At 39.2% G+C, this 288,358-nt stretch overlaps 6 protein-coding genes and 1 long non-coding RNA gene across 11 annotated transcripts; 6 read left to right on the plus strand and 1 right to left on the minus strand.

The window, feature by feature from the left end:
• The first annotated feature begins 2,758 nt into the window (after positions 1 to 2,758).
• On the plus strand, positions 2,759 to 60,461 carry map2k5 (mitogen-activated protein kinase kinase 5). Its single transcript, XM_028015137.1, has 22 exons — positions 2,759 to 3,161; positions 3,376 to 3,424; positions 4,820 to 4,887; positions 9,183 to 9,252; positions 12,106 to 12,146; positions 13,395 to 13,462; positions 13,565 to 13,613; positions 15,488 to 15,552; positions 20,105 to 20,144; positions 20,268 to 20,336; positions 22,256 to 22,337; positions 23,055 to 23,116; positions 25,298 to 25,346; positions 25,464 to 25,537; positions 28,195 to 28,245; positions 28,368 to 28,439; positions 30,204 to 30,233; positions 36,418 to 36,444; positions 36,779 to 36,811; positions 42,720 to 42,781; positions 43,760 to 43,805; positions 58,762 to 60,461. The coding sequence occupies exons 1-22, from the start codon at positions 3,036 to 3,038 to the stop codon at positions 58,861 to 58,863; spliced, it is 1,335 nt and encodes a 444-aa protein (XP_027870938.1). The 5' UTR covers positions 2,759 to 3,035; the 3' UTR covers positions 58,864 to 60,461.
• A 13,377-nt stretch (positions 60,462 to 73,838) lies between these two features.
• On the plus strand, positions 73,839 to 84,717 carry skor1a (SKI family transcriptional corepressor 1a). 2 transcript variants are annotated; one of them, XM_028013781.1, is made up of 8 exons: positions 73,839 to 74,725; positions 75,677 to 77,423; positions 77,893 to 77,977; positions 78,075 to 78,146; positions 78,307 to 78,369; positions 79,145 to 79,219; positions 79,336 to 79,410; positions 83,639 to 84,717. In XM_028013781.1, exons 2-8 carry the CDS (start codon positions 75,687 to 75,689, stop codon positions 83,734 to 83,736), a joined length of 2,205 nt encoding a protein of 734 aa, XP_027869582.1. In that variant the 5' UTR covers positions 73,839 to 74,725; positions 75,677 to 75,686; the 3' UTR covers positions 83,737 to 84,717. The 2 variants fall into 2 exon arrangements, with proteins under 2 accessions (XP_027869582.1, XP_027869583.1); XM_028013782.1 differs by having other exon boundaries at positions 83,642 to 84,717.
• Positions 84,718 to 92,852: 8,135 nt separating this feature from the next.
• Positions 92,853 to 157,292, plus strand: LOC114143278 (E3 SUMO-protein ligase PIAS1-like). Its single transcript, XM_028015159.1, has 13 exons — positions 92,853 to 92,955; positions 126,701 to 127,196; positions 142,269 to 142,353; positions 142,445 to 142,583; positions 142,671 to 142,805; positions 143,672 to 143,777; positions 145,900 to 145,973; positions 146,227 to 146,387; positions 148,041 to 148,177; positions 148,473 to 148,725; positions 149,355 to 149,494; positions 150,349 to 150,389; positions 151,679 to 157,292. The coding sequence occupies exons 1-13, from the start codon at positions 92,932 to 92,934 to the stop codon at positions 152,033 to 152,035; spliced, it is 2,148 nt and encodes a 715-aa protein (XP_027870960.1). The 5' UTR covers positions 92,853 to 92,931; the 3' UTR covers positions 152,036 to 157,292.
• Positions 157,293 to 157,492: 200 nt separating this feature from the next.
• On the plus strand, positions 157,493 to 160,932 carry LOC114143279 (relaxin-3 receptor 1-like). Its single transcript, XM_028015160.1, has one exon. It carries the CDS (start codon positions 158,325 to 158,327, stop codon positions 159,306 to 159,308), a length of 984 nt encoding a protein of 327 aa, XP_027870961.1. The 5' UTR covers positions 157,493 to 158,324; the 3' UTR covers positions 159,309 to 160,932.
• An 11,685-nt stretch (positions 160,933 to 172,617) lies between these two features.
• Positions 172,618 to 181,385, plus strand: LOC114143581 (mortality factor 4-like protein 1). 2 transcript variants are annotated; one of them, XM_028015741.1, is made up of 12 exons: positions 172,620 to 172,812; positions 173,234 to 173,280; positions 173,397 to 173,464; positions 173,577 to 173,663; positions 174,184 to 174,264; positions 174,828 to 174,853; positions 175,271 to 175,359; positions 176,878 to 176,979; positions 178,389 to 178,477; positions 179,010 to 179,182; positions 179,994 to 180,078; positions 180,571 to 181,385. In XM_028015741.1, exons 1-12 carry the CDS (start codon positions 172,773 to 172,775, stop codon positions 180,653 to 180,655), a joined length of 972 nt encoding a protein of 323 aa, XP_027871542.1. In that variant the 5' UTR covers positions 172,620 to 172,772; the 3' UTR covers positions 180,656 to 181,385. The 2 variants fall into 2 exon arrangements, with proteins under 2 accessions (XP_027871543.1, XP_027871542.1); XM_028015742.1 differs by lacking the exon at positions 180,571 to 181,385 and having other exon boundaries at positions 172,618 to 172,812; positions 179,010 to 179,216.
• A 3,081-nt stretch (positions 181,386 to 184,466) lies between these two features.
• On the plus strand, positions 184,467 to 226,374 carry uacab (uveal autoantigen with coiled-coil domains and ankyrin repeats b). 3 transcript variants are annotated; one of them, XM_028014346.1, is made up of 19 exons: positions 184,467 to 184,697; positions 207,673 to 207,803; positions 210,663 to 210,751; positions 212,619 to 212,683; positions 213,992 to 214,049; positions 214,685 to 214,755; positions 214,999 to 215,105; positions 215,541 to 215,722; positions 215,930 to 215,967; positions 216,274 to 216,330; positions 216,487 to 216,594; positions 216,805 to 216,837; positions 217,498 to 217,590; positions 217,821 to 217,851; positions 217,964 to 218,013; positions 218,974 to 221,586; positions 222,437 to 222,589; positions 223,498 to 223,563; positions 223,717 to 226,374. In XM_028014346.1, exons 1-19 carry the CDS (start codon positions 184,650 to 184,652, stop codon positions 223,786 to 223,788), a joined length of 4,065 nt encoding a protein of 1,354 aa, XP_027870147.1. In that variant the 5' UTR covers positions 184,467 to 184,649; the 3' UTR covers positions 223,789 to 226,374. The 3 variants fall into 3 exon arrangements, with proteins under 3 accessions (XP_027870147.1, XP_027870149.1, XP_027870148.1); XM_028014347.1 differs by lacking the exon at positions 184,467 to 184,697 and adding an exon at positions 206,297 to 207,054; XM_028014348.1 differs by lacking the exon at positions 217,498 to 217,590.
• On the minus strand, positions 215,921 to 216,247 carry LOC114142842 (uncharacterized). The gene is made up of 2 exons (XR_003595118.1): positions 216,118 to 216,247; positions 215,921 to 216,015 (listed from the first exon to the last, which is right to left on the minus strand). It is a non-coding gene; the product is annotated as an uncharacterized LOC114142842 (long non-coding RNA).
• Positions 226,375 to 288,358: the final 61,984 nt, after the last annotated feature.

Below are 288,358 nucleotides of genomic sequence, written 5' to 3' on the forward strand. Positions count from 1 at the left end.
AGTGGAACTTTTTGGAAGTCTTGTGTCCTGTTACATCTGGTGTAAAACTAACAAATCATTTCAAAATAAGATTGTACTGTCAAGTACGATGGCAGTAGTGTCATGGTTTGGGGATGCTCTGCTGCTACCTGACCAGGAAAACTTGCCATAACCCGAAAAACCAAAAGTCCTGAAGAGAGATGTTCAGCCATCAGTCCATGACATTAAATTGATGTATACATGGGTTACTATGTGGCAGGACAGTGATCCAAACTACAAAGGTAAAGTCTCAAAAAACACAATTAAGATTTTGTATTAGCCTAGTCTGAACTTAAATCTAAGTCTCTTGTGTAAAAAAGAGCATAACAGAATTCTTCCATATCAATGTTATCATAATTTATAATATGGAGGTCTTATTTGCTCAAGTTATCTTTGTCAGATAGCTACTGAAATTACTTTGATGATCTGGTTCAGCATTACAAAAAACCAAACAGAAACAATCTGCTGGGGCAAATGATTTTTCTTGGTACTTGAATAATTACAGATGATGTGAAGGGGAATATCATAATTAAATCTATTAGGTTGGACTTAATATGTGATGCGATGATCGATTCTTAATGAGCAGACAAATAGCATTTCAAGATCTTTTATAGTAGCGCTACAGTAAAAGAAGACAGCAGTTCACTCATCAATAAACACAACAAGCCTACCAATACATTTGAGCAGACCAATGAAACAATAATAATCTGCAGGAGAAGGGGGGCAGGAAGTAAGAAGCAGCTAACACACACACTACATGGCCATAAACAAAACATAACATAAAGAGGCAGCCTTGCCAGACAGCTTTATTTCTGTCTTGTTTACTTGCATTTCCCTCTTTGCTGAGAAAGTTAAATAAGTGTGCCTCATATATTTAGAGTCAAACTGAACTCACTTTGTGCTAAGCAGCTTGTCAATAGCAAGGGGCGGAAAAGCATGCAGCAAAAGAGGAGCTCTGATAAAATGGCTCTTAATTACCAGACAGCGAATGCTGGCCTTCCTTTTCCACTTTCCCCTCCGAGCTAAGTCAGGAGTTTGATTTCTGATAATGTGGATTGCTGACTGCGCTTCATACTGGCTGGCCCCTAAAGCAGAAGGACCTAACGTCAAGCCCTGGGAGAGTATGTTTGACAAAGTGCCATATAGATCCTGTGCTTTTCATCAGAGGGCACTGCTGGTGGAGGCATTAATCAGAATGCTTGATGGCCCTGCCTTGTTTCCCCTTTACTCTCCCGTAACAATTAGGCAAAGTAATAATTTCAGGCGTTACATGGAAATCAATGGGTCTTTAGCCCAGCTGTTGGTGCAGGTATAAGTGATGAGATTAGTTCAGAAAGAGTCAATAGACCCGTAACGTTTGTGTGTCTGTTTGAGTCTGTGGTAAGTAGACAGAAACCGTTTACACCATAGTTAATTTGGATGGTTTCCTTTCAGCTTTCTTGAGATGAAAACATTTGGTTGAAAAGTTCATCCCCAGGCCAATCAGGGGTGGGAAAGGTTGCTTTGTAACCTACTTGAAACCCAACCTACCACGGTGCCTGACAGAGCACACAAGCCCCAGGGATACGATTTCAAGTGGCACATTTCTGCCAGATCGGAGGAATAGGGAGAAAGAGCAGGCTTTAACAAGTTCTTATCATTACACATAACCCAGGTCAACAGAGTCAGGTATCAGATCTGGGATCAGTGTGCTGTAAATTAACACAAGATGAGACTTCCCTTTGTCCAAAGATCGATGCCTTGTTGTTAGAAGTGCAATCAAAGCTGCACGGAGCCGCTGCTCCTCAATCATAAGGCCGTAATCAACAACAGTTTTAAGTGCTCCTTTGTTTTACTTTCAATTAAGCTCTAACGACTGATGCCAAGTGGAAACCTTTAAATACAAATGCTGTGTTAATGATGTGAAAAAGGAGCAAAAATTGGTGCAGTTTTCAACTGCAGTTACCATGGCAGTGTGGATCAAATTTTTACAAAAAAATAAATAAATCTTGATTTGCTTGTTGAATTTATTAAAAATATTTGTTCTCCTCTAGGATCAAAAGATAAATCAGCTGCATAAACAGGGATATTTAGGCAACACAAACATCTTTAGAGCTGTCATTTATTTATGATAACAGTTTTTATCTCGTTACTATAGTGACCAAAACGTTTCATCCTTCTTTATCCATTTAGATTGTCCAGTTTATCTAACAAGTATGCTTTTTGGACAGAAGATGGACAACCCCTAGAGAAATTAGAGATACGCCATGCAGTGGATAATGGCACTGAATTAAAATATACTACTGTATAATTAACCGAACCATTGACTCAAGAGACGGGAGTAATGCAAGCTGTCATTAAAAACTAAAGAAGGAAGAAGTAGAAGAAGAGTAACTTTGCGCCAGGTGAGTCACAAGCAAATGCAAAAGGAACACTAGAAAGTCAGAAAATTCAACACGGATTATCATGCAAAGCCGTTTAAAACTGCTGCGCTACAGTGAGTTCCTTACTCAGGTGAAATGTGTAACTTCAGAAATTATTAATTTCAAAACTCCTAAACCGAGATGAAATGTAATATATTTATTCCCAAATAGCTAATTTATTTTTAAGAATAAAAAGGTTAATTATCTAAAATATTTTTTAAATGATCTTAAACCGAACATAACATTTGAGCTATGTTATTCATTTGAAAAATCTTAGAGAACTTCAGAAAGTTTAGATGTTCCAAATGCGTCTCTTATTTTGAAATTCCCTGAGCGGATGTTGATTCGGAAACGCTGTACGTGCTGTTTCCTTAAAATTAGCTGCCTAGCAAAACATATCCTGTGTTCTTACATAAAAGTTTACTTCGGAGCTCAAAAGAAAAACACATTTAGTTTCCAGTCTGAGGGTTTCCAGGTGATATGTCGCGACATTTGTGAATCAGCTCCGTCTTTTACATTTTCACGCCACTTTAATTGGGGAGAAGCATTGCAGGAAATTAGCTCGCTAGCTTCCTGACAACCGAGGAGGATTATGAGGTTCATGCTTCCGTTTTTATGCTCATTTTAAATCATCCTGTGGAAATGGACACCGAGCCGATAGTAATCCGTATAAAGACACCTTTAGGGGACATGGACTCGTCTGTGGACTATCCATCTGTGTTGAACTTCAACGACTTGCTGGTGAGTCAGTCTAGCTAATAGAAAACACAGTTTTTCTACATTTATGTCATTTGAATCCAGACAGAAACACCTATATCTGTTCTATATGAGCGTATCGAGCTCTTATACATGTATTTTTCTCTAAACTTGTAAAATCTCAGGAGGTGTCATTATTATAATAAATCGCTGTTATTCTAGTTAAAATCCTTGTAATTCACTCTGCCAAACATTTTAGGTCGCAATCAGAGACGTGATGCCTGAAGCCACTGTCACGGCGTTTGAATGTAAGTTCCTGTTTCTATTTGTAGTATTAGACCAACACTGTTGGTCTAATACACAGCACTAAAACAACCACAGCACTAAAACATTCCTCCCTGGAAACAGCCTGTGTAGATAACTATTATAAAATTCGAGTTTATTTAGTAGCTCAGATTTCTATATTTCTGCCTTTGCATGATGCTAACTGTCTGTCACTAAATGAGATTCATATCAGACTGTTTGTGAAGAGGTTAGGAGAAACCACATGCCATTGAAGTCTATTGTCTTACTGTATCAAACTGGATGAATATTACTGTCCCATTGCTATTTTGTTTTATAATGGTTTTGCATCGGTATCAATGCTTACATACATTAACAGTGTTGGTATGTTGACAGAGTCTCACTGAGTGACAGAACAACACCAGAATAAATCAACAAAAGAGTCCAGCTAATTTGTACTTTTACTGTGTGCATAATTATTTAGCAAGTTGCACTTTTGAGGGTTGCTTTTATTGTTGAACAATGGCAGTTCTCTGTATCCAAAGCATTAATAAACTTCGAATTTGTATATTTAAATAAGGAACAGTGTGGTGTGTTACTGTAGAAGAACATTTAGTAACACTAGTAGTGTGCAGAATTATAATGTAACTTAATGAAAAGCATAAATTTTGATTTCATCCCGAGGATAAAAACATGAACTCAGTACTCAGAATTTGATCAATACATGCATTGTTACAACATATGCATGTATTAGCTGTAAATATTATGTGTGAGTTTATAAGAGTTTGATTAGTTTGCATGCACATTCAAATCTGTAAATACATTTAAAAAAAGCAGAATGTTGCCCAAAGTCAATATGATGAACACAAACAGGTGTACTGACAGTATGTCAAATGTTGATCTAAAACTTTCCTCAGACATTTATTAACTTGATAGAACAGCAGAAAGACGATGTGTCTAAGTTCAGGAAGTCCATTCAGCAGATCCCATAATGGTGCAGCAGTGCACCTACATCTGTTTCAACCCCGTAGCGTATTTATCTATTTATTTCTCTTCATGGTTCTGTAAAGAAAACACATTCATAATAATTAATTCAGTCTGACACATAAGATAAGATTTACTTTTTGATATTATCCTCTTTTTCCATTGATGTTTTAATCATTTGGACTATTTGACTGTCTTAACAAAACTGATTAAACCAACTTAACTATGACTAACCTTATCCTGATGATTGTTATCTTTTGTATTCATGTTACGTCAGTTCCTCAGGGAACATTATAAGCAGGCGGTAGTCATTGAATATAATCATCAGCTCTCAAAGTGTGTATGTGGAGGCTCAATTTTTATTATGCTTAATTTAACATACTTAGTCTTATAATCTATGACTCACCGTTCTGTTTGCGTTTCCCTTTTTTGTTTAGATGAAGATGAGGTGGGAGACAGAATTACTGTAAGAAGTGACGAAGAACTCAAAGCTATGCTGTCATATGTGAGTATATAAATGAAAATACATGAAAACAACACTTTATTAATTGTTGTTATATCTGTGCACCATGTACGTGAAATGTCAAACTATCCAATTCATGTTTGTCCTTATAGGTAAACGATCAGATTCAACTGACTTTAATAACTGTCCATGTCTAGTGTGCAAAGTGACATGTTTGTTAGAAAGTATTTTAAGGACAGATAAATAATCGATCATATTAATAAATGTAACTTTTTCCATAATATTTGAGTTAACATCTATGAGCTGGAAACTTGAAATAAATATAACACAACTAGAGCTCAAGTAGTTTGGTAAAACCGTCTTTAAAACCGAAGTTGTAGGCAGCAGAAATGCTCTCATACACAATAACACAGCTACCCTCTCAGAGATGCCGTCTAATTCAGTGTATTTTTCTATTCCACCATAGTTACTGATCATGCCACGGACAGTAAGAGTAATGGCATGTAATGAGTTTCTGTATGAGGTACACTGAAAGCTAAATGAACTGTCAATTTTTATTATTTATTATTCAGTAGTTAAAGTTTTGCCTCATTAAAGAGCAGCCCCCCTGGGCTGCAGAATTGTTCAAAATCTACTTTCATCTGTGGATGTCTTTTACCCCCCATCAGCTCACAATGATGCTGCTACTGCCACAGGCACAATTTACACTCCTTGTTTTTTTGGCCATTTTTATCACTTGTGGTTGCTTTTTAATCATTATGCAGCATAGGGTAGCAATGTGATTAGACAAGCAAGGAGGCAGATGCTAGTATGAGATGGAAAAAGTATTGACCTAAGCCACAATCATGTTTTACTTGGTGCTATCAGAGTGGTACTTCTGCCATTTTGTCCTATGTGTGGTGTGTCCTGTTTTATGTATTTTATCCACCATTCAAAACAGAGACTTAACATAATTTAAAAGCTGAGTATTCAAACAATCTGGACAATCAATCAGAAATGGTAGTAAACTGCACATTTTGATATAGAATACATATTGATTCCTGATTGACCAAAATTTCTCAACTAGTCAAATCAAATCAAATTTTATTTGTATAGCACATTTCAGCAGCAAGGCATTTCAAAGTGCTTTACATCATATCAAACACAGAAACACAATGCAACATAGAATCAACAATCAAAACACGACATTAAGTCAAGTTCCATCAATACATTTGTAATTGATCACATTTCAAATACAATTCTAAACAGGTGGGTTTTCAGTCTAGATTTAAAGGAAGTCAGTGTTTCAGCTGTTTTACAGTTTTCTGGAAGTTTGTTCCAAATTTGTGGTGCATAGATGCTGAAAGCTGCTTCTCCTTGTTTGGTTCTGGTTCTGGGGATGCAGAGCAGAACCAGAAGACCTGAGAGGTCTGGAAGGTTGATACAACAACAGGGATCTAACAGCAGATCTTAGTCATCTAATAGTGTACCTGATTTCTTCCAAATGGGCATAAATCACAAAACCCAGTATTATGAAAAATTAACTTTTTACAAACTACTTCTCAGTCTAACACTCGTTAAAAAAGGCTGTAGACAACATACTGGAGAAAAATTGCTGTGATGACGTGCTGAAGGCGGAGTCTTGGAAAGAGCAGGAGCTTCTTAAAGACACAGAATTCAATTTCAAAGTGTCAATTTAGGAAGTCAAGTCTCTCTGAAGTCATTTTTCATGTCTATGTATGCTTTGCTCCATATGTATATATATATATATACAGTACAGACCAAAAGTTTGGACACACTTTCTCATTGAATTCAATGAGAAAGTGTTTGGACACACAGGTGTGTCCAAACGTTTGGTCTGCACTGTATATATATATATATTTTTATTTTTTTTTACCCCTTCAGGGGGTCTTTTTTGTGGGCTCTAGTGTCCCTTATACGACAGTAGGCTGACAGGAAACTGGGAAGGAGAGGGGGGAAGACATGCGGCAAATATCGTCGGGTCTGGGAGTCGAACCCGCGACGGCCGCGTCGAGGACTCAAGGCCTCCAATATGGGTCGCGCTAACCACTACGCCACCACGGCACGCCCACATGTATATATTTTAAACATCATTGCAGTATGTTTCTCCATCCACATCCATAATCCATCCCAATATTGTATTCACAGGTTCCATATTTGAAGTCCTAGCAAAGCATGAGTATTTGCTCTACATTTATAAAATGTAGCCAAAAAGGGACTAAGAACTTTTGAGAGATTTGAGTCAGAAAGAATTTTGGCTTACAATGTAAACATGTAGGAACTCTGCATATATTTTCTTTCTCTTTTTATTTATTGGTGCCAATCATATTCCGAGCATTTTGTCATGCACTTAGTGCTTTATACAGATGTGACGTAGCTGAACATAATATACGACTCTGACCTCCAAGCTTTCTACCAAGCACAAATATTAAGTATTCATGCTGCACTTCTGTGCCCACACATTTAAAAACTCATTTGTTCATGAATTTTTGCCAAATGAGTCCAGGAGTTCTGTAATGGCTTTCCACTCATGGGACTGCCCGATGTACAAAAGCTGCTGATCACCTGGAAAATACCGAACACACTGGAATATAATTTAAACCACTCAAGTACATGTACTTTAAATGCATTTTTTTTTTTTCCGTTTGTGGTTGTTTGCTGTGGTTGCCACTTGGCCCTCCGCAGATATCCCAGTGGATTTTGACTTCAGTGTTATTAATTCCAGGTGAGCAGACAGCCATTATGTGAAATTAATAGGAATTACAGGAAACAGCATGTTGGGTCAGAGGTGGGGTAATTCATTTAGTCTGTCACTTTGTGAATGCAGGCGTGTCTGTCTGGATACTTCTGATTTTGGGGTGGGGAGAATATAATTACTTTTAAACATTTTCAAAATCAATTTTTCTTTCCCAAGATCTCTGCTTGCCAAAAAAAAATGACACTTCTGGTTGCTCAAATTAATGCTCAAATTCACAAGTTAATTAACGGGAGTGTGCAGAGGGCATCTGTTCTAAAAAGTCTTCCACTTCTTTGCAAACATTGATTGCTGCTGCATGCTCCTGTGAGACCGGCTCGACTTCCAGGCATCTCTAATCATTGTTCGACACCTTGAAAGACAGACGCCCCTGTTCAAAGTTAAAGACTGGCCTATGTCAGGTGCTAAAATAAAACATGTGACCTCCCGTTCCCCCCATCCACTCCTCATGCGGCTCCCCCTGGAGTTAGTGACTCTAATTCCATCGTTTTTACTCCCCTTTCCCCTTACTCTGCTAATGATGATGAGACCCACACTTCTCTCGTGTGTCCCTTAAGGCTTAGCGATACCGTTTGAGTTCGGACACTGTTTAGTTATTGGCCAACAATGGAGAGTGTCTTTTAATAACACACCTACTAAAGATTAGGTGGTAATTGCGGCTTTAATCAATAAGCCAGCTGAGCGGAAAATTAAAGGTACATGAAGCCCAATCTGCTCCCACAACCTCAACACACATTGCATTTTTTTTCCCTCTTTCTTCTTCTTCTTTTTTTTTTTGGTATTAGGCCGTATTGTTCAGATGTGGCCTAGTGAAAGTGCTGGAGGGTAAATGCAGAGGGCTAGGAGCGAGGAGGGGATCTGACAGTGATAAATAGGCCTTTTAATAACAGCTGTGCCACTTGGGTAGCCATTCTGATCCATTCCCATCCAAGCCGGTCCCATCGTCCTCCCTCCCTCCTTCACAATGAGAGAGCAGATTTACATATTGCTGTGGCGACTGCCTTATTCACACTGGATAGAAAATTAAACACAATGAACTCATGTAGGTTTCCTCTACATACAAACATTGCAATGTTTTTGGTATTTTTAGGCGTTTGGATAGAAATCCTGGAAAGGAAAACTCAAATGCACACACCCACACACACACACGTTTCCATGCGCAGAGGCTCACACTTTAACAGATGGTTTGTTTAACTGAAACATCAATTATTGCATTGCCTTGGCAAGCAGCTGAAAGGCTCCAGAGTGCGTCTGCTTGTGTTAGTCCTGTAGGATATGAGTGTTTGGTGAGCTGCTGACCTGGAGGAGAAAAGGGTTAATGCTACACTCCCTCAGAACAAGCCCACAGGGCATTGGACCTCATCGGCAACAGATTTCAGCACAGCATGCTCACTTTTATTTTATTTTATTTTTTTGAAGATGCTTTGGACTTATCCTAACCTAGCTAGAAAAACATCTCTTTTCCTCAAATTTTAACCTAACTATTCTAGAAGCATTCAAGGATGCTTAAATTGTCTTTTGTGCATTAATATTCAAGCCAGTATTATTCTTAAATATGTTATTTTTTTCTTCTTGATTTTAGTACTGCAACACAATGAATGAACAGCGCATGAATGGACAGATGCCAGACCCGCTACAGATTTTTCCAAGAGGTACAGAGTCTTAATTTACAATCACACTAGGTTAGAAAAAGGCCTCCAAGATATTTGGAAAACATGCCACAGGGATTTTGCTGTTTAACATCGAGGTGAGGGTAGAAGTTGCCATTGAGCCAAATTTTCCTCTTACTGTTTTGTCATCACAGTCTCTGTCCATGAGTTTTGCATCTGGTTTGCTAAAATCTTTAACAGATGTGGAAACAAAATAGGGCTTCACAATATTAGAAAATCTTGCGACGGGCATGATATTGATAAATATTGCAATTATTTTCCAGTTTTCTTCTTTCTTCTGTTTCTCATCTGTCTTTCCATCACTGTGTGACATTTAGCATTTTTGGGCGACGTTATTAGTGTCGGATGCGAGCATCTGCTCCAAGCTAAGGTGTTCAATATTGCGTTATTTATCCAGTTGCAAGTTCATAACACTTGTAATGTGTTTTTCAAGCCTTTATTTTTGTTAATCATGATGGATTTTCTGCTTGCAGTGAATGAAAACATGACTTTTAAGATTAAACATTTAATAGCTTAAAGAAGAGTGTGTTTTTTTTTATTTTTATACATTTTATTTTAAGTTTTCAAAGTTTAGAACATACAAATAAACAAACAAACAAACAGAGCCCAGATGCACAGGTCAAAGCATAAAACATTACAGTTGACATATGGTGTACACACATAACAAATGTATACATAGTCACATACAAGAGGATACATACACACACTAGGGGGCGACCGAGGGGAGAGTCCATGGAAGAGTTTGTTCAGCTTAATCTGGTCTTTGAAAAGTGTTGCTGGAAGGGATTCCAGTAAAAAGAAGAGTGTGTTTAATACCTCATTAAAGATTCTTATTATTGGAATGTATATTCTAATTTACTGACATGTGCTTGTAAATTGTTGGAATATAAAATGTAAAAGCTGAAGGTATATTTATATAGTTACCCACCAAGCTTTTTATTAAAGCAAACATTGATATTGTCATCGCAGCTGCGATTCAGCTGCATTTTGCAGCTCAAATTAGTAGTGCAGAAAGTTACAACAGATCAAAAATAGAGTAGCACCATTCCAGGGACTCATGACATTGTGAAATATTGAAGTGGTTGTGATTAACATACATTTTACTTTTTTACTTTCTGTTTTCCACCCTCATAATGTCCCCTGCTCTCTCCCTGAAATTTCTGATGTTGGATTTTTATCAGTTGTGGACAAAAAAGGAGGGGAAAGGTCCATCTAAATGGCCCGAATATTGCAGAAAAGATGGTTTTTAATGTCTAGCACGTAAAATTGTACAGCTTACCCAATAATGCATTAAACCGGTGATTGCGATATCGCAGTCAGTGACGATTGTGATTCAGTATATTGTGCAGCTCGAATTGAAAACAACATCATTACTGTGGTATGCAGTGTGGAATATTAATGTTGGAAAGGACTGCGCAAAGTGTAATATTTTTTGGTTAGTACTAATGCTATTGTGAATTCACACTTTATTGAATAATACTATATTGAGTCTTTTGGATGGAGTGTGATTGCATTTGATGTTCACTCCAGATGAAGGATAGCGGCCAAAGTACTAGAGATCATAGAATGAGTTTTTTAAGTTTGCTAAACTGATGTTAGATCAGCTGGTCTTTGGTTCCTCTGCTGCATGCAGCCAAGTCTAGCTCCAATAGACTAGTGCCTTCTCAGTGGGTCAGACTAAAGAACCGCTTTGATCAGGAACTGGAGGCTGATCCATTGTGATCAACAGCCAATCAAAATGGGAGGTCCATATTTAAAACTACAGCTACATGTGTATGCCCAATTTGTGACAGAAGAAACACAGTAAAACCACGTCATGTCAACATCTCTTCAGAGTCCAATTAACACTTAAATACCATGAACTCTCTTATTTTTATATCAACAGTTTAAGTTGATATAAAAACTTAGAGTTGATCAAGTTGCTTTTGAGGTTTTGTGGTGAATCCATGAACTGCATTTCCAGCTTAGTTATTAGCTAACTTACTAATTAGTTCTCAGTTAGTCTTTTTATATTGCCCCACAGAAGAAATAGACCCTACTTGAAAAACTGTGTGTTACACCCGCTTGGAGCTGGATTGATACCGATTGCATCAGATATCAGAAGATCAGGGATCATACAGCTTTTCTGAACACTGGGTGTTGCTGGAAACCGATTTAAAAAGGAAGATGTTGATATGAGGCCATCTGTCTGCAGGGATTCTGAGATGGATTATGAGATATGTGTAGTTAAACTCTCTTGTTCTTCTTTGCGTGTAGAAATTCACAATGCAAAAGCTGAAGGATCAAGCAATTACTGAAAAACAACAACCATAGTGATAGATAAGAAAGATGCTGATTTACTTTCACCAATATATCAACATAATAATCACTTTTTTAGTGAGAAATGATCACATTTTCTCCTCAACACATTATCTAGCTCTGTATTTGCTTTTATCTCCAGCATTGTGTAGCTTCTTCTCTCAGTGGTTTTAACACACTTGCTTGCTTCCCCAGTACTTACTTTTTCAACACCACGTTAGTTCAAAGTCATACAAGATCGCTGGCCTCAAGGGCGGAGTGATAAAACATTCTTTGTGTCTCTTTTACTCTGCGAGAGTTGGTTTCTCCTTTATGTCCCCGCTCCCACTCTATGATTGTTTTTTTTCCTTCTTTTTCTTCTTTACCAGCTCTCTCAAGAGTCCAATATCTCAGTCACTCTCATTCTCAGACCAACCCTCGTGTCATTTCATCACCTTATTCTTTTTTTTAAATTATTTATAAAGAACTGATTCCTTTTCAACACATTTGTAAATGGTCCAGTGATGTGTTCTACAATCTAACCAATTACTGTTTCAGCCGGCAAGACTCCAGGGATCCGGAACATACATGGCCTGAAGGTACCCATCTCAATAATTGTTTCGGCTGCCTTACACGGGGAGCGTGGGGGATGGGGAGGGCGGGAAGTTGAGTCAAATGGATTGGTAATGCTGTGTTCCACTTATTGAAATGTCAATTGAAGTCAAGGCTCTCCTTTTCTTTCAGTCATTCTCCTTTTTCCATGTTTATGTGTGGAGATACGCGGCTCCGTCTGTCAGAGGGCTCGACTTTCTCCTTCTGAGTCGCTCTGGATTCTCGGGAAAGTCGTTTAGCATAACGGCGTTCCTGAGAAATCCTGATTCCCCTCCAGAGTATCGTGATCCGTAAGATAGGAGGAATATCAGCGTTGGTTAGAGCAAAATCAGGCAATAAGAAGATGTCATTGTTCAACCGTGAAATTGTCATTACAAGCCCCCAAATGGCCTTTCCCCAGACCTTCCCCTTTTATGTTCGGCATATGTTGCCATTGAAAGTCGCTGCTAATTATCATGGGTTAAATGACTTGACACCTCCTCCATCTCTCCCGATGATCCATATTACATCCATCTGCATTTCAATGACAAACTCAACCCCCACTAAAACACTGAGTGTTTTTATTTAACCCATCCTCAGAGGAGCTTTTGTAACACCCACTGAACTGTGTCAGTTTTTCCTTTTCCTATTTTTTTTTTTTACTTTAAGGTCAAGGGTCTGTTTTGAGAAGATGTCGTTCTCCAGAAACCTTTAGTCGTTTGGTAATGTTTTCCCTTTTTTTATAGCACAAAAGTATTTGGCTTAGAGGAACCTTGTGTGGCATTTAAATGAGGTTTTCCTGGGCACTAATTAAAGGGAGAATCCCCGAGCTTTTGTAAACCCAACACATTGGTCTTTTGACCTCAATTTAGGAGTTATTTTTAGTATTCCCTTTTCAGGGTCTTATCTCTTGATTTTTCCTTTTTAATATATTTCTGGGCTGATTATGAAGTGCTCTTAAATAAACAGATACAGTTGGATAGACGTAGAAAGGAGGGAATAAAGTCCCCAATGAGGCATAACATTTTAATGCCTTAACTTGCCGATTTATTTTAATCAGTTTTATTTTCTCTAGTGTAAAGCCACATTACTGTACATAGATTTTTCCCTTTCTTCACCTCTTTTCTTGCTTCTCTTCCTTATGAAAACACTGCACATTTATCGTTCATGAACATTTACGCCTGCGTTTCCATCTGTTTGTCTTTCGCTTCATGTATTAGTTTGTTTTTGTCACATTTGTGTTTGCTCACCTTCAGGTTAACACGAGACCCAACCCAGCCAACGACTGCACGCAGGTTGTCCCAGACTCCTTAGCCAACAACAGGTGAGTTTTTCTCACCATGAAGCTGATGTGACAGTGCATGGGTTAAGCTGCAGCTGCTTGGAGGATAGAAAAGTTGAGAAACATTTGGTTTCCTTTGTCCAGTTTGAAGAAGTCATCTGCGGAGTTGAAGACGATCTTGACAAATGGGCAGGTGAGTCGTCAAAAAATATATATACTCTATAATATAGTATTGGCAGCTAATTTTCAGACTATGACAACTGAAAACTTTCTACGCACCTATTTTTCATTCTCACATTTATAGTCAGGTATTAGTCTGCTTGTGAGGAAGAAAATTACGACCTCAGCCTCTCGGGTTTCTTCTGTAAACCAATGAACTAATGGATGTGTTGCCTAACGTGGTAAAAATATCATGGCAATTGTTTTTCATACAGTAAAGAAACAATTGCAGTTTGTTTCACAATCTGCATGAATAAAATAATATCTGGTGAACAAAAAACATAGTGGAGCCAAAGTGAAATAATGTTTAGAAACATAGTTTATTCAGTTTGAACAATTTTGTCAACATGTGTCGAAACACAGTTGGCATTATATAACTCTGCAAGCATGCTAAATCATTAAAGTGCACTGTAGCTGCTAAAATTTAAAAATGTATTTTAGAAAAATAAGCAGCTATGACACTTTTGTATCATGATTATTATTTACAAATTTATTTCAACTATCACAGCTAACTTTATTGTTACTATTAATGTTTGTAGTAGTAGTTGTAGTCTCTTTACTCATTTTCCTAAGTCCGTCGTCAGCACATGGCTTTTCCCTGGTTTTTCTGCCAATTCATCCACAAAACCAGAAACTATTTTATCTCAGCTGCTTAAAAGTTAATGTTTGAAGTTAAAGGAAAATAAGGAAAATGATCGTTTCTGAGTGGGAACATAGAGTAGATCTTTAGTGAATCGAATATCCTTTAAAGATGATCCCATAAGCTATCTGCTTTGACAGATCATCATCACGTTATGATCGCTTACAGTGTATTATCAATAGAGCCTCCCACCTCTACTCAGACAATTACTGCTGTTGAACACCATTCTTATACTCATTATATGCAATGAAGGAAGACAGAAGGTAATATAAAGAAATGCCACAATTAAGATACAAAATGCAAAAGTTTATTTCAAGCACAAAAGCAGCTATTCTTTAATGAAACAATTGAGCACAAGAGTGCATCATCAACATTATGTAAATAGTATCCTGCCTTGATAATGAGACCAACACCTCAGATTTTTATGTCCCAATTACGTTATAAAAAGGGATAAATGTTGTTTTGGCATCATTGAGTAGCAAAAAAAAACTAGTGTGTAACTTTAAAAATGAGTTGCTGAATATTGTTTTTTCCTGTTTCCTTTTTATGCCCTACAAAAGTTAGGGCTCTGGTCAATTTGCAAATATTTTTACGCATGTGTTGAATTACCTTTGGTGTGAATGCCAGAATTAATTTTTTGCAGTAAATTATCATGTTTTGGCTGATGGCTTGTTTATGTCTTAACAGTCTTTTTTTGTTTTGTCTTGTTTTTCGATCAATAAAGTCCAGGTATATTCAGCTTAGTTCTCCAGAAATCAGAATTGAAGCTTTAATGCTTGTTTTAGCACATTAGGGATTTTCTTTTGGATCCAGTTAAAAAATATATATTATTTTTTAAAAGAAAACCAAGAAAGGACAAATAATGTTTTTTTTTTTTTAATTCAGTTCAAATGAACTTAAATGATCAAAAGAGAAAAAGGCAGCTTTAAACTAACCATAAGTCACCGCCTTTCTCACCCAAACCCAATATCCTTTTATAAATTGGACAGCAAGTGTAGTATTGATCTCCTCCTGCTGCTCCTCTGTTTTCTCTCTGCGTGTCTCTGAACTTGGGCTGACCTGATGCCTGGCTTGTTTATGGCTTCCAATAACAGTGTAGCCCCTTCTGCTTCACACGGGCATGCTCTCCCTCTGTCTCTCCTAAACAACGCTGTCCTCCCTACTTCCACAGTACCATAACCTGCATACATGTGTTTGCTGCCCTGTAGATAAATGCCCAGGACCTCCACTATCAGGAGCAACTTGGCCATGGAAACGGAGGCACAGTTTATAAGTGAGTATTGCTCACACATGGGGACCAGCATCACAAGCACAAAGTGACCTGCTGTAGATTGAGATGTATTGAAGTACCTGATCAAGCAGCTAAAATGGTTTTATTTATGCTAAAATGTGAACTTTTCATACTAAAAACATGTTGCTGTGCGAAGAATCGACCATCTTCTGATTCTCTGTTTGGTCATTCATCTCTGTGGTTGGTGTGACATCTATCAGGCTGGTTTGTGTCTCCATCTTCACTTATTTATTCTGGCTCGAAGGTTGCAAACATATATGATATTGATTTGGGGGCTATAAGGTATGACAGCCATTGACTTAATTGGTCTGGAGAGTTGCACTCCGCCCGCCACCGCAAACAGCTCCATCCAGTAGACGAATGTATTACAGACCTGCTGCGTTATGACAAGGTTGGCATTTCTGTTGCTCTTCTATCTTTCTCTCCCCACCTTTTCCTTCCATTTCCCATCAATTCTCCGCAATTGAGCTGTTTTATTGAGATTGAAGTATTGATCACTGCTAAGACTAACCTTGACTTGACAGAGCGCTCCGCTTCAGACCGTCCTCAGCAAAACCTGTAAATCTTCCCGTCGTGGCGCCGGCACAAAACCACCCTTTGTTTTGTTTTCCGTCTTTTGCCCGTTTGAACTTCTTTCACTGCTTTTAAAATTGTTTCGGTAGGCTTCATCCTTTAATAGTTAAAAGGGAATAGGATTGTTCATCAGTTTGGCACCAGAAATGGTTACACTGCACTGAAGAAAGCCAATAATGCAACCCCAACAAATTCTCTGGTCAATTTAGTCCAGTAAAAATCTATATGCATTGGTGCTGAAACTGACATGGTTGAAAGAAGAAGATTAACAAAAAATACAGGGTTAATAAAGCGGCTCTTGATATCGAATGAGTACTTTATTTATAAGTTTGTTGTAAAGTTTAACTTGAGGAAAACAAATTCCATTTAATATAGCTATTACCTACTGATCATTTAATTTGGGTACATTTAATCATCCTTAGCTGTGTTTATGAGCCCAACTCTCCAAGTTTATTTTGCTAAATGTGTTTATATTCTACCTTTACAAACTTTTTGGTGAAACTGAGGGGTTTTTTATGCGCTTTATAATCAAGTAAGTGGAACAAAGTGAATGAAATGATGTTGAGATAAATTTTAGCAGTATATTTGACAAATGAAATAGATTTTCATTTGGTTGACAAACAAAAATCCATCCAGAACAAGATGTTCACATGGTCGCAATGAGCCAGAGGTTATCATAGGCCTCTGTCACACTGCTGTATAGTAATGTTCAATTAGAGAGCCGCTGTGTTTTCATGGAGTATTTATACATATGCGCTCATGGTGTGGGCGGACATTATAAGGTCTTATATCCTTGTCAGTCTCTGCTGTTTGGTGCAGCTTAGATTGGGTTCATCACATGTGAATAGAACTGCAAACGACTCCCCACCTATTAACCTCCTACCCTATTTATGACCCGGAGTCATTTCGACTCGATTGAATGTTACCAACACTTCAGCTCTTCACAGCCACACGTTGACCCTGCTCATCCATCAAAGTCTGCCTCCTCTCCACCCCCCACTTTTTATTACACACTGTTCACCAATCTGACCGGCGTTACAGCTTATAAATACTCTAGCAAGGACACACATGACTCATGGATCCAGCGGGGCAATTAAAACATCACATTTGCTTGGCTGTGTCTGTAGCGACATCTACTTAGACACCCACACCTGGTTCTTTAGCATCGCAGCCCATTTTCTCCATTGATTTTGTTTTCTCACCTCATTGATTAGAGTGTGTATTGAAGGGCTAAACCTATTTGGTTAATGGTTGTGAGATTCTAGGATTGTATCTTGGTCTCTGTTAGTAAAATCTAAATCAGTTCAAGTGAAACACTTTCAGAATAATACAAGCCTCTTATGTATCCAGACGTATTTGCACTTACAGCAAAAGTCAAATAAGAGTGTCTTTAAAGTCTGGAAAAGTGCTGAATTTGATTTTTAAGTTGGATAAAAACTAAAATAGCCTGGAAAAGTGTTTGTATTTACAAACCTAATTCCCTATTTCCTCAATACAATCTATTGAGATTGTATTTTAGGCTTGAATAGCATTAGTGATAGGCTCCTCTTAGCACAACTTGCACACGGTAGCCCTTTCTAGCGTCCAATCAGATCGTTTTTCAAAGCAAGAATGAACCTCCATAGGGCCGATGTTTGCAGATGTTGCTGTTACATCAGGTTTACAGGTGTACAAGAAACATGCAAATTCACAGGTTCTGGCTCTGGATTTTTATATATATATATAAAATGTATATGATTAATTAATCGCAAACGAATGGGATAAAGTCCTGGTCCTAGATTTGAACTTTAACAGCACAAACAGAGATGAAACGATCCAACACCAATGGAAATTTGACTCTGGAGAAGTCGTTCCATTTGTACTAGGACGTCTGAATCACAAGTTCAGAGTTTGACAAATCATCTGTGTGTTGTTGTCTTGACAACAGGTTAAACACTTGTAGTTCCTGTGTAGAGGGAAGAAACATAATAAGTTTATGAATGTTTGTATTTAGGCTTCTTTGAAACCCATTTATGTCGGTTTCAGACAGGATGGCCAGCGAGAAGCACAGGTAGAGTGTCATTTATGTAACCTAGCCGAACACGCATGTCTGTTAGCCCTGATCCAAAAAGGCCCGTGTCTGTAACCCACAGCCCCAAGTTTAGAGGCATCGTGAGAGGCCCTATGAATACTGCATGATGGAGCTTTTATTACAGAGCAAGCTGGAGTGTAAATAAGATCCAGGCAATGGGGCACATTTACTAGGGTCAGATCGGGGGGAAGTGACGGTGGGGGTGCCTATGTAACCTTGTCCCCTAACCTCCCGCTGTCACAAGCTTGTCACTGTAACTCATACGAGGATGCTGGGCCCTGGGGTGGTCAAGGCCAGCCTGAGAATAAAGCTTTGACCAAGCAGTCGTCACGACCTCTTTTACAGCCCTGATGTACTTTTTGTTCTATCTTTGACCTTTTTAACTATTTTACGTGGGATTTATACCTACAGTTTCCATCTCAGTGTATCTGTTTTTGAACCATCTCTTTGTTTATGACTCTAAATAAACTGAAATTGCTGCCTATGTGTTATTTTGCTGTGTCACTCCTCTTCTTAGCATGTGGAGACTTCTCTATCACAATCACGAGTCGTTTGGTGTTGCAGTAATTCTGCTCTGAATCGCTCATACACATGGCTAAGTCGGTACATAACATGTGTACCCCTGCAGTCCTGCATCAATTAACATCCTCCTCTTAATTAAGAGGCAGCTGTCATGCTTAAGTACTATTGATTGTAGCTAACAGGAGGACAGAGAGATCAAAATGAAAACGGGGCCATCAGCTTTCTTCCACGATGAGGCATATGGTCAACATTCCTTTTAGGAAATCAAACATCCCACATAAGTCAGGAAATGTTTAAGTTTATTATTATGCAGCCTTTTCATTTCCATCTTTTTGATTAGGCTGCATGAGAAATGATCATCCATTTTTTGTTTTGTTTTATTAGAAAAGTGTTTTTCTGTCATACTTTAGTTACCATGCACAGGATAGCCACATTGGGTGTTTGCCCTGTTTGTTAATACCTAACTCAGCTCTAATAGTTGCCATTAATTAAAGTTCTGGGCCAGTTTAGGAGCGTGTGCCGAAACAGCAATTTGACACCCCAAAGTTGGACACATTAAGCACACTTTGTACCATACTCACAGAGGGCCCGCTGCATGTTGTTGGGTAAGGATCGCATGTCTTAAACCTGCAAATCAACTGGCCCGCGTGACGTACACCGAACCCACCTCCTCTTCATCACTCGACAGCTGTCGTACAGTATTCGTCCTTGAGGGCTGTATGTTAAGAGCTCTTGAGGTATTGTCGGGGCCACTGTAAACCGACCTTCAAGGCCTGTAACTAAAGCCGACGCATGCTGCTAAGGTGTTCGCTAATTAAATCATTATGGGGCCGGTCGGCGACTGCAGCTTTACCTGCAACTCTAGACTCAAGTCTGGAGCGAATAGAGAAAAGGTTGCCTTGATCTGGTTTTAATCACTTAGCCATTGCTGATTTGAACAACAAAAAAAATCTACTTTTACTGTATTTTGTAAGGAAATCAGTTTTGTGGTTTTCTGGAACGTTATTTCACTTGCTAATTACAGTGAATATGGTATTCTTAGACAAATAAAGTAGTGATTGCTACAGTTCCCTGTCCAGAACGTTAATGAAAGCCTGAAAGTAGGTGGAGATTTGTTTGCGAAGACCTTGGCATATCTTTTGTGCAATAGAAAGGAAAAACTGAACTTAACTGTGTTTAAATCAAGAGTGAACAGAGTCATAGCTGGTTCTAAAAACTGACCATGACCTTTCTAACAATAAAGAAATAATTGTACATACAGTTATTCTTTTAATTTCACACAATTAAAAATGACAGTGAAAGGCAAGGAAGGCAATTTTTACGATTTGAATATATTTGCCCATTTGTTGTTTTTTTTTCTTTCTCTAGAGCATACCATGTTCTCAGCAAGCGTGTTTTAGCTGTGAAGGTGAGAATTCCTCTGACTGTATTGACTCCTTTACTGTGTCTTTTCATTGCACTTAGTTTTATTTTGTGTTTGATTTAATAAACTCTACTGTCTCCTTTCTCTTTTTGTAATGTGCGAGTACAGCTTATTCCTCTGGATATCACAGTGGAGTTACAGAAGCAAATCATGTCGGAACTGGAAATCCTCTACAAGGTTGGTGTCTCCAGCTCTCATCTGTTCCTCTTCAGCAAAACAATTCGTTTTTCCTAATCCTGAATCTTTTTGACCTGCTCTGTTAATTAACTACTGACATTATTTATCAGGGATACTTTTACAAAGTAAAAGTAACATACCAATTTACATGTGTTTTAATTCACGATGAGAAACAAAGATATTAAGTTGAAGTTCCTATAAGAAAGATACGGAGGAGCTATTGTTCTGATAGCAAAAAAAAATCACTACAAGGTTCATGGAAGTAGCCAAAGCTAAGTTGCTGTGCTGCTCTGAAGTGCTTTATTAAGATCAATAGTTATAACATTTGTTGATATAAAATAGATTTTGATCTTGGGGTTAAATAAGTGCAACTAATAGACCTGCTTTAACCAACTCTGCATCATCACTGGGATTAGTTTAGGCATTGAATGATTCACAAAACCAATCATTTAATCCATTTCATGTTAAAGGGCTCCTGCTTTCACTTCATTTGGTTTCTAAGCAGCGCTCCAAAAATAACACGTCATTTATAGTTCCTGCAATATTCGGTTTTTAAAACATCAGTTATTATGAATATCACGGCACAAAGTTACTGTGGCAGTGTGTGGCTACTTTTGATACTAAATCAGGATATGCTGCAGATTCTCCAAAAGGTTTCTGCTTATTTGTCATAAAAAGGAGGCTGCACAGTGGCGCAGTTGGTAGCACTGTTGCCTTGCAGCAAGAAGGTCCTGGGTTCGATTCCCGGCCGGGGTCTTTCTGCATGGAGTTTGCATGTTCTCCCTGTGCATGCGTGGGTTCTCTCCGGGTACTCCGGCTTCCTCCCACAGTCCAAAAACATGACTGTTAGGTTAATTGGTCTATCTAAATTCTCCCTAGGGGTGTGTGTTGTGTGTGAATGGTTGTTTGTCCTGTATGTCTCTGTGTTGCCCTGCGACAGACTGGCGATCTGTCCAGGGTGTACCCCGCCTCCCGCCTGGAACGTAGCTGGAGATAGGCACCAGCAACCCTCCCGACCCCATTAGGGACAAGGGTGAACAGAAAATGGATGGATGGATGGATGTCATAAAAAGGCCTCAAAGTGTTTGCCCATCTCAGAACATAATCTGTTATTCACAATCAATTCCTAGCAAAAAGAAAAAAAGTTTTCTTGGTGGTAAAATGCATGAAGCTCCGTTCCGGAGCTCATCTGAAGGCCTGGTGAAGTTTGGAGGTGACCTCTGCACACTGTCTGATCCTTTCTACTTTGTTTTAATACCACCAGATTTACTTGTGAGAAAATTCCACAACAGGACATTTTGCACGTTGTTATTTACTCAGCTCTGCTCCTGGGAGCAAACCAGTCTTTCAAAAATGTTTGTAAAAGCAGGCTTGGTGCCAAAACGCTGGATTTTATACAACACTGGACATGGAGGATGATTAGCATAGCTGATTTCAATCATTTGGAGGGATGACCTGATATTTTTGGCAAAATGGTGAAGGAAAATCTACATGGTAGAATGGTAGATTTATTAGGTCCTATCAGTGGAGTCATATTTAGCTGCTGATAAATATTGGTAAGAGTCGTTAAATACAGAAGCATATGCAAATGGTTTATCTTTCAGTGATTAAATCAAAAGGAAGTCTGAGAATACTGCTGACTGTTTTATTAAATTGAGAAAGCCTTCTGCATTGTGTATCCATATATTATATCCGTTATTTCTCCCTTAGGATGTACTACAAACACTGTCGCCATTATTAGACACAATGAAAGATAATCCCTTCTAAAAATTTGAAAGGAAAACCACAGTAGAACAGTAGTTTACATTAGCAAAGAAAGAAAGTTTTGCTTGGGCTAGCAAGATGGCAACCACTTTTCCAACTTTATAAATAAATCAAAATGCTTTGAGTTTATCTTAATTGATCTTCTTTATTTGCAGTGCGATTCGCCCTACATCATCACTTTCTTCAGTGCCTTCTTTGTGGAGAACAGAATTTCCATATGTACAGAATTTATGGATGGTGAGTTTTTCTGCTACGTTGCTTTCTCACTTGCTGCCTACGGCTACGCAGAAGAGACTTGAGGGAACAGCCCAGCTCTGTCTCTCTGCTGAGTATCCATTTACACTTCTGCAGATCAAAGGATCGTCTGATCGCTGTGAGCTGCTTAGCATGGCTGTGTGCTAAAAGCTACAAGGGCGTGATAAATCTTGACTGAAGTGCATTTGGAGATGTATGCACTGGTGTGAGATCGGGGACAGTGCGGTTCTTAGGTGTGTGTTTGTCTAAGTGCGTGTTAATGCAATGATTCCCATGTTTCACACATTCAGCAGTACGTCAGTAAAGTCTAACTTCTGACTACTTCATGGAACTTTTCTTAACCTGAGTTACTAGTAAAAGTAAACATTATGCTCGGATCAGTTATTTGCATTATAGAATATGGAGTATAGCAAAAATCATTATGTAGTTTGACGTCACAGTGATGTTTAAATTGGAGTTTTTCTTATGATTCTGGAACTACGTTTTAGGACAAATAAACAGTTTTGAAGTGAAATTCAAACTAAACTGATATTTACTTTTAAACAAAATCTTAAGCCAAGGCATTTTTCTCCCCACTCAAATTTTACATGTTTTCTTTACTATGATTTTCCTTTGTATATTAAAGAGGAAATGGAGCATTCAGTCATGTTACATAGGTTAAACCCAGGCCTACAAAGATCTTTGTTTTTTCCCATGCAGGTGGATCTTTGGACGTCTACAAAAGAATACCGGAGCACGTTTTGGGAAGGATTGCTGTGGCAGTAAGTTTCTGAGCAGAGCGATAGTCATATCAGACATTTATTTTTAGTAGAGTTAGCGAGAGGGTGGTGTGCGTGTCGGATCCTTTTCTCTTATATTTTCTTGTCCCTGTTAAAGCCAGCTTTTTGACGGAGGTGGCCTTGAAGTCGATTAATGCATGGCTCTTTTCCACACTCATTACCCTCCCTCCGGCTCCGGCTCCTCTTTTGTGTTGCTTCCCCTTTAACTTTGTCCGTAATCAAACAGTGACAGCTATTTAATCAGTGCTAATTCTGTTTCACAGCTTTCCCTCCTTTCTACTGTCACAGTTGTTAATTATCACTGAAAGAAAAGCACCCGGGGAGGTTGCCAGTTGTTGCTCTTGTACCACAACCTTTCAAGACAGTTTTGTGTTTCGTTAATTTCATTCATCTCCTTATGTGGCATATCAGCGGCGGATGACAAAAGCCTTGGAAGTGACTTGCATATTGTGTAAATGAAGAAATCACTGCAAAGTGGTGAAAAACATTTGAAAATGAATAATAGTTAAACACCCATTTGGCTTTCTAAAGAGGATCTGTCAGGTGGAAGGAACAGTTTACACGTGCCACACATCTTTAAAAGCCTTTCTTTCTCACTCGACTCACATTCATGTTATCTTTTCCAGGCATATTTCATTAGTTCCTTTATTTGTTATTTAATTGTGTGACTAATTTCCAACCTTAAATAAAATGATGATTGTATTTGAGAGTCTTAGCTTCCAACATAGTTTCCCTTTTGCCACAACAGTGCAAGAGAGATTTAAAATCGATTCTAATTCAAAGGATGTTTATGATGTTTCCATATATATATAGTTTACATGATTAATGATCCATTTGCATTGATGTAAAATGTAAATATCAATCCATATCTTCAACTTTAAGATGTTTATTTTTACATTTTTAAATGTTTATGTCAATGCCTGTGAAAGCTTTGAAAGAAAATCAGTCAGTTATGAGTCGATATACTGTAGATGAAAATGATTGTGTGAGATAAGCATATGATATTGCATCGTATCGATTGCAGATTTGTGAATTTAACTGAATAGAAATCTTATCATGACATGCTTTGTGATACGAGCAAACATCGTACATCATTCAAACAAAATGATATAATATCCATCCAGCCATCCATCCATTTTCTGTTCACCCTTGTCCCTAATGGGGTCGGGAGGGTTGCTGGTGCCTATCTCCAGCTACGTTCCAGGCAGGAGGCGGGGTACACCCTGGACAGGTCGCCAGTCTGTCGCAGGGCTGATATAATATCACATTGTGATAAAGCAAGTGATTTATTCTCATAAACCACACGCAGATGAGGTACAACATGTCAGCTTCTTCCATATTTAATATTTGTTAATAACCCATACCGTAGGTTTTTCTATTTTGAAACAAAAATGGTGTGAAATATTCTAACTTATCATTTATATATTGTTGCTCCAATGAAAGCAGACCTGTCTGCTTTATTTAATTAACATTTCCACAAAGGTTAGTTGATATTATCAATCTATTTGTATGTAAGCACTTTTAACACACGTGAGTGGTTGGGTTTAAATGTTGTGTTCTCTGACAAAAACCTCTACCTGTTTGAAAACTCTGGTGCTCATGTTTTACTGTGAGACCACCAGATTGATTTGGTTCAACCAAAGACATATCAGGTCAGAACCAGGGCTGGTGCTAGACCCGGCTCTTAACTGATTCTGTAAAAGAGCCGGTCTACTTTTCCACCACCTGAGAGCAGGAGCCACGACATTACGCCAGTAAATGTCCTTCAAACTGTTCAACAACCAGCAGGGCTAGTGAATCACAATACCAGCTGTGGAAAACGGGAGTTAATCACAGCTTTCTGAGCAAAATATTTTAGCACCACCTGGAGACATCAAAGGACTCACAGAACTGAGTCAGAGATCAAGTTCATGTATTCGGTGGAAAATAATCAGCCATGAGCGCAGCTGTAAACGGCATGTTGACCTGCTTCGACTCTGACAGCTGATTTCAAAATAAACAGCCATTTTTTTTTGTTACTCTGATAAGAGTCTGGCATTGTGTTACGAGTTCTGCTCGTGTGTTTTTACATTTGACTGATTAAAAACGGAACGAAAACGAGTTTCAGATTTTTATCTGTTTAAAGTCGTAATCTTTCTGTTTTCTCGACGCTCGTGTCCCTAGGTTGTAAAAGGCCTGACATATTTGTGGAGCCTGAAGATACTTCACAGAGGTGAGTACGGTTGCTGCGTTATTAAAAAGAGAGAGAGAGAAAAAAAGGGCAGAGTTGATAAAGACAAGCGGCAGAGTGCTGATGTCGCAGTTCTTATCAAGCAGTTTGTCTCCACAGATGTCAAGCCTTCCAATATGCTGGTGAACACCCGAGGACAAGTCAAGCTGTGTGACTTTGGTGTCAGCACGCAGGTACTCTGATTTGTTTGTGTTGGAGTGAATGAAAGAATGCAGGATGGAAATGCGAGGAAGCTGTAGAGTGGAGCTGTGCTGCCGCAGCCCTGTGCATTCATAGTGTGTGTGTTCACGTGGTCAGCTTGTCAATCACAGCGCTCATTCTACACTCAAGACATCAGAGCCATCCCCAGGGTCATCTTCTCACATTAGCGCCCCCCCTCTTCCATTGTTCTGCATCCTCTGAAAAAAAAAAATCACTTGCTATAATTATGACACACACACACACACACACCCCGCCGAGCCGCATTGATATGTATTCAGTAGATTGGAGGGGAAAGCGTAGGCGGCAGACAATAGCCTTGTCATCACGTGTGTGTGTGCACGCGCCAAAGTGTGTTTTGTAATGTAATCATCAGGGACAGACCTTCACCGTCCCCAAAACACCCAGAGCCGTGGACTCGGTTTTCCCTTTCAGCATCCTGGCACGCAAACAGTTGCCCTTCTTTGGAAAATTGGTCCTTCATTCATAACCTTCACTTTCTTGGCTTCCTAAAGGTGAACACATGTGTCCCACCCCTCTTTTTGTTCTATTTTTTTTGTTTACTTATCTTTTATGCATGTAAACCCTTCGTCTTTGCCTCACATTCAGTAGGTGGTTAAGAAAAAAACAGCCATATGGGAGCAGACAGGCATTATCAGGGTTGTGTCACTGATGACATACACACTCTGATGCAGAGATGGGGACTCGAGTCACATGACTTGAGACTTGACTTAGAAAAAATGCTCAAAGACTCTGACTTGACTTTGACTTTCACACCATTGACTTGGGACTTTACTTGACTTGAAGCTGTTTACTTGAAAAGACTTGATATTTTACTCAAAGTCTTAAAATTTAAAACACATATTTATAAAGTGGCCCCATTAATTCATTTCACTCATTCCGTATTAACAGGCGCAGACCGTCCCTCTATTTTTCCACACTCCGTATGTATGTGTGCGTAAGCTGCAGCACAACCAATCGAATTCACAGGATTTAAAAATAACAACGGGGAAAAAACGAGAGAAGAAAAAACGCTCAAAGCAGATATGCTCCTGTGAGTAATTTCTTTTGGGTACATCAATCATGAAATATCCAACTGAAACCAGAGTGAAACATGCAAAACCTGCAAGAACCGGATCTCAGATGGAGATACAACAATTTCCAACTGTTTGGCATTTGAAATTGCATAAAGAACGGTGAGCGGTTCTTTTCATTTACTATGGGATAACTGACTAGCTAACGTCGTGTTAGCAACTCTGGGTTACGTTGGTGATGCCACTTATCTTTAACTTGTCTACTATGTTTAGTCTTGCTGTATAAATCTGGTGATTCAAGCGTATCCACATTAATGTGCACCGTGTTAGCTCAGGAAGCCGGTGGATAGTGAGCGGGGCTCCGGATCAGAAAGCAGGTTCTGGACCTGAACTCACGGAAGAGAGTTTGTCTCTGTCCCATCATAATGATGAACCGGGTCCAGTTCCATCACAGGATGGATGGTGTATTCATAAGGGAAAGTACGGTTTCTTACACCCTTTTCCCACCCTGCTACCATATTAGTATTTTCCCATAAATATTCAGTCCTCCCCCCACGGCTCTTATGTTAGTTTACTCCCCCCTCCTCTGACAGTAGCACCGAACAGAGGCATTTCCCATATTGTCAAATCCAAAATTTGACATAAATTTATGTATGTCTTAAAATACACAGAAGTATTTGAAGACATCTATGTTGGGAAATTATATTGACAATAAATAGATTGTTCACTGCAGTCAGTGCATGTCAGTCTACTGTTTTTTCAGTTATAACTCTTCTGTTGGCGGCGTGATGGTTGTTGCACAGAACCCATTACCAAGTGGTATAATTTTGCTAGAAAAACAAATCAAAATCCAGTAATTTTGCTATCCTTCAGAAATTGCTGTAACAGTAAAAAATTGTACAATTGTAAGGATCCCGAACGTAACGCTGGGGGGTAGTTCTGAGTGTTTCTGGATGGTAATGCAGCACGTTATTTTGTCTTGGTTAGTGATTCTGGCAAGCTTGATTCACGCAACATGTTTTTATCAATACTGAGATGTGAAATTGGCTGTAGATTTAACCCCACTTGGATTAACAGATATTTATTTTACCATCACATCCAAATTCAAAACCACTGTGCTTTATTTGCAATGAGTGCATTGCGTTTTTGATTTTCAAAAGAACGCATGGTCTATTATTTACATTTAGCATATTTGAAACATTGTTTAAAAAAAAAAAAACGACTTGAAAGAACTTGAAATTCCAAGCTCCTGACTTGAGACGTGACTCGACTTTTGCCTGTCTTGACTTGAGACTTGACTTGAACGTCTTGACTTGAGACTTGACTCGGACTTGAGGACAAAGACTTGAGACTTACTTGAGACTTGCAAAACAGTGACTTGGTCCCACCTCTGCTCTGATGCCTTCATCTCTTGTTTGAGGCCTGAGCGCAGCCCACTACCTTGGCAGTAGATTTAGGGAATGCAAATCAGCCATAGGTGGTGTTTTATTTTTGAAACTGTAAATTGTAAAACCAATTAATGTTATTTGTGTTTAACTATTCATATAATTTTAAGCTTACTTACGTGATGTGAAGCAGTCTTTTATTTCCTTTTGCAGCTTGTAAATTCTATAGCAAAAACCTATGTGGGAACCAACGCATACATGGCAGTAAGTTTTCTACTTTTTGTTGTAATTTAAGGTAAAATTTAGCATTTTGATTTTAGATGCATACATTTTTTTGTTTGTTTTTGGTTTGTTTGAAGAATAAGCTAACTTGTTTATCTCGACAGCCTGAAAGGATATCAGGAGAGCAGTATGGGATTCATGCTGATGTCTGGAGTGTGGGCATCTCTTTCATGGAGGTATACTATTTTTTTATTTTATTCATTTATTTTTTTGACAATAACTTCATGTTTTTCCTTCTATATTTCACACAGAAAGGAATGTGAAAATTTTGCAAGGAGAAAAATATCAAATGTAAAGTAAGGCAGTAAAAGGTGGGAGTTTTCAGAAATCTTCCACAGCCTTGGGATGAGCTGGGGAATTTCAGAAATATTCAAACCTTTTATGAACATTATGGAAATTTATATGAATCAGATGGAAATCAGAAAATTTTATTCTGATTCTGCAATGTCATATTTGCACATTAAACATTCATAAAAAATTGAAAGTTGTTTCACTTCACTAGTCATAGGGACCAAACGTATTGCTTCAATTGTCTTGTTTCTTGGGACTCGGTAGTTTGGAGTTCTAGAAATTTCCTGTGGTGGAGGAGTTTATGCAGGACGCTGGGCTCAGTACCTGTATGTGGAATAGCATAGCTGCACTCAGTTGTATTGGTATTAAATCTGGTTGCTCGGGTCAAAATATTGTTGTAATGTATTTTCAGTAGATATACCAACCTTTTCTTTAGGAATTTCTGGACATAAAAAGGGAATAAGCCCAGATTTTACCCAAGGCTTTATACATCTACAGCTGAAACGTAACGTTAATATCAACTATTATGTGTGTGTCTGTGCATGGTCATCTTTTTTCCATCACTCTACACTTTGTTGATCATGTTTGAGAGACACACTGCTGTCTAACATTTCAGCTTAACAACTAGACTTTCCCGTTCTCTCTTCTTCCCATTTGCACTATTGATTTTCCATTCGTTTCTGTCTGCAGTCGTCTCTCTGCCATGCAACAAATGATTCATGCCCCTCTCTCACCTTTGTTTGTCAATAATGTTTAATTCAATCACTCTGGCCAAAATGGATGAGCTCAGTATGATGCAGTCCTGTTGAGATTATTAACAAATAATCTGTGTGATGAAGATGACCCATCTCTTCGTCGCTTGCTACTGGTGAATGCATTAAGCAAAAAAAGGAAATGGCCTTCAGTTTCACTCAGTTTGGGTCAATTTTTGAGCCACTGCTCCATCTATTTGTGATCAAAAAAATAAAATGTTTGCTTTTGTTGTCATGGGGGCACTTTCAGATGAAAAGTACCTACCTCGTCAAAATGTTCTAAAGGCGGCGACGTGTCAAATAGCGTTTCACTCAAAATAGCACAGGTACGCGTTTTATTATGCAAGGCATTCACTACGTTGTCCTCCTGTTCTTTATCTGTCTATGTTGTTCTTGGGGGGATTGCATGGAGGTTATTAAGTAATAGCTGACATTGTTTGACCAAGAAGTATTACCAGCAGGTGGGCACTAAGCTTACTTTGAAGGCTGAATGTCTCCACTAGTACATTTGCTTCAGCACCCACATTCTCTCACTCTGTCCATTTCTGAATACAAGAAGAGGGAATACAACGCTGTTTGAGCGCATAAAATTTAAATATACATTTCAATATAAAGCTTAATGGTGTTCAATTAAGTTGCATACAAGAGCACATGCTCCCATGTAAAGTTTATAGCCAGTATTTGCCACAACATTCAGCCCAGTTGTTATGAGTGTGTTTCTTTGAGTGTCCTAATAAAGCGCTATATAATTTTGATGTTATTAATTTTTTCCACTGTTGGGATTTTTCACACATGCATTCACATAGGAAAATAGAAATTGTATAAAGTGTTTGTGTAGTTCGTTTTTTGATGTTTTAAGATCTCCTTTATTAGTAATTATTGTTCTACTTCTTACAGTTGGCTCTTGGCATGTTCCCGTACCCTCAAGTAAGTCTCTTTTAATTTTTTGTGTTTGCATTTGTATTGTATTTATAAGTATGAACTGTACGTGACAGATAAATAGCAGTATCTAAAATGTAGCTAGGCATTATGCACGATTGTTAAAAGCGATGGTTTCAAAACTTCTCTATAATACAGTAAAGTCTTAATGAGCGGCTAATGATAGCGCCACAGTAACTGGAGGTTTCTCTGGCTTAATAGGCAAAGAGTCCTACAACACAAACGCTCACCCACCTGTTGCTGTGCACTTTTGTCTTCCTCACAAGGTAGAAAAATTAAGGCATTTGGAAATATGTCTAGTCATGAAAAGCACCATCCATCACTCTTATTTAGTTAACACAACTTTAAAACTACATTTAGCAAGCTAGTGAATTTAAGCTGCAGATAGCCTAATTAATAACCAGCTTGTATTTCTTGAAGTGTTTTATAATAGTAGAAAACATTACTTCATGTTCTATGAAGTAATGTTTATTACTCATAGTGCTATAAAATTTGACATTTTTTTTCTTTCAATTTTCTTCTAGACTTCCTGTTAGTCTGTATTAAAATCAAATTAAGCATTAATGTTTAATATATAACAACAGCACTGATCAAAATTTTATGTAATTCCAACGAGTTCTTGCTTTTCTGTTTTTTTTAAAGGGATGATTTTATCAATTAATATAGTTTGAAATGTGTGTGTAAATAGTGTCAGATCATGATATTTCTAGTCTAGGTTGTTTTACCCCCCAACAAATTCCTTTGGTTATTTTATTGGGGGTGGAGGTTCTGCAGATAGCTCCTGAGTGACACTGATATACTGATAATCCTTGGAATTTTTTGTTCCTATTTATACTGATAAATATTTGTTGTTTAGATACAGCTTTCGGTGTATGAGGCTGTTGTCTGGGCCCGTTCCCTCCTCCTCATTACAGTAAATTAAAATCCTCCTCAAATGTAATTGCTGACTACAGAAGTGACTTCCCAATCCCATCAAGTCTTAATTAGTACTTTAAGTTGGCTTTAACTTGCTAATCTGTCCCTGAGCAATCTGAATCTGGTCACCTCAGGTTATCTGCTGGCTGCTCCCCTGCTAGGAATCTAAAGAAGCGGATTTATGTTCAGGATGTATTGTGTGAAAATCAAGCTCTCTTTAAAATAAAGTAAAGAGCCCTTGACTTTATTGCAAGAATATTAGTAATTTTGTAAAAAAAAAGATTTCGATTATTTTTACGTTTTTCAGTCTTGACAGGATGCCAAGGATGTTGATGGATTTAGTTGGACTATATGGTAAAATTTAACTGTGGGGGAATGAATGAAGGGATCACAAATTCTCTATAAAAGCCATATATTTCTTCATTTTTTTTGGTCACATCTATACCAAGGGTATCTGCATTTACAGAGAGGCGTGCATCTCCTTTTTCTGTTGGCTAGGTAAGCTAAAATACAGCATGTCACAAAAGTGAGTACACGTCACATATTTTTGTAAATATTTTATTGCATCTTTTCAAGGGACAAGACCCACACATACCTATTTGTGTCTAAACTGCTGGCAGCAAAAATGAGTACACCCCTAACTCAGAAAGTCCAAATCATGGTTTGAGTGTCATCATTTTGTGTGGCCACCATTATTTTCAAGCACTGCCTTAACTCTGTTAATCTTGAAGTAGATCTTCACAGGTTGCCACTAGAATCCTCTTTCACTCCTCCATGACATCATCTTCTGCTTGAGGATGCCCCACAGATCCTCAAAAGAGTTCAGATCTGGAGACATGCTTGGCCAGTCCAGCACCTTTGACAAGGCAGTGGTTATCTTGGAAGTGTGTTTGAGGTCATCATCACATTGGAATACTGCAGTGGACTGGAATACTGAAAATAATGCTCTGCTTAAGTATGTCACAGTATATGTTGGCACTCAAGGTTCCGTCAGTGAACTGTAGATCCCCACAGCCTGCAGCAGTTATGCAGGCCTAAACCATAACACTTGAGAAATGGTTTTATTTGAGTCATAAAAGGCTTGTGAACGGTGCAGTTGCTTCTCCAGAACCTGGTAGCTGACTGGAAGAATAAAATAAATGACTTTTCACACAGCCCTTCTCTCTTGTTGGTGTTACTTTGTGCAATGCAACTGCCTCTCCATCACCTAGGATTTACACTTCATGTGTCTCCGCTGTGCTGCGCACTTTACCGGCAGAAATCAGCCATTACTGACCACGCTGATTTAGAGCATGGACATCAGTGCATCAAAAACTGCGCGCAGACTTCCAGGCCAAAGTTGACAGTTTCTGTGAGTTTGATGAAAAGCAGCTGGACACAACATGTCACCAGATCAAGTCCCCCTCCAAGTCTGACCATTTCTAAATAAATGCAACTTATACATGAGTGGGACTTGAAGTCCAAAAAAATGCAGTAATTAAGTATTAATCTATAACCTAGTTGGCGTGTTTACATAATCAGTGAGGCTGATTCCAGTAGATATTGCTGTTTCTAATGTTCATTCTCAAAATGAGTCATTGTGAAAGGGGAGAAAATGTATATTTCTATGCAACAATACACATCTGCAAGTCAATATATGGAGAGTTTGTGTTTGCGAATTTAGTCTTGAGCTGGTCTAGTTTTGGTTAGATGTTCCCTGATTTACAGTAATTCTGTCATTCTTATGTAGTTCCTTCCTCACCTAATTATTTTGAGGGATTGCACAGAATATTTGGAATATCTGTCAGTTGTTTATGCTCTCGCGTGTCCAACAGTTTCCTTATTTCGGTCTTAATTTTCCCCTAACTCCATATGGCACTCTAGACAGTTCACCTGCAGGGTGTGGCAGAGCTATGTGGCAAGAACGCTCGGATCCAGCTCGTCAAGCACAGCCAGCCAAAGTCCTCGGGCCTAAGCTGTCATTTTTTTTTTTCAGATGTTGGCACAGCTGTTTGTGCAGCCCTCGTCCCCGCTAAACTTCAAAGAAAACATTTCAGCACAGAACAACGAAGTTGGTTAAGATCGCGTGTGAATCTGTGACACGAATTTCAGCCTTAAAGTTGCCAAGGATGCTGGAAGAGTTACGTTTGGCTTGGAGGCATTCGTAAATTGCACTTCCAAAGAAAGCCAATATTGTGCTTGGGATGTGTCATTCATACTGTAAAATTCTGAGGATGTCTGCTTGTTTTCTATTTGTTTTTATTTGCAGCTTTTTGTTCAGCCGGCGCTCATTCATCCTTTTGTGTGTGTGCGTGTGTACATGCAGAGTGGAGTCATCACCTCATGTTTGCTATGATTAGAGATGGTCTCTTTAATTCCACTTCACCACATGTTGGGATTCATTTGCGTTCTTTGTCAGGAGTTAATGGAGTTTTGCGCGGCTCGCTCTGAAAGTCTTTGAAGACACCAGACCTGATGATGTGATGTGTATACAGCCGCCAGCACTATTGCTTCTGATTGATTTGTTGTCGTTTTGGTTTGCTCTATTGTTTTGTTTCGCTTCATTTTTGTCATATTTCTCATATTTGAATAGATTCCCGGATGAAATATCGTGCCATTCTGAGTTTTTTTTTTTCCTTTTTTAAGATACTTCATTACACATCACTGCATCTATCAAAGACTACAGACACTTTCCCTCCGTTACTTTTTTCCCCCTCAACATAAATAGAAAGATTATGATTTCTATTTCTTCTTTTTACTCTCTGGGTAGTTGTAAACGAAGTTCTGTGTGTTTGTCAGCACCCCACGTGATTACAGATACTGACAATAATATTACCCTTTTTCAAAGAGTTAATATTGGGGATTAACTTAAACAAGCGAAAGCGCTGACAGTTATGTAAAGAAGTCCAGACTTTTCCATAATATTCATTATTAATTATTAAAATATTTTTTATGATCCGTCATGGTGGAACCACAAACATCTGCATGTTTTAATTGCATTGTAAGAGATGGAACAACAGTATTACGTAACTGTAAAAGTGTAAGGAAAATATATATTTCCAAATTAAAGATTGGACACGTAGCATCTGTAAAAAATAGTTTTGGACTATAACTAGATATTCTAAGTTAGATTTAGATCTGACTTTGTGTGGACCATTCGACCTCGTGAATAAATCTCCTAAATATTCTATTACTTACTTCTGAGTGTAAGTTTGATTGAAGCAGAATCACCATCTCAGGTGTGTTGCAGGACTAATCGGATTAAATGATGGTGACATGGTGCAAATGGTCTGTTCAGGGTGAAATGCAGTGTTTTTTCTACACCAACAAGTCATACAGTCTAATTTTGGTGTCATCCGACCAGACTACCTTCTTCTTGGTTTGTTCCAACGGTACTTCTTCTTATCTGTTACTTCAGCGAGGATAGATTGGAGGAGGGCATTACAGATTCTCCCACATAAACTGTGGATTGCTGCTGTTTCCTTTCTCTTTCAATCATGCACTACTTTTTTGTCTATCATTTTAACCTCCTTAAATGCATGAAAGTATGTGGTTGTAAAATGAATGTGGAAAAGGTTGAGGCATATATGTTTGCTGCTGTCCTAAAGATATGCAAGTATTGGTTTCATGGTAATGGAAGTAGTAGTTCAGGGTTGTTGTCTAATGTTTATGCAACAGCTACCTTGTTATTGTCTCTCGTTATGATCTCATTACAATGTCAAAACATGCACACTTTTAAACATGATAAAAAATTATATATACTGTATATATATATATAAAGTATTTAGAGAAAGGAACTTGCAATCTGATATATTTTATGAAGTTATATTGAGCAGGCGAAAAAAAAAAAAAGTTATGCATTTGAATATTGATTTTGTGACTTCTGGTTTCACGCTGAGCTCTCTGCGATATTTCCAAGAAAGCGAAAAGCTGATGTTTTCCGCAGAGGCATTCATCATGTTGTGTCACAAACACACACATACACAGAAGTAAATACATCCTCATACACAGCGCTGTCTTCTTGGATGTGACATTATAGAGAAGAAAGTCAGAAGATCTCTTTTTTCCCCCAGTTTGATTGTCATATCAGGCATTGTTTACCCTCAGGATGAACATTCACCTAATGACTTATATAAACACACAAACATATGGAATTCTTCTTTTTGAAATGTAGCCATGCTTCTATGTAGAAGTACAATAGGTCCTCAATTGTGTTTTAAATAAGTTAGCCTCCCTCTATCCAATTTCAAGCCCTGGAGCAGCTCGCAATTCTGTTTTAGTAATTATTTCAGAACAAATTAGTTTTCCATAGTTGCTTTTAATGTGTCTGAATCAGGCAAAACTGGATATAGAGGCAGTTTAGGAGTCTCTGGGTATTTACAGAGTGCGAAAACCTGTATTTAATTGAGTGAATCAATAAGTGCTCTAATGCACTGTCAAAAAACGTGGAGAAATGAGCAATCTGTTCAGCTGAGCCCAGGTTTTAAGCCTTGTATCATTTATTCTGAGTGATGAATGTATAAATTTAAGGTTTTTAGAAATGAAAACAAGTTGTTGTAGTGAATTCATCCCTGGAGGGGTTTTGAATGGGAAGACTTAATGCTTTGCTTAGCGCCACTGCCGTTTCATGCATTTTAAGTTAAAATGGCATGTCTACATTTTCCAAATCAAAAGCCCTTTTTCTACTTCATACATTTTTAAGAACATTATGCTTTTTTTTTCCCATCATAGCTGTGAGTGCGTGTTTTTTTTTTTGTTTTTTTTTACCAACGTCTTTCCAGAACTAGCCTAAATCTTTTACAGGATATTCTTTTCCTCACTTTTAAGGATCTTCTCCCGTATCTCCTCACATTTCTTCCCCGTACAAGCAATACCTCCTACCCTTTAGTAGTCACTTAAAACGCACCATTATACCTGTAAAGCAGACATTCAGCGTGGCCCATTGTAAATCTCCTCCAACGCTGTTTTACAGTTATTCTACATCCCAGCACATCTAGATAACCTGGAGGGCAGGAATAAAGAAATGCTCAGAAAATTAGCATTAGTGGATCTTTTACCCCCATTCCCCACAAATGAGAGCCAGACCATTAACATTTGTGTGTTTTCATTATGTAAATGGTGTTAGTACGTACTCACAAATTGCCAACAGGAAAGCAATAATTTTCTCCTAGTGATCATAATGTTTCCAAGTGCATCGTCTTGATTATGACACACTAATTACATATTGCCTCATCTCTTTTTTTTTTTTTTTTTTTCCTTCTTCTGTCTTGCCCTACAGATTCAGAAAAACCAAGGATCTTTAATGGTAAGTTTTATTGCTATGGAATAGGATGCAAGACGCCAGAGGTCTCCTCCTCTGCATATAGTCTGTCACTCTTGGTTGACTCTCTCATTTAAAAAAAAAAAAAAGCTCACTCAGATTGGATTTTTGCAGCAAATTATTAGATTATGCCTAAACTGCTGGTATTACATTAGTTGCTATAATGGAATAATAAAAACCCTGCTTTGCCTGAGCTTGCTGCATGTGATTAATCTTAGTACTTTTTTTTTTTATCACACAACTGATTTCCCTTATTACCAAGAAATTCCATGTAGGCTAACGTTTCTCCCCCCCGACTCCTTCTGCTTCTCCTCGTCAGCCTCTCCAGTTACTGCAATGCATCGTTGATGAGGTGAGTCGCCGTCTTATGTGCTTCTGCATCTAAAGTCGGTCCTAATGGCCCGGAAAGCTTATATTTTGTTTCCTAATGAAGCAAACCACTCAGGCGGCTTTGCTCCCTATTCACTCAACCCTTCACCCTATGCAACAGCCTCCGGCAACAGACGTATGCACATTACTGTAGTAGAGGCTGGACTCGTCACGAGTGACAGCCGCACAAAAACACAGTTCTGAATTCTGTGGATTACGAGAGCCAGAATTATGTCGAAGCGGGATTTTTTTTTCCTACCTGTTATGTAAAACGGTAATGGCTATCTGAGAGGTTGAGGTTGCATCCTTGTTTCTGAGAAAACATGTTGGAAATCAGGAGTACATGGGAATGTAAGACTAAGCAAAATCGTAAATAAAAAATGTTGCCATTTTGAAAGAAGAAATTATGTTTTGCGTAGCCAATTCTAGTCTTCCTTTTAAAAAGACATCACACGACAGGGGTGTGTGACACAAGATCAGGCGTTGAAATGTATCCAGAGCTGGGAAATGTTTTCAGTCCCGTTTGTCCAACTATATTCGTTAGTTTATCCATCCATCGAATTTTCCTTCTTTCCTTTTTTTTTCCCATGTTGATCCAGTAAATGAATTGTGAACTTTTGTGTTTGATTATAAACTCTTCAGTTGAATTTGGATATGGAAACGTGTAGAAATCCTAACAATTGTTGTACCAGCTACTCATCCTCTTCAGAATAGGCTTCTGTTACCAATTAAATCTAAAATGTCACTCCTTTTGTGAAAAACAGTTTATTAGATTCAGTATAAACCAGACTAACATGCAGGGTAAACCCACCTAAGCATGTTTGTTTTTTGATTTATTGCCATGCCGTCGTCCTCATGAATACTGTATGTGAGCGCACACTGCCCCTCATCAGAACCAGCAATCACATTTTCTTCATTTTTTTTGCTTTTTGCTGACATTCACTAATAGCCAAAATGCCTCAACAACAACAGCCACCCACTGCCCCCATCACCAGCCATATTGCACATTAAACATACAGTGTCACTTGTCCTTAACTGCCTATGGATTGCCCGTAATTAATAATTAAATGCTTTTGGTTGTAATGGATTGACCTGGGCTGAACTGTTCATTAGTCAGCTAGACGTAGCGATCACTCAAACTATTTTTCCCGTGCCCTTTGCTGTCTCCCCTTGAAGGGAGAGAAAGCGCTGTGTTGTCCCTGCCGGAGCAGCAGAGCCTTACTGTCCCTGCTAATTTGGTGCCTTCAAGGAGGAGACAATAGGATAAGCTCTGTCTGGAAAGATGGAAGTCACTCTGAGAGAATGTGTATCCTGACTAATTAACTATTTAGCTGAAGTACATGGGTAATCGTTGAGGCACAACTGGTGTGCGGATACTGGGAGAGCCTACTGCGTTTATTTGTGTGTTGAATATTAAGTAAAAAATCTAACAAATTTGGACATTTGACATTTGCTCTCAAAGCAAGCAGATAAGCAGGGAAAAAAAATCTGTTTTAACTCATTTATTGTTGGGTAAATGAAAAGGAAATTTTCTGGTGAAGGAATACCAAGAGCTAAAATTTACAGTATCAGTGTAAAGATATGCTTTTTGCTGAATGAGGTAGTCATTAATTATAATTAAAGCTAAAGTTCAAGCTTTTCAGATATGTTTAATTTCATGTTTTAAAATTCTTTGCAGGCTTAGATATAAAAGATTTGCTGGGAGTTAAAAGAAATCCTGTTTTGATTATGCATTTTACCTTAAAATGTGTCAATCGTAAAACTAAAACTTGCTTTTGTGCTTAGTAAAAGTTCAACAAAGATCAGGGACAAAAGCTTTGAAATTTAAATAGGTTTTTATTTTTGTAATGCCTTAATTTTCTACTGAATTTATAATACTACCTCCGTCAAGCAGTCCGCAGCACGTTTTTCTTTTGTACTTATTGTTTGTTACTTTTAATGGCTGAATTACAGGCAAAGAAAAATCGGAACCAGTGACTCAGACCTCAGAAGCTTTTATTGGCTGGTATGAAATGAACTGGGTGCAACGCTACCTTTGACTGAATTAGTGAAAGATAGAAACTTTTATAAAAACTCTTCATATTATTTCTATTACAAGAAATGCCTCTATATTTTTCAAGAAACACTCAATGATATTAGAATCATCATATTTTTATTATTTCTCTCAATAGAATGAGTCAGAGATGTCAATGTTTTATCTAAAATTTTCTTATAAGAATAATAGTGCGGAAAATGTTTTGTTTCAATTACATCTAAAATTTTATGAAGACGGAAACTTAGGGTGTTTTCACTCCTGATTGTCCAGTAGACTGTTCGATTGGGGACCAAAATTACAACAATTGTTACAGTTTTAGCTGGTCCGTTTTTTTTTCACACTGCATCGTGTTAAACGAACCAAACTCTTAAAAAAAAAAAAAAAAACAGTTCCCCTCCTTGCCGGTAGTGGCGCTGCATCAAGAACCAGTGAAAAAAATAACAAAAAAAAATCTGAAGACGACTGCTTTTGGAGTTCTGTCCAGTCCGCTTAGTGTTCTAACCAGAGTTCATTCAACCAAACCGAGACCCAGGTTTCAGGTGGACCAGAGTGTGATTTTGTTGATCTGAATCAGAGTTTGCACATTTACGCCTCCCGAAATAAATCAGACTTTCTAGACAATAGAACTAGTGTTTAATAAAATAGAAAAAACAGGGCTTTCGTGAATGCACCCTAACATTATCTGCGTGTAACGTTAAGGCCGCTACTCTGAATAGGAGTCGTGTGTGTTGGGGTGTGTGTGTGGGGGGGGGGGGGGGGGGGGGGTTCTTCCAACAGACTTTATTGTAATTTTGCTGCACTTTGTCCAACATTTTCTTGTATTAAACGCCTTGAAAAACACTGATAAAGATGGTAGACAGACCAGAGGAAAGCAAATATACTGTTATTACATAGCAAATAATTGCTGCTTTATTAACCTTTATGACACAGAGAATGGGGCTCGTTTAAGACCACATGTATGTTTAATTGACGTTAATTTAGTTACTCTTCACTTAGATTGTTTTAGTGTGTCCCTGAGAAAAACGCTCGCGCCGTTGAGCCAAGGTCTTAAATTGGAAGTGCTCTGCAGTCGTTCCCTCCATCTGTCCGCTGTCCTCTCTCATTAATTGGCCGGCTCTTCTCTGTTTGTTGAATAGCTAACTAATAAAGAACTCCCACTTTATTCTCACGCCTGTAATTACTGATCTAATTTTGCCTAATAATTGCTTCATGGCAATGACATGTATATTTACTCGTACACTCGTAGCACGCACGCGCGCCGTCTTACGGTGCAGCAAATTGACAAGCAGAGGAATAATTTAAACAGGCCAGTCACTTTCATCAGCCTGCTTGTCTTTTGTGCCATCGCCTGCTGCCACATCAAAGCTGCAGCAGTGTTGCGCTCAGCTGGAAACATGAATATATGCATAACGTGTTTGTGTCTATGAAAAAAAAAAAAAAGGTGCATTAAGGTGCATGCAGATATGTGAGGAGTGTGGACAGAGGTCTAATCTACACAAAGGATGCATTTACTTGCTTGGTCAACTCTTTGAACATACGCCGGGTTTAATTTTGAGTGTGCATGCAGACTGTAATGTCTGTCCGGGGTTTCACCACCTAAGCAGAGAACATACAGTCAGGCTTGTAGTGTGTGGTGCTCAAGGGCATTTCTTTGTGGGTGCAGGTTTGTGTATGTACTATGATATATTGTTCATCCAAGCGGCGACGCGACTGTGAAGTGCAGTGAGATTATGAGGGAGCCATTCCTTTGTTAATTTAAATGGGTTCATGCATCATGCTTTGCGGGAGGCTGCCGATCAGAGCATTAAGGAATGGCGAACACAGCCCAGAGGTGTTTTTACTGGCACAGCAGGGTTGTGCTTGTAAAGAGGTCTAATTTTTGGCATTTGAATAAATGCCTGGCTATGAATTCAAATATTAAGGTTTTGTGTGCAGGCGTGTGTGTGTGGTGGGGTGTGTGTGTGTATATACATATATAAATAATAAGTGTTTTTTGTGCAGATTTCTGGAATTAGGATCTACTAAATAATCCACCTACCAACTAACTTTTTCAGATGGTTCCTCTTAAATCAGATTTTTATCAGTTCCATTAAAGCCCACGTTACCTTCTGTTATGTTGCAGTGGTTCAAAATTGATTAGATCTTAAAAAATGAAGGAATACTAAGAAGACAAAACTTTGCTTCACTTCTTTTTCTCTGTTGGAATTGACTACAGTAGTTGCAAAAACAAGAAAAAGCCCTAGTTGGTTTATTTTACTGTTCTGCTGAGAGCACAAAACAAGAACAGAAGCAGAATAAATGGAACAAAATGAAGTAATGAGGTAAGCGATGGTTGCACAGATGGTTTGCATGACATGGTTCAGAGACCCAACGTTGACAAAGTACATGTCAAAAGATAGGCACAGGGTTCAGGTTGTGGACCTTTTCTCCCAGTTTTTGGTTGGTTTTAATTCAGACATGCAGTATAGAGCATTTTAGAGGTAAATAATATAACCAGAAACCCAATGTTATGTCTGCCAAGCTTTTATGGATTCATATATACTTTTTAAATGTGCTATTACTAGAGCACATTTTTGAAAAGTCAAGTTTATTTTTATATTTTGAGTGCATCCAATGTGTTTCATTTCTGCACAATCTTTTTCCAGTAATTTGACACAGGAATATATCCTACAAAGCTGGTTCCCATTCTGCATTTATCAATTGGGGAACAAAACGCTGCCATGTTTTAAAAGCAACAAAATATATATAGAAAAAAAAATTCATACATGAATACCTTTCCTTCAGAAATGTGGCCTTGATTTGAATGACCTGAAAACGTTCACAGCAGCTTTTGTCGTGTTGGTTTCTTTATCTGGTTTCATCTTTCTGTGCCATTTGGTGGGTTGCTTATATTTGAAACCTCAAAGCCTCTTCAGATTCTGATTCCTTTATTTCCTCTTCACCCAGCGCAGGACTGGGACCAGAAAATGGCCCTGACATTTGTGGCCATGCCGGCCCACCATGATTATCTATACAACATATGGAGGCACATAAAATACCACAGGATAGATGTTCACGTTTTGTGGATTGAAAGATTAAAACAAAGTGCAGCACCCTACGATTACAGGAGTAACCATGTCTAACAATGTCTTCTCCCAGAGACTTTCATATTGGTAGAGACGGCCACACTGTCACAATTACCATCTTTAAATGAAAGCGGATGTCAAAGAATTTTTTTTTTTCGGTTTTTATGAAGTATGCTGTTTATACAAATGCGCAATTCTGCCCACAAGGAAACCATGTTTAATTCAAAGCAATGTTTCCTTAATATTAGATGATGATAATAACTGTAAGCTGTAACACCTGGAGACAGGAACTTAATGGCAAACTAAAATAACATTAAGTTGGACATCAAGTTTACTCACAGTACACACACACAAGTTTGTATTTCTACCCATATTAGGACTTTGTATTGACTTCCATTTATTTTAGTAACTGCATTTATGCCTACCTCAGACATTTTTCCTAGGCCTAACCATTACCAGTACATGCCTAATTCGAAACCTAACCTAAACTAAGTTCACTCCTTAGACTCTCCTTAGGCCCAAAACCCAGGCCCCATATGAAGTTACACACATGGAAATGGTGTGTTTGAGGTGTTGCCTTTAAATACACCCACAGTTGTGCTGCAGCAGCTTACAAAGTCATGACATCATCATCATGTGAGCAAATTGTTTTAAAGGCGTATTGAGCTTGGTGTGTGTAAATTTCTGACCTAGCAAAAAATAAGAGTAAAATATTAAAAAAATACTTCTTTTTTTTCTGTCCTTAATTGAATTGTTGTTTTCTAAACAAATGGGCTTGTTTCCTCCTACAGGACCCTCCAGTTCTTCCCGTTGAACAGTTCAGTGAAAAGTTCGTTCACTTCATCACTCAGTGGTGAGTCAGACACGATGTCACTGGTGCCAATATTGTAAAATGATTTATACTTAAAACGCTTTCAACTGTTAACAATTTTTGGGTGATTTTATATTACATTTGTCTCGTTTTTGTGACCAACAAAAACACGACCAGCTCTGACTTCAGTGTGTCAGACTGAACAGTTCAAAATCTCGCAGGCCATATTTGTCGTGAACAGGCCAAATGATCCTGAATGAATTAAGGGTATTATAGTATTTAATGGCATTAAAGTGCATGTTCCTGTGTGTGTGGTTTCATTGTGTCGTAGTTGGCTTCAACCATAATATTTGGGGCTGCTAGCAATAGATTAAAAGCTGCCCCTTTGACAGTGACTGCTTTTCTAATGCATGAGGACAAAATCCAGTGTTTACCCTGTTTGCCTCTGATTCATTAGCCACTTGTATCCTTTACAGTTAGGCAAACATTTACATGCACTCCCAAACCACATGCATGCTCTGTGTATGAGTGTGTGTGCTCAGTGCTCACCAGCAGACCATGGCAACTGCTGTTTGTCCCCTGTGGCGGCTGTATTTGCTCACACAGGATACCTCTCTGCACAGGTGCTCCGTCCTGCTTTGGTGCAGCGTTTGTACTCTACTGTCTGACTATTCTTAGACGGTCATGGCCCTTTCATTATGATACATAAAGCAGTTTCACGACTAACTGCACACAGTCCCCCGTGTCGGTCGTTCTGACGGATCACAGTAAACACAATATGGAGGACGCGCACACACAAATTCTCTAATTATGTGGAATAAATTACCTGTGTTGTATGGCTATTCACTCTTTCTTTTTTCAGCGTCTGTGGCATGAAGGATTTCGTAGAAAGGCTCCTTTCATATATCAATTTATTAATGAAAATATGCATATATTAATGGAACAAAAACAGCTCTTTTGCACTTTGCAATACAGCGAATGATGACTGGAATCTCTCTGCTTGTGTCTCTCTTTTCTCAGCATGCGAAAGAACCCAAAGGAGAGACCCGCACCTAATAATCTCTTGGTAAGTTAAACCGAGGCTCCTATTAAACAGTCTTCTGAGGATATAAAAACATATTTTTCCTTTTGTTGTTGTTGTAAATGTGTACAGATGGTGTTAACATTCACGTGTTCTGGTGGAGTTTCAAGTAGTTTTATCTGTGTCTTCTGGAAACGCAGTTGTGTTTCTGGCAGTGATTGAGGTGTCTTGGGTCAAGGACCCACCATGTTGGCGGCAGCATGTTGAAACAACAGGAATGAACTTTTCGCTACCAAAGAAGGATTTTATATCGCAGAAAACCTTGAGGCAGGTTTGAGACCTCCTTCAAGAGTATTGCTTTCAATTTCACCACTTTAAAGGCCGTCTTAAGGGAACCACGCTTGGTTTTACGAGATTCACATCATTTCTTTGTTGAAAAACTTGGTTTCACAACCGTGTAAAATTTGATCAGTTGACATAAAGAAATTCAAATAAAAAATTAAAGCACTGTTAATGCATCTGGCAAGCATTGCGCCTAAACAAAAAGAAAGACAAGTCCTTTGTTGCTTTATCATCTTTTTAAAACCTATCAGTCAACTTTTATTCAGTAAAAGTTGACTGATGAAATGTAATGAAAACAAATTCATTCCAAGTTTACATCCAGTAGTTGGGTTTCTTTGCAGTATTTAATTTATAGTTTTTTGTTTCATTTCATTTAGGTAAATTGTTTTTTAGAAAAACCAAGTAAAAGTAAGAAACACATCAGTAAATGTTGTCCTTGAAATATTAGGGGAAAAAACAAATATAAAGAATTTCATTAACTCAAATTTTGGCAAGCAAGATGAGTTTTTTTTTGTTTTGTTTTTTGCTCAGAATAACTAAATAACTCATTTGTTTCTCTTAAAGTTTATACTTACTTTTAGCTTTAGGGTTCATTTAATTGGGAATGATTTAGGCAATAATCAGAACAGCACCAGATTATCTGAAAAAAAATAAATAAATCGACTTTGCCAAGTTGTAGCTATTTCTGTCTTGTCTGACAGCCAAGCCAACGCATCTCTGGCCCGGTGTGACCTTGACAGTTTTCTCACTTCTGGCATTAGCACACGAAACCAGACATTTACTCTAACGGGCTTTTAAGAGTTGCAACACAGTCAGGATTCTGCGTGAGGGAGCAATAACAGCGACTTGCGGGTCCACAGAGAAATGAGTGCTGAAGGTTGGCGTTTCCAGAACAGAGTGCTGCAAGGTGTAAATGCAGAGCCGCTAGCAGGTTGCATGTTCTCAGTCTCGCACCCGAAAGGAGGAGTAAAGTAAAATGTTGGTTGAACAGGGATTACAGATTTATTTGCTGCTTTAAATATCGATTTCCGTTCACGCAGAACTTTCCATAGGAAAATAAGTGTTACTTCTTCTTGGTCTCATAAATTTTAACCTCTTTACCATTTTTAAATTCATAAAGTGCACCAATTAGATATTAGGTTAGATATTGGATATTAGGAAGGTTGTTCCCTTCACACTGAACTCGGGATTGAAGATTTCTCAGCAGAACATTGCCCAAAGCGTCACTTTGACCCCACAGACTTGTCCTCATAGTTCATCCTTGAACTTTTTTGTCCCCTTTGTTTTGCCCTGGATAGTGTCTCTGATGCCCCACTTGTCCCCAAGCACAGGGTGTCCCCACTCTCTCCTTCTTCCATGTGCACAGTCACAGATTACTGGACCTGATAGCTGCTATCTTTGTCTTTCAGTAAGTTTATATATATATATATATTCCTTTTATAGTCACAGATTTTGTCCTTACAGCTTTCACATTCTTTGGGTCGGGTCAGTGCTGTTCTAATGCAGCTGTTTACGTCGTCGTTCCTGTCACTGTTTCTTTTTTTCTTCACATTCTCGTTGTAACACGCTCATCTGTGATCCCTGAGCTGTTTGTTGAATTTCCTCCATTTTTGACTCCATCTTCCCCTCCATCCTGCTCGTCTTCTCTTTACTCATATATTTCTTTCCTTCCTGTGGGCCTTTCATTTCTTTTCCTGCATGATGAACTGAGATACAAGGTCATGGATGCCTGCCTCTGTGTCACCACTGTGCTGATTGTCTTTCTCTCTCCTCGTCTTCATCGGCCCTTTCCTCCACACCTCTCATTCTACATCTCCATTCCTCCAGCCTCCTGAGTACATTAAAACTCTTTTCCTATTCTATCTGTATGTTAATGCACCGAGTCACCGCTCCTCTTCACTCCTGTGTCACACACAAAAAGTGCAACCATTTACTCTCTCATTTTTTGTTTTTTTTGTCTATAGAAAGTAATGTAGAAAATCACACAATAGCGCAGGGACTGAGCAAATAATGTTGGTTTACGACTGTATACACTCACCTTGCTGCTATTTGTTTATCATTAGCTTTCAGCTTGTGTTCTCTCTTATCAGTGGCATAGCTATTCTTTATGCTATTGTTGTTTCTGGGATTACGTCCCATTAGATGCTCTTTGACGAGACAAACCTTTGCATCCTGTTCACTTACTTTATCAATGTCCTAAATTAAGGCAGCTATTGAAAGGAGGTATATTTACTACACAACACAAATGTCTGAAAGAGCATTTACCTCAGCCAAGTCACACCCAGTTCAGGCCAATATTCCTGTGTGAGAACTTTCTAGAAAAATGTTGCCACCAACTATTATTTTCTTATCACAAAACTTGAAACATTTATTGGCAGTTTTATCCCTCATTTAGTTCATTCAGATACTCTTTGCATTTTTCCCGCTTACCATTTTCAAATGTTGCCCGACAAAGATCAGGCTTAGTTAGCCCTGTGCAGGTAAAATGTGTTTGGCAGTTTTCATGTAATGTATATATTGAAACAAAATAGTTTGTCTTCTTCTCATGATATAGAAGAAGTATTATTGTCTTTAAGACGTAGAATATCCTCACTTGAGAGCAACTGGAAAAATCTATTACTTCTTGGTCAACAACGTCCCTCCACAAGCCTGCATTTAGTCTCCATGGTAACCAGCCGCTGTACAATCTTACGGTTAGCAATAGTCATCACTGTTTCCATTGCAGTTTTAGGTTTTATCTTAGTTATACACTGCTGCAAAAGGATGTAGGGTTTGCAGTAGTCATCTGGACAGAAGGATCCCAGTTTCCACCACACTAATATGTCTAGCTGGATTCAAAGACGTTGCTATGGAGATATTCCAAAACATTGTAGCGAAGAGGATATTGCTTGATAAATATCTTGCTGCTAAAACTGAAGGATGCATGGCCTCTCCATGCATCCTGGAGAGCCCATGGAATCAGTTTTAAACATGTGGTAATCACACTAATATAATGACTAACAACACAGGAACAAGTGGGAAGCAACTATTTAAAGCAAGATTGTGAAAGAGTTGGTCTCTATAAAGGTGAACTAAGGGTTTACACACTATTTGGATGTCTAAATACCTGACTGGAGCCTGAGGGAAGGTTTAGACGAATTCACGAAATGGAAATGTGCCCCAGCAAAGGGAAACCTGGAGGTCAGGTACCAGAAAAACAGCCTCATCATATAACCAGACAGGGAGTACCTCTATTTTCGGACATTCATTATTTACTTTCTGGGTACCCGCTTCGGCTTCTGCTCCAGTTTCAGTCCGGTCTCTCAGCTTGGTCTCTCCTGGCTCACACAGCTGCTGTCTGCCCAGGGAGTTCACCCTGAGACTGGAAGGCTGTTGGATATTTTGTTGTTGCTCTCTTGGAAACCAGAACTGCAAACAATCCTCTCCCGGCAGCACGTTCTTTAAGTTCACAGTTAAGTTCTTTAAGTCTACTGTTTACTTGACTCATGACAGTAACATCTAACTCAATATTCAATAAATGCGCCACAAAGAGGGAAAAAAGCAAATGTAAGTTGCACTTGACTATAAGTTCTATGGCTAGCAAAATTATAAAAAAAAGTAGGACTTCTAGCATAGAAAATAGAGTAAGCTGAATAAAACAATGCAATCGAATTTCAACTATGTTGATCCACACTTTGAGTCCAGCTGAGCGGACAGAGATGTCCTTGCACTCTACTGACTTTGTGCTCACGAAAAATGCACAGTGTTTTTGCCACATCTACATTAGGTGGCATTAGGAAAAATAGCACTGTCATATCTGCCATTTTTCTCAGTGCTCTGGCTGTTTGCAGTCAAACACAAAACTTATTCTCTGTTTTGAAACCACACATCCTCTTTCCACTCCTCAAGAGGACCCTCACACACTAACAGTCTGAGCAAAGCTCCAACTTACACCACGTTGTTGATATCTAACAGACACGGATGTATTTTACCTGAAGGCTATTAAGTGTAGAAAAAGGAAATACAAAGTAAAAAGTTAAACTTTACATCACAAAATGCAACATTTCTTGCTTTAAATGATCCAGATAATGCTCCTACATACTGCTCTCAAAGCATGCGGCTTTCCTCACTCAGTCAGCTGGATGTCTGACCTGCAGCTGGTGACGCAGCGCGCCGTAAAAAGCATTTCATTTTCTCTCAGACAGCATCAAAAGTTAACTCTGACTCTATAAAACCAAACAAAATGACCACTTGAAGCCAAAGTTAAACTTTTATTTTTGTTGAGCAGGAGAACATTTAGGGCTGCACAGTGGCGCAGTTGGTAGCACTGTTGCCTTGCAGCAAGAAGGTCCTGGGTTCGATTCCCGGCCGGGGTCTTTCTGCATGGAGTTTGCATGTTCTCCCTGTGCATGCGTGGGTTCTCTCCGGGTACTCCGGCTTCCTCCCACAGTCCAAAAACATGACTGTAAGGTCAATTGGTTTCTCTAAATTCTCCCTAGGTGTGAGTGTGTGTGTGCATGGTTGTTTGTCCTGTATGTCTTTGTGTTGCCCTGCGACAGACTGGCGACCTGTCCAGGGTGTACCCCGCCTCTCGCCCGGAACGTAGCTGGAGATGGGCACCAGCGACCCTCCCGACCCCATTAGGGACAAGGGTGAACAGAAAATGGATGGATGGATGGAGAACATTTACGTGTGATTCAGCAGCTGATGAACTTGACTTTTCAGAGAAGTGAACTAATTGTCTGTGTCTTTAAGCCCATTGGAATATATTATTTTCTTATATGGCTCTTAATTTGTGCATCATATTAAGGAGGAAATTTACTAGGTTAGCTTAAATTTTGGAAAAAAGCTTGGCTCTTTTTTTCCTCCTGTTCGCCCGGGTCCCGAGCGGATGGCGTCACGGCTGGAAAGAAAATGGCGAGGCGCGATGACGTCACAGAGATACAGAGTTTAATCCAATAGAAAACACCGTATAAATTTAACAAGAAAACTTCAGAGTACAAAGAAGTACATTCTTTACCTGAGACAAAAGAATTAAAAGGAAAAGAACAAAGGCGCGCCTTTGGAGAAAGCTGATGCATAAAGCAAAACAGGGCAGCTGTCTGAATTCTTATTATTGAGCATTCCCTTTTCTAGTGAAGGCGTTTCTCTTTGTTAATATATGCAAATAGGGCGTACCCCTGTTTTTGACCAACCAAGAGCTACCTTGGAAAAACTTAAACCTTCCCCTGAGTTTTAATGACAAAAATCAAGAGTCATTTTAGTTGTTAAAGTTATAAGTTATTTTTCCAAAACCTATCTTGCTCCTCTGCAGTCAGCATCTCCAAAGATTTGAATCTTTGCCTTATCACAAACAATAATGAGATAGAAGTCTTTTCAACCTGTAAAACATAACATTCAAATCATTCTCTTTTGATTCCGATATTGTCATAGTTAGTACATTTTCAAATACATTCCATTTACTAGATTAGTCCTTCTAACTTGGGTAATATACTTTAATCTAACACACTATTGCTATCAATATTAAAAAGGTGTATCAGAAATTAAACCTAAGTGTTTCCAAGATTCCAAGGCTGTGATCAACTCCAGATGCAGCTCTGAGCCCCTGGGAAACCCCCGACCTCTGACCTGTGAGCCGGGGAAGATATTATTTATGGCCTACTAATTTAAAGCCTTTCAAGAGAATAGTGTTTTATGGCTGCTCTAAGTTACAGCCTTGCCAGGAGAATGTTTATCTCTGATCTTCTACCTTGCATCTGCTTGCCATTTGTCCAAATAGGAATGTTGATCTACTTAAACGCACATGGCATTAGATTAACTATATTAAACACACAAAAATAGCCATATTTCCTTAACAATCATAATATAAACATTAAACAATTCTGTAGGTCACTAGGTATCTGCTTGTGACCTATTATGTACGAGTGAGATTTTGGTTTCCTGCTATAACAAAAATAAATGGGGATAAAAAGACATTACTATGACGTCTGACCTGGTGGTTTAGATTTTCTTTAATAACTGCAACACAGTTATAAAACAGATAGTAATAGTTACTATTAGTAACTAGTATAGAGTTTCCTGTGGTGGTATAATCGCTAAAGTTGATGCATTTCACAATAAATTGTTCATTCATTTGAAAAGATCAACAGGAATATTAGATACACATGTGCACTTACATGTGAATTAGTCTGAAACTTTGCTGTTTAAACTCAGACCCACAACATCTGTTACTTCAAACTCCACTCAACTCAGTCAGTCAATAATCTTTCCAGGAATCCGGTAGTCTCAGTAGTTTGATTGGAATAAAAGTGTCTCGATCAACAAATTCCTAAAATGACTCCTTTTGTGAGTTTTTTAAGACTCACCAAAAGCACTTTGCTGTGATCCTATTGGAAGATATTTCTCAATGCTTCTTTCCAAGAATTAATATAACGAACCTTTCTACAGCTTGTGATTTTCACAGCATCGTTTCTGCGCCCCGTTTCTCTCTCTTTCCTCTTGGTCCCTTGGTCCTCCGCGACAACCTTCTCCTTTTAGCGCCCTTGTAAACACAGCCCTCCCATCCTGCTTGTCTATTCTCCACCGTCCATGTGTACGCTGGCAGATGCACTCAAATTTCTTAGGCCCAGAGACCAGATGAGCCCCTCGGTTTTTCACAAAAGAACCCCCTCTTTTCTCGTACTCGCCTCCAGCTTGATTTTTACTTGCACAAACACACACATTATTGGGGAAAAATGGAGCCATTGAGCTTTATTTTGTCCATAGCACATTGAGATCTCATGCACATTTTTTTTTTAGATCTTTTCGATCTGATGCATGTTGTAACTTTACTTTATAGTCTTTTAATATTAATGCTGTGACCTGAAACAAAATTTTTTTTTGTCTTCAAAGCAATAACTGAATGATAAATCTGATTTTACAGTTTGTTTCCAAGAATTTATTGTCTTAGGGGGGGGATTTCTATCATGATTTATAGTTTTTAAAAAAGTAGTTTTAAAGTTGTAAGCTTTTCTCTCTCTAAAAAAAACGACGTCTTAATGTTGACATCAATACATGTGCGAAAAGTCTTTTTTTTTTCACATGCATGCTTTTATATCATTGCACCTCCTGTGTCCAACCACTGGTGTCGTCTCCCTTCTAATCTTTTCTGTCAGCGCCTTCCCTGATGCATGTTTTCACATTTCACCCCTGGGTTTTCATTGATGTAAACCCCATTGACACTTTGGGTTTTTCTGTTGTTGTCAGTTTTTGTATAAAAAGCAGATTTAAAACCACCGTAAAACTTATCTTATCATAAAGATCAAACCTAAAAAGCAGTTTGACAATTATTGCTAGTGTATAATAAACAATGTTGCTACATTTGTGTAGTAGTTTGAAGTTGAGATAATATAAAAATGATTGACAATTGCACAGAAAGTAACAGTATTTTAAAATACAACTGACAAAAACAGAAAAGCTTAAAGCACTGAGGCAGTAACCCAGAATGATCCAATCATTTCTGAAAGTGTGTGATGTAATGCAGTCAGTTGCTGCAGTGTCAAAAGGGCAGCACACATTGGTGGGGGTCCATCTCGAAAAATGGCTTCTTATAAATTATAATCTTATAAATTTGAACCATGTAAACCCACATTAGTAGCCTTTTGGTGGTGCATGCCACTTTTGAGTACAAAATTTCTCTTGCACCATCTGATTTTCAAATGACATCTCTTCAAAAAACGAAAAAGCATATAGGACAGTAGACTAGGGATTTGTGCTTCAGCACTTATGACTTCCTTTGAGTGTCCTATTCAAAGGGTGAGACGGATGCACTGTGGAGTTGCTAAGGTACATACATTGATCAAAACAAGAAGTAAAGATCATCAGAGATTCGCCCCTGAGACTCTTTTTCTAGCACTTTGAGTTTGCAAGAGACTACTGTAAAGTTGTTGTTCAATTAATCCCACATTAAATTCAGTGGCATAAAGATATAATCTATCCACTGCACCACAAATCCATTCAGTCAGATTCAAGGATTCATAAAGTGCTTGTTGTCAAATGGTTGACAACCAAGGAATCCAGCAGATACCATCTAACACCCAAGTTCCCCATCTACTGTAATTACAGGGTCCTTAGTTAAACCCACCATTCCTGTACTTTTTATTGGACTCTTCTCTAGTTTGTGAATCATCAAACTTTGTTTGAGCTGTTGTTTAGGCTGGTCTTCCATATCAGCATTTTTATAACAGTCCATGAGTCCACCACTTGAGGAGTGCAAGTGGTGCTAGAAGACCACCAAGTTAGAACGTGGAGGCAGGTTTTTTTTCTATTTATATTGCTAAATGTTACGCCCACCACTAAAATGCGCCTGAAATAAGAACTTCTAAGGTCAAACTTCTAAGGTAACTGTGCGAGTTGTCTACAAGGAATCCAATTCCTCTCTAGATTCTTCTGTGACAAATTGTGTTGCTGCGACATTCACTGTTTCAAATCAGAGCTCCTGAGAGCACTGTGCTCCTTAAGCGAGGGCATAAAAGATTAATTCTTCACGTCCAAATTCTCTCGAGACATCCGGCGCGCAAAGGTAGACCTGCGACGTAACGTTGGACAGAGACGGAGCTGCGTATTGGGGAAAAGGGGTGTGTGGACATTAGATGCACAGATTATCAGACGTTGAGGGTAAATGGCATTTTAAGACACCTCAGAAAAGTTTGGATACATCATAGGTTGGACACGCCTAATGCCGACAAGTTTCCAGTGGGATGTAACGATTCGCATGCAAATCCGTAAAGACCTAGTTATTCTATCTACCTCTTCACCTTTTTCTCCCTCTCACACACACACACTCGCCATGTTGTCTCCAACACCATTCTAATGAGGTGATGACCAGTCCCTTGTTATAATTGCCCCAAACTGCTTTTAATTTCATCTCGGCGTATTAATCATGCGCAGAGTTATTTAAAATCGCATAAATTAATCTTGGATTAAACAGACCCTTCAAAGGCTTCAAACAATTAAAGTGTTGGGTAGAATTTCCCCTGGGTTTGGGTCATTTCCTTCTGAGCAGAGCAGTTGCAGGTGATTATCCCGGTTTGATTTGGCAAGACGGTGATTAATGCAACTTTTAAATGAGTCCTTCTCCCATCTCACCTCTGACCCTGCTTTAATACGGCGGAAAGTCCAACACCTTGAATGACCTGATCCAACGAGTAGTTATTCACTCTGCATTCATAACTCCTCTAATAAAGGTTTCAAACTTAATTTAAGGTGCAGGTAATTTAATTATTACATGATCATGTGTGGAGGCGGGAGAGGAAAGATGAGGAGGCTTTTGTTTTTATAGTCCAAGCCTATTTACCCAATGAGGATTAAAAAATTGTTTTAAAAGCATACCTAAAAATAATAGAAAAAAAACAAGAGATAAAATATTTTTCTTAAAGTTTCTACTTCCTTTTCAGTAAGCGGTAGATTAAGGCTTCTTGGACGATTTACATTTTTAAGCCTCCTTTTTTTTAACATTAACCAAAAACAATTGAGGGCCACAAACTGAATTTGACTAAAAACATGAATAAAAATTGAAATAAACATAATAAAAGAGTAAATGAATAGACTTAATAATTATATAATCGATAACACTTTGATTGAGATTTAAATAACTCTTAAAATCCTAAACTGTTTTAGTAATTGAATATTGCATAGTTCATTTGTGCCAAGAAATACTCTGAATGGTGGCCTCTCTCATCAGCATGTTACTCATTTGAAACATCACAGATAATTTATTTAATATTTTCATTAGATTTTAAGCTCAAATTTTATTTTCAACTTTTATATTGTACGGATTGTCAGATTTTAGATTTTTATCCTTTCTACCCATTTACTGTGAGGATTTAAAACAATACGACGCTCCATCCCAAGACTAAGACGGCCCCTCTTTTGTGACCAAAGCAACTCAACATTAATTCCCTGAATTTGTTCTTGAAATCATTTCAAGATTCTTAGTTGATTTGTCAAGTTCTTATTCTGAAATCAACTCAACTTCCTTAAATTCCTGTGGTTTTGTCTATAGCTCCTATAGAGCTATTTTTAAATGAGACTTGTACTAACTATTTGGGAAATTTTATTTTTTTTAAAGGAAATGTGAATTGAATGTGTTCAGGAATAAATAGTTTGTCTTTCAAAGATGTAGCAAAGTGGATGATTTTTGTTTTTCATACAAACAAGGATATAGTCTTCATATTCCAATCATTAATTTTCATGCAGGGATTAAGGCTGAAAGTTTTTTTTTAATTGCATCTGGATCTACCAGATTATATTTATACAGTATTTTTCCAGTCTGTCTTATTAATCAAAGGGTTTATTAACATATGGACTTAGACATGCATTTATGATGTGCTTCTCATTGTACATACAACACGTTTTGTTTTTTAGATTTGCCGCTGTTCAGAGTTTGACCACATCGAATCCTTTGGTCAAACCAGCGAATTTCCCCACCTCCCAAGCTTCACCCACCTCATTATGGTGTGCATGTTGCATATGCACTGGTGCATTTTGACTGCCACCTTCATCCAGGCCAGACTCCAGCAGATTCCTCCGGCATGTCGGGGTTAATTTCTGGAGCAGAGGTTCCAGAGATTGATTTAAAACAAGAGAAAAGGAAAACGTCACTTAGGCCTTCCTCTTTATTCTTATATCACTTGTTCAGTGCAGAGACAAAAAAGAAAGATTGATGAGATGGATGTCCAGCTCTTAGAGGGGCACCCAGGAGCGTCCGCTGTGTGTGCGGAAGTGTGTGTCTCTCCCTGACACACATGCTCGCACTGATATGACAGTAATTAACCTCAGACTGTGTTAACCCTAGCTGCCCATTAGAAGGGCAAAAGGATTGATGGGGCTTGCGCCAGTCCTTTACAGTCCGTACACTTTGTTCACAGTCGGAGCACTCTGAAGTATGCAACCGTTTCCTCTACTGTGGTGAGTTAAAATGTTAACTGTGAGTAAGAGACCCTGATGAGCAAGCAAGCAGCAACAGTGTTCACCCTGAATTTGATTTTAGAGAATTTTCATGCCCACATATTTTCCTGTGTAGCCAGGAATAGACCAAAAGACCCCTGAGAGGGAGGAAGTGGAGCATCACCACCAGTGTGTCCTACTTCTTTGCTAATTTTACATGGTGTGAACCTGTTTGTTTGTTGTTGAGAGGTGTTTAATGAGTCCTCAGTGTAAATCTGACAGCAAACCTGCAGCGGGATATAGAAAATGGCAAGCGGTTTATCCTTTAACTAAAACAGCTTTAAACAATAAGTTGACAGCAGAATATGTGGTGGAAGTTAGAATTGTGTCATTAGCAGCTTAATCTTCTAAACATTGAGGATCAGAGACATTTTACTTGTGTTCTTGCTTTTCATGTTTTCAATAAGCAACAATAAGTAGGGGATTGGTGATACCCAACCTACCTTTTACCATTTCCACCAACTTTGATTGGACCAAACCTCATTATTTAGGGTAACTTGGACCCTTTCCCATCCGTTTATCCCATGGCATTTAATTCATTCTCTGGGTTCATTTACATGACTCTCCTTCAAGAAACTGATAAATCATCAATTGTGACTTATTCCTCTTTTATATAGTAACTGTATCTGCTGTGTAACGCAGGTTTGTGTTGTGTATATGGGTATTAAACCTGCAGCAGATGTCAGCTCAGGTTATACTCTACGCTTGTTGAGGAAGTACAAAATTACTTCCTTATGTACCCGTAGAAGACTGAATCTACTTTAATGTGTTTGAAATGTATTTAGATTTTTTATGTTCCAGTATACTGGCAACAATTAATAAATGACACATAGCAGTTGTGGAAAATGATCAGTTTTGGCACAATGCTGTCCAAACACAGTTGGGAAACAGCCAAAAGTCGTCTTATTGCAAGTACATGATGTTGAAACTCGATTAGAACGTTGGATAATCTTTTTCTTTTTCTGAATATCAGAAGGAAATTGCTCAGGAATTTGTACTTTTGTTCTTGTGTTAAGATTAAAATGGAGTCATTTTCATGCTATCATTTTCCTTTTTGGCTTGCTGTGAAGAGCTGCAATGATAGTAAAATAAATTCATTAGTATTCAGCAAATTATAATGATAACACTGAATATAAAATGTTTTAAGCTGGTATTTTTTTTTATTTTTTTTTTATAGTGTTTAGGAATATCTAATTGATATTTAGCCTTTGTTTTAGCTTCATTGATCGTAGAAGACACTAGCTTTGGATATTTTCTTCCCACTAAGTACAACTGGGTTCTGTTTGCACTAGACTATTACTTATACATATCCTCATAAATGCTTAAAAAACAATTATCATGTTAACTGGTCTCCTCTCTGTCCCCTAAATATTCAGTGAGATACAGAGGACTGCTGCATATTCGCATATTTTTCTTTGAAACATAACTCCAAATTATTTGCAAAAGACTATTTATGGATTTTTCTGTAGAGCACAGCTAATATATTAAATAAAATGTGGCTTCGGAAGCTGACATACCCATCAATTCTACTTGACACGCTATTGGCTGGGGTTTGTGAAGCTGCCAATCCAGGAGTGTCATTTATTTTCCTTAACACTGATTGGCTGTTAGCTAGAGGGTGGAAATAAGGAAAACTGTAGATATTAGTTTCTGTGACAATCCTTAGGTGGTTCCAACTGTGCTTATCAATACACAATATGATATATTTGGTGTCTGAACTATTAAAACAAGTATTTATTTAAGTGTTTTTAGTGGGACTCTTAAGTATTTATAGATGTTTGTCTGTAGTCATTAACCCCCACTAATACTGGGGATCCACCATATTCTGCCTGATGTAAATGTGTAGATCCTTACTGTGCAAACAAGAAGTGAAGTGAAGAAACAGAGTTCTGATCACAAAGATCAATTGCAATCCTACTTGATTCAAGTCTGTCTCCAAATTCTGCCAAACACTTTAACTCATGACTTTGTTGCACAGCATCACTGAGACGTGTGCTCCGTCTAGACGAGACCAAACAGTAGTCTCTATCTTTTTTTTTTTTCTCTGATCGATCTCCTTGTTAGGATCTACACTGTGCACCACTGACGTGATCTCTTGTTGTTCTGGTCAGATGTTGTTGAAATCAGTGCTGACAAGTTCATTAAAGCTTCCTTGCTTATGTAATTGGACATTGAGACGTCTCAACGAAAATTCCCGGTCAGCCCTGAGTTGATTTGTTTCATTTACAACCTGCTCCCGTTTCATCCCTGACCTCCGGGTGACCTCTGCGACCCCCCGGCTTCTCTCTGGAAAGCCGTCGAGGGGGATTGGGTGACCGGGTTCGCTCCGACTGAGATATCACATGTGACATCTCTTTTTCCAGTCCTGCTGCAAGCGTACGCCGGCGCTGTTTAACAGCCTTTACGAGCTGTCAGTCGCCAGGTGGAACATATGCGTTTTGATTTGTTTGCTCCGCTAATGAAACGCAGTCAGAATTATTCTGAATTTCATTTTTAAAGCGTTTTTGTTTATTTCGTTTTTTATCATTTCTTTTTATTACACATCTCACTTTATATCCTGACACAGCTCAAGTAGGTCGTTAAACCCAGGATGTTCTCTGGGACGTCGTCACTTCAAATCTGTCGGGCATTAATATTTAACAGGTTTTATTGCTGTTCTTGTTTACTTTATTTGGATTTTATCAACATTTCGTGGTCCATATTTGGGGATAAGCACAAATCTCACAAATTCCAACACCCTTCTACATAAAGGCCTAATAACGTTTGCGACTCTGGTCCGTCTGTTCGATAATAAAAAATAATAATGTGGAGTTAAGTGAAAGAAACTTAATGGCTGTTAGACGTGTCTTTGTTTTTGTGAGGAAGCTCATTACCTTTGATTTTACAGCCAATCCTTAAGAGTTACTGTGGAGGTCATGCAATGATATGAGCAGATATTTAATGAAACTCGGGACTGTCATTTCAAAATAAAATTACACAAGTGTAACTTCCAAAGACTTGCACTGCAAAAACACACAATCTTACAAAGTCGTTTTGGTCTATTTTCTAGTGGAAATATCTTATTAGACTTGGAATAAGACAAAACTAACTTTTCAGCTAGATGTAGCAGCTTGTTTTAAGTAAATAATTCCTTAATATTGATGAAAAAGTACTAGTTCCACCGGCCGATTATTTCACTTATTTGAAAAATGTCTAAGTGAATTAATCTGCCAGTGGAACTAGTACTTTTTAATCAATATTAAGGAACTATTTACTTAAAACAACCTTCTATCTTGCTGTAAATTTACTTGTGAGTGAGTTTTGTCTTATTTCAAGAGTACTGAGATGTTTGCACTAGAAAATAAACCAAAATGACTTTTTTTAAGATTTTGAGTTTTGCATTGTTCAAGTAGAAAGTGAAATGTTTTTCTATCAAATGCCAATAGTAGTTTAGTTTATGTAAACAAAATTTGAATAAAAACCTTTATTTGGTGTCTAATAATTTCCTACCATTTAAAAACAATTTTAAAAAGTGTGAGTTTATATGGAAATATGATCAAATATTTAAAGGGTGGGGAAAAACTATTTTTTTTCTCTTATTTGGAAGATTTTAATTCCAAAGTTTTGGTCAACTCATGAAATTCTTGCATCTTTCCCAAAGACGTCTGTCAGTCCTTTCTAACCATTGTTTTCCTGCTTGTTTCTGCTTCTGCAGGACCATTCCTTTATAATCCAGTACAACGACGGGAATGCCGAGGTGGTGTCCATGTGGGTCTGTCGCTGTCTGGAGGAGAGGCGATCTCAGCAGGCTCAGTGACACGGCGGGCGTCCTTCCTGCTGTCCAGACGTTACTCACCGGGACATTTGACACCAAACCATGAGCACTTACAAAAGCCTTCAGGGCCAAGTACGTCCACATGCACTGCATTAATGACTGGGTAATAATTGTTACATACTTTATTTGAGAATCTGTTTATTTAAAAAGACTCGGCTGACGAAACACGGAGGAGCTCGTATCCCGGGACGCGTGTCCAGACTTTGTGCAGTCGGAGCTTCGCTGTCTCAATCTCCATCTTGTCTAGCAGATGCTCTCCCATGTTTGTTTTTTTTTATTACTATTATTATTATTCTTGGAGAATCCAGAAATCCTGAGAATTGACTCAAAGGATCAGAGACAGTAAACAGCTTCGCAAAAAGACCACGAGTGGCCGGCGGGGTCTCGCTTTGCTGAGCACGGCCTTCAAGTGAATGTCAAGGTTTCCTCCTGTGAGTAACTGCCCGTCTTCTGTGCCTGGTTTTCATGCGCTTTCATTTATTACCTCAGCAACTTTAAGTTGTCATTTGATATTTGCTAAAAAAAAATAAAGAAAGAAAGAAGGAGAGCTCCTATTTGTGCTTCTGGTCCAGAACAAATGTTTCTCTTTAAACCCAACGGAGAAAAAAAAAAAGAAAAGAAAAAGATACCAATGGATGTTTTTTTTGCCTCCGTGTGTTTTGTGACATTTTGTCGTCAGAGACCAAATCGCTCTCAGAGGTGTGTGTGCAGCACATTTGTTTGACTTGGTAATCAGCAAGCTCACCAGTTCTCCACGAACCAAGAAGAGGATCACGCGCTGCGTTCTGAGATGGAAGGACGTCTGCACATTTCTCACTCGACACCTTTTTCAATCCGCCTCCGAGGCACTGGCGTTCATCTGCCTCTGACTGTCATGGCCGCTCGTTTCAGAGACACATTTCGTCTCTGAAACCTTTGGAAGCCACAGACCAAGACAGGCATCAGTCTCATGATTTTAGTATTCAGAAGCAACGCTAATGTTCTATAATATAAGCTCAGAAGGGTAAAAAAAAAAAGAAAAGAAAACTCAACTGGACTTTATTTCAGTTAAGGCTAATTTAACCTCTGGTTTCCTCAATTTTTTTAAATCAAAGCACTGAAGTTATTGTTTGGGAGGAAGTAATTTACCAAGCAGGATCCTCTCACATGAGCTCCCAATTGTTTTAAGTCAACAGAATAAAACTCTATATATGTGTAGACTCTATGTTTTAAGGAACATCAGAGTATGATCCTGGTCATTTTCTGGTAACAGTTGGCAAAATTATTATCGCAAATTAAAACAGTCAGAAAATAAACAGTTTTTTGTGACGTGGTAATGAAAGCAACACCTCTTTGTGATTATTTTTAATCTGCCATGAAAGCGGCCTTTGTTTTTCTTACCTGTTCTGTCTGCTGACAATAAGCACCACCTTTCTACTCTTTTTAATGTTTTTTTTTCCCACATCAAAACCACAAAGCCTTAGAAAAGTATTGATTCAGCAGAATTATTAATGCTGTGATGTTACTGACAGCCTTTTTTGTCTAGTTGTTAATGTTGGCACATACTCCAGATATACTAAATAAAATGTATTTAAATTGTTTTGGAGTCTTTTTGTGTTTGATTTAAAACAAATGCACTTGTCCTGGTTTTAAACTTGACTTAAATAAAGTTTAAAATTAAGACAAAGAAATGTATCTTTTTGGGGGAAAATTAGTTCAAAAGCCGTAGTAATGCCGGGTTTCCTTTTTTGTTTAAAAGCTAAGAGCAGTTTTTGACATGAATCTGTACTTGTGGTGTTTTGGGACTAAAATCTATTATTTCTCTCTTTTTTTTTTTTGCAGTAAGCAAAGAAAATATTGTCTTTGAAAATAGGCCCAAGAATGAAGCCCTGAGGAACGCCACGTTGGAGCCTTGTTCACACAGATTCACATTTACCAAAAAACAAAAACGACCTAATATACCTAGTGGTATATTAGGTCGAGTTCATTTACATTGGTTTGATTTTGTTGAAAGGAACTGGCTTTTAAGCATAACCCATTAATAAAGGAGTCAGAGCAAAAGCTACGTGTTAGCCTAGCTTGCATTGGTTTTACTGTAAGTATAGGATCATTGTCCAATGCAACTAGGTGTGGCTAAACACATAGGTTTATCCAAGTTTCAGTGTTCTCCATCTTTTTTATTATGTTCATCTTTAAGTATTGGGTATGACTGGCAGCGAAACAAACCCACAACATGATGCTACCACCATCCTAACAGCTAGTACCGCGTTCATTAATCTGAAAATCTCACTTTGACTCTTCCAAACGTAACTTTTGTCATTATGCTCAGAAACTCAGTTATTGTCTGTCACAAATCTCTCAGTTAAGCCTGATGTGTTGATTTTGAGGCGAGAATTGTAGTCCTAATCTGTTAATCCACATCCTGGGTCATTGCAGTTGTTTGTTGTACAATCGTTTCACCCTAAGAAGTGAATCTTTAAGCCCCAAAGGAATCACGTTCATGCTATGATGAGTGGATGAAAACTTTTGAAGCAAGTGTTGAAAAAATGAAAAACCGACTCTTCTGCAGGACTGTTTTAATTATTCCTTTTTTCTCTGTTTAGCCTTTGTTGTAATTCAGGCAGACGGCAACGAGCCTCAGCTGGTCTTTATTAAAATAAAATAAATAATAGCCAGCAGTCAGAGAATGGCCTTCACACTTAACATGGCCTTAAACGTGGTGGGGAAAAAAACTCCATTGTCTTCAATATTCCGAAATTTTTGCTGTCTTGTACTGCAGTGACCCAAATCTGTAAGCACTTTCCATGAGTTCAGTTGTAATTTGCATTTCATCATTAATCTCAGTCCACCTTTAATTAACACCTGATATATTCTTGATAATTAATATCCGATGTAACCTGTGAGAAGCGGTTCAAGGTGCGCAGATCTCGTCCAGCGGAACGATTGTGTTCACACGAGGCCGCGTTTGTTCGCCTGAAACGACAAGGACGCGCTGCGTTTTCTTTGTCTCCCGACTTGAAAAGCTTGAGTGGAAACAATCTGTTATGCCTCCGCACACGTGTCATAACAAAAACTCTCCTCTTATGCGGCTGAACTTCATTAACTCCTAAAGGGAGAGGCGCCTGCAGTTTCATTAAAGAAGTGAAGGTGACGCGTTAACCCGCAGCACAAGCAAGTTTTCACCTCGAACCCGTCGGCTTGGAGTCGGAGCGACCTCGCTGAATGACTCTAGAGTTTTCCTCACAATTCGTCTGAATGCAGTGAAAAAAGATGTTGGGCCGATGAATTAATGGTGTTCAGAATGCAAAATGAAGACCGAAAGAAAAGAGGAAAACTCTTTTTTTATATGTACATTAGTCGTGTATTAAATTAATACAATGCATTCAAATGTATTCACTCAAATCTTTTTTATGTGGAAAAATGAAGAGCAAATAAGGTCGAGCTTATTTTTGAAAAAAAGTTTTTATTTTTTTATTTTTATTTTTTTCCAAACAAAGGCAGAGAAAGAGAAAGAAGGAAAAACGGAGCGGAACGGGGGAATCAAGTCGGAGCTCCGACAGGTGTAATGTCAATGTCATTTATTTGCAAAAAATCGATTAAGGATTTGATGTGAATGCATGTGAATGCGCCGTCGCCGCAACTAATTTCTACTAATTTCTATCAAAACCTTCATTTTGCCACAATTTTCATCCTCTTTTGTCCAGACTGCAATACACCAAGACGTAATGAAAGGACTGTGGGGAAATTTTAATTATACAATCTAAATCCTTTCACCTGCGAGTTCGCCAAGGTTTATTCAGCAACACAATTGGTTGAATATGTTTTTGATATAAAAATAAGATGCCTGAAACTGAATGGCTTCTGTGCGTGGATGTGAACGTTGGGCGTTAGTTATAGATGAGGCCACTCAACGAGCTGCTGCTGTCATTACTTCTTCTTTACTCTTTTTCTGAACATAGAAAGCAATCCTCTGTGTCCCTTATTTTGTCTGTTTTCTGTCGTTCGTGTACTGGCCAGGTTCTGGTCCTGCTGGAGGTTTCTTAACAGGGAGCTTTTCCTCTAGATTCGCGCTGCAAGCCAGTGGCTCCATAAAATCAGCTAGATTTCATTTGATAGAAAATTATTTTAACCAATTTGAATAGTAAACTGAACTTACAAACTTTTACAAAAACGTGTTTTTCTATATTTATTAAAACTGTCACCATGTCATGACAGTGTGGTATTAAACAGATGATCTGTGAAAAACAATCAAGCTCTTCCAAGTGCTACTATTGAAGTCAAAAACAACCAGTCAGAGCCAGGGGGAGGGTCTTAGCGCTGTTCAGTTTTGTGTATGCGCTGCTCAAAGTGCTAATGGTGGAAAAGTACCTACTGTTACAGAAGAACCGTTGATCCGCCGTCTGTCATCGGTGGCCATAACTAGCTAACTAGCTTTAGCATTGGTGGCAGGCTATGCTGTGGTGAATCAGCAGTAACTTAGCAAAAAGTAAGTGATTGACAGCGCTAAGACCTTCCTCCTGGCTCTCATTGGTTGTTTCTTACTGGGTGGTGTATTTATACAGTTAGTACTGGCAGCACTGGGAAATGGTAGAGGAGCTAGCTAGCTTTTCAGAGACTATCTGTCTTATACTGTAACAACATAATGACAATTTTAACAAATGTGTAAAAATGTACTTTTTTTGATAAACATTGCTGCAGTTTTAACTGCATTGTTTGATACCGAGGTTCACATGGAAAGTGTGCATCGTCAGATTGAATTAACCTTTTTCTTTCTCTTGTTTTGATAAAGAGACATTTATTATAAACTGGCACCATGAATTGAATCCAGCACATGAAGAGAATAGTTTTAGCAATTTGTTCAAACTTTAATTTCACACTTTCTTTTTGTTAATTTCTTTATAGTAAAATTACTTAATATTGCTTTCATTGATCTTTAGTTGCTGGTGGTTTGACTCACATAAACAGACTTCCTGTTGCCAATTTGTAAAAGCCCAGATGATTGTTAGCCTCTGAAAGCTAAGTTCACGACATCTGAGTTGGTTGGAGGTGCACATAAAAATGTATTGAAAGGTCATCCACACATCAAGACAAAAACAAATGATACAAGAGATCATCAATTGAATTCAACCATGATCTTATTTGTCTTGCAATGTGTTATCTGGTATATTTTAAACTAAAGTAGTGGTCACAAATGTAAAATTGATTCCCTGTCACTCGCAGACTCAACAGTTGTCTGTCCGTTGAATTTGGGAGCCGTTTTATGTCTGAATGATCCATAACTAGATAAAGAAACAAAACTTATTCCTGTGAAAATGAGAAAGAGTTAAAAATTTGAGCTCATGCAGAAATATTAATCAAGCACGTTGTAAAAGATTTCACGAAAGTCTCTTTTTGAATCCAAAACTAAAGAAATGAGGAATGGATCAAGATATTTTTCCACGCTCTATTCAGTCGGTCAGCTGTCCTCTTTGCCCTTTCAATTTTTAAACCTTATAAATATTTCAACATAAAGCAAAATTTTTACTTTTGCATTCATATCCACTCCTAATAGTTGATCAACGTTTGAGTCATCAAGTTGAACTTTAAATCACCCGTTGAGATGACACCATATTGTCATTCGAACAAACCCCGGTTCCTTTGTCTTCGCAGCTTATTACTTTAGCTCGCCGTTCAGTACAGGCGCCGACACACACTGGACAATGTGTGTTTTATATGTTTCTAAATTAACTCCAGAAAGCACAAGGATCATTTCAATGACCTATACGTCTATACAGATGTATGGAAGTTTATTTACACTTTATTTTGCTATGTGTGGAAGCAGTCTGCAGCAAAACGAAGACCTAGCAGCATTGTTCTTGGTGAAATACTCCCTAGCTAATTACCAAACCTCAACGAAGTTTAAAAATGATTTTTAATCATATATGCTACAATCTTTACAAGATATACAAAATGGTTCTTATTTCCTAAATTGTATAAGAGTCACTATCTTGCCAGATGCCACTTGCTGACAAAAATGATCTTTCTACTTCAATCAGCAGCAGCTATGGTCTCAATCCTCTACTGCTTTAATTTGTGAATCAGGATCTGGAAGGTCCTGATCTCAGTGGAGAGTTTCAGTACTCTCCACTGAAACTCCATGCAGACTTTTATTACATTTTTTTCTCTTTGGAGATAAAGGCGATCTTGGATGTGTAGAGCGGGATCAGCAGGCTGCTAAAGCTTCCTGTGAGAGGAAAGACCCTAATGAAGACTCACTCAGTGTGTCAAGTTATTTTATTTTATTGTCTTTAAATCCTGCAGTGATATACAACTTTGTAGAAAAAAGTCCAGAGCCATCGATACTTTTAGATTTCTTTATTTTCCTGGAATCTTGAGTCTTGATCAAATAGCTCCCCAGACTTTCTAAAAGTCGTTCAAAGTTCTTGTGTTATGTTTGGACTGTGGCTGACCCTTCACTTGTTGTCAAAAATGATCAGGTATTGACCTGATCATTTTTAGAGAAAATTTATTTATTCTACTCGGTGATTACCACTTAATTCCTTGGGCAGAAAAGTTCTCCTAACCTGCACTAGCTTTGAGTTTACACATAAATGACAACTCCAGTGGCTTAAAAAAGGATTTATAGCCCTGGAACTTTCCATATTTTGTCACATTGCAACCACAAACGTTGGAATTTAATGTGAAAGACCAACACAAAGTTTCATACAACTGTGACGTACAAAAAAATGTATTTATAATACAAAAACATCTTAACAAATAAAAGGAATTAAAAGTGCGGTGTGTAAATAGTACACCACATTTATCCTGACACTCGGAGGATTCAGAAAGCTAATCTTTCCTAGCAGCACTTTCCTCACATGTGCAGGTTAATTTGATGTATATATATATATATACATGTATGTATATATATATATATATATATATATATATATATATATATATATATATATATATATATATATATATATACATACATGTATATATACTGTATATATACAGTACAGACCAAAAGTTTGGACACACCTTTTAATTCAATGAGTTTCCTCTATTTTTATGACTTTTGACATTGTAGCTTCACACTGAAGGCATCAAAACTATGAATAACACATGTGGAAATATGCACTAAACAAAAAAGTGTAAAACAACTGAAAATAGCCCTTATATTCTAGTTTCTTCAAAGTAGCAACCTTTGCTGTGATTACTGCTTTGCACACACTCTGCATTTTCTTGATGAGCTTCAAGAGGTCGTCACCTGAAATGGTTTTCACTTCATAGGTCAACCTGCCCTGTCAGGTTAATAAGTGGGATTTCTTGCCTTATAAATAGTTATGAAAATAAAGAAAACCCATTGAATTAGAAAGGTGTGTCCAAACTTTTGGTCTACTGTATATCACCACTCTGCACAATAATCTATATTCAATTTCTCCACAGACGTTAAAGCTATAAAATTTCAAAACTCAACATTTATGCCACTGTAAAAAAACCTTTAGCATGGCTGAGGTCAAGAGTGGTTCATATCCAGACAGAGCAGGAAGCAGACAGTGATCATCTGGAGATGTGGTTTTTAATTCCGTGTTTAGGTTTCTTAGAAAAACAGGTCTAATAGGGAGATTATAGGGATTGGGCATCTGGTTCATACTCCAGTCCAGAAGGTGGCGGTAATGCACCTGAAAGTTGGTGGCCAACCGCCATAAAACAAAAAGAAGAAGAAGAAGCAGACAGTGGGTGAAGTGGAAGCTAAGGGAGAGGAAACCAAGCGAAGGAGCTCTAACGTGAACGACGATACTGTAAAAGTAGCACAAGACGACTCAAACTGAGCCATCAACTGCATAACAACTTTGACAAAGGTCAAGGTTTCAGTGAACCATCTCTTCAGTCAATTGAAATTGATGAAATGTTTTGTTGATTTTTTTTATTCTCATCTTTCATGTTTATAGACGTGCTGTGTCAGAAACGAAGTCCCTAATGAAGCAATTCTTTCAAATTAAAAAGAACACTTGAGAATTTTTTCCTTTTTTTCTTAGAATAAACTCAAATTAAACACCTGAATGTTGGACATTGCTCTTTTCTCATTGTGAGTGTTTGTGTCACAATTCTTAGGTGTTTGAGCTTTAGCTGGGTCATGTTTTCCTGTTGATTTGCTTGGACCTGGTTTTAATTCTTCGAAGTGTTTTTGCGTGTTGGTTTAGTGCGCTTCCCTTTCCAGCTGTTTCACATCTCCATCTCTCTGATTGCTATCTTCCCCAGCTGCCTCTGATTAGTCCCTCTGGTTTCTATGCCGCTCTCTTCTCTCCCTCGGTGTATTTAAAACCTATCATCTATTTTTTTTTTTCCTCCATTGGTTCGTCAGTCAGTTTTTCAAGGTTTCCCCCCCGTTGCCTTCTGAGATTATCCTCCGTGACGTTGCCAGTTCATCTTACCATAAGATGAACACTTACCATAAGTGTTCATCTTTATTTCCTTAAATATGTGTGCGGTGACCCCGGGTTCCGGTCTGAACTTTTGGCTCACCGCCTTACGTGACGGAAGGACCAAGCAGAAGAGATGGACCCAGCAGCAGGTGGAGGAGGTAGAGGATTACCTTTGCTATGAATCGGACTCAGGATTTTTATTTTTATTTTTCTGACGAGCTCTTTAGTTAGAGGAGGAAGAATTTGTCTTTGACGATCAGCTGGAGGAGACTTTGTCTTTCAAAGAGACTCGATACACTCTAACTTTGCCGGGATGTGGATACCTCACGCCCTCTAGATCAACCAGCATCCGCCTGCTGTCGGTGTTGAGCCGAAAAGCGCATGCCTGCTTAGGTTTGCATTCGCGGGAACGCGCGTCGTTCAAAACTCCCGTAAACGGATTAAAATATGACCGACGAGGCAACCTTTAAATATATTCGTAAACTTAACATATCCACCAAAAGGTGACTTTTTTTTTTTTTTTTTTTTTTTTGTCTGATTAGTCTTTTAAAAATGGCCACTTTTATCTCAACGCATTTGAGTCGCGGTGTCTCAGGAGAACGTTCTCTGCTCTGTGGTTTACAATAATGGGTCACGTTCCCCACTTTTTTTACCACCAACATGATGTGCAACATCCAAACTTTTTAAGCTAGCGGGTAAACTCATGGGTGCAAATGGGACACAGTCTAACTGAGAATATATTTAGGCTACAACAGCTGTTGATGGTGAAGTGCTCAATTTGGTATTCTGTCGGTCTAAAAACGTATTACTAATGCACAAATTAAAGTGTTATGAGAGGGAGAAAAATCATGTTTTTGAGTAAATGTGTTTTCTGGTGTAGAGCCCTGGAAATATGTTAAGAATGTGATAATGTTAAATTAGACTACTTTATTATTTTTTATTTCATAGATTTCTGTTATGATAATACCCCTTTAAGAAAGACACAATGCATGATGGGAGTAAAAAGTTCATGACCTGAAGAGACGAAAAAAGAGAGAAAACTACACACGCTGTATGCTGAACCGTGGATTTTGTTTTAATAAAGTTGCACAAAAGCGAAGACCTTTGAGTTTTTTTAGTTCTTTTTAAGGGTGCAACACTTGCATAACCAAGTTGTGCACTTTGTCATTAACAGCAGATGCAAATGTATTCTCACTTACACTGTGTCCTATTTGTACCCATATCTGTGTCTAACTGGTCATTTAAAAAGCGTGGCTGTTATGCAGCACTTAAACTGTTATGCTGTTGATGGAAATAGAGGGGACTGCGGCACATAATTGCAAACTAAAGAGCAGAAAAACTATTATTGAGACACCAACTCTTAAACATTCGAATCAAACGTGGTGAGACCTTCTGCTCTGCTGCCAGCCAAAAGCCTCCAAGTTCCTGTGCAGGTTGTCTCCAGACGTTCTCTGTCACCATGACCAGCCTCTCAGCCGTCTCCACCGCCATCTACCTCCCAAGATTCTTCTAGGGTTCTCCAGGCCACACAGTCATCCAAATAAACATGATCTCATGGGTTCCTTTGTGCTGCACAAACATCCACCGGAACTCTATTCCTCCTTGGGATGACTTCCCAACTGTTCCCCAGAGTTCTGCTTTGTTTTTTGTTTTATTTTTCTTGCCATCCACCTTATGCGCCCTCCGCCCATCCCTATTTGGTTGTTTTTTATTCCTTCTGCTCAGACTCACTCAGTGTCTGGTAGGTGCCTTTTGGGGGAGCGAGAAGGTGTGGCCTTCAGTTTCATCCATATTGATCTTCTCCTGATTATTTGCTGTACTTTCAGTCACAGCAGTTTATTGCAGAAAAATACCTGTTAGGACTTGTGCTGTCATTGGGTCACCGGTTTGAATCCCTGCTCCGTCTGTCTCCATTGTTGTGTGTTTGGACAAGATACTTCACCTGCCTTGCCTGATGGTTATGGTCAGAGGGTCTCTTAACCATCTCTGTAATCCTGAGCGCGCTCTTATGCTCCCTTTCCGGCAGATGGTTTCCAAGATTTTCTAAAAGATTTAGGTCGGGGTGTGGAGATGTCCATGGAAGGTTGGTGTGGTGTGTGTCTGCTGAACCACTTCTATCTTGACTTCTTCTTATGTTTTGGATAATTATCTCATTGAAAGACCCAGGAAGACCTGATTTTGATTTGCTTGAAGCAGGAGTTCATAAAGCCATGCAGTCTGACAAGGTACCCAGGGCACAAAAATGTATGTGTGTGTATATATATATATATATATATATTTAAAATATAGCCCATGGCAACATATTCTGCACCGTTTAGTGCCCTATGTTTCAACACTAAACCCACCTGAAGTGTTTCTTGCTGAAACAGAGTTCCCAGTTGAACTCCCAGCAGAGTTTTGCAAACTTATGTCTGTGACGATAAGACGGACTCCTCTCATTTGAGCCAAAGATCTATTAGAGCGGTGCTAATAGACGTTTTGGACATTTGAAGCCCCAGAGATGCCTCTCTAACAGTGAGCACTGGAGAGGCTTTCACTCCCTTACCGTCCTGCTCATTGTGTGACAAGATAAACATATGTACTCAAGCCTGGTGTCCAGTGCCAAAAAGAAACGGCCTACGCATGGTCATATTTGTATGGACTTTTTTCTTTTATTTCCTTCAAACAAATTTGCTTAAAAGGTTTGCTTTTTTCCTCAGATTTTCACTAAAATTATGCATATGAGATAAAAGATTCATATCTTTAAGACTTTAGCGGCAATGGTACCAAATTAATTTGCATCTTTGGATTTTCTTCATCCAATAATTTTGTGTAATTTTCTTTTTTTTTTTTTTTTTAAGAAAAGGCACAAAAAGTCTCAATTTGAGGGAGCCGAAACACATTTTAGTTGGCTCTAATTTAAAGTGAGCACCAAGTCATAATGCCAAGTCCGTCACACAGTGATCCCATGTGTTGATTTAACTAAGCTGCAGTCTGCAGGGAGCCCCGATGCTGATCACTCAGCCCTTCCTCGTCGTGTCACTCTTACCTGTCACAAACGCTTTGTGTGACATGTAAATCGTGGCATCAGATGATCTATGGACGCGCTCCCTGTGACCTATGGTGATAATGCGTCTGGTTGGAGGAGGGCTGGGTGGGAGGGGGGATCTAGATGGGGGCGCTCCGGGATATTGACCGTGCTTTGTTTGGAGATGCGTCTTCATTTGAAGCCGTCCGGGACCCTCATATTACCAAACTCCCACCGAGCCGCGTCTCCGCTTTGTATCGGCCCGATGACCTTTTTTTTTTTTTTTTTTCCCCAGAGCAGTCCGGCTTGATTAGCGCATCAGGCGGGACAATGAGTGGCCGCCCTGTACACAGCCATTATCCGGATCCCTTTATCAATGTCCTGTAATTAAAATGTCACCGTTTAATTTTCGAGCCATCGCTTTCCTCTCGGCGGAGTCTTTCCTCCAATAAAAAAGTGCAATCGAAATGCTCTTTTAACTGGAAACAAAAAGAGAGACAGAGAAAGCGTTCAAGAGAGCCGAGCAGAGGGGGATCAATAGGCCCTTTAGTCCAAGAGGAGGATTGATTGGTCTCTAAAATGGGATTTATAGGGGTCACGGTTTTATGGGGTGCTGATACAACTGTTAATTATAAAACATTTGGCTACAATCGCTGCCGTTATTAAACCTGTCCCGGTTGAGCTGGGCTTGATTGATCTTTTTACATCATAAGGCAAAAAAAATAACGAAATGCGGAAGAAATTATTATTATTATTATTATTAAAACATACATGCATTCATTTAGTTTTCATGGATCGGAAAAAAGTTTTCGATCAGAGCGCAGTGGCGGTCAGGTGAAGTAAGGGGTGTAAACGGACAGGGGCGCTACAAAGGAGGAGCCAGGGAGGCCAGTGGCCCCTTCTACAGATTAGGTGGTCAAACAGTCTTGTTGTATTTTTCTATTTTCATATATATATATATAATCTTATAATGAATATCAGACAGGAGTGGGAGAACTTTGAAAAAACTGAAATTTTATTTTTTATTTAATTAATTTTAATTTATGTCCTTTTTTGTTGTTATATGCACCACTTTTGTTTTTTACTATCCACTTTTCAAGTTCTGCTATGACTTTCAGTCATCCAGCAACCTCAACATCCTCTGGAGACGGCCCTATTTTCAGAGGCTGAGTATTAATAATATTAATAATAATAATAATAATAATGTGCATATTTTCTTATTTGTTGTGTAGCTGGACAGATTTCTGCGTAGCATCAAAAGCAAAAGACCATCTAACATATTTTTGCTTTTATATCATCAGAAATGAGAGGTATAGTCTTAAACCGCTTGAGGCTTTCTTAATATGACACAAAAGGGGGAATAAATAAATAAAGAAAATTGATGAAGGTTAAGGAGAAGAGGGGGAGGAAAGCAGAAGAGCACAGGTAGTCACCAAGTAGTTTTATTTATCAGCTGTCCGGGGAAACTGAGCATTATTTCCTCCATTTGAGCGTCGCGCTGAAGCTCATCTGCTGAGTTTGGACAGACACCTGAAGGCGCGTTTCTCCTCCAGGTTAAAAGCTTTCTGTTGACTGCATATCAATGAGGCCGGGGGTAATTTGTATCCAACAGGAATAATAAAGGGTGCTCGCGTAAAATTACCGCTGAAATGTCTCTAATTAAAACCTCCTCGCTGCTGATCTGCGGCCGCGTCAGCTCACGTTTCTCCCGGAATAAGCGGCGACAAAAGGCTGCATTCAGCTCGGCGGCCTAAATAATTAAAAGGAGGGGAATAATTACAGTATAAAATTGTAATTATTAGGGGGGATGTGGGGAAGGGGGGGGGGGGGAGACTGCGCGGGGGGGGAACCTCTCCATGGCGAAAGAGGAGAGGATGCGCTTATAGGATCAGGTTCGGCATCAATATTGCAGGGAGGTAAGAGAGAGGAGAAAAAAGAAAAGCTGCACGCAGGCTGATGACACTTCATACACTCTCATCTCTCCAGGAACACACTGTACGCTCCCTTCAGCGCGTCGAGTGACGACATGAGGGCGTTCTTGTTATTTTTGTCAAACCGTCCGAAACGATCCACTCGTTTTGCATCTGTTAACAAATTCGCCGTGTGAGCAGGGCCGGTCAGAGCCTTTAAGGGGTCTGCTTTGCTCCCTGGTTCCCCCTGGACCAAAGTCCTTCATTCAGTTCCCAATTGGCTGAAACCTGATTTGTTATATTGCGATGATGTCACTGACGTATCTTGAAACTTTTTCACATTGATTCACTTTACATCAACAAACCTTTATGTTTTTTCAGGGATTTTATGTGATAGACCAACAAAAAGTGCCTAAATGTAAAGCCAAAGGTATTATTATTATTTTTTTACAAAATGCATTTTTACAAATGCAAACATGTTACAAAAAGCCACTTAAAGCAAATGACAATTTACTGTTCTGTCATAGATGTCATAGATGCCATCAGAAGAACTTTTTCGGCTGACCGACTGTCTCGCTATTTCATGTTGCGTAAATGGTAAACTGAGTAGCAGCTGTAAACAATATTTGTATAATGATTTTTGTTTTAATTATTATTATTCTTTGCACAACATCTTTTGGTGGAAGTTCAGATTTTCCTGGGCTTTGGTTAAGATGTAGGTCATTACTCCTTAATACCAGATATGCCTATTTGGCAATTTATGTTTTGTAGCAACCAACCGTAAGTCGGCTTGTAGCCACCAGAGGAACATTTTGTGACCATTTTGACAACATATGATTTAAAGTACTTTTAGGTGTCATCCAAGGAAATGCAGCAGTTGGACCCACCAAAAACGGTCTGTTTGTAAAGAACAGAAATGAATGAAAACTGGTCACAATACATGGATTTCAATTGTACAATACTGGTTAAAAATAAGGAAAGGGAAAACTGACCCCCATCTGGAGCACTTCATCCAGATGTTGTGCATCACTGTTAAAAATATATGTTAAAAAAAACAACACCACCTTGGCTTGTCACTGATAGTTTTGACCCAAGAACAAAAAGACTCAAAAAGATTAACTAATGTGTCACATTGTCTAATGACCTTAACAGTGTCTTACAATAAATCATAGGTTGATAAACATATAAGTTTGATATATTTAACATGTCTGTTATGTTATTAGGTAATTTTATCAATGTAGATTAATTCGTTTTTCACTGGAAAGGAATGCTACAAAGTGCTGTGATGTTTTTTTTCATTTCTTTATCTATTATTGTTATTTTAATTCTGTTTTTGGTGTCCTTGCAGCATGCAAGCATTTTTAAAAATCTATTTATTATGTATTTATTGGTGGTCTGAGCCCCTTTGAAAGGCTTTCTAGGGACACCCCTGCATTTTATATCAATAGAGTTTCTTCATACGAATCAAAAAACGCCTAAAACGACCTCGACCTTTAACAATATTTACTTCACTATGGTTCGTGTCGATGGGGAACATTAACCGGCTTCATTCAGTTATTATTGCAATAAGTCAAAACTCAACCTGCTTAAATTTCCACGCATCCGTCTTAGATTAGCATCCATCCTTCCTTTCAGCCTCTTTTTTTTTTTTTTTTTTTTTACGTCCCTGAAGCTGCAGGAGGTTTTTCTGCTTGGCGAGCGTGGAAACCTGACAGATGGCCGAGTAACTTGATAAATAATCCCGGGCCTTTTTGGTGTTCTTTCTGCCCTGCGCAGCGCAACGTGTGCTCCAACTCGCTTTGACTCTGGGAGCAAATTACGCAAGATGCACAGTCGCAACCGAGCTGATCCTTCATGCAAATGAAATGCTGTGATCAGTTTGACCCCAGCGGGGCCTCCAGAGGGTCTTCACTAACTAGAGTTTAAAGGAGCCGCTTCACATGTTACCCACTTGACTGCATCTCCGCGTAAATGCTGTACATTTCTGATCAATTGTCTTCTAATTCGCTTTTGTTATTCGACTCGAACTAGCAGGAATTAACGATAATCTCAAGGCCAAATTTCTCCTAATATGGGGTCAGCGGGGGCTTAATTGGGAATCATCTCTCTATCGTCTTTGCGAGTCAAAAATTGTGAATTATCCAAAGTGTTGTGCAGCTCGGCGTGTGTTTGTGTGTGCGTCAGAGGAGGGGAGGCAAAGAGGGAGAGCTATTACACATCAGCATGACAGCAGCAGGAGGAGGAGGAGGAGAGAGGTGCCATGTGCTTCCTGTCTACACGCCATTCACCTCCCTGAGCTCCAACAGGATGGAGGTCCTGTGCGCCGCCGCCGCTGCTGCTGCTGCTGCTTCTTCTCGCATGTCAGCCAACTGATATAAAGTTGGCACTCTGCGGTGTTTTGTCCTCTTGTTTTTAATCGTCGTTTCTACCGGACACATAAATCCTGAAATTTCATCTCCTTGTCATTTTTAGTTTTATTGTTTTATTTTTTTCCCCCCACTCTGATCATCGCTGGAGTGTCTTTTCGGGAGAGAAAGGTACGTCGTCTTATTTTTATTTATTTATTTATTTTACGTATTTATTCAAATTAACTAAACAATATATCAATGTCTACATGTGTCTTTGTTACCATCTCAAGCACGAATCGAGTTTGGAGCATGCGTGCATCTTTGATTCTGAAAACTGTTACTCAGCCATTAAACTTTAATGAAAAACCTGCATGCCAGATCTCCGCGGCCTACATTACGCAGTCAGTAGGCGCAGGTGAACGTGAGAGAGGCCCGCTCCAACCTAATTCCCGGCCACTGTCTGAGGCTAATCTGCACTGAAGCTTTAATTATATATAGGGCTGGTCTTTTATTAACAATGCGGGGACGCACGCTTGGATCCGTGTAATTACCAGAAAAGCAGCTTACAGTTGCTCTTTTCCTCTCCGCTAAGCGCATTGGCGCAGCTCAGGCTGCATTCTCCTTCTGTCCTTTTCCGTGTGTAAGGATCTTATGTGACTCTTAAGTAGCTGCTCCGTAAGTGCTGAGCCGATTTGAAGATAAGGGGAGCAGGAGAGGTCCTCCTTCCACGCAGGAGGTCACCCAAAAAAAAAAAAAAAAAAAATCCTGTAGAGAAGGCCGGATGCGCAGAAGAAGGGCTCGGACTGATTTCACTTTTGCAGTTATAAAATTTTTCAGAAACTATTATTTATGTATTTATTATTATTATTATTATTATTATTATTATTATTATTATTATTATTATTGTTGTTGTTATTATTATCATTATTATTTTAATAATAAATATTTCGTATTAATGGGATTATTAGTGTTTGTATTTGCATATTGATTACTTATTTAGATTTAAATTAGCACCAAAAAAAATAGTTATGATTAAATAGTTGACATAATTACATTTAATGCTTTATATATATATATATATATAAATAGTTGTACATCCCACCCTAAGCTAAATTTCAGCACTTTGTCTTTGACCGTCAGGCTTCCAGGGATGGAGTCGATGCCCGGACATCTTGGAGACGCGGGACGAGACGCCAGCTCCTCCCCGAGTTTGAAGCAGGACGCTCAGAGCTTTTCCGGCCCAAACTCCCTCAAACCGAACCAAGTGAGTGAAACCTCCCTGTACGGGGTGCCCATCGTGTGTCTAGTCATAGATGGGAAAGAGAGACTCTGCCTGGCACAGATTTCCAACACCCTGCTGAAGAACTACAGCTACAACGAGATCCACAACCGCCGCGTGGCTCTGGGCATCACCTGCGTGCAGTGCACGCCCGTCCAGCTGGAGCTCCTGCGGCGCGCCGGGGCTATGCCCATCTCGTCCAGGCGCTGCGGCATGATCACCAAGCGGGAGGCCGAGCGGCTTTGCAAGTCGTTCCTGGGGGCGCACAGCCCCCCGAAGCTGCCGGAGAATTTCGCCTTTGACGTGTCGCACGAGTGCGCGTGGGGCTGCAGAGGCAGCTTCATCCCCGCCAGATACAACAGCTCCAGGGCGAAGTGCATCAAATGCAGCTTTTGCAACATGTATTTCTCCCCGAATAAGTTTATCTTTCACTCCCACCGCACCCCGGAGTCTAAGTACCTGCAGCCGGACGCGGCCAACTTCAATTCGTGGAGACGGCACCTGAAACTGACGGAAAAGAAGCCGTCTGAGGATATAAACCACGCGTGGGAGGACGTTAAGGCCATGTTCAACGGGGGGAGCAGGAAAAGGACTCTGCCCATGAGCGGGTCGGGGATGTCCTCGTCGCTGAAATCGCAGGCCTCGTCCAGCTTGGCTCCAACTAGCCCCCCTGAGATCCCTCACAAAACTTTACGGTGCGACGAGGAGCAGGGAAGCAATAACTTGAGCTTGGCTGGCGGCGCGCGGAGCTACCCGGTCATCCCGGTGCCCAGCAAGAGCTTCGGTATGCTCCAGAAGATCCCCACACCCCTGTTCCCTCCCCACCCGTATGGCTTTCCCAGCTACGGGCTGTGTCAGAAAAAGAGCGACGGGGTGACTGACGGTAGCAAGCCCAGTGTTCCCGGGGTGTTTTGGCCCGGCGCAAAGGACTCCCTCTACCCAGCGTTCCCCATGTTCTGGCCCGCAGCCGGTGGGCTGCCCATGCCGCCCTATCCGGGCTCCCCGCCCAAGCCTCCGGCAGAGCGGCCGGGCGTCCGGCAAGCTGAGTTGGACCTGTCTGACCAAAACGACCGGGGCGCAAACACACCCAAAGACACAACCCCACACCCCCACCACGAGCGCAGTCCCAGCTCCCAGTCCTCCTCCACCAGGAACGACGAGGACAAGTCCGGGGACGAGGCCTCCCAGAGGAAGATCAGCTACATCTCGGCCTTCAGGCCCGTGGTGAAAGACGCGGAGACCATCGCCAAACTCTACGGCAACCGGGACGGGTTCGGCGCGCGCCCGGGCTACCTGTCCCCTGATTTCATCAGCGAGAGCTCCAGCTACAGGTCGGCTTCTCCGGATAGGGACAGCGTGGTGGACGACGAAGACGACGACCCGGACGTGGACGTAGAGTCCAACCGGGGTCCGGAGGAAGAGGAGTCGGTCCTGATCTCCCCCGGTAGGGACCTGCAAGGGTCCGTCGCGCTCGAACGGGTATGTTCTGTTCCTGAGGAGGGCCAGGAGCGGCCCGACGGCTCCTCCAGCCCCGGGGCAGCTGGGGCATCACCGCAGGGCTCGTCGGATGAGGACCGACAGATGCGCAACGGCTCCCCTCTTCATGAGGTGAGATTAGATGAAATGAAGCTATAATGATCCCCGGAGGGAAAGTTGGACTGAAGCAGCAGGGGTAAATATGACGGAAATGGTGACCAGCACAGACTTAATCAAAGGCAATTGGCCTTTGTACTTTATAAAACAGAGATAAAATGACTTGCTCTTGAGCAAGGCAGCAGGACTGTTATTATTATTATTATTATTATTATTATTATTTAAATATATTTAAATAATAATAAAAAAACTACAACAACATTTTCTTTCTTTATTATTTCAACGAACCTGGTCAATTATAGATCACAGGTTAAAAAATAGGCCAACACTTACTAGTCATAATTTTAAATAAAAGGCTTTAATTATTATATATATTTTTTAAAAACAGAGCTTCATTTTTTTTTCTTTTCTTTTTTGTTTTTGAATGGCTGCAATTATGTGAAGAACCGCCGCAAATAGCGTGTAATTGCTCTCTGTTTTGCAGGTGTACCCACATGAAAAGGACGGCCCGGTGCTCCTCCTGAACGAACCTCCTTCCTACGGCTCCAAGCAGTCCAGCAGAGCCAGCGGTACAATTATGGATCCAATTCATTACCGGCTGTTTATTCGACCACATTTTTGAGCAACCTTTTCAGCCAAGGCGATTGTCCCCCTGTTTATGTCCAGGCGTCCATCACATAACCGAGACACAAGCGCAGCGCGGTTCAGCGTCCTATCCAGAGCAGAAGGACAGACAAGGTTTTTAAAGCATCCTCTTGTGTATTTCCCGATAAAATACGATTAATTGTTTAAAACTAAAAGCTTGAAATCATGAGATGCTTTTTTTTTTTTTTTTGTTTTTTTAAATAAAGACATCGTTTTAAATTTATGTGATTTATTTTTAATGATTTATTTGCAGGTGATGGAGCTTTACGCATCGACATCAGCGTCCATGAGAGAGATCTGGAGAACATGGCCAAAGGTAGGAAGCGCTTTAATCCTCAAACTCTTAAAGTTTAACACATTATCCGCAATAATTCACAATGCAGCAACAATTTGATCCGGGGGAAGGGGGCGATCTTATTTCCTTGTTTTTATTTTTGATCGTTTACATTTACGAAGCGAAACTGGGGCCCCTTAGCGATTTAAACAAATTCAAGGCGCGTGTGAATAAAATTAACACACAGATTTCCTCCTGATTTGAAACGAAGCCGCTAAAGACGCACGCGCCCGAGTCTCCCGAACGCGAATTTGCATTTTATGGGCCTACAGTGCTTCCATAGTTGTTAACCACTTAATCACGAGATGTAGGAGTTTTGACTTATTATTGTAAGGGGAAATCGTTTAGAGGCTATTAATATTTTAACGAACAGAGCCATAACCCCGAGGCGCGGCAGCTAATTATTTTACAACGCTTGGAAAAACCCTGGGACTCCGTTATTATCGTCTCCACCTCCAGGCAACGCATGGCAATTACTGCGGCAGCCTGAGAGAGAGAGAGAGAAAGAGAGAGAGAGAGAAAGAGAGAGAGAGAGAAAGAGAGAGTGAGGGGGGGGGGGCAATGGTTGTTATCAAGGATAGAGACACACCTGAAGTCGCTTTACTGCAGGGGCTGCAACAGATCCTTATGAGTAGAAAAAAAAATAGGATGTGAATTTGATCAGGTGTGTGTGTGTGTGTGTGTGTGTGTGTGTTTTTAACTGTATTAGTGGAGATGCGATGGGATCATCCGTCTTGATGCTAATGTCTCTTTCCAGAGGAGCTGCAGAAGCAGCTGGTGGAGCAAGTGGAGCTGAGGAAGAAGCTGGAGAGAGAATTTCAGCATCTGAAAGGTATGAGAGGCAAAAAGTGAGTGTGTTCAGCGAGCTAAGAGTCGTTAGAAAAAAAATAAATAAAACAAGACGCAGAACAAGTCTACCCATACGATGAGGTTCCTTGTTCTCCTCAGATAATTTCCAGGACCAAATGAAGCGTGAGCTGTCCTACAGAGAGGAAATGGTCCAGCAGCTGCAGATTGTTCGAGGTGGGTCTCTTTCTGCTGCTCTGGCAAGCAGACTCAGATCGGTCCTCCTTTCAGTTAAAGCAACACAACTCTTGTTCGTTAATCCAGCTGGCTTCTCGTGCTCATAAAAGGAAAAAAGTGACACTTGCATATTTGAAATATCAACACATGAAGTTGAGTTGTTTAGTTTTTTTTTCCTGTAAAGCTCCACGTTTATTTAATATTTCGTCCCACGGTTGAGGGGATTAACGGACATCCAGAGGTGAAAACTGAGACCACATTGTTTTGCTCGCAAATGTTATTTTCTCCTAAATCATGCTCTGGAAAATTGAATAGACAGACCATTATGTAGCTCTGTATCGGTTACATGCAGTAGACATCAACTAATGCCACCCGTTAAAGGATTGGTTTAACGTTACAGTAGTTTAAATACAGGGTTCAAGTACACAGAGGGGTCACTCTAAATACCACAGGGGCAAACGGCACACATTACTACTCCTCCACATAATGCTCACGATTTTATTTCATTTTTATTTTTTTACTTTCCTCAGTAATCCTTATTTTATTTATTTATTTATTTTTTTTAATAGACACTTTGTGCAGCGAGTTGGACCAAGAGAGAAAGGCTCGTTATGCAATACAGCAGAAGCTAAAAGGTAAATTTGATCTGGCCCACAGGGAGAAAACAATATTCACATTTTACCCACAAGCTCAAAAAATATATGCAAGTGCTACTTTTTTTATCATTATTATTATTATTTTTCAGTCAGCCTCTCCTTTCATCGATGGTCAGTATTTACTGTAAGGAAGAGTTAAAGTGCAGCCTCTCATTTTTCACGCCTGTCTCCAGTCGGTGCTCACAGTAGTGGAAAGCACCGTTGGCCACAATATTCATTCCTTTGTTTTATAGCGGCTGGAAAGTATTTTTACTGTGAGTGATGAGAAAAAAAATGACTCAAAGAAAGATAATCTGACTTAATAAAATTAACCTATCAGTTGTTTAGAGTGATTGTTTTATTTATTTGTTTATTTTACAGGAAATTGTATTTCTGAGATCTGACCTGAGCTTAGCCAATCAGTTTATCATTCATTTTCCTTCAAAATGTGTTTCTGCAAGGGAAAAATATGCAAAAACAATGTGCAATTTATAAACCAAATTAAACAAAATGTGACAATTTTGTATGTAATAGTAAGTGTGGCAGCTGTCATTAAATGAACATACAAAATAATCAATTATAACAGATTTCTCCTCTTATTTCCGTTGCTTTTCTGATTCCATCACCTTATCTCTTCTTCTTCTTCTTCTTCTTCTGCTCTGCTGTTCCGGCTCCCAGTGGAGAGTCAGCTCTACTTCCCACTGTTTCATTAGATGCATGGAAATGCTAATCAGCTCCTATTCTGTTACATCTTTGGTGACATTTGCTTTAAAGTTTGTACTACTTGGCTAAATTTTTTCCCTTTTCATTATATCAGTTGTAATTTTTGTTTCTCTTTGGGTAATATATTTATTTACATTTTATTTAGTTATAATTATATACGTATATAAAAAAAAAAGAAGTGCCGTTTCTCCACCAAAAGCTAATAAGCAGCAAATGTTTCATGAAATCCAGCAAACTAAAACATTGCTGTGTGTGATGGTGGTGATGCTGAACGATGAAACCGGATGGAGTAAAATGATATTTTTTTGTGAAATCACAATCATCTCATAATAGGGGAAAAACAAACCCTGTTTTCTCGCAATAACCACTGCTCAGCTGGAAAGATGAACTATATGATGGGTTTGGTAGACGGTTCAGGCAACAACAGAGCTTCAGGATCTTTGTTGAGACTCATGCTGACAAGAGGAACAAACTTTTCTATTTTTTTAATACAATTTCTAATTTTCCTTAATAAAAAAAATCAAAAGTTTTATCAGATTTTCATACAAGTCCAAGACAGTCACAACTAGCTAGATAAAATCCACCCAATTTTTCTTTTCAATCAGAAAAATATTGAGCCCTAAAACTCAGAGTTGTTCTTTCTTTCTTTTTAGAAACATTTGGAGCAGATTTCCAAAAAAATGTTTTTGTCAAAAATACTTCTTTTTTTAAATTTTCACCAGAGAGGCTTGTTGGTGCTCAGCAGGACAGAAAATATCTCAAACCACTTCTATTTGGACCCGCAGCTAAACTGGATAAAATAAATAAATCTGCTACTTTCCTCCAACAGTAGCTGAAACGACAAATATCTCCCTGAATGTTGATGTTCGCAGTTATGCTATCAGGAAAACCCAGTGAAAGGAGATGGGGAAAGCCAGTTCTGCAAGAGTCGGCTTTCTTAATATCGCCTGTGACCAGAATGTTTCCAAAAACAATTCAGCTTCTTACTAGTAGATTTTCTTTAAAATGCAAATGAGTTTTAAAATTTCTGATGACATTTCTGTGGCGGTCGAATCCTGGTTTCGGGCTCAACGATCAAACTTCAAAGCTGCAGGGGGAAAAAAAGAAAATCCCAAAAGATTGGGAAACGATACTAAAATAAAAGAGGAAGGGGAGAAATGTTGCGTTGATCAATATCACAGCAACTATGACAACATCTACAGTTCATAAAGTGTGAAGCTTCAGGCTATTGGATGTCCCTCCATCCCTCAGTTGTTGGTACTTAAATACAATTATAGACACCAGGGGCCATTAGACAATCATGCATGTAGACAAATAATGGTGGCAGTAAAAGTTTGTTATTCTTTGTCTAAGAAAAAGAAGAAACTGGGCGACTAAAGAAAGGAAAAGAATCTGAAGACTCAAGTTTAAAAGAACAATTGTTTAATGGTAAACATTTCTGTATTTGCAGGGTTCAGGTGGTTACTTTGCAAAATCGCTAAACAACTTTGGTAATGAAAGAAACTAGGAGTGAAAAAGTCTGTTATAAAAACCCTAGGATGTGACAAAAACCAATGAATGACACTTTGATGTTATTTGGAGCCTGACGTTATAAGTTGCCAGTCGATGTTGTTTCTGAAAAACTTGTGGAAAAACTCTTTACGCTGCTAAAACATTACAACTCTTATGTCCACAGACAGGAAAACCCAACAAGTCTCAATAAAATAAAATTAAAAAAAGTAATCAAGAGCAAGTTAGTTGAAAAGTGTTAATCATCGTGGATTTCATTGGGGCTATTTGCATAACTCTACTACACCTTCCTTATTTTTCCACACTGCTACCATTATTTACCCGAAAGTATGAAGCGTCATTCTTGACCAAGAGAGGCAGAACAGCTAAAGCATAAGAAAAGTCAGTTTTTTGACTGATTTCTTTTATTCTCTGGAGGAAAATCGGCTAACAGCTGCAGAAGACTCCAGCAGGACACTAGAGCTCCTGTGGAACGGTTAAGATCAAAATGTATTCCTGCGTTAAGAGCGGTCCAGTTAAAGTTCAAACATAAATTAAATTGTTCCTTTTAAAATGGCAAAGTGTTCAGCTAAAGCAAGTAGCGGTATGATGCAGATGTGAGGAAACTCACCAACTTCCTGCAGTTTTCAGCTTTTCTTCTGAGCTGAGGAGCAGAGCAGATGAAGGACAGTTGTTGGGGATGCTGTCATTTCACCACTCAGATATGTGATATTAAAAACAAACGTAATATTTCTGTGTAGGACAGCTTCTGTTTGTAAAGTGTTTAAGGCCAGAAGTCAAATCCAGACACTGGTTTAGGTTTATTTGTCCTAATATATATATTGAAAGATTAGATTTCCACTCCATACACATATATTTTCTAGAGGTGTTGTAACGTTTTGTCGTATGAGACGAGTTGAAAGTACTTAAATTTAAGATTTAATGAAAAAGTTAAACACAAAATTTTATGTTTCATCGTTCTTTTTTTCTTTTTTCTTTTTTCTTTTTAAATGCTCAAGAGATAAACTGAACATGGTTTGCTTTAATGGAAGAAACAAAGTGGACATATTTTATTTTTTATAACTTCTGAAATTTCGCGGTCATTTGTCAACAGAAACGGGTTGTGTGTTGCTCTTTCTTCAAACGCATTTGCTGCAATTTTTCAAACTCCTGTTCTGGTCAGTCAGGTGTGCATCATTCTGCCAGCGATTCTGCCATCATTGTGGCCCTCATTATTCAGAGGGCCACAAATGGTCCCCTGGGGCCACACTTTGTACACCTCTCGTTTAACATGTCAGAATTAAAATAGATCCGGTCACTAATCGAACTTTTGTTGTTGTTCTCGCCTTCATGTCCTCACCGATGGACTCCTTTCCCCCCAGAAGCTCACGACGCCCTTCACCATTTCTCCTGCAAGCTGCTCACTCCCCGCCAGTGCACCGGAGCCTGCACCTTCAAGCCGCCCCTGCTGCCCCCTTAGTGCCACCGCACCCGAGCAGCCCAAGGAATCGCACGCACACTCACACACACTCAAAGATCCGGCCTCGAGAGCCTTCATGTGTTCACCTCTCACACCTGTAACTCCGGGACTGCTCCTCGACCTCCTCCTGCTGCTGCTGCTGCTGCTCTGTGGATATACCTCTGAGAGAATCCATCAAGGCTCCGGAGGAGACGGACTGGGCCGCGGCCTCTCCTCCTAAGAACCAGACTCTTGTGTTAAAGAGGAAACATGAACTTCACGCTGTGAACTGGAGGACTGCTGATCCGAAGCTGCAGAGCTCAAACCAAGGAACGAATGGAAACTGTCTGCTCTTTCACTACTCTGAAGAGAAAAATACATTATATACATACAAATATATATATATATATATACACGTCATGTGACAATGTGCAATGCTTGTATTTATTATGACATTAAGTTAAAAGCTCATTTGTTAGATTTTGTTGCATCTTTGAATATGTTTTTACATGTATTTGTAATTTATCTTGGGTTTGTACACTGTGTTTGTCATGAAGCACTTTAAACGGACGACATTTCCAAACACCAAGACTCCCTCCTCCAATTCGTCGTTGCGTGTCACAAACGCAGGACGTAGTAACGAGCACTTACCGCAGCGACCCCTTCAGGTTTTCACTTCAGACTGTAAAGAAATGTTCTGCAACAAGCTAAAAGGAAGAAGACGCAGCAAAACAAACACACTGATGCATCTGTTCAAGAATGTTTCTCATTCTTGCTTTCTGTTGAATTTGTCTGTCTCAGCAAACTGAACCAAAACCTTTTTTGTTTTCACCTGAAGCGCTTTTTATACGAACACTGTTCCAAGTATGTAAACTACAAACTCCTCCTTTTTTCTTGTTTCTGAACTCGTTCAAAAGAAGAATCGACTCTTGCTTTCTGACACAAACACACCATTCCCCTGTTTATCTCTGTACAAATTCAAATAAAACCTGAAAAGCAAAAGCTCTCTGGGCTTCATGTCCCTGACTTTTACAGTTTTTATTTGTTTTTTGTTTGTTTCATTTTGTGTTTTTTTTTTTTGGTTGTTTCTTTTCCGGGGTCCCCTGGTGGGACCCTGACACCTGCTGGCCTCTTTCCAGAACAGCTCCCCTCTCCCCCGGGGGGGATCGGGTTGCCTCCCATAGTTGTTTGAGCTCAACATGATCTCTTTCATTAGGCGGCCGACATCAGCGCATGACATGTCCAGTCATCTTCCAATGTTTGACGTGGAGTCAGGGAGGCGAGGTGGAGGGGAGGGGGTGATGGAGGCAGGTTGATCCACTGGTGAAATCTAATTCTTCAGATGGGACGACTAATAGATATTGATCACCCTGCGTGCCTCACGCTGAGACAGATACTCGCATAATGTCACTGGTGCAGGTTGAATGCTAATTTTCAGTGAACATAATTGCCCCCTGTGGCAGAGCTTGTTCCCTCTGAATGCTGACAAGGTCCAGGAGATGAACGGCATCATAACACAGTGGGAATGACTGGGACTGATATATGGACACAAACACTGATGGATTACTTGTCCTGACTGTCTGGGATTATTTGGAGGATTTACGTTTCTCTGTGCTTGTTTTGTGTGTTGTGAGGTTTTTTTTTGGCACGTGCCACTCGCCTGTGATTGTTTCCAGAATGTCTTTCTTTCTGTTTGCTGTTATTTTTGTTAATATTTGCAGGGTGATTAGTGCTTATTGTACTTTTGGGGTATTTTTAAGTTTTATTTTTATTTATTTCTCTTTTAGATATCGTCTCTCCCTGTTCTTGATTTGTGTCATGCAGTTTGTGTCTTTTTTGTGAATATTTTCAGCAATTTTTTAAAATTATTATTTTTTTGCTTGGTTATTTTGTAACCTTTATGTAACCAGTCAGCAATGTCTGGCCGGCGAACAGCAGGGCAAGGATAAGGCGCTATCCAAGCAGACAAAATATGGTAGTCATTTTAATGTCATTGTTTTGTGCTTTTCGGGGTTGTTGGGGTTTTTTTCATTTGTGTCATTATGGTTTTTCGAGAATAGTTTTGTGTATGTTTTTGTGTTCTTGTTAATGCTTATTCATTTATTTTCTATGCTTGGGTTTTCCAGACTCTAATTTCAGTTGTAAAAAAAATCTGATAGTCTTAAAATCGTTTTTCCATTTTTGCATTTTTATAGCCTTCTTGCATCATTTTACAGTTTCCTTATGTTCATATTGTTGACATACACATTGTGGATTAGAAACAGAGCCAGGACAAGGCATCAGCAAGCTAAGCTGCTTCAGGTAAAGGGCCATTTCACATCAATTATTGATGAAACCTCAAATATATTAAAAACAAAACTTGAGAAAATTTTCTTTTAATTTACAAAATTGCAGCTTTTTATTTGCTTGAGGTTCAAGTAATATACTGAGGAAAAATGTCATAGATATTTAAGTTAACATATGTAATTTACTCTTGCTCGATGACTTATTTCTGCTGCGTGTCTTCAAACCAATCAATAAATAAATGACAGATGGAAGCTCCCCTCTGACTGCTGAGTCTGCTGTACTCCACACACATCTGTCATACCAAACGAGTGAGTCATACTTTGTCTCCACGGTTTAATTATGCCTATTTATTTCAGAAATAATGTGCACTGGAATTTGGGTCTCACGCAGCCTCAAGCGGCTCTGGTTTTGGATGTCAACTTGGTGAGCAGGCGTCCTTTCTGTGTCTGCATGTTGCTTCTGGTAAAAGAAAAAAAAATACAATGTCTACGCATGCTTGTTTTTCCTTTCTGTGACAATTTCTCCTTCTTATAGGAGAAGTAAGAAGTATTTCTGTTGGTTCAGATTTCTTTTGTTTTATAAGTTTCTGTTTCAGGAGGTTTGCGTTGCTGGTATCCCTGGAGTCTCTGTTTTCTGCGGTGAACAGCAGGAACAAAACTCTCCTCAATAAGATGTCGTACAAAACTGTTCTCTCTCCCAAAGACAAAAAGGTAAACTGGATTATTTAAATTTTTCAACAACTTAAAGCAGTTCTGTTAATGATCTTTCCAAATGTTTAAAATTTTGTTAATTTCTCATTTAGGCTGTATATTATATGAATTAGAACTCATTTAAATATTAAAAAACACATTTTGGTTTGCAGTTTTGAACATCCGAACAACATACAGTACACAGCTGATGCAGTGTGACGCTAACATATACGATGCAACGCTAGAGATGTTCTTTTCCAGATGTTCGACAAACATTCGCAATCCAGTGCCACATATTAATGAATAATATTTACTGTAACTTTTTTTAAAATTACAGTAAGATCTATAAAAGGGCAAAAATAAATTTTTGGTATGAACCAATAAATAATATTTCATTGAAAAACATTTTCCCAAAATCCAGCCTTCAGTTGTAGTTCCTTTGTTCTGTGGGGAAAACAAAACAAAAAAAGGAATATTGCAAATAAAATAATCAGCACCACACCTCCCTTTGGCTGAAGGACTAGTAAAATGTCCTGTCAGTTTAAAGAGTCCACTGCATGGACCCACAGCATCACAGATCCTCCACCATATTTTGAGGTTGTCCAGCTAAAGTCCAAATGCAGTTTGGGAAACTCCACAACTTTTGTCCTGATATCACTCCCAAACAGCTGGTGTGCATAAAAATAGCATCCAATGGTTATTTTAAAGACTTGGGAACTCTGTGAAAATCCTTTATTAACATTTTAAGCAGGAGTTTGTGGTACCGCTAATTGTGGTACCAGTAATTTAAAGATGAAAACAAAACTTCATATGTTAATGTGGGATTTTTTTCTGAACTGAATAAATCTTTTGAGTTTTTTTTCTTTTTCTAAAATTTACAGAGTGAGATTTTGTTCAGCGATGCAAGATGAATACATTTTGTAGGTTTTTGCAAATATTTACCAGCACTACCAAAAATATGGATGGCATCATGCAAACTGTGCCATGAACAATTTTGTTATCTTCCACTTCATTGCTGTATAATTTAATCAGAAGGATTGATTCAAAGTTGACTGCATTGCACTGCACTGTTTGCTGCAACTGCAAGCTTTGAGGTTTTAATACCCGAGTTCTGCTGTCTCTTTGTGGCTGCAAGATAAACTAGGTTTCTCTCCCAACAGTTCCAGCTGTGATGGTTTATTTGTTATGTTTTATTCTGCTCAAGCAGCTATTCTTATTTGAGTCATTTTCTAAATATTAACACAAATCCATCTTAAGGTCTCGCTGTGTGTGGGTGTGTGTGTGTGTGTGTGTCTGCTTGGACCTTGTTCAAAAGCAAATGCTTTTATTGGTACGATATTCAGCCGATCAACCATGTTCCACTCAGAGATGTACAGTTAACACTTTGGCTCCTTATGGGGGTGACAATGTGATGGTTTCTACATTGTGAAAGACAGAGAAGAAAATCACAAAAACAAATAAATGATCCTCTTTGGGAAAAGAAGCACATCTCTCCTTTGCTGTGTCTTTTTCCTTTTTGACTTCTTCTTCTCATATTTCCTTTACCAGGCTCTCTAAGCCATCGTTTTCTTAATATAGTGTGTGTTTGGTGCCACCCTCTGGCTGGAGACAAAACGACCAATTCAGCACAGCCACAAAAAAGCTGAGCTGCACCTGAATCTCCACAGTGACTCCGGTGAGCCGTACATAACACTGTCTTTACAGTCAAACGAAGAGTAGAGTGGACTGCAAGCAATAAATCAGCTCTTATAGGGCTATAGACTGGCATGTTCTCCAGCCTTACCTGGAGAACATGTAAGACTGGAGAAGTGGACTCTGACATACTGAGGAGCAATTCGGATTATTTGAATCAGGTGTGTTGCACATAAACCTGGCTGAGGTTTACATGTGACAGGTTGTAACCTGTACATGTTGTACAGGTTAGCGGTGGACAGCCATGTCCTAGAAAAACAGGAAATTGTGGATTACTGATAAAAGGCCGTAGGAGACACAGATCAACCTGATGTGACGCACAATTGTGAAAATCCTTTATTAACATTTTAAGCAGGAGTTTGTGGTACCACTAACTGTGGTACCAGTAATTTAAAGATGAAAACAAAACTTTATATGTTAATGTGGGATTTTTTTCTGAACAGAATAAACCTTTTATTTGAGTTTTTCTTTTTTTCTAAAATTTACAGTGTGAGATTTTGTTCAGCGATGCAAGATGTATACATTTTGTAGGTTTTTGCAAATATTTACCAGAACTACCAATAAATATGGATGGCATCATACAAACTATGCCATGAACAATTTTGTTATCTTCTACTTTATTGCTGTATAATTTAATCAGAAGGATTGATTCAAAGTTGACTGCATAGCATTTAATGTCTTGATTACACGATGACATAGACTTTTTTGTCACGTATCTGTGCACTGATGAAGGTTTTCTTTTTTTCTTTTTTTTCTCCGCAGAATTTTTGCAGCGCTTGTGTATTTTTTGCGACAGTGGGACAACAGGAAAAAGGGCGAGGAGAGGGGGGAAGACATGGGGCAAAGGATGGGAGTCGAACCCGCAACGAGGACCAAGGCCTCCAAACGTGGGGCGTGCTAACCCCCTACGCCACCACAGCACGCCCCAAAGTTTATTTGTTTGACGTCAGGCCTACGTGTTTAACTTTAAGTGCATCAATGGATCCCATTCACAGTCATATCAAGCATTTTTATAAGAATAACTCTTTATTTTTGCTTCTGGATCATGGTCTCACAGTATTTGCTCTCTGGGATGTGGATTGATTATTTGCTCTGTAATCATTTGTGGTCAGTGGACACCTGTCCCCTCACTGGGCATCAACAATGCAACAGATGGCAGCGATACATGGTGACATAATGAGGCCTCTTCTCTCTGAACCAAGCAACAGAACTGGTTTGTCAATAAGTCTTTGCGCATTTTTTTTTTTTTTCATAATGGATTTGTGCTCAAAGCCAAAATGTGTTTAGTGTTGTAAAGTTCGGTGCAGCGTGGTAGAACAATCCTATTACAGTAAGCAGGGATGTGAATGTTTGGGAAGAGTGCAGGATTAGAGGATTCACTTCATGCTGGATTTGTTCTCTTTTGAAATCACTTGGCGCCCCCTACTGGCCCCCAAAACCAAAGCAAGGAATAGTTTTTTTTTTGTTTTTTTTTCTCCATAAATATCTGGTTGGCCACATCAGAAAGTGTACTGAAATGTAGAGGTACCATAACAGGAAGATTCCTAGTTTGAGCCAAATTGAGAAATTGTGAGTAAAACAAATGAAGGCTTAAAATATTTAAAATACTTTAAATATCCATGCTTACCAAAGACCTTCTTTGTAGCTGTGTTTATATAAAAAAAAAAAACGGAAAACATTACAATGACAACATTTTTGTTTGAAAATCTAATTGGAAAATCATCAAAAAGACCCAAAATATTTCTCAGCTCTGATCTGCAAAGAATTGAACCGTTCCACTATTTACAGAGGCAGAGAAAACGCCATGCAACGGCCAAGGTCTGAAGCAGTATGTAAACATGTGTGGCCTTCGGCTTGTTGAGCCACAGCATGAAGGATAGTCAGAAACTGGCTGTCAAAGAGCAAAATGTGCTGAAGGTCGTTTGATAGAGGCTGTCGTTTGAAATTGAACAGAAAGTCCAAGGTTGTCCCCCAAATTTTGCATTTAAGTTTTGGTTGTAAGGTAAGAAAAATGACAGCTCAAGGGCGTGACTAGTTATGCAATTTGAACTTTCAGGAGAAACTTTCCGGCGCTCTCAGGACGGTTTCTGCAAAGAGCCAAATCCTTCCAACATGTTGGAATCAGTGTAAAGTTTGACGGGCCATTTTAATGTTAGTTTTTTTAGTCAAAGGCTTTTGACTAGGATGCAATTTCATTTGTTTTGCATTTTAGTCAGTCAGCTAAGTTTACTTAAATAATTAGAAACAAAAGATCATTGAAAAGTGACTGTTTATGACCCCTTACAATGTGACACCATAACACCTAGAGGAAATATTTAGTTATTACAAGCAACTAGTCCCATCTTTTCAGACAACTGAAATTCATCTCCATACAATATTGTGGTCTTGTTTTTTATTTGTTGACAAAAACCTTAACATTTCATTATAGTTGTTCTCATTCTACTTGGCTTTTTAGCTAGTTTTAGTTTAGTTTGTGAAAGCAATAAAAGATTGTTGACGAAATATTTTCATTGTAGTTTCAGTCGATTGAATTGGCACCGGTTGGATTCGTTTTTTGGACGTAATTTGTGCCTTCAATGGTTAAAGCAACTCAGTACGTAATTTATATTTGCGCGTTGTTGCCATTGTATCTCAACACCTTTCTAGTGAAAGAAAGATAAATCACTTTTCAGATGTCATGACCAAAAATCTAGATAATAGGACTAATGTTGGGTTCTGTGCCTTTTAAATGTTTTACTTTCTACAAGGGTTTGAAAACAAAACAATTGAAAACAGTTCAGAAGGTTTAATTTTTGTCATGTCAAAACTTTTACAAGTTGACAAGTTGAAAAAACTATAAACTGCAAAGCTGATAACTTGCAAAATGCTCAAAGTGGTTCTTCATTCATCAAAAGCAAGAATCATGTCATCCGAATGAAAAGTCCTTACATGTTTATGAACAATATATTCAAATAGCTTTGTTATGATTTCATTGCAACTGTTTGCCCCGTTTTTTTACTTGCAAAAAGTCTGCTCTTGGTGGCACTGACTAAACATACTCTAGACAGCACTTTGCATTATTTGTACAGCCATTTGAAAACTAATAGATGCAGCAAGTTACAGATAGCTGCATAATGAGTACCAGACACTGAATAAGCATGCTTTACATTTTTACTGCTCGTTGCTGTTCCTGTTTGTTCACAACATTGCGCAGAAGAAAGCACAAATTTATTTCCAACGAACATTAGAAGCAGCCTGTGGGTAAAGCTGTGCACAACTGTATTTATGATCAGTAAAAGCTGATGTTCACGTGAGAGAAACTGTTCAGTTTGGGAGACATTTTTGAGACACAGGTACACACATTACGAAACAACAGAGTGTTGTATAGAAGCAATCGATGTATGGACAAAATAATTGGCAATTTTCTGGAAGAAATGACAAGAGGCATCTATGATACGCAAAGGTCTAGAATCTAGATGTTGTGGACTCTGAACCAAAAGTTAGAAGTATTATTTCTTGGCGTTGTTAAGCTCTGCTTATGTGTTGAGCGAACTGACCCGCAGCAAATAAAAAAAGATGTGTTGTTAAAAAGGGGTCAAAGTGCAGAGAGTAGAGAGAGAGAGGATGCACAATTCCAAGGTTCTGCTCTTTGATTCACTTTGTTATTCTTGGTTCAGTGCATGATGCTCCATCATGCTAGCAGATTGCACAGTTCATCACGAGTTGCTCTCAGAGGACTTTTTGATCCCACTTTTTTTTTTTTTTCTTGGCAGTGATCTTGTGAAGCGCTGGGACCAAGTCCATGAGATGAGAAGCAGCTCAACACAGAGATTGTATCAGAATGCTTAATGGTGTTGTGAGCGCCACACCAGCCACATATCAAATCTCACTTTTTTTCTTCTTCTCAGGACAAATTATCTCCCACACGACCCTGAAAATCCAAAGGCGTTTCCTGCTGTGCATCTTTGTGCTTTCTGCAGTATTTCACTCCATCATTGTTTTTCGTCTTGGACAAAGGTGGCAGAGCTTGCTGGATGCAAAGCGATGAAAGCTGGACGCAAACCAAAAAGCTACAGGAAGACAATGATTTATACACATTTTTCAAACAATTCTATTACATTGATAGATTAGTTTACAACTTGCATTTATTGGACCATATAACATTGCGGTTTTATTAGCTTATAAATAATTATTTTATTGCTCTTAGTTGTAATCGTTGCTGTCCTCTGTCATTATGGTGAATTTCCTGTTTAAGTAACTTACATAACTAAAGGTGACACAGACATAACAATTTCACTCTCACCTCACAGGTTTACCAATAAAACGACTGTACTGAAACTAAACAAGCCAGTAACTTTGCATAGGTAAAATATATATTAATATAAAATAATAATGTATTTTTGTTGCAGCTGTTAAAAAGTAGACAAGATAGACAGATAAATTTTTGTTTTTCCCATCTTCAGGTGTGCTCTTGAACCCACCACTATCGCTCTGTGCGCGTTCACGAATCCCCTCTGCGCGTCCCAGTCATGTGACAACACCTCAGCACGCCTGCGCACAGAAATAGAAGATGGCGGAGAGTGCGGACCTGAAGGTAAGGCGCAGCCTAAAATTATTACAAATTTAAGCCGGTCCTGCAGTATATCATTGTGGCTCCGTGCGGTTCTGGAGCGGACTGAGTGTCGGGAGGGCTGGGAGCCTGTCGGGTTGAAGGTTTCCCACCGAAACGCGGCAGAAACTTTTTTTTTTCCCCCTCAATCCGCCAACAGCTCCTGCGAACATGTTTATGTTGATGTTGAGAGGCGCTGGTTTGGCTGAAACGGACGGTCTTCTTCCTCCGCGGCACCAGCTCCTTCCCGGGCGCCGGTCACTTCTCTCGGTTGCAACTCGGTCTGTAGGAGTTAAAACTGTGTTTTTTTATACGAGTTTCTCCTGCGTGCCGGGGCGGTTTTGACGCGGCGGCAGCCTCCAGACTGCGAGGCGGGTTGAATATGACGAGAGCAGCTTCCTCACACCTGTGAATTCTTAGTTAAAACTCGCTCATTATTACGGGCTTATCTACAACCCAGAGATTGTTATCGACACGCAGCTTCGTTTAAGAGCAGAGGCCCAGTCTGCCTGCAGGTGGATGCAGCTCACCTGGCCTGGACCAATAAGCCTGAGGTTTAGTTTACCTGTTGATGATCCAACACACCTGTGTGTGTAACGGTGCGCCGGATGCTCACTCCCGTTATTCCACGATCGGTCTTTGCATGAGCTCCAGGATGATTTAATCCATCGATTGTCTTATTTTAGAGCTTTTCTTACACCGGTTTCTCTGTCAGCTCAACTGGCTTCGTTTTCTTTATTGGTTTGCACCGATTAGATTTGACCTGGCCGATATTTATATAGAGCGGGTTTGCAGCGAAGGTTGTCTTGTGCTAGTTGGGATTAAACAACAGCAAAGTGTTAATTACGCACCGTTTGAATTCAACCTCAGATGGTTGAATAAAATTCACTTTGTCATCAAAAGCAGTGGCGGAAAAAAAGTTTTCCACTGAAACCCAACAGATTGCATAAGTTAGTGTAAAGGATGGAAGACTTTCATTTCTAATAAATAAATAGCAATTTGCTTATGCTGATATGCCATGCTGTGTCTTGTTTTGTTTTTCCGTCTATGATTTCGACCAATCCATGGGATATTGAGCTTTTACTCAATCCCTAAATACTCTGGCATATGGTTCGACTTAAGTAGGTTGTTTTCAAATCTGAAAAGAGTTATGGACAAACAAAAATGAGCATGGCAAAATGTTTCCACTTGGATTGCCTCATTTTATGATCTAAAAGATAAAATATCAGTTTCGGAGAAAACGCATGCTTCCTCACACACACAGCCACACAGGTTTTTTTATTCAGTTGTTTACAGGGGCACTCCATATTGGGCTGTGGTTGCCACTATACACATCATGAATTAATTAGTGCCATTTGCTTTTGATTGATAATGTTGTGCACTGTATATTTTCTTTTTAATCGCTGTAGTTTCTCGGTTCTGTTTTTTCCCTCTTCCTGCAGGTGTACAAGCAGACTTCTGTGGGGTCGTATTCGCTTTCTGCTTTTTCCTCATCTGTTTGTATCTCCTTTCTCCTTAAACTTTTTGCCATACTTTGCTCCCTTTCTTTTTCTCTCTTCTTGCCTTTCTTTCCTGTCACTCTGTCCATTGCATTTGAAATAAACCCAACGTAATTTCTATAATCCAAGTTTATATAACGATGTCACTGGCGAACGTCTTGGCACTCAGACAGCAGTTCAATTCTGAGTGCCACATCGCCGGACAGGATGTAAAAGAAAGATCAGACAAATAAAGGACTCGTTAGGCTGATATGTATTTAACATCCTTCAAAATTGCAAAATGTTGCAATTTTGTTAAGAGTTGTGGATAGTTGTGGGTTTTGTTTGTCCAACAGAGAAGCATCTAACCAATTCATTCTCCGGTCTGGGTTTGAAACTGTTTTGTTTTTGTATAAAAATATAAATGTTATAAAAACCCAACGGAAAATTAATGAAAATATTTGTAGTTAAAAAAAAAAAAACACTGTTACTAAATTATTCACTCTTGCTTTCTTCCCAATTTAAACACAAGTGTTAAATGTGTCGCTAGGTGTTAGAGCCACAAAGTCCTGAACATCTATGATGCACAAGACTCTTTATCGCATAGAAATTCACAATATCTCTGACAAAGAAACACACACACTCAAACATTATATGAACAGAGAAAAATATGCAAAGGTCGGTGAGCGTTAAGCGTGGAATAGGCATTGAGTGCAACAGAAAGATGTGCAGAAAGAAACTAAACGTGATGTGCTGATGGTAACATTGTCTCTGTAAGAGAGTTGAAATTGCTCTGGCCTCCACAGACCATCATTATTTTCAGATGTGCGGTTTTAGACGCACGTATTTTTTCTAAGACTCAAAACAGTCGTTGGTTCCCCTGGATTTGTCATCCTCGTTACACCAGCGATGCATTTTAAGCGAACTGATTGCTTTAGGTCGGCGTTCGGTTCAAGTTTCATGCCGATACATCAAACTGGACGTTTTCATACGAGTGAAGCATTAGCACTCATAAAGTCCCGCCATGTTTACGATAACAGTGATTTATCTACTTCCTCTCTCACTTTGTTTGGAAATAAATAATCATACTTTTAATTCTGTTTCAAACTTTATGGAGGAAAGTTGACCTTTCAAAATAAGAGAGTTTTTCTCTCCGTGTGAGCAGAACTAGCTGTGATGTTGACCACTGTAGCTGCCAAGTCTGCAAATTTACAGTTGTGACAGTGTGGAGATTTATAATGTGTGTAAACAACTGTTTGCGTTCCATCATCTGCCGTTTCAGCGAAACAGTTTTTGCCCTGATCATAACACATCCTCTTAATAAAATATATTTATTTTTTGCTGTCTGTGGAAATGAGTCGTGATAAAGTTTTACTTGCTATATAAAACATCACAAAATGATGAGAAAAAGAGCCAGCCACATATTTCAAAAGCTCAATGCAAACTCTCAGTATTTTTTATGATGTCGGCTTTTATGGAATATGCAAAGAAAGTCGGTGAAGATGTTTCGTGAAAACCTTTTTTTTTCTCCCCTTCAGCAGATCAAATATCTTACTTGCTTTCAAGAACCATAACTAATAGGATTGATAACATCCTGGCTTAAATTGTAGCAGTTTGCAGAAGCTTGAACTTATGACCTATCATGTTCATTATGTCATACTTGAGTGAAATATTTAGTTTTCTTTAAGTTTGCATGCACCTAAGCGAGCGTTATGACTTCATATTTATTGAGCGTTGCTCTGAATCTTGTAGCCTCCTGGAGTTGGGTCTGTCCTAAAAGAGATTGAAACAGGTTTAAACACTTCCAGGGTTGTTTTATTCAGTTAAAACTCCCCTCATGCTAAATAAAATCCATCCCCAGGACATTAGGAAGAGGCGATCATGCTTTTTTCATTTATCAGGCTCCTGGTTGTATAGTTTAATACTTTACATCCTGAATCAATGCATAAAGCTGCCGTGCAGTCATCTCCGATAAAATCCTCATGAAAGCCTCTGATGTTGTTAACCCCTCCGCCCGACCGCTCGCTCTCTCCAACATGTCCTGTTGCATCGCATTTTGTTTGAGAGGAGTCTCGATCCGCCTTTAGCTCCTTTGAACTGTCTTCTTTCTTCTCCGGAGCTGCTGCAGCAGCAACCTGGCAATACAAATGACTGTCTATGTGCAGGCAGCTTATAGGTGGAGACAGTCTATTTGTAGAGCCTCTGGCTAGGTTAATCCCTAATGATACAGGCCCTCATCTTTGCTTCCCTACATCCTTTCAACACCTGCCTATTTCTTTTATTGCTGTTGTCATTATCGCCGCACTTAATTCCCAGTTCGAGCGGAATGAGAAGTTCAGGTGGAAATGTCAGATTGTGTGATTGCTGTTCTCGTGAATGCTGCACGCAGCTTTTTAAGATGTAAAGGTTTAGATGTGAAGCTTTTTTAGCCAACCCAGAAAGAGAGGGAAATATATACATGTATATAAAAAAAAAACTTGATAAATGGAGTTACGATGTGTAGCAGCGCAAAAACAGATGTGATAAACCACACAATGCCAAACCTGATGCAGATGTTGCATGTTTCTTCTGCTCCAGAGATGACAGAGGTGTTTAACGTCGAAACATCTGGAGCAAACTGTTGTAGACGGTTTGTTGCCTTTTTACCCATGTTCTCAGTATTCAGGGAGGCTCACCAGTCGGCCTGCCAGACAAAGATAACAAACATGTTTTGTCACTTCAGGCAACGTGATATATGTTCTACATGTTCCGCCCAGTCAAAGCGCCATTCGAGCTCCATTATCATCAGACTTTTCTTGCCCCGCGAGAGTACACGCTTGTCTGCAGCCATCGACTTTTGTGTGGTTTTCGCAGAGACGGAGCTTTCCTTAACTCCTGTGGTGATTTAGTTGCACAGTGCTGTTGCTGTGGAAACATGTCACATTTGAGACGGACATGGGAAGGCAGCAGTGTGGAGCTCAATTGCTTGTTTCCAACTGGAGGAACGAGAGAGAGAGAGAGAGAGAGAGAGAGAAAAGGCACTTTTCTTTTGGCATATTTTCCAGGACGTTAAATTATTTCAGGTATTAGAGATGTTTTGCTGGGAAACAAGAAAAGGTCGATGGTTGAAAAGTTGGGTTCATCAAAGAATATTCCTTCCTTTCTACTGTGGCACACATCAGGAGCGCTGTGTGTTCAGAATCAATAACTCCCTCCATCTGCAGCTTTCTGCAATGGAGATTTGTCACTTTTATGACTTATCATGCACTTATTATTATTATTATTTGCTGCTGTGTGGCACAACAGAGAATAACGTACACCAGCATTAGTATCCAAATCCTAATCAATCTCAGCCACAGTCAGACTCTCTATTCAGGACTCTCTCTTTGCAGTATGATGGACCACATTTAATGAGATTTTATATTTTAAATATTGAATAAACATCAACAAGCACTTACATGTTTTATTTGCTAAATAAGAAAAACATGACAAAAATAAAATATACTGCTCGGGGTTTCCCCCAGAAAACTTGCTAAGCCAGTGCTTGGGGCCCAAAGCAGTCAGTCATTCAGCGGTCCGCATCGTTTTTGGATTAAAAAATGTGTAAAGTTGACAGGAAATTTGAAAATATAACTTGATTGGAAGATTAATACCTAGACATCAACTATAAAATTTTTTTGTTTTGTTGTTTTCTTTAAAAGCAATCATTAAAAAAACCCCTAAAATAAATAAGCAATTTATTTATTTTAGTGACCCCGCCAGGCTTTTAATAAATGGGGGGAAACCCTGTTATTTTAAAATGTTGCTATAGATATATTTGTTTTCTTAGTTATTTTAGTTTTGCTGAAAAGATAACAGAAAAATGAGACAGCATAGTTTAACATAAAGAAAAGGTACTAAAACAAGCCGGTTTGATGAACTAGTTTGACTTTCTCTTTCTTTATTTTGCCATTACACTCTATCTCAGCTTTTGGAGCACATTTCTTTTAAGCTATCTTATCTGTATAGTGCATAAAAGGCACAGTTGTTCATGTTTATTTGCAACAGTGAGTATTTCTAAACACCCAACTTTCTTTAAACAAAGACAAATTTATGAGAGTTCCCTTCCTCCAGCCAGCTTGACCGACATTGTGCAGCAACACACACTGGGTCCGTTACTCTGGTCTAACACGTGACAGTGGAATAAATAACCTGTCGTGCAAACTGACTCTTTCTGGTATTAGCTAGAAATTTGAACAACAAAATGACTACAGCAAACACTTTTTGTGGTTTTGAAGCTGCAACTGTATAAACCACGGCTGTACCTTGATGGTGTCATAATGGTGGCATTACTGTTGCTTAAAGTGCCACTGGGGTTTCCTCACAAACCATTTAATATATATATATATATTTTTGTTAACATGGGATAATGTTGAGGGTAGAGACATGTAGTCCCAGTCAGTATTAGAGGTCAAGCTGGAAGTTTTCATGCTTTATTTCTTTTGAACACTTCTGGTTGACGTGAATGACTGATTAGTTGGCCCTTGCAAAACTTCAGTGATCTGAATACGATGTTTTGGAGCTGGGATACAGCTAATATCCGCAATAAATCTTCATCAGTACATGGAGACGGAAGGACTTTGTGAAACCACGCAAAAGGTGGACCGTGGTTTCACATCTGGTGGTAATGATGCCGTGCAGGATTGTGAGGCGTTGAGCTGAACCAGTGAAGCAATGTCAGTAGTGTGGTGGTTATTTCATGGGGTCAAAAGGTGGAGAAATAAATATTAAATTGGTAAATATCAGCCATAACAGCAATGTTTATATTGGATGTTTATAGGCCCAAATTCTCCTATCGGTGCATATTCGTTAGTTGTCCTGACTTAAATCTGTTAGAGGATCTGGAGAGGGAGATAAAATATTAGGACGACGGCAAGGATACTGTCCATCCTCAAAGATCTGAATCCCAAATTGAAAGATTAATCATCCAAATACCAGTTGAAACATTACAAATTATACAAAAAATTAGGATTGGATGCTGTAATACAAACAAAAGATTTTTCATTGATTATTTAGAAGAGTATATCTAATTTTTAACATGCCATCTGAAATGCAAAATGGAAAAAAAAAAAATATATATTTTAGCAGCTCTCTACTGCTAGCTTTGCAGCAGTAGAGAGCATTGTTTTACTATCTACTGCTATCTTTTTTTCCTCTGAAACACGTCTTGGTTAAAATAATTTTCAATTTAAATCTGCTACTGATGGCGAATTCAGGTCTTTAGATGAGAAATAAGTAAATGTTCACTTCTGGTAAAAGAGAGATTTTACATTTTTCCTACATTTGATGAATATAAAGTAGGAGGTTAGAAACTGAAGCATCCATCTACACTGGAAGAAAATAATTTTTTGTCATTAAACACATCAGATGAGACGACGTAATAACTCCTGCTTACTGGAAAATATGTTTATATTGCAGTCTGACCAGCCGTAGCCTCTACACTGACCTTTTGACCTTGGGGAGTGCTGCTGAACCCAGTGATTCACCAAACGCTCCTCATTCTTTAGGAAGTAGTCCGCTTAGAGCGGCCCAATCCTTTTGGATCTGCAGGGAAACTTCAGACTGCGCTTCTCTGACTTCCACTTGTGAAATCTCCAAATTAGAGGACAGCGCCGCACAATGTCGTAATCATCATCAAGTGATTAACTGAAAAAGCAAGTTCATATTTTGTAAGATAAAGGTTAGTTTGATTAAATCAGCGACATCTTGTTTGTTTATTCTCATCCGTTTAATTAGTGGACCATTTGTCTGTGGCGGAGTTCTAAAGTAATCTCTGTTTTTGTTTGTCAGAGAAAGCTGTTTGGGGAAATAAAAGGTATTGTTTATTGACCACAGCGTCTCTGACTTATAACGAGCTGTGTACAGTTCTTCATCCTTTATTACCCCAGGTAATCTCATAAAGCCTCTGCTTCACCTTTTTACAACTCTAATTGCATGTAATATTTATCATTAGGTTTCCTGAGATTGCTCTTTTACTGTGTGATCTTTGGCCAAATCGATTTGTTCCGTTAAAACAGGAAACTATTCTTAGAATCACATCTAACAATATCAGTGTGGATTGTTAAGGCAAAGGTCCCATAGGAAAACCCGTAGTCCTCCATCATATAGTCCCCACCACATTTTGTGAGGTTCAGTTTATCAGCTGCTAAAGAAAAAAATGCATCGAAGGTTTATCTGACCGATCTGACAGTGAATCTTTGGATAGATTGTAAATTATATGCATTATTTTTTGCATTGTTTCTTTTAGATGAGGTGGAAATGTGCCACACTGTTCCTCTGTCTTTTTTTTTCCTTATGAAAGACAAGAAAAAAAACGCAGCTTGAAATACAAGATGCTGTGAGATATTTTGGGTTCCTAGTAGGAACACTTGGGTATCTTCAACTGGAGCTGCATGGCATTAGAAAAACATGCAGTATTGTTGAATATTGTGACAAATACAGCTGCAATTACCCCAGATTTCCCCCACTGTTTCGTTTCCTTTAAATTATATCTACAAGTTTTAACATCTTGGTCACAAAATTTATATCATTTTTGAAAATCACAGATTTTCAATTAATCGAAGATGTTGCTGTCTATTATTCGTGTTTTCAGCACTGACAGGTTTACGTAAATCCAACAGTTGAGGTAAATTATTTGTAGGAGCGCAAGATCTCATCATACAAGATCTTACGATATTGAAATATCACAGTACTTCTCGTTCAGTTGAATTACTGACCTCGCGAGCGCTAGCCACTTGCGGTCAGTATGACTTTGCCTCATCAAAGATGCCGCCACTACTCTTAAATCCTCTGACTGGCAACTTTTTGGGTTCTTAGTAGGAACTAGGGGAGCACCGATTGCAGTTTTCTGGCCGATCAACGATTAACAATCTATTAAAAAGCCTGACCTACCGATTCCAATTTTGGCCAATTTTCTTTGTCTGAAATGTTTCAAAATGTAGCAAGAAAGTAGATGAGCTGCCAACAGTGAGAGGACTATTGTTCACTGCAAACATATAGACCTGATCTGGTGGGCCGGTCTGCCAGTGAAACTTCTCTCACAGCAGAGCAGAAAAAGATACCAGTTGATTTAAATACCTTTGCTCAGGTAGATAAAAATCAGTAGTTAAGATCGGCTTCACATGTAAAAATCGGCTGATCACCGATTTCCCAAAATTAGGGGAATTGGCACCGATAAATTGGCTCGCTGATAAATCGGCTCGCTGATAAATCGGTGCATCCTTAATAGGAACAATAAATGGCAACACAAGAAAAGACACAAACCATATGTGAGCACAGTGAGTTGTTCAGACGTTGAAAGAGGTAGAAAGAATCGCTATAACCCCCAATGACTTGATGTCTAGGAGTACGTTGAGCTACATCGCAGTCACAGCACACTCTATCAGTACTAACAGGGCAGTGGTGAATGTTGTACTGCAGACCATGCACAGTTTAAGCACTGTGCTAAGATCTGAAGAGAGAAAAAGAAATCCTAACAAAAAAGATGTCAGTTTGTTGAATTTGTGCTAAAATCAATAAAAAATGCAAAATAAAGGCCTTCTTGTAGCATAAACTTGATCTTTGAAGTTTTCTTGAAAGCAATATTAAAATCCGATCTTGTTCTTGTGAAATCATCATCATGTCTCGTCTCGTCCTGTGAGTTTTAGGTATTGTTACGCCCGTAATTATTTCCATGACGTGCATCAGATCAAGTAGAGTTCTTGTGATTGTGACATTGAATACATTGACGTCGCAAACATTTCAATTACTGCAGCCATTTGATACGTTGCAGAGCTTTAATTTCACTTTCAATTAAAAGTTAGGTTTTATTCAAAGTACAGTAGTTGGTTTGCTAAGTGTCAGAAAGGTAGATGACACCTTGGATGGAGAGTCTTTTGAGACTGAATCCACCTGTCTATATAGGTCGTTTTCAAGGTAACTGCAGTTCTTAAGATGATGTAACCATGTGTCAGAATATGTTTTTAGGTATTTTTAAAGGGAAGTCTCAAAACATAAATAAAGGGGTTCATGTTTTATATAATTTTATAATTTAGTCGTTAACTTAAGATGCAACAAACCACGTAAATTTGGTATTTTTACCTCTTTTTGCATCAGTGTCACGCATTTGCAGTTAGATATGGAGCAGAAAGGAAATGAAATCTTATGAACACATCAAGGCTGCCATCTTTCCTCTGAATGAAACTCCGGACCGGAGCTCAGCAACGTAACCACAGTTACGTGGTCCGTATATGCAGTCAAACATCAAAGAGGCTCCTCTCAAGATAAAAGGCATCTGCGGTCCTGCCCAGCCTGTAGTCTCCTGCTCCCGTCTCTGCCATTCCCCTTCATCTCAAGTTCTGCCGACCTCTGCCAACCGAGCTGGACTAAAAGGCTGCAGCAGAGTGCGAGCACAGCTCTTCTTTTCCGTCTTCGACATCCAGCTGTGCACTTTTTAAGACGGCCATTCTGTCTTTACGAAACAGGAGATTTGTTTTTTCTCATTCACAGGCGATGATGTTGGCATTTAAAAACGGTGCGACTTGAACCTTCGCCATCTTGGCCTCAGATCAGAAACGCCCTCGTCAACATTTCGTGATGCACGGCATTGGACACAGCTGGTTTTAGATGTCTATCTTCCCGTGGCAAGCTGGGACTAGACCTCAGTAGCCTCAGGTGTGGATGAATGGCGTTTAATGATTAAAAGAGACGTCTTTCAGGACTACGTCCAGCTGGGTCACCTGATCTTATCCAGCCACAAGAAGACCTGCACTCATACGTCTTTATCCCCCCCAAATGTTCTTTTGTTTGAGCCACAATGCACACTGTGATTGGGGCTCTAGAGAGAGGAGAGAGGGAGAAAACAACAGGCGGAGGCATTTCATAGTTTAGCTTGAGTCAGAGAAGCTGGAAGGCTAAGAGGTGGGGGGATGGGAGGACAAAGAGGGGAGGAGGCTGGCGCTAAGTACAGAGCCCTGTAGCTGAGAGTTGGAGCTTTATATAATGGCCAGGTAGTGTTCAACCTCTGCTTCCACCCCCCATCCACCACACACCTACACACACACACCCCTGCACACACACATCCTGCAGAGACTGCCTGGCACAACATGAGCCTCACCATCTCCCAGCCTCCAGGGATTCAGAAGAACTGCAGTACTGTTCACCTTCTCAAAACCAAATGAAAGAACTGCACAGGTTTATTTTAGCCGTGCAAAGTAAACACAGAGAGCTCAGCTGTGTTTTTCTGGATAACAACAAGGCAGATATTTAGGATTTGTGCTACCTGGTGTTTTTCTTCTTTTTTTTTTTTACCCTGGCTAAACAAGAGGAACAGGTGAAATGAAGTCATTGATTTTCATAATTTTTGTTTATGGCTGCAGGTTGTGTTTAGGGTGGAAACTTCCAGATTTTGTTTATCACAGTTTGTTTGTTTGAAGATAAAACGAAACAAACTCAGATCTGAACGTCATTTAGCCAAGCAGGAGAGTGATTACATGTGAGTGGCTTTGGTTTGTCTTTAATTTGACTATTGTGCATTATTATTCCACTTATTTTTTCAAAGCACATCAGCGCTGTGCACTGATTTTCCAGCCTGATTTTCTTCATTACAGGAGATCGGCCGATACTTGCAGGTGAAACCATTAGTATATTTTTCCTATCTACCTCTGGAAATGTCTGGAAATCCATTTCCTCCACCATGAGAGAGGGTTTACTGACAATAGGTGGCAATAATCGCCCCAATTTTGCCAACTTAGACAAAAAAAATGAAATTGACCAAAATTGGAATTGATAAGTCAAGCTGATTATTGATCATTGATCTACCAGAAATCAGCAGCCAGGGCACCCCTAGTCAGTGTATAAAAGCCTTTCGTTATCCAGTTAGGTTTTAGCCTTTTTAATGTCATTATTATGAAACATGATTTTTACAGTATTATTTATTTCATTTTGTATGTTTTTAATTTGATTGCAATTAGGAAATGTTTACCATCATACCAGGAGCTTAAATAAGTTGAAGTGAAAACTTTTGACAACTATTTTTTGTACACTTGAAAGTCCTTAATCAACCCATATTTGTTTATGTTTTACTTCCAACGAGCCAGATGTTCTTCTAAGCCAAAAATGGGTTTTATTGGTATTTTTTGTTGTGTTTCTAAAGATTTTTAAAGACAAATCGTGACACTTGCGGATTGTTTCTGCTCTGTCTAGTTCGATACCTGACTAATTTACTAGGAATGTTGTTTTTGTTCTTTAAGCCACTTAACCCTGACCTGTGAATCATTCAGATATAAATAACTCAAGGGATTGTCCAGTGTTGTGTCAACACGGTTTAAAAGAACGATAATTATCTGAATGGATCGCTCAGGTTCTGATTCAAATTTTTGATGGATTTCTTTTTCCTATTTCTTAAAGATGTAATTTTCAGATACTGTTAATTTGTTGTAGATGGACATTAAGCTCCATCACGGTCAGTTTCACGAGTATAATTGACTATTTGTTGACTTAAAGTCCAGCAGGCTTTCAGACACTCTGGGAGAATTAGGACTGCTTCATAATATTTACCAAAAAAAAAAAGTTTGTCTCCTCAGAAGTAAATGATAAACAAATCACGTGTGGTTTAACTCTTAAGAAGTAAAAATCAATAAATGCATTTTTCTTTTTAAAAGTGAATACTTTTCCTGATTAAAGAAATTATAACTGATTAAAGGAATCAGTTTCTATTGTCTTTTAGCCACCAGTACCCTCAAAAAAAGAAAAGAAAAAGAAAACCTTACCAGGATTTTGGTTCATATGACCTTCACAAAGTTTCTCATGCTGCTTTCAGACTTCACATTCAAGACATAACAGCTGTCTGAAAGACTAATTCTTCTTAGAAAAGCTAAATATTTAGCTTTTTATGTCTTCTTTGACTGTATTACATCTCTCTTTTTTTTTTAAGCACACCTTATGGACATTGTGTTTGCAGGTTATATGTGTTCTGAAATGCTTCTCTTTTGACAAATCCAAGCTTATCACATTCTGCTCATATTTTCTTACAGTTGAAGCATTTGCCAGCAGTGTGCCTGGTAATTAGATTAACTGTTAGATCATAATCCCCAGAGGCCTGTCTCAGAAAGTTATAGCTGGAGTGTTTGTTTTAGATAATTGATTGCAGCAGGAGCTCTAAAAGCAATCCACATGTTTTCATACACAGTGATGAATGTTCGATGCCCCCCACCCTGGATGACTGCAGACGTTTTCCTAAAGGTTTTCAAGTGTAAATTCAGGGGAGTGTCGAAGGCCTGGCGTCAAAAACAAGGCGTGGTCTGGAGGCTCGCGTTTCACTGCATTGCTACTCTGTGTCGTCATAAAAGGTAGAAACTATTCGTGGTATTTTTTGTCCCCGTAGGCGATGGAAGCAAAAGAAATGTTTGCATTTCAACATTTTAATCATTCCCCTCGTTAAATGGTAAAGGAAGTAATCATGGGTAGAAATCCCTTGGTATTTTTAAAGAGGGTTTGAACTGGAAGGCTTCCGGGAACCATTGCAGATTTTTTTCACACGCACACGCGGGGGAAAATATAATTGTGTTGGTGTCATATGATTGTCATGTGGCTGAGAGCTGCACTTGAGGTTTTGTGCATGCACAAACCATTTGGCCGGCACATGCAATCACCGTGAGCTTAATTGTATCCAGTAGTACGTCGGTGTTGACTCGCTGCGTGTCGAGTCTGGAGAACGTGGCTGCAATTTGCATGTAGCTGCAACTCGAGCTCAAATACTTTGCATTGCAAGTGATATCTGAAATGATTTTTTTGTAGGGAAAAAAATGAAGTGGAATTGTAAATTGTACAGGGGAAGTTGGCTGAATTTACTCTCTAATTTCAGTTCAGGCAGCCACTGCTCTAAAGGTTGACTGTCATTTAAATACATCTTGAAAAGAGATAAACAGCAAGATTTTATGCATGCACTGAAAATTATATGCATGCAGTAACATTACTGAAATGTTAATGGCCTCAAGCCTCAAAGTTTTGTGGTAGTTTACACTGCATGAGATTTATAAAATATGAGACGCATACAGAAACAGTACTGTGTGTATTGGCTGATGACATGCATAGTTTCTCAAATTGTCCAAAGAAAAACACACTTGTTAGGTAGACATACATGCTAAATACAACAGACGGTAAAAATATCTGCTGTATATAACATTTTCCTCACGCTTCTGCTTTTTTCCCAGCATCAATGTTTTCTCTCTGATTTCTCAGCGTTTAAGCATCTGACCCAACCAGTGTTAAAACAAGTTTGGTTTCAATGGCACAGTGTCCATCTGACTGGCCCAACAGGTTCTTCCGATGCCATATTAGGCATGTCGCAAGAGGCAACAAGGCAATTAATCGCATGCTAAATTGAAGCAGACTCAGTTTCTGTTTACATGATTTCTTGTTTTTCTCTCTTTCTACCAAAAACTGGATGACAAGTTGAGTCTTCAGTTTGGTGCTTTGGTCTCAGCTGGACCTTTTGCTGACGGACATTTTTGTTTACAGAGACTTCATAATTCATTTTATTTATTGTTTCTGTTGTTGTGTTTATGTTGGATATTTAAAATATCTTCCAGTTCCAGCATTAAATGTTCATTACAATTTAAAGTTAATTGATCTAGGTAAATAATGACACATTTAATTCAAAGTTGCATTAAAAGTGTCATTATTTACCAAATGACAACAGTCATAAACAGTCATAAAGACCCCTTCATGTTTATGACAGGTGTTATTATGTCAGTCTTATGCACACCCCGTCAAATAAAGTGCTACTTTTAATGAAAATGTTAACCTTTGATTTACATTTTAGCACCAATAATGAGAAAATAAAGGTAACAGGATTATAATCAGGCTCTGTTAGCATGTTATGTGTGCAAATCATTATTGTTTCCATAAGTAAATGTAAAAAAAAAAAAAAAGAAAAAGCTTGATAAAACGAGAAACTCTATATCTGTCTGGAACAGCTCTTTTTCTTCTCTGAAACATAAATCATAACAATAGCTTGGCTCTTGTAACCTTTACCGAGGAAGATTTTCTCAGAAACTCGATCGCGATGCCAGCCAGTCGCCCGTTTCGGAGGCCACTGTGTCTCCCTACAGATAAAACGCCCCATTCAGGACGAGTCGGCCGCTGGCCAGCTCCATCCTGTCTGCCCTCATCAAACAGGCGTCCATGCTGCTCGTTTCCTTTCATTATGGCTTCAGTACCGGCCGCTGCTCCGAGCTGCAGCAGCGCTGACAAGAGTGTGTTTTCTGTGACGGTGAGGTTTAGGTGTGTGTCAGAATGGAGATGAAGCGTGCATAACTCGGTTTAGTTATTTGTGTGTTTTTGGTTTTTTTTGAATCAGGTGTTTACATGAATCTTGAACTGTGAGAAAAATGCAAAGTTATACAACTATGAAGAAATTTAGCTTTGGAGAACATTTTATCAAGGGTATATTTGTTGCAATTCTGATCCCAGCTGAATCTCTGAAACAATATCTGAGTGACCTTGTTGCACGTTATCTGATCTGTGGAGGTTTTGGACTGAAGTCAATGACATTCCGCATTAAAAAAAAAAAAAAAAACAAAGCTCAAAAACATCATGGTGAGCTAATCATTTAGCAGGACAGAAACAGCTTTACTCGATCGAATCCCTACTTCAGAAACACTAAGTTTGGTTCAGTTTGTTTCTATAGTTCCAATTGACAAAGCATGTAATTTCAGGCGCTTTACAAAAAAAAGTAATTTCAACTCATGCATGGACTGACGGCATAGAGGAAAAACTCCCCTTTAACAGTAGAAACTGGTTCAGCACAAGCGGCCGTCTGCCACGACCCACTGGGGGTTTGGGAAGATGTAAAAGAAAAGCAAAAAGTAGTTAATGACACAAATTGGAGAGTAGTAGGAGAAGAAAGTAAACAAAAGTAAAGAGATAGCTCAGATAATCTACTCCTTAGAACTAAGCACGAGAGAGGAAGTTATTTTAACTGTCACTTTAATTGAAAAGTTTTAAGCCTAGTGTTAAAAGTATACAGGGTGTCTTCCTCACTGACTAAAACTGAGAGCTGTTTCCACATGAGAGGAGCCTGATGACTAAAGGATCTGCCTCCCAATCTACTTTTAGGAAGCATGTAAACCTGCAGTCTGAGAGCAAAGAGCTCTCTTATGAACATATGGACATTTATAGATATTTTAATCTTATCAGATCTCTAGCTGCAGCATTTTTGGATTAGTTAATGGTTTGCTAAGAACTTCCTGATTGTAAAAAATTACAATAGTCCACCCTTGAAGAAACAAATACATGGACTAGATTTTCCAGCATCTCTCCTTTTTGGCAATATTACATATGTGAAAGAAGGAAATCCTAGAAACATATTTAATATGGGATTTATATGACATATGCTGGTCAAAAATGACAACAAGGTTCTTTACTTAATGATTGGAGGCCAATTTAATGAAATTCAGATCAAGTGATTGACTAAGCAAGTTATTTTTCATCAGTTCTGGTACAAAGACAACGACACCCATCTTGTCAGAATTTAAAAGAAGAAAGTGTAAATAATAAAACTTTGATCCACTCTGAGGACTAGGTGTAGCTATTTTTATAGCTTTCTACTTTCTAAAACCGCAGATGTCATACTGCTCATTAATACTCACATATTTAAATGTTTCCTATAAAACAAGTGGTCCAAACTCTGCCTGAAATAAACTTTCTATTGTGATTGATTGAATCTCATCATCATTTCAATGGATGGAAATTTATTACAGGCTGTCAGGAGCTGAGGAGGATGACTCAGTCAAAGCTTTTTTAGCTTATTTGTTTCCAGGAAATGACAAAACTTCTTGAAATTAGGCTAAGCAGCATCAGGAAGACACAGCAAGACAGAACGATGTAAAGTCAAAGACGTGCATGTCTTATACACTTGTGAAAAAAAGCAGTTCTTCATTAAGAAATGTTTATGTCTAATCCTCTCTTTGGTTTGACAATCAGAATGAAATGTACAAATTAAACAAAAGAAATCAATATGAATGTGTTTTCTGACTCAGGAAAAAGTTGTAACCCTCCCGACCCGTAATAGTTAGCGTTGGATTAATCTCAGTTCAAGTCACCCCACAGCATTTCAAAACATTTAAACCTGGACTGTGATTAAGCAAGGACTTCCCACTTCTTGATCTTCAGTCTGACCCATAGAAATTTACGTGTGTGTTTTGGGTTATTACCATGTTTAAGGATCTAGTTGAGTTTAACCATTAATTTATTTGCAGATTTCTCATATTTTTCTATGACACGGGGTAGAAAATCATGTGAAATCCTTCTGTCGCAAACATTCCCATATCACAACACTTCCACTTCCATGCTTAATTATTCAACATTTTTCATTCCTGGATTTCAGAATTTGGTTTATCCCGAAAATTATTCCAGAAGTCCTGGTCTTGGGTCGCCTTCTTACTGGACTATTTATGATTCTGAGTCTTCTTGCTTCCTCATTGTTTACCAAGTAAACAATCTAGAATTTTCCATATGGGCAGGGAACAAGGCGCGACCGATGCGTTCAAGATCGTTTGGGAAAAAATTAACTTCCAACAAATGAGACGCAGGCCAACAATGGTTGCTGTGGAAGTGTAAACCCAAATAGTCCCGATACCGTTACTGTGGACATTCAGAACAAATCAGTCTGAGCCCCAGAGAGCTTTCAGTGTCGCCATGATGTTCACTCTCACTGCAGCAGTCAGGGGAACCAAACTAAACGTCTAAAGGCTTAAAAAGGGAAAACCTTCAAAATCCGCATCATGTTTGCCTGATGTGATGCACCTGAGTGTAACGTTAGCCATTTTATGTAGGGAATAATTCAACATAAATTCATTTTTTTTTAAAAATGGCACTTTATTGAATTTTTTGTTTTAAGTGGTCAATTATTTGATTATGTTTTGTTTTTTTTATTGATAAAATATTCATATGTAATAATATATTCGTCAACCACAAGATCTAATAGGATTTTCCAGTTTTTTTACGGATCTCTAAAGCAAATAATCAGCTCTTTTAAAATATTAAATACTTGTTAATAATTAATTTCAGGTCAAACTTTTTATTTAGTTGCTGCAGCATTAGTGCCACGCTAATTTCAGAAATGTGTTTTTTTTTCCCAGCTTTGCCGCCCTCCCGTCCTCTCTTCCAGCCTTCCCCTCCCTCCAGTTTTTTCACTGGAGCTGTGGAGAATTTCATTCGGTTTGGAGGCTCAGCTGCAGGCTCTCTCTTCCCCCATCCCCCACCCTCACTCCATCCGTCATTCTCGCCAGCTCTGGACAGAAAATTATTACCCTACACACTGCTTTTCAGTCTGACAGGAGTCTGCTGGGTGTCTGCGGGTCTTAAAAACCCTTAAAAGACACACACAAAACAAATTTGTTTCTGGAGAAGGTTTCAGAGTCGATCCGAGAGCTGTGCATAACGTTTGACGTAAAATGACAGACTCTCAGCTGTCAGGAGACGTTTCACAAATTGGCCATCAGGGACAAAATTATTGAGTGTCGATATTTCTGCTTGGTGGATCCATCTTTCTCTATGATGTGTTGGGACACTTTTTATGCTGATTTATTTGATTAAATGGTTAGACATTCATTTTGCAAATTGCCTGTAAGTGGAGCAATTTTAATCTAACTGTTACTTTTGAATTCCAGTTAGAAATACGGAAGAATTTTATGTATTTTATTAGGTGTTCTTGTTTGGAAAAACTGTGTGTTTTTACTTAACACAATTATTACAGCTGTCATGTTTTAGATTGTCATTATGGAAGTTTTTGGACATAATTTTATACATTAAATTTGCTGCTAAATGCTGTTACCTCCCCTTTCCTGGTAGGCAAGGAACAAAGTTGAACGAATCAAAAAATGGAGAACAGTAGAAACCTTTGTGGTTTGACGTCTTCCTTCGGGTTTTTATTGTCACCTAATTAATACAAACCTTTGATGCATTGGTTGAGATCCAGACAAGAATTATTATATGTGGGAAAAAAACAAAAACAGTATATTGTACTAGTAGAACCGCAACATGTCGTAGGAGTCTGTGGTTTTTTGTTGAGTGGTTCAAACCTTTAATGGCCTTGTCTGATATTTACTCACCTCAAGTGTGCCAAAAGAATACGTTTTTCTCGACAAGTTTAAACGATTTAATCAATTGAGTTTCCAGACTTAATTCTTTTAAATTTCAAATTTCATCACTTGCTAATTTACTGGTGAATTTGTATTACCTACTTTTACTTCACTTTTCTAACTCTCCATATGCCTTATGTTTTACACATTAAAACGATTTTTTAAAGTTTAACTTCTGTCCTTTTTATGAAAAAAATGAAAAGAAAAGAAACTAAAGCTTTTCCACAATTTCCCTCCTGGGAGCCTAACAATCTGTTTGCTCGTTTGGCCATAAGGCTCAACAGGTTGTATAAAGATAAAACACTCTTTTTAGGAAAGATGAAAAGAGGCTCAAAAGGGGATGTTTTAGATTCCAGATTCTTTTGTCTTACACAGCGGACGGTTTTTCATTCACAGCGTGTTTTTTATTTTACAGAAATGTTTTAGTGATGATGTTAAAATGCGATCATAAAGTAAACCCATTTTGGCGCTCATTATCTTCACCCAACCACACGACAAATTCAAAAATGTGCTAAGTTTAGTCTGTAATTTGGTAATGAAAAAAAAGAAAAAAGAAACCCATCAGATCTTTGACTTCCATGCTATTTTTGACAACACAGCGCTTACTCATGAATATTAGAGTCCTGTTTCCTTCACCAGGAATTATGGTTGTTTTTCATGTCTAATTTGAAGAGGCTTCTGTTCTTCTGAATTTGTTTTGTGCATATTTTAGTCCGCCCTTAGGCAGGTCGTGGACCTTTACCGAAACGCAACATGCCAAGCATTACCAGAGGTAATCGTTGTTTATGTATTCTTCAGAGAATTGACATGATCAAGATTTTCTCCACCATTGCTGTTTTCTATTTACTCAAACTCAACTCAGCTTACTAAGCACACTGAAAGCATGAGGGGTAGAGAGTCTGAACATCACTAGAAACGGGTGGAACTGTTTATGAGTTTAAAGGCAGCATTAATTGGCCGTAAAGCTGCAGCATGGTGTGCAGGCAGTGGGAAGTGATGAAACACAGTTTAACCAACACTTAGGCTGATTTCTGGGATGCCGCTCGTGTTCCGCCGTTTTCAAGTTTTCTTCAGTGTACCGCTGCTGCTGCTGCTTAGATTTGGGAATTTTATAACGCTAAACATTTGTTCATGTCCAAAAGTAGCTATCTGCATGTGCCCATGCAAAATGATGGTAGCGCTTTGTCAGTATGTAACACTAGTTAGCACTCTGAAGTTCTTGGTTCTTCCTATTTTGCACGGCATTCCAGGAGCATTTGTTGTTTTCGTTTTTATTTTTAATTATTGATATTTTATCACTCTTTGCACTTGGTTGACTTAATTATGCCTGATCATCCAGTAATGAGACTTTGTGAAACTAAAGTGCCAAATTTCAAAATCAAAATAGACCACAGACTAAACCTTAGAACAACACTCCCCACAGACTTATGTCTGGCTAAATAACTAAACATAAAAGTGTTTATTGTTTTTCAGTCTCAAAATAAACCCCAAGAGATCTTTTGGAAATCAGGACCTTTCTTCTCTTTTTTAAAACTCTTAAGGGATTTTAAGCCAACTTTAAACTCTCTGAAAAGCAAATAACAGTCCCTAGGTCTTAGTAAAAATTAAATAACTGTAAACAACAGTTTTTAATTAGTGGGCCCATCAAAAAATAAAACAGATAAAAGCTGACAATATTTTGAAAAAGCCGCCCATTGCAGGCCTGGTCCAGTAGTCACTCACCACTGTTTTTAGATCCACAGTTTCTGATGCCTTGTCTTTTAGAAAACAATCCACATGTTTCTCGGTAAAGGCCGTGGGAAACGCAAAGCAATCCACAGCAGCCAGTCTCTCCCTCTCAGCAGGCTCGTGTGCAGAACTCCAGCAGCCAGCTCGACGCATGTCCCTCCAGTGCATAGAAAAGTTGTTGCACTTATTGAGCAGACTTCCTACAAACTCCTCCAAAAGTTGCTGCAGACTCCACGGAGTCTCCACATTGCTTTTGTCTCTCTCCCCTTTGTCTCTCCTCCTGGTTAGTCCCACCCTTTAATGAATCATAATTCAGGAGAATTTTGATCAATAGTCAATCAGTCACTAGCAGTGCCTGACCTTAGGCAGAACAATATAAAAATACACACTAACACTGACACACCTGTTCAGAAGGTTTAGTTTTTGCACTAGGATTACTTTATTTTATTAACTGTGCCCAACATTCACAATGATGATGGTAAAAAAAAATCTTCCCAATTTGCTGGAATCAACTGCAGAAAGACTTTTAGTTGAATGAAATTATCTCTTTTACTGTATTTAAGGCAACTTTTAATCAGATAGTAAATACGCCTTTTTCTGTATTGTCGAGTTGTATATTATTCCTATTTTTACCGTTATGGCTATGTTTGCTCCTTATTTTTCACCCTTTATCATCTATGTTTTATTTTAATTGGGTTTTGATATCTGTAATTTAGATTTGTAATTGTTGATCTGCTGCTCCAAGTCTTGGTCAGGTCTTACTTGAAAAATATATTTTTAAACTCGATGACACATACCTAAGTAAATAGAGGTTACATACATACATACATGCTTTAAGTAGAGCTAGCTGTACATCACATAAAACTATGAAAATGTTTTCAGTCTTAAAGCAACAGAACACAATATTTTAACAGACTATTTTTACTTATCAAACTAGTTCATTATTTTCTCTTCCTTTTTAACAAACTCTTGTTTATTCAGTGCATTTCTTCACAAAATAACTAATATTTACTTACTTATTTACTTCAAATCAACAACAATAAAAAATTCCTTTAGAAACTCAAGGAGGTGCAAAATTTTTATTCTTACTTTCTTAACATTTAAGCTTTTATGAATTTAAAGAAATGTACTTCGACACCTTTAAGTACCTGTCATATTGTTTTGTTCTCTACGCATCCTCATAAACCGAGAGGGCCCAACATGAAGGGGGGGTTGAAGTTCACCCACCAATATTATTCCCCCATAGAGGGAATAATATTCCCTCTTAAGTTTGCAGCAACTTAAGAGGTAGCTGCAAACTGATCGCCTCTATGAACTGCAATATAATGGGATTTAATGTGGCTTATTAAGCAAAGATGGCTCCTGCAGCAGGAATCTGTTGTGTGCACCGAGCAGAGGCACATCATGTTTCACAATTTGATGCCGATGCTAATGTGGAGGAAGGTGCACAGCAACTTCGCTCACATTTAAAACGCTGAATGCATTCTTTCATCACAGAGAACTTAGTGTTCTCTGCTGTTCTTTGTGCCATAGTCTGTTGAATGCTGGGAGTTGTAGAGCACGCCCCTTTGACTCCATAATCCCAGCTGTATGCTCTGAAAGCACACACGACCTTTGATCTCTGTGGATTGACTGGTATGATGTGAGTTGAAGGTCGGAATGTCGTCAGTCTGGTACATCGAGAATTTTGCTATTCGGCTCAGCTTTTTCTTTCACAACAGACTGGAGCAGCGGTAACATTGTAGATGAGTCCCCTAATCCATCTGTCCATCCCCCACTAAACAACTCGTAACAAGAAACCAATAAACTTAAACTTCACTGCAAGGAGTTTAAGCATCTTAAGACATAGTCGCTCATTCACACTTAGGAACACCCGAATCAGATCAGCCCCTTGGAGTTAAGCCCTTTTTACTAGGAGCAATCCACCATTTTCTGTTGTCTCACATAGAGGAGCCGTCTCATCCCGGCTGCTCAGTCTCAGCTCCAAGCAGCTCTGGTTCACACTGAAGGTCATTCCCTCTAGACACCAACAGAACCACATCTTCTACTGAAAGTACAGAGCAAATTCTGACGTACCCGAACCAGACACCGTCCTCTCCATGACTCCTTGAGATCCTGTCCATGAACAAACTGGGTCAGAGACCAGGTGCAGCCCTGGTGGAATCCAACTCACACTAGACACAAGTTCAAATGTGTGCCAGGAATGCGAACGCGGCCCTTGATTGAGTTTTACTAGATGGCTCATAAAAGCATCCTGGGAACCCTGTACTCCCTTTACGCCCTCTGCAAAATACCTCTGGGGACCCATGTGGATCAGAGAACCAAACTTCCCTCATCGGTTCTGTGATCTGGTCTGCTGTTCCACAGACAGAACGAAAGCCACGCTGCTCCTCCTGGATCTGAAGTTGAACGATCAGTCTGCGCCTCATTTCAAGCACCATAAAGCAAGCTTTCCCAGGGTAGCCAAGAAGTGGGACCCATCGATAGTTTATACACACTGTCCATCTCCTTTCTTAAAGGAGTCTGGATTTGGGTCTAGTTTCCTTAATAATTGTGTGATGCTTATCTGTGTTTCACAAAATTAAGCAAATCTACAGTAAATCGAACTTGTTTTCATTCATTCGTCTAAATATGTTCCTTACTATCTGTTGATGCACAACCTCCAGCTGGTTCACAAACGCTTTGATTTGTATTCCTACTAACGCAGCTCTTGAATCATTTACAGTGATTTTGGTTTCATCCATTAACTCATTTCATAAATAATATACCTTGACCTCATGTTTTCTCACTTGAACTTAAACTGAGCTTAAACAAAAGGTCGGTTCACAATTTCAGTGAATTATCTGTATTTTTTTATTATTATTATTATTTTACCATTTTTAAAGCCCTAAAATGAACAGCAATTACACTCTTTAATCTTGCTTTGGGCTTATATAGTATCCTAGTATTTCAATGATTTTTGTTTAGTAAAAAATGTCTAGAAGAGAGAACGCTTAATGTATTTATACATTGATACCTTTTACTGTAACTGAGGCAAATGAATTTGTATCTCTTATAAAAACGGGGCTTTAAAAAAAAGTTGGGAAAATAATAACCTTTATTTGAAAAGTGGTGCCTCAATGAATTTGTTTAGTGATGCATTCACAGACCACAACAAAGTGGGCTTTTTCAGTGTTGAGGCATTTGTCATTTGATTTGTCACTTTTGACCTACTGATCACTGATTGGTTGCACTAATTTAGCTTCAGGAACTGCAAAACGAGACAGAATTTGACTGTGCCGTTTATTATTAATGATTTATTCCCCCCGTAGGTCTTTAGCTTTTAGAGGAAGAAATGTGAACAAAGCGGCATCTGTTGGTTTAGCTCTGCTCCTCATTCAAGAACAAAGCTATCCGTCTGTCTACAGGAAAAAAAAAGTGATGAGAAAGATTTTTAACATTTGGTGGAAAACATATTGTGCACAAAGAAAGATTTCTGAGATAAATCATTCATTAAACAGAGCTCGAAGCTGCGTGCCGCTGACCGGGAATGCTGAAGAGAATGATTGACAGCGGAAAGAAAGGAAAAAGAGGAAGGGGGGGGCAGGCAGTGAACTGTTCATCTGTCTCTCCTCCAACACTTCCCTTGCCACTTCTTTTTCCCTCCTCCCTGTTTGTTCTCCCTCTATTTTTTGAAGCCAGAGGAATGTAACACATCCGCAATGTGGTGGAAGTGTTTGTGTGTCTGTGTGTGCTGGTGTGTGTGCGCCAGGTTTATTTGAGGCAGTGTTTGTGCTTTTGTGTATTTGTCTTCCTTTTCTGTGTGTTTGCTTTGTGGCAGCAGTAGGCGAGGGGCGGGGGAGGCGTGTGTGTGAAACGATCGGCAGCCAGTGTCACCATTTCTCCATGTCGCTCCACCCCTCACACATTTACATGCATATTTCATGAAACTTGACCATTCATGCCGGTAGCAGAAGAATTGATAAACTGCGTGTTCATGTTCGGATAATTCCAGATCATGTTGAATTATCCGAATGCTACTCCGGCGTGGACGACGCACATTTCTACACACCGAGAGTCTATAGGCGGCTGCACCTGTGATTGAGCCTCCTGCTGTCTTGTGTTTGAATGATGTGTTTTTATGACTGCAGTGTGGCTCAGACCAGAGGCATTAGAATTGCATTCACATATGGGCGTCTGCCTCCCGCTTGCTTCTGTGTGTATTGGCAGAAAAGGTCTGGTTTACTCTGGGTGGACCTGTTACACTGTGCAGCCTCAACTTTCTGTTTTGCACAGGAATCGGCTTTTCGGTCCATTTTTAGGCTGATAGTTTGGTTGCGAGTAGTGTGTAGTGTTTGAACAGGTCTCAGGGATTTACTAAAACTGTGTGAAAAATTGCATGGTCCGCATTATGTGGCAGCGGCGCATAAGGTGCAGCTCTGTCGCTTCAGACGGTGTGAATGTTGGTTGGCTTTCAGACCTTTGGTGTTAAACGACCCCATGACCTGCGTCATTCTGCAGCCAACGTCTCAGGAAGCAGAGGTTAGGGCTGATGAAGTCTCACTTTATCAGGTGAGACTTGTGCATGTTCAAGAAGTAGGATATGATTCACAAAAATAAAAAAACATAAGTGCCTGGTGGGAAATGTATAAAACATAAAGGATTTTTTGGAGGTGTTGATTAAAGGAAGATGGTTTAAATATAAGTAAGTTTGTTTCGAATGTCAAGTATAACTTGAGTGAATCAACATTTTGTTGTGGCATTACTGAATATAAGGAATAGATGGAGACCACCTGTTACCCCAAAAGCCCCTGCCCTTTGCGAAGCGGCATTGTAAATAAGAAATTGTTCTAATCTGTCCTCCTAGGTAAATAAAGATTAAGTAGAAAAAGAAGAGATCCTAATTTCAAGACTCTTTACCAAACAAATTGGTCCAATTCATTTCAATCTCTAAATCCAGTTCAGTTTAAATTCACTTCCTCCAGTCAAATACCTTCCAGTCATACTCATATTTCTTCCAGATTCAGGTCCAAGTCTAAGGATCTAAGGAGAGGAAAACACAGCAGGACTTCTTCAGGAGTATTTTCTATAGGAAAGAAAAGCAAAATGCACAAAGGTAATAACAGAAATGCAGGGAACCTAGACAGTCTGGAAAACTGTGGAATCTGATTTCAGTATTTAATAGATTCACATAAATATGGAAAAATATTTGTGTCTTTAGTCTTTATTCCTGATTCCTTTGTCTGAAGGACAGAGAAAATGTTCCTTCCCTTGTCCTTTATTTATTGTCCCTGTACTTCCTTCCTCGTGTCTATCCTTCATTATTCCTTCCTTATTCTTTCCACTCTTCCCTCTCCTGTGCTAGAAATGTCTGCCATACGTTCAAAGTGAATGTTTGTATTTTATACATTATAAGAATACACAACAATTCTGAGAAGTCTGAAAAATGGACTGTGGACAAATGTGGATATCTTTAGAAATCTTGGGATTTCTAACGTCGCCATCTTGGAGAGAGACATCACTGAGCCACTGAAGAAGAAGAAGGAGCACTGAGGTGCTGAGCAATTAGTGATTTATATGAGAAAGAAAAACACAGAGGATGCTCAATTCAGATTAATTAATTTTGATTAAACTCAGATATTTATGCTTTTTAAATCAGAACTGCACAATCGAACTGCAATATTGCAGAAATTGCAATATTGATGTGTGCAATGTTAAATTGTTGACACCAGGCATTCATACTCATAAAATCTCCACAAACCTTAACAGCCCTGAGTGCCAACACTTTACATTTAACGTAAGGAGAAAAGTGATGAGGGAAACGATTAGAGGCGAAGAAAAGCGTTCATCACATTCAATATCATTATCGCAATATTAAAGTCAGAAAACATCCTATTTAGTAGCTGTCTGCAAAAGAATCCTTATTTATACAGTAATGTTCTGTTAAAATGTTAACTAATTAAATGATCTTCACAAAATGTATGCTGGCCTACTTGCAGCCTTGTGAATAATCTGCCATGTTTCTGCTCTGGGTAGTTTAAGACACTTATAATCAGCAGTACCAAGTCTAGACATGGCTGGGTTCCTGGATAACTATTATCCAAATGTGGGATGTCACTTTTGGCTCCAGTTTTGACTTTTTGTCCGTCATTGTCACTGCAGAGTGGGTTGAGATGATCAAGGCGGGTTATTAGCTTCTTGCAAGGCTGCATTTAAAATCAACTACTATGGTTAGGAGGCTCATTATTTGCTTAGAGTACTACTTAAAGTTCCCATATAATCAAAGTTGATGTTTAGTCATTTTTAATAAGATGCCTACGGCAGAAATCATCAGCTACACACAGAGGAAACAACAAAAATCCATGGGATTGTAAACCTGTCTTATTTAAATAGCAAATGTTTGTTTATTACTGCACTCAGACTGATCGTTCTTCCTTCAGGGAAACATTTTGTAATTTAATTTCAAATCAACTATTGGGGCTGTTTCCCAATGGAGCCACTGGTACTGACCAAACTTTTTTTTCTTCTTTTTTAAGCAAACTGGATGAGGCTGAAACACCTTAGAGTTTCTGTTCTTCTATGAACACCAGTAATTAATCTAAATCTATATGAAAAAGTTGTACGGGAAGACTTCCTATAAATGCAGAACAGAAATTGTTTTGCGACATTTGCAGAGAGTGAAAGTTCAATGTGCAAAAGTGGAGCATGAGTTACAGTAAACTGTGAATCGTTTGGGGTTTCTGTTCCGTTCAGATTTACTGGTATTATTGCTGCGTTTTGGTTTTAATCACACAGCTCGGTTCTGTGGTTGAACCAGCGTGAGAGGTGCGCTTTACACCTGAGGCACTCGAGATAAAAATAAGTTGACATTTCCAAGGATAATAGTCACAGCAAAGTGCCAAAAGCTTCAGTTTTCAGTGTTGTCTCAGACGATGAAAGAACCAAGACAAAACAATATAAACCAAACTTTAGAGTTTAATATTTCATCTATGGATAGCCTCCGAAAACTATGGCTATTCATTTAAGAACAGACAGGTGCCCTAATAAAAACAGAGTGGTATTAATTGCATGCAGTGTCTTCCCTCATTAAAGTACATATATTTTTTCTTCTTTTGCAACACGTTTCTTAGTTACTGTATAAAACGCAGCTGCTGTGGTTAGGTCACAGAAAGTAGCCCACATATGTCGTGTATATACAGTATATCTGTCATTTCAAATATCAACTGAATGCAAAACATAAGTTATGTGGCTCATGTGAACATTGTTGCATGAAACTGAGGCAGTGTTTAGTACTTTTTCATCAAGCTACATTCAAACTGTTATGTAAAAAATGTACATCAGGTGAGATTTCGCCGCTGTTTTGGCCTGTCCGGTTTATTGGAAACGAGACATATATGAAAAGTTCAAGTTGCATTTATTCAAAAGCAGAAATGCAACAACTATTATACGTACTGATAAATACCTTGCATTGCTTTAAATATGTCAGTATAGCTTTAATAATGTTGTTTATAGTGTTTTGGTTTGTATTTTTTTATACACAGAAACATTTAGGGAATGAACGTTCTTGAAAAGTTTAACTTAAAATAGAGTACTATGTCCTAAAATTAAAATATCGCCTGGTGACACTTTATTGTGGGTTTGAGATCAGTTTTATCTTTTAAAATGTTAGTAGTTAAACTGTAAAAACCATACGAAATTTATGTTTATTGAGCAGAGTTTAAGGTACCATCTTTAAATTATATAATTTGGGATGGTGAAATGATCCTTCTGCAAACTGTTGCTAAAGCCTAAAACTGTGTATTTTTGTTATTTATTTCCTTTTTCTGTGCTATTGCTGAACCTGCTCCATCCTACTGTCCCGTGGGAGTTTGGCTCTCAGCCTCATATCAAGTTAGGAAAAAAAAAAAAAAAAAGCCTTTGTGGGTTTATTCCAATCCAAAAAATAGTCTTGCTTAAAAAGACTTGTTCATTGTTTATTCTTGTTTTATTTGTTTGTGCAAAACTTGGATTGCTTTTGTGAACAGGTTGGAAATTTCTAACTTGATACCTTTATTTTTATGTGGTGTGGTTGGGTGAAATGCTGTTCTGTTAGGAACTCACAGCATGGTTGAGCCTGTTACTTTATGTATTTATTTGCATTTGTGAAGCTCCTAACAAAGCAGCAGAATTGAGTATTGTATGCATGAGTTGGTGTAAAACTTGTACTGCAATAACCATAATTAATCTAAACGATCAATTATGCTTCTCGAAAGATTTTCTTCCCTATAAATTTGACAGTTGACCCCTGGTATTTATGACGGTTCTGAACCAGTGCCGACCACCGAGAGCTGAAATCCACGAATACTCGAGACCCCTTCAGGAGACGCCTGGAGCTGCTAAATTTAATAGTTCAAACACCAAATCTACCCGAATACACACAGTGGAATCTTAGCATGACAAAGCACTAAAGAAACAAAAGCTGACATCTACAGTCTTCTTTATCTCTGCTCTTGGGGATTCAGCCAATCAGCACTAAGGAATGCTTCTCTTGGATTGGCTGCTTTGCAAATGAAGCATTGTGTCTTGGTATTTTGTCCAAGTACACCTCGCTGCAGCAAACCGGACGGGGCAGGGACGTTGATTTTGTGATTCTTAGAATCACAATATCAACAAATTGTGCATCGAGTAAAACACTTTGGTTGCTATAGGTAAATGTTATCATTTAGTTTGGCTAAGAATAATTATTGCACTGTCAATAAATTACTTCTAATAGATGCTCTATAGCAGGGGTGTCAAACTCCAGTCCTCAAGGGCCGCAGTCCTGCAACTTTTAGATGTGCCTCTGCTGCACCACCTGAATAGAATAATTAGGTCATTAAGGCTCTGGAAAACTGATCTACACAAGGAGGAGGTAATGAAGCCATTTCATTCCAGCGTTTTGTACCTGTGGCACATCTAAAATCTGCAGGACAGCGGCCCTTGAGGACTGGAGTTTGACACCTGTGCTCTATAGTTACCAGAAGAACACAATAACGCCTTAATAAGCTCGAAATATTACCTACTATTTTACCTGCCATTGAAAGTATTCTTAAAAGATTGTCTGTTAGTCTGCAGCTCATGTGACCGAACCAGCTGAAAAGATGAAAAGTTAAAACACTCAACAGTTAAAACCTGGGATGAGTTAAAACTCAAGTTAAAATGTTAAGTTTTAACATTTTAACTCAACAACCTCTACCTAACTGGTTGTACACGACCTCAAGTTAGGTAACCCCGAGATCACTGGGTCTTCTTAAATGATAGAGTCTTTGAAAACATTTCTTAAAAATATAGCCAGTGTTTTCAGCAACGTTGAGCTGACTGTCCAGGAATGACCCCGAGGTATTTAAAATTTACCACAGTTTCAACAGGTTGGCCATCGAGTGAAACTGGAGCCACTTTCAGGTCTTGTTTATCTCATTTAATTAGCTCTACTTCCTTAAGAAAATGAAAAGGTCTGGTGTTTTGTGAGGGACTTTTTCTTTTACAGTTCCAGTAATGCCAGAATTAATAATAAATAATAAAGACTTTGTGGGACAGTATTCTAATTTAGTAATGTAATTATATTAATTGTGTTACCACCCCCACACCACTGGAGGCAGTAGTATCAGGCCCGAAAAGATGCGACTGAAGAGCAGATTTAGAAGTACACAGAAAGCTACAGAATTTGTTAAAAACTGTGAGCTGCGCTGAAGTAAATAAAAGAGAGAAGTTCAAGTACATGCTGAGAGTGAAACTCCTTCCCAAAGGTGAAGATATATCACAGATTTAAAAAAGAAAAAAAAAAAAAAACGGGAGACCGCGGATAATATAGGAAATAGCGCCCCCTTCACTTCCGGAGTCCAACGGTCCCATTTCCATATAAGGTATGAGACTGACAGCGGTCCGTCCCCTCCCCTCCCCTTTCTGTTTGCTGCAGCGAAGTCCTTCTCATTTTGTCTTCCCAAACAGAAATACCATAGATATGCTTTAGAGAATCATAGATATGCTCTACAAAAGATTTTCTTTGAACTTTGAATTGTGTGCATAAATTGTCATTTTTAACATTCATCAATAATTGAAGCCCTTATTATTTATGCAGTTACATATAAAAAACCTTGACTATTCAGATTATATTATATATTACAATATTACATATTCTCTAATGGTCATCAGTTCAGTCAATACTGCAATCTGTTTCTTTTTTATCTTTCAACTAAGAGGCAATAATAGAGGAGGTTTTCATTTTAAAATGCCTTGTATTTAATAAATGTTTATTATTTGGGGAATTGTTTTAGTTTAGCTTTCAGTTTCTTATCTCTCCGTGTTTCATAAGAAAACCTACAAATCTGTTTATTATTACTAAACTTGAAGCACTTTCATACATTTGAACAGATTTGCCATCGAAAGCAGCTCAGCTCATTTCATTCACCGTGTTTGTTTTGACACACGGCATCCGATGGGCGACGCGTGTCACACACCCACACATGCAGCTGCAGGCTGCAGAACTGTCCTGAAACACAGCGATTTGGTGGAAAACTGTTACAAGCTTTGGTAAAAACTTTTATGGAAATAAAAGGATAAAATAATAAACTTAACAATATTTATGTCAACAGATTGTTGTGGCTTAGAAAATCATAACTCAATACTGCTTGCAATCAGTAATACTTATAACACTGTTATCTATGCGTCATTGTTTCAATTGTTATCGACTAAAGCAGAAAGTTAGAATAAGCACCATCTAGATTCAGAGTTTTCAAGAATGCCTGACTTTGTATTGTGAACAACGTTTTGCTGTTCTGCGTGTTGTAGAGCTACACTAGGAGTATAACAAGCTGATAGTAGCTGGTTAATTAGTCGAGCTTTGTGCCTTAGTAACCAACCTTCAGGTGGCTGCTAACACACACACTTTTCAACTACACTTTTTAATAAACCTGTAATTAGAGTGATGGGTGGTGGGTACATTTTGCTTTCTGGGGAAGAATGCATTATTCTTCCATCAGCCAGCTAACAGTCAGTGTGCAGCAACAGGTTGGTAGTGCCATGAAACGCTGGCATTTCTGGTTTTAAACTGTATAAAAAAGAGAAAAGAAAAAAAATTGCCTATCAAGTAAATCCAAGTCTTGAGGCTTGGATTGAGGATTTTATTATTTTTTTTTTTTACATTTTTGCTTCCCTTTGCACAGTTTGTTTGTTTGGTGCTTTTTATTTTACTTTAAGGTCACGTTGGCTGAGCGGGGGGAGACTGAGTGCGAGTCCAAACCAGTTCCCCCACTTCACTATTGTAAACAAGAACAAAAACTCTGTGCTCGAGTCTTACTTGGGAATCAATTGTGGATAGCTTTTGCTGCTGGCATTTCACTCACACTGGGCTTTTCTCAACGTTTCCCCCCGTTGAATAGAAAAAGAATAGAAATGTCCTTAATTGTCCCACTGAGGGGAAATGCAGGTGTGCTGTGGGTTAATGCTGTCCGACATGTTTTAAAACTCTGTGGCTCAGAAGGGGGCGATGGACTGCAACACCAGATTAACGATGAATAGCAACCTACTGTCTTTCAAAGTGAACATGTGGATTTTGTTCTGCCTCTGTGTTTGGTTTCTGGGCTCTCAGTTTTAGCTTTCATATGTAACTTAGGAGTACTGTCATTCAGAGAAGGATTTTACCTTGATGAGTTCTAAGGTGTTTGTATATGTTTGGTTGGTTTTTTTGGGCAGGAAACAGGTGAGAAATAAATTCAAGAATCCAAACAAGAAAAACTTTTGTTTTCATAAACAAGAATTTTGAATCAAGACGCTTAAATTGAGAAACGAACTCAAACAAAGAGAAACATTCACGCTGCACAAACCGCTAAGGTGTAAATGAGGAACTGATATTGAACTTTAAAATTGTATATGTTATTTTTTTTTCAATTCTGAGTTTTAGTTCTCCACACAGATAGACTGTCCCCACCTTAAAAGTTAAGAAGTATTAACAATGAGTGCTGGTTATCAATTTATGTGAAACTGTGAACACGTTACTTTGGTTGGGCTTTTTGTTGCTCAATCTGATCATTTTCTATTGCAACTTTACTCGCTTTGTTTATTTTTTGGAAGTCTGCTTCAAACATTAAAACTTTACGTATGCATCTCAGTGACAATGTTGCCTTGACGACACACTGCAGCTAAAGAATAAAGTCAAGAAGTGGCAACATTAAAAATTTGAAGTCTGGCTCCAAATGTGAGTCAGTTCTTATGGACCCTTGGGGTAAAATGCCAAACTTTACAGCCAGCTGAAATGAGGCAGGTACAGGCTGGTAAAAAAAAAATATAGGGCATTAACATTTGAAGCCACTTTTAGTGTTCTGTGAAACATCTTGCAGATAAATGGTAAACCAGGGGTCTCAAACTCCAGTCCTCGAGGGCCGCAGTCCTGCAACTTTTAGATGTGCCTCTGCTGCACCACACCTGAACAGAATAATTAGGTCATTAAGGCTCTGGAGAACTGATCTACACAAGGAGGAGGTCATCAAGTCATTTCAATCCAGTGTTTTGTACCTGTGGCACATCTAAAAACTGCAGGACTGCGGCCCTCGAGGACTGGAGTTTGAGACCCCTGTGTAAACTATAAGTTAAAGTCAAATGTTGGGATTTTCTCACACTTGTCAAGACATTAAACAGTGGTTTGGACATCAGGGATCTTGTTTTGTGAAGCGGAGATGGACTGGCATTGATTCCTTCACATATTTAATTGGGATCTTAGAAAGATGGATGTAGGGCTGCAACTAACGATTATTTTGGTAATCGAATAATCTATTTATTATTCTGACAATTAATGAATTAATCGGACAAAAGTTTTTTGAAAAACACAATATATATAAGTAAACAAATGATTCTATTCCCTTTTTAACTAAGAAAATAAACACTTGATTGCATACATGTACGATTGATCAGTTGTTGCAAAGGATGAACCAGCAGTTAAATAATATCCAACATCAATATGCTCAACTCTTTCTGCTTGACTGAACATCAGTACAGTTTTTATTCAGATTCACTAATTAAGAATTGGATTCAAACTTTGCTTAATAGAATAATTTTACTGGATTTGAACCAGGTGAAGTTAAAACAGATTAGAAAATATTTAAAGACTAAGGACGTTTTTGATCTTTATATATATATATATATATATATATATATATATATATATATATATATATATAGTACTACTTTGGCTTAATTACTTCTCTGTGTGTTGTTCTTTCAGTAAATGACTTTTTTGATTTGGTCTGTGTATTCCAGTTAACAATTAGTCAGTTACTAACTCAATTATTCCAATAATCGATTCATCACAATTAATCGTTCCAGCCGTAGCGGTATTAGAACTGAGGTTACACGTCAGGGGTTTATTCTCATAATTTTTTCTCCCTCTCTTAGCAAATGGTGATGAGCCTGCGGGTGTCGGAGCTGCAGGTGCTGCTGGGCTACGCTGGGCGCAACAAACATGGACGCAAGCACGAGCTGCTGACCAAGGCGCTCCACCTGCTGAAATCCGGCTGCAGTCCCGCCGTGCACATGAAGATCAAAGAGCTCTACCGAAGACGCTTCCCTGCCAAAATGGTCTCCCACCCCGAGCTGGCGCTGACCGGGCCGCACCACCCGGCTTCAGTCGGAGTCGTCGGGGGAGGCGGGGCGGCGCTGCCTGCCGGCCTGACGCAGCTGGCGTACGAGGGCCACGCCGGTCACGGCGGCGCTCCGTCGCCCGCTGCCTTACTGCCCCTCTCGCTGCTCGGACCCGGGAAACACGAGCTGACCGCGCTGACGCACCACCTGCCCACTTCGGTCTCGCTGCACCCGGTCCATCCGGATGTTAAGCTCCAGAGGCTGCCTTTCTACGACCTGCTTGACGAACTTATCAAGCCGACAAGTCTAGGTAGGTAGAGAGTTAGTGTAGTCTGCAAAGTAAAGATACAAAATATATTTATTTGGTGTACAGTGCCTTGCATAAGTACTCACACTGCTGCAGATATGTGTGATGCACCAACCCTATGTAGTGGCTTTAAATAAAAAAAATAAATAAAAGCAATTTTAAAATCTGTGGAAAGCATTCAGCCGCTTTTAATGTGATACCCTTAAATAAAATCCAATGCAGACTTTAAGAATACACCAGACTATACATGCTGCTAAAGATTATTTCAGTCATCGATTATTCTGACGATTAACCAATTAATTGGATAAAAATGCCACATTCTGCAGGTTTTTAATTGAAGACTTTTTTTTATATATAATATTAGAAATACATTAAAAGATGCATATAAACAATTAAATTCCATTTTTAGATAAGAAATTAAACATTTTATTGCCTAAAGTACAATAACATAGAATTCATTTTGTGACCTCTTGGTCATTTGTAGCACAGGATGCATCTGCAGCTAAAAAATACTTCTAACATAAAAGTGTGAACAGCTCAGCCCTTTCTGCTTGAGTTAACATCAACACAGTGTCAGACTGACCTGTTTATTTATTGGATTAAACAATTAATGATTGGCTCAATAGAACATTTTATGTAGAGACTTTGAATCAGGTGGAGTTAAAACTTGAGAAGCTTTGGGTGGAACAACAAAAGCTTTTGTGATCTTAGATTGCAAAACGTATATATTTTTGTACAGTTTTGGCTGTTTTCTGCTCTGAATATGTCATTTCAGCAAATGGCCTTTTTGGAGTCTGTATACTCCAGGTACCAGTTAATCGATTACTAAATTAGTCGAAGATTATTTCAATAATCCATTCATTGTGATGAACTGATTAATCATTTTAGCTGCTGTAGGAGTTAGATGCATAAAACATCCAACTTTGATCTCACAGAGATTCATTAATCATCCAACAAGGGAAGGGATTTAGTTCAACTTCAACTCTGGAAGAATAAGAAATGCAGCCACAGTTTTCAGTTTTCTTATTTCACTTGATCAACTCCAACTCGTGTATCCGCTCCACGTCTGGAAAGAGTTGAGGAAACGCCTGGATCAACTCATCAACACTACTGCCAAATAACAATTGGCAGCTTCTAGTCTTAAAATTTTGTACAGATATTCAAACATTTTTCTGCTCAGAAAACAGCTGCAAACTTTTTTTCGTCCTCCTCACTAAGCTACTTTTTCCAGAATGCATTGACATTTGTGGTTGTAACTTGACAAAACGTGACAAAAAATCAAGGTGTACGGAAACCAAGTCCTGCTGCTCAGCCTCTATGTTGCTGCATATCTTTACCGTTTGAGTCATTTTTTTCCGCCCTACTTCTGTTTGTTTTCTTTCCGTATCTTTTTCATCAAAATATCTTGTGAGCGTGAAAACTGACCCAAAAATATTATCAGAGAGGTTGTGGATATTTATATGAGCGTACTGTTCCTATAATAATCACAGCAGCAGGCAGCGCAAACACCGACATTTGTAGTTCGCCTGTTTATATAAAAAGGCTCCCTGCCAGCGTCTGCGTCGCACTTCCTGGTAAAAATGGGCTGACTGGGCGAAGGAAACTTCTCTCAAGGGTTCAGAATGAACACAAAACACTCTGGGTCCCCTGGAACTGGAAGTGAAAATAGAACCGGGGCTTTTTATCCATGAAGCTGAAAGAACCTAAAACGTATCTTGTAATTATTGGTCGTGACCGCGGCTGTTAATGTTTATCAGTTAACGAGCGCAGCAGAAGCCGTTTTACCCTCGTAAATGATCACATAAATATTTTGTCTCAGGCGTTGTGCAGTCGTGGGTTAGGTTTCAGGATGTGCTAAACCATGATTCTTTGATTTATTTATTTATTTTGCCATGTGAAAAAGTATCCCCCTCTCCCTCCCCCCCCAGCAGACACGCCTTTTCTCTGTAAAGTGTGTGGCAGTTTATCTGAAACAAGTCAAAAGTTTTTCATACCTCACAAGTTGGAGCACCACAAGCGAGGTGGTGAACAGGGTTTTTCAAAAGGTTTGGTCACCAGCAGAAAATAAAGCAATTGTTGCAATTTTGGCCCTCAATCGACCCAAGTTTAATGGCTATCAGGTGTGAAAATGCCCTTCAACTTGTGCAGGTCGGTTTAAAGAAAAGGTAAAACAAGATTTCAGTCATTTGTGACATGTTAAGAACAATATTTACTGCAGAACATTTTTAATTTTTTCAATTAAAAACAGGGACTCGTGTTGTGGCTCTCTCTGACCCAGTCTGAATTTAACAACTGTGGCACTGATAGAGGGGCAAATTGCCTTCCCGTTTTGGTTTTAGTTTATTTCAGCCATAGCTGAAATGTGGTTAGATTTTTTTGTTGCTGTGGAAAAGTTTTAAAATTTTATTTTACATTACAACCCAGTATGCTCTTTGTGTATTTGTCCTGAAGCAAAACTATCGAGTAACTTTTACGTATTCACAGTCCTGTTATGAATGTGACTGCACAGACATGAAGATGGAAAAGAATAGAATATTTTTGTTGCCATTTGAAGACTCTACAAAAACATGAAGATGTGCTCTTTGGAGCTGAAGTCTGATACATAAATAAAAGCAACGTACGGAACCGGTACCTCACACGCATACAATGGAGAAAATAAGTATTTGATATACCGCTGATTAAGTTTTTCCTTTCACAAAAGAGGTCTGTAATTTTTGCCATAGGTACAGTATATCTCAACTGTGAGAGACTCAGTCTAAGATAAAAATCCAGAAAATCTCAATGTATGATTTTTAAATAATTGTAGTGTGAAAGAAGTATTTGATACAATAGAACAACACAGCCAGAGGTCAGACGTTTCTTCCTGTAGTTCTCGACCAGGTTTGCAGCAGGGATGTTTGCTCCACTCCTCCATACAAATCTTCTCTCGGTCTTTCATGTTTCAGGGCTGTTGCTAGGCAACATGGAGTCACACCTCCCTCCAAAGATTTGACATTGGGTTCATGTCTGGAGACGGGCTGGGCCACTCCAGAACCTTGAAATTCTTCGAAGGGAGTCACTTCTTAATTGCTCTCTGTGTGTTTAGGTCAGTAGCTGCGTTTTCCGCTGACCGTATAAAAGCGCAATTTAACATTTCAGAAATAAATTTGCTTAATTGAAACACAGCAATTAAAAAACAAACAAAAAAAAAACTTGTTGGCTGAAAGGTTTTGTCACTAGACGGAGGTGTTTTTTTTATTGTTTTAATTTGCAAAAGTGCAACAGAAACCCTTTTTTTTGTATCACACGAGTCACATGATCAATAACCGAATGTTCCCACTGGAAGAAGATGAGCGGAAGAAGTTGGAGCATCATGGCACAGCAAGTTTTTTAATTACTTAAGTCATCCACTAACTTATTCACATATGGTTTAAATGTAGTTATTTAACAGAATCACAGAATTTGCAAATTTTTTAAATTATTTTTTTGCAGAATATTGACAAAGTTTTGCACACGTTTGTAATGCAAATGGGCTGGGTCAGCTACTGACCCCTTTCTGAGTTTAGGGAAGGAGATTGTAGCCCAAAATCTCACGATACACAACCCCCATCCATCCTCTCTTCTGTGTGGTTTACCATAACTGAATGTTTTTTAGTAGCTGATCAAGAAGTGCTGCGCTTTGGGAATCACTGAGAATCTTCTGCTGTCTGACTGCATGAGGACTCATAGTTTCAGTGTTGCTCCATCCTTCTTTTCTGTGCTTTAATTCATTACTTAAGAGACATTTCATCTGGGTTTTATCTTGGTTAGATTTGTCTTTGTATTACGTTCGGCAGCCAGCCTGTACTTAGCATAATAACAATCTTTGGGCTCTGGGATATATTGCAAATATATGAAAATGTCTAGATTTTCCTACATTAGCATTTTAATGGAGTAAGAGGCTGGCTTGTGATTAATTTGCCTGCAGATGCATGTACAAACACTGCGCCTGCAGCTTTGTCATCAAACCATCCTTCTCCTTTACTTTCCCTCTCTCTTTCCCCCGTTTCCTGCACATGTTCCCTCCTTCTCCGCCTCCCCTCTCTCTCTCTTTGTCTCTCTCTCTGTTTCTCTCTCTCCTTCCTCTCCATGGCCATCCCTGGTCGAAATTTGCATGTAGAGTGATGAAATCACACAGGCGTACACCTGTGCCTGCAGAACCCACCCTCCCCTTATTTGAATTTGAATCGAGCATTGTCACTTACAATATTTTTGAAACAGACTTTCCGATAAATAATGCATGTGTTGCACTTACTGGTCTCAGAGAAGCACAAAAAGATGATTGACAAAGGCACAAAAAAAAACTCGCCGGAGAATTTTGTACGTCGTTGACGTACAAAATGAAACTGCGTATTTGTGTTTGCCGGAAGGAGAAGCTCTGAGGTGATGAACCCTTTCAAACCTCATAGCTGAGACCTTCTAAACCAAGTTTAATTCCCATTTATAAAGGATATATTTTTGTTTCAAGACAGCTGTTCTCTCTCCTACATGCAACACATTTTTCTTTTTTTACCAGAGAGCATCTCTTCTTTGCTGGTTTCTTTCTCTCTTCCCATTCTTTTGACTCCTGTTGCTTTTTTGCTTTTATTTTTCCCCCCATCTCCCTTATCCTTATTTGCTGCCTCTCTTACTCTGGATTTTCTTTTCTGGTGAAATAATAAATGTCATAGTAGGTTGTACAAAAGTTTTTGTCATGACTGGAACACAAGGTAAATTATGAAGGTACAGTGCCTGAAAAAATTGGTCACCTTTTTGGGTGTTTTAACCATTTTGTTGCTAACGTTCAATCAGCAAAGTCATATCAAAGTGAATTCTGATTTGTACAAAAATAATAATTAAATGAAAATATGTAACATAAGAGTGTGTACAGATGCTTTTGTGTGTTGGTCTGTGAGTGATTTTCATAAAAGTAAGCAATCAGTGCGTCTTCTCTATACCAATACTTTTCTTTTCCTTTAGTTTACCCAGAGAAATTAAGTGATTAGTTTATAAATTGTGGAGTACTCTTTTGTTTCTCTCTCACTTTTCTTTTCTTTTGTTTGTATTTCCTCTAATTCACGTAAAGCACTTTGAATTGCCTTGTTGCTGAAAATCTGCTATATAAATTAAATGACCTTACCTTTTCTAGCAACAGATGGGTAACAAATGAAAGAACTGGACTGATTTTTGTCCAGCTAAACTCTGATTCTTCTTCTTTTTTTTTTTCGGTACCCGACAGCATCTGCTTCATAAATCTGCCCCTTTAACTGGGCGATGATTACATTACTCTTTGCCTAAATTTTAACAACATTTCACTGGTCGGAGGCAGTAATTTATTTTTGCCCCTATAGATGACTTGCGCTATTTTCTAAGATATTTTCTAAGTCCCTAAATAATAAGAACTGGGGCTTTTTTTGTAGGGTCTAGTTAAGTGGATTTGACTGGAATGCTTCTGGGTCTTTTTTTAAAAAAAATATAAAACTGGATTTGTGTCATATGAGCTTCTCTCCCACAACCAATTGAGGAAATGAAAATGTGCAATAAAACAACCTCCCGAAAAGAAAAGAAAAAAATCAAGTGTGATGTCAGACATGGGTTTTCCATGCTAAAACGGCCTCTGCTGCAAACAATCCAACTCATGAGATTAAACTATGACCGCTAAGCTAGACGCATGTAGAGGAGGTCTTGAATGCTTAATGCTGCGTATACATTAAGTTTATAGTTAGAGAAACGCAGCACTCTGCCGGAGCATGTTCTCAGGTTTCCTGCCTCACACTGATTTGTCTCAATACCTGGGTTTCTTCTGTGCATATAAATGTAATTATTATCACTCTCACACCATCTTCCTCTCCTCTCCCCCACCCTCTCTGTGTCATTATCCCTCCCTGTGGTGCAGTCCTGTGCTCTCTGCTGAGTCTTATCACTCTGGGGAATAAAGGTTAGGCAGCCCACAGCTCAGCCCTGCCAGCATCCTCCGCTCGATGGTCTTAGCTCCTCCATCCTCTCCTTGATTACCATGACGACCTCACGGGTTGCACTCTGTCTCATCCCCATTGTTGGCTGTCCTTCTTAAAGAAAAATGCCTTATTATGGCTGTCATTAAGCACACACACGATGATTAAATCAGCATATCTTACGGAAAAGGACAAAGGTTTTGAATAAATTGCGCGTTTCTCCTCCTTCAAAGTCGACTCTTTTTATTGGTTTTGTAAAATCTAGACCTTCAGCCCTCTTTTTTTATTATTATTCGCTAGGATTTTATTTTTTATTTTATTTATTAGCTAAGCAGTCTGCATTATGTCTTATGATGCACGTTATGTGGAACAATCCCATCAGTATGTCTGTCAAGTTGAGATCTCTGCAGGATTCAAAAAGAAAACTATTTTCTCACTGACAGAAATTTCCCACAGTAGAAAACACTCTGTAGTTATGACAGTTTTTTTCATGGTAAAATGCTGAGTAAAAGTGATTTATTTTTTTATTCATTTTTAGTTTGCAGCGATTTGTTTTTGACGGGGTAATGATAGCGCCACTGTACTCTTGAAATCCTGTGGTGTGTTCACGATACATAAAAATAAATAACAATATAGAAGTTCAGCCTCAGCTGGAAGCAATTAAGACCAAGGGCAGCCAAAATCTGAACAGCTGCATATAGTCACGGATTAAACGCTTCACATAGCGGATGATCAGAAATGCTGAACGTAGATGAAATGACGTCTAGATTCTGCCTCCTGTAGTTCTCTGCAGGAAATTTATGAATTAAACAGAGAAAAAGACGAAATGTTTTACTGACTGAGGCGTTTTCAGTGAAGCTGCAGCTCGACTCTCTGGCAGTGGAAAACCAGAGCTGTGTTTTTATAGAAGCTGTTAAAAAGCAGCATTTTCTCCAGACCGGAGTTAGAACTGGACCCACTTTGGTGGAAAAAAAAACAGGATGCAGGGATGTGTAATTCTGATGTCAATATTAAAGAAAGACGTTAGTCTATAAGTGGCTAATCGTAGCTCCTGATGGAGCGCTGCGTGATTATTCTGCTGCCACTGAATTTCTGACCTTCCTGACCTCTCTCATTCACTCCTGCAATGTCTGTGACCAATCCCGTCTGCACCCACCACTTAAATGGAGGCACTTTATGGCTCAATGAATGTATGTCCATTGAATGCTTTATTGCAAGTCATCTAGAACAGAATAAATAAAACACATTAAATTTTAAACAAAGATCTCTTCTTAATGTCAAATTGGCAAGTAAATTACATAACTGCACTGTACAAAATGTGTAAAAAATAATATGTAATAATGTTACAAAAATAAATGAAACTCCCAGGAAACAATTGAAGAAATAGGTTAGATTTGGAATTACTGAGTAGTAATAAAAATAAGTAAAAATGCTGCTGTTGAATACACATAGACACCAAATGCTCTCCTATTTATACTGGCTTTTTCTTAATTATTTGATCATTTATTTTATTCTGGTGAAGCATCTTGTGATGTTTTTTTAATCCGCACAAAGCGCTATATAAGTAAAAATCACGTACTCTCTCTGGCGGCACACTGGACTCTCAAAATAAATATTTTCCTGACGGTTTGGGTAATCTGATTTTTGGGCAGTGAGATATTCTCTTATTTCTTCCTCAACAAAGTTTGGGCCTAAATGAAGGAGTCGTTTTCTTCATCTCTCTGCAGTTCATTCTTTTTTTTTTCCATGACAAAGCCTGTGTTCATGAAAGTAGTCATATTTTAATTCATACATAGGTCTATGTCTATTTAAGACATAGATTTTATTGTTTAAGTTTAAGTTGCTGTGTTTTATTTGAATATTTTTTGTAAAAGAGATTATCACACACTATTTTATTTTTTTTATTTCACACCTTCGTTTTTTGGGGTGGGAATATAAAAATGTAATTTAGGTAGAATGACCCGGTTGCAGAAATGTGTGCACACCCTTAAACTGGTACTTTGCTGAATCAGCTTTTGTTTTAATTTGTGCATTATGCTAGTAGTCTGTCTGCAGACAGACAGACTACTAGCTGTAGTCTACTACTACCAGATCTTGACCTGGTCATATTTTCCCACTGCATTGCAAAAGATCTCCACACAAAGATTTCAGGAGCTTGTTGTAATCACATGTAGAATGAAGAACATTAGCAGTAATTGCCATAAAGTCCTGCAACTTCTCCAGTGTTGCTGTCAGCCTCCCTCACCAATTTGCTTCTAGTCCTTTCATCAGTTTCAGAGAACCGTTCGGTGTTTGTAATCTGTCCGTTTTCCCATATTTTCTCCAATTATTGATAACTGTTTTTTCCCTGCGCTACAGTCAATCAATGAGAACATGTGTTCTGCTGGGGCTGGTCTGTCAGATTAAAAGTATCTTCTGAAAATAACTTGTTAGCAAGTATTAAACATAAACTTTTCATTAAATCCATATTTCTGTGTTTTGTTTTGTTTTTTATTTGTCTGATATGATGTTCCCTGAAGCCCCCAAGGGAGATTTTTTTTTTTTTTTTTTTTTTTTTTTTGCGTTACTTCGCAATAAATGGGGAAACTGAATTAAAAGGACCAGTAAAGTATTTGTGTCACGGTGTGCACATTAATCAACTAGCTTCAGCTAACAGATTTGTTTGTGTTTCAGTTGAGTCACATTAAAGGTGGAAAAAGTTTTTAAATGAATCTACATTTTTAGGCCACAGAAACCTGTGTATACAGTTTTGTTATATAATTTGTTTAGGCCGTCATGGCGGGTATTTCTGTCTCCTATACACAGTCCTTTGACCACTTCGCTGTGTGCGAAAACACAAGCTGATATTTACCGGCTCGTACTCTGACCTCTGCGTGACCTTCCTCCAGCTAAAATTTTCATTTCACTGTCAACAACTCCGCCTTCTCGCAGCAAATGAACATCAACAAAAAGAGCCTTGGCTGCATTCAACTATAAACAGCTTGCTGTGAATGGCCTCCATCTCTCCCAGCCTATTAAACCTGCATTATTCTGTCTGAGTTGGTTCATCATCAACTCCGCGAGTTGTTTGATCAGACACATTCGACCCTTTTTAAAGTTGTAAACATTTGCAGCTCCGCTCCTTTTGTTCATCTCCTGCGAAAAGAAGTATTTTCCTCCTCTAGAGATTCATTTAAGGTTTTTTTTTTCCATTTTTTTTTTTTGCAGTGAATGAAAGATAAAATGATGTCCATGTACAGTACAGACCAAACGTTTGGACACACCTTTTAATCCAATGAGTTTCCTTTATTTTCATGACTATTGACATTGTAGATTCACACTGAAGGCATCAAAACTATGAATAACACATGTGGAAATATGCACTAAACAAAAAAGTGTAAAACAACTGAAAATACCCCTTATATTCTAGTTTCTTCAAAGTAGCAACCTTTTGCTGTGATTACTGCTTTGCACACACTCTGCATTTTCTTGATGAGCTTCAAGAGGTCGTCACCTGAAATGGTTTTCACTTCATGGGTCAACCTGCCCTGTCAGGTTAATAAGTGGGATTTCTTGCCTTATAAATAGTCATGAAAATAAAGAAAACCCATTGAATTAGAAAGGTGTGTCCAAACATTTGGTCTCTACTCTATATATATATATTTTTTTATTGAGCCATGGCCGAAAGGCGATTTGAAATGCCTTCTGCGTTTGGTAATGGAGATTGCAGAGCAAGCTGACTGCCCAGACACCTTAAATGCCAGCCTTCATGTCCCTAAATAAGCCTTGTCAGTTTTTCTTACTTTACCACATCCATATGTAGATAATGAAGGTAATTACTGCTGTCAGAGGGGCAGCAAGGAACGTTTGTGGAACCATTTTTAGTTGTCATTGTGTTGAAGTGTGGGCGAAACATCCAGATCTGACCTTTTGTTGTGGATCCTTCCAGCGTCAGAATTTCGCTTTTGACTGACGCAAGAAAGAATTTCTGGCTTTGTTCTGCTGCTGAATGTTGTTTTATCTTGTGTTGGTGCACAATGCCTGGCAGGCTTTTTGTGTGTTTGTGCCTGTGGTGCAGAGAAAAAAGTAGCAAAGCCACTAACAAGTTAATAAACTCCAGCTGGGTTTTGTTGTGCTGACGACGGACTATACGGTGGAGCACATTCTCTGAAGTTTAGCTCATGCAATTTCTCTTAAAGGCAGAATGAAATCAGCAGCCCAAACTTTCTGGGCTTGTGCTTCTTGCGTTGTTAGAATGCTCATTTGTTTCAAAAACGTGCGCTGCGGTAGCCACAAGCTAGCAAACGGCTCGCTCCTTCTTTTTTTTTTCACAGAGGACGGCTGGATAATTCACATGAGGAGTTGTACAGTGAACGAGAAAGTTGCTGTGCTACAAAAAATGTGACCAAGCTTTAGTAAAAATGTTATGCAAACGCCACGTCTTATTAGTCGGTTTGGGCACATTTATAAGGGACAGACCTCCGCTGAGATCTGGTGCGCAGACTCCCCATAAACATTTAAAAGTTTGATCACTCTGGATCCGGTCAATAAATTGTTCACTGATGTGTGGAAAATCCAACTAAAGTGCTTCACTTCAAACACACGCTAGCAACTATATGCATAAAAATGATTGTGCAGCATAAAACATCAGTACACCGGTCAGTACACCACGTGCCCAACACTGTGATAAGAACATTACTGCTATACGGACCAGAGTTGGTTTTCTTGGCTTCTTTAAGTCTGCCATCTGTAGTCTGGTGTGAGTCAAACAAGTGAACTCTGGACCACCTGGAAATGTCATCAAACATTTTAAGGGAGCATTCACACCAGCCCTGTGCAGTCCGCTTTAATCGAAGTCCGGCCTGTTTGCCTAGAAAGCAGCTTTCGTAACGGCACAACATTGTCCAACCGGGTTGGTATGCTCTTAAAAGTGCGGTTTGAGAGTGATCCAAAGCAAATCAAACGCATGCAACGACAACAACAATAAAAGAAAGGAACAAAAAAAACACCGAGGCACAACAACAATGAAGCAACCAGATTCTTAATGGAATAACACAGAACCATTGACTCATTTATTTTTTTTTCTCCTGTTTATGATAATCTTTTATCACATTATGTGTGGGTCCATACTGTTTCCAGAACAATCCGCAATGTTCATTTAGACTGTTGGGTTGTTTTAATATCGCCAGGTGGTGTTAATGAACGCTGTGTGAGACGGTGTGTGTGACTCCATTTGCAGCCCTGCTCATAAATAATCAGAAGTGTCAGCTACTGTTAGAGAGAACATTGGTACGCATCGTTTTTAAAAACAACATTTTATAAAAGGGTCTGCAGGTAAATGCAAAAAGAAAAACTGATGTTTTTCTGCTGGAAAATAGTTTTTTTTTTTTTTTTTTTACAGAAGCTGGTAATAGTCAGACCTGGCCTAGCACCGGAGCAGTTTTTGTGGAGAGAAAAAACAAAACACAGAGAATCAGGTTTCTTTATCCGTAGATGTTCCACACAATAATGTAGAGACAAATAACAGAATAAATGTCTGATGCTCTGTCCTGAGTGATTACATATGCTGATATAATCTAAAGTTGTGTGATTGTCAGCCCAGGAGTGTACCCGGAATAATGTGCACTTCTTGATTAATATGCTAATTGTTAGTGGCATTAAGCAAAAACAAGTAATTACATTTATGCTTAGTTATTAACTTAATCACTAAGTGAAGAAAATTAGAGACTTTGAGGAAATTATTTTCGTTTAGTAACAACAAAGTGATAGGCCGAGTGCAAAGTGAAGGTTCAGTAGAATAGGAGGTACAAAGCAATATCTCTGCCTCTGTCCTTAGTTACATTTATCCTAATCATTATTTAAAATCTAGCGCAAATAAGGAATTTAAAAACAAAATCTAGATTCCAAAGCTGGTGCTGATTTACAGGAGCAACACCTGAACTAGTGAAAGGAAACAGGTCATTAATAATGAGCCAGGGTGGAAATTGTCTCTGGTGTCTGATGTTAATGTTTGTCTGCTGCTGAACACCTGATGCCACGGTTCAGTTTAGAGGCCAGCTTGCTGATCTGATCTCAGCTGATGGGCTGTCCAGGTTTTTAGGAATTTGATTAAAATATTTTCCGGCCCTGCGTTAGTACGGAAAAACAAAACAGAGGAAGGAAAGTTATTTGTGCGTCACGTGAAGAAGTGCTACTATGGATCCCGGGATTCGATGAGATACCGAGGTTATCCTGTGGACATAAAATAAACTCTTTGCTTTCTGTGCAGCTTAATGTTGGATGCAGTTTGTTTCTGCTGCTAAGTGAAACAGCGACAACTGAAAAATGCACTTAACCACATCAAAGTGTCTCTTCAGCCCAGTTATCAGTCCAAAGGCTGACTGATTTTAAACTCCGCTGTCCCCTCGCTACTTTCCATCATCCTGTGTGGTTATTCCTGTCATTCTCCTGTAAACAGCATTCTTCATTAATGAGCTTCAGAGCAGCTGGGAGGCAGATTTTGTTGTTTTTGGACTCAAAAAGCCTCCTTTTTTCTGGTGTTTATGTCGACCTAAGTTAACCGGACGCTCAGTCTAGTTCATATTTACCTGAGAAAGATGACCCTGCCCTCTAACGGCAAATGAAGCGCTTATAATTTCTCCTTTTAAGGAAGCATGCATCATCATGGGGACTTTGAGTTTCATAGAATAGGGGATAAATGTGACAGATCCTATTTCAGCGTAAATAATACGGGGAGAAAGAGCAGCTTTGTGGCTCCAATTCGCAGTTTTTAATGCATCTATTATTTTCTCATCATCAAGTTGATCAAACATTTTGTTTACATCTAAAATAAAGTCTAAGTTTTGTCTGGAGATGAAGGAGTCCATCTTAGATCTCCTGGCCAGGCACACTGAAACACTAGCAAAAAAAAAAAAAATCCACTACCACAGACAAGAGGGTGAGTTTCAGAGTGATTGGAGAGTGAGAGAGAGAGAGAGCACTTTCTATTTATAACCTGTGTGCCCGGAGAGGAGAGAGACTGTTGTTTGAAAGCACACTCACGCTTTGTGTTTGTTCTGCAGCACACAGGCTGCAGCTCAAAGGACGCAGCGACATGGATGTAAAGTTAAATGCGTTGCACACGAATGATAAGGAGTGGGAGGCGAGATGGGTCATTACTGAGAAAATTTGTCGCATTTTGAACGGCTGATGGTAGGAGGAGCAGGATTGGTCTGTTAAATCCTCCACAGGAACTATAGCTCTCAGCCCCCTCAACGCCTACATGGAAATAAATTACCGGCATGGACCTAATCCTGCTGAGAGTTTGTGTTTATGGACGCGGCCGTGCAGTTTCACATGCTCGGGACTGGGTTTCCAGAATTATGTGAAAGGTTCGAGTTTAATGAAATCTATTCAAAAAAAGTAAAATAGTAGTAGCAAAAAGAAACTATGTGACCAAAGTCATTGTTTAATTCATGCAATATATTGAAAATAATGCAGAGATTACAAGTTTTCCAAGGTTTTATGTCTCCAGAAAAGAAACTCACAGTTTCTAAAACGGTACGTCTAAAAAAAAAAAGTTTGTTCAAATACACACAAAGACACAATTAATTCTCATCCAGAACAGTGTGAAATTCAGCTCCACTCTGTTGAGACTCATTTTTGAAATTGCAGAAAGAAGGTCATCGGTTCAAATCCCAGCCAGAGTCTTTCTCTCTTTCCAGCATCTTTCCGTACATATGAGATCTCTCTGGGTACTCCAGCGTCCCCATTAAAACACGCACATTATGTTTACTTGCCTCTCTGAGGAATAATAAAAAACACACCGTTTTAAAAATACGACATACTGCAGCTTTAATAATGCCGTTTAAGATGCAATCACTTAAAACGAGTGCTAACGTGTTGGTGAGTAATAACTGTAATTTTTTGCACCTTTGGACAGATCAGCCTCAGCTTGCTTGCATTCTGCATGCTCCATATTCTTAATGCCCCAAGCTGTGAGGCTGTTTCTTTTCTTTTCTCTTTGGTCTCTTTTCTGGCTGAAAATAGTTTGGCTTATCTTCTAAAAATCTGTCATATGAGGGAACCCATAGTGTCTCCGTAGTTATTTATGAACTGCATTTTATACCAAAACGCCTCATTTTAGCTTCTTTCCCTTTAAGTTATCCACTTATAAAGACCAAAAACTTCCCGGCCCAAGCCAGGATGCTCATGGTTTCTTTATAATGCACCAGTTTAGCCACAAGACAATCATCAGGCATCTGAAAGAAGCATAAGGAAGCAGGACCCAGATGACTCAGCAGCTCATAAAAAGCCTCTGTGAGACAATTCTTCCAAACCTTTTACCTTTGAGAAAGTTTTATAACCAGACATACAGCAGCTCCTACAGTCCCCTGGAAGTAAAAGACGTGCTCAGAAAAGTAAAATATGGCCATTGTAGTTCAGTTTTGCAAATATATTTAAATACAGAACACCTCTTTGTCTCTCGCTAACCTCCCACACTAACTTATTCTCTGACTTTATGAACCTGCTGGCCGGGGTAAGGAGCTCCGGTTATTTCCACCACCTGTGGGTGGGCCTATAAATAGAGCAGGTTTTTATCCTCACCTCAGTGTGAGGTCCCTTTCTGACATCCAGCCGCTCGTTAGCAGGTCTTTCCACTGCAGATGAGATCAACCGCATAATGATTTTCTGCAAGAATGAAAATCTCGGCACCCCGCTGTGCGCAGACATCTTCGCTCTCTTTTTGCCTTTTATTTTTTTAGCACGACGGCTTACTGTTGCTATTTACTCTCAGTTTTGCCTTTGTGAGCAGAAGGAGTCACAGATTGAGGTCATCAATCAAGCAGAATTTTATCAGCCAATGTAAAATCAGGATGTTTGGAAACGGAGAAAGAAAACATGGTTTTAAAAAAATAATGTGTGGCCTGTATGACAATACATGCATATGTGACGTGGCTTTTTTTTTAATTGAATATTATTTCAAATTTAAACTTTGCTCAAGCTTTCATACCTGATCTTGACCTACCCTGCCCATCAAATTGCCACTTTTTTTTTAGTTACATACGTAGCCTATATTCCCTTATTTACTTAAAGTTAAAATTAAGTTGAGTTTCGTTACTTCCACTACTAGTAAACCCTCTCTTCTGTCTTTGCTTCTCCGCAGCGTCGGACAACAGCCAGCGGTTTCAGGAGACGTGTTTCGCCTTCGCGTTAACGCCGCAGCAGGTCCAGCAGATCAGCAGCTCTATGTCAGTTCAACGCTGATTATTGCACCGCCGTTGAATAATAACCCACAACATGGAAGGTTGTGCTGATGATAATCGTTGCCTTTCCTCACAGGGACATCTCGGGGACCAAATGTGACTTCTCAGTTCAGGTTCAGCTCCGGTTCTGCCTGTCGGAGACAAGCTGTCCTCAGGAAGACCATTTCCCTCCCAATCTTTGTGTCAAAGTCAACGGGAAGCCATGCAACCTGCCGGTGAGGAGTCCTGGTTGACTCGCCGTCTGCCGACACGAACGTTTAATGAGATCTACTGCGAGGCTCACGTTTCTTTCGGATTTTCAGGGTTATCTTCCTCCAACCAAAAATGGCGTCGAGCCTAAGCGGCCGAGCCGGCCGATCAACATTACCTCACTTGTCAGATTGTCCACCACAGTCCCGAACACCATCGTGGTATCGTGGACTGCAGAGATTGGAAGGGTAGGAGCTAAACCCATCTGTCCTTTCTCAGTGCCTAGTGGGGGGAAGAAAAACCACAGTGTTTTTCAAAGTGGGGGGTCTGAGAAAATCCTATCTGTTTTTTAATCATTATTATAAAATATAAGGTAAAATAATTTACTAAAATTTGCCGTTCTCGTCTTTCTGATTTCTGTCGGTCAAATTCATCAAGCGCCTTCTCATGCTAGCATAGCATAGCCAACTAAAGTCAGAAGGTATGAGGCAGCATTTATGCTAAGCAAATTTAATAATTAGAGAAAAGAGAATAAAAATTGATGCTTGTGTATCAACTTTTATCCTTATGATACACCACTACATTTTTAATTTTTTTTGTGTTACATTTTTGGCAAATGTAGCTAAAAATCCTCTGACATCACATTTTTATCCCCTTTTCTTTCTCTGAAAGTTTAACATATTTTTTAAAATTTCTTAACATAAAAATTTCACAAAAACTGTTCATATGTCATTTATTTTGAATATTTGTTTTTTCTTTTTGTATTAAACAACCTGAATGTGTTCCCCTTTGCTGTCGTTTGTTAGTTTTCGTAAATAATAAATAATAACAAAAACTCAGACCATTTATTTAGGCCTTTCACAGTTATTTTTGCTGTGTTTAGAAGCTTAAAATTCTGCTGAATTTAAATTTTTTAAATTACCTGTTGAAAATTAACATGTAATTCTTTACATGTAAAAATTGAATGTTAATTTTTAGCAGGATTAAGTATAACGAATCCTGAAAATACATCCTCAGCCCAGTGAAGGCAACTTTTACAACACTAATGAGTTGTAAATCAGCTCTTTTTGACTTTTACTGGCTGTGACTGATGTGTCTTAATTTGTGTGTGCAGAGTTACTCCATGGCGGTTTACTTGGTGAAGCAGCAGTCCTCCACAGTGCTGCTACAAAGACTGCGAGCAAAAGGCATCAGAAACCCAGATCACTCCAGAGCGCTCAGTAAGAATCGCCATCCTCTCTCTTCACAGATGAACTGATCCGATGAGCTGGAATGCTTTAGGGCTAAAACTGTTCTGATTAAAATCTGTCCTCGGCTCTGGGAAAGAAAAAAAAAAAAAGTTGCTAATGATCTAATCTCCACGTTGAATCAAAAGTACTAAAAAGACTAAATGGGAGCTGGGAGTTTTCTTCACCGACCACTTTCTGTGGTACGGTCTGTGCATTGAAGGAGATTTAAACAGAAATTTACTTACATGAGCTGCTGTTCAACTGTTTCTGCTATATGATTATATGTATGGGACGATTTTAATTAGCTGCGTACTCGGATACATCGTACATTTCCTCTGACAGTTTACAGATCTGCTTCTGATCCAGTACTTTGCTGAAAGCAATGTGAAATCGTGTCGGCTCTTGTTAAAACGTCAGGTTTTGGATTTTAAAAGATTTAATGCGTCTTCCTGGTTATCATGGCGGTCAGCTTCCCATGCACACATGCAGCTCCCTCCTCTCCTCCCCAGTCTTCCCACGCATTACAGTCATGACGACCTAGAGGCAGAACCTTAATTCACCCTGGAAGCACACCCTGAGCAGAACCAGTAAAGTTAGGATTTGTGTTTCAAAAGACTAAAAAGGACAAACATAAAAAAACAATAAACTGGTGATGAAAACACTAAACTTCAAAAGATTACAGTTTTTGTTTAAAATATAAAAAGACCAGGCATAACAGCCGCCTCGCATTACACCGCTCTTTCTGTATCAGTGACCAGCATTGATATAGGAAGAAAGAAACGGAGTCTGTGAAACACAAAAGATTTATTGGCGCTCCCTCTTTACCCCAAAGCCGACCTCCCTTCCGCTGCATCCTTACCTCCAGGCTACAAAACGTTCAGCGTCTGCCGCCCATCGGATCTCATTGTGAGGCTTTAATTTGCAGACATAAATAAGCATGCAAACCCTGTAGCTTTCTTTTCTCGTACAACCTGGCCTTCCCTCCGTCTTAGGAAATCTGGGTTCCATCATTAAGAATCCCAGCGCCAAATAGGTCGGGCACGAAAAAAGAGACTTAAGGACACAATGCCTAATGCTGAGACTAAATAAAAAGGTCAAAAAAGTGTTAATTTAGGGGTGGAGACACTTATTCAGTTCAATTTAGTTTAGAAAATACTTGATTATCTCATAGGGAAACTAAATGTATTAACTCATTTCATGCTGAATGCCAGTCTCGTAGCACGCATGCACGGTTACGCATCATAACAACTATAGTAAGAGCTGCACAGAATCCAAAACCTGAGGAAATAATTGTCCTACAATGTAATGACTCAAAAATATATATATCAACAAAAGTCTACATAAACAATAAATGAGACAGAACTTATCGAAGCTTTTCCAGCATGGTGCCGCCATGCTGGTTATATTCTACAACCAGAATATAATCAGAATATAATATCCTACATATTCTAATATAATCAGATTATTGTAGTTTTTCTGTTTTATCATATTTTCATCCAAACAGAGTCGTTCTTTGTTGCTGAATTTGCACCTTAAAAACTTTAAAATCATTTATGAAATCTTTCTACGTCCAAAACCCCAGGGATTTTAACAGGTAGGCCATTGTAATATATATTACTAAATATATCGATTTCTAATCAAATTTTGGATATTGGCTTGAATTACATATTTTTACATTGTGTTTCATTCTTAGCTCTTAAGTTATGTAGCTATAACTATTAAAGTTTTTTCAACAGTCTCCAATTTAATACGCTTATTCATTCAAAAAGAGTCTTCAGGCCAGTTTGACAGTCGGTTCGGAGAATAACTAGTCGCATAAAGAAAATGACTCGAGCGTCTTTCACTGGTCTGACTTATCGCTATGCACGCTAAACTAATGGAAAACATCCCCAGTCCAAAGTAAGCTTGTTGTTTTTGTTCCAGCCAGACGGTAACTTAAGAGTTTCAAAATGTACTTGAAGGTTGCGGTGCAGCGCGAAGAGCTCCTGAATTCTCTCACAGCGCCGGCCTGGTGTCTGACAGTGACTGAGCGAGCACATCTGGAAGAAGAGCTCCATCCATCTGTTTCTCACTGACTCATACAGCGCTGTTGTCCTTTTCCTCTTCCCTCCAGTCAAAGAGAAGCTCACAGCGGACCCTGACAGTGAAATAGCCACAACCAGCCTGCGTGTGTCCCTGCTCTGCCCGGTAACCACCTTTCCTGCTCCTCATACGCTTAATCTTGAGTTAAAAATATATATATATAATAATCTAGTCTTGCCAACACACTTATTGCTCAACATGCAGTTGTCGGCATAACTCTTCTTAACTTCTTAAGCAACGTCCTGCGCTGTCTTGTGGTTTTGGCATGTTTATGGCACTCAAGAGTGTAATTCACCCTTAATCCGTGCTGCGTGTTTCCTCTGTGGGTTCGCCACCCGTTGGTGCGTTCGCGGTGCAGCTGGGGAAGATGCGGTTGATGATCCCGTGCAGGGCGCTGACGTGCTCCCATCTGCAGTGCTTCGACGCCACGCTTTACATCCAGATGAATGAGAAGAAGCCCACCTGGGTCTGTCCTGTCTGTGACAAGAAGGCCCCTTATGAGCATCTTATCATCGATGGGTAAGTCAGACAAAGACACAAGCAGCCTCTTTGTTTTATGAAGGAGATGTGATGATTAACTCTTTGAAATATGCTATTATTTTTCCAAACTTTTCTTCCTGAAATCTACTAATACATAAGGCATAAAGCTTTTTGAGTTTGTTTTTAAAAAAAGTGTTTTAACTCAGACTTTGACTGCTTTTCTCTAATCTCTGTGCAGTACTTAAAGAGAATCTTTATGCACGAAGCTTTTCGTAAAAAGGATTCAGTGCAGAAAACGAGAAAGAAAAAGTAGGTGGTAATAAAATGCTTCAGTACACAATGGATAAACTGATTTTGGGAAATGGCTAAAAGGCATTTATTTTACATTTTACTTCTGGGTAAACCTCATCAAGGTCTGTGTCTGTTGTAGCTGAGCTCAACAAACATCTCTCCACCAACCAGCAAAGTCACAAGTCCACCAAGAAAAAAAGATGCATTTTACAAAGGAAGACCTTAAAAAAAAAGCAAAATTTTAAAAGTCATAAAAACAAGGGAAAGACAGAGAGACAGAAGCTGCAGAGTTGAAGTTAGTGCAGAAGAGTATTTGCCAGAACAGACAGTGACCCTGATGAAGACCAAGTTTGATCTTTACGTGACTTAACATGTTTGTGGTTGCTCTGCAGTTTGCAAATGTTTAGAAAATGAACGTTAGAGTGTAGAAAATACTAGATTTTATATCAGATTGTCTAAAAGTTAGATTTTTCCGCAGTTCTCTTTCTTTTCCGTCTTTGCTTCTTTTGTTTTTTGTTTTTCTTTGATTTTTGCTTTCTTTTTTCTTCCTTTCTCTTTCTTTCTTTGCTATTTCTTTCTCCTTTTTCTTCCACTTCTGGTTTTCATTGGTTCCTTATCACTGCCACAAATTCATAGTGAACTTCAGTCCTTTATCTTTTTTTGAATTATTAATTCCAAACTTTTATTCTGTTTCTTAAAACACTAAAAAGAGCAAATTTTTATTATTTCTCATGTTCTTTGGCATTCGGACCACTTTACTTGAGAAAGTCTTGCAAACCACATTACATACAGAAGTCTTCATTTTCCAAAAAGTGTTGATAATATCTCATCTCGATTTGTTCGTACAACAACGATACCATGTAAATGTCTCGTCATGTTAGATAATTGCATCGTTACACTTTTTGACAAAACCCATTTTAAGTTGGATCTATTATTAAGTAAAGTTTTTTTTCCACAAATTAGTTGCTGCTGCTAAAATGTTCTGTCTATCAAGCTGTTATATTTGATATTTGTCACAGAAAGTGGGACGAACCGTCTCTCAGTGACAGGCTGATTCTTACAAAATGACTAAATATTAAATGGGATCTTGAGGCACATGTTCATGGCAGCCTGTCACAAAGAGACAACTTGTTCCCATATGCTGCATTTTTCTTCGCTGCATTTCTGTCCCTCTTCAAAGCCAAGACTTTTAGACATTTTTTGATCTACGGCCGTTTTTTTAAGCCTGTCACTTCCTTTCTATCCGTACGTTTGGAGCGAACTTTGAAAGAGAATGTGCTGCGTCGGTCTGGAAGATGCTTTTAAAAAAAACTAAATACGATTAAGATCATCTGGTTGATTTCAGATTTCCATTTAAAATGAATTATTTTAAGCTAACCCTTGCCTGCCTGTGTCTTCTAGACTTTTTGTAGAGATCTTGAACAGCTGCTCAGACTGTGATGAGATCCAGTTTAAGGAGGATGGCAGCTGGGCCCCCATGAGGTCTAAGAAGGAAGTGCAGGAGGTCTCCTCAGCTTCCCTTAACAACGGGCTGGATGGTGAGTTTTGTGGGATGGGAAGCCAATTCAGCTTGGAATACAATGTTGCTAAGAAAGAAAACCAAACAGATTAACGTTTATCCTCTGCTATTTGGTTTGCATTGTCCGTTTTAATTTGCCAAATTGTCAGTAATATTACCTCTGAATAAAATGCCTCTATGCCAACAAACACCCTGTGATTCATGTTCAGCAGAGCAGATGAGTTTTCTGAGGTTTAGAGAACCTTCAGGGTTTTTCTCAGGCTCCTTTCTCTGTAAATCCCGACACAAACTGAGACGTCTGTGCTTCCCCTCAGGCTCCTGTCGGACGTCTGAAGGCTCAGATCAGCACAGCTCCTCGTCCTCCAGCCACAGCGACAGCAGCCACAGCAAAAAGTTGGAAGTGATCGACCTGACACTCGACAGCTCCTCGGACGAAGAAGAACCAGATTCCCCGCCGCTGCCTTCTCCTCCTCCTCCTCGTCCACCTTCCTCTGCAACACTTCCTCCTCCAGTCAAAAGAGCGTGTCCGTCTCTGTCGCCGACCTCGCCGCCTGTCATAAACAAAGGGTGAGTCAACCACAGAAGCAGGGCTGGACGTGTATTGCTTTGTTTATCACTTATCGCAATACATGTCTTATCACGGTAGAAATTTTGATTTATTTTTGTCATGATAAATTCTGATTGATGATGTTTAAAACCCTCCAGAATGGTCTGTATAGTTGGGATTGTTAGTTTGACTCTTTCTCCACCGTTTGCTCAATGAGAGTATCAATAAATTTGAAAATATGACTTGATCACAAATCACAGTTCTTTAAATGACTTGCATCCTAAAGAATCTTACTACTTAAAGGGAATGTTTTTCAAGAGCAGTTTTTGTGGTGAAGCTTAAAGCATGACCTCACCAACCGTAAACAATAAAAACCCAGAATAAGGAAAATTTTGTTGACTTTTAATTGAGCAAAGTAGTATTAAATACAGAGTTGTTTTTTTTCATTGCTACCTTTTCTGCCAGATTAACATTCATGAAGTCTCTACTGCTTCATTTGGCCTTGGTGAATCTTGCATTGGTGTTTGGGGCTTAGTTTAGGGTGCAGAATGCTGGCTGTACCCCAGCATTCTGCACAGAGTGAAAGCGTGACGGTCGGTGCAGCAGTCCTCTGACCTCTTTGTGTTTTCCGTGTGCACGCGCTCTGCAGGGTGTTGAACCTGCACCACCAGGCCTCTCCCGCCAGCTGCACCCCCAGCATGACAGCCATGGACACCAACTACATCCCTCCGGTGCCCCCACTCATCCAGGACTACAGGCCCTACTACCACACCCCCAACGACCTGTCAGGTAACAACCACACACTCAGGAATCCAGAAACGTTTTCCAAATTCGGATAAATATAGAATATATCTGTTAATCCAAACTTTCTTCCCTGTCCCATCGTCATTCTGTCTTTTCTTCTCTCTGGCCTTCCTTCCTCTTGTTCCCTTCCTGTCCATTTTTCTGTCTTTCCTTTCTTTTTCTCTCTTTTTTCCTTATATGGGCCCCTCACTGTGCCCTTCCTGTCTGGTGTCCTTCCTCTCTTTGTTTTCCTTGTTTGTGTTTTTTCTGCTGTACTAATCTTTTTCCATCCTTCTTTCTGTCTTTTCTTCTTAATCTGTTTCTTGTTGTTTCCTCCGTATCTCCATTGGCCATGACCTCTACTTTTTACCTCTTCTGACCTTCCATCTTTCTTTCTTTCTCTCCTCTGTCATGTCTTCCCTTGTTTCTTTCCTTATTTTTAGTTCTGTCCTTCCGTTCATCCTTTCCTCCCTTGTTTTCAGTTTCTTCTTACTTTCTTGTGCCCTTACTTAGTTTTCTAGAAAGTTGGATGTGGAAAAGTATAGATATGAACAACATGGAGGAAACTTATCTGGAAATTTTGGACCAATTAAACAATAGTTGTCAGATACCACAGAAGAAGAACGCTTTGGACTGACGACTTGTTAAGAATGAGCTGTAAAAGGTTTTTGTTTTTGTGGGTGGGCGAACCTGAAGTGAGACCTGTCCACATCAGCTCTGAAACACTCATGAACTTCTCACTTGAGAATTTCCACTTCATTTTTTTGTACCATTTTTGCCTGCAGGTTTACGCTGGCGTGTGCCATCCTCCCATTTCTAGACGTAATCAACACCGACTTTCCTTTGTGCTTATTTTCCAGAGTTGAACTTCTTCTCTTTTCTTCAAGGAGACAATCATCAGGTATGTTCAACTGTGTTCTGTGTGTCGTGTAGCACAGGAATACCCCCCACTCCTCAAACACTTATGTATTTTTTTTGTTGTTGTTATTAAAGCGCCCTCTCTACTTTCACCATACGAAGCCAGCCGCCGGTGGGTTCTCAGTGACGAGATGTCCCCGTCATAAAAAGAAATTATTTAAAAAGACATATCCTAATTCTGAGTAACCCACTTAAAATTTTTATTTGACCTGTCTGAAACCTGATGATGGGGGAGAACTTCACATAAAATCCTTCCTGTACTCTGTGTTCCCTTTTTTTTTTTTACTGCTTTTACTGCAGGCTCTTAGTCTCAATCTATTCAGGGAGCCGCGAGAGCAAAACATTTGATAAATGAAAGCCGTCTGATGCAGAAAGTCGTGCGATATCCTGCTGCTTTCACTACGCCGTATTGGCGTCTGAGATTTCTGCTGCCAGCCTGAAACAATGAAGCTGAAGGGATTTTAAATATGACTCACGGTGTTGGAAATGTTTCGTCTGACATGTCACCTTTGAAAGAGAAGACGGTCAGAAGCAAATGCCTCAATTATATTTAACACCAAAATATTGCCAACTATTTCCTTTTTTATTTTTTCTTATACATTAAGGGTGTTCAAAGTGGGGTGCACTGGCCATTTGCCACAATTCAAGAATAAATTAGATCAAAACTACGACTTTTAAATCGAAATCTATTTTAAAAAGTGTTAAAATGCAACACAAAGGGATCATCTTTTTTCTCGTTTTCTGCTTTCCTTATTTTGTCATGGTGACTACGAACACATCTATTCTAAAGTACACCTTGATGCACCCAAATCTGCTTTTAATTGTTGCAGTAAAACTTGGATAAATACTGGAAGCGTTTTCAAATGAAGACTGACTGAGATCCTGTTTTTAATGCTGAGGATAGTCAAAAAAAATGTTTTCACTTTTCTTCATTCGAGCCCAAAGTAGCAATAAGCGAACGGGATGCTTTTCGTTTAACAAGAAAAACCACTTAATGTTTTGGATCTACCATGCAGTTCCTACAAAAGAGTTGGATTATTTCATTTAGTTAAAACAGTTTATGCTTAGCTTGTTGGTGAAAAGGTGGAAAAAAAGCAATAAATTTTTGGTCATTTTAGTTTTTAAAAAATGACATTCTTTTGTCCTGTGAGTAGTTTTGAGCTGACGATTTTGGCCAACATGACAAAAAGAACACACACACGCCTACACACACATATATATTTATATAAAATGCTGTCCCACTAACAGCTCTTCCTCATTGCCGCCCTGCAGCATTACAACATGGTCATGGCGGCGGCGGCGGCTGCCTCGGCCTCAGAGGACCACGAGCTCCTCCTCAACCGCTTCCTGCCCTACAGCACCTCCTCGTCGGCCTCCCAGCTGTTCCTCGACCAATCAGGTACCCCCTCGCTGACGGCGCCGACCAACGGGATGAGCAACACGGGCGGCGGCGGCTTGGTCTCATCCAGTAGCCTTCGAGACACTCACTCCACACACTCGTCGTCTTCGCACTCGTCCTCACACCCGTCCTCACACACACACCCCGGGGTGGTGGCCAGTCGAAGCAGCGCCGAAGCGGCAGTGGCAGCTATCTACGGCGGGATACCTGACGTCATATCGCTGGACTGACCCGAGGCGGGGGGCGACGCTCTGGGCCCGGCGTGAATGCAGCGTCACGCCGGGCCCGATGCGGACCGCAGGGTAAACGTTTCTTTTTTTCTTTTTTTTTTGCTCCAGAGATTAGACCGGCCCCAAGTCATCGAACTCTGTCAGCCTTTTTGGAGCCATAATATGGAGAAAAGCACTAAATATCTAAGTGGGTGACATCACTTAAAGGGAGAGTAGCAGGGAGGGATGTGGACTTGGTGTTACTGACCTCAGATGAGAAACCAGTCCGAACGTTTGGACCACATCTGATCTTTACTGGTACAAACTTGGCACAAACAGCGGAGATGCTGCCCGAGTGAAAAAAAACACAAGGTTGAAGGGTTCCTTATTGTTTTTTTCAAGGCGCAGCACCGTGACCAGAGAACAAAATCTATTTTCCTCTTTTACTTTTCTAAGTCGGGAACGTTTTCAGTGTAGTGAGCTGCTTCTGTCGCTGTTCCCAGGCGGAGGACTGGACCTCCTTTCCCTTCAACACCTGCTGCCATGTTTGCTTAACTTTCCATCCGCATCTCCAACAACAACCACGTTCCTTTTTTTTCCCTCTTCGACCTCTTGTCCAGATTCATTGTGTATTTTGTTTTTCTCTATAATGAGACTGAATTAACAGTTGAATCATGTTGTAGTAGTTTTAATATTCTTTTTAACTTATGTATGATATTTAAACAGTGAAATATGCATTCCCCTTGACTTTCAGGTTGATTCTGTGTTGGTTATTTTCACTCCTTGTAAAGAATCTGCCGGCATACGGCATTTAAACTGTTGAAGCTATTTATACTTGCCAATTCTGACTTTTAGCTGGAAGACTTTTTTTTTTTTTTGCACAATGCCAAAAAGTAGGTACTAATATGAAAGTGATCTGAGTGCTGTTGAATGTGTGTGTGTGTGTGTCAGTGTTTTCAGTCCGTTTCTCCGGGCTCAGTGTGTTGCTTCGCGTCTCTTGCGGCTGACTGTCATAAAAGGATTTTCCGACTTAGCCGGTCGTAGCAACGCCGGGCCTTTTAAAGACACAGGCGTCCACAGCATGCGACCAAGCTTAAAGCAGTGCCTGTTTATTATGTGCGCGTGTTTGAGGAACATTAAAGTAATGTCTTAAAATCGTCACTTTTTTGTGCATCTGACGTTTTTGAACCTACGGCTGGTTTTCCGCACCCATCCGGGGGGAAAGTTGAGTCAGGACGGCTTGCGGGTAACGTCTTGAGAAGTGAAAGAAGGCGGCCTCGGCAGGTCAGCGCGGGCTCCGCTCCGAATTAGACGGTTTAAAAATGCATGGCCTGTCAGGAGCAAGCCTCGAGTGTTTGGAGCAAAGCGCGTTCGCTGCTTTTCACGCATGGTTTGCTCGTGAATGTACATTTTTAAAACAACACACACTTTCGTTTTGTCGTTATCGAAGCCGTGTTTCCCCGTCGTCCTTTAAATGTTCCCAGCGTCTGGCGTCATGAGCGTCTCTCTGACGTCCCCTCTTCCAGGCGCCGGAATCAGGCAGCGCCTAATTATCCCAGCGATCATGAGATAATGGGCTCTGACAGCGGCTCCCGTCACCTCACCTCCCTCCTCCCGCCGCCCCGTCCCATTCCTCGATAACCGGACGGGAATCTGACACGGGGTGACCTCCTCCCTTCTCTCCCTCTTCCTTCCACTTGGCATTTCTAACTCCATTCCCCGCTCTGCTCATGGGAACCAACTCCTGCCTCTCCATCATCTGCTGGAACAAGTTCTTTTAGTGTATTTCCTGTGTTGTGCAGTATTTTATTTATTTTGTACCCTTCGTGTCTATATATTGAATTTTCTTTTCTTTTTTTACAAATTGCTCAGTGGCTGAAAGCGAGTGTGAGTCACTGTCATGTGGGAGCCGGTGGTGAAAAGATTTTATTTAATATGCGTTGAATAATTGTTTAGCAGCAGCTCGACTACTCAGAAAGGTGTTGTGATGATTCTCTAGGGAAATAAATGCCACCGTGCATTTACTCGGTAGCAGACTCTGGTAATCCTTTTATGGGCACAAACGAATGCTTAATTAATTCATGCGTGATTAATTGTTTCTTTTGAATTAATTGTGTTGTGTGTTCCGGAATGCAGCGATGTAGAAAGGAGTGCGGGAAAAAAAGAAAAAATAGGCTGCACAACCAGAAACCCAGCAGACAAATCCAAACATCAGGTAGTTTTCCGAGGCTGCCATCAGCTTCAGCTGTTTGGCAGATAATGACAGAAAGAATAAAGATGATACACATTAAACACGCTGGTAGGCATGGGCTGGTTTCCACTATGCTTCATGTCCTCTTAATTTGAAAGTGCAGAGAGGAAGTGCCTGTCTGTTTGGAGCAGGTGTGGGAACCAGCGCCACCTATCGCTTTCTGTGTTAATGCTATTTTGAAGCTGAAGTTTGAAAGTACACGGTGCTCTTACACACAGACAACTCAGTTATTTTCTGTGCATAAACTCTCAAAGTGTCATAAAATTTATCAAATGTTTATTCTATGTTTTGGCTAGCCTTATAAGACTGAATGGACCATTATTTATGCCGCATTTCTGAAATCTCTACAACGTAACGTTTCATTTTTCTTCAAAAAATGAAGAAAATTTTACCCCCATTTTTTGTCTTTCACCCCCTGGTGGAAGACTGAGGCATTGCAGATGACCTGTGGAGGTTTTTCTAGAAGTCCAAGATTATCTACAGGCGTCTGATGGGAGTTTTTAAGCTGCACAAAGTGGTTTTCTTTGAGTTGGTTCCAGTCAGATGTGTGTAGAGTAACACGACGTTTTGCTCAACCCAGAGAAGCACTATGTTAGGATTTTTTTACTCAAGTAAAAAAATACTCAAGTAAAACTTTGCCATACAAGAAATTAGCAAGGTGAGAGTAAAAAAGTATTCCATCAAAATGCTACTCATGTACTTAGTAATTGTTTGATTCCGACATCTGATGTAATATTTAAAAGTTATGGCAACAGATAAACAAAAATCTAAAGTCATGTACACATTGTGGTATTTTATAGACAAAAGGAAAAATATGCAAATAAGTAAAATTATTATAGGCAGAAGAAAGATTTAGCTTTTCCAAATCAGTCTGTTTCAACATAAACCTTAGAAAACTGATACTTAAAGTAAACGTAGCTAGTTACTGCTCACCTCTGGTCCCAGTAAGTGAAGCATAGAAATAGTTGGTCGTTTATCCAAACGAGTCTTTAATTGGGACATTTACCACAAATCAAATCATTAGAATACTCACTTTTCTGGTCACTGACAAAAAGTAAACATGAAAAAACATCTAAAAAAAAAAGACAAAGCATCACCACAAATAAATACAGCACTGAGCTTTTTATTTTGACCCTTCATTAAGATAAACATATGGCTTAATATGTTTCACACTATCAGTTGAGAAAAACTGCCAGTGTTCTCGCAAAAGTGTTGTTAGTAAATTATTAAGTGTGCAATTTGATTTTTAAGTCATACAGATAATTATTTTTATTGGGATATTATTTAAAAAAAATGTATCTTAACATGTGACTTATGATACAAATTTTTTTTATTATTATTTTCCTAAATCTTTCAAATTAGCAGTTCAAACAAAATTCGACTATGTCTTAAGTTGAGCTTTAAACGGTGTTGTGCAAGTATCAAAATCAAAGTGGCAACTAAAGCAGGTTGTAATAATTTTTCTTTTTTGCTTTTTAGCATTATTTTAAAGGAGTTAGATTATTTTTATATAGTTTTAAGTATTTGTTAATAGCATAGTGAACACTGTGGGATTTCTTTCCAGGTTGTCATAGTGAGAGACTCCTCCATGCCTGCAGGCCACACGTCGGTAAACAACCGTCTCATTTTTAGGTCTGCCTTGTACATATTCACACCAACTCAGCCCGTTTACCTCATTTTACCATCTGGCACCAGTTCAGGGCTTGTCTGTTTGCTCTTCAATAATACTGAAAAATACATTGGGAGGGCCTGAAAAGCTCCCGTCTGCTTTTAACTGCAGCCGAAAGAGCTGTTTGTATCCGAGTTTAACGGCGTCCTGTTGTTTTGAATGCGGAGAGGCAGCCAAGCTGTCCCCCCTCCTCCAACATCCTTTGTATAATGGAACAAAATAAATCTCCATTTGAGAATTTTAAATTTATCCTGATTATGAAACCAAAACAGGACATTTTTCCTAAATAAAACATTTAAAAACCAGCTTCTTTTGGCCTGGAAAGCAAAGCAGAGTCCTGCAGGGCTTCTGGATGGAGCTGCAGAGTTTCCTTGCAGACCATCAAGGAGTCGGTTAATAATTAATTGTTTGGCTTATCATTCAGACTCATAGACAGCATGTGCCTTTATTCTAAAGTGTTACCAGATTCCTGCTGCTCCCCCCCCTCCCGTGTTGGGATACTTGACGAGACAGTCACTGTAACTGAAAGCATTTGATTGCGGCTTAATTTATTGAAGCTTCTGTCCTCACTCTCGTCATGCTGCTGACTTCATGACGGCCAGGGGGCGCCAGAGCAAACTGTGTTGAATGTGTTTCTGCTCAAACATCACAAGCTTCTGTGTGGGATTACCAAAAACGACAAAGTTGGATCTCCTCCTGGTTTCCCTCTAATGTTGTTATTATTATTATTTCTTTTTTTTTTTTTTTTTTTTGGCTCTTTAACAGTGAAACTCTGGGAAAGCGGCTCCTCTCTTTGGTCATCCTCACCTTAACTTAAAGGGAAAAAGTGTTTATATTCTGTCAGTATGGGAAAACCCTGAAAACTGAGCGTTCAGATCCGAACGTGAGCCGTTCGATGTCCTCTCATATGCTTCTGTTTTTTGTGTGTGTGTGTGTGCGTCACTTCAGAGCGAAAGGAATAAAAATAATTTATATATTTTTTAGAAAACGGAAGTTGTAAAACAAAAAAAAAAAGAAAAAAAAAAGACGACTGTGGCCAATAAAGAGTCTCACACAACAGAAATGATCTCCTTAGACGGACTCGAGTCGACATCTGCACTCACTGCCTTATTAACAGGTTTCACAGCTCCAATCTGAGAGACAGAAAAACTTGTTTTAACAAAAAAAAAATCAGATAAATAAAAAAAGAGGCTTTTCATGGAGGGAAGGAGGAAGACGGTGTACAGTAGACCCATGTCAGTTTGTACAAATTTACCAAGTGAAAAAAATATTTATTACCTGCATTGGAAGAAATTGTTTACTTATTGAATGTTACTTGTTTATGTAGAAAAGTAGATGTAATAAAATGCATTCTGCTACATCTGCGTGTTTCAATTTATTTCTGGAGTTTTTTTTTTTTTTTTTTTTTCATTTAAAAAAGAAGCTAATTTATCTCTTGCTGAAAAGTTGCTGTTCGGTTGATTTTGTCTTATTTCAATCTTATCAACCACTTGGTAAGATTTTCTACTAGTGTTTTCCTTCATTGTGTCTGTTCTTCATTCTTTTCTTCCTTTCTCTCTTTCCTTCTTTATGTCCATCCTTACATTTTCCTCCCTTTTGTTCATTGTTTCTGTCCTTACTCCCTTCATGTTTTCTCTTGTTGTTCACTTTATCATTTCCTCTTTCCAATTTCCTTCCTTCTATGTGTCCCTTCATGATCCTTTTCCTTCTTTCTTTTCCGTTTTGTCCTCTTTTTCACCACCTTTCTTCCTTCCCGTCTCTTTTTTTTCAGATGTCATATGATAGTGAATTTTGTATTTTGAATGTAAAGCACTGAAAACTGGAGTTGGAGTTGAGTCTGGAAACGTCTGGCATTTTTACAGAGATGAATGTGGATGACCTTTCTCTGTCGCTTGGCCACTGGGTGGCAGCAGTGAGTTGTTGATGAACTTTCAGTTTATTTTGAAGGGGACTCACTCAGTTACACATCCAATGTGCGGCTTCAGGTACAACTTATCTAACAATGTCATCTCATCATCATTTATCCATTAGATTTAAACGAAACCATTTACGGTTTTTTTTTTTGTTTTGTTTGTTGTTTTGTTTTTTTATGCTTATGGAGAAGATTATTTGCGCTCGTTTGCGCGCAAGCCTGATGGTTCCAGCCTGCATGCTGCTCACCAATGAGCATCTAACCCCACCCATAGTCTAAAACAGAGAGAGAGGGGGAGAGAGAGAGACGGTGGGTGGAACTGTCCTGTCATCAGGAGCCGCAGGGTGTCATATTAAACGATTGTGCGTCTTGAAGAGGAGATGAGAAGTTGGGATGGCAGCACTCCAAGCTGCGGCTCTGTTTGGGAATAAACGTTCAGGCGTTTAAATTAAACCTCCCCTCCCCAGATGCTGACAGTATGAGTGAAGTCAATGAGAGCGTCTTTCTGAACAGGTCACTGAGGCCGGACCTCTTCAGCAACCTGGAGGACATCGACGTGACGGCTGACGGAAGTCCGGTCCTCAGATTCCTCATCTGCCTCGTCTACTCCGTGGTGTGCGCCGCGGGGCTGGTTGGCAACCTGCTGGTCCTCTTCTTCATCAGGGTCACACAGGAGCGCAGGAAGTCCAGGGTCAACTTCTTTGTGCTCAACTTGGCGGTGACGGACCTGCAGTTCGTCCTCACGCTGCCCTTCTGGGCCGTGGACACCGTCATGGACTTCAGCTGGCCGTTCGGAGACGCGATGTGCAAGATCATCCTGTCGGTCACCGTCATGAACATGTACGCCAGCGTCTTCTTCCTCACCGCCATGAGCGTGACCCGCTACTGGTCGCTGGCCTCGGCTCTGAAGAACCGAACCGTGCAGAGGTCGTGCTCCGCCAAGTGGGTGTGCGCGGTGATCTGGACTCTGGCGACCGTGGCCACCGCGCCGACGTCGATTTTCTCCACGGTCACCAACGTGACGGGAGAGAAACTGTGCCTGCTCAGGTTTCCGGGCGGCCAGTACTGGCTGGCGGTTTACCACATCCAGAAAATAGTCGTGGGTTTTGTTCTACCCATGTCCATCGTGTCGGTCAGCTACTTCATGCTGCTGCGCATCATCCGCAAGCGCAGCATGAAGACCAGCAACCCCAAACGGAGATCCCAGGTGACCAAGTCCATCACCATCGTCATGCTGTCGTTCTTCTTCTGCTGGATGCCGAACCACGCCATCACCCTGTGGAGCGTCCTGGTCAAACTGAACTTTGCCAACTGGGACAGTGCGTATTACATCGTCCACACGTACGTGTTCCCGCTCACCGTGTGCCTGGCGCACACCAACAGCTGCCTGAACCCGATCATTTACTGCCTCATGAGGAAGGAGTTTCGGGACAAACTGCGGGGTCTGGTCCGCAGGACATAGTGGTTTTAAAGGCTCAGGGAGCGACTTAATGACGCGCGTAATGTGTTCGGCAAACTGTAACCAAGGCGCACCGGATGCGCAAATCGGAACCCATCAGCTTCTGGTCGCTCATTTTTATGATGAGATTGTTCTGACTCGTTCAGAGCTACATGAATGTTTTACGTTAAATTATAAAGAAATTAATTTGCTACGTTGCTTTCTGAATATTTATGCGTCAAAAAAATAATTAAAAAAGTCGTCCACGGGTCGTGCGTAAAAAGGCGTCACAATCATCCGTGTATTATTGTGCTTTTGATATTACTGGGCAGATAATGTGTGGTGAGTCGCTTTCCATTTTCATGTTTTAACTATAAGTGCATTTATAGAAAGCTGATGGAGCCGTGCGCATCAGTATTCTCCCCCACCAAAAAAAAAAAAAAAAAACCAGCTAAAATGATTATTGTAACTAGGCAGCAAAACCTCGTGTGTGCCAATAAAGCACAGCAAGTTCGGACTATTTTATTTATTTATTTTTTTGTCCAAGTGTCTTAAAGAGCGATGACAATCACATATTTTTGCTTTAGTCAAAGTTTGATATGATAGAAACGGCGAATAAAATCTATGTAAACAGAGCTGAGGGGCTCAGACATAAGCAGTACGCAGCGGAAATAGACTTTAAAATGGGCACCGATATTCCCCTCGGTGTGACGCATCACAGGAAATTAGTTACATGCACGCGCTAAACGCGTACATGCAGTGAAATGACTGGGTTAGCCATTGACTGAACTGAATGTATAATGCAACGACTTGACTAGAAAGAGACCAATTACCAACAGCCTCATTTTGTGCCACATTCAGTGCTGCGTTTCTTTCTTTCTTTTCTATTTTTTTTATTTAAAAAATGTCTGGCTTTGTTAAAAACAAGACTTTAGTTACCTTCACTGACTCTCATCTGAGATCCTTACCTCAGAGACATTTTTCTGACTCATTTGAACTGAAAAAATAAAAATTACACAGACATGAAAAAGCATTTGAGTACTGATGTCCGTCCACTTTGGTCGTTACCAATTCTTTGCAGATTAGTCTTTTCAAGTGTAAAAGAAAAACAAAAAAGATCTTTGTAAATTAATTTTCCATCTGATCTTAACCTGTTAAAGTGACTTCCTTCGAGGCCATGCATTCTTTTGGAAAATGAAAAAGAGTAGTTGGTAAATGACTTGCCGAGCACACACGCAGACGCAGACACACATTGGAAGTGAAATAATTAACCAGGCACTAAAGTTCATGTTAAGTTCATGTTAATGAAATATGGCTGAGGCCTGGGAGTGGATGACAGTCATCAGAGGAAGAGCAGCGCATCCAAAAGTCGTCTTGCACGTTTGTCACATCACGTCTACAAACTTCAATATGGTTTACTGATGTTTTATGATGATGCATAATTTTTAATTTAATGTGTTCACAACTGAAGGAAAAGGTAAAGTGTGGCGTTCGTTTGTACTAAACCCCCTCGAATCATTTTTCCACTACATTTCCAATAATTTACCACACGAGAAATTGCTTTGATCTAAGCCATTCTTTTTGCAGCACTGGCTGCGTGTTTAGAGTCACAGTTTTTCAGAAATGTGAATATCTGCTGTAGTTGCATAACAGAAAAAAAAGATTTTTATTTTATTTATTTTTTGGATTCCCACCTGCGAATCTCTGCAGCTCCTCCAGAGTCGTGTACCTCTTGGCTGCTTCTTCTTGCCTGTCAGTTTAGGCGAACAGGAACGCTCGGGTCCGTCTGCAGTTTCTGCTTTCGGTTGATTGCTTGAGCAGAGCTCTGTTGGACGGTCGGAGCTTTCTAAAGTGTTTTCCTGCTTTAAACTTCGCTACAGCTGTCTGCTGCGTTCCCTGGTCTTCGTTATGCTGTTTGTTCTCTAATTCTCTCCAAGGAACCTCCGAGGCTTCAGGAGTTGTCTGTCGCAAGGCCATGAAATACGAGAGAACACACCGAGAATTACAAAATATAAGGTAAATAATTGTGAGACATAATCCCTAGTCAAGTACAAAACTTATAAAACATGGTTGTAAAAGTGGCTACTGTCCAAAGGAAGAGAATGGACCACAATCACACTCTGAAAGCCCAAACCAACACCTTTTCCTTCATACTTTGCTTCCAGGGGTTCGGACATTCAGCTGAAAATAAATGTTCAATTGCTTTTGTTGATTTCTGAAGGTCTTTATTGTGTCTTTCTTTAGGCAATTATTTATTTTCATTTCTTTACTAACATCTTTGTTGGGTTTCCTTCTCTTATACCGCTGAAAATTGAACTATGAATCATTCATACTCCAAGCAGCGATAGGTTTTTTATCTCCATCAGCATTTAGCTGATGGCATCCTGTCATAAAAGATGCGTCTAATTTGTTTGGATCAATCTGTGAGAAATGCCTCAGATTTCCAGTTTGACAAGCACCTATAATAACTTTATTTATCAAAACGTGAGATGAAGTAAATGAGTCAAATAACAGGATAATAATTTTTAAGCTTGTTAGAAATAGAAGAAAGAAAACATCAGACTGAAAGATACTATTTAGCAAATGACTGGAGAATCTGGAGTTTATCACATCAGACAGAAAATCTGAATTTGTGTCCAAATGTAAAACATTAGGGTACAGCTGACCCTTCCTCTCTGTCCTTGCACTGTGAAGTACAAGAGAGGTAGACCAGTTGCACAGTGGAGTTCTGAGCTGCTCCACTGTGCAACATCGAAGGGACTCTGTCATAATTTTTTGAGCTGCAAAAATGATGAAAATATAAAGGCAGGAAAGATCCATCAGATTTTAATCCACTCCGCCATCTGGAAGTTGGCTGATTGGTGAGATCTTAATTTTTCTGCATATGCTGGTCTCAGATACGCCGTCGTCAGAATAAAAGCTTCTCCAGACCAGAATGTAAAACAACCAAAAAGTCTACAACTCACCTGCAGCCTTGCAGAGCACGTCACTGAACCAGCACAGGACCATCGTGATGCAGAGCAGAGACAGCCGAAGCCTAGAGGAGGGCTATAGACATCCTCCTGGAAGCTTGTGTGGGCGTGTGTGTAACCTGCATGGACGCAGCCAATCCTTTTAGTCGTGTGTGAGAACACTGCATGGATTTCAGGAAAAATCGGTGACCGAAAAAAAAGAAAAACACAGAATTGGTTTGGAAACAGGACCAGCTCAAACTATGATAACCATCTGCGATTATTTGGGCAAAATTGTTTCGAAAACATCTGTTCTGGTCAATGATTTATCAAGTTCAGACAATTTTTTTCCCCCCACTACAAATTTCAGATGGGCTGGAAGAGTCATAATCTCAGCCCTACCAGCAAACGTTGCTGATCAGGATCAGACTCTGAACTTGTACAATTTTAGTCTTTTGCAACCAGAATATAAATTGTGTGCTTCAGAAACATCACGAGCTTCTTGTCCACCGTTTTGCTGCCTAATGCCAGCGGTAACTACGGTGATGTCATCATCCTAAATGCATGCAAAGTAATGTTTTTTTTCAGTGAACTTGAAAGAAGAAGAAGAAGAAGGAAAAAAAGAAAAACTAAATGTTCAGAAATCCAGTGGAAGTAGAAATCATTAACCGCTCGGTAAACCTTCATTAGTGGAAAAATTCACCACCGGATGGTGATTTAAAAAGGTCTGGAGTTAAGAGATTGTTTTTCAGCAGTTTGTTTCTCAGACTAAAGTTTCTTGAGTAGCTGCTGACAGAAAATGAGCCTCTGAGCTCTTTCAAAGTGCCAAATAAAGTGCCGAAAGCAGCGAAACATCTGGGGTTTTGTCTGCCTCCTAAACTCCCCTATATTAACTCAGGAAGAAAGTATTTTGTTCAACCATTCTTTGGTCCCTGAAGAAACTATATAGGCTCGGCTTTTTTTTTATTCACGAGAAGCTCGTTGAGAAGGCCTCTTGTTTAGACCATGATTCGATATTTTTTTAATCGTGTAATTGTAGTAGCTCCAATTTCATCATATATAGTTGCATTAAAAAGCACGCAATTAATATGAACATCTATGTCCAAGATTAATTTATGCAAATCTCTGAGGAGATACATTTCATAAAAATAACCACAAGGACAAACTCAGAAGCCAATACTTTCACCTTTATTAATCTTGTTCTCATTGTTTAAATAAATTTTTCTTCTGTAAAATCTCAAAACGAAAACACTGAACAGGAGTGTTAGAGCCTGTTTTAAGACAAATACACAACAAACCATTGTATTTTTAGCTCATTGTTATCATGCATTTGTTTAGTTGCTGCTCCTGTTTCCAGTTTTCCTAGAAACAAATTGAAATAAAAAAGGAGGAAGTTTGAAACTTTACACATTCATCAATTCCCAATAGGCAATTTATAAATGTCTAAAATAAATGTAGTAAAAATTTAACAGGAAAACAAATTTAATAAACCAGGAGCCTGCATTGACATAACTGTAGTATAAAACAGCTTTCATCGAGTCAGGACTTAAATCCACAACCACATCAGCTTAACGGGGCTCAGCTCTACGTCTGAGTCTGACCTTGAAAATCACTGCGTCTGTGTTTTTCTTTCAATTTTTCATCCTGTGGCAGCTCTGCTCTGTGTGTAGGTGATACACAAATATAAGGTATATAGGGGCAGGTTGTGGCTTAATGAGCTCTCCTCTCTGTTGTAATCCGGTGGAATGACCTTTAAAGAGCATCATAATCATATTTTATTCTGATGGAAATGTAAACGTGTTGTAAAGAACGTAACCCTGAGATCTGCTTCAATCTAACAGTTATTATTATTATTATTAACCTGAGAAAAATATTTTTCTCATATATAAGGCAATATATTGCCTTATATTGAAGTCAAGCAACTTTTTTAAAAAAAACTTGAGGAGTCCTTCCTTTATGGCTCATCATTTTTTTTAAGTTTGTTTTTTAACTGTCACTATGGTGTGATAGTATAACACGAGACAGACAATCTGTGAAAAAATATGCATACACGAGTTGATTGGCAGCACTAAGACCCTCCTCCTGGCTCTGATTGGTTGCTTGACCGAGCGGCAGTATGACCACAGGGAGGAAGCAGAGGAGCTTGATTTTTTTCCCCCCCACAGATTATCTGTCTTAAAAATATACTTTCACAACATAGTGACGGCGTTTTTATAAAGATTACATACTGCAGCTTTAAAATGCTTAATGCAAATGAGACGGTGATTAAATCCCACAGAAGGTGATTCCTGAGATTGTTGCTACTTAGTGTTTAACACAATGTTCTTCTTCATCAGCTTGTACTGACTGAACTTTTCCCTATCTTTTTTAATTTTATTTTTTATTTTACAATTTTTTTCTGCTATCCACGTAAATGTCTGTATGAAGCTGCTGTTGGGTTCTGCAAACTCCATTCGGGTTAGTGTAAGTCTGCAAGAGATCCGTGTAACTCTGTGATGCAATGTCCTGTGAAGTGGGGGAAACCTGGAGCCGGGGGCTGAGCTGACACACAGGTGTACAAGGCCAAGTTTCAGACTTCAGCATCAGTGAACGTAAACCTATTATACATTGGAGGTTTCCTCTCACTACTTTTAACCATTTACTTTTATACTTATTGCTTTGATGTATAGAACAGAGGGCGGTGCAGTGCCAAAGTGTTTTCAGGCTGAATAAAGAAACCGGAAACTACTCCAGACGGTCAGGGATGATGCTGCGTCCCTGCTCCAGCACACCTGAATCAAATCAGTGGTATGTTACCAGGCATTTGCTAAACTTTGCTAAAGAGGTCATTCAGTTAGTCTGAAAAACTGCAGGACAGATTTCAGGACTAGCGTTGGAGACCCCTGATCCACATGAGCAAGAGAAAACTAAAGAGACAGAACTCCAGCTCTTTGGAATTAAGTTTATTTGAGCCTTCCTTTTTTTTTTTTCCTCAGCCAGAAAGCTGAATGCTGGGCCGTCCAGTGACACTATGACCCAAAACCTACTGCCAACGCAATAAAGGAGTGATTGCAGTAAAAAAAAACAACAAAGGTGTTAGGACCTCAAGTCCACAGAAAATCGTAAAGAGTCCAAGCTTTTAATTGCTAAACTACTGTAGCTCTGACTGTTAGTTTCTGCTTTGATGTGTTCAAACCTGCTGACCAAATGCGTGATGCACCTTTTTTCTGTTGTACAGAGAAGCAACGACTTCTCCAACCATATTGTGTTTGTTTGGCACTTATTTCAGCCAGTGACATGCAAATCATTTCATATTCTGCAATGTGTTTATGATTGATGTTCTGTCTAAGTCATAAAAAAAAAATAAAGAGAATGATTAATGCGGGTGAGCAAAATTCAGCAGATGATCCAATTCCCATGCTCTATTGCATGTCTAGCAGCTTATCATGACCCAAAGCAATGTATGAGATGAAGAAGGAATTGACTCTCATGTCTCTCTGCCTGAGCAGAAACACATAAACCCCCTAAAACAATCAGGTTACCGACTCTCAGGAGCAGCTCTCTCTTGAAGGGCCGGTCTAGTCTCGAAAATGGCGTCTCTTGACATTTTGATAAGCGTTTCTAGTGTTTGCAGGTGCTTTAATCATGACCAGGCGCTCAGGTCTAATAAAGGTCGTCTCCTGAGCCGTGGAGGGCGTTGACATTTGGACAAAACATTAAAAGTGCTGATGAGGTCCGCCCACAGGACATTAAACAAGTCTCTGCTCGCTGCGGAAGAGCACGGTGAATTAAAGGAAATACTTAACAAATATGTGCACAGTGTTGGTGCTCAAAGTGGATCTTTGCTGTGATTAGTGGCCGGGTTTCCATAGTAATTAGGGATGCGCAATATAATGGCATCAACATCAGTATCCGCTGGTTTTAGGATTTGTTTTTTTACCGTATCTGCTGATAAGTAAAACTGGATTGATATTAACAATCAATGTCTATATCCAATTTGTTGCTGTTTGTGTTGCTGAAGAGACATTGGGTGACGCAGCACAGGATTATGGGACGTCTAAATGAAGCTGGGAAGCAATGGAGGCAGCGTGGTCGCTTTTATACGCTGTCAAAAACATAGGTTAAAAAAAAGAGTAATATTGGTAAATGTCAGCTGTCGGCTTTAACAGCAGTATTAATATTGGATATCAATATTGGCCTACATTTTTGTATCGGTCAATTCGTAGTATCACAATAACAATCCTATAGAAACAAAACCAAACATGGAGTGAACGCAGCAGGAATCAACTCTGCCTTTCATACAAACTTTTCCATAAGCAGCTCATTTATTCTGCATTAAATATCTCCAAAATTGAAATCCCACAAGTTCATGATGGAGTTCTTTGGTCTCACATTTTCATTTGGTGTCTATTAACCTCCACTTTGGGCCGTTATTGTAATAAATAAATAAATACTGGAGATATTTGAAATTTGTTGAAATTTAAAACTTGATTCAAAACTCAGTAACCCCCAGAGGAGACTCATTTCTGCTGCTAGTACCATAGATCCAGTTCTTTCACACACCATCCTCTCATTTCAGGTACTTTATATGCTGCTGACACCTGCTGCAGTACAAGACGAAGGTCCACTCAGAGACGGCAACAAAACATCGTTTAAACCGAGGCAGAGACTCTGAGGTTCCTGAGCCAGACGCTCTCCTGTCCTCAACAAGCCCTTAACATTCTGCCCATGAAAACCACAAACACAATTGGACACAAGGACCAAACCTGCTAGAGTCTGTGCCTAGAATGAGGCTGTGATCTCACTTAGAGTGCAGGACAAGTTTGTTGTCTATTCCAATATATATAAAAAAATAAATAAAAGGCTGGAGATGTGACAAATGCTGGAGGGAAGCTGGGCTGACAAAAGGAGCACCGAGTTCTCTGATCTTGGATGTTATACAGGGAAGAATAATGGGCAGAGATGAATGTAACAGCATATGGCGGTGAGATTTATTGCATTTTCACTTCTGCGTGCAGACACTGTGTGGGTAGCGAAGCAGTGGAGCTGAGGAGAGGTTGATTACTTCAACCCACCTATCTGTACTTTCACAATCAGGCTGGAATGGTTTCAGACTCTGGAGTGAAGGGAAGGAACATCAGCATGAAAACCTTTCTTTCTTTGTTTCTTGTCTTCTTTCCATAGGGAACTCAGTAGGGTTCACAAAATCCATCCTCTGCAGGACTCACTGTGTTACGCCAACAACAGGATACGTGTCCGGTTCTGCTCCAAAAGTGGCCACATCACTCAGGCATCCGCTGCGTAAAACCTGCCCAATCTCGAATGAGAAGGATTTGCATTTTGCATGCACTGAAAAAACTCACGTTAGACTGCCGTTCCTGGGTTTTAATCTGCTGGTAGCACAATTAATACGTCAATAAATAATTGTTGTAGTTTAAGCCCCGGAGTCGTCCAAAGAGTGAAAAGGTGCCTGTCAGTGGAAATGTCATTATCCACAGGAGTCCCCTCATGGTTGCTTCCTTTTATCTGTTCTCCGCAGCGACTGCTACAGGAAATCCAGAAATCTGCTGATGATTCTGTTATGCTTCTTCTGAGTGATGAGGTTCAGTCGTCAGCCGGCTACTTGTGAATTTGTTGACTGAGTCAGGGGGACGTTTTCATGTCACCCGGACATTTTATTCGCTGTAAAATAACAGGGTGCACAGCAGCTCCCACTAAGAAGCCTTTTTTCTATCCTGCCTCGCTTCACCCATCTCCTGCACTCAGCTTCAGCTCTCCTCCCCCCTCTGGCTCTGACGTCTGTTTGGTGCGGCAGCTACAGAAACTCCTCCACCACCACAAATATACTTGTTCATGTTGTAAAAGTTTTTACTGCAAACTCAAAAAGAACACCCTTTAGCGGGGGAAAGTCTGAGGTATTGGAGAAGCCCCTGGTCCAAAATACGATATAATACCGGTGCCATTTAGATGAAATATCCATGTTTAGTTTCACAACTATTGGTAATTCTCAATGGATTTCAACATGACATCATTCCCAGATTCAAGTTCTGACCTGGGAGGCCAAACAAACATAGCATTAGCTTGGTTGTGCTAGCGGCGTGTTCCTGTTAAGTGGGAGAGGCTCCTTGTATGCTGAAGAACGTCCTGGATGCCACCATCACTTGTTGACGAGCTCTGCTAATCCACCTCATTTGCTTTTGCCATTCCTCTTTAAATTTTGATCTGGTTGTACAAGTAAAAAGATAGGAAAGCGTGATCTGGAACGCGGTTCTGGAACCTAGAATTTTGTCTCAGGTAGATACCAGGAGGTTTCCTGCAGAAACAGAACGTTTTGACATTTTGTCCATTTTGCCGAGGCGAGGCCTGCAGTGCTCTATATGTTGCTCTGGGCTCCATTGTGACCTTCTGGATGACTTTTTGATTCCCTCTTGGAGTAATTTTGGTATGTCAGTCATTCTGGGAAGGTTTTACACCGCTTCATGTTTTCTCCATATTTTGAAATTGCTCTTTCTGAGGTTTTGTTGGAACCTCAAATCCTTAGAAAAGGCTCTCCAAACCGATAGACATCAGGGACTTTGCTTCTCATCGGTTCTTAATTTTTTTTATGATCAAGAAATGACAGGGTATGTTGTTTCTTGGTATATTTTTAGTCCTTTTCTTGTTGTCAGGCAGGTTTTTTGAGTCAACAGGTTAAGGGGACGCAGCATGAGGCCTGAGTGTTGAAATTAGAACAAAAATGTGGTTATTTATGATTTTACTGGTTAAACCATAAATTAACCAGTTAATTTATGATTTAACAAGGTTAGCTAAATCATTAACAGGGTTTATTATCGAAAAGGTGAAATCGAATTCAAGTCACAGCCGCTGCCAATTGAGTGACCTCTGGATCTACTTCCTGCTGTCTAATCTCAATCACACAGTCTTATCTTTGACCTCAGGAAACCTTGGTTTCACTGGGCAGGAAGAAAGCAGAACATCCCTCTCTGCTCTCAAAAGGGTCTAAATTAAGAGACTTGAAGCTCTTTTTGGGAGCCTTAAATCATCCTAAAAAGATTTAAATCCTACAGTGAGAACATAACAAATAGTAAAAACTGTCTACAAACAGAGCTAGCGAATTTTATCACAGCGTTTAAGACGTGGTTCTCTCTTTCTTTCCGAGTGAAAAGCGTGGAGCTGTGTCTTGGACTGCTGAGAGCTGGTCCTCCAATTTAGAAATGTTAAACTTTGGAACCGAAAGGGCAGGAAGCAGCTGCCAGCCGTGGATCTGTAAGCTTCCATCTTTCATCACAGACACTGACTCAGACTGAACCCTTTTTCTTTGATTCTGTGGAGAGAGAAAGAGAAAGAAAAAATCCTTTACTGCTTTTATACCTTTGGGTTATTTTCTGCTCTTTGTGACGGGGCCACTTTCATCTACATACTTCCTTCTCAGCAGAAACCGTGCAGTTTCGCTCTTAAAAGGCTCTTGGAAGCTTTCAGTTCTGGAGCACCTTAAAAAGTCAAGTTAGGGGGCACAGCGCTTTCACGTTTTCGCAGGTTTAATGCTGTGTTTACGTTTCATTTCCCTCTTTTTCTTCGAATGTAAAACTGCCACGAGAGTTTAATAATTTGTCAGATATGTGAAGCTTTTTTTTTTACCCGCTGGGAAGATTCAGATCTGGGAGATCCACAGGAAAAGTATATTTGAACTTAATTTATAGATTAACATGCAATTTTTTTTTCTGAAACAAAAATTACTTTCTCATATGTGTCAAGCTCCTTTCCCAGAATCTATTGATTGCATTCTCAGTATTTACATGTTCTTTAATATTATTGGTTACTTTTTAAGGAGATGAGAAAGATGGCTTTATGGGAATTCATAGACGGCCCAACTGGATCTTAGAGGTTACTATCTTGGGTATTACATACTTCATGCTCTTGTAATTTATAAATCACATTTATAGAATTTTTTTGGGATTGTATTCCCAGGACACGTAATGTTACTTTTCTGGAATTTATAGACTTCCTTGCCAAAGGTTGTTGATTTCTATACTATATGTTCCAAGTTTTCTACGCTTTATTACATTCCCTAAAGCTGTGGGTTACTTGAAATGTGCATGTTATTTCCCCAGTCCTCAATGATCAACAAGAACTACTTTATTCCATTTGCAGAATAAATCAATGAATTTAATTTGTTTTACAAATGATTTTTCTATAACTTTTTACAGGATTTGGTGGAATTTATGAATTGTATGAAGTGGAATTGCTCCACTTTTTGGAGATTTCTTCCATAGGTAATCACTTATAAAATGCTAAAATCTCTTGTGATACGTTTTTATTTTTTGAAAATAAAAAAAATATTGGCTGAGGCAGGATTCATGATAAAGTTAGAAATACAAAGTTGCAGCTTTTTCACAGACATTGTCCACAAATACCTAATTGAAGTAAATTTTGTGTGCACATTCGCCTTCCCAGAAACCTAAGACGTTTTTTAGCCCCCGTGACTTTATGCGACAGATATTCATCCCCTGGTTTTTCTCATGCAGGACCTCATCAATAATCCCCCCCAGAGGAATTGCATGAAGAGAACTCTTTCTGTGCGTACTCCACTTCTCCATCCACGGGTAAACACCATTTGAGAAGCTGAAAAGATGTTTACTGGTTTTGAAAGGATCATTCATTCCAAGCTATACATCCAATCCTCAGGGGATTTTAGAAGCCTCTGCAGCTGCCTCTTTTTTTTTTTTTTTTTGTTCATATCTTTATTTAAAAAATAAATAAATAAAAACCTGTATCTTCTGGCAGATTTAGCTTTCATCATTCTGAACACATGCCTTAATTTGAGTATTTCTTATGTAGGCTGTCGATTCTCAAACGCTAGTTTGAAGGCAGATTGTCAGTATTTCTGCGACAGCTGGCAACAAACACATGAATGACCACTTGATCCATTTGGAGGTCTGCCACCGCTATTTGGAAGAAATAACACAGACGTGAACTGCGATTCGTCTTGCATGATAATGTGACAGCTTCGTTTGCTCTGGGTTCATGAGAAATTTATGTAACCAGAAAAGGCCGAGAAGCTGTGACGTAATAAATCAACGTCTAGGTTGTCTTTCTTTAGGGCGCCGAAACCGCAAAGGGTCGATTTCATTCCCTTGCTTTCACATGCGCCACTTGATTTCCAGGCCAGATTTTCTCTCTTCAGACAGTCATCACTCTTAAAAAAGAAAAAAAAAAGGGAATACACAATTTGTTTTGGTCAAACTCAGATGCAATCACTGGAACGCCATAGAAGGAAAAGTATGTCCATGAAACGCAGGGCCTTTGGGACCTTTTTGTGATTTATGAGGTTATTATGCTGCTAATGCTGTTTGTCGAGGACTCTTAGGGTCACATCTCTAAATTGTACTTTGAAGCGTTTAGTTTTTCAGGATTTGTCTTTATTTTTTTAAACCATAGTTATCAAATCATTTCAAGTAAAAAAAGCAAATGATCAAATAGTTTGTAGGAGCAGCTATTTTACATATTAAAATATTTTATGTCACTGCCTGCTATAGCAACTCCACACACACTTAAATCTGTCTGTCCATGTTTTAGTAGCAAATATTGTATGAATGTGTTATAAGGCTGAATTATTGTGATTCTTTATTTACAGGAGACCTATAAAAATCCAATAAAAGGCCTGCAGCTTATCTGAAGTACTGTGTTAAGACTTCTGGTGAAATTAACTGAGTGATTATTTTACAATAATCTGGATTTTCTTTTTATGATAACATAAAATTTCAAATCGCTCTCCTCACTCAATAATTGAGCTCCACTATATAGCCTAGAACAGTTTTGCTCCCAAAACTTAACACTCTACTCTTAGACTGCAAGTTTACAGGTAGATCTTTTATCACAAGCTCCTCTCCCATGGAAGTGAGTCCCAGTTATTGTCTATGAGGTAAAGGCTGGCTATAACACTCGGCTTTGCACTTTTGTTAAAAATTTAAAAAGCTTGTAGTTACAGTGGCATGTTACCCTGAACTATATGCTTATGCTGCTTTTGGCTCCTGGAGTAAATACTGACCACTTTTCCATTTCTCTCCAGTTACGCATGATTTCCAGTACTTTCCAACATTCACTTTGTCATTTCTTTCTGCCCTTTTCATAGAAGTTACACTTGACCTAGTGATTCCACGTTTGACAGTTTCATCTTATTTTTTTAACAAGCTTTATGGCCCCAATTTAGCTCCATATTTGACTTCCGTCGGCCCCAGACATTGTCGTTATTGACTTTTCAAGCACTGGATAAAAATGCCAAGTTGTGCTGCATTGAATCCGCTCCATCAGCGACATAGCATCTCACGCGTTCGTCCTTGAAGCAAATCTCATGACAGTCTTTTATTTCGTCGGAGTTTTAGGCGGAGCACCTGAACGCACCACGGCTTCGACTGCTCCACCGTGGTCAGGTGACCCGCAGCAGTAAAGCTGATCTCTGGCTTCTTCCTCGATGTCGGAGGGGAGTGCGTCTGGAGGAAATGGGTTCTGGCAATGCTCGAGTTTGATCACTCAGAGATCCGACCAGCTGAGTCTGTGAATGGCGCCAAAACAGGACCCTAAGCAGAAATTTCAAGAAGGTTGGTGTGTGTGTGTGTGTGTGAATGGGGGATAACACGAATGGAGGCTGTGAATGTCTGGAGGAAGGGGGCGGGTTTGTTATTGTTGTTTTTATTCTGCTGGAGCAGCTCCCCAGGAAGGGACAGAAAAAGGCTTCGTTACAGCTTTTAGTTGAAATAATCCGATTAAAATCTTCCTAAGGATGGATTTTTTGTTGTTGTGAATCGTTTTAAAATGGAGGCATTTAAACGTAAATTCCCCGAGGAAAGAGAGAGGGTGGATTGTATCTATAAATTGGCACACAGTGGATGATGATGCATCAATCAGCTGGCACGAAATCTGGTGCACAGCATAATAGCTAAATAGAAAATGCAGGTTTTAAGCACACATGTTCGTTTATTTGTGCGTGTGTGTGTGATGATGATTTTCTCTCCTTTCCAGGTGAAAGAGTCCTGTGCTTTCATGGGCCACTGCTCTATGAGGCAAAGGTTTGTCTCCCTGAAGGGGTTCTGGATGTTATTATCTGTTTTCTTCATGTAAAAAAAAAAAAGCAAATATCTGGCACCAACTTAACAGGAATGTGTTTGCATTTCTTGCTTTCCAGTGTGTCAAAATCAACGTAAAGGACAAGCAGATAAAATACTTCATTCACTACAGCGGCTGGAACAAAAAGTGAGCAGCCTGATGTTATCTTTTCTTCTAACAAGTGCTGCTGTTTGAGTTATTTTGTCCGTCAGAGAGCGCTTGTGTTGCATGTCTCATATTTTTTACACATTTTTTGCAGCTGGGATGAATGGGTTCCTGAAAGCAGAGTTCTCAAATATGTGGACAGCAACCTTGCAAAACAAAGAGAGCTTCAAAAGGCCAATCAGTGAGTTGATGCTTTCGTACACAGAACTGTGGGTTTTACCAGACGTCTCTCTCTCTCTGTTTTTGTATGAACAGAATTTCAACAGTGTTATACAGCATATCCACAACTATTTGTACACTGCTGACTTTGTACGAGTGCCTTTTACCTCTACGGCGGCCATTAGTCTTCCCCTGGAACATTTCACAAGGTTGCAGCAAACAGCGAGAGAGGGGGGGAATCTTTGACCTTTCCTTTTGCACAGTCTCTCAAAATCCTTAGTCCTGGTTTATGCTCTCTTCTCTTCAACTCACTCCCACAAGTTTTCTATTGGATTAATGCTCAGGAGCTGAAATAGCATTTTAAGATTAGTTTGAGCTCTGTGAACAGTTTTCCTGTTTGTTCGACTGTACTGTACTGTATGTTATGGAATATTATCCTGCTGGGAAACCCGTAATGATCATGATGCTGCATATACAGTATGTATACATGTCTGCAGTGCGGTACATTCCTGATAACTATTTCTGTCTTCCTTCTTTTTCAGGGATCATTATGTTGAGGGAAAGATGAGGGGTTTAGCACCAAGCAAGAAGATTGCTGCTGTGCAGCAAAAACATGTCGATCTGTAAGTTTACTTACTTAAGTTTGCTTAGTTTTTTGTTTCATGCTTTCCTGTACGTATGCTTGAGGACAAATGCCGTCATCCTAGATATGGAAGTTCTAAGTATATGTACTATAAAAGTACTATTTTCCTGTTCATGCATGTACATGCGCATCCTCTTCCTCCTGTCAGAGTAATGTCATCGTCATAGTATCTCAATGTACTGCACATTCTACACAATCTTGTGCATTGCATAATTTAATTTGGACTGTTTATTAGAATTGTATCTTTCGTTTTACTGACTCTGATTAGTTAGCGGTTTGTACAGAAAACTCAACAGTCACTTGAAAGAAGAGGAAACTATTTAAAAAATGTAGATAGGGCCTAACCAGCTTTTTCTCCTGTCGTTTGTTGCGGTTGATATCAGATCTATCAAAAACCAAATTGTTCAAAGATGAAATTTTTTAAAAGCTTTAACTCTAAATGAGATAATAAACGTCTATGTTATGCAGCTTTTGTTGAATCCTAAAAGATCCGTTTGTGTGTCACACTGAGTGTCGTTCATATTTATGTTTCATCCATTTTAGGAAAATTAAAAAGGCAAAACAGAAAAGTGAGTAAAATATTTTGACATATTTGTGATTAGCTTTTAACTGAGTTTGATAGTTTGTTGTAATCCATGGATGTTTTTGCCAAAAGTATAAATATAAAGTGATCGAGATGCATAAATGTTTTACGTCGTTTAGACACATGCCACTAAGATGGTTTTAGGTAAAACTTACCAAAAACCTTTTTTACATTTTTAATTTAAGCAAAAGGAAACAATGTCATGGTTTATTCCTTTGGAAGTGTGTGTTTCTGAAGACACTGTAACTGTGTGAAAATAACAGTAAATGTGTGTAAGCGACAGAAAATTTATATAGTAAATAGCCAAATGAGATGCTGTACACTTGAGAAGCTGTATTTTACGATCAAAAGTGATTTAATAGTGATTGTACCAACATTTAAACACACTTCATGTGTTGTCCAGTCCCTGGATCGGGCGAAGGCACCAGCAGTGGCGAAACACCCCAGGCACCACGGAAGAAACGAGCGCGGGTCGACCCAACTGTCGAGTGTGTACGTATCCTCACCTACTGGGGAATCTTCTTGGGTTTACGTCTTTTTACTGTGATTACACAGACAAGTCATTTTGTCAGTCAACACTTGTTTTAGCATTTTTCTTCTGGTTCTTTGTAATCAATGGCAAAAAGCAAGCATATCTCTTCTTTTCTAAACCACAGTAATAACCATCTGTTGAATCAGATATTTGCAGTAATAATTTAGCAGAACCTTCTATCGTCTTTAACTCCGTGTGCCTCTTTAGACGTTGACGATATAGCGTCAAAGCATTTCGCCCAGCATATGGCTGGGTTTTTGTTGGAGCCATTTTAGCATCTTTAGTATTTTTTTATTTTTTGCTAAATTTCTATTGTAGCTTTTCAGCAATGTTTGAGGTTGTTGTTTTATTGCGTTAAATCTTTTTAGTTGAGCTTCACTTGTTGAAGCGATGACCTCACACAGTAGGGTTGTTGTGGGATTTTAAATTGAAGCTGAGAAACAAGTAGGGAGAAATGTATAGTATTAGCAAAAAATATTACTAAAATAAAATATTAGTGGCCATAATAGCAATATTAATACCAGATATCCATATTGACCCACAAGTTCATATCGGTGCATCCCCAGTCCTGTGGATCAAAATTAAACCCAAAGCATTACCCTCCCAACACCATGCTTTACAGTTGGCATGAGAGCTTTATTCTTCTGTGATTTTTGTTTTTTTTAGGTAGGTTTCACCATCAGATTACCTTTCTCACAATTATTGCTGATGTCTTTCCATCTCGGCCAGGTGAAAACCCACTGAATTCTCCAGAGTAGAGTAGAGTAGCAGAGTTATTGATCAGTTAGTCAAATAAATGCTTTCGCAAATTTAAATTCAAGAAACAATTTTAGGCTTTTCTTACCCCGCCCTTACAATTTAATTGTGGTTTTTGTAAAGTAAATAATGATGCAAAGTAATAAGTTATTTTGTTTGTGTGGCTTTCTTTTCTCTACCCAGTGTTATGGACGAGTTAAAAAAAAATAGATGATTTATTTTAAAGGTATTTTCAGTATGTTTTACCTCATCTTGTCTTGGTGATGTGACTAACGACCCTGTCAACTATGTATAGTCTGACCTTTTATCAGATGTGAGAAAAAGGGAAACATCCTAGTTTAACAGTTCAGTTGACTTATTTTCCCCTTCATTAATATAATTCAAGACATGGGTCTTACTCTCTGCAAACAGAATACACTGAACTGTTTGTGAAATTGTCCTTTTGTGTAACTGATGCTAATTGCGGGGATCAATGGGTTGAGTTGTGTGGCCTTTTGTTGCCATTTGCAGTCGGATGCCAGTATTTGACTCAGGTCAGGTGGAATATGTTTTTGTTTTGTTTTGTTTTTTTGCTCATAAGAAATCATGTCATCCTTCCTGGATGAAAAGTCGGTGAAAAGGAAGAACCTCCTCTGTCTCTTGCTGTTTTCAGCGTAAATTTAATTGAAATCTTTAAATGTATTGCAACAGCATTCAATTAGAAGAGGCGTGTGTTTACCCAGGAGGAAATGTTTGCGAACCGTGTGGAGGTGAAGGTGAAGATTCCCGAGGAGCTGAAACCTTGGCTGGTGGACGACTGGGACCTCATCACACGACAGAAACAGGTGTGAAGAAAAACACACACAAACACACCCACACCCACACCCACAAAACACCCTGTAACAAGCTTCCTGTCTTACACTTCAGCTCAGGAATTGCCTGCCTTCACAATGAGAAAAATATCAGAGCTGCACAAAAAATAACAACAATAATAGGTGTGCTGTCTTGCTGCTATAATCTTCCTGAGAGAAATGAAATGACATATTTGCCAACCTTTATCAAGTGAAGCAGACAGTGGATTATAGCTGAGATCTGCACAACTCTGCCGTTTCTAATACTGCATTTGATTGCAGAAAGTCCACAGGGCTCTAAGCTCATCCCACCAGTCGACTCACAAATGATGTTATGACGATGCAAAACAACAATATGGCTTCAATGTGAAAAGTACGAGAAATATGCTTTCTTAATGACAGATGGTGTTGGGTGTCAAAAAATATCTCACCAGCTCTCATCAGGTCTGAAAAAAGTTGCTTTTCTCAACCTAAAATAAACAACACGTTACCAAACAATCTCTCTTATTTTTTTCTTTCCTTTTTGACCAAGCAGAACCAGTTGAAAGCATGAAAAACAAAACCTGACTTCCATGATTTCATAAAAATTAAGAGCTTAAATTGCACCCAAGTGTAAACATCTCTATAAAGCAACATCCTTTGTCTTGATGTTGGTTTGCTTAAGCATATAGTCAAGAGCGAAAACTTGGACGGTCTTAGAGAATGCTGCTCATCAGACCAGGAAGGGTTACATCCCAACCCGTTTGTGCTCCGTCGTTCTGCTCTGAGAGTTCATTCAAGCGGAAATCATTAGAAACGGTTTCCAATCTCCCCAGGAGTACATGTTCCACCGGGTTCAGCTGGAGGTCAGACTGTGCAGTTTTCAGGAAGCTTCGTAACAACCTAAGAGCTCCATCCCGGATTCGATTGGCTTTTAAATGTTAAGGTTCGTGACCATGTGGTGGAGAAAAAAAAAAAAAAAAAAGAGTCTGGAAGGAGAAGGTCTTGTCACACCGGATACAATACAGCAGCATGTCTTTGGTTTGCAAGGTTGAGTCATCAAACTAAAAACTTGGAACAATTTTCCGACATAAATCAGTGTTTTGAGAGAAAAAGGAAACCAGTAAAGGAGATATGCTAATTCATCTGTCTGACTCGTTAAGTCGGCAGTCGGCTGCCACTCTCTTTTTATCCATACCCTCTTTTTCTTCTTCTTGCCTCATTCTTCTTTCTCCATAACAACAAGGAGATTTTGTGTCCTAAGTTATAAAGAAAATGGAAAACTAAAGCAATTAAGGTCCAACCTGAACGACTGAGATTCTCAGGAAATGTTATAATTACGCACCAAAATGAACCGTGAACACAGCTATGCATCATGACCCTCAGTTTTGAACAGAAAGCATTTATTGTTTTCTTCCTTCCAGTTATTTCATTTGCCTGCTAAGAAGAGCGTGGAGGTGATCTTGGAGGACTATGCAAACTACAAGAAATCAAAAGGAAACTCCGACAACAAGTAAGACGCTCCCCCCCTGCCCACCTGATGTTTTCTGACTGTCTAAAGACAAGAGACATCAACATCCTGTCAGCCTTGCTTCATGTGTCCACCTCATTACACCGCCTGTCACATAATGTGTTTTCCACATTAGCGTCCTTACTTTCCTCCTCCGAACCCACTTTACGAGCAGTTTTATTGCTCTTTGTTGCACTTTACGCCAGGAGGAGGTTTGCTTGTGCTCATCGTGTTCAGTTGCCTCAACTATAATTGCACTTCACGTGGATTGAATTTAAAATGCCATAACAAAAATATTTTCTTCTCTTTAGCTTGTTTACAGGCATTGGTGTATTTTATTTTATTTTATTTTTTTCACGTCTTCCAGTCTTTCTCCTGGTTTCTTTAAGTGCATTAAAATGGGATAATAATGGAGGAGGTTTGAGCTCAAAAGCGATAACTTATTCTCTTGAAGGCTGCATTTCATCCCCGGACTTTGACTGGATGCTTTTGAGGTGCCCTTTGGTGCAACGGATTCCCTCTTCTTCTCCTGCAGGGAGTACGCCGTGAACGAGGTGGTTGCCGGGATCCGGGAGTACTTCAACGTCATGCTGGGCACTCAGCTGCTTTACAAGTTCGAGAGGCCGCAGTACGCCGACATCCTGTCTGAGCGCCCGGACGTGCCGATGTCTCAGATGTACGGAGCTCCACACCTGCTGCGTCTGTTTGGTGCGTCCGAACGAAAAGCACCGAAGTGAAAACGGTTAATATTATCACAGGGTGAACATTTCACTGAGAGACACGCTAATGTTTGATTTTAGGTCACTTGACAAGTGTATTTTCTTTGTTATAAGCTGAACCGCCTTTCTAGTAGTAGCCTGTTTGTCTTTGCACAAACTTAATCAGAGATAAACCAAAATCATCACTATAAATCAAAACTCATAGAAAGAGTCATCTTGCAGCCCTGTAGCGTTACATAATAAAACAGCCATGTCGTGTAAATGCTATTTAACTTTTTTTGAAATCTTGAACCCGCATGTAAGATTTGAAACATCTGATTGGTTTCCTTTTGCAGCCAGGTTATTTCAGACCAATAAGCTTTACTTGATCAGTTGATTATGTTCACTGGCTTTGATGGGAAACGCTTTCTGATTTTAAAAATAATTATCATAATTTGCTGAAGCAATTTACTTTTGTAAATTAGGCAGAAATATTGATTCATCACTTGTCCAACTACGTGTATGAAATTATTTATGCACTTGTATCCAAATATTTCAAGCTACGTTTCACATTTAGCCAATATAATAACCATGACAGTAATTTAGATTTTACAAGCGGATAAGCAAATAAATTAGGCTACATCAAACCTTAGGAATGAATTATTTGGGTTTATTTTTTTCGTTTGATCTGTTCCTATTCCTGATTTCACACATGTAACGTGGTAGCTTTAACCTGCTTTACTTCTTAATATTGTTTATAGTAAGAATTAAAAGCATAAATTAAGAACAAATTTTCTGCTCCTCCTCTCATTCATCAACAGTTCGTATCGGAGCCATGTTGGCATACACTTTACTGGACGAGAAGAGTCTGGCCCTGCTGCTCAATTACCTGCAAGATTTCCTCAAGTAAGCTCTGCCTCCCAGCCCTGCACAACAGACTCCATGTCATGTTTGTCTCATTCTCAGATGACTAGTTTCTTCCTTCCACTTTCATATTAGTGCAGCCACGCTTGGCGGAAATGCTTTGAAACGAAGGCTATGAAATCGATTTTTCTGCTCAGGAAGCGGCTCTCTTTTTTATTTTGTGTTTTTTTTTTTTTAAATCAGAATGGCTTTAACAGTAGCTGCAACTTACTGCACATGAACCGCTGCGTGGAGATTTAAGACAGAATATGTAGATTGTTCATTGCAGATTATTTGTTTTTGCTTAATTCAGTAACCTGCATGAGTTCTGAATAAAAACGTCAATATGTCCAACACAAAAACACAAGCACAGTTTAAAAATGACGTTTTGCTTGATGTGGATTTCGTTGATGTTTGTGAGCCAGTGCCTTTCTGCAAGCTGTCTGCCGCAGCAGATTCCACCTTGCTCCACTGTTGTGACCACTGTTTCTCCAGGTATCTGGTGAAGAACTCGGCCAGCCTCTTCAGCGCCAGCGACTACGAGGTCGCCCCCCCTGAGTACCACCGGAAAGCTGTGTGAGAGCTCTCAGCAACGCAGCGCTCTGAGCGAGACACATCACCACCCTGTCAGGCCACAAGTAAAAATAACCATTAGTTCAGTTTGGATTGAAGATTCGGATTAACTTTTTCACTTCGGCTGACATGTTTCGTCTGAAAAGATCTTAGGCGCTCGTGACAGTTTGCAGGGGGAGAAAATATAACCTGCTTTTGATATCACTTTGTTTAAAAAGAGACAAAATAAACTGTTTCACAGTCATTTCAACAGCCAACTTTATCCTATTTTTGGTCTTTTTTTTCAGCAGAGGTGCCTGTTACTCTTGCATGCTTATCATTATTTATGCTTCTTTGGACACTTGAGCTGTGAATCGATGCTGAACTGCAAGGTTAGCAGCCAAACAATAAACATGTTTGTATGTTGTGCATTTACATAAATTTGTTAAAATGAAAGAAAAAAAGAAGAAAAAGTTGTTTAAAAACTTCCAAATTGTTTACGGTGTCTGCAAAGGTTACGTCTTTAAATGATTTGATGTTGTTATTGTTCTTTAAAGATGCAATAAGTTAAAAGTCATCTTCTGAAAACAACAGAAACTCCTCTCTGCTTTAGTATATATCAAACCTCTAAGATTTGTTTTGTAAAAAATTGCTTTTATATTTATCTGAATCAACAATATGCTGATAAGGGTTTTTTTTCTGATGCAAATGTGAGTTTATTTAAAAAAGCTAATTAAATTCACAGTGTGTAAATGTCATCTTTTCATGCCTTTTTAATTATGTTGCAATCATAAAACCTGTTTAATTTACCCATGTTTAACACTGTCACTCAACGCACAATGGGCTACATTTATTCTCTAAATACCCTGTGATAAATCTAAATAAATAATGATGGATGAATTATTAAATAATAATTACAGTATTCAACAGCAGTCTGGTTGTTATAACCCAGCACAGCTGGAGTCAGAAGACTTACAATAAGCAACCAGCTGAACCCCTGATTCATTTGATTAATGAAAGCACAATGATTTACCAGTTAAAAAATGTCCAGAATATTAAAAAATAAAGCTAAACATATGATGTTGATTTTGAATTGGATAGGTGGAGTGGATTTTGTCTTGAAAGAGTTAAAGGCGGCTCAATTACAGTAAAAGAAAAATGTTTCCCTTATAGCGCGATATGTAACACAACACCAGGGGGCAGCATTTCTCTCTAGTTTTATCTGAATCCCTTAAAAATCGTTTTTGGTTTTAACCCACTACTTTGGAGGTTTCTGTTTGCATATAATTGATAAAGTAATTAAATGTTCCCAGAGTTTAAACAAAGCAAACAAGGCACAAGAGGATGTGCGCAGTTGTTGCTAAAAAGAAGGAAACCTGGAGGAATGTGTTTTAAAAGCAAATAGCAGCAACTGACCATACATTTTTAGAGCTGCAAAACACTAAAATTGTGTGAAAATTGTTTTTCACTCTAAATATTTGCTTTTTTCTTTTTATTGTTGGTTTGTAACTCAATGCATACACATACACACACACAAAAATGTTTGGAAACACCAAGTCAGTCATTTCCCTCATTTTATATTAATTAGTGGTACATTTTTTATTACTGGAAAGCCTGATCAGACACCTTTACTACAAGGTATAACGTGTAAACATGATGCATCTGTGAAATGAGCGACACAGCAAAAATGTTTGCTGGTGTGCCACCTCCTCTCACCACCCTACATTCAAAAAGTGCTAAAAACCCTTATTGAAATTCTCCTGCTGCTACTCTTTCTCATTTAGAGCTTCAAGGGCTGTCAGGTTTGTGCCAGTCACAGGTATAATAGGTGCCTGATTTAGCAGTTGTCTCCACGGATCCTGCAACTTTGATGAGTTTGTGTGTGCTTCAAGCATCAGCATGCCACAACGTTGTCCCTTCAAGGCGAGGCCAGTGCAACAGGAAGACTAGAAGCTGGTGTTCTCCTGCAGAGTGGCCGTATTATTTCGTGACAGCCCTTGTTCCATTTCTAAACTTCTGACCAAGTTTTGTGAGAGTGGTGAAGATAAAGGCAAACCACAAGACGGTCCATCTTTTCGGAGTTGTTTTCCAGGAAAGCCTGAGGACACTGAGATTTGGAAAACCCTACCACAGACAAAATCTCTTATCACACTGCACAAGGCCGCGAGGAAGCCTGCACGAGTGTCCTTTAGCGTCTGACTTGTTTATGCAGGTTTGTACAGCACTGACAGTGGAACTTAAGAGATAAATAAACGTTCTGCCTGCAGAAGCTGGACGGCAGAACACAGAGAAGATAACGCTGCATGTTGCTGCACAGATTGCGTTTGTGTTTGTACTTTCAATGGAGGCAGTGAAGAAGACAAAACAGAATTTGATGCATTGACAACAATCGCCACACCGATATATCGGAATGACAATGTTTTAATCCCTTGTGCAGGTTCTGGACCCTTGCACTATCCTACAGTGTGAAAATGGGCAATGTATGTGTCATTACCCGGGGATGTGCAATCATCAAGGTCAGCCTGCATCTGAAAAAGATTGAATACTATCAGAATTACGTTGAAGGATATTTTAGCACAATTTTATCTACATATTTACTGTGTTGCTTATTCCAAGAGTATGAGAGTTTTATAAGTTGTACCTGATTGTGAAGGTGACTAATCGCTCTTTCAAGCTAAATAAATACATCTAAAGGTATAAATGATGACCTGTAATTACATTTCTAGACATTTTTATGTTCAGTAATGGAAACCCAGCTATAATAGACTGATAAAATGTAAACACATATTGATCAATATTTTAAAATTACCTCATACCCTTAGTCAAAATTGTACTCTACTATGGAAATGTTTGGAAAGAATCCTGTATAAAATACAATTGTCCACCTTTGAAATTATGCAGAAAGATGTTTTATTGTTGTTTTATTTTTAAAACATAGCCTTCATTTCTTCTTCATCTGTTGCAAAAGTAAAACATGAGATTTTGAAGGGTTTTAACACAGAGTAACTGCAAAAAGAAGAAATAAAACAACTTACAAAGCATTGCAAAAAAATCTAAGTCAGTGGTTCAAATAAAAATGATAAATTGATGCAGAAGAAAAACCTTGAAGAAAGAAAGAAAAAAAAACCAAGAATAAACAACCTGGTCAAACTTTATGCCATTGGCATTAACACAGTCACAGTTATCAAAAACTAAAGAAAGTAGGCTATAGGAAAAGTATGCCATTGTCTAAAAATTAGCAGAATTATATGGCTTAGTTCACAAATCAGACGTTTGGACTATTTTACGTTATAAAACTTCTATTATACGTGGTCTGTAAAACATTTAGTGAAAATCTTTCTTATATAGCTATCTTCCTGTCCAAGAATTAAAAAAATAGTTGTATGTGTGTTACATTTCATTTATATGGTCTTAAGAAGCCATATTTCATTAGCAAATGATAACGTGTTACGATTCAATCAAATATTTTTATCTGTTTAAGCTCTGTTGATAGATTCTTGCTTAAGTGATCATAAAACATGATTGTATATGCTTTATTTGGATAAAAGCCCTGAGAACAGTCACCTAGTTTAATATAATCCCAAATAAGTTATTTTGTATAGGTGGTGAAACAAAACACTTAAGAATTTCTTTTTTTTATGTGCGGATGATGACAGTAGTCGGGGTGTTTCTGTTTTAGGTAAACCTGCTAACATTTTTCCTTGTTCTGTCCCAGGACGTCTTCAACGTTTCCCAACTGCACAACACAGGGAAGTCCCGCCCCCTGAGAGCTCCTATTGGATGAGCTGCCAACTGCTGTGCTCATTCCCGTTTTGATTGGATGAGCAGGTTGTCACGCGAACTGTAACCAGCGTTTGCAGTTAAAAGCGTCAGGTGAAACTCGGCTTGTGAAGACGAGGGAACAGATACAAAAAAAAAAGAAGAAACTTTACTGGTTCGAAACTTTTAGGTCAGTTTGCGTTATATTTATGAACTTTAGCGGTGGAGAATACTTTTAATATCACAGACAAGCACGTTACAAGATGAAGAGCTTCATAAATCGACGGAAAAAACACGAAGTTACCATCACAGTAAGTTTGGATACTTTGGTTTTGCTAATACCCCTGGTTTTATCGCTGAACTCAGGCTAGTTTTGAGCTGAACAACGCTACTCTTGTCAGACGTTGTGTTTCTACACCGGGGGTTATTATCTGTAACTCTGGCCTCCCCCTTCCTAGCGACCACATTATCCACGGTCACGTTCCCACGGTGGTTGCGGTCTGGTTGGGAAAACTCTTTAAGCACCTGCAGCTCCGCACGAGATGCGGATGTGGAAAGGTACATTTTTGAAATACCCTGCACGGATTTGGGTCAGCGTATCTTTGACCTGTTGACTCTTTCTTCACCGCTGGACCATGCTGTTGGTAATCACGGAGTGCAGGTTAAAAACAAAGTCGAGGTTTATTACAGGTCAAATCAATGCGCCTGTTGTTATCGTAGAAACTTTCACAACTCACACGGTCCAATAGTTCGGACAAATCTCTTGGTTCTTTTGACATTTTGCCCTTTATTGAACTCAGCATCAACTATAAGAAGTGACCCTCTTTAGTATGTTATATTTATGTTTTTTTTCTTGCTTTCCATTTTTGCTATCTACTCAGACATAACATTTGTGAAGAAAACATGATCACATTAAACCCAATTTAGTTTTAATTTCACACAGACTGTCTTTATCATACTCTTCTGCATTTTTGAAATTATTTAGAGATGGCATACTGATAACTAAACGTGAAAAGAAGACAGCTGAATATTCAGTTTAATTTAGATTTGAATCACTAACAATACAACATATCTTCGGTTTAAATATGTGAAGATCTGAGTTTTCCTGGCCTACACTTATTTCCATTTTTCTTCTATCTCCGTTTTCCTGATTCGGATGAATGTTTTCGAAGGACTATGACCTTCGAAAACATGAATGTATCCATGTGCTCCAAGGCACCATGGATACATCCAAGTCCTTCCAGGAATGTTATTCTTCTTGCCTGTCTAAAATATGTCCTTGTACAAAATGCTGACACCTATAGGTGCGCTACCGAATGTATAGTTTACTTGCGAGCCGTAAAAACTGAATTAATGGAAAAAATGAAGGAAACACAAGATTTACGAAGGCAAACATAGTATGTCCCCAACTATAAGCTATCTATGTCATTTATAATCAAGCTTAAAGTAGGCAGCTGTTTGATTTATAGACCAATACTGGCTTAGTTTCATACTTTGGATGTATTTAATGAACAGCAAAATAATATTCTGGTGGGTTTTTTTTTTGTTTTGTAATGTCTGTCAGAGGAAACCAGTGGATTTAATCAAATCTTTAGACTTCAGATTTTATTCCCTGTAGGAAAAATCTTTTTCCCCAGACCATCCCCTGTATTCACACCACCAAATAGACAGCAACATATAGTGTGGGGCAAAACATAACACCTCCACACAAGGTAACATAAAAAAAATGCTCTTCCTCGTTCTGAACAAATATAAGGCAACAGTGGAGAGGAACAACTCTCTTTTACCAGGAAGAAACCTGCATTTTACTATGAGCTGGAGGAAAAAACAGGTTAATATCTGCAATAAATGCAAATAATTTACAAGTAGAGAGTAAATATGGCATATAAAGCCAAGTTCTTAACAGCATTTCAAAAGTATTTACTGGCAAATATCATCTGTTGGTGAAATAACAATATGCCAAAAAAAAAAAAAAAACCACACACAATTGACTCCAAATTCCACTGAACTGAAAACTGCGTTTCTGCACCAGAAACCACAAAATCCAGACATTTCAGCATTTCTAGTAAACGACTCTCGGGGCTCCAAGGCACCTTGGATACATCCAGATCCTTCCAGGAATGTTATTCTTCTTGCCTGTCTAAAATATGTCCTTGTACAAAATGCTGACACCTATAGGTGCGCTCCGAATGTATAGTTTACTTGCGAACCGTAAAAACTGAATTAATTCTTGATTGTTTAGCTTGGTCTCTAAACTTTATTTAACAGAGAGTCATTATAATTCTCCACAGTCTGACTTGGCGTGGGAGTTTTGGCACTACACACTGCTTCCTCTGACCAGGATTACCATGAAAAAGACATGGAGCCCATAAGATCTTTGTTTGGCAAACTGTCAGGCCTCATTCTGCTTAAAAGGGAAAAGCAGCCATTCAATATATATATTTTTTTATTTCTTTTTACCTGCAGTGATAGCCGTCTCGCTACCTCTGAGAAATGCAGAGGATACCATTTTAAAAATCAAGAGGAAAAAAGAAAACCAACTTATTTCCCAGCAGTATTTTACAGGGACCACCAGAAAAAAAAAGTTCATGGTAAGCTGTGTTGCGGAAACAGATGTGACATTTTGCTCAGGTTTGTGCAGAGATTTCATAAGGGCCGTTTTATTCCCCCGTGAAGGTGAGATACCCCCCCCCCAAAAAACCCAAACAAACAAAAAAAAACCCTCAAGCACACGGACAGAAATGAAGGCACTTTTAAATGTGAAGAAAGAGGTGCTGCTGTACCTTATTGAAAACTGATATGCTGCCAATTGTAAAGAGCATAGTTGTCATACAATGCATTGTGACTCATCACTTTTGATCTATTTCTATCAGAAAACCTTTTCTATTCCTGTGCATCACAGCCATAAATCAACTTTGAAGCTGGGAGAAATTAAGTTTCATTGGAAATATGTTGGATGACAGTTGGGCCATTGTGATTGTAAGGCACATAACCTATTCCTGCTGGGCAAATTATGAAAACATCAGCATTTTTGGACTGGGAGTGGTTTGAGCAAATGGAAAAGAAACTTGGAGGAATTGCAAAGTGTTGTGTGAAAACATTCAACTTTACCAACTGTAGTTTGTGTTGAGTTCAGCCTAAAGTATTTGGTGATTAATTTACCTGTGTACCTATCCATACTTTCAAGTCACATCTCTATCCTTCGTTTAACTTGGGTTTTATTGTGTTCTTTGTTTTTGAATCACCGTGTGCAAGTAATGCTTTGCTAAAACCCTATTTTAGCAAAGGAATGCCAACTATGCCCTCATACGCCCTTTTAAAAGAGCTAAAAAACAAAGCTGAATATCTAGCAGTCTGAATACAAAATACCAAGGTATTCTTCTAATACCGGCTGCGGATTTGATAGAATGAGAGCTTGTTGGTTTCTGTTCACTCAGGTTTCTGTTTTTTCTTTTGTGTGTGAGGCCTTTTATTCTAGAAAGCCTCTCATGTGTTTCGCCATTTGAATCTGCTCTTTTTTGTAAAGGAAACATTTCTCGCTTGAAAAAGTTGAAGATGACTGCAAATGCTGTTTTCATATTTTGAGTTTGTTCATGTTTTTAGATAAGCATTGAATGTAATTATTTAAAAAAAAAAACGTGTTCAATACCTTCAGATAATGCAACAGAACATCTTAAAGTGTCTTGTTTCTCTTAGATTTTAGTTTTCTTCAACTTAACACGTGGCTCAGTTGAATTGGAATTGAAATGAAAATTGATTTGTTCAAAGGACTTATCGGCATCAAAGCAACATTTAAAAGACATCCAGAGCAGATGTAAAGACGGGGATTTTTGTATGTACATTCCAATCAAATTTCTGGCAATTGTGCAGCTGACATTCCTCAAAAATTGCATCCTTCTAGAAAAGCAGTAAGAATTCCCACACACAGAGCAATGTAGTTCAAAAACCAGCCCAGATGTGTTTAGCAAACATTTCAGTTTATGAGGCTGTTTTTAACTGTCCAAAATGACAAATGGTTGATTTAATATCTACCCAGGCATTTTTTCCTACATTGATTTCACTGCCCTATCGTACTAGAGGTAAAGCTTTATTGTCAACATGACAGGACAATAGAATATTGTAAAATAATGTGATTTCCCGCAGGTTGGCATTACAATGACAAGTGCAGCTCTGCTGTAAATATGAATCTAGATAATATGGAATGTGTAATTAAGGTTAACTAGTCTTTAAGGGATGAGTGATTTCTGTTAAGTTCTCTTCAGAAAACAGCTGGGAAGACTGACCGATCACGTGGACGTATGCACGAGAGGGAAAATGCTGAGTTTAAATGAGCTGTTTTGCTTCGAGAGAAGTCTACACCAGCTCACATGCCGCTTGTTGTTTCAGTCAACGTCTGCATTGTCGCTTCAGGAAATCCTCTGTTTTATATGTGCAGTCGAGCCAGAGAGACCTAAACCTCTCCGTTGTGCAAACCGGTTTGTTCAATTTCTTTGTGACGGAAATAATATGCTCGTCAGTCATCGGTTGTTCAGCTTTGATGAAATGTCAGTCAATGGGTGAGGTGTGGCTGCTGGTGTTTTGATTTCTTCTAGCACTGTAACCATCAAGAACTTTTTATTTGAGTATTTTTACTGAATTTTCAGCAAAATAAATACCCAACCAAAACATTAAAATCCACATATCTATTACATAGATATAGAAACAAAGCAACAAAAAAAAACAAACCAAAAAAACAAATCTTAGTTGACTTTATGCTGAGTTGACTGGGAGTCTCTTAATATGGCACAAGAATGATTACCACATTTTGTAAAATGTGTTGGCAGAACGATGCACAACATGCCTCTATTGTTCAACTTTGAGATTTGAGAGCAAGTCCTCAATCCGTCGTTTATGGGAAGGGAGTGTCTCTTTTTTCCATGATAGGAGTATGAGTCAACGGGCAATCAATGTGGAAAAGGCTACAGCTGAAGCTTGTCAGGTGGATACACTGCATATTTGAGGAACAACCCCAAATATTGCCGAGAGAGAGTTTGAGGGAATATTAATATTCCATGACTTAGACAGGGTCTTGAAGACAGTTCTCCAGAAGGCCTGCAGTTTTTGGTTTTCCCAGAACATATGTCCAAGTGTGCCTTTCTCTCTTTTACATCTTCAGCAAGCCTCATCTGATCCTGGAAAACACTTTGCAAGTTTACTGTTTGACAAATGGAGCATATGAACCACCTTAAATTGTATTAAGCCATGTCTGATACATATTGATGATGTGTGGATAAGCCTAGTTGCCTGCTGCCACTGTGATTCAGTTATTCTCAATCCCATCTCCAGCTGCCACTGTTCTTTAATTTTGTCTAATGATGGCACTGCTGCTGTATGGATTAATGTGTACACTGCTGATCTGACCCCTTTCTGTATGGGATACACTTCCATTCATTCATCAATCCAACTGAGTCTGAAGCGTTAATGAGTAATATTTTTTAACAAAGCTCCACAGCTGCAGATATCACTATCAAGGACTTTTGCCTTATTCTTCCAGTTGGAGTTTAACATTGAAAGTTTATCTTGCAGACTTGTAGATTCCAGCTTCCAGTGGTTGTGATGGTGATCTGGCTCTAATCATGTCGACACATGGCTTTACAAGACCTTAGGAAAACTGTGAGCAAAGTCTTTCGCACAATTTTAGTGACGTGCATTGATCTTAGCTACAGCCATGTAATAACAGAAACCTGTGTATGGACATTGTACATATTGTGGTACATGCAGAAAAACATGTATTAACACCAAAGTGTGTTACTTCTGCCAGAATAGATGACCAGAACATCAACCCACACTCCATGATCACCCTGCGGGAGGCTGCATTACACTATGTTTTGGGAATGTGCTGGACTCGGTGATGCCTGAAATAATGTGATAGGGATAGAAAGTTGCAGAATTACAGTTCTTGTGAAATATTGTGTTTAGATAAGAGAGAGAAACAAAGAAAGAGAGTGGGCTGAAAAGAAATGTTTAAAAACCACACCCCATGTGGCTTGCTGACATTTGGGTTAATAATCTAAGACATATTTCAGCTCTGTACTGGTCTGAATGTGTGGTGGTGGAGATGATGATGATTAAATATTTTATGTCAGTCATTCTCGTACTTTTTTTTTTACAAGTGTAGATGAGTTTATTGATGTTTTAACATCTCTAGAACTTATTTTGAGCAATGTACCTTTAGTTAGGTCTGGTAAACTGTGGTTTTCCAAGAGTATGGTTTAGAATTGGATTCATGATGCTTTATCGACATCTCTTGTCAATGTAAACGCATTAAGTATTAAATTAACATTGTTCTCTCTCTGTCTCCCAGTGACTTTAGCTGTATAACACGTCATGTTTGCTCTGAAAATTTTGTGCCAACACTATAATATTTGGACTGGGTTGCAAACCGCCCAGCTGTACGCACCCACATGTTTTTGTATTATATTTTGCCATCAGTGGAGTTTCTAATTCTGCCACTCTGATCAGCTGATTCCAACTCCATGGAAACAGAACTGTCTGCAGGGGAAGATGAAACAGATACAGTCGAGAGCTAAAACACAATACAGCAAGCAGCTGAATGTGGTTGTGTTGTGTGCTTTCATAGCAGAAACATACATGCACATACTTGTACAGATAAGTACAGCATGTACAGGGAGTATTTTTGTCACAAGGGTAACTGTTAAATCACAATTAGATAAGCTCAGTTCTGCTCTAAAAACTCTCCTGTACTCATCTGATTCACCTTTATAGTTCAGATCCAGCTGCCTATTTAGAAGAGCTGCAGAAAGATGTTCAGAAAGATACACATTTAAAAGACCACAGGCACTAAGTAGAGGTAATGATACAAAATAACAGTATTTTATGAAAAAGAAGATGCAAAAGGTTATTGCATTAACCTAAAATTCGGTTTATGCTATTTTACACCGCACCTTTTATTGGTAAGAGATGTAAAAAGTACTTTTATCTACCATATCTCAGGGACAATATAATGGACAAAATGTAGAGGTTCTGAAACAATAAATTTATTAAAAAAAATATTTTGAGACTGCAACCAGCTTGACTAGTTGTGGAAGGCTTTTTTTAAAGGATTGGTACTCTGGTCATCACAAATGGTGTTTTTGTTTTAGCCCCCATCAGCCTTCAGATGGCTCGAACGCTGAGCTAATGAGAAGCTTCTCTGAGGCAAAGACGCAGCAAAGCAGTGTAATGAAGGAAGTAAATCAAGGATTAAGCAATCAATCCAGTATGTGCTGTTCTACCAGAACAGCCAGGCGTATTCTTCAACTTATAAAGTAACTTGCCTCAGATTTAACTAGCAGTGGAGTATGTCATTGCAATCCTATTAGGGTTTCCAAATCTTTCTGCGACCTGCAATCTGAAAGTCTCACCCTGTGACTCTCCACATTATTAAAAATAAAAATTCACACTCAGTATATAATGTTCATGAGAGATTGTATTTCTGAAATGTTTCTGGTTCCCTGGCTCTTTCTTTGTGCATTTTCTTTCTCTCTTCTTCCTCATTGATGTGAAATGTAAGAGTGTCCTTCACCACCCGAAGCACGATTTTACAGAATAAGTTGCTGGGCTGATTGTATTGTTGATAGCATAGTGTTTAGGACAAAGGACATGCTGGATATGTTGTCTGAGAGCTGAAGCTGCTCCAGCTCCAGCTTTAAAGCAGTTTTCATTTTGTTTAAGGAGGGCAGGGTTTGGAGAAGAAAACATTCTTTCCGGATGCCACCAAACGTTTTGCGTAACAAGTTTGTGCTGAATGAGAACTGATTTCATTTTGAACCACAGCTGGCAGTTTATCAGAAAACCATTTCTTTTCCCCTGATTAGATGGTTGCTTCAGAGGAAAACATCAACTCTTGCAACTTTACTTCACTAGGGACCTTTGTGGACATTTACTGTTTTAAAAATGTTCAAATTATGCATTTTAGAATGCAGTTTGGTACGTGAACTAGATTTCACTCGTGCTATTACAATTTCTTACTGATTCACAACTACTTCACTCTACATTTGGCAAATTGCTGAATCAGCAATATTGTTAATTTTGGCACTTTTGCTAGTGCTATAACCACAAATCGTAGCCTAAAGTTTCTGCTTAATCTTCCTTAAACAAGTTCAGATTTCAAATCAATCCACAAGCATTTAGAAGTTTTATTTCTTAGCAATAGTACAAACGTATGGACTTACTATGTTCGTTAAAGGTGTCCAAATACAGTCATGCCTCCTAAGGTTAACAGTGGCATGCAATGCGTTTTAGCTCTTTGACCTGATGTGTCGTTAGTTATTTGAGAAGACATAAAAATCCATCAAACATCTAACTCTGTCATTGCGTTTTTGGCTTTTTGTGCCACTTTGTTCTGTCACCTTCTTCTTGTTGCACGTCGAGGCTTTTAGAACTGGCTACTCTTTGGAGACTTCAGTAATGGGTTCCTGCTGCTGCTGCAATTTTTACCCCAGAAATGTACATGGGTTGACTAGGATTTTAGAAAGCCTTTTGAAGCAGAACAGCAGTACTCCGACGGACACAACACATCATTTCATAAGTGGATGTGATTGTTTTGTCTGGCTGTACAAAATTACTTATCTTGCAAAAGTGAATAAACATTCATGTTGGGGCTTGTTTTTTAGTTTATCAGTACTTTCTGATAATTTCGTTGTGCAAGACGTACCATTTTAAGACAATTGCTTAATTTTCAAAGCTGCAATTGTAAAAGAAGAAAAGTGTGCTGATTCATAGTCATATAGTTTTTACATCCTCCTGTGAAGGGTTATTTGTGTTGCAGTTTCTTAAATCTATAAGGGATCTCCCAAATTGCTAACCCTTAAAGACTTAAAGGCTGCAGTTGTGCATCACCTAACTGGTCGCCTTTAATCTTTGCCAGAAGGGGTGAGGCTTGATGAAATCCTCTTTTTTTTTGCCCTCCTGCTTTTTAAACATATGTCTACGCTTTAGGGCTTGGATTATACAGATTTACTCCTTATTTATGTTAATCTGTTCTCTGATTAGAGATCTGTTCAAGGTGACAAACTGAAACACTGGTGTTAAAAAAAAAAGATGGCATTGTTTAGCCTTGCTAGATGATAGAGTATAGATCGTTCACCAACTCTTTGAACAGAATGCACTGTCTCGGTTTCTTTTGTTTGTGGTCTGAACCCTAAACAGACAGGTATAGAAGATGGCCTGTAGGCAAAACATACCCACTACACTGTCAGGTCGTCTGATTTCTAACCCCCCCTTTTGTTTTTTGATTATAAAAATAAATAAATAAATTGTCTTAATGCTTGAGCCTACTGGGTAAACACGAAGGTCAATTCTTTAATAAATAAGAAATGCTAGTGCATAAATTTTAGTTCATCCAGTTTTGATCACATTTAGCTGCATTAAAATGCATCAACATGGGTCACATTAGTGAACTTCCTGAGTTCATACCACATCATCTGCAAGTTTTTTTTTGTTTTTGCAAAATTTGACAAATATATTGAGTACCACCTTCAATATGTCAATCAGACTCCCTGATCCTGATCCCTCATCTGTGTGCTGTGTACCTACCTTCTTCTAGCACAGAAGAAGGTGATTGGCATAAACAGAAACCAAAAGAATTTGTTTGAATCTTCTTTCCATGCAAGTTGCACGTTTTTTTGTTTTGTGTTAATATTCTTTGTCCGGTTTAAAGTTGATGCATTTTAATGCCGCTAAATGTGATCAAAACTGGATGAACTAAAATTTATTTGGTTGGCTGCAAAAAGTCTACATATAGACTATTAACATATTAACTTTCAAAACCATTATGTCCAGACCATTATGTTTTGAAGCTATTGCTTTAAAACCAATAAAATTTAATGTACATGACATGTTGCTCCTACGATATAAAATTTAAGAAAATTCTAAGGAAAGTTAGGGACTCTGTGGAGTTTGGTGTGGGTTTGCTCCCCACTCAATCCTGCCTTCCCTGCTCCATCCTACACCTATTTGTGGACAATTATGGGTTTAAAACTAAAAGATATCACACATTTAAAATAATTTTGTCATGCTAAAAGCGGCTGTTATGAGACGTTCAGACTAACTGAACCCAGCTGATTAGCAAGCTAACATAAGCTTTGAATGTTATTCCATAAGGAGCAGATTATCAAGAAGTGATAATATTCTGTACACTAATCACTTTTACTTAAATACTATTTCTAAATTAATCAAATATTTATTCAATTTTTCTCTGGTGTTCTGAACTCTCTTAGTATGTTCTTTTGTTTAAGCTGCCCCAGAATATTTGTTTTATTTATTTGTTTTTGTTAATTTGACTGAAGCTGCATTTAATTGATTTTTTTTCTTTCCTAAATATTTTTACTGCCAAAAAAATATTTGTAATGTGTTGACGATGCCAGCCAGCTGTCTGCACACTGTGTTCTCAGTAACAACAAATGAAAGTCATAGACTTGTCTGCAACATAATGTTATTTTAGCAGGGGGCATTCAATAAACATGTTTATTTTAAAAGCAAATTAGATAATGTTATACGTTTTTGCTTAATGGGTGTGTTTTTAAAGCGATATATTTATTCAGCGTTAACATACCATGAAATTTAACTAAATTCAATCTCTAAGAACTTCGAAAAACATTTCTAACCCGCCATACGATTGGACAGATAAAGCAAACTGACTCATCCAGCCCACGTTCATGGGGAGCTTTTCAGCACACACAATAATTTCTAGAAAAATAACTTCTGCTTTTGCTGAGAGTTTAAGAAAATAAAATAAATTCATAAAATTGTTTTTGTAGACTGAAAATATTTATGTTGACCAATTATTGCAGCCAACCTCATTGATTATTACATGAACAATTCCTGGTAGCTCTATTTTGAGTGTCAGGACAGATATGGACAATAGGGAGCAAACTGTAAGCGAGGATCTGTGCAAGTATATAATTGGCTGAATGTTGTTTTGGCTGAGCATTAAGTGGCAGTCGAGCGACGTATGATTTTTAGGATTAAGGTCTGGCTCCATGGGAGCTGCCGTGAGGTCATCTCAGCAGAGCTGCCTGTCTGTGTTCCCATGCTGTGCCTGTCCTGGGCTAAATGAAGCTCAGAGCTCAGTCATGCCAGGGTCACCGGGGAACACAAATGTGCACGTTATGATAAAGTTGCTCCGTGCGTTTCCGATTGTTATATTTGATTTTTACGGCATCATCAACCGAGACAGGCTGTGTGAGTGAATCGAGCCGTCAGTGTTTGTTGTATCATTTAGAGAGAGATAACCGGTGTTGGAGGAAGGGGACGTCAGATAGGGGACTGAATTTACTGACTGAGTTTGGGTGGGCTTGGACTGACATCAGCTGTTCCTCTCTCACACAAACTTGCACATACAACCAGTCATGCTGAGCAACAGGAGCACAAAGATTTTGCTGATGTGGAACAAACTGGCTCAGATAAAGCCTCTTTAAACCATTCTCTCTCTGTTTGCATGCTTTCTTCTCCCTCCAGATTGTTCTTTAAGGGTCTCTAAGCTATGAAAAAATGTGATGCAAAACAAAACTAAATTCTGGATTAAATTGTCCAGAAGCTTAGTTCAAGTGACAGTGTTGCTTTTTTTTTTAGTCAGTAGGCTACAGTCAAACTGAAACAGCATTTTACAATTCGATGTATTTACTGCATTTTACATGCAAGGTATCATTTTGTTTTGCCACCTCTGTTTTTCATGTAGAACCCAGATGATGTAGAAAAATTTAAAACTGAACCTGGCATGCTTTTTAGAATGCCGTTTAGAGGGCGTAACCTTAGAATAACCTCACCAAAAATTAAAAATAGTGCTACCGAAATAACTATTGTTTTACATGGTGTTTTAACTCATACTGAATTATACCTGTTTGCTGAAAATACATGCCACATAGCAAAAGTTGATGAAGTGCTGCAAACATAAATCAAGAGGAAAATATGTGGGAATGAACAATAAAATGTAAAACTGTAATTGTTACATAGCCGTTACAGTCTATGCTACAGATAAATCAGACTCATAACACTGTCGAAATGTTTTAACATTAACAGATTTGGAGTGCGTTCTGCTGAAGGGCACTTCCTCAATCACATAAAGGACTCCACGAGCCTGCTGAGGAGGGGAAATTGCAGCCGCTGTCATAACAATGAAAGCAATTAGCTCCATCAAACATTAATCTATGAAGGTTTTTACAGCAGTTATGTTCTAGGCACAAAGAAACTTGACCCTCCAAACCAATGTAAAACTTAACCAGGCTGCGAATTTGGACTTCCAGGTTCTGCTGCTTCAATGCTCCCTCTAAATGTCTTGGTGCACAATATATTAAATCGCACTTATCACAGTACCACTGCCTGAAGTTGCAAATGACTGCGAAGATGTGGTATTTGGTTGGATTATAGATTTTAAGTTTGATGCATGCAAATTTGACATTCTAATAATATCGCTGGTCTTTGAAGTATATTTGTTGTGGCAGAGGTGCTAAAGATTATTGTGGACATTGTGAAGAAAGAGAAAAGCATCAGGAAATTGTAATAAATATTGTCATATGTTCAGTAGTATAAAGGTTTTCCTGCTGTATAATAGACCTACTCTGTGCCTTTAGAGCAGTGGTCCCCAACCTTTTTATTACCGCGGACCGGTCAAGACAGGTTTGGAAAATCATCCGACAATCCTTAAATCGTGCCGTGTGAACCAGATCTAAAACTCACAAACTCTACTCGTCTTGTCTCGACCACTGCCCTAACTCTCTCTGACTCTGGTCGCTATGGTAACGTTTACATATACCTTCAACATAAGATACAGATGCTCCACAAAAACGAACATTTTACTTTTGTGAAAATTTTAACTCACGACAACGACTAATGGATGCCCTGAGCTTGTTTCTCTGCAACGAGATGGTTCAATCTGGGAGTGATGAGAGACAATGACACCCAAAGTGTTGCTTATGCACAGGGTGCTTGGTCTCTATGTGGCGAAGCAATTTGAAGGCTTCATTGCCTCATTAGCGAGCCGGTCACCATATCATGCAGAGTGGGCTTTGAATGTGGGAATCACCTACTGGGATAAATCCATTCTCCTGTCTCTTTTCGGGGCTTTGTTCTCTTCGCAAAGAAACTTTCCAAAGACATCTGATCTGTTTCTTACTCATTTTGCTGCTTGTGGGCTCAATGTTGGTGCGCAAGACGTAACTGAGAGAATCCGGTTAAAGGATTTTTAAAATGAAAGATCCTCCAGACTCAAATAATACATAAAACTGAAATATTTAATTATTTCTTGTGCGGCCCGGAACCAATTGGTCCACGGACTGGTACCGGTCCGTGGCCCGGGGAATGGGGACCACTGCTTTAGAGCATAGAGTTAATGCAAAGTATTTTATCTCCCAAGTTTCTGATGGTAAAATGCAAACTGTTTAAGTCGTAGGAACAGGTCGTACTACCCTCAAGTTGATAAGTAACTATTCTGCTTCTTGTCAGCATTGATGCTTAACAGTAAGTATACATTTCACAGATGCATGTCCAACATGTTATACCATGTTTGTGCCTCTTGGGGTGAAGGCAGTTCTGTTTCAAAATTCAGTGAACCATTTTAGGGTGTTGGCTGCATTGCTGTGTTTTTAATCCATTAAAATGACATGTGCCAAAATGATTCAAGTTCACATCATCTCCATAAACAAACCAGTGTTTAGAAATATTTCTAAGTAACCTTTTTGAAACACCGTCACTAAATGACATAAGTGAGATGACACTACTTTGTTCAAAATTAGACATCTTTCTTTGATATTTGTTATAGAAAAAAAAATAAAATGAGAGGAACGTTTTTTATAAATAGCAAGAAATGGTGTAGAGAAACAATGTTGCATTTAAAGGTAATCTTGTCTAAAGACATGTTGAGATTTGGAAAGAGATTTTCATTAGAAAATGGTCAGAAGAAAGAAAGCAAGTATTTTTCAGGCAAGTCCAGACCTGCTTTATAAATTCTAGGATATTCAGGAACTTCTGATTTTTAAGAATATTCACCCTGAACATTTTATTTTATTTTTTAAAAGAATGTCATTGTTCTTCTTGTCTCTCAAGAAGCTTTTTTCTATATATACTTTTTTAGCTGACTACATTAGTCTATGAATTTTGTGCTACATACTTGGAACAAGCAGTTTACCAAGGCAGAGAAAGAGGGAAAATATCCAATAGTAGAACACCACCTTTGAGATAATCTCAATAAAAACAGCACCAGTTTGACCTACCCCCCCCTCTCAGTCACATACCTCTATGTCCGTCTGCATCTGATGACTTGTGAATGCTGGCTGTAGAAGTGTCAAGTACCAGCATGCCCAAATATTTGCTTGTGTAACCAAACACGGGCAAAATATTGTTTTTCTTTTACCCCTCTATAATCTCATCATTTTCTTGAGATGAGCTCACAGCAGCCCTCATTCTTCAGAATATTTACATTAGCCAAATAACACTTTCACATGTGTAAACATGAATGGTAGATATGCCCATATTTATTGTCCTCTTGCCTTACAAACCCTTCCTGAAAATAGAAATTCAAATCGTGTTTTGTATTTTACATCTTTAAGGTAATTGTTATATTATTAACTTCCTACAGGTTTTTTTTCCTCCATTTGTGTCAGGATTTTTTTCTTGTCTGGTTTTTATTGCCTCCAGCTCTGTCTGCTTCATCATTGTTTTTTTATTATTATTATTATTATTTATTTATTTTGTACATCACCAAACCCAGCGGGGACAAAATCAACAAAATCAGCAGCCAAGCCAACCAAAACCCATTATGCTGCAAGTTTATTTCTTCTGGAGGGGAACATTGTTGTTCAATTCTAATAATAAGAAAGTGTGACCTAAAAATATTTCCTAAACTGGTACTATAATCTCATTCATAAGTTTGCGAAGCAGTGTTCTCCTCATCATACAACATAACACATACCTTGGTTATTATTAAAGCGTCTTTTATTTCCAACTGTTAGAAATTAATTATGTAATTTTATATACTCTAATTTTGGATCTACATTGAAATGTGCCCATAAGGTGGCCACATAAACATTATCATTGCAATTCATACCAGTTGTATGTGTTGTAAAAACTAAAACATCGTATTGGAAGAAGATATTTTTTACACAGATATCATAAAGCATAACAATTAATACAAGTTTTGAAAAACTGTGCAATGCCTCCAGGAAGTATGCACTGTGCTTCATTTATTCCACACTTTGTTATATTTAATCATATTCCAAAAGAATTTACCACCTCAACATTGTTTAATGACAATGTGAAACATTTATGTAGTTTGAAGCTGCAGCTTGATGTTTAGGTGAGGTACCTTCTGTTTTCATTGATCATCCTGGAGATGTTTCTACAGCTTAATTGGAGTCCACATGTGGCAAACTAAGGTGATTAGATGAGATTGGGAAAAGGCACACATAAATTTTGCCTTTTTAATTTCTCAATCTTTCTAGACTTACGGTTAGCATACAACAGCCTTCTTGTTTTTATGATTATGCTGAGGGTATCTCGACGGGCAAACTGGCAGGGCAAAGTTCATGGTGTTTGGGCAACTGGAGAGCTGATCTCCTGCCTTGCTCTCGGAAGCAAAGAGAAAATAGCTCGGAAAAGCTTTGCCCTCTGGGTCACAAGTCATCCAAAAGTGTGTGACCTGGCAGATGGATTGATGAATAGTCTCCATTTATGGTCTGTGGGCAACCCAAGTTAGAATGTCTACAGGGATTCACCAGGAATCACCCAGTTGGGCAAATGAAATAGAACCTGGCAATCATAAGACTTCCATCTGTCCATCCATCCTCGTACAGTCGATTTGATGGACTATACTTGTTGTTTTTCTGTCCACCACCAGAGGGTGTGGCAGTCTCTTCTTCTACTTTCAATCCAGGTAATGGGTCTGTCATAGCTGCCTATGGCCACTACTTGATGTGCATACCAAAAACCTGACACCTGGTCTGGGACATCAGTTTGCACCTGACCTAATCCAAAAAGAGACTTTCTCTCTGTAGCATCGACTTACCTGTCCCTTACTGACAGATCGAATGCAAGCCTGCTAGATCTAGTCACTTTCACACCTATCCTTTGCACTCCTCTCCACATTGTTTATCTCACACACACTCCCAGTCTTTCCCTCCTCCGCCCTTTTTGTTTTTACTCCAGGGGGTTTTCAGTTACACACAACATGCCCAGACAGTTGCGCACAGTTCACAGGTCTTCAGTCATAGATCAGAGGGATGTGCGTAAAGGGGCAGGGTCTAAAACTGCAAACGGCAGTCAGAGAAAATCCCAGTTGAATGAAAAAGGCTCGCAGTGTGGCACAAAAGGGGAAGTATGTCATATCGATTACGTATTTAAAGGCACACTTACCATTTTTCCCAATTCACACGCAATGTGTTGCAACATATTCAACAAAGTGTTTTCTGCGTGCCATCACCATAATCTTGGATGTTAAATGTCCTCCTGTTTCTCAGGATTGCTTTTTAAACATTTGTTTTGTATTTTTAATTGTTTACATGTTTTGTATGTTCACTCACCTTTCTTTGGCAACAGCTGCAATTCACATAATGTGTGGAGATTTCTGAGGCACAGTTTATGCTATTTGAGGATCTCTGTAACTCTGAACTCTGCTGGAGTATTAGCCATTAACTTCCATGGTGGTATATTGCACCAATAAATCAAATTGTCACTGAGGTATTCACACAGCATGCAGCTATGTGTAATGTCACAAGCAGGTATCTCTGTGGAGATAAATGATAAAATTAGAAAGCAGTGACTGGAGTCATTTCTGAGCATGTCTTTAAAGTCACAAAGACTCTGTCCTAGTAATACTAGTTTGAGTTTTTTTTACACAATATATGGTACCTGGAGTTTAAATTGTTTTCATTGAAATAATTATTTTTACTTAAATCAACAAAATCCACAGCTTTGGTCAAATAAACTGCTTGGTCAAAACTTTAAGAATATTGTCTGTCGGAAAAGTAAAATTTCAGTTTTCAAACAAAACTGAGATTAGCTTTGCAAGAAATTGGTGTTTTATGACCATAACACCATTTTTTGATATGGTATTAGTCATAAAAAATAAAGCATACATTCTCGTTCAAAAATAAGTCAGATGAACTCAAGGTAAATATTTTAAAGCAAAACTACTCCGGCATCTTTTAGAGATGACCAGTTAGATATAGAGGTCTTATGTAGTCCTATGTTAATGATAAGCATTTTCCAAGATACAGGTGGTTTATGTTTTATAATAGCATGTAGTTCTTCTGCTATGTCAGTTTCTTGACCTGTCTACATAAAACAGCACCCTCTAGTGTACTGGAAGGGAACATCAGATCACACTAACTAAATAAAACTTTTGTTTATGCATATTACTGATTTCCCTGTTTTCTTCAGCATACTTGTTTTTCGTCTTATGCACGTCCAACAGATGCTTACAAAATTATTTTGAAGAGTTATTATATATATTTTTCACAATAATAATTCATCAAACTTCAGCTGTCCAAACAAAGTGCTGTTGTGCTCAAACAGCACTTTGAGCACAAAGTGCTTCTATGCTTCATCTTTTGCATAGAAATTTCAAACCGTGACTAGCACAATCCACAAGCTCAACGGTCACTTGGGGTTTTTCCACAGGTCAGAGTCCCTTGTAAAAAATAAAAAATAAGGAAATGAATTGATAAAGACCCAAACTGACCTGGAGCCACCCGATCTTATCTCTAGTTTTGCAAATAGGGTTTAGCTCATGTTGGTTAGAGAGTGACATAGCCTGTATTTTACCAGTGCACCATCATTTGGACGTATTGATCAATCTTTCCAACTAAATTTCCTATAAGAACTTTACAGGCATTTCAGTTGATGCCAGATTAGTAATTTAAATCTAAATAATTTCTGATTTGGTGATAATTTTGACTTTGTTTTAGCTTGGGGATGACTTGTTTAAATCTTATTTTTAGTAATTTTTATGAAACCCAGTGACTTTTAGTTTTGTATTATTTTTCCTTAGTGGATTTTGTACCTTCTTAATAGCTTTGTGGTAAAATTGCACAAGTTCAAAAACTATTAAATCATCATAAATGAGTATTTATTTTAAAGTATTTCCATTTGATCCTGGCTGTGCATGACTTTCTTGTCATTGGACAGTGCTCAACAATAGGCACTAATTTCTGGAGGAAAAAATTACACCAGTGACAACCTTCATAACCTAAGACTTCAAAACAAAGCCTTCTGGTAGTTAGTTGTAGCTGAGTTAACACTAATCTGAGAAAGACAGGTTTGCCAGCTGAAGAGCTAGATAATTAACAACCCAAGTGTTCACAGGTTTGGTGTTACCAATGTTTGAAATTGTGCAGAGTGGGATTTCAACTCGGAAATTTCATAGCAGCCAAGGTTTCCACACTTTGCTTCTTTCTTTGTGTCTAATTGGTGTGGAGTAAATGTAGGCCCAACACCTTTATTTTTGGTGACACATTTTGGTGTTAAATAATTATTGTAAACACTTAGGGATCCTACTGATCTCTGGTGTAAATTGGTTAATTCATTTTTTTTAAATTAAATATTTCTTAAAAATGTTGAGTCATTCTTGATGGAATGTGAGTATTACCTTTTTGCCATTGTTGTGAAGTATTAATATTATTTTTGTATTTTTCAACAAAAAAAAAAACTCTTAGTGCCTAAGTACTTTGCTTATACATGTCAAAGGGTTTAGATTATATGACTTAATGTCTCTTTGCAGATGTCTCCCGTGATAACTATCATCCTCTCACTCATAATTTAAGACCGTATCAGTCATTTCATTTTGCTGAACACAACTATCATCTAACACATTTGCGTGTAGTTTTTTATGTTTTGGATTTGGCTTCGGTCTGTTGTCATGACCAGTTAGATATTTTCTGCTGGTGATTTCATCTGTAAGGATATTAGACACCCATTAGGGCGTCTGGTAGCTGGGAGGGGGAGGAAAAAGAGGTGTTGGAAAAGATGTACAGCCTGTCAAGTGGGGGCAAATCTGAAGTGAAGTTGACAAGGAATTCTAAGTGAAGTATTAACAGACACCAGAATAATCAGTGAAGACAGGTAGGGACCTAAGCTACCTTATGCAGTGTCAGGTGATGTTATGTCTCAAAGGTCATTCTGTTTAAAATAGAAGCTTTAGGTAATGTTTTTGTTTCATTTGTATAGGATGAATACCAGTACAGTATCTGTACTAAGCAGTTTTTTTCCCCAAGAGATAAAATAAAATTCTCAAAACAAAACGAGTCTTATGCACATTTTTTGGCAAAATAAGTTGAAACTAAAATCCATTTGTTGGAATGAGGTGATAAGTAATTTGTGGGACACCCTTTTAAATGAAAACAAATCAAAAATGAGAAAACATGTACAATAAAACAAGGGATTAAATGTGGACGTTGGTAAAACCAGTACAGGGCTCTATTCTATCTATAATGGGAACAAGCAGGTAATGTTTGTTTAAGAAGGGTTACAAACTACATCTGCTACACAAAGCACCAGGACCTTTAAGATTTAATTCCAGATTCACTGATCAAAGAAGAAGCTCACAGTTGGATAAATAATGTTAATAAATGCAGACGGCTATTAATTTAACAGGTTATAAAAGAGAAACTTGATTCTGTGGGATTATTGTCACAAGTTGCTATCCTGCTATAGGGCAATTAGTAAAAATCTGTTTTTAGTTAGATATACAATTATGGAATATTTTAAATCAGTTTTTAAGAAAACATTAGCCAACCTCAAAATTTACCAATTGCTCTATTAGACAAACCACCCTCAAATCATCTCCTCTATAACCACAGAGAATAATAGCGGGTGTATGGATCCTATGTTCAGATCCTGTTTTTGTGTTTTGTCATGCGTATTGCGGTGTCATTTGGCCGAAGTTGGTTTTGCCAAATTTAGTTCTTACCGTACTTACACATACTTTAAAAGACACCAAAATAAATATTTGCTAATCTTTCTTAATTATGCACTTATGCCAAAATAAATATTTCTCAGGAATTGTTCTAATCATTAGATTTGTGAAAAGTACAATCTCTTCTGCTGTTATCTATTAGGTTAACTCTAGTAGCCTCATGAACTGAAGGATGATTCACTGAAGGATTAATGTAACAATCTTCACAAGATAGTAATTCAAAAACAAACTGGTCTTCAATCAGAGGCTTACTGATATTGCTGCAACACAGACTCTACAGGAGATCATTCCTGCCCACACCTGTAGCCAATTCAAATGTTTCTTGGAAGGCAATTAAAGGAAGAGTCCCTACATCTTTTTTCTCTTTGGAATTAAGAAATTGTTTTTGAATTGAACTGAATTGAATGTGCTGCTGAACTTTTTGTTGTTTCAGTAAAACTTCAGAAAACCTGTCATAATGCCTAGCTATATAATATAATAGCTAGCTATATCACATTTTTTGCTTTTATTAGAATCTTTCAAGTTCTCCGTGTCAAAAAAAAGAATCCTGATCATAATCCAAAACCCTTTATTCAGAAGATGAGTTCATGACGGTTTATTTTTTCCACAGGACATTAAAAATGATACCTAAGCATTGAGGTATCTAGACTCCTCTTTTGTGCAACAAGTATTGTTCCAGCCCTTGTTGCTATCATCCCTATTATTAACTAGTACATAAACGGATTCCCAAGCAAATCCACACACAAGTGCACCCGTGTGAGATATTTACGTGACCGGCGTTTGCAATGGCGACGTGCCATTTTGGCGTCTTTGTCTCCATGCGAGGGTGAGCAGCTTTCGTAAGTTGACACCTACTTCTTCATATGACATGTCATGTGGAGGAGGTCTTTTTGCATGTTTGTGAATATCACTGTTGCTCTGTAAACGCCAGTCTGGCAGCAGGCGGTAACCAGAGCCCGCAGGGAGCTGATGCCGTGCGTAAATTAAACGGGCCCTCTATGCATTCTCCTTTCTTTGGGGTTGCTGTGTCTGTGCATTTTTCCCACCGAGAAGTTTTGCCTCATAAAAGTGAAAGTTCTGCTTTTAATTTGTATCGCAGTAAGTTGGTGGAAGTTGAGCTGTGGATGTGGGGTTGAAGTTTCGTGCGACTATGTGTAAAACACCTGATTGAGCTTTGCTACTTTACAGAATGGATTGTGGTGCTTCTGTTTTCAACAGTGTGTCCCTGCATCCTTAAAATTCATATTAAAAAAAGTAATATGGCCTTTAACATGTTGTCACAGATCCTAAATTTTGTCTTGACATAACTATTTAATCTTGTAGATTCTGTGCACTTGTTTTTCTCGTGGGACTGTTCTGTCAGGCAAAATTTTTGTCACTCAGACCTCTTCATTGCATGTAACTCGTGACAGTGAAGGCTAAAATACCCTGGCTAAGTAGCTACCTCACATTTTTGTGTCCGTCATGTGTAAGTGCAAATTTGTCATCAGTGGGCTGGACAACATTTGTACATTTCTGAGGAGATACAGGTATTAAATTCCATTCTTTATGGTCTTTTAAAAGCCTTAAATTTGAGTTGGGGAGATCTACAGAGACCCCTGTTCAAGATGAGCGGGTTATCTAGAGGTTATTATGATTCTGTCGTGTCCTGTGAGGATCTTTGCCAGGACTACGTCAAATGATCTCCCCTGACATTAATATTTTCACTTGGAGACAGTAGGGGAGCAAGGTGGGGGGGCAATGTAAGCAAGATTTTTTTTGGCTGGCCTTGTTTTATGTTGGCAGTGATGAAAGACACCAAAGCCATTACTCATTGTTCTGGCATGCCCAGAATGTATTATTAGCTCCCGTCTTCCTATTAGTCTCTACAGAAAGGTTGGAGGGTCAAAAAATAAAGAGGTAACCAGTCTGCAGGGCTGTCTGCACTGCTGCTGTTTACCAGGGAGGGGGGGATATTTTAGACCTCCGAGAGCTTGCATATTTACCCCACTGAGCCTGACTGACCTTGCCATTTGGTGGTGTGAGGAAGCTGGAACCACGAACAGCGGAGAGACGAGGCAAAGGGAGAAACTGTCTGGTTTGATAAGCAAGTAGCGTTTGAAGATAAGACTCCAGAAAGCAGGATTATTTAAACAGAAGAAGACTGAGCTAAGCAGAAGGTTTCAGGAGAGAAGCAAGGAGGGGGTGGGGGACTTAGTAGGAGCAGCGGCCATCGGTGGTGAGAGGCAGCCAGGCTGAGCTGACTCTTCCCCAGAGGAGGAGTTGCAGTTGCCGGCCAGGGCAGGTCCCGGTGCTGGCAGGGCTGGCCCTACTGCTTCTCCACCTCCATTCCTTTCCTCCCCTCTCACTCCTCCTCCATTTAACTATCACCCAAACTGCTGAGCAGTGATGGAATTGCGAGCTGAGCTCCTAAGCAACAAAGGAATGCTTAGAAAATCTTAACAATTAAACTTTTCTGCCTCTAGTAAGGGGGCGGGGGGAACTAGTGGGTCACCGCTGGAAAGACTTCTTATCTTTTTATCTTATCTGTGTTATTGCACTCACTGGTTGAGTGCACTGAGAAGACAAAGGAAGTTCTTTTTTTTTGTGTAGATATTTTTTTCTTCATTTTTGTTTTTATTTTGTAAACCGGAACAGTGGCAACGTTTTCAGTAGCACGGTGCAAGGACCAGCTCCACTCACCCAAGATGAGCCGCTGGCTGAAATGCACCTCCATGCACTTTGTATGTATTCTTTTGTTGTTGCTTTTAAGTCATTTTCTTTTTACAGGCGATTCATCTGGGTTTGTGATTTTCTAGATATGGTTACGTAAAGTCAGACAGAGTTGAAATAAAATAAAGAAATACCTAATCATGCATATAGATTAGCAGTTATTGGTTAACTGGCTAAATTTAATCTATTTACTCTTATAAGTTTGGTTTGTTTGTACTGAGATTGGATGTTCAGTATAAAGGTCATGTTGTCCTTTCTTGAGAAGAACTCTGTTCCCATGTTTTGTATCTTTCACTCATGTGTTGATGGGATTCAGTGCTGATTGAGTGGTATTGCTGTACAGCGCATTCTTTGCATATTCCTGCTATAACTTGTGTTCCAAGCAGTTGCTGTGGAAAAGCATCAAAATGACTCAACCATTGTGTTGTTCTTTTTAAGTTTCCAAATGTCCTTTTTTTTAATCTTAAAAGAATTGGAAACCAAAATCCCATTCTTACTTTTACCCAGTAAGCCATGAGGGACTTCTTCCTTATATGGCAGCAGTTTTCCTTACATGTTGAATCAAGTCTCTGCGGAGAGTACACATTCGGTTCTACAGGTCTGATGGTGTTTCTTGTTGTTCGTGACAGAACACAGACTGGAACAAGTACGATGATCGGTTGATGAAGGCGGTGGAACGTGGCGAGGTGGACAAGGTTGCCACTGTTCTTGGCAAGAAGGGCATCATTCCCACCAAACTCGACGTGGAGGGACGCTCTGCGTGAGTAAACAATCGCACACAAACACCGGTATGCTGATGTAATAAGCAAAATGGATGAAATTTGTGCTAAGCAACTTTATATGTTCCAATCAAACTCCTAAATTTAGTTAAGACTCCCCATCAAGAACCCCAAACATTACCATTCTCTCCACACCACGTGACATTCCAAATCCTCTCCCTCAGATAAGGAATCTAGCGTGGAATTTCCTTAATGATTACCTAACCAGTTGATCTCTTTATTTATGTTCAAGGTTTGAATAATAAACTTTTCATCCAGCTGCCCTGCAAAGGACATATGTTCCAGTTTTATGTTTTTGTGCCTATTTTTTATATTTAGAATTTCCCCTTTTTCTGTCTAACTTACTTGAGGTCAATGTGGGAGTTGGCATAAGGAATGTTTGTGGACACAGAGAGCTTGACCACGCTGACCAGAGGCTGTTTATGTAGTCCTTGCAGGAAATGACTCCCTTCCAAGTCAAATCAGATCCACTACGTTGTTCCCGACAATAACTAATCCATTTAGGCCCAGCTGCAGAAAATGATCAGCTGATATGTTGAAGAACCAGGTTAGAGCTGTTTAGTGGGAACCAGAGTTTCTTTTTTCCCATCCAGAATATCTTGATTATTGGTCCAGTATGTGGAATTAGAGTTAATTAATGGACCAATCAGCATCTGTTGTTTGGATAAACATCTTTATGCATCCAATAATTGCCTGCTGTTATAATCAGGTTTGAATCTATTTCTGACCACTTTCATCAACTAACCGTATCTGGCGGTATCGCAGTCACGGCGATTGTACTAGAACCGGCTGTACGCAAACAAAGTTATTCTCAATATCTGGTGTTTAGACTGATCTGAACTATTCTACTGTAAATCTACTCAAATGAACTCAGTATTTTTGGAAAAGAGGTCAAGCTTTTACCAAAGTCTGTCCAAAATGCAAAAAAGCTGAACCATAATCACAGCTCTTGACGGTCTGTATATAGTTTCAGCAGGGCCACACACAGACCGCACATGTCCGTGGCATCACAGCCTTCGCAAAAACAGACATGGGAATGTTGAACGGTGATTCCCTGTAATCATGAACCTCTGAGGAGGAACTAATTACAAACAGTTAGCCCCTGTACATGATCGACTGTGCCTTGGATTAGCCTCGCTGTGTCCGGCTAATGAATTCAGCCCAAGCCTTTCTGTCTCAGCCTCCAGCTGAGTAAACAGTTCACATCTTTCCTCTGGTATCAGCCACCCGGCAAGGCAGACCCACCCATAACCCGTACTTATTCTGTGCCACCGTGTCAACGAGGGGTCGAGCAGCAAAGCAATCTACATAATAGCACACTGTCTGAGGCAGGTGCTGGCTGCGGCCTCTTGAGTAGAATTTCTCCAAACATGCACAATTGACGTCCTTCATAATGATAATTTTTATGTCTACTATCACAGATTACAGAGCTTTTAACTTGCAGAGATGTGCTGGTGGGAATTGTGCAGTTTAGGTATTAAAAGTGCATTGCTGCAGTGTTGCAGCTGCTAATTTCACCAAATTTACGTGGGATCATCATATGCTTTAGCTACATGCATATACTTTATGGATCACTGTTCCAGCTCCTTTAAAAATAGCACCTCCATGACACCTCCACTCTCTGAAAGGCCAATTTCAAAGCTTGTTCATAAGCTCCTATGTAGGGAAAATGTACATTTGTCTATGCCAGTAACGATAACAAAGCTGTTCCTACTAATTTGCTTTGGAGTGACCTGCTGCTAAGATCTGATGGAGCAATGGTGGAAAAGTCTTTTATTCTGGGCATCCTCTAAATGACTTCCTGCTCTTTTCTGGATCTAAACTGATCTTGATTTAACATCAGATAATTCATTAATGACATTTATAGGAAAAGTAGCTCACAGTTGCACTCACTTCCTCTCTGACGTATCATAATTTTATCATAACTACAGAAAGTGCACCTCTTCACTTTGTCATTCTGTTAAATTTGTTCAGAATGATTTATTTAGTTGTTATATGGAAAATTCTCCGGCTCCTGAACTTGTCACTTGTGTCCACCAAACATGATTTGCTCTGGCCTGCTTCCTGTCTGCTTTGTTGCCCCTCCGAGGTCACGACCCTCCTCTGCTCCCGAGAGGACCAGCATCTCCTCGCCATCAACACGGCTTTTAATATCCACGCCAGTGTTGAGGTGACAGCCTAGCTGTCTCCTTGGCAGATACTTCAGGGCCTGGTGTATAAACGGGTTCATGTAGTTTGAGGGCTGACAGGCTGAGATTAGTTTACATACAACGGCTTTGCAGCCCTTCATGGCTGGTGGCAGCAGAGCGACCGCGGATTACATCAATGAATTTCAGCTGGAATGTTTCAGGTTGGGATTGATTATGGAAGACATGGCGTGAAATTGATCAACGAAGGATGTTCTTATCAAGGCAAACTTGCTCTTGGTGAAATATTTGAAAAAATTATCAATTTGAAGCTTAAGACTGATGAAGTTCTAACATTTTTAGCCCACGTCCAGTATCCATATTTTATGCATATAAAAATGTATGATTCCAAATATAGAACGGTGTGTTTTCTATTTAATTTAAAAGTGCTCACATAAAGTAGAAACACCATATTATCTTCCTACTTGTTGTCATGGAGGGTTCTTGTTGTGTACCTCAAGAATGCTGATCTTGCTGTCAGTATGGAGCCAAGTCTCCATTTTCAGTTTGTCCTTAAGTTTCACCCTCCCCCTCCTCTCCATCAGGTCACTTCTTCATTTGCCTGTCCTAAATCTCTGCCGTCTCCTCACTGGTCTATCCATCTCATATTTATTTTTCATGTCATATCTTTTTGCCATTTATTTAAACTCCCAGGTTTCATCTGGCAGCCACGCAAGGACAGCTTGAATGTCTCAATCTCATGCTGGGACACAATGTCGACGTCACCGCAAAAGATGCCTCTGGTGAGTTTGGGTTCAGCACAAGATGTAACCTTTGAAGTGTAACATAATATTCAGCCCGTGTGTAGTTGAAGTCCAAATGTTTTTACGCTACCACAGAGAATTAGTATTGGACTTGGGTTGAATATTGAGCCTAATTTAGCCTAAGTTATTTTTAGTTTTACAAATATTCTATTAAAAGAGAGACAAATATATGCAGAAGAAACTTTGGTTTCACAAATAAAAAAAAAGATTCTATAACACATGGCTAATGAAAGCACTTTGAAATGCCTTGCTGCTGAAATGTGCTATACAAATAAAATTTGATTGATTGATTGATAATGTGTCATTGAATTCAAAATATTTAAACTGCAATACGTAACTTTTATAAAAATGTTTTTTACATATTTGTTTAAACTGTTACTATGCCATGACATTGTGGTATGAGAGATAATCTGTGGAAAAATCCAGCTCCTTGTGGTTCCTACTGCCTAGATGGAAGGTCTTATTGTTGTCAGTAATGATCGTGTGTGCGCTGCTCAATGTGCTGATGGAGAAACAACTCACTGTTATAGAAAAACTTATCGCTGTCATTGGTGGCTACGCTAACTAGCCTGAGCATTGGCAGCAATCTTCCTAAGTAGGGATGGAGCTGTAGCGTAAGCAAGGGGGAGAGTGCGAGTAGTGCACGCATGAGAGTGATTGACAGCGCTAAGACCTTTCTTGCTTTGATTGGTTGTTTCGTAGTGAATTGTGTATTTCTGACGGCAGTAAGACCACAAGGAGGAGCTAAATTTTTTGTCACAGTTTATCTGTCTCATCTTATACATAGTGACAGTATTAAAGTTATAAAAACTCAGAATAAATATAGTACCCTAAACTAAAACATTTCTTGTCAGTTACTACAAATGTTTTATACCTACTTGTTATCTTACAGTTTACTGGTTAAGAGCAAAAACCTCTGCGAACTGGGTCACAGTGGTACATTTACATTGAACTGTTATGAATGCCAGGTTATGGTCGTCAAACTACTTGATATTTCAATAAAATCAATACAAAAAAGGGAGTAATTTCAAGAATACACATTTGCATCAGTATCGATGCAAAAACTGGCATTTTCCTCCCAAATAGCTTTCCATAGCAGCGTTGCAGAAACAAACACTCATCCCTCCTCTTCCTGCATCCGCTCATCTAAACCAATGGAAATTGGAAAAAAAAAAAAAAAGTTAAATCATAGATATTATTAAATGGTTAATTGGAAAAATGACCAATGCACCCCCCTGCATAGAGGAATTAGTAGTAGGTGATGTTACTGATAATAAAACTAGGTCAGCAAATGTTGGCCTTGTACCAAAGTTGACAATTTTAGCATTAACAGTACACAGTAAAAAAAAAAAAAAGAAAGACTGGCGACCTGTCCAGGGTGTACCCCTTCTCTCGCCCGGAACGTTAGCTGGAGATAGGCACCAGCACCCTACCGACCCCTCTAAGGGACACGGTGTACAGAAAATTAATGGATGGATATATATATGGATCAGATTATACCACAATACAATCTGTTTTTAATTAACCACACAATTGAATTCAAGCTTCAGATGTCATTTCAAGAACATTAACACTTAGTGTTATCTCATCTGTCTCAGCTTTACAGAAAAGCAACATTTATGTTTTTAAATGGCTGCTGAATTGCATGCTGCTAATTGATTCTGCCTTAATTAAGATCGTAAAGATACTGTCATACAATTATTGGTTATACTTCCCTGATCTCAGAGAGAAAACATTATGCCTTCAATGAAGCTTTCCATGGTATCGTATTAATCATTAAGTACTTAGTGTTGGAATAGAGTTTGCATTTTAATTAACCCAAAATTGTCCCATTTGTCTGCATTAGGAAAAAGCGCTCTTCATATGGCTTCAAAGTACGGAAATTCTCTGTGTGTGCAGAAACTCCTGCAGGTAAAGTGCATTTCATTATTTACCTATAAGGGAGAAGAAGAAAAAGCACAGTGCTATTTATTATTCATGTGTTTTCTTCTCCATTAGTGTTCACACACAGCATGTCTACACGCCATTGTATTTTGGTTCCAGTCGCCCCGTCGGTCAGAGCAGTTGTCCCTTCGGCCCCCTTAAATAATTATTGCCAACCAGCCCTCACCGCAGAGCCCTCTCCATATCAGGGCGCTGTTGAGTCACCAGGGCCCCTCTGGGGGCTTACGTGTTTACAATGAGAGGGATTTCTCTCCAGCATTGTGCTCTCATTGTTGGAGACCATTCCCCTGCCCCCATCTCTCGCATGGCGGTGATCTAATGGAGGTTGTGGTTGTTGGCAGGGGATTGTCAGCAGTGTTGACAAGCTCACCCTCCTACACTCCCCACACCTCCCGTAGCAGCTTGATGCCAACAGCCACAGCCTTCCCTATCTCTCTCAGTCAGCCTGAACCCTCCAGGTATAGGATATCCCCCCCTCTGCTCTTACCCTCGCTGCCAGGTCATTTGAGCATGTAGATAATTTTTGCCACTTGTTGCTAGAGAGAGCTGGGGTTTAGCTGGCAGGGCTTACCCAGCAACATCAGGCCCCTATTAGAGTCCTCAAGGTTTTCATCACGGCCCCTCGCCGGCACAGTAGTACGGTGTCCGACCAGCTGAGTGCGAGATATCACGAGCATTTCAGCACAGCGCCGTCCGGTGTGACGCAAGGCGCCTGCTGCTGTTGCTCGGATTGCGCTGCCCAGCCAGCCACTTGGGGAGAAGTTATGTTGATGATGAAATTCTACCCTTTTTCACAGTGGGAGCATTTTACTAAACCATTCCTGAAATATATCTTTGTAACATTTAGACCAAAGAGTTTATGTTTTACATATGGGCCAAATTATAAGACACGAGGCTATGTTCACACTTCAGGCGAATGCCTGAAGTGTGAACATAGTGTGAACAAGTGTGTTCGACCCATATCATACTTTTTCGCAACATTCAGATCTTTTTGCCCTACAAAAATCAGATTTGAGCCACTGCTATATGTGGTACTAAATCAGAAATGTATCTGATTTTTTCAGTCATTTTGCATTTAATACTAATTTTACGTAATATTTCTTTACCAGAAGAAACAATAACAGATGGAAAAACAATGGCTGAATTATGAAATTCTGAATGAAATTAGGATTTTAGCTTTCTGGATGTATAACCTGGTTTTTCTGTGAAAGAAAGGAAAAGATTGAAATGAAAATAATAAGTTGTGTGTCAAGCTGAACTTCTGCTTCATTCTAGCACAACTGTCCAGTCGGAAACATGGACCTACAAGGACGCACTGCTCTACATGATGCCGGTAAGACTCCACTTTACTCTGCTGGTGGCTGAACTCGGCTTTAATGTAGCGCTGCTGCTAACATGACTATTTCTACTCGGAGAAAGTCAGCAATGACTCAACTCTTCTAGACCAGACTTGACTTCACACTACTCTTGTGGTGGCTTGACTCTATGGCAGTTCTGTATCGTATAAAAATCACACCTGCTTCCTACATAAACATCACAAGAACTGATCACGTTCTAGCATCATAAATAGTCTTTTTTTCTAGAGCTGCTGTCTTACTGGGACAATTAAAATTCTTTAACAAGGGATTGATTTCAGGAAGGGGAAAGATACTTTCTCATAGTTTAATATCCTGAAGCTTTTACTGTCATTCTAACTATAGTTATCTCTTTCCTTTGTAGAGATAATAATACCCTCAAAGGCCAGGCTTTCTTTATGTATTCCTGCATCACAGGCTACTTTGCATTTAATATATGCCACATTAAATGAGTTGATTTTAGACGTCTGTGCTGACATTTAAATACTAGCCTCTTCAGGCTTTAAATCCGCAGACTGCAGCTGGAGCGAAGTGGAACTGCATGTACCTCTTCCTGTTAAATGGAGTGAAATAATTGTAGGTGTGTCGCTTCTTGTTTTTTTTCTCTCCTCAGTGATGGCGGGCTGCACCTCCAGCGTGAAGCTTCTTTGTGACAACGGGGCTTCTGTGAACATCTCTGATTTTGTAAGAAAAACAATGAACCTTTTATTTCATGCGTAATAGAGCCATTTTTTTTTAATTATAGAATGTGCTTTTTATTAGTGTTTTTGTTTTTCTGGAAAGACAAATTTTTCTGCTCTGCTGATAAATCCTTTTGCTTTGTAAATGCAAGTAAAGTTTAAAGCAGTTTGTCTTCGTCTCCGTTAATTAATTATCTGGATTAGTCTTTATATGCTTGTATAGATTTCTGTGCGTCCTTTTCTGCAGGATGGCAGGACTCCTCTAATTCTGGCCACACAGATGTGTCACCCCCACCTATGTCAGCTGCTGCTGGAGCGAGGAGCCGATTTCAATGTCCGAGACAAACAAAACAAGTAAGTTCCTGCACCCCTCGGGCTGTTTCTCTTCGATAAGCCTGTTGCATGTCAGCTTTGATTATTTTCAATCCAAGCTGCAGACAGAAAGCTGCTTTGGACAGATTATGTAGGGTTGATGAGTTGGATCTCACACGGAAGCGGCTTCCATGACATTACAATATCTTGTTCCAGGTTTTTTGAGTTGCCACACAGTAGCTTGTGTCAGAAACGTAACACTACTAGTTGTCGATATTGTAAATTAGAAAGCAAAAAAATTGCTGCTTTTTATGTTTACGATTAGTTTTTTTTACCCGTAATTCAAATTTTCTAGAAATGACACAACTAAACGTTAATTCCTCATTGTTCAGCATTCGAAACAGCATTTCTTTGAAAGGCTTGGGGGGATGTTTGGACTTGTTCTCGCCCTGAACCTGTCTCTGTTGCCTCCCTAAGGACACCTCTGATTTTGGGCTGCGAGTTCGGCTGCAAGGATGCCGTGGAGGTGTTATTGAAGACCGGCACTGACGTGAAAGCAGTCGACAACATGGGTCACGATGCATTTCACTACGCTCGCCTCAGCAACAAGCCAGAGCTCACTGCAATGATCAAAAGTCACCTTGAGAAGGCCAACAGAGGTCAGACTGGGAGAAACCTGCATGGCTTTATTTGTGATGAACACAAGAGAGTGCCATCATTCTTTATATTGGCTTAAGAAATGCTTAATTTAATCTCGATCTAATGTGTTGAATAACTGCATGGTGCCGACATTTATCTCAGTGTGATTGCAAATGGAAGGAAACAGGAAATGAGAACATGTTTTTGATTTTTATTTATTTTTTCAGAAAATGAAGCTGCAAAGATCGAACAGTGGAAGCGGCAGGTAACCCAGTGGGATTTGGTTTACTCTCGCATCATCGCTCACAGTGTGCTTGTAGAGAAAAAGACACATTAGTCTACATAACACTTATATACAGATATACAACTATGCTTTTATTTCTATGATTTTGAAAGTGTGTGTCTGTATGCGTACATTTCTGTATTGTCATTGTTGTAGTAGGATATACTCAGGAGTTGATCATGACTGCCCCCTAGTGATAAAATGTCAAAATGTTACAAATGAACTTTTTTTTTTTTTTTTTTTTTTTAAACCACCGTAACTCTGGAAAAATAATGTCCTTTTTCTCAGCTTTCAGTGGACAGATCGGATGCGGTGGAATCTAACAGAAAGGATCAGATCATATTTGTAAGTTAACTTCTTTGGTGTAACTTCTTTATGCTTTTTGACGTAATGTATTTAAAACAACAGTAATCCAAGTTATTTGTTTCCCATAAAATACCAATGATAAATAGGTAAAATTTTGTGTTTTTCTATTTGTTATGTATTTATTTCCCCGTTTAGGATCTGGAGAGGCAGAACGAGGCTCTTCAGGAAGTCCTCAGGAAGTACCACCTGGAGCAGAAACTTATGACAGATAAGGTCAACATGCTGCAACATCAACTCATGCAGGTATTTGGTCATTTTTCATGATGTTTTGGTGAATATTAGCATCGGCATGAGGGGGCCATAAGGTTTATCCAATATGATCTAGTCTAGTCACCAGGGACTTTAAAATGCTTCATTCACCAAACCCAGTTGTTGTATACAGAAAATTACTTGATACAGATTATGAATTCATTAATCTACTGCTACGTACAATATATATATTTTTATCTGCAGGGGAAAAAAGCAGTGGAAGATTCTCAAAAAGAGGTAAGAGTTTGATTTTAATTTATTTAACTATGAAAGATGTTTAAAGTGTGTTCGTCCACTAAGCTCCATTTTCCTAAAGTGATAGGTTAGGATCTCTGCAGTAAACTCTTGGATTACAAACCTCTATTCTAAAACTTAAATGAGAAACTTCAACTTTGTTTTCCCTGTGGTTCACCATGCCATCCAGTTTCTCAACTTAAAGCAGAAAATGTCATCCTTTGCTGAAATCTAGAGCTTTATCTTAAAACTACCACAAATTAGCTGTTGAGTAAAATACACAATAAAACCTTCAGTGATCAACTTTATGTTGCCTTTTGCCTCTGCTTGAAGAATCATCAATGGATCCATTTTTTCCACATGACTTAGAACCTTGGAAATGCATACTGCCCTGATTTCTAAGGCGTGCAATCTCCTGCTGACTCAATGTGTGCTTTGTAGGATTGTCCAAACCTCCTTTAGACGGAAAAACCCATCCCTAATGTCAAATTGGATACAATTCTGCTGGAAGTAGGTTTTAGCTCTTTGAAGACATCTGTTTAGGTATTTTTTTACAGCCTTAGAAAGGTCCTTTACTTGGTATCATTTATGTTTCATAGTTAAATAAAAACATCTGATTACTGCCCCATCACCCACCTCTGCCTTTTCTTATTAATGCATCAGAAAGAGCAGTTGAAGGCGTTATTCAGTGGCAAAGACAAAGAGGAAGGAGGTCGCAGTCCGGAGACTGTCAGAGTTCAGCTCCGGAGTGCTTTGGTCAGTGATTTTATGCACCTCTGACTTTTGATCCATAACATAATTTTTTTTTTTTTTGTATTATCTTTGTCATGGACGTTTGTTTGCCCCCGGTAAAAAATGTTAAATAATACTACTAAAAAAAAATAACTACAGGGCATGTAACGGGTTTGTTGTTGTTTTGTTTTTACACACATATATTTTTAAACATCTACAGTGCTTTCATTAATGTTCACTTTGTGTATTCACAGGGGGAGTATCCAGGCCAGTCTACTATCAAAGGTCAGACCCTTTTTTCCCTTATAAATGAAATAATATACTGCCAGATTATCAACTTTGCCAAACTCAGCTTGCGAAGTTCTAAGTGTTTTAGTTGTGTGCTGTCATCCTGCAGGAAAAGAAAGCATTTTAGTCAAGCAAGCTCAAAGTCTGGATTTCGACCAGGTAGGTTTTCATTTTCAACCTGGATATGAAGTGAACATCCTTTAAAATAATTTGTTTGCCAAAACATTTTAACTAAGACTTATTAACAGACTTCAAACTTGATATACTTTGCAGGTTCTGATCCGCTTCATAATGTTCATTTACACTATTGGTTGCCTACAATAATTCTACAGATTTGTGCAAAAGCCTTGAGCTCTTACATTTTGGTCAGTATAATTAACAACACACATATTAGTGTATTTTTGTACCAGTATGTGAATTTATGAATCTGATCTTTTAAAGATTGGTGAGGCGTTCAGCCTTCACATATAAATAATTTAGGCATAAGTCAAGTTTATTTGTATCGCACATTTCAGCAACAAAGTTCTTTACACCATACAAATATAGTCCAGTAATCAAGAAACAAGCAATAAACATTACATTTTGTCAAATGCCATCATCAAGCAAATGTTCATCAAATCTATTAATCAGCGTTCCACTTGCTACTAATCAAAGGCAACTCTAAACAGGTGAGTTTTAACCTGGGAAATCCGTGTTTCTGCAGTTTAGCAGTTCTCTGGAAGTTTGTATCAGATTAGTGGAGCATTAAAACTGAATGCTGCTTCTCCATGTTTGTGTCTGGATCTGGGGATGCAGAGTAGATTAGAACCAGAAGACAACATAGGACACCACATACTTAAAGTGTGACTTGTATCACTAAATTGCACATCGAGACTTAATTTTGTTATATTTTCAAATTTATTAATGATCTGATGGAATAAAACAGGAGAAAATAGTAAATTTAGTCAGATTCCTTTTAACATTGACTGAAATTTTATTGTGATGACGATAAATCAGAATTCTCATGAGAAGAAACAATACAATAAAAGCTCATCCCAGCTTAACAATATTTAATACTTAAAAACGATACTTTTGTACTATAAAAATGTGCTAATTGTGTGTTCTTTCTTTTCTCTTCAGATGCCACAGAACCGTCCTGCTTCCAGACAACTCCAGAAGAGCCAAACTGCAGGAGGCTGGGACCACCCTGAAGTGGAATCCCTTCGACGCGAACTCGACACGTTGCAGAGAAAACTGCAGACCGCAGAAGAAGAGAAGAGTCCGCTTCAGACAGCGCTGAACCAGAAGAGCCGCGAGTGCCAAGAGCTCGCTCAGAGCCGAGACGCCATCCAGAAGCGGGCCGACCAGCAGGTCCAGGAGCTGGAGGACGCTTTGGGCGACGTCCAGAAGCGGATGCTAGACTCCGAGTGTAAAGTCAAGCAGCTGCAGGCTCACGTTGTCGCCGTGAAGGGACACTTAGGGGGCCAGGCGACAGAAGAACTGCGCGCACAGCTGCAGGACATGAAGGCCAAATACGAAGGTGCTTCGGCTGAAGTTGGTCGGGTTCGCAACCGCCTGAAGCAGAGTGAGAAAGCCTTGGAGGAATACAAGAGCAGCGAGAGCCAGCTGGCCGCTGAGATGGAGCAGCTCAACCAGGAGCTGGCAGCGCAGGCAGCGGAGAGAGACGAGCTGACCAAAACCCTCTTAACGATGGAAAACCTCCTGAACAACACCGTCGCGGCCGAGAAGTTTGACAACATGAAGAACCTGCTGACCAACGCGGTGGACGAGAAGGAGCGGCAGCTCGCCGAGCTGAGAGAGGACTACGACCGCGTGTTGGAGGAAATGGCTGAGCTCCACCGGAAACTGGATGCCCCGTCGTCCGCAGAGGAGCATCAGAGGATCGTTTCCGCCCTGGAAGAACAGAACGCAACTCTGAAACAGAAGCTGATGGATGTGACGTCAAAAAGCCAAATCCTTATCAAAGAGGTGGAGGAGAGCAGAAAGGAGCGAGATCTGCTGAGAAAGCAGCTGAACCAGCTCAACAGCAGGATGGAGAATGAATTCATAGCCATAAAGGATCACGAGGCAGTTCGGAAAGACATGGCTCTAGAGGAGCTGAAGGACAAACTTGTGGAGGCCGGCGAACGATACGGAAAAGCAGAGGGTCAGCTGCAACAGGTTCAGGCCGAGAAGGCCGCGTTGCAGGAGACCATGCAGGGCGGCAGCAAGATGTATCAGAGGGAGCTGAACGCGCTGAAGGCTCATAACGGCGAACTGATAAAGAAACTCCAACTTGTGCAGAAGAGATGCGAAGACGGAGAGAAAGAACGGGAAGAGCTGACGGAGCAGAAGCAGGCTCTGAAACGGAGCGTGGAGGAGCAGTTTGTTTCCAGGGAACAGCTTGAGAAGGTGAAGATGGAGTTGAACTCCACCTTGGAAAGTGTTAAAGCCGACAAGTTGAAGTTGGAGGCCAAGCTAAAAGAAAGTACGGAAGAGCTGAAGAATGTGAAAGAAGGAAATGAAAAGTTGAAAGCGCAGTTGGAAAAAGTGACGTCGGAGATGAAGAGAGAGTGCATAAGTATGAAAGAGCACAGAGGTGTCACAGACAAACTGAACGCTGCCGTCATTGAGGCCAAAAACCGAGCAAACCAAGCTTCGGCGCAGCATGCTCTGGCTCAGGAGGAAGTGGCAAAGCTCAGTCAGGAGCTGGAGGCCCAGAAGACAGAACTAGATACCATACAGGAAGCTATTCAGTCCAAGTTTATCCCACTGACGGCAGCCGAGGAGAAGGAAACCACCTACAGCTCTTGGGTGAAGGAGCTGGAGCAGAAACTGGCAGAAACAGAGGAAAAGTATCACAGAGAGAAATCTGTCTGGGAAAGCATGAAACAGGAGAAACTTAAACTTGAAACGGAATTCGTCCAGCAGAGACTGGACTCTGCTTTGGTTAGCACCAAAAAACACAAACAAGTTGAGGAAGAGTTCAAGGCTAAACTCGAGGCGCTGGCGCAGAAGTCGGCCAGCTTGGAGGAGCAACTCCAGGAGGCGACGCTGCAGAAAACTGAACTGCAAGACCAGAACGCCCTCTGCAACACTCAGATCCAGAACCTGCAGGAGCAGCTGAAGTCCAAGCTGACGCGGATAGCGACCTATGACACGGAGCAGACGGCGCTCCACGACGCCGCGCAGCAAGCTCAGGTCGACTGCAAGAAGGCGAGAGAGGCTCAGCAGGAGGAAGCGCAAAGAGTCGCCGTCCTCCAGAAGGAACTTCAGGAGCAGCGCAGGGAACAAACGTCACTGCTGCAACGGCACGAGGCCGAGGTCGCCAAACTCCAAGTGGCACTCCGCGAAGAGGAGGAGAGCAACGCCCAGAGGGCTGAAGACGTGCGCACCCTGCAGTCGGAGCTGCTGCGAGCCACGCAGGCGCTGGAGGACGTCCGCCACAAGGATGAGCAGGTGAACGAGCTGAAGAAGGTGAAGCTGCAGCTGGAGGACGACGTTGTCGGCCTGGGCGACAAGCTGCTGAGTTTGACGCAGGAGTTTCAGAAGGCCCACCTGGAGGAGCGGCAAGCCAGAGAGGGCGAGAGCAGGGCCAGGGCCGAAATGGCGGCCGTCGAGATGGCGAGCCGGGGCGTCGAGAGGGAAATCGGGGAACTGAGGGAGCGGTACGATGATTCGCTCAGCACCATCTCCAATCTGCAGAAGAGGATTCAGGCATCGGCTCAACAAACTGAAGCCAAAGACAAGAAGGTACCAAACACGCCAGGGCTGCAACTAACGGATGTTTTAGTAATTAATTTTTCTGACAATTAATCAGTCGATGATTGATCACCGTTTTTGATTTGATTTATCAATTATCCTGATGACTAATTGATTATTCTCAAAAATGTATCAGTTTAATGTGTAGAATGTCTCATTCTACTACATATTTTTCATTTATCCACTTAACCCTTTTTTTACACAAAATGAGAAATACATTAAAACATGCAAATAAGCAAATAATTAAATTCACTTAAAATTACAAAATAAATATTTTATTGCCTAAACTGAAATTACAGCATTTCTTTAGTGAATATGAGCTGGGTAAATCTAAAAGGTTGCTGCTTGAGGAGGTGTTGGGGAAAACATTTTTACAAACTAAAGTGTTTTTATATTAAATGCAAAATGTATATACATTTATATTTTGTGCAGCTGTGACCTAGTTACTGCTCTGAGTATGTTGGGGGGTTTTTCAGCAAATTACCTTTTTGAATCTGTTTACTCTAGTTGATGATTAATCAATTACTAAATTGACAATTATTTCAATAATGGTCAACTATTATTTTTGTTATCAGTTATTCTATCGATTCTGATGTTTAATCGATTAATCAAATAACAAAATTATGCTAGTAATCAAATCAGTTGACGATTATTTGATAACCAAATTAGTAGACGATTATGTCAATAATCGATTCATTGCGATTAATCCGATTAATCGTTTCAGCCCTAAAACATGCTTTACAATTCAACCAGTCAGCAAAACGTGCTTCATTTGAGGTAAAAAGGAAAAAAGGTTTTACCCTTCTAAAGAGAAGTTTTATGACATGCATTGTGTTTATAGATCACAGAGTTACTGACGGACGTGGAGCGACTGAAGCAGGCGCTCAACGGTTTATCTCAGCTGACGTACACAAGCAACACACCAAACAAGAGACAGACACAGCAAGTGGACACCCTGCAGGCCCAGATCATGAGTCTACAGCAGCAGCTGGCTGTGAGTGGATCCTGCATGCAGTCAGTGTTTACTTTGAAGTACTGTGTAGTATGTGTAAAAGTAGACATTTAATTTACTTGTATTTGCTGTTGCACACAAAATTTCTGGTGGGATTATTCAAATGTAATACGTAGGCCCTCTGCACAGGCATGACAATTACAGAGTTTCATTTTAAGACTTTCCAGGTTCTGATAAGATCAGAAAGGAAAGGAATCAAGTATGGGGTTCCAAATTGCATATCCTGTTCTGGTGTCAAAAAATAGAAAACATAATTTCTGGAAATTACAGGGTTTTTCACATTCATTTATAAATAGATGATGACCTTTATTTTACGTTGGACACAACATATCTGGCTTCTGTCTAAGTAATTGATCATTTGGCACATTTTTTTATTTAAAAAAAAAATCAAAGTATGACTGTTCACAAGCTGTGATTTTAAAGGGTTGATGTTATCTAGAATGGTCCAGTAGGGATTCTTCTGGTATATGAATATATATTAATTGATCCAGATGCCAAAAAGATCTAAAATGACTCGTTGGCCGACTGCTGAATCAGAAGCAAACTTCAGATTTTGTGTCATGATTTCTGGATGTAAAAATCAACAATTAAACCCACTAATAGGGATTTTTGTTTTAGTCAAATATAAAAACTGCGGGGGGGGAAAAAAACTAAAAAAAAAAGGATTAGTATGGAATATTAAATGGAAATATGTAAAACTTAAAAATCTGATGCGCTCAGTGTTGTGCAGTTGGGTATTGTCAGTGATCGGTATGTAGGGTCGTCTAGTATCCTGATATTCGCTGGACAGTGATGTGACGCTGCGGTTCAGTACCGAGGACGTGTGCTGCCGCTAAAGGCATCAAAGCAACACCGTGTCTTTCATGTCTTCTGCTTTTCTCCCTGATAAGGATGCTGAGAGGAAGCACAGAGAGGTGGTTTCCATTTATCGGATTCATCTTCTCAGGGCAGCACAGGTGAGTTCCTCGCTCTCAAAACGCTGCAGACTTTAAGCTATACCAGTTTTTCACATTTTAGAAATGTAAAATTCAATTCATAAGTGTGGTTATTGGTACCATTTGGCTTTAAGGGAGTTGTGGAAGATCTTTTTCTGACTGTGTGTCTTTCAGGGTCACATGGATGAGGACGTCCAGGCCGTTTTACTACAGATCCTCCGCATGAGAGAGGAATTCGTCTGTTGAAGTTTCCAAAACAAAAACCGACAATTTACTAATCTATCTTTTTCTAATATATCTGTTAAGAGAAACAAGAAATGATTTCCAATTGGTTTTCTTCTGAAATCTGTTTGTCTGTAGTATCTCTGCACCTTGATTCTTGGATACTTAAATCTGAAAACTGTCGCTGCAGATTAGGAGCAAACAACTTTTGCAGGTACAAACGTGTGTTGCTGTCGAACTCAAGATGTGTTTTCTTTGAATTACCTAAGGAAACATCTCAGTTCCAGCTTTAAATTCAGTTTACTTCTTCGCCATGGTTCACTTTTGTAAAATCTTTTGGAATAGAACCAGTAGCTTTACCCCATTTAGTTCGGTAATGTGGAAGTTATTTGAAATGTGGGTTTGTTTAGTTGTTTTCTTCTCTCTTTTTTCTTCATGACACACTCCTAAATGCTCAGCTGAAATGAAAACTGGACATGAACACAAGACCACTTTCACATTCCCACCTGACAGTCGACACTGCAGAAAGTTTTCATTGTTTATTGAAGTGTTGCTACAAAAAAAAATTTAAGGACAGGTTCATATTTTAATTATCTTCTAATGTTGCTGTAATTATTCCTTCTGATTGTAAGCCACTCAGAAAATGTTAAGATATGCAAACTTTGTTCTACAGTGAAACCTTAAACTGTGTCTCACATGAACAAAGTCGGAAACTCTGGATTTAAAATAGGTATGAATTTCAGTTTTGGCTATTTGTGCAACAACAGAAAATGTTTAAAATGTTGGAGTTATTTTTAAAACCTTGAATGAAATGTTTTGATGTAATATTTCAATTTTAACCTCCTGATTGTTTCTTTTTAGAAAAGATGCATCTATTTATTGCTCTCAGTGTAACTTCTGGGTTCATATGGTGAAATCCTCAAATTTTTGGATAAGTGTGGAATCTGCTTTAATTGTAAGGTGTGGATAAGTAAATCACGAGAAAGGAAATGAGTGGCAAAATTTCTTAATTTCAAGACTTCACTCCTGATTAAGCTGATACAAGATAAATGTGAATAAAAAACCCCGTGTTTTAGATTCATATTAAAAATTAAAGGCTTTTTAAATTTCCTTTATTACGTTCAACATTTTAGTTATCAGTAGTTTGGTATTCAACACGCTGAGCGATAAATACACACCCATACAAAATAAAAAATGATGTAATTTCAACACTTTAATTCTCCTAAACAACCTTAAATAAACACTTTAAACTTGTTTTGTTGCTTAAAGCATTAACAGTACTTTTGTTAATCCAGGTCAAATTTAAAAGTGCTGGAGACTAGAACTGGAAGCACTAAACTGAACTAAAAGAACTACCTGGAAATATCAGAGATTGAAGTCTGCAACATTAGAGTTCTGAAAAGAGAATTGTATATGATCCTTGTAATGGTGGAAAATGTCTTAATTCGAAGCCACTTCTTAGTTACCACAGCGAATACAAAATTTTTTATCAGCATGAAATTCTGCATCTTCCATGGATCCAGAAGGAATAGCAACTTGTTTCAAATCAGAACTCACAGGCCTGTGACATTTTAAAAGTGTGAATCTGTCCTTTAACCTGTTTAATGTCTGTCGCTACATTTAATCGACTTCCTGTGAATCAGACTCAATTTTATGACGCCGCTTAACCAGTTCTGAAGGTCCAAACTCAAAAGACTACAGTGAGTCAGAGGTCGATTTGCAGCCGTTTGTGTCCATCAGTCGGATTACATGAGGCTGTGTGCCGATGATGCCGGGTTGGAGTCTGTGCAGATCTGCTGTTTCCGAAAGTTTGCAGTGAAAAGTTAACTTTTTTGTTGAAACCAGAGCTCCCTCTAGTGGTAAGACTTGGCAGGCCAAGTCGATAGACGATGTAACCATTGTATCTCAGGGGTATTCAGTTGTTTTTCAAAGCTCCAAGTTCTGCATGCTTAAATTTAAGTAGAATGAGAATAATTTTAATATTTAAAATGAAAATGTAAAACTAATGCATAACCACATTAATCCTATTTCTTGGAAAAAAAAGGAAAAAAACTAAATCTTGTATTTTATCTAACTCCTGCTGCAGTGAACTCAGAAGCTGCCTTAAAGCAACAGGTACCCCTGAGCCAGCTTTGTGTGACTAATGATGCCGTTGTGTTGTGCTGTTTGATTTTGGAGCAAGTCTCTTTTTGCCTTTACACTGATATGTTTTTCATGGCTTTGTACTACTTTAATTACTTTACGACAGTCTGACGAATCGGATAATTCAGCAGGTCTGGAAGTAGAGCGGCACAAACATGTTCAGAGGAAAATCTGACAATTTAAGAAGCAAAATAGTGCATTTATTTATGTAGAGAAACCCTCCAATTAGCAATAACTTGAAACACTCCTGTCTTCAGTTTGGAAAGTGATGGTAGGTGTGTGGTGTTCTGCAGGTTTGAAGGTCTAACGCTAATATTTTGGGATATGTTTCGACTACAAGCTGAACCCATGTCTGCAGAACTCTACTGTCCAACCGTTGTGGTAAAACTGGATGATGTTTATCTTCAGTAACACTTTCTGTTTGTTGAACATTCATACGTCAATAAAAGTGCCTAACATAGAAAACTACATGCTTGTCAGCGCCTGATGTTCCTGTGATTCTGTCACCAAACCTCAGAGAATCACTGATGTTGGTACAGAGGTGGCAGTACAACGTGTACGAGTAGAAATCACGGTCATTTCAAACCTTTACAAAGCTTTCCTTTGGCTTTATACTTTCACAGTTTTGACCTTGACGTGTCGACGTTTTTCAGGTATGAAAAGAAGCCGTCTGCCTCTAAATGTTTTGTAGCTGCTTCCAGGACTTTTTCTAACCTTTTTGAACTCTGATTATTTAAAGTAATTTTCTATTAACTGCCCAGACTACTGTAAAAAAAAAATAAACATTTAAACCTGCAGGAATGTAATCGTTGTTTCGGGCCAAGCTGGAGTCATGACCTTGCTGAGGCTAATTTATTTAATTTAACTCACCTGAATGGTTCTCTGATGCACAAACTACTTTTGCCGGGAATAACCTGTAGAAAATATTTGTAGACACGATTAAAGCTACTCGAGTTTTTCTTTACAATCTCAGCTACATTGTATAAAGTGTCTACAAAAGGTATCCCCCTCCTATATTTAATAATATATATTATTTTACACGTTTATTTATTGCTTTTACAAATCAATCATAAAAAAACAATACTATGTTGTTTTTTTTGTTGTTGTTATTTTACAAAAACAATCCCACAAAAAAGTTGATTTCTACAAAAATTATAATAAAACTTTATAACAAAATGAGCATAAATGTTCATCCCCTTTATAGTGACGGATGTAATTCAATAGAGATCCAGATGATTGATTTGGTCTGAGTGGAATGGAGATGACCTGAACATAGTGACTGGACTGATTGTAGCTTGAAGACGGTTTTCCTTTTGGGATCAATAAAGTATTTTTGAATTGAAGTAAGGAATGAAATCACAGAATCCAGATGCGAGATCTATCCACAGAGATCTTGTGCTGTGATTACGTCTATAAACTACTGACTTGAAAGTGGTGATTAATTAAGCAATCACTTATTTATGTTACATATTTGTATTTAATTCTTTATATGTTGTCAAAATCAGCTTTCACTTTGACAGCGGTTTATTTTTTTGTCAAAAGAGCCTCATTTTATTGATTTTGTAAATGTAATAAAAGCTAAAACATCCAAGTGAGTGAATACTTTTCATAGATAAGTTTGTTTCCTCGAACATGTCATCAGTTTTATGTTTATACAATCAGTATTTTATTGTGTAAAGTTTTGTCATCAAATTAAGAGCCTCTAAAATGAACTGGTAAACAGTGCATCACAGTGTGACATCACATAAGGCAACTGATTGTTTTTTTGTTTTTCTAATTGTATTATTATTGGTTTTTTTCCCCCTCACCGTTTAGTCAGATTTTTCAAACAAAATTGTCATTTTAACGTGTTAATTTAACAGAACACTGCAGAGATTTCAGGAAAGATGGGGACAATAAAAGATGGACAATACAATACCCAACATGGCCTCCAGTGTTCATACCTGATCAGCCCGACTGAACTTGAGACGATCTGCAGAGAAATTAGACCAGAAAAAGGTGAGTGAAGCTTCATTTTGGTTTGTTTTTGGTTTTTAAAGAGAAATGTACCTCTAAATGTGGATGACGTGACGCGGTTTGAAAATTGTGAATGTTAATGCAACCTGCAGTGGTTTGAGGGTTGGTGAGTGCTGACGCCGGTTTGCTTTGCGTTCCTCGCTCTCCTGCGTTCCCTGGTGGCGGCTGTGGTGGCGGCTCCGTTCATGTGCTTCCACTTTAAGTCCAATCAGCCCAGGAATGAGATTGAGGATCTCTCTGGCACACAGCGCCCACTTTTATCCTGGAGCTTGCCCCTATATTGATTTGTCTTTCTCTTTCTGACTTCAATAGATTTATTTTTCATCAAAGCCGTTTTTTTTAAGGGGCAGCCTGAGGGCAGAGGTCAGGACTGAATGTCAGGTAAAACTCGTGGCGCGCGCACTCACTGGGAGATTTTTTGTTTTCGGGAGCAAAATGTGGCTAAATAAACCCAAGTGACTGATTATTGAAAGTATTTAAACTAAGAGCTAATCCATCTGTTGTTTCACCTTCTGTTCAGGAATACACACGCCCTCTAATCTCTGCAAGTTTTGTCCTGAGTTTCTTTCAACAAATCTCTCTGGTCCTCCTCCTTCCTCTGTTTTATGATGCTCTATTTTTGCGGTCTGGCCTGAATAAGCTGTTCTCAGCAATCATGACAAATACATTTCAATCTGTTGCTAGAAATCTCTTTAATCTTATTTCCAGCGTCCTAATCAGTCCCATGCATCCACTTGCGGCAGTTTGGTTAACCATTATAACCCCCTTTCCTCACCGCAGAAGAAAGAAAGGGGAAAATGAAAAGGAAAAAAAAAAAAGAATCCCATCCTTATGAAATTTGTCGCCCCGAAAAGGATCAGACAGTATTTATGTTGGATTGGGGAGCCAGGCGGGTGGTTATATACACATCAAACACACGCCCACGTATTTCCTCGCAGCCCCCTGAGCTGTCATGAACATTTGTTATCTAACGCAGCAGTCTTCCACCTCAGTGGCTGCTCATTTCTCTCCCCCACGCTTGGTCTCTCCGGAGGAGCGGCTGCGGTTCACCAGTCATACACGGGGCCACGGGGGCCTTTCTGCATGTCTGGGATTGAGATAACTTTTTGTTGTGACTGTGCCGCGTGTTAAATACAGCACTTACACTCTGATCAGCTTGGATAAAAGCGCTGTTGTTCCCCTGAGTGTTGCAAGGAAAGACCAACTGATTAGATTTTCAGTAGTTGACACTTTCAGGTCCCAAGTTAAAGGAACTCTCTTTGTTTTGTTTTGTCTCACGTTGTTGGAGCCAAACAGTTTTACTGACCAAACCTGAAATGTTTACTCAGAATGAGAAGCGAACCCTGTACAAGGTAGCGTTGGTGTATTTGAGCTGAAGGCTTCATTTGAAAATGAAAAGCAGACTTTGGACTCTGATAACCTTTGCTTCATCACCAGATGGTTTTTATTTTCAAACTGGGGAGTCTTCATCGGTCGAAGCAGTTTAGCGTCTCTGCAGCTTTCTTCTTAACCAAAAAATAAACCCTCGTATAACTCCTCACAAGTGATTATTTGCTCCCTAAGACGAGGAAACACACTTTAATGTTGAAGATTGACTGGGTTCCTTTTTAAACCAGATATTCTGTATGTCACAGAGGTATTAAAGCTTTGCATGTCCGTCTTCTTCCTGTTGATTCCTTTAGGTTTTTGCAAATGTTCCCATGTTTGTCTTGGTAAATGCAACACATTTTAAAGGTGCCAGAGTCAGGATGGTGAAGCTGATGGGTGATTCGCAGCTCTGATGGACAAAACGTTTCCTGGAACATCCTCCATTGTAATCGGCGAAGAAGTTGCAAAACATCTCCGGGTGTCGCCAGTCAAGTTAAAAACACAGCTTTCCAAAAATGAGTTTAATTCACTATTTAACAAGTGGAGAAATCACTTTTACACATTTAGTCTGAAAACTACATGTTTCTTTTATTTTTCTGGTTGTTTTTGTCTCATATCAAAGTTTCCCTGATTCTAAAACTTCTTAGTTTGACTGAAAAAGCAGAAACAGAATAAATCTCTGTAGGGGTCAAGTACTTTTTCGCAGCACTTTGCTGACCTTTCTTCTTCCTCTCCGTTCCTGTCGCCTCTCATCCTTCCTTCCTGGTTACCCTCACGGGGTCAGGTGGTTCAGGGGGCCTGCGCCATATTTGTCTGCTCTGTGTAATTGCAAACTATTTCTCTGTCACTAATAGGCTATTACTCAGACATACCCCGCGGTCTGAGGGCAGCAAACATGAGGCCAGGGGCCCCGCTTTTCTTTTTTTTTCATGCATCCCCTGAGGAACAGGACTCCTCTTGGCCCCAGGCCGAGACAGGCGGGGGCCCCTTTAATGTTTTCTCAGAGCTCCAAAGCACTTTGTTGCCTCAATAAAGTTCATTTATGGGATAATAAGACTCTGAAGGACACATGGTGCTGATTTGAGCCGAATGGTTTCATCATGGCTCACATTCCCAAACCGGGCTCTCCTGTCTCCTGCCTGTTCTCCATCACTTTATTTAATTTTCATCCCGTTTCTGTTTCTTCGCCCCCAAAGCCCCCCGCTTCTCACCTTTCCCTTGCCGTTCGCCTCACATCCCTCTGTACTTGTCATCTGCCGCCGTGCGTTACACCTCTATGTAACACATTGGCGGTGTTGCAGCGTGATCCTGGGCTGACCCGGGATTTGCACACCTGGGAATGAGTTTCGGCGTGGGGGCAGGAGGCCCGCTCTTTTCCCAAGATTTATTCCAGGGCTTGGCGAGGTAGATGAGGGACGAGAGCGGGGATCAGAGAAATGAAAACCAGCAAACCCCAAACGCTGGCAGAAGGCTCTGCGTTTACACGCCAAGACCAGAACCCAGAGCCCGGGACGTTTTGCTGAATCCAACGTGTGGAAGTGTGTGTATAGGATACATGTGTGAAAACAGCTTTCTTTATTCCAAGGATGGGATAACACACACAGAGATTAGAAACAGAGCTGATCGTCTCTCATTGTTATCCCCTTGGTTATTACAGATGAGGCTTACGTGAGTGTTTGGCCATCCTTCCCTGAAACCCAGTAAGGACATCATACACTCCCGCATGCTAAACAGTTTCATCTGACTTCAATGTTTTTCTTTTCCCCTCATTAGTAGTTGGTTAACCACTAATGCTTAGCGTATCTGTTGGGCTTTTCTTCCTCCCTCCAGTGACTTAGCGAGAAACAGATGGGTCCCAACCGCCGCATATCCTGCTCCAAAATACCTTCCCATCACTCCTTCCTCAACAACCTCTCGCTTTGAAACGGAAAATTCAGCATTTTGGTTCAGATAAGATTTTCGGATTTGGTCCGTGCTTGGGAACATGGCGGAGGTCTCGGAGATGTTACATTATGCCTGGGGGTGTTAGCTAGAAGTTGTTGGAGCGGCTGAGGAAGCCTGGGTTTGAGTCCTTGAAGAAATGCTGTAAGTTTGTAGGAATGACACCAATTTTGTGGGAGACGATCCAGTTTGATTGTTGCGGGATAGTTAGCAAGAACATTTAGGCAGTTTGGGTGAACCTCGTTGCTTCATGCAAGAAATTACCATGTGGATATTCAAGTTTTACCCTTTGTGGTATTTAAACTTTCACAAAGACTTTTACGCATCTCATTATATCTTCCCTTTAATAGAACTGATGACTGAACTACTTTTGTTGTTCAATACTATATCAAATCTTTCTGACACAGAAATTCAAAAGGTGCTTTCAATCTGACAAAAGAGTGTCATTGAAACACTTATTTAATTTATTCCAGTTACTTTTTGAGAAAACTCAATCACCACTATCAACCAGGATGAATGTGCTCCTGATTAACAAAGGTTAACATGAATGCTGGAAATGCCTCATTCGACCGTAACCATTGGTAGAACACTAAATAAACAAAGACTTTCTGGATAACAAAAGAAATCTTTCTCTAATTTCTTGGCAAAAATACATCTAGACTTGAAAAGGTGATTTCCTGGGAGTCCATTTTAGAAAAGAACAAACAATAGAGAGTTAAAAAAAAATAAAAATCCCCAGCTCTTGGTCTGGCTGAGTAACAGTCGGTGATTGTTTTCATTCGAGGGGACCGGCGCGCTGAGACTAATTCAGAGCATTCAGCTCTTTCCCTAATTTGCTGCCTCTTGCCCAACATGAATTACATTTGCTTTGTAGTGAGCTGATGATGATGAAGTGGCTCGGAGGGTTCATTTCCTCCACCGAGCTGGGATTTCAGTAGCGTGTAGGCCAAAAGGTCAAACAGTCAAGACGGCCTTCCTGTTTGACTGGCGGTTTCGGTGGCTGAGTTATCGTCGGCTGATCTCGGAGCCGTTTTGCAGGACGGAGGTAGAGGTTAAGATCTGAGTTTTTATTAGGTCGTATTGTCACACCGTCCAACTGGACACACAGGAGGAGAGTGCAGGAGTTTAAGATGCAACCGGTTATAAATCTGACATCTGTTTCTGTTGCTTTCTTTTCATCAGAGCTTTTCTTTCTTTTTTTTCTTTTTCAAATCTTCACAGCTAATTTTCATCCAGTTAACGACGTTTTTCCAATTTGCACGAGAAGACTGAAGGATTGTAAAAAGGGAAATAAATAAATAAATAAATTACGTGAGGCGAATTGTTTGTTGTGGCATTTCCAAACCGTGAATATCGCAACCTTTTTGAAGTTCTCTTCCCCGCTGCGAAGACACCGGCTTAATTGCACTCATTTTTTCCTCACTGACAACAAGTTATTACCGTCATTAAACTGTGTTCAGCGCTTTTATTTCCATGGGAGCCTCTTGATCTCTCCTCTGCGAACCCGACCTGATGGTGACTGCTTTGAGTCAAATTCGGAGTGACTGGAGGTTTCCGGCCTGAGTGCCTTATAATCTACTCGGAAGTGTTCACCCGATCATAGTTATTCTGCTGCTGAGGTGTGTGTGCGTGTGTGTGTCTGGCAGAGATGAGAGGGTATATGGCGCTGCAGGTTGTGTGTGTTGAGGCACGCAGAATTTACTTTTATGGCTTCACTTCAGAGAGAGCTTTCGCCCTGGCGAGATGCTCTGCCCTTGGTGAGACCAAAGGGAAATATTTATAAATCATCCGTACAACAAATATTGAAGATGACCTGCAGGGCAAAGCTATTCCGCAGACACCCTTGCCAGAAATGTGCAAATACACCTCTGAGTCTGCCCGCTGACCCGCACCGGGTCCCTGAATCCCTGTCTCTGACCCACTTAGCTGACTTGTATTTTTTGCACACACACACCATTCTGACCTATTAATACCAACATGCTCCCTCTGGAGTGTGAAACTGCCGCTTGTGCCGTTATGATCAACTTGCAAACATGTGGTGCTTGAGCGCTGGAACGACCCCCGGCATCCAGACTCTGCGGTGTCTGCTCTCCGCTTATCGTGCTGCTGCCGTCAAATCTGGTTGACTCGTTCTTGTAAAATTGATACGGGCGTCACAGCAAGCAACTTCATCATGCTGGCTGCGGTTTTATTTGACCCTGAATCTATTGTTTTGGGACTGAACAGACGTCCTGCAGTGTGAACCGACTCTTGGATTTTGAACCTTTACCCCTGAAGACTCTCTGCTCTCATGCCGATTTCATCTTATCAGCTGAATTTTATAGTTCAGAGATCGTAAACGCTCGATGTAGTCAAGGTAAAGCATATTTCATAGGGCAGAAGCTGTTTTTGTTGCTGCTGTGCCATTCTGCTGATATGAAAGCCAGCTGCAGTCAACGCTTTTACATGAGGCAATGAAGGTTGCTCATGTTATTTCATTTTAATAATAATTAAAGAAGCTCATTAGCCATTATTAAATTCGATTTTAAATAGCCATGAAAAGTTTGGGATGTCAAAACTGCATGTGTTGACATTAATTTAATGCACAAACAACTTGTAGTTTTAAGTTAGTTTTTAAAATAGTTTCCAAAAAGTACCAATCCAGAAACCTGTCGGATGTCACAGGGAGGAAGAACTCTTGTGATTGGCTAATTTCACCTTCCTTTTAAATCCCCTATTTGTCCAAAAGTCGCATTTTTATTTTTGGTTGAAAGTCAGACTTCCTTTGAAATTAGCTCTCAAAACAAAACCTCTTACTTGATAACTTTTAAGGTTTTTATCAGAAAAATGGCTTTACTTTCTCAGTCAAGAAGTACTGTGTCATTAGTTATATGTTACTTAGCATGACTAGGTTTTACTATGCACAGAGAGCAGCTGCACTGTCCTGAGTTAATCATGGTTATCTTTGTGGATCAAGTCAAAATCTATTGATTCATCAGACTGTAGTTTCAGCTGCAATATCATTCTTAATCAGACGAGGGCAGCATGTGACCATCTCATTATTCCAGACATGCCTAAAAACTGTTTGAAATGCAACAAAAAATACTGAGCAGTTTGTTTCTCCTCCGTAAAACCTAAACTGTGACATGAAAGCCAAAATATCTATGTTGCATAAAAGCCTTTAAAGATTTCCCTCCGGGTTTGCTTTAATCTTTATTGTCCTCCATAAACTTCTTTTCTGGGATCACTTATTTTGCAAAATCTAACACCGACCGTACAACCGAAAAATATTTCCAGACAAGCCTGTTTTCGAGCTTTATGCTCAGGGAACAGCTCATTGTACAATGATAAAACTTCCATGCTGCAGGGTTGTAAATACCGCGGCCCCACAGAAACAAATTGACAAAAAAATGTGTCTTGCTGCAGGAAGGAAAGCAAGGAGGGTGGGAGTAGCGGGTGAGGCGGGGGGCGGGGGAGGTCAGTAGCTGTGGAGAGAAAATGAAAGAGCGTTCTTGTTTCCAGCACTCTTGTTATTGCAGCCTGTTCTGGCTGTCAGAGGACCTGACTGAACCCTGACCTCGCTGCCTGCAGCATGAGGAAGTGGTTAGACAGACTCACAACAAGAAGTGGTGCAGCTGAGTACTGAGAAGCCCTGGCTGTTCCCTCTGAGTGTGCTGTTGGCACGGCACCTCGGGCCACCGCCGCGGCTCCCCGGCCTCCCAAGCCCCTCCCCGAGGCCGCCTGTCCGCCGTCAGGCCCTCGTGTTCGTGTGTCGAATTAAACCGCACCTCTCCTCCCCGAAAAGGGCCCGTGACCTCATTCTCAGCCGGAGAGCCGTGCTCTCATGGGAAAAAAATCGGCCCGAATGCCATTAATGCGACTCTTTGCTCTGACCGCGTGGGTGCTCCATGCTGCCAGCCTCCCTGCTCATAAACACAGTCAGGGCTCAGTTAAAGCCCAGTCCTTGTTGAACTCCCACTCTCCAAATCCCTCCATATTGACGCAGCAAAACTCTCCCTCTTACTCTACCCCGCACATATATACGTGTGTGTTCGTAAACACTCTGCCAGCAGTCTGGAGGGGACATGCCAGATGTCAGCGCTCTGTCTTGGAGTAATTAAACCGGTTGTTATGATGGAAGAATTTACTTGCCATTTGTTTCTCCTACTCAGATCTAATTGAGTGATTGAAATCTTAATTAGATTAGCTCCTCTTCTCACCTCCATTGTTCCTCAGCCTCTTTAATCCCTCATTTATATTTTAATCTTCGCTGCTGTAGTCGGAACCCGGTGTTGAAATTCAGCTAAGCAGATAATTGCAGCAAAGCATTTTCTAATATAGTTAGCAGTTCTATTTTGAAACGGACTTTTAAAGGTTTGTTTTTTTTCACTATCCAGACTGCCCGTAAGTTTGCTTTCTGTCTTGTCAGCAGCAGTCATTGTTTATATGTTCATTTAAAAGAAAACCCACAGAGAGCCGTCTCCGGAGTTTGACTTCCTGTCAAAACTGTGGATCAGTCTCTTTTTTTTTTTTTTTTTCTCCTGCATTGGTTTTGTTTCCACAGCTTCACTTTTCTGGGTTTAGTTTCACTTCTTTATCATTTTTTCCCAACAAACCAACAGCAGGAACTAAACTTTGACCTCTGAAGGTACTGATCAGTTCTGAACTGCTTTTAATTTGATCTTGAAATGAAATGGAAACACCTTCATCTACAGAACACTGTCACGCGGTACCTCATGTATTCAAAAACCAGAAATATAGAAAAGTTTGTTTGTTTTGTCTTTTTTTTTTTTCAGATTGCGGACTTGTCCAGATTAAGAGCTGGTTTGAGCAGGATAAGGCTTTTAGATCATGTTTTATTTTAGATTTTTACTGTAATTTGAAAATTTAGGTTACTATGAGTAACTGTTTCAAACTAAAGATTGAAAGGGTTAAAGACCTTTCGAATGAAATGCTAAACAGCTAAATTAAAGCTATTGGACGCCGTTGTTCTGACACTTTTCTTTTGTGAGATCTTTTCGTCTGAAGGTGTTTCTGCTGAAGCCGTTCAGTCGGAGGTCTGATGGGTTTTTGTCTTTGGTCTGATGTGTGAGGATGTTTACCTGAGGATGTCCTAAAATGTACACCGTATATGAGGCTTTGTGAGGATTTAACTTGGCTTATGCCAACATCTGTTTATCACAATGGATCAATGGAGCCCAAACCTTTATCTCTGGACTCTATAAAATGAGTATCTACCTTGTAAACATCGCTATTTCAGAGCCTTTTAGACATTTGAGTATTTTTCTTTTTTGTATCCATGTTCAAAACAGGCCAGCTGTTTGGTGAAAGCTATAAATTATGTATCTGATGGTTGTTATCCAAGATGCTCTGGATACTAATAAACTCCCGAGATGTTTGATCTCTTCTGCACTTTGCTCTGAAAATAGCTGGGTTGTATTTCAAACGAACTCCTCCATTTGCTGTTGGCGGTTGGTTTATTTGTGGGTCAAGTCAATAAAAACTGTTCAGATCGTTGCAGTGACTGAGTGAAGCTTCACGACACTTTTATACTGTATGACAACTTGTGTGCATTTGTAAATCTCCCCTCTGATGTTATTGTGCTCAACAGTACTTTATTATGACTGAACTAGATCTTTGTGAATTACTGTCATGCCAAACTTGAACCTTTTTCACATTTTGTCCCATAACAACAACATACTGCAATACATTTTACTGGGATTTTAATTGAAAGACCAACACAGAGTGGTGCATATACTAAGTGGAATTAAAAGAATGGTTTTGGTTTCTGAATGTTATTGTGTTTGATGACCAGATGAATTGTTGCCCTCCATATTTGATTGCTGTCAAATGTGGAGCTAAAACTGACAAGTCCCCCTCTTTTTGCTGCAGAACAATATCCCCACTGCAATGCGTATAGTGGGGATGAAACCAAAGTAGAGAAAACCTCTGCTTTGGTTTCACTTTGGTGTCTTTCTTCTGCTGACGATCTCTAAGGTGTATTTTGGTCAAATTAAGGGAGGCACTTGGCAGCCTCACCAAAAAGTTAAATGTTTGAAAAATACTCATTTTTAAAAATACCTTTACAAAAACGTCTACTTCCTTTGTGTCACTGTAGCTGCACCTGTTTGACTTGTGAAGAGTCACAAGAAGATATTAACTGGTTTATGGCTAAACTGAACTAGACTGAGCTGAATAAATAAATAAGGTTCGCACTTTACACACTTTAACAGTTAAGATGAATGTGCAAGCGAAAAAGAAAAAGGTGAGAAAAAGTTGAAAACACCGTTAAATGTGGTATATTCTCATTCGTATTTGAATGTGCACTTCATGTGTTCTGTATTAATTATTTTTCAGTTTTTATTCGTCATTTTAATTACACGTCTTGATGGCGAAACAGCGCCCCCATTGAGGTTCAACAATTTCTATACTATCTGTGTGGTGGCATATGGTATTGCACTGACAATGAAGACGGGGGAAAAATACTGAAACCCTCTTGTTGAGGTCTACCGACGTCATATCCGAGTGAGTTGTTTTACTTAAAGAAATGTTTGCATTAGTTTTTATGTTTAAAACCGTAGTTAATGCTGTTGGAAAAAGAGCGCAACGCTGCTAAGAGCTTAAGTTTGTTCTGCTCGTTTGGTTTCAGCCCACATTTGTTCAGCCTCCGTAAATCACGTCAGACGCGATAATTGGACCCCAATTCTCAGACGCACCAACACGGTATAACATACGACGAAGAAAAATAGTTTCACCTTGTGTGAAAAACAAGAAATCCTGAGGGAACCATTAAGACATCTATCCACCGTAAACACCGGCCCTCCAGATACAGGTGCGATGTATTTTCTGAAGAAATACCAGTTGTTTTTTTTATTATTTCCCTCTGTTGCCCTCTAATTCAACATTTTTCTAAACAGTTTTAACTGTATTTCATATATAAATACGAACTTTTGTAGTCATGACTTAACTGACTTCTGATTCGCAGCTCAGTTTCTATATTGGTAAACTCGTACGTTTAACATAAATAAGTGGAAAAAGTTGGTCTGCTCCTCAACTGAACGTGACAACAAGCGGAAGAGAGGAGATTTCCTCCTAAATGGAGTGCAACGTTTCTGTCAGAGCTACATAAATGCAGCTGAAGTCATGCATACCTTTGTATAAAAAAACGCACCAAACATTTTATCTCCATTTATAGAGTTATGGTTGCCTAGAGTCTAGCGTTATTATGATTACATATTTTCTGTTTGCTAAATATCAGAATAATGGGCGAGAGATGGATAAGTGTTTAGCTCTGAGATCAGGGCTTTGGTATGGCTACTCAATAACACTTGACTTTGTGTAAACTACCCTCTAACTAATTTGGCAATTTTTATTAAGGGCATTGTCCATTTGGAAGACCGTTTCGTAGCCAAACTTGAATGTTTTGGCTTATGTCTTAATATGATCCAATATTTTTACATAATACTTTTTACTCCGGCTGCCAACTATTATGCGAAGTACTCTCCCTCCTGCAGCAAAACGCTAACAGGATGCTGCCAAACCTGCTCCTTACAGTTGGGATAATGTACTCAGGCTTGGAAGCTGCTCTTTTTTTTGTTCCCCTCCAAATGTAATAATGTCATTAAGGTCAAACATTGTGGTCTGAGTCTCTCCTGGATGACCAAATGTCTTAGGCCCAAACACCCTGCAGTGGAAACCCATTCTGAAAAAATACCAGAATGACCAAACGCGATCTCTTTTGGTCGGCCACTACCCAGAACTCCTGACCATTGACGGAGGTACGAACGTAGATCGTCCGGTAAATCAAGAGCTTTGCCTTTTGACTCAACTCTCTCCAATAGGACAGACCAGGTTTTACCCCCTACTTTCTCTAAATTTGCCTGTACTTATTAAATTGTGATTAGATTTGCATTTAATACCAGTTTGTGTATGTGTTATGGTGCTGGACCGTTTTACTTTCCTTTGATATAATCAATTGACTTGTTATTTTTGAGCTGATGAAACGTATTTAAATCAATGTAGTGACGTGACAAACAACCGATGTTGTGTATAACGTGATTTTTTTATTAACACAAAAAAAGGTAAATTACTTCCAGCTTCTGTGGCCGAATGTCTTGACTTAACTTCTCTTTGTCCGCTTGAGTTAGAGATGGATTGGTTGTGTGTTTTAGCAGATAGTACCTCCTACTTTAGAAAGACAGGCAGCAGGTCCGGAAACATGAGTGGCACAACAAGGTACCGACTGAGATAAGTGATAAGAGGAGGTTGAAGAACACAATAGGTGTTTTCAATCATCCAGACTGCTGTAAAGCCAAAACCTGGAGGAAAGTATGTACGGAAGATTCAGAGAAGTTATTACTGCCGCTGGCTGATCTCTGCTGTGCCGGGCCTCATGTTATCTTAGGTGAAGAGGTTAGACGGCGAACATCTGCCCTTCATAATCTGCATTCACGCACAACCTTTTTTTTTTTCCCGCTGGAGGTTTTTGGTTGGAATTTTCTGTCAACATTTAATTAAGATGTTTTTCTAAGCCTTGGAAAAACATTGTACCACTCCCTGTTAAAATGATTTCCTTCTGTGGTTGTCAGCTCTGTCACTCCGAGCCTGATGGATACCACCACAGGCGCTTGCAATGGACAATCAGACCTTTCACGCTCGGTGAACTTTGATGTTAGTGTTACAAGCTTAACGCCAAGGCGGGCCAGGATTCAAAAATAGCAGCTCTCTGCAGGCTGTGAATGGATTTGTCAGTGGAAACCACACGCTTAGTGAAGCAGGTCCTCATAATTGCCCACTGACACACAGCCTGTTGGTGAACTCTCTGCTCCTTACCACAGGGTTTGAAAACCGAGCTGGAAAAAGTAAAAGAGAAGAGGGAAAAAAAAAAAAGCAGTTCTAGAGCCGTCACTCAACACTCTGTTGCATAAGAGAGGAAAAACAGCATTATATTGGGTGGGAATGTTAAGTATCATCAACGTATGATTGATTGGTATTGTAATCACGTCAACAAATTAACACTTGCACGTATGTGCTCTCTCCATCTGCTTCCACCAGCATCCTCTTAGACTCTAACAAACATTAATTTTCAGCAACGTCAGACTGGCTTATTAATCCTCCTGCTCCAGAAGGAAATTACCTGCAAGTTTTTTTTTTCTTCTTCTAATGGGGACCGGCAGATCTCTATGAATAGTGTTCCTCCTAAATATGCATTACTTGACTTAAAGGGGGGCAAATTATGGTTATTAGATGGAGTGAGGGTTATTAGAAAATCTACGAGTGAAACATTATTGCTGTGAAAGGGAGCTAAGGGACTCATAAAACTTTTTTTTATCTTTTTCACCAAACTCTGAAGTTTTTAACAGTATGCTGTGCCCCTTCTGTTCTGCTTTTTTATATTAACAAAGAGCTTCATGAGGTGAGGCAAGGCTTCCTGCTGTGAAAATTATTAAAAGAACTACAGGACTTTGAGCGTTCTGCAAACATCGTCCTCCCCCCTCCATTTGTGTTGAAAGTAGAAACTCTTGAATTGAAGACATAGGATGTGATGGCTTATTCATAAAGCAATACTGACTGTCATATAAAAAGCTTTATAAACCAAGATTATGTGCACAAACAAGGAATCTGACTTCGGTTTTCAATCGTTCACAGTGTACAGGCAGAAGTATAAACATATAATCTTCAGGGGAAATAAAATAAGAACAAAGGAGCAATATGTCCATAAATTTATATTATTTTTTATCATGGCAAGCTTTTAACATATATAATGGCTCAAAAATCCAAGGCTCATTTAGAGGAGCCATGTTTATTATTTTGGGGTTTGATGGATGAATAGGGCAAAGTGACTCATTCATTCATCCTTCCACAAAACTGATTATGGAAGGGTCATCAAATAACATATTTAAAAATATGGATACATTTCAGTGACAGATTTTCTATCTTTTACCCAAACCGCCAAGTATATTACCTCTTAGACTAAGCATGTGAATGCAGAATACTGAATAATCAAATGCCATTGTCAGACGTTGACCTTCTAATGGCCTGTTAGCTAGATTTATTGTTTGACTGAACTGGGAGTGTGAGGTATGCACTGAACTGGGACTGGGAGGGACAGGTGTCCCGCCACTGGACATCGGTCTTGTGCGCATTGGCCTTGTGTGTGCTTTCGCAACGCCTGGTCCTGCACTTCCAAATTTTGGTAAGCTGGTATGGATCGTTCGTGCGTCACCTCACAACCAAACAGGACGATTTGGAAGGTGTTCTTGCAGAGCAGATTTGCCTGTACCAGCATTTATATAATCCGTCAGAGGACTAATTTTCGGAGAACACTGCGCTAAACAAAAGTCACATCGCTTGCTTACAGTTCTATTAACATTTTTGTCTTGTTGCATCAGAAGGCAAAGTTCAACCCCTTTAAAGTTTGCCAGAAGTTTTCTATTACTATTACAATATATTTTTCTGCTATTGTGCATGTTAATAGTTTAAGACAAGCACAAAAGACTGACATTAGCAGGTTAATTGTGTGTCTGCTTGGTCAGCTGGCCAGATATGTTGCTCTTAGCCTTTCACAGTTTTTAAAGCAACGTTGTCGATTATGGTTGGTGCTTCACTGATTTCCACCTCGTGGTTTTCAGATGGCTGAATTTGTCTTTCTTTTAAATAAGAGAAAAGAAAAGTGATCTTGCAGGTGGTGCTCAGCACCGACTGGTGGAGGAACAGCATTGATGTTTTTGTGAGCCACGCAGAGTATCTCTCTCCTCCCCGTTCCTGTCCAGCTAGTGTACAATAAAAGGCACTAGAGCCTAAAACTCAGACCTTTCAAACACATTGAACTTTAATTATCGAAATTCTACCAGTCTCTACCTCAGCTCTAAATGTTATGCTCAGGCGAAGTGTTGTCCTAAGGTCTTGATGCATGCCAAAACATTACCTATGTGAATGGTGTCATTTTGCGTCCTTAGAAATTCAGAAAGTTTTCTTTAAAAAAAAAAAAATCTATGATAACTTTGAAAGTCTGTATTTTTATTCAGTAGAATGGCATGTTTGGAAGGCACGAGAAAAAGCACAAGGTAGTTTTGTTTACAATCATAGTTGTTTACATTGTTCCATCTCTCTTGAGTTTAACAATGTGGCAGAAATATTGCACTCGAAGAGGAGCTGAGCGGTTTGCCGACTTCAAAAAAGAAGGCAGAGAAAAATACACAGAACTAACAAAACTCTTATTCCCAATCGATTTAGACCAAGTTTGATTTCTGTTGTTAAATGTTTTTTTATTTATTTTTTTAGATATGTGTTTTAGTTTTGTTTATTTTACATTTGAAGCTCCTGCTAAGTCTTCATGTGCCCACTCTTCTTCAGTGACTTTCCGTAAGAGTAGTTTTCTTTTGTATTCAGTTCGGTTTCAAAGGGCTTGAAAGTGAGTGGGACCCAACAACCAGAACCAGAATCTTAGTGTCTTTGCTTGCTGAAACGGCAGCTGCTATTATGAGATTCCTCTCTGGGCTCAGTGACGAGACTTTTATTAAGCATAGTTTGAACCTTTGTCCCCAGAAGGACTATGGTATGTTAGTTGAATAGACGTAAACATAACCTTTGTCTTTTAGACTGCTAAATTGAAACATTGTTTGTATTTCATGTTGTCACATGGGAAAGTTTTTCTTTATTAAGGTACAAATTCTATTTACATCTAGACTAAAAGTCAGTGGTCAGGAATTCACATTGTGAAAAATTAGCAGTTTTTATTGTGCTCTTGTTTCTTTTAAAAACATGTCACATAACATCTGGATGGGGTTTAGATCAGGGAAACGTGGTCTAAAAGAGGAATATTACTGTCTGCAAGAAGTCCTCAGACTAAGGACTAAGGCTTTTCTTATTGAAAGACTTAGTCCTCACCTCACCGTTGAGAGAGATGCCCCTCGCAACTTCTCCACATAGTTCACGCACTTCCAGAACCTGAGCCTCTGTCGATCCATTGAAGAAAAATCCTCTCAGATCATTGGAGACTGCTGAGGCCACCTCCAATGTGTCATGCCAATAGTGTTGGAAGACATCAAGACCATAAATATATGGTTTTTCTCATCAGACTTTGAAACTGATTTAACCCCCCCGCCCCCAGATATCTAAGCTCTCTCAACATATTTGATGCAGACTTTGCAGTGAATATGGTTTTGTTCTTTTGGCCTTTCTCTCAAAAATGGTTATGTTGTTATTGAACTGCGGTCGGCATCAGTAATAGGCCTTAGTTTATTTTGAGGATGTCCCTGTTTTCTAATGGCAGAAATGTCTCTTGCTCTTGTTTTTTAGTTTTGCGTTTTGAAGCCCTACTTACAGCCACCTGCACAAAAGGCAAATGCCTTCATTTTCCAGTCTTAAGATTTCCATCCGGACTCTACGCCAGACCTTTTAGCCTTCTTGGTGTGAGGTTAAGTGCTGTGGTCAAACTAACGTGCAAAAAGCTGGAACAGATTAAAGATAATTGACATCTTTGACTGCCAGATTTAACCACAAACCAGTTACAATTCAGAATTTCACCATTTTAAGTCACTGCATTGGTATCTGTTTTGTTGCTTGACCAAGTTCAGAGAACTTGTAGCCTGAAGTCATTTTCACCGACTAATTAGCAGACGGATCAAAATCAGGAAGTTTTTAAATGGTCTGAGCGAACTCTGAGTTGCACACTTGCGTAAACTCTTGCTGTTTTAATTCTTTTGACCACAGAGGACCATGTTGTTTATAGCCCAAGCTGAACAGACCACCGCATTTGTATTTGGAAGTTCTGTTCGCCATGAGAGCTGTAACAACCCAGAGCGGCTCCACAGAAGTTTCTGTTCGACGAGGTGCTCCAGACAGGAAACGACACTCTGGGGAACCACAGGGATCTATAAATATTCAAGCCTGGAGAAGTTTATAGAGTTTGTCGTTAAGGATTTATGGCAAACTGCAGAAGTGGGTCTGAACATTGTTTCAGTCTTAACTACAGACTCTTCAGAGGGCAGGTGCTAATGTTGAAAAGCTGGACTGGTGCAAACATCATGGAGTTAAAATGAGCAGGGTCTGTGCTGCCTACAGGCTTTGAGCTTAATGAATCCTGTGGTTGGCTGCCTTCACAGAGCAGCATTAGTTTCTCTTCTGGGAGGATTTCCATCTGTCCTGTGGTTTGAAGAACTATGTCAGGGCAATACAGGTGAAGCTATACTGTTGCTTTATTGCATCATAATTTTAAGATAAGCTAATGTGTCAGCTTCTCATTTAAAACCACGTATGAACTCAGTTTCAACATGATGCTGTCTGAGTAGCTTCATGTTGAGTTTTTTTTTTTTTTTGCAATGCATTAAAAGAGGAACATGACATGTCTCAGATAGTTGGCTTGCATTTTCACTGCTTGTTTTTGGCTGTTTTCTCTCTAAGCAAAAAAAGAAACCAATCTTTTGCAGAACATTGGGGTTTTGGGTCAGCATATTTTGTGTTTCACAACCTGTTTTCTCCTCGGCTGGACGATGCCCATGTGTGCTCACCACAACCGCATGATGCTTCAACCAACACCCAGAATAAGCACTACTATGTCTTGCAATTCACACCTACTTTTTTCTCATTTCTACAGTTCTGCTTGTTTATCTGTCATGTTGGTGCATCTCTAGACTACTTGACTTCATTGCAACTGTGCCATTTTCCTTCAAAACACAGTGGTGCTTCTGCTTTGCACCAGGATATCATAATAGCAATTTGAAACTAAAGGTCACTGCAGCTGCATTCTTAATACTAGTTTTGAAGCCTATTAGTGGCCGACTGAGCAGTGCTACTTATTTATCTATTTCACTTATAATGCTGAGAAGGGTCCTTTGCATTGATTACCACAGCAACCAGCTGGTGATTAAATATGCATGCAGCAAAAGATGACTTAGCAGCATCCTATCAAGCCATTTCTAATGTGCCTGAGCTTCTGTAGATGGAACGTCACAGAGTGAGCGAAGTTACTGTGTGGGCAAATTGATAACTGCTTCAAGATGTCTACCATCCAGATGTTTACCATTCAGTGTGCTTCGTTGACGGCAGGTTTTGTGATTATTTTTATTGCTTGTTTTCCAGGGGGGAGAATTTAGTTAGCCAGACCTGAATATTGGATACAACAGAAGAGACTTTGTGGGTATTTCTAGCTGATTTAAAGACACTGATGTCGTCTGCATACGTCTTAATGTGCACATTGCGACAGGAGTCTGGTAGGGCAGGAATGAACTAAAGCCACCTAACAAACGACCCAGGAGGGAAACATTAAGGAAATCACACTCCACTTATGGTGATATTTTGTTTTACGCTGGATAAACAACTCAGTTTAGAGCATTTGTAGAAAATTTTAGTCAGTTAGCCTGAATAGAAGGATTTGATGACTTTATGGTTTTATGATGATTTAAAGTCCTCTTTAAATCCAAATATACAGTGGCTACCAAACCATTCTTTCAGATGTAGACTTATAGGGTTGTTTTAGTTGAGGGATGGGCGCATAAAATGAACTGCATAAAATTCAGATGGGAGGGGTCATAATGTAAGGACTCTACAAGGTGTTAGGTATTTTTGGCTTAAAATGTATATACTGTATACAGCATATATATATATATATATATATATATATATAACTTGCAACTTGCGTAGCATACAAGTTCCTTTATAGTTAGACAAGTAATGTTTATGTTTTCAGATTTAATGAGTGTTACCACTGCCACTTTCCAGGCATTCAAAAACACTTAAGCGCTGCTCGCTTAAGAATAATTTTACTGGATGCATAATTGGTTTAACCAACTAGTCCTTATTGTCTGATTTTTGGTGCTGTAGTGAGCAGGAAGAGCGAGGTTTTTGTCCAAGCATTTATGTATGACACACACACGCACACACACAGGTCACCAATTAACTGTTTTATGGACAATGATGATAAAATTATTTACCACAATGTTGATATGGTTCGTTGATCTCTTAGATTATTTAGTTGTGCAGTAATATATGTTAAACTGTCAGGCTTCACGATTACATTTCTTAAGTAAACATGTTTGTAACATAGCCATAGAAAGAAATCATTGTGGTTTACTTGTTCTTGCTATAAGCCACACATCTCCTGCAGAGTCATGTGTTCCCACTAGCAACCCAATAAAAAGCAGGAAGCTTCATTTCCTATCCTGTCGACAACATTGCTTATCCATCCTCCCCCAACTTCACAAGACCTCAGATTTAATGACAAAAAGGGGAAAAAAAACTGAAAACACATGTTACAAAAGAGAAAACAAGGGTGGCATAAGGTATTTATTTACAATTTTGTACTGTAAGAAAAGTGAAATGTTTTCTACTATAACTGAGACATAATTTTGTAACTACCAGAGGTGACAAGGTGATTTGAAATCCAGAAATATATAAATAATTCAATACTCGATGTAGAGTGTGGATGCAGTGGTGTTTGGGTTAAACCAGTGGTTCCCAAAGTGTGGGGCGCGCCCCCCAGCGGGGACGCAGTGCCAATGCAGGGGGAAGCAGTATGAATGAATGGGAAAAAAAGTTACACAAAAACAGTTACACAAAAGTGTTTCACTGTAAAGATGGTTTGTAGTGTGTTTTGTTGCAACCTGAAGTGTGAAATAAACTTCAGTGGAGTTTGAAAACAAAATATGTGTATAGGTTGAACGATGCGTGTGCCCAGTTGATTTTTTATTTTTTTTGATGCGGGGTTATTGTAATCTATGGGGGACCCAGAAAATCTTTGGGAACCACTGAGTTAAACACTCCCGTGGTCCAGAGTATCACATTCATTTGGGTCTATTTTAATATGGTTGAACTGTTGTTTTTTTTAAAGGAGCAATGATGATATGAACGTATCTTCCATGAATTTTAAAAAGAAGAATTGAACACAAAAAGTTTTACATTTTTATGCGTGTATATAAATTAAATCTCTCCGTCATCAGTAGGTTTGTCTTCAGAGCCTGTTTTGACATTGATAATCGCTTCTGGTCGATGAAGCTTCATTTCTATCGGTTCAATTCTTTGTACTATTTTATCCTGTGTGTTGAACAGAGGCATCCTGGTCTGGTTCAGCTTGGAAGTAGAAAAATAGTTTAAAATGTAAAAATCCCACTGTCCTTAAATCAGAAGTAATCTAGTTAAGAGGGTAGACTATTAAATAACTTTAACAGACAGAAACTATCAAGTGAGGATTTCCTGCTATTCCTGACAGCACTGATCTGGATCGTATTAGGAGTTTGTCATGCAATAGGAAGGTTGCCGGTTCAATTCCCACTCGCACTACTGCCTGAATGTGGTGTGAAGCGCTTTGGGCTCTGTGATGGCTGCAGTTACAGCCACACAAATGTGGTAATATTCACTCTCGCCACACGCAATAAGTTCATTTCACTTATATTTGGATTTCTTTAAGTTTAGGATTTAATTTACAGAATAACTGGTTTTGTTTAGAAAGCAACACATCACAGTGTATTCTAGAATAAGTGCGCACATTTTAGTTTATATTGTTGTGTTTTGCTTGATTTAATCTTTGTTTTGTTTCTGAGTTTAAGTGCTGGCTGCCCAATCCTTAGGAGAGCAGAGAGGTGGAGAAGGGGTGGAGCAAGCCAGCAGAGACTGCAAATTGGTTCACACCATTACTCATCATCCAGAGGGGGGGAATGGGATTTGCTATGTTAGTTTCAGTTAGGTTTCTGTGTATTTTCCCCTTTGTGTTTTGTATGTGGCCTGATCAGCCAGTATTTAAGTCCCCTTTTGTCTCTGTTTGTGAGGTCTGTTTTTTGAGTTAGTCTGAGTTGATGTCTGTTACTTTGACCTCTTTTATGGGCCCAAATTTTGTCATTTTTTCTATTATTTACCCAAGTTTTGTTTTGGGTTGAATAAAAAACACTTATTTTTGACTTTGAACCGGTGCCTGGCTGTTCCTTAACTGCTCGGTCCATCACAGTGGTGTCAGAAGTGGGATCTTGCAGTTAAAGGCACCGGTTATTATTTTTTTTAGTAGTCCTCTTCCTCCTCTTACCAAACCATGCAAAGAGCAGGAAGGAGTGCCAAAGGACAAAAAGGAGATCCTCAAAACCAGCCTGCCGGAATGGAGGAGCAAGTTGGAGAGGAAAATGGAGCCTCTGGAGGGGTGGATAGCACTGAGGGTAAGGAGCCAACAATATCAGAAGTAATTTCCATTCTTTGTTCTCATATGGGCCAGCAGGAAGCCCAGGAAACAAGACGGAGGGAGGAGTTTAATCGGCAGGAACAGCGCTTCAGAGCACTGCGACACCAATTTCAGCTGCTACAGGTGGAAGTGCAAGCACGTACCCCCCTTGCTCCTGAGCCTTGATTGGATGAGTCACAACAATCCGATGCAGAATCAAGTGAAGGTGATGACCATATCTGCGGCAATAATGAGCAAATATATGCTCCCTCAGGTCAGTTTCACTCTCATGAACCCAGACTTGAAAAACTGACGGATGAGGATGACATTGAACATTTTTTAACAACATTTGAACGCATGGCTCTAGTTTGCCGGTGGAAAAAAGCAGATTGGGTTTTTTACCTGATTCCATTACTCACTGGCAAAGCAAGAGCTGCGTATGTTCACATGGGCATGGATGACTCTCTGGATTATTATAAAGTTAAAGAAGCGGTGCTTCGAAAGTACGACATTAATCCTGAAACATATAGATTGAGATTTTGATCATTGGAAGTAAAACCGGGCTGCACAGTGGCGCAGTAGGTAGCACTGTTGCCTTGCAGCAAGAAGGTCCTGGGTTCGATTCCCGGCCGGGGTCTTTCTGCATGGAGTTTGCATGTTCTCCCTGTGCATGCGTGGGTTCTCTCCGGGTACTCCGGCTTCCTCCCACAGTCCAAAAACATGACTGTCAGGTCAATTGGTTTCTCTAAATTCTCCCTAGGTGTGGGTGTGTGTGTGCATGGTTGTTTGTCCTGTATGTCTCTGTGTTGCCCTGCGACAGACTGGCGACCTGTCCAGGGTGTACCCCGCCTCTCGCCCGGAACGTAGCTGGAGATGGGCACCAGCAACCCTCCCGACCCCATTAGGGACAAGGGTGAACAGAAAATGGATGGATGGATGGATGGAAGTAAAACCTGAGGAGAATCCAAAAGAATTGTATGCAAGATTGAAGGACTTGTATGGAAAGTGGATGATGCCAAGACAAAAAACTGTGCAGGAGGTTGGGGAGATCATCATTTTAGAACAATACTTAAGAATGCTGTCTCCTGAGTTGCAGATATGGATTAAAGAACATAATCCAAAATCGGCTGCAGAGGCTGCCCAGCTGGCTGACGTGTTTGTGGCAGCACGGACAAAAGGACAACCCTGGAGTCAAAAAGCATGGAAGTTGAGGGAGGTTGCAAGACCTGTTCCCCATTACCAAAAGGCAGGGGTGAGTAAACCTCTAAAGGGCCAGTCATTGAATGCTTTATCAAGAGTCCCAGCCAAAACAGTGATTTATTTGTGTGGGATGGAAGGACACACAAAACCAATGTGCCCAAAGAACTCCACCAAAATAACACAAATGTGTTTTGTGCCCAGACAAAGTATGGACTCCAAAGGGGAGTCTAGTTTAAGAACGACCTCAATTGAAGTTGAGGGTAAACAATTAGAGGCACTCATTGACTCAGGAAGTACTCAAACTCTGGTGCACAGAGACTTTGTTCCAGTAAATAAGGTTAATGTGGAAACAATCCCTGTCCGCTGCATTCATGGAGATGAGTTGTTGTATCCAACAGCAGACTTGTATATTAAAGTACAAGACCAACTTTATCTTCTAAATATTGGTGTGGCTGAGAATTTGCCATTTCCAGCAGTGCTGGGTCAAGACCTGCCTGTGTTGGGTGATTTATTGAACTCCAGCAAAATGTGTAACATTGCATTAACCAGATCTCAGGCTATAAAGAGAGAGGAGTTTATACAACCACTCTGTGCCTTGCCTTTTTATGACGCGGACCTGGAGACCACACCCGGGAAGTCTCGCAAGTCCCGCAGACAGCGACGGCAAGAGAAATTTCAACACGCTGTTAAGTCACCTTCTAGCTCTGAGCCTGAGTTACCAATGGGGCTTAAAATCCCTGCTAACATTAGAGAATTGCAGCACAGCGATCCAGCCCTAACATCTTTATTTCAGAAAGCAGAGGGAAATAAAAATCCTGAACGAGGTTTGAACGGCCTGGGTGAATTTTTGCTGAAAGATGGCATCTTATATCGTCAGCAGGGGTCAGCATTGCAGTTAGTGGTTCCTGAACCAGTCCAGAAGGTGGTGCTGTTTTTAGGACATTCCATTCCATGGGCTGGCCATCTTGGAAAGCACAAGACACTGGCCCGCATCAGAAAATATTTTGATTGGCCTGGAATACGATCTGATGTGACTCTGTTCTGCAAAAGCTGCCCTCAGTGCCAAAAGTCTTCCCTAAAAATTCCCCCCAGAGCTCCTCTTCAGTCTTTGCCAATCATCAACACCCCGTTTGAGCGGCTGGGAATGGACATTGTTGGCCCCCTAGAAAGAAGTAAATCAGGTAATCGTTACATGCTGGTGATCCTGGATTATGCTACAAAATATCCAGAGGTTTTTCCTTTGAAATCAATAAAAGCTAAAGCAGTTGCCTTCTGTCTCATACAGCTCTTCTCACGAGTTGGGTTTCCAACTGAAATTCTCACCGACTGTGGAACTAATTTTCTGTCCACTTTGTTGAAGCAGGTGTACCAACTCCTAGGACTTAAGAGCCTAAAGACTACTCCATATCACCCTCAGACAGATGGCCTGACAGAGCGCTTCAATCAGACCTTGAAGCAAATGTTGCGCAAGTTTGTCAATGAAACCGGCACAGATTGGGACCAGTGGCTACCTTATCTTCTCTTTGCATATAGAGAAGTGCCACAGGCCTCTACTGGTTTTTCACCTTTTGAATTGCTGTATGGCTATGAAGTCCGGGGTCCCTTATCTCTGTTAAGAGAGACATGGGAGGGTGACAAGGAAAGATCTCAAGCTGTAGATGTTGTCTCTTATGTTGTCCAGATGCGGGAACGACTGGAAAAGATGATGGCATTGGCCCAAGCTCATAAGGAAGAAGCACAGAAACATCAGAAAAACTGGTATGACCAGTCAGCTCGCCAGAGGTCTTTCAGCCCTGGCCAGAAAGTGTTGGTGCTCCTTCCTAGTGCTGACAGTAAACTGTTGGCAAAATGGCAAGGTCCGTATGAAATCCAGAGCAAACTGGGGCCAACAACCTACAAGATTGCCATTCCAGATCAGCCCCGTTCCACCAGGGTGCTCCATGTCAACCTGCTTAAAGAATGGGTAGAAAAGCCAAAGGCAGATGTTTTTCTTATTCAGGATGTGACAGAGGAAGAGGAGGAGGATAACCAGTACCTGCCAAAGCCCTCACCTCAATCGCTGGATCTGGACCACCTCTCGGAAGAAAAGCAGGCTCAGATGGAGCTTCTGTGAGAAGACTGAGTTACAGAATACCTGAGCGTCTGTTGGTTTCACTGAAAGAGGAAGTTGATCTGATGCTGTCACTCGGAATCATTGAACCATCAAGAAGTGAATGGTGCCACCCAGTGGTCTTGGTGCCGAAGAAGGACGGCAGCCTACGGTTCTGCATTGATTTCAGGTTATTGGCAGGTACCCCTGACGGAGCAGTCAAAAGAACTTACTGCTTTCCGGACCCCATGGGGCCTGTTCCAGTTTAACGTCATGCCATTTGGACTACATGGTGCCCCGGCAACATTCCAGAGATTGATGGATCAGGTACTATCTGACATGTCTGATTTTGCTGCAGCCTACCTTGATGACATAGTCATTTTCAGTGCTACCTGGGAAGATCATCTGAAACATTTGGAGAAGGTGTTGGAGCGACTTCAATCTGCAGGGTTGACTATTAATCCAGCCAAGTGTACAATTGCCAAGTCTGAAACTGAGTACCTGGGGTTTGTTATAGGAAATGGAGTGATAAAGCCTCAAATAAATAAAATTACAGCTATACAGTCCTGCCCTCTGTCTGAGACCAGAACACAGTTAAGATCTTTTCTGGGTATGGCAGGGTTCTGTCATCGGTTTATCCCTCATTTCTCAGCCAGGGCCGCGCTATTAACGGATCTCACTGGTTCACGAAGCCCCAATAAGATCCTCTGGACAGAGGAGGCCAAAACCGCTTTTCAGGACCTGCGGCAATCTCTGAGTAAGAGCCCAGTCCTGCACAGCCCTGAATTTGAGAGACCTTTTATTCTACAGACTGATGCCTCTGAGAGAGGTTTGGGAGCTGTTCTGTTGCAGGGACCCCCTGGAGAGCGCCATCCAGTGGCTTTTATTAGCCGCAAGCTGTTTCCAAGGGAAATACGATATTCAACCATTGAGAAAGAGGCACTAGCCATTAAATGGGCCCTGGACTCATTCAAATACTACCTTCTTGGCAGAGAGTTCACCTTAGAGACTGACCATAAAGCTCTCCAATGGATAGAGAAGATGAGAGATACCAATGGAAGGATTACGCGATGGTACCTTGCCATCCAGCCATTTCGATTCACCATCCACCATATCCCCGGCAAGGACAACTGCATCGCAGACTGTCTCTCTCGCTGTCCCAGTGAGAGATCTGAAGAGGGGGAGTGTGTGATGGCTGCAGTTACAGCCACACAAATGTGGTAATATTCACTCTCGCCACACGCAATAAGTTCATTTCACTTATATTTGGATTTCTTTAAGTTTAGGATTTAATTTACAGAATAACTGGTTTTGTTTAGAAAGCAACACATCACAGTGTATTCTAGAATAAGTGCGCACATTTTAGTTTATATTGTTGTGTTTTGCTTGATTTAATCTTTGTTTTGTTTCTGAGTTTAAGTGCTGGCTGCCCAATCCTTAGGAGAGCAGAGAGGTGGAGAAGGGGTGGAGCAAGCCAGCAGAGACTGCAAATTGGTTCACACCATTACTCATCATCCAGAGGGGGGGAATGGGATTTGCTATGTTAGTTTCAGTTAGGTTTCTGTGTATTTTCCCCTTTGTGTTTTGTATGTGGCCTGATCAGCCAGTATTTAAGTCCCCTTTTGTCTCTGTTTGTGAGGTCTGTTTTTTGAGTTAGTCTGAGTTGATGTCTGTTACTTTGACCTCTTTTATGGGCCCAAATTTTGTCATTTTTTCTATTATTTACCCAAGTTTTGTTTTGGGTTGAATAAAAAACACTTATTTTTGACTTTGAACCGGTGCCTGGCTGTTCCTTAACTGCTTGGTCCATCACAGGCTCCTCTGGAAGTCAAGTTCTCAAATTAAATTTATGATTATATTGATTTGCTATTTGCCAGTTTAGGAGACAAGCGAATCAGCCATGTATAATTTGACGCATTAAAGAAGATTTAGCTAATTTAAGGAGAACTGTAGAACTATAATGGGTTAGTATGATGCACAGCAAATGGCCTCTAGCAACTGGAGCTAGAGACTGTAGATCACTATATGAGAGGTTTCAAAGGTTGTCATTAGTAAAGCTAATGGGACTAACTGCAGGGCTATTTTCTCATCTGTTTCATTATTTCCTCTTCAAACTGACGTCTGCACATGAGTAGTGAAAACGGGCCTGCTAGTATTTTTAGTTTTTAGTCTTTTGGTAGGAAAACCCCCAATGTTTTACTCTTTGCCTTTATCTTAAACTGTACAGTTTCAGCTATGCACATATACAAATTCATCCTATCTGTTGTAAACCTGTATACAGGAAGGAAAAATCAGGCAACCCTCTCCGGTCTCCTCGCCTCATGATTATTATTTTCTTTTAAAGCAATGGCAGCCGCTCCCTTTTGGTGTCAATCACTGCACATTATGCCAGCGGCGATTAAAAACCGTTTATTTTCCAATCTGGCTCATGGTATAATCACAGTTTATGCCTCGTTGAAATTCAGGTTTTGGGACCAATCCGGTCAACAGCATGTTGTGCTGTCCATCAGGATTTGATTAGGACCCTCAGGAGTTCGACAGGCATTTCAGGTTGATAAGGCAGCTACATTTGGATCTCTTTTAGGCCTTGATGGATGAACTAATCTTTTAAACAGCAGCTTCAAATTTCTCCCTATACTTACATGCTCTGCAACATTTTCCAAATTAACTGGACTCCTCCATTTCTAATCTTCGTTTTAGGTCCTAATTAAGTCCTCATGTGTTTCAATGATCAATGTAACTTTATTTTAATATTTAGAGCATACATGCATGAACAAAAAACAAATATGAACAGACACTTACATGTCCTAATAATAAAGACATTAATGAGTAGTTGGCCTAATTTGAGGAGATGATCAACTTTCTTCCTGTGTCTACATTTATCTTTATTGCTTTGCTATTCAATTTGAAATAAATTGTTGTTGCTCAAGTTTTAGACTAAATATTTATATTTACATTTGCCATTGGTTAATGTCATGTGTACCTAAAAGAATCTTCTAAATTAGTAAAAAGTAAAATTTTGGTCGGGTTCTGTCTAAACATCTATGTTGGTCAGTGCGTCTGTTGCCATATTTGTAGGCGTTTCCTGAGGCTCTCTCTGCATGTTAGCTGTTTCCTGTTTCATGCAGAGCGCCATCAGGTGCTGCTAACTGCTCCCCTGTGACGTCTGACTGGGCCCAATACTATGTCTGAGACTACTATGTTGTGACTCTGCACTGTCTGATGACATTTGTCTGAATTTACTGTTGTAGGTGAACAAAAGCCTCTTCTTTTTTTTTTTTCCCCCTCCCTTTTTCTTTCCCGGTGTGACTCGTTGTTGACAAGGTCACACAAAGTTCACCTTGTGTTTGTTGGGAGCACAACCAGCCAGACATGTACAGGCTGTGGCAGGTTGTCTTTGTTAGGGTTCGGCTGATGCAGACATTTCCCCGCAGATGTCAAAAGACGACTCCAGGTGAAAGCCGAATATTTCCATCCTTCCTCTCTGTGTGGCTCATCCCTGTCCTCGTATTACATGATCATGTTTTTTTTTTTTCTTTCCTGCTTTTGCTTAATGTTCAGTGTGCAGTGGATCTGACTTCAGGAAGTTTGTCCTTTGATAGAAATCCGGAGACCAAACTCATCCCTGCACTGCAACGCCTTTCAAGGCTATTGCTAAGCATGGAGGTGTTTCAGAGTCTTGTATTACAGCCGTAGTTTGCAATCTATTTTATTGGGATTTTATCTGAAAGACCAACACAAATTAGTGAATAATTGTGAAGTTTAAGAAAAAGGTGAAATGCTCATCACATATCACATATACCAGTTTTAAATGCTTGATTTGCGTACGTCTACAGCTTCCTTATCCTGTGATGCCCATAAATACAATACAAACTGCCCTACGACTCAATCTTTAAAGCCCACATTTTAAACATAATCTCAATATATAAACAGCTGTTCTGTGACCACATTGTCAAGAGAACCTTATGACAAACGGCATCATGGAGACCAAGGAACATGGCCGACATATCTGGATCAATAGCTGTGAAGAAGTATAAGGGAGGGTCGGGATATAAAATGATATTCCAAGTTAGTACCACCTCACAAAACTCTGTTTAAAATTTCATTTAAGGACAATTTGTTGCAAACCTACCAACACATTGCCATCCACTGAAACTGGCAGGTCAAAAAACTAGAAAATTAATCAGAAAAAACATCTAGGAGGCCCATAGTAACTCGAATTGCCAAAATATACAGCTGAAGTGGAAAAATCTGTTGACAGGACATTTGGTCTGCACTCCCCTTATTTGGCCTTTATGGAAGAATAACAATTCAAAGGAAACCATGTTTGTAGTCTGGTTCAAACAATGTAGACGACAGAAAAAATGTTGGTGTTGCAGTCGGATGAAGGCAAATTGAACTTTGTAAACACTGTCGGTGAAAAGACTTCTGCACATCACCCTGAAAACCCCCAGTTTATTGGTGATGAAGGGTGCAAAATTTACAGCATGTCACGGTTGTTACTTTAGTTGTGTAAGTGGTCAAATGATTATGAGCTGAATTACTCAGAAAGTAGGGTAGAAAATATCAGACATCATTAGAAAAATTCAGCATTCTGAGCCAGTTAAATCTTCATCAGCATAGACTGAACTTATGCACAGCATAGCATGAGCATAAATAAAATTAGTATCTGTAAAAGTAAACTCAAAGGAACTCAAACATTTTTTGAGTTCCTTGATGCGTTATTCAGCCTAAATTTCATTGTCACCCCATAGGTCAAAGGTCAAATTGTCCCATCAAGGTTTTGCCTAGTTATCCACACCCATCAGCGATGTTGAAAAGTCCCTCAGCTCTGGGATTTTTCTGACCACCCTAATGCACCATGTTCCCTGCAAGCTCTCATTATTCTTTCATTACAACATTTACCTGACAAGAGCAGACAGGCAGTATCCAGGCCATCTTTAAAGATTAATAAAATGTTGTAAAAAAACAGGAAGGAAACACACAGAGAGAGCTCCAAACTAACAATTGGGTTTAATGTGATGCTGCTGACGGAATTATTAATCAGAAACTAAAGGATATTCAGACTTTTACTCTCAGCAGCCTCGCTTAAAGTCTTTTAGTTACCACCATTACATAGCAACTGAAGGTCGGGAGCTCTGGCACTAATTGGTTCTACAGGGCTTTGAATAACAATGAGCACAGCCCAATTATAAAATCACTATGAGCCACCACAGAGGAGTAAGATGGAGCGAGTGTAAGAAACAGAGGGAGGGACCATGAAAGAGTAACGAGGGACCAGTGATAGAAAAGAGAAACAGGAAAAGGAGAGACAGAAGAACTGAAGCAGTTTCATCTCTTTTGCTTCACTTTCCCTAGCAGCTATTAATAAATTTTATAAATCAGCAGTGGCATAAATTTTAAAAGCGGGCTGTGGAAAAACTGTCAAGGCCTCTGAAGATGGCTCCACCTCATTGGCCATTCCATTTGCATAAAAGATTCACGTAACACCAGCGGATTTGAAGGGAATATTTTCTGTTTTATCGTCGGTTCATTTATTAGTTATAGAAGCCGCTTTACATGGCGGGATCTGACGAGAGTGGTTTGGAATATAAATCAGTGTCTCTCTAAAACAAGTCTCCCCTCTCTTTATTATTATTTAGTCACCAGGTTTTTTTTTTTGTTTTTTTTTTTTCCTGTTTGTACATAGAACAGTTCAACATGTTGCCATAGTGTGTTTCAGCAGACTCTCCTGTCATGCTGTGTTGAGCGTTGTTTGATGAGACTTCAGCAGCCACCTGGTGGCTCTGTTCCTCTGGGAAATGTGGGGAAAAAAAACCCACTCACATATTAATGCCGTGTCATGTGGGTGGAGAAACTGTGTCAGGTGGAACAACATCCTCTCCCCTTAGCTGACTTCCACAGTCACTAGTCGGTATGAAGCGCCAAACTGCCTGTTTATCTGGCAGGTCGCCCTTTATGACTGGAGTTTATGTAATCCTGTGTAGCGCAGGTTCACTCTGAACACAAAACTAGTTCCAAAGTTTGTCTGCACAGATAAAAACTGAATTGATTCATGTTTATTCATCATCTAAACCAGTAATCTGAAACCTATACAACCCTAAATAAAATGTTTCCCTTTTGTCCAGAAAAGCAAAATTAGTTTTGAGCCACAAATGCAACATGACTCTTTGAAACAAAATAGCTTGTTTTTTTTTTATAATGCTTACTCTAAGGTATTAGTTTAGATATTTAACTAATAATAATAAAGCAATATTTTAATTTAGTTTTTAGGCGTGAAACTGCAAACCCCAGATTTAAACATTTTAGGATTTTTGTTAACTTTTAAAAAAAAAAAGAATTGGAGACAGTCTTTATATAGACCATGTTGACCATGTTGTAATGCTCCACAGTAAACGTATTTAATCGTGCCATTACAACTTACTTGCTTCTGTTTATTTGTCTTTTCTCTTGTATTTTAGTTTCTGATTTTCTGACGAAGCTGTCTTCATAATTATGATTATTCTGAAACCTTTAGGAAAGGCTTTTATTTGGATCCCCTGTCAGTGGTCCACACTAACAATGTCCAGAGGTAATCGTAGGCAGCTGTGCTGCTATTTTAGCTGCTCTGACCTGCATGATTTTGAGAGAGCAAAGTTAAAAGCAACTCAATGCATTAAGCTAATAAGAGAACAATTCAGTTTATATTATGTTTAAGGTGAAGAGAAAGGCATATGTATAATCGATATCGGTTCCCCACAGATATCTAGAAACGCTCATGGCCTTAAAATAATTACATTTGACTACATTTATTCCTTGGGGGGAAAAATGTCTATCAAAAATAATTGTTTTTAGCAAACTCGCTGGTGGTTGTTGGTGCCTCTGACTATAATTTGGTACTAGTCCTTTTTACCAATTGGACATCATTTCCCTGTCCTTTTTACATAATCTCCTTGGTTCCTGTATTTAGGGAATTAGCTGTGGAAGGATGGGGATTCTGTCTGGGAAACATCTCTGTGTTGATTTGATCATCTGTTTTGGACCATTGCCCTCCTGAAAGATCAAATAATTTAAAGTTTTCTGGTGGAGTTTGTTAAATTTTTTATTTAAAATCTCCTGATAATTCAGAGTTGGTAAGCATCTCCAGGACCTTTGGAAGAGAAACAGGCCCACAGCGTCACAAGTCCTCCACTATATTTAACAGTGGAAATGAGGGACTTTTTCTATTTATGATGGCTTATGATTTTGTTCTCTTTACTGCAGTTTTTCCGACAGTGAGCATAGGAGGGGTTTTTCTAGCCATCTCCCTTACCAACCTGGTGGCAAAATGAAGTCAGCATCCAGCCTGGAGGACAGTGGCTAAGAAATGGGCAGGTGTGTGTTGTCATGCTTGAAACCAAAGGAAACAGGAATATTAAGGAGAAGTTCATTGAAACCTGCATATATGTAGACGAGTAAAATAAAACTGTTTATAATGGGATTCCTATGTGAGTTTAGCCATTGATAATTTATTTGAAAACTTGTACTTGTGTGAAAAGGATGTAAAAATAGCCAAGAGGTGTCTTAACATTGTACAGCATGGAAAAACAAAAATTTTTATTCCCATGCCTAGAAATAATCTAATATGCAAGGCTTTAAAATAAAACATTTAGTGAACAGGCACATTTTGTGCATTAACGGGTGAAGATAATCACTGGACATAAGTCGAGTCCTAGAGGCTTATTCTCTCTGATCATTGTTTGATTGATCACTGTAAAGTATTCACATAATAAAAGTGTTGATCATTAACCGGGGTCTGTCCTCTGAGACCCTCACAGTCTGCCTGGGATTATAGTCGGCCTCTAATCAATCAGGAGTCGAAGCCGTGGCTCACCTCAGACTCCTCACCCATCACTGAAGTTTATCAAGCAAGAGTTTTCACCGTCCTAAGACATTATTTATTTTTTGGTAGACCTCCTATGAATTTAATGATTCTGTTTAGCCTGGACCATTTGAGTAATATTCCAAAGAAATGGATAAAACTTGCTATGTCTTCGTGATGCTGTGGATGTTTACGTAGAAGCAAAATATCCTTGACTCAAAACATTTTGCCAAGTAAAGGGTGAAGAAAACCTGAACCTGTTGGATGAACCTGACAATGTTTCTCCTCTCTCACAGCTCCTCTCCTATTTGTTTTGTGTCCTAATTAAGCAATTAATGTCTGGCATTTCTCCTGTTTACTGTTTACCTTAGTGTGGCCATGATAGTGCAGTGTTTGTCTGTTTGCAGGCAGAAGGGATTGTGCTGAATAATGCATGGCACATCACAGCATCAGACAGTGTTGCCATTTGAATTATGAACACACTGGTGGAGAGACGCTAACTTGTTCTGACTAGCCTGAGGTAAAAAAGAGAGAAGAAAGGCAGAAAAATGAGTCTCATCCTGAGTTTCTGCTGCTTTACATTCATTGAATGTGATGGATGAGAGGAACACTGGACATTTTAGAAACTTTGATGTGTCTTGTTAAAACCCTGTGAAATCTGAGAGGCGGGGACATGCAGCTGTCACCACACTTCATTAGGCACATAAATATTTCTGATTTGTGGGTGAATTTAACATTTCTCCCCTGACATTCCAGGGGATGTGTTCACTTATACATGCATGCAAGTGGAAATGATATAAGAGGGGCCACGGCATGCTCCCTTTATCTTTTTATCTTCCTCCTTTTCTCAGTATCATTTTACTTCTCTAATGCATTTAACTTGGTGTTTTTAACAAACTTGCTTTAGCCACATTTCTACGTAACTTGGCAGTAAAATAAAAATATATACTAAACAATCCTTGGATAGCTGTCAAACAAGTATACCTCTTGATAGTTTTTAAAAATCCTCACGTTTAGTAAAAGAAGCGGATATTTTTCAAGACATCAGCTTCTCTGACTAAAAACTCTTATTTGCATGTAGACAGTGAGGTGCAAAGAGCCAGCCTGCACCTTCTGGCCAGAATACTACAATTTAAAAAAAATTCATAGACATTTACCTAAATGCTTAAATTTGTTGTTTTTCTAAGTAAAAGTTTAACTCCTTCATTTCAGGCTGAGTGGCAGTGCACAGCAAGAGGGGAGGCAGCACCAGAGAAAACTCTCACTCCGGTGCTTTCTCTGGAGCTCCGATTAAGTTACGCTAAAGTTGTAGAAATGACACAACATTTTAGCGGTTTCCAAACCATGACTTTCTAAAACTTTTCTAAGTCTGGATTCTGGTGACCGGTCCATGCTACGTACAAAAAGTGTCAGTTCTACTAATAAAGATTTTTTTTTTTTTCAAAAATCTGGAAGGCTGGAGTAAAAAAAAGTCACAAATTGCTATTTACTTCTTTATTGTTCTAACTTTCTTAGATCAGTGATTGGCGGGAATACGATGCCTTCAGGTGTGTTGGATTTCTGACCTGCTCCAGATCAGCTTATTCTCCCAGCATCAGTTACCAGAGGCTGACAGACCCAGGTAAGAAGAACCAGAACCAGTGATGAGAAACCAAATATCCTGAAGCTGTTTCAATAAGCCACTAATGCTGCTTCATATTACAAGACACAGAAGCCACAACATTGAACAGTCCCCATACATTCACACACACATTGGTCATTCTTTTTGCACAAATATTGTTGGCTTTGGTTTTAAAGTTTAATCTCTTTATATTTAATTATGAATCCACACTTTATTTTTTTCTTTGTAACCTTGAATTTAGTAGCCTTGTTGCCAGAGAAGGGAAGCTGATGCATGTTTGTTTTTTATTACAGTGTAGTGTTGCATGCTATTATTGCTGGATGATTAAATCATAAATTAAATGCAAGATTTTCATCTTAGGAAACCCATAATCTGAAAACTGTTGGCCTATTCCATGTTTCTACATCAGCCTGTAAAACACAGGACAAAATAAATACTTGATTTTGTTGAATGTTGCTTTCAGACCATCAGTAAATAAACCACCAGGGGAGTTTCACTCAGCAATTTTTTTCAGTCAGCAATTCTTTCATTGGCCCATGTAAGAAAAGTGTTTTTCCCCCTGACATTTCTTTTTATATTTGACCTGCAAATACACATTTACATACTCACTTGCTAATTTATGCAGTGCTGTAATGCAGGGATGTACAGGTGTTTCTGTTGTAGCTGTGCTAAGCTTTTCTTTGGTGAAGCTTTTCAGGATGAAATGACGTCTGATCTGGAGGTAAAGGTGGGCTCTTTGTACCGGAGACAGAGAGTGTAAGACACTGGGGCGTGTTTTAGGGGCAAATTGGGTTCAAGCGCAGCCGACAATAGTCTGTCACCTCGAAGTGAGGCAGGATGTGTAAGCTCAGATCTGCAGGGAGCAGATCTGTCATGAAAACAACCTGGGCATCCTTCCCCTGGGAGGCAGAGAGGAGACAAGAGGAGCTGTGAGTGAGAGACAAGTCAGGATGGCACTGTGAAAAAGCTGTACTGATAAAGGAATAATGACAAAGTGTGTGTGTCTGTACCTGTGCCAAAATCCAGAGCCACCTCTGACAGCTTATTAGCACATTAAAGCAGAGAGACGGGAAAACTACAGCAAAACAAAAACTCACTAAAGCTGCTTTGTCTTTTCTCCCCACCTTATTTCTGCAGTGATAAACATTTTAAGCAATGCAGATTAGGCTCACTATTTGCATACTTAAAAAAAAACAGCTTTTTTTTATATTAACAGCAAAAGAAAAGAAAAAAAAAATGCTGGCTGGGGGTTATTTTACCTCTCCCAGCGGGAAGTCTGCAAATTAACAAAAAGAAAATTAAATGCAACATTTGGCGCCTCTGTTATTTCTGCATTTTCCATCTCCCTCTCCCCACATGAGAGTGCAGCATGCTCTAAATTAATTAGCTGCGGATATGTTTTAATGATATTTATACTTTTTCTGTGTAATTGTCTAAATGTGCTTTCCTAGAGAAACACATACAGTGGGTTTTAGACGACAAGCGTAGTGCAGCAGGAAGGGAGAGAAAACTAGCTTATTAAGAATTGTTTTATGTTCAGCACATCATTAAGTCTGCTCCCAGTGTGATTGTGCCTAACCAGCCTCCTCTCTCCTCCTCTCTGCTGTTGCTCAGGGGGTACAATCTATACCAGGATGGTGGTCAATTAGCTGCTGTGTGCAACTCCAGGGCTGAGAAGAGAGCAAAGTGAGAGGAGATTATGTACGTGGTGCTCTGCTTGTTTCAAGGAGACTGTTGGTGTCCTAGTTCACAAAATGGGAAATTGATTTTTCGATGTTCTCCCCTAAGAACAAAACGCATAGATGCACAACAGAATGTACCCAGTAACCTCATGTGTTGCGTTACAGCTCGGTCAAATGTGCACCAAAGTCATAGTTTTGATGGCCAGAAGCCAGAGGCAGTTAACCTGGCTATAGCCGTAGCAGACAGATCTCTGTTTAAAATAAAGTTTTCTTTCAAGTCAGATTTTCACCCTTTGTGCCCTTTCTGATTTGAAAACCTTTACTGATATTGAAATGAGCTAGCTTTGAGTCTTTCTCTCTCAGTAAAAATGCTCAAAATGTGGGAATTGGATGATGCACCATGGCTCGTTCACTGACCAGGAAGAAAAGGATATAGTGGCCAACATGGTCAAACCGATCAATGTTTTGCTTTTGATTGATTTGATTCGCTGATTTACTGGCTCGTGCTTGTTAGTTTTCAAGATGCCCACACTTCAGAAGAAAACTTCACGAATCCAAAAAATGATAAATGCAAAGCTAAGAAAAAGGGCAACAAGGCAACCAGAGTATTTAGTTGCATTTCATCCACAATTAGAGCAGCTCAAGAAATTTTGTTCGAATAATCCGATTTACAAATTTTATGAACTCTGTAGTCAGTGGAAATACTTTACTCATCAATAAAGTAAGATTTTCTCCACTCTGTTTTCTGTGTTGGAGATCAGTAGTTGTAGATTTCAGAGACTGGTACCAGTGCAGCATAAATGCAATCTGTCAGACAAACATTAGTTGCTCACAACCAAAGCAGAGTATTTTAATCCCCCACAGTCTGCTTGATTATGGGGGGAAAAAAATAATCATCACAATTACTTTGGTCAATACTGAAATCCTGATTACTTAAAACAATTATTCACTGAGTTTGGAAGCAGTACATTCATTGCACTTGGAGAATAGTGGAAAAAGAAATATAAAAACAACTGCATGACACAGCAAAAACAAAACAAAGAAAATAATAATTGTCACTACTAATTTATTTCAACAAAAGAAAAAAAGTCATTTTAGTTCTGCTACTAAAAGATCCACTACAGGTGTTTACATCTGGCCAGTCGTTCTACTGAGAGTATTTGGGATTTTCATATTGAACAGATGCAGCAGTTTGTCAGCTGGTGCTTTTCCTGATAGGGTAGACGTCTCTGTTTTTTGATGAATTATGTGTAATCTTGTCAGAATAATGCAATAAAAGAAAAATCAGATTCAGAACTTTTCACATGATTTTTTTATTTTTTATTTTTCCTTTAGAGGCCCAACATGTAATTACATCTCTGTGTTATAAGCTCTGCCTCTGGCCTGCTTGGGGATTTGCTGAAGGAGGCACATGAAAGTTATGAAAAGTTCTGTCTTGGTTCAAACATGGCAGCTCTGTCAGTAATGTACCCTACATTCACTCTCAACCAAAGGAAATCCTGCTTTCTCATGCAGTCTTCCACCTGTTCTTTTCATCTCTGCGCCACAGATTAATATTGCAGAGCGTGCAGCACCTACCCTCATCTTCTCCCTTCTACCTCTTGTTGTTTCTGCATCCCACCGTTCTCGGGCACTTTCACTTCTTCACCTCCCCCACTGCCTCCTCTACCTCCATTCTCTACTTGTGGATATTGCATTTTCTTCCATCCATCCCCCCCATTGTCTTCTGCCTCTCCGTCTCAATCAAGAATACATATGAATACATCAAAAACGATCATGGACGATCCGGGGAGGCATGGAGGGAGGCAACAAGGCGAGACGATTGCAGCTGGAACACGCGGAAGAGAAAGAAGAAGAGAAAGGTGGAAGAAAGAAGAGCAAAGAGAGGGAGTGATGCAGCACTGTAGAATTTTAATGAGTACCAGGGGGAATATCTTTTTCACTTTTTTTGTCTTGCTCATTTTCCATATTTTTCCTTTTCGGGAGGCACCTTAACATGGCCTCATAAATTTGACTGATAAATGACCATAAGGAGAATGTTTTTTTTTGTTTTTTATGGAGCACTTAAAAGCACGCAGCGTCAGATAAATCTTAGAAAAATTTAAGTCAACATTCTTCTTCTTTTCTTCTTTTCCCAATTTTGTCAAACAAAGCATCGGTTACTATTAGTTATTGAGTGGCTTTAGACTTTTTAAAATTGTTGTCATATTTGACTTGCAGGGTTTTTTTTTCTTTACTAAGAGTAAAAATAAAAGATTCAAACCATTAAATCGACCAGTGATCAACATTGGCCGGTTTTCCTTTGATCAGTGATTTGTTTTATTTCCTGTTCAATATCATAACTAAGCAGAGTATCATTTTATATTTACACACGCATCAACCAACAACTTTTTTTAAAATGATTTTTAAGATGGGGAAAATATTCTTAATAAGTAGAACTTAATTATAAAATAATCCTGCAATTCTGTAATTTTCTGAATTCAAAGCTGCTTCTATCAAGGAACCTGATGCATATATTTTATGTTCAATGTAGCAAAGTTCTAAGAAACAAATATCCGAAACCAGGACGAATGGGTCACGTGTTGAGGGGGAAATTTTAGTCCAGTTGGTGCAACTCTCTTGAAATTGCCTTTTGTTAGGAATCAAGAGGATATGTTCAACTATTTTATGTAAAAGTTAGTCAAATTGTGAAGGGATAATTCCTCCATTCTGGACTCCAGCCTACTTTCTGCTGGTTGAACTCCACCATGACTCCCCAAAATACGATTGCACTGACTGCTCATAAATACTCCATACTGCTCCACTTAAAGGAAAAATAAATGATATCTTCAGATAAAGTATTTTCTTGATCTGGACATGTCGGGGAACTGATATGTTGGGTTCACATCAAGGGACAACCCTCGTAAATTTTGTAATCGGTCAGATAGCATCAGAAGCTTTCAGCCCTCATTATTTTTTCTTGTATTTATGTTTTTCCCCCCTTCCTCACTGTTTTTCTGTTCTGTCTTCCAAAGTTATGCCCTCACGGCCTACTTCTTCTTTACACTATCCATGTTTTCTCTTTTCTTCCTGTCTCCCTTTTTCCTCCTGGGAAGAGTTTATTATGCTTTGCTCCGACAGCAAAGTACACAGATAAAAGATAATTGCTTGGCTTGACTCCTCCATTGATATGAAAATAGGATTTAAATTATTCACAGTGGTTTAAAGGTTAGATGAAGGTTATTACTGGCAGATAGGAGTGGATGGGAGCAGGGTGAGGCAAATGGGGGAAAAAAAAAAAGGTCTGTTGCAAGCTGTGGCCGGAAGGTGAGGTGCTTTTTTGAAAGGCTAATTTGCAGCGCAGGCAGCGGAGACATCTAGCGAACTAACCACAAAAGCCTCTCAGGGGGGATTTGAACATGGTGGTGGAAGTCAGTTATTAAGCAGCAAATTAAGGGTAGCTTCTCTGCAGAAGAAAAAAGGAAAAGAAACGTTGTCAGCTGTAAATAGAACCGCATGCGATCCTTGCCTGCTCTCTAATCCATTTACTTTGTCTCCTGTCTAGCCTTGCAAAGAATTTCCTTCTTCGTGCAAAGTTAGCAGTGCTTGGAAGGTAATAACCAGTGGCTTTTTCAGAAGGGATAAAAGGTGCAAGTGTAGGGTTTAAATAAGAGCCATCTCTGTTTGGAGATTGACTTGTTTTGAACTGGACATGATGGAGTCTGGAGGGGGTGAGGCAGGATTACCTGCTCTGCGGTAGCCAGAGTCCCTGAGGACACGTTCTGTGATCACAGCAGGGTTTTTGTGGGATGACTAGAATGTGGAGAGGTTATGAGAAGTCCTCTCTTTTTTCTACTGTATTACACTGGCCTGTGTGTCTAAAGAGCTTTGTTATCCTTGCAGACATGGTTCAGGTATTTCTTTACTCAGGAAGGATCTCTCAGGGGGTCTGTAAACAATCCACTGACAATCATTCACTGGATCAGAGGCAGCAGCTGTGTACCTGCAATCATCAGGCCATCTCCATATTTGATTGTAGTTTTAAATAAGGGTGTTTTCCCACCTGATAGTGCAGTAGAGCTCTGTTTAACTGGGGGCCAAAGTGGCAACATTGGTTACATTTTCAGCTGGTGCAGTTGGTTTTCCCACTGCATTGTCAAATGATCCAAACTCCTTGAAAAACCTGTTCACCTCCTCGCCTGTGGTGGCGCTGCACCAAGAACCACTGAAGGAAACAACACAAAAACCTCCAAAGACTTTTGTAGAAGACCACGAGCCATTAGACTCTTAAGATTGCTCACTTTTCTGCGGACCAAGCTTACTTGTTAAACAAAGTAGAGTTTGATTAAATCGGACCAAACAGGGCTGGTGTGGATGCACCCCGATACTTAATCAGGCGACACAAAGACGCAGTTGGTTGCAATGTTGCCTTTCAGCAAGAAGGTCCTGAGTTTGATGAGCTAGAGCCTCAAAACTGACATGGCAGAAAAATCCCCCCCTCACTGCCAGATGGAGCTGGCAGTGAATAAAAGTTTGTTCAAGGTTCTTAAAGAACAAACTGGTTCTAAACTGTGAAAAACTTCATGCTAGGTGACAACAGAGATGTAGACGTGTTGTGAGTTTAATGAAAAGCAGCAGCAGCGCCACCCATGACCAGCTGAAGAGACAGACCCCAGGGCCGCTGATGCACATTTAATCGCATTCGGTTGTGTTGATAACATGAATATTAACATGAATCCGTGTAAATCAGACAACAGATACAAATTAATTATTTAAAGTGTAATTTTAACGTGATTCTCTTTTTCTTTTTTGGTTTTAAACCAAAAGTTGTCATAGAAACTTCTCGACTGAACTGATCTTTATTTCACATTCTGAATACTTCTGCTTCTTTTTATTTCTAAAAACTTGAACAGTCAGGGCTTAATTTTTATTTGCTTGTTGTGCCGAAGATGGCACTTCAACAAAATTTATGCATAATAAATTCTACTCTTTGTTTACATTTTGTTCTGTGGCATGTATCCAATGAAAGTTTATTGTAAATCCATAAAATGGCTTTAGTGGGAGGAAAAAATCTAACTGTTAAAAGATTCATGGAAAGGAAAAAAAAAAGTTGGCGGGAGCTCTAGCAGAGACTGACACAGAACAAAAGTTTATGTTCCAACTTCTCATATTTTCTAAGCACTGCTGCAGCTCAGTGTGTCCTTCATTTCTTTATGGATTATACATTTCTCTTCCCCTGCTTTGACCAAGTGAAACAAGTAACTCGGTTTATTCATCCTCTTGTTTTGATTCAAAATTCAGAAACAAAGGTTTGATTCCGCGCCGCCCCTGCAGCTGATTGATTACCTGGAGCCAATCACTTGACAGCGGCATGTCCTTCGAGAACAGCCAAGTGCCGTTTTTCCCTCTTATTCGTTAATTAGCGATACAACCCGTGGGCACTAATCTATGCGTTGCCTCTTTGATATTTCTCAGATGTGCACCGCTTTGATTTCTCTGACCCAACAACGAGGGCTGGGATTGGTGTGCGCCGCAGGAATGCTAATATGTTCCTGGAAAAGCCGACGCTGTCAGCCCGTTGGCAGACAAGAGATCAAGCAAGACTTTCTTCTCCTACATCTTCACCCCTGTACACATCATTCCTTTAAAAAAAAAAAAAATTCAATATATTGCCACCCTCTACAAATTCTGGTTGTAATGCCCAAATCTGCCAGTGGAGGAGACTGCAAAGAGGCGGTAGGCAGAGGCTCATCCAAGCCTCATGTCCTTGAAAGTCCTTTTGGAATATTTTAATGGGGTGACGGATAGAAGCTTCAAAAAGCCGCATGAATTGGAACCGTGTAGCTCCTTTGTTTTGTGTTTTGTTGCGTCTTCCTGGGGATGCTCACCAACTAAAAAAGTTTCTCAAAGATTTGCTCCTGGAAGCTGCGCCAAAGCGATCAAAGATTTTTGCCTCTCTTTAGGCTGGCAGCTTTTGTTCATGAACTAGCAATTCTCCTTCCTCACCCAGATTTCTTCCCTGCAATCTTGCTGCCTGGTTGGGAAGCCTCAGTAATCAAGTGAAGAGCAGGATGTGAATGAATCAGTGGATGTATGACTAAAGCGTAGGGTTAGGCTGCCTGGGCATCCCTTTGATGAGCCTAGATTTGTGAATCAGTCATAAGCCAGAGCAGCTACGTAGCACTTCAAACAGGCTTAGTGCTAAGCCATTTAGCATGACTTTGCATGAAGTTGATTCGGCTGCAACATGGAGCAGATTGGGTTTAATTGCCAAACTGGTTGACGGTAATTTCTAGCAGGACATGGAGCTGAGCTGTGAGGTAAACAAGGCAACAGGTTTGATGTGTTGGTGTAGCAGGATATGGACACTGTCTGAGCAAAATGCTTTTCTGCCAAATAAAAAAGAGTAACTGAGCTTCAGGCTAAGCATGAATTTTTACTCTTCAGCTATATTGGCATTTAAATTCTAATCACCAGAAGTATGTTGGTGCTCTTTAGTGGATGCAGTGATGAAAATTGAAAGACAAATGAGGACGTGCTCTTGGTTTAGGAGGGATAATTGTGTGTTTGTTTATTTTATTTATTGTATATATTTGACTTTTTGCACAGGAGTTGCAATAGAAATTTCGTTGAATCCTGTTCAATGACAATAAATGCTATCTATCTATAAATTAGAATATTTTCATGCTAATGACATTTAGCATGAAAAAAAATCAGAATTTTTCTCACATCTCAACTGAAAAAATATTCACAGCCGGGAATCGGCTTTCATTTAACGTATTAAAACTCTAATTAAATTGCATCACAAGGCTTTATTAGCCAGATTAAATCCTGTTCAAAGTTAGTTTTAAGCAAGTGTAACATTGGGGTAACAAGGTTGTGTTTTTAACTAAAATATCAGGCGCAGACATATTTCTGGAGACAGATAAATTGTTGTAAAACCTTAGCTCACATGGACATCTAATACCTGTTGCCTAAAGACTGCGTTCAGAGGTTAGAAGTGGGTTAAATAAATAGAGCTGTCTTTTAGTTCCTCTTCTGCTTGTTAGTTTGTTCCAGGATGTAAGACACAGATTTACAACCAAACTCTGAGTAAGGCTTTGGATGAGAAGCAAATACAAGAAGCTGTCATTTCCTAAAGCCCTGTCATATAGCTGGTTTGTGATTTTTCTCTAGCAAGAAAAATTTAAACTATGTGGTCAGACTGTGATTGATCAAATGTGCTTCGTGGCTGTATTTGGTTGTGACAAATGTGCAAGGAGCTTTGATGACTCAACATTTAAGTGCTTAAATTTGTCAGATTATGTATGCTTCAAATTGGTTGAAGTGTTTTTCCAGTGTTTCCTCCTTCCTGGTTGTTCTGAGGTTTTGGATCTGTCTTCTGGAACGTGATTTGTTCATGTTTACCTGGCAACCTGGGGATGAACTTAAAAATTTATCACAATATTGCCTGATTTTTTTAGCAACGATGATTTAAAGGGTAGTAAAATGATTCAACAGTCTTTTGACTATAAATCACAAACACAAACATTGATCTAGAATGAAGTATGCCCTTTATCAAACAACACTGAGATTCCAGTCAGTCGTATATTTAAACATAAACGCAGCGTTAATTTATTCCTCCATGGCACTAAGAGTGGAGAAATGGTTGCAACCACACCGGCACTTGTTGGGGTTTCAAAGTTTTGAGGGGATTATTACTTGGAGTACATTGCTATTATCGTTGGGTGACTTGTACTTGTAATTATTGGCATTTTTTCCAGCTTTATTTTAAGCAGTATATTTTCAATGCTTGATGTTGAGCAGTGTAGTTTTGAGTAGGCATTTATCAGTCCTAATGTACATACATTTGTCCCATAATCTATCAAAACTCAGTCTGAATAAATAAATAAATATTTAGTTCTTGCTGAACCAACAGTGACAAACTTATAAGGGCAAGAAGATTTCTGTATATTTAAAATTAAAATTTGAATGGGAATTAAGATGACTCTTCAATTAAAATCAAAAGATAAGAAATTAACAGGAACTTGTAATAATGACATTATAAATGAATGCTTTGTTTCTAAAGATTAATTAAATTTAAAGGAACAAAAAGGGGGGAAAAATATTCTACTGTACAAACTATTACAAGAACTAAACAGAGAGCTATGAATAGGAAATTAAAAGTTTAAAATATTATGAGCTGGTGTAATATTTACGATTCCAAGTTTACCAGTCTCAAGTGAGTTTAAAGAAAGTTGCTAATTCTGATTTGAAATACCCGACAGTAATCTGACTCTTCCAGCGTCTGATTTTCCCACCAGAGAAGAAAAATGCTTTCTCCAGAAAGGAAATTATTGCAGCCTTATTGTGAAATTTTTGTTATTGTCATAAGAATTGTGATTCGTTGACAATGATAAACTCTAAATGTTGATTTTTGTTCCCCCACAGCCTAAAACTTATTGTCAAGGTTGTTATTTTTGCTGTTTTTGGCTCTATGATAGCAGCAATAAATAAAATATTTAATCAAATTTGATACAGTGTATTGTGCACCGCTGGAACTGCATTCTTTAATGAAACTGGGGTCCTGAAGTAACCTTTTTGATAATCTGTAAATTGTTTGTACTGATTTTCTTTTTTGTTTTGATTTTGTTTTATGAGCACACACAGTCCTAGCCATTCATTCTGTTGCCAAAAAGAGTGCAATTTGTTTCTAAATACATTTTATCACCACAAAATATTGTCAAATCTTTTCAGTCCAGATTTCCAATCAATCCCTAGTGCCTACTCTGGTCTGATATGGTGCTGCTGAGAACTGATTGTGCACTTCCAGCAATCCTCTCCCTCCATGGCTGAAATCCATCTTTTGACTGGAAAGTCACCAAGACTGGGAGGTTCTGGTTGGATGTTTCGGTGGTCGATTGCTTTGGACCTGCAGTTGGGCTGGATGCAAAGTAAAACTTGTATAAAACCCAAACTTAACTTATATATTTTTTTAAAAGTGATAAAAGGTAAAGTTGGGCCTGCATGGAGGTAAAACAAAACAAAAACTTGGGAGGAAACTAAATTTTCCAAACATAGCAAAGTGTGTGATGCAAATAAAAACATTTATTGCAACCGAATCTGAAGGAGTAGTCCCATCTTGCTCTGACCCGTTTGGGATTCTTGGTTTATTGCTGGGTTTTCTTAGTTCAGGGTTTCTGTGTCTCTCTGAGTACAGAGCAGTTCCTGCGCTGCCAGGACTTCTGGGGGTGGAGAGGTCAAGACAGATGAAGTAAGCTGAATCGAAATCAGCCAGCAAGAAATGAACATTGTGAAACATGCAGGCTGTTTATACAGCCAAGAAAAATGTATTATATTGTTTTTTTTTTTCTTTCTAAAAATCTCACTCTTTTGACTAGGAAGAGACCAAAACTGTCAGAGTGTCATTTTGCCACCTTACTATAATAACAGGTAACTAATATTTTGCCAAAAGTTAGTTTGGGGAAAAAACATCTTTTTGCAAAAAAATGACTTAAGCCATTATTTTAGGAAAGTGGCGGTTTCAACTGTCATCTAAAGGATTCGGCGCGCGTGTGTGCGTTTGTTTGTAATACCTTGTGGGGACCGTTTTCCTGACACGTACTACTATGTAGGGACCGAAGCCTGGTCCCCACACGGGGAAACGCTGTTTTTAGATGAGCAGTTAGATTTAGGACTAAGGTGTGGATTGAGTTTTGGTTAGGGATGAGGTTAGGGGCAAGGGTAAGGCTTAGGCTGTAGAAATGAAAGGAAGTCAATGGAAAGTCCCCACAAAGATAGCCACGCAAACGTGTGTGTGTGTGTATAGTGGGTGCAGTGAGTGCAGCCCAGGCTCAGATCTGAGAAGGCCTGCAGGAATGTTCGCTGCCTTTGAAGAGTCTGCTGCCTGTGCTCAACAAATATCAGTTCCAGAATGAAGGGAATGCAGCTTCACAAGGTTTCATCCAGCCCTGTTTTATTAAGGGATCCCACTCGTTTTTTCATCCTGTTGCCTCTGTTGTTGCAGGGGATGAAGAAGGTACATACATACTGATGAGGTGAGCTCGACTCCAGGCAGAGTCTCATAAAAAAATAAAAAAAAGATACACAGGCTGGTTAAGTGCAGGATGAGGGAGGCACAGTGCAATAGGTCAGAGGGTGGATTATGTTTGGTTTGTTTGCCTGTATGATGAACTTGGTTGTCCAAGAGAAAATTTGACAAAAAAATATATATATATACTGTATATACTATACATATACAGTATATATACATGTATATATCAGCAGAAACAGAAAAGAAGTTGTTTTATATAAGTTCATGTTTTCAACTTATTTCCCCTATTCCTAAACCAACAAAATGCATCGGTGTCATTTGTTGACTTTTGGTCACATGAAATGGAATCCACTGGTTCAGTGGAGACCTTTTCAGTAGTCAGTATGTCACCCATTGTTTACATTCGGTTCATGCTCACATCTTTGTATCTGTCTTCATCATAACTTACATAGTTAACTTTTTCCCTTTTTACTTCATTTAATTTCCATGACCCCGCTTATATTTTCATCGGAAGACATTAAAGCAGAACATTTTCTGAACCTGGAGTCTTAATCTCCACTGCAACAAAACCCTTTGTGCCCAAATAACTAATTAAAAAACATCAAAAGGAAGCAGTTTGTCTGAAACATATGTCTGATTTTGAACTAATTGTTTTGCTCAGTTTGCACAGGGAGGAATAAATCAAACTAAAATCTCACCATTTGCAAAAAAAAAAAGAAGATCATAGACATGACCATTGTTGCAAATGAGACTTGTGGCATCTATATCCAAAAAATAAATGCAGAATAAAGAATGACCTCCTAAGCGGTACAACAGACCTAAACAGTGGACTTCACTTAACAAAGAAAACAGAAACATTTTTGTCTCAGAACATGTTTTTAAACACATACAATAGAATAGAGGGTTAGTGAAAATACATGTGATGCATAGACAATTTCAGAATGTATAGCAATATATACTGTGTATTTTGTATCTGTATGATTCTCTGGACTTTAAAGCTGGGATATTACTAGCTTTATTGGCTAATCTACTAAAATATTCCTATTGGAGTCATGACAGAAATTAAAGATGAACTCTGTGCTGTTTGTAAGCAGATCAGTTTACTGACCTTCAAATAGATGGAGCTTGCCCATGTTGTTTATCCCTTCACACCTCCACCTCTCCTCCATCCCTCCATCTTTCCCTTACTCCTGACTCAGCGTCTCACCAGCCCAGACAACAATATTGAGTCCTTTTTATCATGGCCGCACTTTTTCCTCATTTGAAACAATATAGCCTGACCGTTGGTATTGATTCCAGTGGATTGTGCTCTGGTAAGCACTCCTTCCAGCCTCTGCTGCTATGTTAAGAAATCATTTCCCACAATAGATGACACTGTTTCTCTGTTTCTCTCGCAGCGATTCGGTTGGCTCTAATGGGCCCGGCGTTACTCAAACCAGGCATTGATTGCACAGCGGAGGACTTTGACAGGAGTCGTCGAAGTCTCCGTCGATGCGGTTGCCGCAAATTAGCCTCCTTTTTAGAATTCAAGATTGGTGTACCATAAAATTTCATTCAGAGATGTGGGTGATGCAGGCGTAAGGCCTGTGCTAAACGAAACTCAATAGCCAACTTTGAAGGGTCTTGCATTGGGAATGAAATCTCAAAACAGTGATGCGCTTGGTTTGATTCCATTGGCCCTCCGTTTATTTGCATTTCTTTGGTTTTAATGTAATGTGACCATATTTCTCTGCCAGGCGTCTTTAAATCACCGGGGGCCCCGGGAGTGCAACTGCAAATGGTTTTAGACGCCGGGCTGCTTTTCACATCAGTTGTGGTGCATTGGATTCCTGCTACGCTATCTCCTATCTCCTCCCTATGTCATGAGCGTCAATAAATCAGTACACTCTACAGGCAGGCGAGGGAACTCGTGGGGGGATAACATGCCCTGTAGTCACGCATATTTAAATATACAAGGGCTGTGTGCTGCTGACGACTGGGCCAAACATCACAGACTGGCTGACTCAAGACAGTGGGGGAAAAAATGGCTGCCATTTGGGAACACTTAAGTGGTAAAGCCATCCAGCATGTGACTTGCCAGGGCACTATCAGGTTAATGTGAGAGTGTCTTTTATTCCTCATATGTGAAGCAGTAGGCATTGGAGGCTTGAACGCACCGTGTCTTTGTGAACTAGTGCAGAAAATTTAGCTTAAATACTTTAGCTGGCTAGTAAAATGTTCCTCTGCAGCGTCTTCATTTTGTGACATTTTCTTAACTAAATAAGTATTGCAGATAATTCATCAATCATGAGTAGATTGTGAAAAGAGGTTATTTACATAAGACTACCTCATACAGTAATATATGCTGTGATATATTTTCACAACTTTAATTAGTTTTGTCTCAACTTCATCCACAAAGTGTTGAATATTTGTATAATTGAAGAGAGATGAGACATGTTCTCTTACATTTTCTGAATAATAATCTAAAAAACATGGTTTGCAGAAATATTCAGCCTTCCTCCACCCTGTAGGGCATTTCAATAAGCTGCTCTATGAAGACTTTAGAGGGTTTTTTAGAGAACAACTGAATAAGAAAGACTAAGAAACCCTTCGGACAAGTCAGGGAGAAAGTTGTGGAGTTAAAAGCAGGTCATCAAACAATATCCCAAGAGTAAGTCTCCTGGTCACTCTAGTGGACCTGCAGAGATCCACTGCTCAGGTGGGAGGATCTATTGACTGGACGCTATTAGTCAAGTGAGACCAAAATGGACGATTTTTGCCTACTCACAAATTGAAAAGTAGCACTGCACATCACTGAGTATAAAACATGGTGGTGATGGCATTATGCTAGGGGATGGATATCTTTTGCAGGAAGAGGGAAGCTGGTTAATGGATGAAGGGAGCTAAGCAAATGTTAATGGAAGGAGAAAACTCAGGCTGCAAATGGCTTTAGCTTCAGCTAACCGGGTTTAGCAGAGTAAGAAAGGAAAGATTCATAACAAATATATTCACGTATCTAAGTCCAAGTCTCTGTCAAAATTTTAGAAAACCGTTGCTAAAGATTTAAAATTGATGTTCACATATTCTCTCCATGCTGTCTGAGGTTGAGCTACTTTGTAAAGATTAAGGGGAAAACATTTGATTTGAAACGTGTAAAGCTGAGTGAGACGAAACCCAAGAAACGTAAAGCCGTAATTGCAGGAAAATGTGGTATTGATTCATGTGGTTTTTATATAAACGCACTCGTCATTTTTAAGATTTTGATTAGGAAAAACATTTGAAAACAATATACTGTTTCTACTTCACAATTATGCCGTTTTTAATGGTCTGTACCATTAAAAAAAAACCAGTTGAAGTGGTTGTGACATGACAAAACGTGAAAAATGTATAAAATATGAATACTTCTTCAAGCCACTTTCTGCGAGGCTTGAAAAGGCTCAGGTTTATTTATTTTATGTCAAAGGAAACTTGCATGCTGAGCCCAGTGAGCCCCCTACTGATGCTGTCTTGCTGTGCAGACAGAAAACTTAACCAAAGGAAGCGGGTGGGTGGTGTGACTATTGCAGTCTGGACTATGTGGCATGCGTCCATGTGAAAGGCGGCGGTAACCCGCCCAGCTGTCTGTCAGCTTCTCTGAGGGGACAACTGTCAGATTAAGAGCCCTAGCCTAATGTCAGTAGATCACAATCTGCCTCCTGGCCTCAATTATATTGCCTCTCGTTCTGAAATGTCCCCCTGGTGTGGAGAGAAGTATTAGTTTTGAGGCTCATCTTGTATTCAGAGCTGTAATGGTTTCTCTGTGCCTGCACTGCATAGATTAGCGCCGAGGGCCGAAGGGAAGCTACATGTTGGCAAAGGCTTTATGAACATTGCCGTGATGGATGTCAGGCCCGAGTGTCATTAGTGTTGTTGTGCTGTGAATTCAGCAGTAGATTGCCAGAAAATCTTCTCAGCATGGCTTGATATCCTGTTAGTATCACCATGGCATTGGACATGTCCTGTGAGAACTCATTTATAATAGAGGATACAAAAAAGGGAGATATTTCCCTGGGTTGGCATGGTTTGTATTTTTTTTGCCAGTTTTTACTATTTATCCAGAGCTCTTCTGGGTGTTATGCTGCTGTTTTTTTTTTGTTTGTTTCTGTTGTATGTCTGTTTGGCACATATGGGGTCTAGAAATACATAGTTTTTTTTTCTTCTTCTTCTTCTTCCACTTATTGCTTTTACTCCCCCACTCTTTCACACATGGCCAGTCCCTCTGGGCTCACCTCTGCCAGCCAAGGTTTATTATCTATTTGACAGAAGGGCTGGCGAAAGGCATTTGAACAGCCCATAAATTGTCATGCAGGCTGCAGTGTGATGCCTACCAGTTTCATTTCCTCAGCAACCTGGCACATAACCCGAGTGCCAAGCCATCACACCGCCACGTGCAGATCCAAGCTGAACCACTGCAGAGCAATTAACGGCATAGAGCATTTACATAGAGACGGAGCTCATATTCATAATGTTTCTTTTATTATCTGAGGAAGAAATTAACCCAAGAATATATTTGCATACCAGCCACCAACGATAACAGCTTGCTAATCGCCTGTTAGATGATTAATACGCTTATAACAGATGCTAATGAATTGAGCACTCATTGTTTCAAAGGTGCTCCTTGTGGCAGTTCTCATGTGTGTGTGTTTGTGTGTGTGTGTGTCCGTTTGCAGCTTAATTATAGCCGTAATTATCTACTTGTTGCATTGGTTTTATAGCAAATACAATCAAATAGTGGAGATGATACATATATACAATATGAGAGTGTATAGATGAGTGATTAGGGTTTACTGTTGTCTCTCGTCAACAGGACATCGTCTCTGGGATGAGTTCTGATTGATACACAATTGTTTTCTGAAGAGCAAGAGTCATGGAAATTATGATGGCCTCTTTAAAAATGTTAGTTTCACTTCCTGATTTTTTGGGGGTGTAATGTTTAGTTCGTGTCTTATGAGCCCATGTAAATGCAGAATAAAATTTTTTTATAATGTTAAACGCACACAGTGATCCACAGGTAATGTAAAGTATCTGTTTTGATGTGTGTACATTTCACAACTTACTCCCATTTTCCAGGCATTTTGCCTAATACCGCTTAAAATATGTGTTGAAAACATCAACTTTTTATTTTTCTGCTTAAATAGGAACAATGAGACCATAAATAAGGATTTCACAACAGATTGCGGTAATAAGTAAAGTAAACTACACAATGGAAAGAAATCCACAAACTTACAAATAACACAGCTAAACAGAATTAATCACTTAGAGAAATGTATTAAATACTTTGTGGAAAAGCTGTTGATTACTTTAGGACATGTACAGTAGAGAGTGTGTTCAAATGTGTAAAGCTGAGGTGTGTTATGGTTTTGCTTCTTTGCCTAGATTTTTAATTGTATTGAAATGAAATTATTGACTTGGCCATTCTACCAGTTTTATTTTCTTTCTTTGGAACCAGTTGATGACTTTGGGACTATTGTCTTGCTTGGAAATCCAAATCCGTTTCATCTTCAGATTCTTATCCCAAATGTTCCGGTGCATTTCTCCAATCATCCCGCTTTTAGTAATAGTAAGTTTTGCCATTATAATATGCTATAAACCATCTCACACCATGACGTTTCCAACCTGTAAGCCTTTCACTTCTGGCTTGTTCTTTTTGGGCTGGGGTGTTCTGGTGCCCTGCACAGTGGATGTGCAGAAAGGCTGCTGTGGTTGAGTGCATTACCTCATGTTTTCATAGGATAAACTTCTATTTTCCACGTTGTTTTTTTTTAAAGATCTATACAATCGCTCCTTGGTTCTTGCTTCTGATGACTCTTTTGACTCTCCTGTCAGAGATCTTTTAAAGAGGCGCCTGTCCATGGCTGGTTTAAGGTGAAGCCAGCCGTGAACAGGTTCTTCCCACCCCTGAATTATGGCTCCAGTGTCACTCACTGGAACATCTACAAGTTCAGCTGCAACCATTGCTGATTTTAGTTTTTTGCAATGTACAACAGTTTTTGTGAAGCTCTCTTTGCTTTTACCAGTGCCTTGGCAATGAGAAATCCTTTTATAACCCATCATGTTAGATTGAACCTACTGGGGTTTTCTTTTAAAATCCTGACAGTTTGTTGTCATTTTGAAACGTAACTAAATTGATGGACTAATTTATTTTGTTTTCTTTGTATGTGTAGATTATTTGGGTTGGTGCATTTCAAGTCAGTAGAAATATTTTAAATATTATATACTTGTTTTACTTTCCCTACTTCTATGCTTGTTCCTCATTGAGAATATGTAAACAAATACTCAGAATAAGCTCCAATCAAACACTTGATTCTTTGGCTTGCCTCCATTAGTTTATATCTTATAATTTTGCTGATATTGGGTAAATCTCGCTGGTTTTGGCCACTTCTTTGAAAGTCTTCCCCACATGGTTTTCATATTCAGAACCATTTTTCTTCTGCAAAGATGCCTTTTATGCATCGTTTGCTGTTATTGCTGCTATTAACTTTGTGTTTTTGTCAGTTTTCTTTGTTTATGAGATCCTTTTGGCTCATTGATTCTGTTTTCAGCTGTCAATCTTTCGCAGACAATCATGTGGGGAGTGAGTGCTGCATTTACCCATGTGCAATGTCTGTTTTCCTTTCCCATAAAAAGTACTTTAGGCTAATTGCCTCCATGTTTAGCTGTGTCTTTTTCTTGGATAGACCAATTGATGACTTATTGCTGCCTTTAGCGATGTGTAATATCTGGGTTTTTCTATGCCAATGAATGTATTTCTGATTCAGGGTTTTAGTGCTGCTATTTTTTACCCGAGTAGAGTAATTTACAGAGTCGCTGTGGCCAAAACTTTGAGTGCTTTTTGTTTTTATTTCCCATAGGAAGCTCACTGTGTCTCTTCCCTCATTGAAGTGTTTACAGATCTATCGCTGCCATTATCTTTAGGCATATTTTGTTTTTCTCATTGAAACTTTTCCTGGTAAAGTCATTCATTTTTTTATTGTTAGTATCATAGCGCATTTGTGGCCATTATGCTCTGTTTTCTATATATATATAAAAAGGTTCTGGTCCAGGGTAAGTGTTTGTTAGTGTTTCTTTCTTGGACAGAGTTAACTTTTATCATCTGGCTCTAAATGGTCAACTGACTTTGAGCTGGATTGGTGCAATTTAGATAAGAGAAAGCTCTGTTCACTCTAACCTAGACACGTTGCTAGCCAGACATCATTCTATATTATGTTGTGCTCTGCACCTCCCCATTGCACAAAGAGTTTTAGATGAGGAAAAACCTAAAGGCTGTCTTCAAATAGATGTGTGAGGTGTACGGGTGGACTGGATACTCAGAACATCTAATAAATGTTTAAAAATCAGCAAAATTCAGTTTGTGAAATTACTCAGGCCAGCCCGTCTGGCACAAACAACCACATCACATTCAAAGCCACTTAAAATCCCACTTGACGGGTTATTCATAAGCTAACGGTTGTGACTTTTACCCATTTCGCCATGTGTCAGATACAGTTTTGAAGCTTAGTGCGAACCAGTCACCTGTTTGAAGCACTGCCATCACAAATAATTCGGCATGTTTGTTTTGGAGGTGGTATGATATCTGTGCGAGTGCAGGCAAACTCTTAAATGTGACATATTGACCCACACAGCCAGGATCTCAGCTACTCCTGGGTTTTGTCATCCAGATCTTAACAGACAAATTATTTCTAGTTTCTGGAATGAAATTTGACTGTCTGGTGGCTATCCAGGACCAAATCAATCAAATCTTCTGTATTGCATCAGTTGCTATTTCGGATTTTTTTAATGCTTATTTTAATTTTTTTTTCTGCTGCACAGAATTTTTTTCTGTTTTACAGGGAAGCATGTTCATTGCCCATGTTGCACATCTGCATACACTGATTTCCCCCCCCCCTTCTTCATGCTTCCATTTAAACAAATGGCTGTGATTTAATTGGACCGCAGAACAGCGCTCTCAGAGCAGGAAGTGATTAGCACGACAATGTCTCCTAAAACCCCGCGCTGCTGTTTATTTAATTGTGCCTGTGATCCTGCGGCTATGCTCTATTTATTTTGTCGCTTAGCTAAAACAAAAGGCAAGGTTCAACTTTAGTGGAGACTCATGCAATATTGAGCAGAGTGGAAGACTGCACTGCGCTCCAGAGATGAGCCTCCCAAACTCTGTGCAAAAAGCAAAGCAGCTGTGTAGTAGCTTGCGTGTCTGTGAGTGTTCGGTTGTGTTCGTTCAGTGTTTTTGCCAAGACAGCGAATAACATAACATAACAATCACTCTATGAATAATTTCCTGTGTTTATGCTTTCTTTGCCCCCTGAGCTGCTATTTTTCCCTCCTGGCTTTCCTACATTCCTAATGCAGATTTTTTTTTTCCTCCTCCATGTCACACAGTTGCCTCTCTATTCCAGCATTATTACGTATAATCATTATATGAATACATTTTAGAAAATACTGTATTTTTCATTGTTTGCAACGTCCCTAAGTCAGCCGTGCAATACACAAACTTTGAAAGCAATTCTACCTTTAAAAAAAAAAAATCTGAATATTAATAATAAAGAGAAAAACACCTACATTCGGGTAAGTTAGCACTAAATGTCCCAGTATGAATCTACCAACACAGTTTAGACTGCAGGCAGAATATTGATGGAGCTCTTGCAGTGTGTAACTGGATTTTATGTTGCACTGGTATAAATGTGGTTTCTGCCCGTAGGGTAGAGCTGCAGTTGTGACTCAGATCCAGTTTCTGCAGGAGATTTGACTTCTTGTACATTTAAAGAATATCGCTCACTGTTTAAAGATGATGTCTTAATATTGTCTCTTTTCAGCTACATGCAGTTGTGACCACAGTTGAAGCGCAGCTTGAATTTAATTCAAGAATGATAGCACATATTTTACTTTTGGAAAATAGTTACAGAAATTATTGAAAAACTATAGAGGTAGTTTCATACAAAATGGTGGCAAAACAAGGTGCTTTATATAGCATAAAAATAAGCAAAACTAATGAAGAAATAATGAGCAAAATGAGGCTAAGCATAAAAATACCCAAAAAATACCCTAACAGATGGCTGTAAGGACGGATGAATCGCAGTTAATTTGAAGAAGAAACACTTGAGGTAAACGTGAAACATTGTAAGCGTAGTGTCAAAACTTTGATACAAGTTTGAAAGCTGAGGCAAATGTAATAAAAGAGGAAAAAATTGAGCTTCCTGAGTGTTTTACGCCTTCACTGCTGATCAAGCGGTCTGCTTTTGATTATTCACCAGCTGATACAAGTATTTCAAGTTTAGTTCAAGTTTGAGTAACTTAAGAGTGTGTTCATGTTTTGTTTTCGCAACAATCTGTTCACAGTTTGGACAAATGTTCTGTTAATTTATCCCGGACTCCCTCCGCATGTCTAAAGCTCATCTTAAAACGTCGTACAAATATGATCAAATGTGATGTAACGCTTCATGAACTGATACGACGGAGGAAATTAGAATAAACCAAGAAGATGATGATTTACAACTAAATAGGAATAATTCTCATTTTTATTTTTTAAATTTCCACATGAACTCAAAGCCAAAAAGAATGACCAGTAGTTCTCCTTCCAAACACTAGGAGGCACTACTGAAAAAAAAAAAAAAAGTATTTACTACCAGAATTGGGCCCTGGAGTGATTAATGCTGCTTTTGTCATAGAAATGGACGCTCAGATACGTTTGTGACGTCACACTTGAGTAGAGCATTTTGTTGGAAGTTGTTGTAAATTGGAAAGCCAGAGGGATTTGCTCATTGTCTGCTAGTTGTGCTAATTGGTTCAGGCTGAGTGGCTACAAGCTGACAACATTTTTGTCTTTGCCTTTGAATAGGAACTTCTGTGTGAGCCTTTAGTTTAATGAGAAATAACCTGTCAGAGGTACAAATAGGTTTACTCCAGCTGTTGTACAGTGTTTTTATTTGTTTGTTTTTTATGGGAGGCAGCCATATTTAATCCTTTCTATTGTATATTCCCAGAAAGAAAATTAATTAATTGTATCTCAAGTGTAAGTTTCCTTTTCCTTCTAAATTGATTACATTTTATTGATATGGCAATGTAAAAATATTGCCTGTAGATTTCCATTCAATAATTGTATGTAATCACCTCTGGTTATACACTTGGGTTGACAACTCTGTTAATTTTCACGTATGGGGCAAACTGGAAAAATGTTCTTTATTTTGAAATGTTGATTACAAAAAAAATAAAGCTGGGTTGTAAAAAAAAAAAACAACAACAACAAAACAAAAAGAAACCAAATGTAATACACAAGAAAACCAAACATATTTTGTCTCCGATGTTTCCAGTAACTTCTTACTTTGATGTTTGAGCGCTCCTTCGTGGCGTTGATGCACAATAACAAGATATTATTCAAGACTAATAGCGGGGTCTGTTGCAGTTTTATTTTTGCATCATGACCTTGTTGCATATTCAGCAGTCTGCTTGCTTTATTCATAAATGCTATGATCCGTACATACTAAAGCAGATTTGATGTTGAATAACCTCTGTGAAGATAAACCCCAGTGAACGACTCTCCGAATATCATCATTTGGTTTCGTTTGACCTTCCTGGACAAATCACCTCAAACTCAAATCACCTTTTATTGTCAGCTGTTTGTCTTGATCTGCACGGACACAAATAAACAGCCTTTGTGTTTTTTTTGGTCTTTTCTCTGAAGGTTTGCTTTGCATGTCAGGAAACTGATAATTGCCCCATGATGTCTGTAATTTTAGAAGTAGCCCTAAACCTCTTTTATTGTAACCAGAAGTGTTCTGAGTTGAGCTCACCACATTTCTGATGAGAGCAGTATGTGCCAGCAGGCACAGCTTCACCTTTATAATCCATCATGCTGTTGATCAAAGAAGTGGTGATACAGAGGCTATAAGACCTGGAACAACGAGCAGCTTCGCTTTGTGACTGCGGAAATGCCTTCAGTAAGAATCAGTGACTTCAATTTAAAACTACTGATCACACTGAAGTCTGGAGAACCATAAATGTGACCCCGATTGAAGTTGTGAACATAATGAACTAAGACTTAGAAATAATTACAATAGGGAAAAGTTTTTGGCTTTGATTATTATACTTTTTTTTTTTTTTGCACAAAATCAGTTTCTAAAGTCTCAGAGAAACACCAGATGTACATCTACAACATTTTGAATGTTTGGAGTGAATTTATATCATAAAGATATAAAAACTAGGGATATATCATGCATATATATATCACAAATATATTATAATCACAATATCTTTTTACATGATGTACGTCTCTCTAGGAATTGCTTCATCTACAATAAATAACTTTTTACGTTGCGTCTAGGCTCTTTATGGTGTAATATATTTCGTGACTAATCTGCAAAATAAGTTTAAGACAAAGAGAATACAAGGTGGAAAAGTCAAGAAAAACCTATAGCTATGTTGTTTCAATACCAAAACAGGCACCAAACAGGTGCAACTTTTTCAATAAAACCTTATTGAGATTGAAATAAAGATAAATTTTTTTTCTCGTTGCTGGAAGAACTGCTCCTCCGGAGTCTGTAAACCAAAAGCAGAACGACATTAACGCTGCTTATTTATTAGATTTTTCAATGTAAGTCGTCTCATTATTGGAACATTCACAAACATTACTGCAAATCGCACGGTTTTTCCTAATATTGCACACTTCAAACTGAGTCGTTTTAATTTTAATGACACCAGTTTACTTAAAAGTTGGACGTTGACCCTGCATGCAGTAGAAATTACAATGAGATTCAGGAGAGGCTCCATCTTAAAAAACTTACAGTAGATTTACATTGGGGTGACAAAATTATCTCGATCAGGACAGACATCAGTCTACGTGGATTTTTTTTTAAAACACATTTTGCTCCAGGAGTTTGAGAGAAAAAGCTCAGCGTATGTAATGTTAATCTCTAATCTCTGTCATTTGGGAGCATGAACTTGCTTTTTTTTATTCAAAACGTATCTCCTCTGCTTATGAAATGGGAATTCAGAGTGAGGAAAATATGTGGTTTTCTATTTACTTCCTGGGAGGACCACGAAGATGGATGCACATATGGAAGGCAGATTTAAAATAAGAAGATGCTGGCATGCGAGTCTGGACACCCCAATCTCAGCTAATTAATCTAGAAAAGATGTCCAGATTCTGCAAAACCCTCTTCATAAAATATTAACATGAACAAATCTTCAAGGGATGTGTAAGAAAATATCATATAGGGATTAATTAGGCAGAATGCCCAATTAAAGATTTCTACAGTTCTGCAGCGAGGTTTATTTATACTAACATGTTTAATACTCACAGAGGAAATGGGAGGCAGCAGTTTGTGAGGGTAGATGTATGCCCTCCATTTGAAATGTAAATTCCTTATTAAATTTAATGTCTCTTGTTAGTTATTAATATTAAAATGCACAAAGCTTCACATTGGGCTTATGTGTGTATCCTTTAGAAGCACACTTGGTATCTATTTGTATCGGTTTGCCTTTTAACTTTTGCACAATTGTTTTTCAAGAAACCTCTTATTCCTTATTTGTTAAAGGAAAGGAATTGGATTACTATGCTAATGAGATTATCGTCATGCAATTTATTGAATTATTTTCAATAATAATAATAATTTATATTTGAATTGATTCTAAGAAATCTTTGAGTGCAGTTGTCCTAACTCTGCTTTTTCTTTCAAATAAATGTTCTAATTTTATGACCTTTTTCTACAGAGATATGTTTAAAGTGCAGCTGTTGGTAGATAAATGGCTGAAGTCTGTGTTTCTCGTCCCTAAAAGGCGACGCGCTGAACACGGCCAGCTCAGATTGAAGGCTCTGCCATATTTATTAGCAGGCATTTGTTTCTCTGTGAAGCAGTCAGCAGACTCTCTGCATCGCACAGCGTCTCCAAATCTGAGAACCACCTGTTTGTTTCAGCTTCCATCTTTAACCATAAACAGCAGGAAGGAAGACCACCCGTCAGCTGAATCTTTTTTCCAGACCTCCCAAACAAACCTCCAGCTTGGTTTATTTGTTGTCAAACAAAGTTGAGTTTAAAAGATGCACAGTGTTCTCAGTATAAAGTCAGACACTCTTCTCTTTTTTTGGACACTGTGCAGTGTTTTATTAATAGGCCTGTTGTTGCCTTGATCACAGAGAACAGCGAGTGTTTGCACTTTAGTGTGTTTTGCTCTGGTTTAACTCAACTATAGCTGAGTTTCTGCACACGCCCACAGGTGTTTTCAGTAACTCCGACTGCAGTTGACATGTAGCAGGACTTGCTGTAAACGAGTCACTGAAGTCAGTGTAAACAGGCAGTCGACGTAGCACGGACCTTTTATTAATATGCAACATATTCTTCTTGCAGAAGTCTTTTATTTCACTTTTCTCTTGATTTTTACTCGTCACTGCACACAATAAAAGATAAAGCTCAGCTCTTATTAAAGGCTCGGCTTCATAAGGTGTCCCTGTGAGTCCTGATAGTGCTCCAGCATGCAGCATTAAGGCAGGAAGTGTAATGAAAGCTTTTTGATTTATGGCCTGTGGGATTGTGAAGCAAAACTTTGAGGAAGTTTGATGATTAAAATTCTACTGAAGGACTGCATGAACTACAGTGATCAAACGGAGATCTTCTTTTGTTGGATTTGACAAATGTCTAGAGTTGCAAGAGCTGAAAAATAAAATCTGTCTTCGTCTCCAGATTTCTAGCAGACACTTGATGGTTTTGGATCAGAACGTACTATCATACGTACCATTTAAAAGGTGTGTACACCTATTCATTTGTTTGTCCTAGTTGAAACAAAATGACTGCAGATCATGATGCTGTCGCCACTGTATTTCACTGAGGGCATGGATTTCTTTTGGTGGTGTGTGTGTGGTGATGTTTTTGTGTTAAATATTTCTTTTGGAAGTTAAAGGTTGTCTTTGTCAGATCATAACAGTTTTTTGGATGTTTTCTTTGGAAGAATTAGTTTCTGTCTTTCTGCCTCTGTCTGTTAAAGGGGCAGTCGTATTTAAAATTGGCTTTTTTTGAGCTTTACATCATGTTGTAATGTTATTCCCTCAGACATTTTTCACATGTATGACAAAGCCAGTACTACCCAGAAATCCCTGCAGTTCCTTCAGTGATGCTGTTGACCTTTTTCCAGCCCCTTTGACCAGCTTCTATCCTGTTTGTCCATCAGGTGTGGGACATCCACATTTTCTCAAAATATTGATCAGTGTCTTTACTGTCATGGTGTATAAATAGCGTTGTAAAGAGATGCTTCAACCTGCTATTTAAAAAGGGTGTACTCTTATGCAACCTGATCACACAACCTGGCTTTATTTCTTATGATCCTTCCAACAGATTAGTTTGTTTTTAAGTGAAATTATACAGCATGGACATCACTTTAGGCATGGGTAAAACATTCTGAGAGGATCTACATTGGGCCCTGCCTATTTGCGGTTCAGTATTTGCAGGTTCACATATTTTCTGCAAAACGTGACCACAAGTTATTTATTCTTTTTTGCACGGATCTAAAATATTCAAAACAAAATGCATCTTTGGAAGCAGAAATATCAAGACATAATGCTACTATTGACTATTGGCATTTACAAACCAGCCAATCCTGGAGCTGCACCTACTTTCCCTGTTGCTGATTGGCTGCACCCTTAAGAGCAAGGATAAGAAAAGGTGTAGGTGTTGATTTCTGTGATAGTGCCATTTATGCAAATTAAGGTATATTTAGAATTTGAATTGTTAAAATGGGCAGCTCTAGGTGTTTTTAGAAGATGCCTCAAGCATTTATGGATTTTAACTTTTCACAGAAAACCAAGGATCCACTGCAAAAACCTGGAATCACAGCAGGGTGCAAACAGATTTAATATCCACTGCATGCACTAATGCTGCTGCAGACTTTTACTGCCGCCTGCTTCCAGCTTTGTGGCGTAAACAATCGGTCATACACCACTGCACAGTACTGGCGTCTCAGTATGCACTTCTGCGAAATAGGTTGACTTTTTATTTTTTTTCCACTTGCAGAGTCAACAGTAAAGGTTTAAGGAGCATGGCTTTACAAGATGCACAAAGCTATTTCAGCTGCAGCTCGTCTGTTAAGTTTATATGCCTGCCTGGGTCGGCCTTCAGGCCATAGGTTCTCTGCTAATGACGTTACAGTCTTTGCAAGTAGTTTGACCTGCTGATTTAAATTAAAACACACTTTTATTTTAAAGGGAATGATTTGATCTCACACAATATAAGCGGGCTCACGTGCTCAGTTTATTTAGTTTTTCCAGCCAGCTGAGAGGAGAATGCACAGAGTGACCAGAGAGTCGGTTTGTTGAATGAACTAAACGCCTTTTCGACATCCATTTTCCACATCTAATTTCCTGGCTTATGGCTGCTAATGACTTCATTGCACATAAATTTGCCGCCTAATCACAAACATCTGCCATTGGAGCGTGTCAAGTGATACTAAGTGGCAAAATCTATAAAACAAACAAAAGTGGCTGATAAAACTATTTTGTCAGCGGAGTTAAAGGCGCTGAGCCTGAAAGCCACAATGTCAACAGCTGTGCTTTTGGCCCGCTCC

The sequence above is a fragment of the Xiphophorus couchianus genome, chromosome 4, assembly GCF_001444195.1.
Source record: "Xiphophorus couchianus chromosome 4, X_couchianus-1.0, whole genome shotgun sequence".
NCBI lineage: Eukaryota > Metazoa > Chordata > Actinopteri > Cyprinodontiformes > Poeciliidae > Xiphophorus > Xiphophorus couchianus.

Excerpts from the sequence above, each read along its gene's own strand:
- map2k5 (XM_028015137.1), top strand. The coding sequence starts at position 3,036 with ATGCTCATTTTAAATCATCCTGTGGAAATGGACACCGAGCCGATAGTA. Across the intron at positions 13,614-15,487 it reads CGATCTTGACAAATGGGCAG|ATAAATGCCCAGGACCTCCA; the intron begins GTGAGTCGTCAA and ends GCTGCCCTGTAG. Across the intron at positions 30,234-36,417 it reads GCATGTTCCCGTACCCTCAA|ATTCAGAAAAACCAAGGATC; the intron begins GTAAGTCTCTTT and ends CTTGCCCTACAG.
- skor1a (XM_028013781.1), top strand. The coding sequence starts at position 75,687 with ATGGAGTCGATGCCCGGACATCTTGGAGACGCGGGACGAGACGCCAGC. Across the intron at positions 78,147-78,306 it reads AGAGCAGAAGGACAGACAAG|GTGATGGAGCTTTACGCATC; the intron begins GTTTTTAAAGCA and ends ATTTATTTGCAG. Across the intron at positions 78,370-79,144 it reads TCTGGAGAACATGGCCAAAG|AGGAGCTGCAGAAGCAGCTG; the intron begins GTAGGAAGCGCT and ends GTCTCTTTCCAG.
- LOC114143278 (XM_028015159.1), top strand. The coding sequence starts at position 92,932 with ATGGCGGAGAGTGCGGACCTGAAG. Across the intron at positions 148,178-148,472 it reads CCTTAACAACGGGCTGGATG|GCTCCTGTCGGACGTCTGAA; the intron begins GTGAGTTTTGTG and ends GCTTCCCCTCAG. Across the intron at positions 149,495-150,348 it reads CACCCCCAACGACCTGTCAG|AGTTGAACTTCTTCTCTTTT; the intron begins GTAACAACCACA and ends CTTATTTTCCAG.
- LOC114143279 (XM_028015160.1), top strand. The coding sequence starts at position 158,325 with ATGAGTGAAGTCAATGAGAGCGTCTTTCTGAACAGGTCACTGAGGCCG.
- LOC114143581 (XM_028015741.1), top strand. The coding sequence starts at position 172,773 with ATGGCGCCAAAACAGGACCCTAAGCAGAAATTTCAAGAAG. Across the intron at positions 173,664-174,183 it reads GAGCTTCAAAAGGCCAATCA|GGATCATTATGTTGAGGGAA; the intron begins GTGAGTTGATGC and ends CTTCTTTTTCAG. Across the intron at positions 174,265-174,827 it reads CAGCAAAAACATGTCGATCT|GAAAATTAAAAAGGCAAAAC; the intron begins GTAAGTTTACTT and ends CATCCATTTTAG.
- uacab (XM_028014346.1), top strand. The coding sequence starts at position 184,650 with ATGAAGAGCTTCATAAATCGACGGAAAAAACACGAAGTTACCATCACA. Across the intron at positions 212,684-213,991 it reads GTGTGCAGAAACTCCTGCAG|CACAACTGTCCAGTCGGAAA; the intron begins GTAAAGTGCATT and ends GCTTCATTCTAG. Across the intron at positions 216,838-217,497 it reads TGGAAGATTCTCAAAAAGAG|AAAGAGCAGTTGAAGGCGTT; the intron begins GTAAGAGTTTGA and ends TTAATGCATCAG.